Source organism: Nilaparvata lugens, chromosome 10 (assembly GCF_014356525.2).
Source record: "Nilaparvata lugens isolate BPH chromosome 10, ASM1435652v1, whole genome shotgun sequence".
Taxonomy (NCBI): domain Eukaryota; kingdom Metazoa; phylum Arthropoda; class Insecta; order Hemiptera; family Delphacidae; genus Nilaparvata; species Nilaparvata lugens.
Genome location: NC_052513.1, coordinates 4,788,667 through 5,077,024, shown reverse-complemented (window position 1 = coordinate 5,077,024; position 288,358 = coordinate 4,788,667). Strand labels below are relative to the sequence as shown.

At 33.7% G+C, this 288,358-nt stretch overlaps 8 protein-coding genes across 14 annotated transcripts in view; 2 read left to right on the top strand and 6 right to left on the bottom strand.

Moving 5' to 3' along the window:
- The window catches only part of LOC111052566 (diacylglycerol lipase-beta), a 60,912-nt gene extending 39,972 nt beyond the window's left edge, over nt 1–20,940 (bottom strand). Inside the window, exon 1 of the mRNA XM_039436135.1 lies at nt 20,428–20,940. The gene's annotated coding sequence lies outside the window, so the exon portion shown is untranslated. The remainder of the gene's footprint in view (nt 1–20,427) is intronic.
- Nucleotides 20,941–24,279: 3,339 nt separating this feature from the next.
- On the bottom strand, nt 24,280–101,760 carry LOC111055931 (sodium-dependent serotonin transporter). The gene is made up of 12 exons (XM_039436596.1): nt 101,630–101,760; nt 81,593–81,837; nt 76,737–76,871; nt 54,309–54,516; nt 52,605–52,743; nt 48,595–48,729; nt 42,715–42,818; nt 41,497–41,519; nt 41,198–41,343; nt 35,586–35,786; nt 31,942–32,109; nt 24,280–29,378 (listed from the first exon to the last, which is right to left on the bottom strand). The coding sequence occupies exons 2-12, from the start codon at nt 81,825–81,827 to the stop codon at nt 29,295–29,297; spliced, it is 1,578 nt and encodes a 525-aa protein (XP_039292530.1). The 5' UTR covers nt 81,828–81,837; nt 101,630–101,760; the 3' UTR covers nt 24,280–29,294.
- Nucleotides 101,761–107,890: 6,130 nt separating this feature from the next.
- On the top strand, nt 107,891–117,661 carry LOC111046694. Of its 4 annotated transcripts, none has more exons than XM_022332308.2 (4): nt 107,891–108,162; nt 112,674–112,769; nt 115,171–115,349; nt 117,397–117,661. In XM_022332308.2, the coding sequence occupies exons 1-4, from the start codon at nt 107,980–107,982 to the stop codon at nt 117,632–117,634; spliced, it is 696 nt and encodes a 231-aa protein (XP_022188000.2). In that variant the 5' UTR covers nt 107,891–107,979; the 3' UTR covers nt 117,635–117,661. The 4 variants fall into 4 exon arrangements, with proteins under 4 accessions (XP_022188000.2, XP_022187999.2, XP_039292068.1 ...); XM_022332307.2 differs by having other exon boundaries at nt 115,171–115,358; nt 117,397–117,654; XM_039436134.1 differs by lacking the exon at nt 112,674–112,769 and having other exon boundaries at nt 107,959–108,162; nt 117,397–117,654.
- A 2,688-nt stretch (nt 117,662–120,349) lies between these two features.
- On the bottom strand, nt 120,350–133,624 carry LOC111046693 (protein singles bar). The gene is made up of 5 exons (XM_039436595.1): nt 133,543–133,624; nt 131,521–131,672; nt 130,179–130,361; nt 122,448–122,588; nt 120,350–121,540 (listed from the first exon to the last, which is right to left on the bottom strand). The coding sequence occupies exons 1-5, from the start codon at nt 133,622–133,624 to the stop codon at nt 121,466–121,468; spliced, it is 633 nt and encodes a 210-aa protein (XP_039292529.1). The 3' UTR covers nt 120,350–121,465.
- A 1,980-nt stretch (nt 133,625–135,604) lies between these two features.
- Nucleotides 135,605–155,984, bottom strand: LOC111046698. 3 transcript variants are annotated; one of them, XM_039436130.1, is made up of 6 exons: nt 155,749–155,981; nt 148,309–148,377; nt 145,323–145,436; nt 140,132–140,314; nt 138,812–138,940; nt 135,605–137,031 (listed from the first exon to the last, which is right to left on the bottom strand). In XM_039436130.1, exons 1-6 carry the CDS (start codon nt 155,827–155,829, stop codon nt 136,957–136,959), a joined length of 651 nt encoding a protein of 216 aa, XP_039292064.1. In that variant the 5' UTR covers nt 155,830–155,981; the 3' UTR covers nt 135,605–136,956. The 3 variants fall into 3 exon arrangements, with proteins under 3 accessions (XP_039292064.1, XP_039292065.1, XP_039292066.1); XM_039436131.1 differs by lacking the exon at nt 148,309–148,377 and having other exon boundaries at nt 155,749–155,984; XM_039436132.1 differs by lacking the exons at nt 148,309–148,377; nt 155,749–155,981 and adding an exon at nt 146,745–147,275.
- An 11,767-nt stretch (nt 155,985–167,751) lies between these two features.
- On the bottom strand, nt 167,752–186,425 carry LOC111046699 (S-adenosyl-L-methionine-dependent tRNA 4-demethylwyosine synthase TYW1). Its single transcript, XM_039436594.1, has 11 exons — nt 186,005–186,425; nt 185,664–185,759; nt 184,728–184,922; nt 183,863–184,051; nt 179,372–179,614; nt 177,081–177,309; nt 175,288–175,465; nt 173,565–173,700; nt 171,619–171,729; nt 170,806–170,976; nt 167,752–167,760 (listed from the first exon to the last, which is right to left on the bottom strand). The coding sequence occupies exons 1-11, from the start codon at nt 186,338–186,340 to the stop codon at nt 167,752–167,754; spliced, it is 1,893 nt and encodes a 630-aa protein (XP_039292528.1). The 5' UTR covers nt 186,341–186,425.
- Nucleotides 186,426–186,852: 427 nt separating this feature from the next.
- On the top strand, nt 186,853–191,991 carry LOC111046695 (E3 ubiquitin-protein ligase MARCHF8). 2 transcript variants are annotated; one of them, XM_039436128.1, is made up of 4 exons: nt 186,853–187,098; nt 189,183–189,305; nt 190,219–190,447; nt 191,791–191,991. In XM_039436128.1, exons 1-4 carry the CDS (start codon nt 187,035–187,037, stop codon nt 191,963–191,965), a joined length of 591 nt encoding a protein of 196 aa, XP_039292062.1. In that variant the 5' UTR covers nt 186,853–187,034; the 3' UTR covers nt 191,966–191,991. The 2 variants fall into 2 exon arrangements, with proteins under 2 accessions (XP_039292062.1, XP_039292063.1); XM_039436129.1 differs by having other exon boundaries at nt 186,867–187,098; nt 190,216–190,451; nt 191,791–191,903.
- Nucleotides 191,992–196,104: 4,113 nt separating this feature from the next.
- On the bottom strand, nt 196,105–288,134 carry LOC111046701 (probable G-protein coupled receptor Mth-like 1). Its single transcript, XM_022332315.2, is given in 8 exon segments — nt 196,105–197,905; nt 199,659–199,830; nt 202,411–202,549; nt 203,437–203,627; nt 222,279–222,357; nt 280,134–280,191; nt 280,193–280,766; nt 287,611–288,134. Coding segments are annotated over 8 exon segments (1,809 nt in total). The 5' UTR covers nt 288,054–288,134; the 3' UTR covers nt 196,105–197,752.
- Between the last annotated feature and the right edge of the window lie 224 nt (nt 288,135–288,358).

Below are 288,358 nucleotides of genomic sequence, written 5' to 3'. Positions count from 1 at the left end.
AACTTTCTCATTTAGGCTATTTCATGATAATTTGATAAGTTTCTGTGTTGTTGTGATGTGATAGATGTAAATATTGAATGATTTTTACTTGTTATTGTCAAAGTCACTGATTTATAAAAACAATGATTTGAGATACTAGTTTCGGTTGTTAAAAACCGTTATCAATCTCTCGTAAAATAGAAGCGTTAACATTGAGCAGCATAATATATATAGTACGGGTGAATCCCCTACGATTGGCTATAGCTGTTGACCAATGGAGGTTGAGCTTGATTGTCATTGGCCAAGACTAGACACGCTCAAGATACAAGTGTTCCAACAAATAAGGCCATGACAACTGTTGAACAGCAAATCAAGAGTAACTTATTAACTAAGAAAACCAAAGTTGTGAACTAGTGAAATGAACTATTTATACATACATTGATATATACAATATCATTCTCAACTATGAACTATGAGAAAGAATGTAAGAATATACTATTTTTAAAGCCAGGAAACAATGAAAAAAGAATTTAATTTTAATAAACTAATGGATTTGACAAAATTTAATGTTTGATAATCACCTTTCAACATTTTTTTTATTATGATGATGTTACAGCACTACGTTTAGGATTTAGGGAATAACTTAATATAAATCAGAGGTATGAATAAGTTATATGATATTGCCCACTTGACAGTTATTTCACTGAACAAATCTGCTACAAAAGATTCTCGGAATGAAATTTAATGATCCGTAAAAATATACAAGATTTTTAAGAAAGAGCTTGGAAAGGCTATTAGTTGAGTCACTTAAAAAATATTCTTCTGAAGAGTATGCTAATGGCAAATGTTTGTTAATGGTCACTGTCTTCTAATGTTTACGAATGTACAAAAAACAAAATACTCTTTGAAACACTCGTCGTTCAATGCTTTGGAAATCTAATTTGAATATTCAATTTGAAGGAGGAAATTGAACCAAGATTTACTTTGTAATCAAGAACGAGAGTCTAATTGTATGGGTTTTTGATTACTAAAAATAAGAGCTAATAAAAATAGTTAATTTTTAATCTAACTCCAATCAATAATCAAGAAGAAAGACATTTAAATATAAAGAAAATAAATAAAAATCTCAGTACCATTTTTTTAAAATATTTTATCACGACATGTTTCGGTCATTTATGCCATTTTCAAGTGATATGAATTAAATAAATAAATACTAATGGAAGATTCTTATTTTGATCATATGTTAGTGAAACATGTCGTGATAAAATATTTTAAAAAAGGGTACTGAGATTTTTATTTATTTTCTTTATATTTATATTACAAGTAGCCCTATACAGGGAAGAGATAAAGAAAGACATTTGTATATACGTAGTTCATTTATATATTGTAACTACGAGGGTCATTCAGTTGAAAAATAGGTATGTGACTGAAGGAGAATTTTTTACAAATGAATTATTGTAACGTGTGATGAAACAATGGATCCACCGCTATGAGCCAGAGTCAAAACGACAGAGACTAAAAATTCTGATCACGGCACACGTTGTTCTTCCACGGTGCAATTCTCAAGTGGACACGTCATTGTTAACTGAGTCAATTTGCGATTATGTTAATGAAATACGATAGAACAGCTGATCAGATGTCATCGCAAGGTTGCCAACTTCATGTCCTGGAAGTTTCATATAGATAAATTTATCCTTTTTTGAAAATTAGTAATTTCACTCGTTACTTATTGAATGACCCTCATACTTTTATAATATTTGAATATTAAATTTGATTATTTCTTCACTCTTATACTCATAATTAAATTTTGTAAGTTCAAGGATTTTTTGAATAGATAAGAACACTAGTGTAATCTGAACATTAGTTATTTTTCATTTTTTAATTATAAATCCATATTGAAAGAGTAGCCATACATAATTTGAATGAACATAAAATCCTGGATCTCTAGAACTAGAAGTGTCTACGAATTACCAAACATAAGAAAAGCAAATCAATACTGTTTAGAAACAGTAAATACCTAGTCACTTTTTATTCTATTTCCAGTAACTTTTTCATCAGATTGACATTGATTACAAATTGTCAAGTACAATTCAAACAGAAGTTTTCCTCCTCGGTTAAAAAGAAACCAATGTTCGATGGATGTCCTTGGAAATACCCAACATTCATATTGGCATATTCTTGCAAACTCCCTTAGATACGCAAGGTCAACCATTAAGCGGTGTCAAACAAATAACTTTCAGCTGTCGTCTGTTGAAATTAATTGTTGGCTCTTGAGAATTTTTATCTCTTTTATTTTTTATTCTGCTCAAGTTACGAGTGATACCTTTGCATCATCCAGTCGATTGCAATCCTGTCTAAATATTCACCCAGAGAGAAAAATAGTTTCTAGCACTTGAAGGCTCCAGGATCATATTATCATCTTCAAGGTTAGAATCTTTATGATTGCAAGATTAAACATTTCCTTGTATGGTAGGCGGTGATGAAATGAATCTGTTTCGCTATCTAGATAAGTGAAGGAATATGTCCTTTCACAGAAATATGTGAGTGTTATCACTTGCAGTGAATGTAGCCATTGTTAAAAGGACAAAGGACATACTTGGAATAAATTATGAATTACCAAGTATCTTTTGATACTTAATCCTGATTCAAAGCATCCTCACATATATATTGTGCTTTGAATGAATAGATAGATGGAATAAGCAAGACATTTGAATCACACTTGCTGACTCTATTGTTATGTATATGAATCAATAAATGGAAAAGTTGGAAGTGACTGTATTGAGGACTGGGACATCGAGAAATGGATCTCTGAAAAAGATAGTGACGGTGGCACAAAAGCCGATTTAATTTTAATCTGATTAATTTCAAGAGAACCAATCAGAGAAGGATTTTTTCGAAAAAGGCTTCTCTGATTGGTTCTCGTGAAATTGATAACGATTAAAATTTAACTGGCTTTTGTGTAACCGGGCCTTGGTAGATAAGAATAATAATGGAATGATTAAATTGCAGATAGGTTGATTAGAGGAAGTGTAACGCCAGGTTGCACAAAAGATGGTTAAGTTAAAATTGTGATTAATTTCACGAGAACCAATCAGAGAAGGATTTTTACGAAAAGAAGGCTTCTCTGATTGGCTTTCGTGAAATTATCACGATTAAAACTCAATCGGCTTTTTTGAAACCAGCACCAAGTTTTGAAAGTGATTTTGATGAGAAATTGATTATTGCGACTAAACCGTACTTATTCAATTCAAATTGAAAATGAAATCATTTCAAAGGAAGATACTTGATTTATAGGACTAGAAAAAGAAGCAAAGTAGAGATTTCATATAATTGAATCCCCAAAAAATGCCTGATAAGAGTATAGTAGACCATTAGACCAAAATGGCTATAAGAAAGATGAAGAGATTTACGTAATTATAAATACAATTGAAGGACGTATTTGAACGAGGACAGGGTCTGTACTAAGCAAGACACACTTTGAAATGGAAAATAATTTTGATGTTCATGTTATATTCATATTTGGTAACGCTCATATATGTAATTGCTGACAACACGATAAGTGAGTTTGGTAATAAGTGAGCTTGCTAGAGCTGATGGTTGAATGAATTGAGATAAGCATACGCTTATTACGAGTTTCTTTGGCGAATGACTCGCAAAAACGTGGATGTTCTCCATTTCCATTGACAAGACGCTCAGGGATCAATTATAAATAGTGAGATTCCATTGTTGGCGTCACTGCGATGGAAACTTTCGGCATAGTAATTCAGTTATGAAACACAAATTGGCTCATCAATCTTCACATAAAAACTAAGTAGGTACTGTATTTCCTTTCTGGTTTGTTTTTAAATTAGTAAACGAGCAATGCAGTGAATATTTGTCAAGTGAATTCAAGTCGATAATAAGAGGAATGTTTTGGAACATGAAGATGAAAATCTATTTATTCTTCATTGACTGAAATATCCTTTTTTTGTTCAATGTAGGTTACTGCATCTAAACTAAAACGTCTTTGTGACAAAAACTGACATTATTGTAATGTGTAGAGCCTAGATCATCAATATTATCATTCATGAATGCCATTTTTACCTCTTTAATTTTTTCTTCTTTCTCTTCTTCTCCTCTTCCCCTTCTTCTTCTTTTTCTTCTTCTTCTCCCTCTTCTTCTTCTTCTTTTCCTCCCCTAACACCATTACATATAACACGATTATCAGTCCAGTCAATGGTCGTTTTTCAGGAAACAGCCCCGAAAGAATTTTTCTCGACGGTTCTATATTATGTATTTTGGAGCGCTGAATTCGAATCTGAAATTTGCTGACACGCCAGAGGTCAGCTTCACCCCCAAAACCCCCAGAATTTCTGACTGGACTATTATAATAGAGCTTGCGAGACATATTGTAAAGGGATGGTGTTTCGTCTTCAGTGTTTCAAACCTATTCGAAATTATTTTTGAGTTGAAACGATTATGATGCTGAGCATTAATTTTGGTTTCGTCATCCTACAAACGGGTGTTTGGAAGTACTCAACTAATCTCATCTCAGAGAAAATATACGTTGAATCAAATACGCTGAATGATTACGAAAATGCAGCAAAAATTGTAAATCTTTGTTCGCCTGTTTCTCTCCCAATCATTTTAATATATAGCCTAAATTAATCAGTTTGAATAAATAACACATACGTTGAATAGGAAAGAGTAGCTTGATAAAAAAGTGCTTATAAAACACGACAAGCTGAAAAATAAATTATCCTACAAATAAATTAAATTAATAAATTAAGATTTGATTTGCGGTACGAACAGAACGGTCAGGTCGATATGTAGATTCATATGGAGATCAGCTCGCTAGCGTTTTTCTATTTCTATATCAATGACTTCAAATGTTTTTATCATTGCACAGCTATTTAGCGGCAACGATCTTCACCGCGACTTACTCGTTTTGTTTACCTTTATTGCTATATGGAATGAAAAACAAATTAAGGTTGAAAAGCTGACCTAGAGAGAGTTTGAAGACATTAAGAACTTCAATTAAACTATATACAAGAGAAGATACAAGGAAATATACTTATTCATTTCGTTGATTCACGGGACTCTAGGAGCGATATAGTGGGATAATTGTAATGTGTAAACAGAGTACCAAGTTCATAATCTCCACCTAAATTATCAGGAAGAGGTTTTGCAACTGAACAATGATCTCATTTAAGAAAGTGAGAGAAGCACCAATTATGATTATTTTTTCAGATTTGAAAATTCTCAAATTAGATATCGAATACCAAACATTGCCCTACCTTTCTTTTTTCTACAAGCGAGATAATTGAGGAAAACTCTGGATAAACTCGAATATATTTAGTAAATAGAACCAAGAAAAACTGAACACAATAGCCTGTGGAAAGAACAGCTCGGATCAGATTATTGACCTAAGAAATGTGAGCTCTTTGACCAAATAAACCGGATGTCGTTACAGTATTTCCATTATTAGTAACATTGACTCAATAGTCTATTGAAACCTACTTTTCAGAAAAACCTCCAAATACGGGGATTGAGTTAACCCGCACTTGAATATCTGCCAAGATCTTTTATAAATGTCATAAAACTGAGTATTTGTTGAATTTTTCCAGATTTTGATGGTAATTGACCGAGCGAAGTGAAGTCTAAGATTCAAGTCGACGGTTTGGCATTTCTCTTAATGTTTAAATGTTTGAATGTTTGAATGTTTAAATGTTTATATGTTGCGCATTTACGGCGAAACGCGGTAATAGATTTTCATGGAATTTGACAGGTATGTTCCTTTTTTAATTGCGCGTCGACGTATATACAAGGTTTTTTATATAATATACGTATATTATACAAGGTTTTTGGAAATTTTGCATTTCAAGGATAATATAAAAGGAAAAAGGACCTCCTTCATACGCCAATATTAGAGTAAAATCAGACTAGTAGTTCTGTGAACAGTAGACCTCACGCAGTATTCTCATCCTCAAGTACCTGATTGAAACTATGGACCTTATGGAAATACAGCAATAGACTGGCTTCTCCACACATCTGTGTAATCACTTGTCAGCTGATTTAAGATGAACAATTCTATAGTCTGATTTTTACTCTAATATTGGCGTCTGAAGGAGGCTCCTTTTTCCTTTTATATTATCCTTGAAATGCAAAATTTCCAAAAACCTTGTATATACGTCGACGCGCAATTAAAAAAGGAACATACCTGTCAAATTTCATGAAAATCTATTACCGCGTTTCGCCGTAAATGCGCAACATATAAACATTTAAACATTAAGAGAAATGCCAAACCGTCGACTTGAATCTTAGACCTCACTTCGCTCGGTCAACTATAGAATTATTCATCATAAATCAGCTGACAAGTGATTACACAGATGTGTGGAGAAGCCAGTCTATTGCTGTATTTCCATAAGGTCTATAGTTTCAATCAGGTACTTGTGGATGAGAATACTGCGTGAGGTGTACTGTTCACAGAACTACTAGTATCAATAGTTCAAGTTTGCTTGTTCTTATGGTTAAGGAGTCAAGAGATTTTAGACTGCATTCTATCAATAATCTTTTTGTGTAGTTGAGAAGTTGATATTGTGGTAATTATTCATATTGAATGAAAAAGACTGAGAAATTGTCAAAAAACCACTGATTTATTGATAATTAGAAAGACCGGTTTCGGTTATTACACCATTGTCAATCTCTGTCTATTTACCATTGTCTAGTCTATTTAGCTGGAGTAAAGACAAAATTGATATTTGGGATAGAAGTGGGGTGTACAAACTTAAATGTGATGATTGTAATGCTTGTTATGTGGGTCAAACTGGTAGAAGTTTCAAAAGTAGAATTAAAGAACACATCAGAGATTGGAATAAACAAAATGGGGAATCTAACTTTGCAAAACATTTGATAACAAATAATCACAAGTTCACAGTAGAGGAAATGTTGAGTTTCTGCAAAGGCAGATCTTTGAATATTCTAGAGGCTTTAGAAATAACAAGAGTAATTAAGGAAAATTCCCAGTATAGTTTAAATGACCGGATTCATTTCAACCAATACAACAATACGAATTTAGTTTCATCATACAATTGCTAGCATACATCCATTAGTCAATAGTTTTTCCATTTACATATTTGTTTTATTATCTTATTTCACACTTGTTTTCTTGGATCTTATTTTGTACTGAAAGTAAATTTTGTTATCATGGCGATTCTGTTGCTTAAGCCGCCATTTTGCCAAACCGTTGAGTGGGAGGAGACTGTCTAGCTGGGCCAATGGCAGGCGTTCATGCCCTTGACCAATAACAGTACTCGCCTACTAGTATAAATTCTGATGCTCTTGTATTTAGTTTTAGTTTATCAGAGATTGCCAATGGTGTAATATCCGAAACCGGTCTTTCTAATTATCAATAAATCAGTGGTTTTTTGACAATTTCTCAGTCTTTTTCATTCACTATCAATAATCACATCGGTTGGTATGTTTTAATATCCATATTGATTGTTTTAATTTATCAATTATAATTATTGATTGATGAACATGCAAATGAATTGATATAGTATATAATACAATAATAACTGTTCAAATCTGATCTAATTTTTGCAAAACTTCACGATTATGATTCAAACTATTATATAAGACCATCAGGTAACCACCCGTGCTCCGCAAGGATCTGATTGAAAACTTGACAAACTGTAAACTTGACGTAATGAAATCTTGAAGAATTGATAACAGGACTTTAACCATCCACTGCAAATTATATTAGATGCAAATTAGAATCTATATGCAAAATTTCAAGTTAATCAGACCAGTAGTACAGATGTGATGATGATGCATAATTTTCCTATCCCGTACGTGAATAAGCCAGTTCTTTCCAGTATTATAGTAAAGATTATGTGAAGACGAGTTGAATTGCTTGTATGATGGATGATTTTTCGAATTTGGGAAAAACCTTCAGCCCTCAAAGACATTAATATCTTTTAGAAGTAAGTTCAAAGACAAAATGATTTTCAACTTAAGAAGCAAAAATTATTATTAAAAGAAAATCCAAATTAAATGCTGTGAATCACCCCGAAGACTTCTGCTACTGTAAATTTAATTACAATATCTCAGTAATTTCCATCCATGAGAAGCAATATTTATTGATTGCATATCATTTACAAAAAAGAATGATACCTTCTTTACAGTATAGAATCACCCATTTTTGCTGCATCTTGTATTACTATTTAATTATTTTTAATTTGCCTATAGCATCAACAATTATTGGAATTTATTATTAAAATTGGATATTATATTGTTGGTAATGTGGTATTATTTTTTGGTTCAAAATGGAGGTGATGAAGATGTTAAAAATATGGAGTTACATACAACATATTCAAGAGTAATATTTCAAAATAAAACTTGTTAAAAGTCAATATTGTTGACTTTTCAACAATTTTAATTGAGAAAATCTTATTTTGGAGCAGTGATAGAATAATATAAAGATCCTTGAAACAATAATATTATCAAGACCCATAGCTCCAGTTACCATGTAAACATTATTATTCTGGTCATAAAAACTAAAATAAACAAGAACATGTGTGACACAATGAACAAAGAGCTTTTTGTGTGTGTATTACTTTTCATCTTGCACACTAGCTCAAGTCTTGTGAAACTTGTTCTGCTACTAAACGAATAGCACAATCACAATGCAGCATCACTTGCAATATTGTGCTAACATATCCTTTGTTCTACTAAACATCAAACACTTTTTCACCAACTTCAAGGTGGAGTTTTTCTACAACACGTGTTTTCTGATAGAGTGGAGGTACAGTACAAAATCGAATCTCATCTATAATATAATAAAGGAAAGAACTGGGTTATACACGTGGGATAGGAGATTCATGAATGAAGAAGCATCATCACGTTTGAAATAAATGGATTGATTAACTCTGCATGGATTGGATTCTGCATAATATAGATTCTTGGTTTACCGAGGATGTTTATAGGACTATTTTCAATTCTTCAAGATTTCATTACGTCAAGCTATCAGTTTGTCAAGTTTTCAATTTGTCATACTTCCAGATGTTGAAATGAAACAGCTGAACATTTCTTTTAAAAAGAAAATTAGAAGATAGGTATGATTGGGGATCCTATTCGAATAAAAATAACTGACTTTCTGTCGTATAAAAATTTTGGTCTGCCATCTTGAATCCAACTTCATTTTTCCAAATTGGAAGGTGATCATTTTGATGAATGATTTCAATACAGAATTTCAAAGATACTGATAAATTCATTCATCTATCTATCTATCATCTATACTACATTGGAAGGTGGTTATATGATACATGATTTCTATACAGAATTTCAAAAGAAAATGAATGGTGAAGACCGTACATTGATATCACAAACCGTACAAAAGATATTCTCATTCAAAGATACTGAAAAATTCATCCATCTATCTATCATCTATACTACATTGGAAGGTGGTCATATCTCATAATGATACATTATTTCGATACAAGAATTTCAAGAGAAAATGAATAGTGGAAATCGCTCATCGATCTATCATCTAAAGAACTGGCTCATACACGTACGGGATAGGAAAATTATGTTTGACGCATCATCACGTCTGAACTGATTATCTACTGATTATCTACTGATTAGCTACTGCTCTGATTATCTTGAAATATTGCATATTATTCAAGTTCAAGTTCATTTATTGACACACTTTACAATTTACAATAATAAATAATACACAAAACATTACAAAACAATAATAATTATAAAGTGGTTAGGTAACCTCATTTGAAAAAACGTGTTGAGGCACCATCACACTGAAAATAAAGAAAGAGTAGCTTAGAGCCTAGCTAAAATTATATAAAAACTTGATAAATGTTTATAATAAAGAGAAAAAAAATATGTTGAAGAGTACTAAGAGATAAACTGTCCCTTCATAAATGTATCATTCACTGCAATATGATAATATCAAAAATACAATATAAAAGTAACTATACTATCTAAACAGAAACTCAACATCTTCTAGTGAAAACAACCAAGATTTCAATTCCTTGAGAAAAATTCTTAAATTTAAACTAGAGGACACATGGAAAGGTAGATAATTATAAAACTTTAAAGCACAAAAAGTAAAAAACCTACGAAAAGCTTCAACATTAGCCTTCAACAGAATGACCTTATTTTGAAATCTCAAACGACTAGAGTAAACTCTAGCATTACTTTGAACATTTCCTCCTCTAATGAAAAATATTCTTAAAACTCTAAAGACATATAAATATCATTATTATTATACATTATACATTATTAATTTACCGAGGATGATTGTAGGCCTATAAAAATATCTTCAAGATTTCAGTTTGTCAAGTTTTTAATTAGGCCCTTGCGGCTCACGGGTTACCTACTAGTCTTAAACATAAATTTTACTACTATTAACACTCATATCATTGGCATTATTAAGGCACTAGCTGACACCTTCTTAATAGCGTCGTGAGTTCAAATTAAACTCAACTCAAACTAAAAGCATTGTAAGTTTAACTTCATTTGAGTTTGTAAGTTCATGAAAGATTTCAGTTGAGAGAAGAAGAGTGAATTATTCAACTACAGTATTTAGTTATTGTGATGAATGTGTTCAATTTCTGAATCTAAACACATGCATGGTTGATAGAGGAAACAATGACGATAAGAGGTGAATTAGACTCACATTTTTCTAATACCTCAGTAATTCTTGTGACCTGCAAACAATCGGAAAATGATTTTTGAAGGGTAATGGATAGAAGAAGCTCAAGTAATTTATCACGATATATTCAAAAGTCATAATTGTTATTTTCAAGGTGGACCCACTTTATTCCTCTACAACACGTGATAAGGTATTTAAATTTGAGAATTTAAATCAATGAAGTATCAATCAATCCTCAATTGAAGCGTAGGTACCTTTTTCTATTACAAATTCCCATTGGCAATTTTTTTCTGAAATATGCACTTGTTTGTACTAGTTTTTCAGATAATGGATTATTTCTATATTTTACAAGGCATTGACCCTACGATCAGAAATAACACACGTGCAACCTTCAGAACATGGAGGTCACCTAGTCAATATTATTTAGATTCAATAGTTTTCATGTTATTTGGAAAGCTAATAATAACTAATAAATAATCAGCGTGGGCATATTTTATAGCTACCGAGCATTCTGCTATAAAATAAATTGTGATATTTAGTATTTCACATCGTTGCTCAAATCGATATAAAAAGCATGATGATTCATTCATTACTATAACATTGTAGATAAGGTATTTAAATATGAGTTATGTAACAAAAAAGATAGAAAAACGAATCAGTTATTGATTAATCTTTTTTGTTATGTAACAGAAAATATAGAAAAACGAATCAGTTATTGATTGCGTCTCATTTTTAATAGAAATGAACAGTCTACATTTCAGAACTTTATAATGTACAAAGTTTCAAGATTTGTAACAAAACTATAAAAAATATTATCAATAGCGATAGAATCTTTGAGAAAATATTCTCATAAATAATTTGTAGAGAATCTATTTTCGAGAATCCCTCACAAGATTCTACGATATGCTAGTAGATTACGAATTTATTCATGCTAAAGAATATATTCCGGTGGTATACCATTATCTTTTGTACCGTTTAATGACCAAAATTGAAATTTTCAAAGATTTCAAGACTCGAATCAGTATAGGTCTAAATATATTTGAAACGGCTGAAACATCCATGGTTTATTGTACAGGATTGTTTTGAAATGTATTACCTTACTGTAAAAGTTCAGTTAAGCATCTACTAAATTTGAAAAAGTGACATGTGTTCGGTATCTCGGTACTCTTGTTCGACTGGTGACCGCTTGTTAGTCAGCACCACTAACTTTCAGTTATGTACGAATTAAGAAATCATACAGTTGAAATGATTCAGAATTCACCTGTGGGTCCTTGCATGTGTCATTCTTAACACTCATTTCATTTCTCGAGGTTAAGCAGGCCAACGTGTGTACAGTACTCAACGGTCAGCGTGATATTCAAAGAAATGTAACGAGTACTTCGTACTGCCGTTCGATTGGTGATCGTTCACTTCTTGGACGACAACACTAACTTTCATTCATGTACAGTAATTTTAAAAATCACTCAACTCAATTTCTTCCCACAAAATATTTTGGGACCCATTTGAAAATTCTGCGGTTTTTGTAAAAAGGTTCTTCATAATAAGGTCGATTATGATCATTATCATTCATAATAATAATAATCATCATCAATATCTTCTTCGTCCTCTCCACCCTCCTCCTCCTCTTCCACCTTCTACATATGTTTTCTTCTTCTTCCATCTACTTTTTCTTTTTCTTCGTCTTCATCATTCTCATATTCTTCTCATCCTTCACCTTTCTCACCTCCTCCACCTCTTCATCATCATCCTCCTCCTCCTCCTCCTCCTCTACCTTCTTCTACACTATGATAAAACTTATTCAATTATATCATAGAGAAATGATACGCTATGGTCAGCTGTGATCGAGGCCTTCCCAATCTGTATCGTGAAAATAGTTTCCGAACAATTTTGCAAACTAGAAATATTTTCCAATTTTGAAGACCCTCATTGGAGATTGCTGCAACTGATTCTCCTTCCTTATTCTTCCCTTTTCTTCTTCATTTTCATCTTCTTCTTTTTCTCCTTTATCTTCATCTCCTACCTCTCGTTCTCTTTCTTCTTTTCTTTTCTCTTTCTTTTTCCTCTTCTTCTTCTTCTCCATCATTATCATATTCTTCTCACCCTTCACTTTTATCACCTTCCTCTTCTCCTCTTATTATTTAATAGATCCAAATAGAATGCTTTCAGCATAACTATGTTCTCCCCGTCCTACCTACATCTCCAAAATCCTTCTACACAAATCAAGTACCCTATTCAAATTCCTCTCTCGCATTCAGATAGTTCAAAATGTCAATCCATTCTCTTTCATTTGTCGGCCACCAAATTATACAACATAAGTGATTATTTGTGAGGTTGGTGTCGTGGTAAGGTAGAGGAGAGGAACTTTCGCTACCGTTATTGCAAGATTCGCCGAACCAAGTGCTCTACCGGTTTGTCCCCTGCACTTTCGGCTCGATTTGCATTGGCAGCTTGTCTCCAATGCAGGAACCTGTTCGACAATTTTTTCCAAAGTCACCAGTGACAGTTTTCAAGCTCACAATTTATATCTATATATTTAAGTTACTGTAAATGTACGGTACTATAGTGAGGTCCATGTTCAGTATTTGATTAGCATTCGTTGTGCTATCCTTGTCTATCATTAGACAAAGCAGATAGCACTGCCCTTTCTAGCTCCACGATGTTTCCAGATCGTTGGTCAACAATGTAGACATATAATGAATTATCAAAATATTCAATCTCGATTATATTTACTATTGAATCATTAAAAGATATCTTTCAACGACGAATAACATGTAATTGACCGAGCGAAGTGAGGTCTAAGATTTAAGTCGACTGTTTTGCATTTCTCTTTATGTTTATGTATTTATATTTATGTTTGTATGTTCCGCATTTACGGCGAAACGCAGCAATAGATTTTCATGAAATTTGACAGGTATGTTCCTTTTTAAATTTCGCGTCAAGGTATATAAAGGGTTTTTTGAAATTCTGTTTTTCAAGGATAATACAAAAGGAAAAGGAGTCTCCTTCGAACGCTAATATTACCGTAAAAATAAAACTATAGAATTATTCAACAGGAATCATTTGTCGAGTGGATTATGAATTGCATGCGATGACGCATGCAATATCAATATTTCAATGTAACTTGGTAAAAAATCAGCTGTCGTGTGGACTATTAATCTCAAGCAATGAGGCATGCCATTGATAACTCGAAGTAGCATATTATTTTCCCCCGACTTTTCTCTGCTTTCAACCCAGTAAGCTCTTGATGATAGTAGCATAGTTGTTTACAACAAATTATTAGCATTGTAATGCTAATAATTATAATTGATATTGATTATTATTATTATTATTATTATTGTCGTTACAACAACATAAACAGCCATTAGTTGGTTACACACCGATATCTGGCCGACATCTCAGGACAGGACATAATTCACTCTGATGGACAGTATTAGAGGAGGCTGCGCGAGGTCTACTCTTCTTCACAAAACTACTAGTTATCAATTGAAACAAGAATGAAGAGTTAATATTACTATCAAGTTATAATCAGCTATCCTTTATAGAGGGCACAAACATAGGTCAATACTGAAATTGGAAAAAGTAAAGAATTGAAATAAGAAAATACTTCTTTAGTCGACCGTCCTTCACTGGAAGGAATTGAACCGATGACCAACCTGTCCTGACCGGAAGTGAACCATTACTGTCCTCTTCTTTCTGTTTCTCCTTGCACAGAAATTTGCTCAACAATACCCGCTACTAGTCACGTGACATGTCCCTCTTGAAATAATTGCCAATCCTCAGTTACGTCAAACGCCTAATTACTGGGGCGGGCGGCTACTTCTCTATCATACGAGTATTCAGGTAAAATGTGAGAGTGCTGCAACATAGCTTTGAAGTTTGAACACATTTTCTAATAAAATTTTCGAATTCTATTAGGCTATATAGAATCACTAATATCCGTTATTTTCAAGATATTTTGTTGGACATTTAATATTGGGATGTCAATACTGGGACTAAACCAGTCGTGTCATGAAAAAAAATCTGGTGTGGTACACTCACACAACTTTCCTTGCTCATTGATCTATTTATAAGCCTCATTCTTAAACGAGGATAATCTAGGGGAATAACATTATGCCGATTGGCGGCTAAATAATTTTATTAAAACTACGATTATACTATTGTTATTGCTTTCAGAGTACATTTTCCTTTGTTTGAATTATGAAATTTGAGGATTTTTTAAAAGTTGTCAAAACAGCTGTTCTACAAATAAAATATCGACATGTGTTCTTTTGAATAAACTGCTCTAACTACCTACCTCACGCACGAGAAGGAGGTTACAAAGTAAATTTCTCAGGGATGGGGTGGACCCCCCTATTAGTTTCCCAGGGAGGAGACTCATGCCAGTTAATAGAGCTGATAAACAACTATACAGGGTATGAATTAAAAAAAAAGCGGTCAAGTCATTTTTGAGAAAATCGTGATAGAAATTTAACAAAATTCATTCTTCTCAGGAATATTACGGAGCTCCTGTAATTTTCCCAGAAATGAGACTCATGTCAGTTGATAGGGCTTATAAATAGCTATCTAGGGTATAAATTTGAAGAAAATCGTTAGAGGCGTTTTCGAGAAAACCGTGAAAAACATGGTTTTTAGCCATTATCCGCCATTTTGAATTGAATTTCTTATTGTCGGATCCTCATGGTATAAGGATTGAAATAAACCTTAACTTAAACCTTAAGTTTAAAATTTTAAGTCAATCGGTTAATTAGGAATGGAGTTATCGTGTTCACACACTCACACAAAAAAAAAATCATGTTTTTGGACTCAGGGGACCTTGAAACTTATAGAAAACATGAAATTAGGGTACCTTCAATTTTTTTGGAAAGCAATACTTTCCTTACCTATGGTAATAGGGCAAGGAAAGTAATAAAAGGGTAGACTACTAATGATTCCAAGTTATATAATAAAAATATCAACTAGCCCTATAGGGATATGGCTATCCTACAAGCATTCATTCATCCATCCTGGGGACGCACGACAGTGTTGAATGCCTCTGCTTGGTTGACTCTCAGCTCAGAAATTGAGAGTTCCACACATGGTGGGCTTAGCTTGTTGAGCTCATATCTTGTTGATGTCAATCCAAATCGCAACACGAGTTCTCATTATTTGTTTACCTTGCAGATTCCTATAGTGAGGTCCACGTTATAATGGCAGTGGATAAAGATAGAAGAATAACGATGCCGATTCTCTGCATTAATTTTATTTCTACACTGTCAGAAACATAATTGGCATCGTTGTGGACCTAGAAGAGGATAGTACCACCGGCTTTGTCGAATGATAGACAAGGATAGCAAAACCAAAGTTGATCAAATACTCTCATTATAACGTGGACCTCACTATATTCATCGCACTGCAAGATTCGATTCTTCGTTTGTGGTGACAGCTGCAAGACTTTGGAATGCCATTCTTGAATGTCGTTTTTTCTGTTTCACTTAGCGTTTTCAAGAGGAGACTTTTCAATTTACTTTTGGAGGGCAACGAGTGGTATTTTATTACAATCAATTTTTCTAATTGGGTTTTCGTTGAGCGTGTGTTTGTATGTTTATCTGTTAAGAAAAGTCGAGTCATTTTATTAACTTAGTATTGATAGAATTTCAGGTGAATTCTCATTTCTTTTCTGTATAACATCAAGTAGTAGCGTACTCTTGATGACCCTGCAAACCACGTGTGCTATGACATCAGAGTTGGTACTTTAATGAAATGTCATTGGGGTAATTGCAAATTTATTATCTTCGCCCAAGAAATCAAGTTTTAATGAAATAAACGTTGATGATCTTGAGCTCAAATGTAATTAATTTGCATTTATCACAAGATTATTGATAGGATAGGAAAGTTATGAATGGAGCAGATTCGGACGCTCTTTCTCTCTATCTCACACACATACACATACAAATTCTCTATCACCAGAGCCTAAAGAAACGAAAACGAATGTCATTTTTGTCGTTTGAGAGTTCAAAAATAAGTTTCTATTATTGTCCCATGTTTCCCTATCTTGAGAGATGAGGAAGGATTCAGAAGTTCTGACTTTTTTCAGTTATCAATACAAATCAGTAAATATTATCCGAATTTCATAAGTTTACTGATTATGCAATCAATAATTTCGGTAACCAATTCAATAGTAACCACCTACAATAAATTGTAGAATAGACAACATGAAAATTTACGATGAAATTTGTTTTACAGATTGAAATATCGTTTGTAATTAATTTAAAAGCAATCATGTGGTACTTTTACTCGCTTATTCGAAACGAATATAATGAACGAACATCAAAGAAAAAGGAGGTAAATATCCTTAGCACTAAGATACATAGATATAAAGAGTGTCTCTATCATTACATTTAAAAAACGCAATTGCATCAGATCACGTCAAAAAGTCAAGATCAATTACTGAGAAAATTTATGGGCAATTTAATGGGCATCATAATTCACCTGAGTAATAAATGAACACATCTACCTGCTAAATCTTGTACTCTTGACCTTGATACTTTATGCCATGATATTTAATATGTTGTGATAAATTGAATCTTAGGTCTTACCTGTTCCTGTCTTGTAGGAGCTATAGGTTTAATAAGCTGAGTTAATTAATGAGCTTCCTAACTATAAAATATGTAACCATTTCTCAATACTCAATTAAAACCTTCTAAAACAGATCTTTATGGGAAGACGTTTAAAAAAACACTTTAGTGTAAAGGTTCCGGAATTCTCGATCACTGGTTTTCCCAGATAATCGTGGACCATGAATTTAGTGTGCAAATCTCGCCAACTAAAACAAGCTTTGTAAAATACTTGACCAGCACATATTCAGATGTTCGATCTTGAAATTAATTTCCATAATCGGAATGTCTTTAGATCATTTGGTCACATATTCCAGACAATCCAATGTCAAATAATGTTACATAAGAAGGCCTCGGAACCATTCCCGCATTTGAAGCCTAAAAGTTGAAATATACCCTTGATGTATCAAATTTCCGCTGAAAGTTGATTGAAATGGCGTCGAGAGAAGAAGTTTCAAGTATAAAAACCTACTCATACTTTTCGATATATTTGTCAGCATCACTTATAAATAATATAAACACTTTCCATTCAACTAATTCTGACACATTTAAGTGAATCTCACAATAGCAGAAGAGGTTCTCATAGCAGGTGACGATAGAATAGATCAATGTGACCCCCCGCGAAGATATTCAGGGTCCCTTTGCATTTTAATTGATTATCTACACTCCTGTCGTCCTACTATTCAAACTAGCTGAAGGCTCATGATAGTTATTCAAATGAAATCATTTGTTTATTGTACTGCAGTTTGTAGATCGCTACAATAATTATCAACAGTAGTTAGGTCATGTCAGTGGCCCTGAAATTCATAAGGTGCTACCTGAAAACTCTGACCAGGCCTGAGCCAGCCAGGTCACTCAATATTATTATTATTATACTAGTACATAGAGGGACAGGACAAATTCAGGAAAGCCCAGAAGAGCTACCTGACAACCAGGCCATTCTACTCTGTGGAGGAATTTCTGCAGAATGACGACCGCGACGCGTCCACGTTTCCAGTGGGATGAAAACAAGTATCAAGTAAATAAGTATTATCAATGATTTATTATGAAATTCATAGGAATATGACTACTATACATAACAGCTGCCACCTTCATAAGTTGAACTACCGCATATAACGTATGTAAAATTAAATTCAATTGTTCATTTCCATTATTACAGTTCAATTTATATATCGACAAATTACCGCTTCCAATAGCAGCAGAAAGTTTAAACTAATGTACGAAACTCCAATTAACTGAATTGTTTGTTTCATCCATCACTTCATCAATCTGTATACTTTATATCTCATAGAGATCGCACATTTAATAACATACATTATGACATTTATTGTGTTTATCAAGAGGAAATAAATCATACTTTACAACAAAATAAAATAGCCAAATAAAATTGAGTCTTAAGAAAACCTCTCTCAAGGCTACCATAAAAATGGAGTAACGGTAGAAGCTAATAACAACAGACGCATCAAGTCGTGTCAATACCCCATAAAAATGAAAATATGAAATGAAAAAACAAGTGCAAAAAGTCATTAAAACTCCGAAACAGTTTTTGGTGAATTGATAGAATGGATAGAAATGCCATCAATAATTTAATCCACTTTTTATGCGACCTTCAACCCAGCAGACTTTTTAATAGCTCTATTGATTATATCTGAGCACAGAAGCTATCATAACCAAAGCTGTAATCAATTGTGGCTATTTTCTATAGTTCAGTTATCTGATCCAAAGTGGTGGATAGGTAATTTTCGTTTTGAGTTTGGAAGTTTGACGATTATAAACTTGGTAGAATGCACCAGAGCCCAAAATAGAATATAGATCCAGTGATCTTGAACTGTATCATTCTATCATGTGGATGATAAAACTACCTAATCAAGAATGAATATCATACCAGTTAATTGGAAACTCATCACCATAACCGTGATTTATTATCGAAAATCAAACACAAAAATTCATTACTGGTTGGTAACTTACGGTACAATAGTCTGCTATTATCAGGGGTGACCACTGGTGGGGGGGATGTTGTTGGACGCAAGCTGCGTCCTTGAAATTCTTGGGGGGCTCAAAATCAAATCTGGGGGTTCCCAAAAAGGGGAATCCCCTGCTATACCACTTTCTGTTCGGCGATTGATTCAATAATACGGTACCTTATTCCATAAATAAAAACCATGTCAAGTTCCATATTGTAACACCAACAAACCACATGTGGGCTATAGATTTGTTTTTACAATCAACAAGTGCACGCAAAGTGATTCCCATTCTAAAAGACTTGAGCCAACAGGTAGCTGATATCAAGCGAGTAAATAAAGCCAGTACGGTAGGTACTATTGATACAATAACACCTGTACTATATTGTTTTTGATTTTTTAGAAATCAATCCTTTTTGAATAGCCTACAAAAGCTATCATACATGATGAGAAATATCTGATGGTAAAATTGATGTACAGAGGCGATTACTGTAAACTATTTAAACTCTTCATCAGTGGGTCCACCATAACACATGCAACATTACATATATATCACTCAGGGGTGTTCACAGGGGGAGGGGCGAAGACGCAGACTGCATTATTGAAATTCTTGGGGGAGGGGAAGTTCAAAAACAATTCTTGGGGGTTGGGGGGTCTCAAAATAAAGTCAGCAGTGATAACACGACTGATGGTTTTTTGTGGGTGCCTTATTTATGGGTGATTGGTACTAGAATTTGGTATAGACCTTATATAGTGGGGGTGCGTCATTGAGCTTGATGGAGGTGGGCACCCCTATATTCGCTGATGAATTACCGTATATGAATATGTTGCGGTACATATGAAAAACCCACTATACACTTCTTACTTCGTATTTACTCTAAGCTAAGGTCCACTTATTTTATACAATCATGTTGGAAAGTATCCAGTAGACTACCAGGTATGTCAAACTGTCAAGTATATAAAATAATATTTATGATCCTGATTATTATTGATCCCGAAAGTGGAGGTGTTACATTGGCATGTAAGATTAAAATTATTTTTGTGTAAAAATCGCAGTTGACAGTTTGTTATTGTCACCATGTGAATATTAACCTCAAACTCTGGAATGTGAAGGGTACAGTACTAGCCTTCTCTACTACAGAAACATCTACACTAGCCATGAATCTTTATGATTGATTAGAGCACAACTTCATTCAACACAGACATGAAAGAGTGATAAATAATAATTGAAGTCCCAACATACCTTCAAATATTGGATTCAATCACATGAATCGGTTTTGAAGCACTGACAGCAACATATCACAATCTCCGAGGTAACTTTCAAACTTCAACCAGAAATTACTAGCACGAATAAATAGGCCATAAGTATCCCATACAACACAAGTTCATGAGCAAATTAAACTCTTCATGTACACTCCAGGATCCTGGAGCAGTCAGCTGTTCCAGTGGAGCGAAGGTTCAGTAAACTTTACAAATCCGTGTTGAAGAAAGTTTACATAAGCGCACAGTGGAAGTTTTCAACTTGGTACATCTTTGAGAGTTAGCAAACTGCACTTACGTATCCCAGGCTAGACCGATCACTGTTATTTTATTGTCTGGATAGAAATCCACATGTATAATTAACTGACGCACAACAAAATCAACAAGAACTTGTGAAGATTACAAACCGACGCGACTGTCAAAGTAGAGGGACAAGTGTGTGTTGTTGTGTTGGTAGATTGTGGTGGGAGATTACCGTGGCAGAAGCAACCTTTCTCTTGTGTAGTGCAGCCAACATAACAGCTGCAAATTTCTCTTGCACTGGGAAGTAGCAGCGCTTCTGACAGGAAGCCCAGCAAGATACGGAATTCTATAGTTTATGAAGAACGTTTTCATTTATCCTTAATTTTCTATAAATTATTATCAGTTAAAAGCTGTACAGATGTGGTTATGAGTGCCTTCTGCTAGTAAAATCAGTAATGGTCAGGCATATCTACCGAGTAAACAATAATTTCGGTTGACATTTGACGTGCTTGCAGCACTCCCGTTGGACGGGTGACCACTGAAAAAGCCGCTATCATGCGGACGCCTCTTTTTGCAAAAGGACACCATTTGGAACACCACCAGGTGTCCGAGTCACGGAGCTCAGTTCTTCTTTTCAATAGAGACACTAGATTTTAGCGGCCGGTTGGTGTCTCGGGTCGCCAGCCCGGCCACCGATGGGACTGGGACACCGCGGTGTTCCATTCTGTCCCGGACGCCACTTTGTCCCATCCTGGTCACGGACACCACTGTGTCCCATCCTGGTCACGTACATCACTGGTAGGTCTCTGGCTCTGGTGCAGTGGTGCTCAACTGGCGACCCAGATTGGTGTCTGAATGTGTAGGGGGCATTTAAAGGTTGTGTGATAAGTGCAATAATTATTATTTCGCTCATCACACTATTAAAGTATACCAGATTTTGGCGTTCGAACATAGGTTTTTCACTCGGGACACCAGCCCGGATACCACTAAGACACCATTGTTTTGTCTTTTGGTGTCCTAATGTAATACGGACCTTGTTCGCTTCCCGGTGGCTTGGAGCTCACCTAAAACTATATCTCCATCCACCTCACACTGAGATCTCTCCTGTTACCATTGGATTCATAGATTACATAGGAAAATGAGAGAATTTGCAAAACGCATCGAAATATGAATCTGTTGGATTATTTTTCAATTTAATTTGCACTGTCGCATGCGTTAAAAACCTTAAAGTTTTAGAGACTGTACACTCACTTCTTGACTTCTACCGATAAATATTTTTGCTCTGCTGCTGAGGGTATGACTAACCGAAAGATAACTCCAAAGTTTTGAATTTATATTTGCTGATGACGTCAATGTCCCTGATCACTGACCACTCCATTCTCCGAGAACTTTTAAGTAAAATAATTCAGTGACTCCAGTGTTCCCCATCTATTTCAATCACTGAAGAGTCCATGCTGAATTCCCCGATTGGCTGTGATTGACAAACCCCGGTCTATTGACTGTGGCGAAGACCTAAAAAACTGAAACTGAATCTTAGTAGATTGACGTTTATTAGGGCAGAGCTTCAATGAACATTGAAATTCAAATAAGCCCTTTTATAATATTGGGTACCATAGCCTACCATTTATTCTCATTGGTCTCTCTAGATTCATCAATAATATAACTTAGTGATAACAGAGCAACATTGATAGATAACATTTTCCATGAGTAACGTATTAGGCCCTATCTTATTAATGGTTCACACTATAAACTCAAAATACTTCGATACATTATCAAGGTGGTTATAGCTCGTGCGTTAAACTGGATTCCCACACAACAGGGTTAGTATACAGTGAAAATATAATTCTCACAAGTTATAATGGGATTATTCATACTCGCTTGGCCGGAGTAGATGGGAATAGTCCAATTACAATCTATGGGAATTATATTTTCACTGTTCACTGTCACTGTTGTGTGGGAAACCAGTTTAAATGTCTTACATCATAGAAATGTGGAGATTTATCCGATCAGCTTTAATTTGGCACATCCACATGAATTTGTTTTTCCAGTGAATTTTGACCCTGATGACTAATCAAGAAGCAATTCACCGGCCTATCCTCTAACCAGCAATCTGTATTGAAAGACAAGATAGTGGAGGAGTGGCGAATTTACAAGTATACTAGGTTTAAACGCTACAACAATCAAAGATGACTTGTAATTGGGGAAGCCCAGATATAGCTAGACTGGAAAGGAAGTCGTTCAGCACCTGTTGAACCAATCTCATGTGAACGCAGGTCGACACTAACCCCATTCCATGAGATGTGACTCACCAGAAGTGGTTGATAATGGAGATTATGAAAGCCGGAAGAAATGTTCGGATGCAAAGATGGAGGGAGGAGAGAGCTATAACTCATGGTATACCTATACAGAACAGAACTGGACTTCAATAACTATATTGACCAATGTTATAAATAGATATACATGATCAGTATAAATAGTTATAGAAGTGTACCAGAGAGTGGACACGAGCGCCAAGTTTATCACACTTGTTGAATGTGATAAGAAAGTTTCTCTGTTTCCCTCACACCTATAGCGGTTTCTCTGTCACTCACTCACTCAAGAGAAAGGGAAATCCTACGGAAACGACTTACGCAAAGGAAGTCCTCATTAGAAAATGTTCTGTATCTTATCTCCGTGATACACGTTTCTTGATGGATGATACGCTATCGATTGTCTGTGATGAGCACTGACTAAAATCAGGGACAAACGAATTCTGTTTATATTATGCTAAAATTTTATAATATAGAATTATGTGTAATGTCGTTTCTCTGTGCTAAGATAGAATTATTTGTAATATAGCCTACACTAGTAGAAACGATGAGTGGAAAAGTATATGCTATCCAATATCCATCCTATGCGATCAAATTTGATATGAATTTCATTTCTTCGGATAGGATTAATTTTCAATAGAAAATAAATCATTAATCTATGAGAAAACGAATACAGACGCACCAGTGAATCAATTCATGGAATCTAATGTGTAGGAAATCAAATCCCTTCAAAGTTCTATCATGAATAGGTGAAATTCAAATCATTAAATGAAAGTCAAAAGTGTATGAGATTTCATGGTATGAAAAGTTTTACGTAGGTTTAGTTTTAAGCTTTTTGGGACATTAATACTAGATGGTATCTTAATGCATTTTATGTCACAGTTTCTAAATCGAATGATAAAATAAAGATACAGGTGTAGAAAAGCGTATCGTATAGAAATCACAATTTCCACATCGAAAAATCACGAAGACTCATACTTCTTTGTTGATTTTATACGTGCTTCCTTGCCATTTATATCTTTTATTACGGATTTATTTATATTTTTACTATCATGTTAGAGGATTCTGGGAAATAAAAGCAAGAAAAATCATTTAAACAAAAGAAAATAATACTTAGTTTGATAATGTTTGTTAGGCTTGGTCATGCTATCCGATCACCTTACTATTTTCCCATGAGTTATTGAACAATGGTGTTCAATTTCCTTATAATTGTAAAATACACAGCAGCCACCGGATTCCAACCAATCTATATGTAAAGGATTCATACAATAAAATTGAACATAAATATTAATAATAATGTTATAATATTTTCTTGACATATGTCTTAAGCTAAGCTAATGATTGTTAGGTGCCATTCTTTACTGGTTATTCATGTAAATATAATAACCAAAAATAATTTCAAATTATTCACTGACATCAATACTACAGAAACACAGTGAAAATTATATTTGTGATAATAATTTCACACTTTCTAGCACATAATATGATACCTAATGGATTTTGTTTTAACATTCAATCACTTACTAATAACTGTTGATTGTTACATATAGCTAAACTATGTCTTACATTGAAGTTAATATACATTGAACAACGAGTCGTACATCAATATGGCTGTTATTGATGTACGATAACCAGGCACGTAACTTTCTAGACACCCTATAATATTAATTATAATATCATATCAATAGCTCACATTTATATAAAACATCTTATAAATATTCAACAAACACTGCTTACTGTTCGTTGTCTATTCAAACCAAGCCGATTATTGTATTCTAGAATATTTAACTTTTGAATACAGCATACAGGATTGGTGTTAATAATTATTTGGTTGTTCCATCATAGAGAAGAGATAGCATATGCAATATTTCCTCTATGGTCTCATCTAGAACGAACTATATTGTCATCTGTAACAAAAATTCTACAATAATTAGCAGTAAATGAATTAATAGATCTGGGTTGTCTCAAATAGCTACGTGTAATTTCTAATGGACAGAAAGAATGTAGTGATAATAATAATTTTCTGACAAAATCCAATGATTTCTTGGGATGAAACTAAAATAAGTTATGGACACAGGAAAAATACTTAAAAAAGTGTATGATCATAATAATGAAATAATGATTTCTTGTGTTTTGAGATGTTTTTATGAAATACAGTAGTGAAACTAGACTTGTCGTCTTTGTGGGGGATATTCATTATGCATATATTGTCTCCGCTGATGTATTTTTTCTTGTATGAATATAGAGATTATTTGAATTTGAAATTTTGAATTTGATAGATTTCTGCACTATACGTCTAGGCTAATGATGTAATAATGACAATAAGTACTCAGTTAGGCCCAAGGTAAATTTTCCATTTTTTTATTGGAGTAAAAATAAATTTATATGGAATTGAAGGAAACTAACTCTATATATTTTCATACATGACATGATCCATAGATATATTCAATAACACCCACCATTAGTTACATCTCCGTGTATTACAATATAAAAAATAGTTTCACAAAAATTATATGGACCATGAGGAATAATGATGTATGTGAAGCATTTCAATGAGATAGACATTGAATATTTATTTAGATTGTAAGTGAAAATGTCATGTAGATCGGACAGTTAGGTGTGAATCGCTTAAAATTGATGAAGACAAAAATACAGAATCTCAATTTTTATAGCATTTGAAAGTGTAACATATCTTCGAAGATTAAAAAGAAAAAAGATTGAATAAAACGAATAACCTCGTGGAGGAAGTTGTAAAAGTGAATGGTAAAAAGATTTAGAAGTACACGGAAATTTAATCTGTTATGTTCAGATTACAGATTACTGGGGAATTGGAGATTTTGGTACCATTGGAATTGGGAATATTAGCTATTTTTTACGTGGGTTCTACAAGTTTCCCTACATAATCCAAAAAACCCTTTGTGCTGTAAAATCCTTCTTTGTAAATCTCTCAAACTTGCGGATCCCACAAATATCATTGATGGACATACACAAATAATGCTTTCATCTAAACTTTATAGGTCTATCAAGTTGAAGCTATACAACGAATTAGCATCTTGGAGTAATAATATGTGCTGCTATATGAGAACAACAATAGAAGCAGAACACTGACTCATATTAAATAATGTTCATGTAAAATCTAATTTGATATTCATGAGAAGCAGTATTCCCATTGATGAGAGACGGGATTTCTCTTAAATTTAGTTGTACTGTAGGCTGCATGAAACGTTAATTATATTTCACTCCGATAATTATTTTTAAGATCACTACTGGATGAGCTTTGTAAAACATTCACTTAATCAAGATTAATGCTCGACTCCAGTAGATATTTACTTCATGATAAATTTCAATCCTACTGATAGATTAACATTACCTGTATATAGTAGACACAATAAAACATTTATGGTGTTAAACAACCGATACAATAGCTTAGTTAACTGCATACAATACACGTTCAATAAATTCTTGAAAATTATTGACGACGATTGTTATTACAGTTATTTATTATAACCCCTGAATTTTTATAACAATAAATTTATCTCAAATTCATGACTATAATATAACACTATTTTACTGCTTATAAAAGTCCAAATATCAAACTTAAAAGCTCCCTGGCTGTTAGGAACTTTTAGATTTTATTTGCAATGATGTATATATCTATCTACATTACAAAATTAATATATTATATTTGAACATCTATCATTATGTTGCAATAAATATATTGTTACACCCACTCACACTTATCCCACTTTATATTTCACATCAATATAATATAATATGACCACATAAATATATTATATTATCGAGTAAGATTTTATAGTTACCGAAGTGGCCTACGTTTCTAGATAAGTTATTTTATTTGATAGTCACTACAGCAGTTTTTTCAGAAAGTTTAACTCAAAAATATTGTTAAATAAAATGTCAACATCAATTTTCTATATTATTGGTTAAGCAAAGATGTCTACAATATGAACATTATCAACTATAAGCGTTTGTTATTATATTCTTGTACAAGACCAATTATTTAATGAGTACTGTACCATATCGCCTAATTCAAATATTATAATGGAGATCATTGAACAACAATCTATCATATTTTATTAGAAAGCTCAACTTAAAGCTACAACCATTGTGCTACATAACAGAACAATCATATTCCATGTTTTGTTATTGATATTCTAATACTAATATATGCTATGGGGAAGAGCAAGCCGAGATTGTAAGTTTATTATATTATATTAAAATACATAATATCAATATCCAATAATATATAACAACATCACAACATCGCTTCATATCTATTGTGCAGATAAATGGCAGACTTTATTTTTTTCGAATATTAACACTAGAATTTCACGAGACAAGAAGCTTTTACGATAGATTATTGTTTGGCTGATTCATTTCTACAAATATACAAGGGGGCCACATCACAGCTATATAAAAACGCCTTATTTATCTACAAAATTTACATGAGAATCGGGTGGTTCAAAAATTTATTGAAATATTCATCTTGTTGTTTAATTACAATAATGTACAGGAAACTTTTGAATTGTGGGACTAGATCAGAGTGCTATGGATTTTGTCAAGAGAAATATAATATTGGGTTAAAAATATGAACTGCCTATTTTGAAAGAGAAGAGATACCGGTACTGCTCTTTCACTTACTAGGTAAGGTAATTCTTTCTTCCCAGTTTTTATTATTTCATCCATTACTTCAAGTAATATTGGAAAGAATTCATGAAATAATCAGCCTGGAAATACTAATTTTTCCCCTTTTTAGAAGCTTGCTGGAATCTTATTCAATATAACATTTTTTTTCAAGCCAAAGCCAAAATACAATCTTCCTAGTTTTTATTATTTTATCCATTAATTCAAGTAATATTGGAAAGAATTCATGAATTAATCAACCAGATATTAATAATTCTTTCCCTTTTAGAGGCTTGTATGGAACTTTATTCAAGATGTTTTTCTCTTGAATATTTTTCAAGCTCAAGTCAAAATATATTCTTTCCAGTTTCTATTATTTCATCCATTACCTACTTCAAGTAATATTAGAAAGAATTTATGAATTAATCAGCCTGAAATTAATAATTTTCCCCCTTTTAGAGGCTTTCATGGAACCTTATTCAAGATATTCTTCTTTAAAATATTTCTTCAAGCTCAAGTCAAAATACATTCTTTCCAGTTTCTATTATTTTATCCGAATTCATGAATTCATGTACGGTATTAATCAGCCTGGAAATATTAAATTTTTCCCCTTTTAAGAAGATTACTGGAACCTTATTCAATATAATGTTCTCTAACCTTCTTTTTCAAGCCAAAGTCAAAATACATTCTTTGCTATTATAATTATGCCATAGTTTCATAGTATTGCATACTTTGCAATGTCTATCTTGCAATGTGGTTGGATTACAAAAATGGAACAGGAAACCCAAATTTTCCAGTCGACTATTTTTTAAAAATTAACATAGTAGCAGAGCCAACATAACCCACTAATAGTTTTTACTCAATTACAAACTTCATATAGATCTTTCTCTCAGCTACTCACATTCCCCTGGCAATCACAAACCTTTCCCAAAAAATAAAAAAGAAACAAAAAGAAACTAATCAATAATAACAGTAATTGACCTTCCTTGTCTAGAACGGGAGTAGTCTACAAGTTTTTGTTGAAAAATATTGATAAAAGAAATAGAGAATTGGAAATAGATTGCTGAGTGCATAACCAATATTTATTTATTTCCACAAAAACAATATCAAATTAATGATTGGGAGAGAATCAACAGGAATAAATTAATAATAAATATTAATAGAATAGAAGCAATGGGATAATGATTTACCATAAACTGATATTTAAAAAAAACTTGTTTAGAGAAGGAGATAGTTCATGACTTTTCCTAGAAATCCCACATTTCAAAAGTTTTCTTTCTCAACAGAAGGCTGTCAGAGAAAGAGATTTCAAAAATGAAAGGTACTAATAAAATTTCTATGTTGGAAGTATACACCCGATCCTCTTGGTTTGTGGAAAAAAATCTCAATTGATGATATCAAAAAGCATCAAGTTACTTCAGAAGTTCTTTGAGTTTCAAAAATTTTATGCTCACACTATTAGTAGGTACTCTACACAAGTTTGATCCAAAATGTTTAGGTACGTGAGGACAGAAGTGGTAAGGTGTACCCTGGAAAAACCTGGTGCTATTTGATATAATTGCAAAATATTGAGTTATTCAAAATAAATTATTTGTCGATGGAGTTTACGTACAGAGGCAGAAATAAACTTGCTAAGTTAGACCAACCACTCCCGTCAAACGTGGGTGCCAGTTCCATAGGAGGCATTGATTGCTGTTGTTTCCGATATCTCCTCTGGTTTCATGATGATCGATAACCTCTGCAAGAATGAAGAAGAACCAGTTAGGAAACATGAATAAAATATGATATTTTCATGTTGAGAGTCGATATGGTACATATGTGTTACCATACATAGAAATCTGAAGAATAATGCTAGCCAGAGCACCAGGCTAAAATTTTACAAAACTATAGCTGCACCAACCCCTTTATATGGGTGTGAAACCTGGGTGCTGTCAGGGCCAGATGAAAGAAGAGTTGATATTGGAGGAGCGTTCACCACAAAGAACCACCACTTCTATTTTTGGAAAGTATTAGAAGTAGGATAATTATTCGATTACCTTATAATCAGTTATCTTCATAACTCTGTTAATATTAGAATAGTTATTTAGGTCAATTATCAACATGCAAAAAATTGTGAAATCAACCACTTTAATTTTGAAACCGTATTACAGTAGAATTGGGCTGTGTAGACGTTTGATAATCGATCATTTTGGATGTATTTTCTACTGCACAGTAAGTATTCTGTGTGTTTTTTCTACTACAGTTTCGAACGAAATAATATGGATCCAAATTATAGAAGTGAAGAATTAACTAATTTTTGGAATATGTAATCTATTTGTCAATATTTGGTTGGACAATTTAGTGCTAAGCCTGTTTTTATCTGTGTTTGTATGTAGTAAACTGTGTTTTTTCTATGACAGTTTTGAACGAAATAATGTGGATCCAAATTTTATAAGTTAAAAACCAATTTTTGGAACATTTAGTCTATATGTCAATATTTGGGTGGACAGTTTAGGGCTGAGCCTGTTTTCCTCCTCCATCGTAATTATATTAAGATTTGTATATAATTTTCCAATAAATAAATATTAAATAAATAAATAAGATGAGTAGGCCAAACATCAGTCTATCATGATTCAACAAACTATGTACAAATCATTCGTAGCTCCTGCTAGAAAATACTTTTGGGAACTAAGATCAATGTAATGCTGTACTTATCAATACAACGAAAACAATAATTCTTATTTTGAAAAAAATCAGATCTCAATATGCTCTGTTATCAATTCAAATATGGCATCTAATGCGCATCTACCAACATCCAGCAATCTCTGATTGAATCTGTGATGAATTCAATAAATTTTGATGTTACAATGTGATACTATTGTTTTATCCACCAATGTTTTCACATCAATGTTGTTTGTTACATGAACATGAATAAATTTGTTGTTGGTTATCCATCTTGTTTCCACTATAATTATCACTATTAAATTTTATAAAACTTTTAAGTGAAAAAGCACTCACATTATTTGATGTGGCGACGTCCGTTTCGTGCTGGTATCGCACATTTTCAAGCCAAACAGGAACTGCAGTGTTTAAGATTATGAGGGTGAAATTTGGTTGGGGTGGAGGGGAGTTTTGGTGGCTAATGGAGGAGTATTTAAATGAGTTTGTCAAACAGGGTGTGGGAGGAAAAGTTGATTTGGTCATGCAGAATATTGTTTGGCTGTTGTTTGGTGTGTTTGTATATTTCAAACTGTTCTAGTACATTTAATTTTCTGTTTTTGAAATATACAATTAAATTTAATTATAATTTAAATATAATTTTCTGAACAGTTTGAAATATACAAACACACCAAACAACAGCCAAACAATATTCTAAATGACCAAATCAACTTTTCCTCCCACACCCTGTTTGACAAACTCATTTAAATACTCCTCCATTAACCACCAAAACTCCCCTCCACCCCAACCAAATTTCACCCTCATAACCTTAAACACTGCAGTTCCTGTTTGGCTTGAAAATGTGCGATACCAGCACGAAACGGACGTCGCCACATCAAATAATGTGAGTGCTTTTTCACTTAAAAGTTTTATAAAATTTAATAGTGATGAATAAATTAATATAAATACTCTGATTAATACTATACTCAAATTACGATTCTCTTGCGAATACGATGACGAATAAACTGTACCTATTCTATTCTACCTCGGACACACAGATCAGCGAAAAGCGATCCTATAGGTATTTATAACCATAGATATATCAATCTAAGATATAGATATACCAATAGGATCGCAGATGCTTTCTGTGTGGCCGCAGCGATACTGGAGGTTTTATAGGAACAATTTTTGAATAATTTTGATGAGCACAACAACAAAATCACCAAGAAGTAGGTACTCTCGAAAGTTACAGGACACTCTCAGTACATATCTGTGTGGAGTACCGTACATATCTTTAATGGAAGATTTTATAGGAACAATTTTTCAACAGTCTTGATGAGTAGTACAATAAAAAAAGCACCAAATAGTACTCTTGAAAGTTAAAGGACATATCTATGTGGCACCAAATAGTACTTTCGAAAGTTACAGGACATTCTCAGTACATATCTATGTGGAGTACTCATTTTCAATGGAAGTTAGTATAGGTACAATTTTCAACAGATTTGATAAGTACAAAAACAAAAACAGCAAGAAGTACTCACGAAGTTTACAGTACACTCTGTGACTCAGTACCTCAGAACATATCTGTAAGTGAGGAAAAGTTGCAGGACACTCAGTGGCTCAGTACATATGTGTGTGGGAAGTGAGTAAATGTTAGTGGTTACCTTAGAGAAAGAGCCGGGAGTGATGCAGAATTTGTAAAGAATGTAGGCCGGAATGCAGGTGAGGGAGGATGCGGTCAACAGCCAGCCGACGCTGATGCTCCACGAGGGGTAGACATAGTCTCCCGCCAACATTTCCTCGTAGCCCATCAGCGAGAACACGAAAATTACCTGCACAAAACATTATCAAATTATATTTGATTTTTATTTCATTGCAATTTTTTTCGTTCATCAGCGAGAACTCAAAAATTTCCAGCATAAAAAGCAATCCAATTTATTTGATCTCTATTTTAAGGCAATCTTTATCGTTAATTAGGGGGATATAAAAATCACCTACACAGTTGCACGATGCACAGTCCTATAATATTTGTTCTTTATTTTATTGTAATTTTCTTGTTCATCAGCGAGAACACGATGATCATCTGTACGAAGCACAATCCAATAATTTCCATTCTTCATCTTATTGCAATTTTTTCGTTTGAAAAATACACTTTATAAGATCGCCTGAAGCACATAAGACAACATTCATTCATTCAATTAATCATTTTCCAAAACTTTCTCCCAAAACAAAGGTTCAAATCAAACTAAATAAAAAGTCTTCCGTATTCTAAAAAAAGGGTAGTACATATAATTTATTGTAATATATGCAATTTAAATATGTTGTAGAATAATAATACAATGAATGTAAGCTACTCAATTCATTACTGATCAAATTTGTTGAATAAGAATTGATATTGTGGAATTTCTCCATAATAGGTATTAAAAGACCAAAGTGCTAATATGTTGCAGGACAGGGGAGAACAGCTCAGCAGTAAAGCTAAGGAATGAGGTAGTAAATGAAATGAAGGAGTTCAATTACCTGGATAGCAAAATCACAAGTGATGGAAGAAGCTGCAAGGACATTGCCAGCAGAATTGCCCAGTCTAAGATTGCCTTCAATAAGAAGAAAAATCTATTCACCTCAAAAAACATAAGTCTCGACGTAAGGAAAAACATGTTGAAAACGTATGTATGGAGTACTGCAACATATGGAAGTGAGGCGTGGACAATGGGGGTGAGAGAGGAAAGAAGATTGGCTGCATTCGAGGCATGGTGCTACAGAAGAATGATGAAGATCAGTTGGAGAGATATGATTACAAATGAGCAAGTTTTTGAAAGAGTGGGAGAGAACCGGAACTTCTTGAAGTGGATCAAGCAAAGAAGAGCATAGCTGATTGGCCACATCATCAGACATGACACTCTACTGACAAGGATAATGGAGGGAATGGTTGAGGGAAGGAATATGAGAGGAAGACCTGGGCTGGAGTATATGGAACAATTGCTACGGGATAAGAGATGTGGATCATACTACGAGCTGAAGCGGAAAGCGGACGACAGAAAAGCATGGAGAGCTGCTGCCAACCAGCCCTACGGCTGTTAACCCAAGAGAGAGAGAGGTATTAAAAAACCACATTTTTATTTTTGTAACATCCACATTTATTTATTTATTTATTCTTATGGCTTTTATCGGCAGAGTGATCCTTTCGGATGTTCTGCCTTGCCGTATTACCATACCTACTACTACTTAGTAAAAATAGTAGGTATTACCCAATTTTCTCAAATTTACTCATTTCCTATCAACACTCAAGTTTATAGGTTATGTATTGGGTTCTTTCATGGCTTACTTTAGATTCTTCTATCTATAGTAGGCTATGGTTCTTCATATTTTCTCAATAAAAATTTGCACTTTCACTTCCTGAGTTTCTATTTTATAAATTTTGAAATCAAGAAAACTATTTAAAAACACAAAATCTCATTTAAAAAGCAAAAACTATAAAAATGTTGATGTTAATATTGAACTGAAAATTTCACATTACAATATTTTCCCATGGTAAACAAACTGATTACATTTATAAATCACATCCACATTATTTTATAAATGGTATAATTTTTTCTTTCCTTGCCCTACCTATTAACATAGGTAAGGAAAGTATTGCTTCCAAAAAAAATTAAGATGATAGGTACCCCAATTTCATGTTTAGTACTATTCGTCAATTACTCAATTACTATTTTTTATAAACTTCATGGAAAGAACCACTTGGCTATGCGTAGACTCCAGTTAAAATTGGAAGAAAACTAGAGGAATTCCATGAAGAGGAAGGGCAATGAAATCACTAATGTTATTAGGTTGGAAGGAGTTTCTTTCTTGGGAGTATAGTCTATTTAAAATTCAAAATGTGATATTTTAGAGATGTCAGTAGTTGGGTTTAAGACCCAACTACTCAGTAATTACTAACTACTTACTAATCACTAATTACTTAACTACTCAACAATCAGTAACTAGTAAGTTACTGATAGCCTACCCTCCACATATTACTGTGTGAAGTGAAGATAAGTCTTCAAGATCCCACAGTTAATCAGATGCCATTCAAAACATCGAGAGAAATAAGTTACAAAAGGGAACTGAAATCTGAAATATCAACTCCCCACCATAAAACCTTGTTCAAAGATTAGAGGGATATCTCTGCTACGATTGTTTGAGATTAAATCCGAAAGAACATCTGCTTAATCATTTTGAGTTCTCACGTTATGCTATGAATGGAAAAGATTCATAGCAGGGAATTTGGATTTAAAATAACTCAGGTCTTCCATCTAAGGAATTTCGAATGGCAAAATCATTCCAAGCAATCACATGATCCTATTAGGATTGGATTCTATAGTCTCAGTCCAAACATACAGCTGCTGATAGAAATGTTACTGTCGATGTCGGGTTATCAAGCCAGCACGCTTGGCTTTTCAATGCAATTTAATCCCTGTCTACTAATACTCTCATCATCTCTGGAGTCTCATTGTCGAAATTATACTGCGGGAAGTACATTCGTGCATCAAGTAGACTGCTTGAGAGGAATAAAGTGTTACAGTGTACGATACAGTGTTACAGGGCTACTATATCCAGTACAATAGAATTAGTGATAAATCTCAAAACAAGAATTTAATATAAGTAATCAACTACAGAAAAATAACTATAAGTTATAACAACTTCCTTTTTTTGATTGATTGTTAGCAGATTGAACTAACATAAGACACACCAATACATTAATGTTAGCTTATAGCCTAAACATCAGTTGAGAGCTGAAATAACACGGCTCACATTTTTCGTTTCGTTGATCAACACTTTTCGGATCATTTTGATAGGAATTTTAAATGATAAAGTCCAATTTTCACAGAGAGCTTTTTGTTTCTCCTCACTCATTATTAACTCTGCAACAGGTGTTCCTGTAAGGAAATAATCTTAATACAGATAATTCCTCATTGCCCCAAATTTCTCAGTCATTCATGATTCAATCTTGGATGAAACACTGGATAAATATAATAGCTGATAATATAAATATAACATACTTTTTCAACGAAAATCTTACCTGAAAGTTTCCCAAATTTCCAATAATTGTTCAGAGCACAGTTCAATTATTCGATATTATATTGTTTGATATTTTTATTCGATATAAGCGGCGTCCAGTTATGAAGCTGCACCTTTCATTTCAATAATTGGAATCAAATGGAAAAATTCTTTATTTGGCGGAGTCAATAAAGTTAAAGGAGTAGGCCTATTCAACAAGAGCACTAGAGTAGGCCTATTCAGTTTAGATACGAAAGTGTGGTATACTGACCAGTAGGAAGATGGGACTGATGTAGGCCCAGCATATCCTCCAGAAGAGGCCAGGCCGGTGGCCGAGCATCGTCTCGATGTCTGACGAGAATCGGTTGACGCCGTACACCCAGCAGACGCCGGCCGCCTCCACGAACACCACGAACAGAATCGCCAGGCCCGGCCCGTACACGTTCAGTAGGTTCACCAGGTAAACGCCGCCCTGCAATACACGTTGCTCATCACTAAATGGCCATTTCAGATATCATACAATCCATTTTTGCAATAATATATCAATACACTGGATATCGATAGACTGGATATAAAGCGCCGTATCAGAGAAGCTAAGGGTATGTTTATTATTAAAAGGCAGCTTCTTTCCTCAAATAGTCTAACCTTGGAAATAAGAAAGTGACTAATAAAGAGTTGCATTTGGAGTATAGCTCTTTATGGGTCTGAAACGTGGACTATTGGTAAGGCTGAGGAAAAGACTCTAAATGCATTTGAAGTGTGGTGTTGGAGGCGTATGCTCAAAATAAAATGGACTGACAGAGCTACGAATGAGGAGGTATTCTAGAGGGCGGCAGAAAAGAGATTTCTTCTGAATTTTCTCAAGGCCAGACGACATTCTGGGATTGGACACATAATAAGACACGACGCATTCACTTCAAGTATTCTGGAAGGTACAGTTGATGGACAAAGGGGTCGTGGGGGCGGCTACAGTATTTAAGACAAATGACGAAAGATCTGGGTGCTAAGAGCTATGTACAATGGAAGAGAGTAGCAATGGACAGATTTTAGATGGAATGCTGCCAACCAATCAAACGATTGAGCTGTAAGAAGAATATATCAATACAATAATTATAATATAATGCCCACTGGTATAGTGAAAAAGTAGCATAAGAAGATATTTACTTATTTATTTATTTTTACAAAAATCTAGTAGTGCAACAGGCATAACAGCCCAAACGCACTCATGAATGCAGGAAATACATAATTTAAAATTATTACAAAGAAAAAAATATATTTATATAAATACTAGAAACGTAATAGAAGAGAATGATTAAAATTGTACATGTGAAAAACAAGAAAAAAGTATTATAGCTACTTCGAGAAAGAAAAGATCAATGTTAATGGTAATTGATAAAACTAAATTTAATTTCACCATATAAAAGGTATTGGGCGTTCATGTTCCAAATTTCACTGTTAACTCAAGCTGATTGTCCCAGTAGTTCTTCGTAAAGTTGTGACGCTGGTTGTCTCTCATAATGATGGTTGTCGCTGGTTGTCTCTCATAATTATGGTTGTCGCTGGTTGTCTCTCATAATTATGGTTGTCGCTGGTTGTCTCTACTCTTGAAGGGCTTGTCTCTCTACCTGGGAAGGATATTTTTAATATTCTTTCCGAAGAATGGACATTAATATGTTCAAAGCTCCGCCAATTTATGTAGATGCATAACAATATAATTATCTATAGTTATTATATTACAAACTGCTTTTTCATTTCATATTACAGTTCAATAATTATTTTTTTAGTCTATATTATGTAAATTCATCTATAATTTTGCTGTATTGTAAGCTATTGTATATAAGTGTATAAGCCAGTATATATTGCATATCTACATAAATAAAGTACTCAATCAATCAATCAATACTCTTCCATGGTTGATAGAACCGAATCGAATACATCGAACAATCGAATAATTTATTATTAATCTTGATTGAATCAGTTACCATAATTGAATGAGATTTCTTATTCAATTTGATTGATGAAATATATTAAATTGAATTAACAATTTGATTGATCTGAATAAATTAAATTGATTTTTTTTACGAGAATCAAAGCTCAATCGGCAATCGAACTTACGAATTACAGTATTGTAATATCTTATTTATGTAATTGTAAATGGAAGAATTTCTTTATGATTTTATACTTAAACGAGGAACATAATTGTATTCGAATTTTGAAAAATAATCATTCATAAAGTTCAGGATGAAATTGTCTTTCAAGACTTTTTTCTCCGGTACGGTCATGAAGTAGAATCTGATAACAACTGATAACCTATCTTTGGTGAATGACTTACCAGTCATCTCCTTACATCAATTAGTGTGACAATATACAATATTCTAGTTTCTTAGTAATAACATTTCCCAGATCAATAGAAAATATACATAGTTGGAGTTCATTATCAAAAATGTTCACTCGAAATTTCCGAGTTGAATGATTTCGTAGAAAGCTCACAATCAATTTACAATGACCTTTTTCCGTCAAGAAAATTCTTATTCAGATTGTAATCACTCAGGATTTCCTTGTTTTCATGTGACTATCAGCTCCCTGAGAATATTCGAATCGAATAACTGTTTATGAATAGTTAAAGTCTTCTATTTGGATTATAACTATGAAAATGGAATACGAGTATTTGCTCATTCAAGTGAATTAATCCAGATGAATGTAATCAATAATAATTTGAAATTATCATCAACACTTTGAAGTCCCGTATACTGATTTATCTCCGACTTCGGAACACACATGGAGCGGAAAAGTGAACAGAATAATCGGGTGAGCACTCAGTAAATGGGCAGCAGACAAGACAGAGTCACACCACAGCTGATAAGGGAAGAGCCCAACGCGCCGACTGGTATAATTGAATAGGTGCATTCGTAAAAAGGGGGTAGACGAAGCAAAAGAAGGAGGAGACATAAGGGAATAAGGAAAGGGAAAGGGAGAAGAAGAGGGGGGAGAAGATAAAGAAGAAAAAGAAAAAGAAGAAGAATGAGAAGGAGAGGTGGGAGAAGTGAATGAAAGAGAAAGAAGAAGGAGAAGAAGGGGAGGTGGAAGAAGAAGATAAAAGAGAAAGGAGAAGAAGAAAAAATAAGAACAAGGAAAAAGGGAAGAAGAAGAAGAAGAAGAAGAAAAAGTAAGAAATAATAACAAGAAAAAAAGAAAGAAGAAGAAGAAAGGGTGAAATATAAAAAAAGAAATTAAGAAGAGAGAAAAGCAGAATGGAAAAGGAGAAAATCTAGTAAAAGGAGACGAAAAGGAAGGAATACGAGGGTGAGGAAGAGGAGAAGGACAAAGAAAGAGATGTGGAGGAGTAAGAGGAGAAAAAATGGAGGAAGAGAAGAAGAAAATATAAGGAAAAAGGAGTCGAAAGAGAAGGGAAAGGTGGAGAAGAAGGAAAAGGAAAGAAAAAGAGAAAAGAAGAAGATGAAATAAAAAAGAACACGGAGAGGAATAAGAAAGAAGAAGAAAAAAGGGAAGAAAAAGAGAAAAGAAGATGAAATAAAATAAAACAAGGAGAAGAAAAAGAAAGAAGAAGAGGAAAATATTTAGAAATAGGAGGTGATAGTACAGCAGATGAAGATGATGAAATTGAAGAATTAATAGGAGAAGAGTGAGGAGGTGGAGGAGGAGGCGGAGGAGGAGTATGAGAGAAGGAGGAGGATAAGATGGTGGAGGAGAAGGAGGAGATGGTGGTTGAGGATTTGGAGGAGAAGAAGTAAGAGATAAGAACAAGAATCAAAAGAAGTAGAAAAATTAGAGGACGGATAAGAAGAAGAAAAAGTAGAAGACGGAAGAGCAGATAGAGTAAGAAGAACAGGGAAATAAATTGGCACAAGGGAGAGTTGAAAGCGGCTAAGACAAGTGGCTGAGGAGCACATGAATGATCCATGAGGAGGCGCCTTCCTCCTCAGATAAGAAGAGCCAACCTGAGAACCAGCCGAATAACCTCTCCACATGTTTCACGTTAAAACAGTTCTCATGTCCGATCAATCTCAGTCAATGCAATTGCAATTCAATGACCTGCTCTGCTCTTGGGTTGGTGCGCTGCGCCTCCCGTTTAGGTGGTTGTAGTGGATCCAATGCTTGAAGCCTTGACGCTTTCAATTGAGGCGGCGGCGGCTACCATTCAGCAAACATTCTAATTGGAAATGCATTTGCTCTGCCTGTTTGTTCATTGTTCGGCTCTTACAGTTTATCTATCTGCATATATTGCTCTAAGCTTCTAAGATCACAATGTCCTGACCGGCATATAGTGATGATATTAGATGGATACTTATTGCGTAAATATGGACTTATATATGTACTGTATAAATATTATAAGTCCATATTGGTTCCATTGGAAGAAGCACTCAAGAATGAAAAGTATTTTGAGATGACTTTTTATAATTTTGGAACGTTTATTTTCATGTTAGATGATAATTTGACTCGATTTCTAGATGATTTTTCAGATGAATTAGATAATAATTTGATAAATTGATAATTAGATAAATATGGACTCGAAATATTTAGCACGGTTTTCGAAGATAGCATTGAAATTATGTACGAGTCGCATAGATATGAAATTATAAATTTAGCACGGTTTTTGAAGACAACATCTAAATAATAACGTGTCGGCAATACATGGAAGGAAGAAGTCGATGTGGACATTGCTCTTCGCAAAAAATCAAGGAAATTAGTATAGGAATTATAGCTTGAATCATATAATCAAAAAATCATCTCACAAAGAAGTGTGATTCTCATGTGAAGTGTGAATTTCATCTCAACTGAAAAAGTGCGGGATAAGATTCAATATTTCAAATCATTGAATTAAATCAATTAAAATTTAACGACTTATTGTGCAAAATTGAACCACGAATCAACGAATCAACGATTCAACGAATTTACTAACTGTTCCTCTAAATATATCATGAGTGAAGAATATTATTATCCTTTGTATCCTATTGGCTTTGTATCCTTTGTATCCATATAATGCTTGTACTGTATTATTTAAAATAAAATAAATTGAATTGAGTTGAATATTATGTTCTCAGTTCTATTATCGCTATATGGATGTATGCGAGAAAATTCAGTTTTGTTGTTCACTTGAAACATGAATAAAATACGGAGTTTTTGAAATTTAAATTGTAAGTATTATCAAAATATATCTAGAGAAAAATCATGCATACAAGAAAAATACAATAAAAGTAATTGTAGAAAAATTGTATTGTTGTAGCTCAGAAACAACAGAATATTGCTGTAATTACAACGGTATTTGATTGTGTTCAGGAATAATAAAAGAAATCATTTTCAGAACTCGAATGTAGGCAATCTAGATAATGAAAAGATATGTTACGTTAGTACGTTAAACCAGTGAGTGGTTCAACGGTACAGAATCTCTCAAGGAAATGTGAATTTTCAGAGATTCTGTTGGGAATATGATAATGAATAAATGATGATCTATTAATTTGATAATTTTAAGATTATCCTAGATGTTTCAAATTCGTCTTCTCTTTCCTTGACAGTAACGTCTTTCTCATATTTTGAATAATTTTCAAACAAATTTATTGATGAAGGGTTTTTATAAGTTTTTTTTCTAATAGATACCATTCTGTGAGTGCCACAAAGTTTTTTGTTTTCATCAAATAGAAACATCAAATTACTAAGTAGCTCTATTTCTGTATGAGTGAGTGAACGAACATTCATAAGTTAATTCGGGCATAAAATTGATATATTCCAACACGCACCTTGGATTCGAGGTAGTATCAACAACATAATATGCTTGCATTCCTATCAGATTTAGTTGTGACGAGGGGAAATGAGTATTTAATGAGTTAAAAGAGGGTTAACGAGAGGATGATTTTTGGTACTCACGTAAGTGGTTGTCGGAAGGGCGCAGAAATAAATTGCTACCAACAGAACGGCGACAAAAATTTCCCGATTCCTCCCCAGAACTCGCGGATATTCGTCGCAGAGCGCCGTTATCATCGCTTCTAGTCCGCCGAACGTGCTGTCCAAACCTGAAATCGAATAAAAACAACACGTTTTTCTCTTGTTTGATGAATAAAAAGTACTTTACACTGGCTTAAGTGAGGGAAAAATAAGTTTTTGAATGGAATATTGAGAAAAATTGACTAAAAACATCTCGAAAAAGAATATAAAAAAGGGTTTACTGTCAAAAAACTTGATAGTGAGCCTGAGTGGGAATCAAAATTAATTTTTGATTGAAATGAGTAAATAACAAGCTATCAAGCTATAAATGAGAATGTGAGAGCTCCGGGTTTTACCTATCTAGGGTTGATTTTCAAGATCAAAATCGAAATCAAAAAGGTTTATAGTCAGAAAAATATCATACATGTTATAATTAAGTCAATACAATTCTCCCATTTTCAAAAATAGTATGATATCTTATTATAATTATTATTTTTAATAATAATGATCAATGACGCAGAAGAAAGATGTCGATGTAAACATCGCACTTTGTAAAAAATTGAGATTTTTAGCTTGAAATACTCTATCAAATCAACTCACAAAGAATAGCTCAACTGAAAATGTGCGAACTTAGATTAGATTTTTAAATCATCAAATCAAATTTAAAACTCAGATTGTTTGAATTTTTAATAGAGTAATTCGTACGCTCTATTATGATATAGATAGATTTGCAATAATATAAGGAAACTGTGAGTACCATATTACTCAAATCGATTTCATATGAAATTATTGGATAAAGTTTTTAAAAACACTAGCGAAAAAATTTAAATTGCTTATAATGTGGCCCTAAACCAATTTGAATTTCCCGTAAAGAACCATATTTTTTAAGATACGAGTACTAATGGCTAATTTTTTTTTATTCCTATCAAACTGAACATGTTACATTGTAAGTGTAGTATAAAATCAAAACCAATCGCAGTAGTTGCAAAGATTCAACTGATCAAAAAGTTGGGAGAAAATTCACAGGCTTAACATAACAGATGAAAAAATAATAGCGTGTTGATTTATGTGAGTCTCGAAAGTACAAATTGATTCGATAAAAGTTACTCATTACTAATAATTACTAAGAGTAATGAGTGAATTGAACGATCAAATTGTTCAGATGGAAAGTAGGCTACTTATCAATAGAAACGTGTTAAGCTACCTTCTCCTATTCGTTGCAAGGTCTATACTACAGACCTTGATTCGTTGTGCATCCAATATTCATTATATGATTTTCTTTGAAGCAACAGTAGGTACTGTACATCAGGAGATGTGACAGAGAACAGTTTGAGATGAAAATGAGTAATATTCTGTAAAAATTTGAAAGTAATATAATATTATTGCTAAATGATAAATTGTGAGCTCAATAATATTATGTATCTTGCATAAATTAGATTGACCAATGTCGATAAGCTTACCTGTAACAATTATTATTGAATTTATTATAACTTGATAGAGCCAGAAGGGTGCCAAAGCCTGGACCTAGGGAGAAAAATATCTGGGACGCTGCATCTATCCAAACCTGTAAGAGATAACATTGTCAAACTCACTAAAGAAAAGTAATATCATAGAATACGAATAGAGAAACACCCATGTTGCCCTATTCATTTAGTATGTTTTCAAGGTGATATTTTATAGAGTAAATACTTTTAAGTCAATATTATGTTTTAATAATAGCTCCGAATCAATTTATTTCAAGTGAAAGTGGAGAGAATCACGTTGGGTATGAGATTTAGATATGAGACAGAGGAACTCACCAATTATTACTCAACAAAATTATAGCCGAAGCATGTTCTCTTTTGTTATAATTTGTCTAATTCGTGAATTGAAGATGATGGGGAACGAGACTACGCTAATAATTGCAAAAGTTTGATGACAAATTGTGCGATATTCATGTGTGACTTTCCAACTCGCCATTATTGTTGAACAATAATTGCCAGTTGTCAGAAATTTAGAAAAGCCCACTTTCATTAACCAAGTATAACAATAAGTCACTCAATTACTGCCAATTGATTGCATAATTTCGAAGGAGTTATTAGTCTTTTCAGAGTGGCATACAATAATTATTAATTCGAATAATCATCCTAACAAATTAATTGCATGACTTGATTTGGTGAAGAGAGTTTGGATTTCGAGATTTCATCAATAATTATCTCCATCGTTATTACATTCACTTTCATTCGTATCTTATCCTTCTCTTTTCCTACTCTCCCGCTTCTCTTCTCCGACTCTTCTCCTCCTCCTCTTCTTCTCTTCCATTTTCTTCTCGTTTTATCTTTCTCACCTCCTTATTTCTTCCTTCATTCCATCTTTTTCCTTTTTCAACCGTCTCATCTCCTGTGCTTCTAATTCTCTTCTCTTCACTCCTCTTCTCCCTCTCTACTTCTACTTTTTTCCTACTCTTTTCTTTCTTCCTTCTCTTCTCCTTCTTTTCACCTTCTCTTCTCCTCCACTCCTCCTCTTCTCTCCTTCTTATCCCTCTTGTCTTCTGTGCTTCCCATTTTCATTCCTCCTTTTAATGCTATCTCACTCTTCTCTTCATCCATCCTTTCCCTATAAAGTATTCCCTATGAAGCAAGTCAAATGTAGACAATTCTCTTATCCACCTTTGCTCCTCATCATTCTCTTTGACTCCACCTATTATGTTTTCTCTTCTTTCACCTTTATTCTCTTTTCCACCACTTCTCATCTCCTTCTCCTCACTGACTCCCTTCTTCACATTCACATCAGAATGAGACTCATTTTTTCTCTCGATTATCAAAACCTCATAGAAATTAGGGATTCTGTCACCAATTCATTATTTCAGTTGAGATTCTACAAATTTTATCTCATACTCATACTACAAGAGTTTCCCCTAAATTTCACTTAATTGAGAATGCTTCTGATAATTCATTCTTACAATAGTCGATTAGTCTTAAAAGAACCTCAAAACCGTCGTAGTGCACAATTTCAATTGATCTTGCTGACATTTCATTGGCGAGTAACGCACCTACACCTACTGATTTAGAAAATCGAGGAGCTTCCGTGCGAAAATAGTTAGTTAGTTGCTGTTTACAATCAGAAACGAATTAGAAAATCGGGGGAAGGTAATGACTGACTGATTGTGCGAATTGATGACTCAGCACTCGAATCAATCGCAGATTCAATCAAAGATCCAGTAAGAGAAAGGGAGAGAGAGAATGAGAGAACACATTCGTGTGAAAGAGGCAGAGTACCGGCTTCCAGTCAGTTAGTGTTTTGTCTTGTACAGATTCGACGTTTGTTCGTCGCTAATGGCAAGCCATTTGAAACTCGGTCCTGAAAAGAGTATAGTCCTCAGTAGAGTAGACTCAGTTCAACCCTCAACGAACGAGTCACTTCTGCTCTGGACTTTTGCCATCGGTTTGGATTAGATCAGCAGATAGGAGAGTTGTTGCTACTCAACCGTCAGACTGTGGGACTTCTAGGTCATTTGCATTTGCAAATTGATTGTAACTCTGTGTAAATAAATACTGCACGGTCAGACTTGCAGACGAGTTTTTCGTGGAGAGAAGTTGTCTGGGAACAACTTTTCAACAAAAATTTAAGAGGGGATGAGTTTAAATTGTTGAAAAACCTCATGGAAAGAATCTGACAGTGGATTCATGACGTACTTACATGGACACAATGGCACTTATTAATAAGTGCACTCAGTGCAATAAGTGGTACGTAGTATTAAGTTTTGTAATAGACTAATAAATTTTCAAGTCCACTGTCATACTTGCTGATGAGTTTTTCGTGGAGAGAAGTTGTCTCGGAACAACTTTTCAACAAGAATTTAAGACGGAAGAGGGGATGAGTTGAAATTGTTGTAAAACCTCATGAAAAGTATCTGACAGTGGATTCGTGAAGTACTTGGGTCTAAAGTACTAAAGTACTAAAGGTCTGTTCAGACATTTATCCTTGTTGGATATATCATACCACACAATATTCAGAATTAGCCAATAAAATTATGTATGAGAGAACTTCAATTCTTTGTTCTTTCGTCCAATTAACAAAATACATGGACACAATGGCACTTATTAATATAAGTGCACTTTGTGCAATGAGTGGCACTTAGTAATAAGTTTTGTAATGGACTAATAAATTTTCAGGATTCGTGTATTGTGAATGAGTTGGATTTGATTGAAATTTCAAAGGATGGCTAGTTCGTTGATCATTCTAGATAGTGTTTTTTGATTAGGATTAATGTATTTGAATGAGCTGAGAATTTGAGAAACTATGAGCAACAAGAGTCTCTTCTGAAAATTAATAAAGTATTTAAAAAAATGAATGTGAATAATATAAGAAGAAAAATCTCTGGTCATACAAAGTGGAGACTTTCGCTCGAATTCAGTTTCAAATGGAAAATATAAGTAAAGGTAATCAAAATTGAATTCGAGTAACTTTCTCGTATAAACTCTTCGAAAAAGATCTTCTTCAAAATTACTTGTTTAAAATTACGTTCAGGATGGACCATCGTGAGTTTCAGTAAAATAAAACTGAAATTTTTATTGATTGGAGGTCATTCAATCAGTTCAATCTTCACAGTCTATATCCATGGAATATATCAATAAAATATTGACATTGGAGAGGATAGTTCTATTTGTTAGCCACGAGTTCAAAGCTTCCAAAGCAATAAAATTTTCGAAGTCAATTCAAACTTCATCCAGGAAAAGGTAATATCAAGTACTATTCTAAAAATTAATTAACTCAGGTATGCAACACTGATGTAGACAAATATTGTCATTTTTTACATGCACAGAGCAGCTTTTTCTTTTTCATTAAGGACAGTTTTAAACAATGCAATCATCTAATTACTGTTGATAGAGCTGCTCCAGGCGAGTCATACCAGTTAATTAAAAAATCTGGTTGCTGGAAATAGTCTTCATCCCAATTATTTCGGATTCATTAAACTGGAGTTGAATTAGAAGCAGCGACTTGGAGAACTTATTTAAGTGAAGTTTCCAGGCTCAGTGAATACATTCAGTATCTACAATTCCGGGTGAAACAACAATTGAACTGCGATAGGATTTTTCCTAGAAAAATCTTTCCCAGATTTTAGTTTCTTGAAGATATTTTTTTTCTTCGCAAGTTTTTGCTACGAGTCGCTCTTCGCATCCTCTCCGCCATCGCTCCTTATTTCTCCAGTCATCCTCTCGCAAATCTCTTAATTCCATCTCTTTTCGAACATTGGCCATCCATATTTTCCATGGCCTACCTCAATCTTGATGCTGGTTTTGGAGTTCATTCAAAGACTCTCAATGGTATTCTCTCCTTATTCATTCAGCTTAGATGGCCATACCAGTCTACCTGGTTCTTACCAATGCTACTTAATATATTTTCTTCTACATTCATCTAACTTTTACATTCTTCTTTTGTAGATAATATAATGCATAAAATGAAGAGGAGACTAGGTAAGTTATGCAAGTTACTCAAGGTAAGTTAGAACTTAATTTGTATTCAAAATGAGAAAACCTATTAAACAGACATGGATTGATTGAAGAAACTTCATATTGAACACCAAAAATGGATTAGAGCTAATAAATTTGATTTGCAGGAAAACGTCTGTTACAGTACTTATCATGTTGTACAGTACATATCATTATCAGTAACAAATACTTAATACTGTAGTAAGAAAAGCGATCATTTCTACGGTATGAATTTCTATTTCATAGATACTTGGAATCTCTCTCATCAAGTTTAATGCACAATAGAAAGGGGAACTTGGAAAGATAATTCATTTTTTCGTGCTCACTCCAACTTTTAAAAATGCTCTTGACAAGAGACATGAGAAATGGGGGTAGATTTTTTTTTAAAGTTTCAACCACAAATTATTTTGACTCAAATCATTCTCTTTCCACCTTAGTTCTTTCCCAGTTCTTCTTGGATGCGGGCTCTGTGAAACGTGGTGTACTCTATTCTGTATACCCTATATAACTCATACCTTCATGCAATATCAACTGTTCAATGTTCAATGATTCTCATACATTTTTTAAACAACCAATGAACAAGGATTAATCAATATTTTGAATACAGGTAGGCAGCTCAATTTCACTATTGCAATGAATGTTTTTTTTTATTCATTCATTAAATGAATATGTTAGACAAAATCTGTTAAGTTCTCCATTTTTCATGCGTTTTGCATGTAATTAAGGATTATTTTTTAAGGTTACGTTCGTCTATTATAGACTTATTCCACATCTTTCTCTTTGAAATTAAATTTTCTACAAGTTCTGTGAAAAATTATTATGTGTTTATTCCACATTTAACATAGTAAATCTGCTTCAAACCTTAAAGGAACTTGTTTTTCGGGACCACGTTTCGCGTATTTCGTCACATATCTTAAAAATGCTGTAGCTACAGGTCTGGAAACGGTTCTATTCAATTTTTAAGTTTTATTTTACATCCTAGATTTTACATCTTCATTTAACAGCCAAAAAATACCCGAAGGGCTTCGTTTCAGCAGGGGCACAGAAATTCAGACGAAATCTTCCACTCTGTATAACTTTATAACCAAGCATTTTCGGACCTATGTTAATTTGTAATTTTTTCTTCTTTTGATGTGAGGAATCACGCCCTGACTGATGGGCACCTTTTTCAGAACACTCTGTATATATTCTTTTAATAAATTGTTCAACATCATCATTACTTATCACTCGAGAATAGTTTTGAAACATTTTGAAAGAGTTTGACTCTAACCACCCCAAATAGAAACCACAGATTTGCAATTCTCCTCTTATTATCCTCAATTTCAAAGAAATACTGATTTTTTCATGGAAAAATTCTACTGAAACATCCCATAAAGAATAGAGCTACATTACCATAAATTATTCAGAGCAAGTTTTTAATTTCAAGTTAATCATTATTGATAAATCAATATTGCTTAATCAGTAAAAATAAGCACAAAAGTGTAGAGATATATGGTAGAACTCATTAAAAAAATCAAAACTAAGATATTGAATAATTTCTATTGAGATATTGGCCAATATCATATTAAGAAAAGGAATAATAATTGTACCAGGCGCGGATCCAGGGGGAAAGCGATCGCCCTGACTACTTTTCCAAGTGGTGTTTTCGAATAAAAACTTCGACAATTTTCGAACGGAGGGGTCCCTCGAACGACAACCCCAATCAACCCCTCTCCCCACCACAGGTCAAACTCCTGGATCCGCGCCTGAATTTTACAAAATAAAAATCAAATATTGAATTACAATAGCTTGGAGAGGCAATATAAAACTGATAAATGTGAAATTCAATGCATGCCTCTATAAAAAATACATATTATTTTGTGAACTTACTTTTGAGTATTTGAGCTTGTGCCATTGAGGTGTGAGATAGTATCTTATGCCTTCACTTGCTCCAGGTAATGAAATGCCTCTGACTAAAAGTATTACAAGAACAACATAGGGGGCTAGAGCTGTCACCCACACTGCCTGCAAAAAACAAACAAACAGAAACTTCTAATACATTCATTCAAATTAGTTAAATGTATCATATCTAGTAATTGTTTACTTTATTTTAGACTTGTTTATTATAAACCATGTTCAATGTTGACACATAAATGAAATACAATCAGAATGGTTGACAGTGTTAGAAAATAGATGAATATTGAAACAAACAATTTCACTCACAACTGAAACTTATTTAACAAAACAAATAATTTTATTCATTCAGATGAGATTAGATTCTGTTTCTAGGTAGAAAATTGATGAAATATCCACTTGAACAGACCTTTTTTATTTGGCCAATATTGGAAAGGGAAACAATGAACACAGCAAAACCAGGAAAGACAAAGAAGAATTGAAGAAGTTTGCTGAAGTAGAAAGAGAACTGATTGTCGACTGGTAGCCCAATATTCTGCTCGCCAATTCGGCTAGGTTAGGATGTGGAAGGCCAATCTTTCAGGCTGAGTGCGTGTTCTTGATGCATCAGCCGTTTCATTATGGGTGCAAACCGAACCACTATCAACAAATCGAAAGGTGTGAAGAGGAGGTGATGAAAAAGAAGAGAGAGAAACGAAGGAATGGATGATAAGAGAAAAAAATCTGGTCCTCTGGGTCGGACAGAGTAATGGGGGGTACAGCATGCATATCCAGCATTTCATCACCCTCCTCTCAGATTGCCAGGGGTCCCCTATCATGCTTTATCACCACTCCAACAAATGACTAGTCCCTCTCCCCTCTACTTTCTCCCTTCATCCATCTCACCCCTCACCTGTTTGTAACATTTCCAACCATCATCCATTTCCCAAGCACCACAGACGACCTTCCCCCTCCTCTCTAGAGCAAGGTGGCTGCTAATGAAATGGCCCAGAAACAATGTGCAAACTTCAAAAGATTTCACTGTATTCTCTTTCTCTTTTCCCTTTTGCATTCTGACTCCCACCAATCCCCAACTGACCCCCATTTTCACTCTCTCACCACCCATATTGGAATGCATCAATGAGCATAATATCTGTGTGTATGTGTACGGTAGGCTTTGGTTTTCATTTTCACCATTAGCTTTTTCCTCCCCTCACATTTAAGGAGAGAAAGGAGTTGAATATCTATGTCAAGAGCAATGCTGCATACATGAACTGGGTAGCATAATTTCTACAGTTAACTTAACATAATGTAAAATGGAGTAAGTTTTGTATCAGAGCTATAGTTTTGTACTGTATACTGTAGTACATTTAGAACTACATTTGGAAGTTGATGAGCCAAATAAATCTGTCTATTCTGAATTTCACACTGTTCCTACGGAAATTCCATCTGAATTTCACAGTTATCTACCAGAGATTGGTTTTTAACATGTACCTAATATACCTTTCATTCCGTCATTCATTTTATTCAAGGATGTTATCACAAAAAAATCTGGTGTGGCGCACTCACACTACTTTCCTTGCCGTTATGAAAATTGATCACGTGACGCTAGTGTTCACGCGCATAAGAGTCTGCTATTCAAAGATTTGAGCCAGCTGGTGACAGGATAATAACGCTGGAGATACACGATGTGTGCTATCTCTTCATAGTGAATGATTTAATAGAATCAACAGTTGCCAACAGTTTGCAATTGAATAATCACATTTTCTCGAATTTCGAGCTTATTTTCAATTTCAGGTGGAAATGTTACTGAACATTAATTGTAGAGATTTTCATGCTTAATCTTTTCCAATTGAATTTTTTTGTTTAAATTGTATCTGAAGCCTGATAATTGGGAATCTAAAATCAAACTTCACATAGATGAGGCAGAGCTCCTGAAATTTTTACAGATATGGGACTTGTGGCAGTTGATACAGCTTATCAATGACTATTCTAGGTATGAATTTGATCGAAATCGTTGCAGCCGTTTTTGAGAAAATCGCGAAAAACCCTGTTTTTGACAATATTTTTGTCATTCCAGCCGCCATCTTGAATTGCATTCGATCGAAATTGTTCGTGTCGGATCCTGTAAGGACCTCAAGTTCCAAATTTCAAGTCATTCCGTTAATTGGGAATTGGGACATGAGATATCGTGTACACAGACGCACATACACTCATACACACACACACACACATACAGACCAATACCAAAAATTCACTATTTTGGACTCAGGGGACCTTGAAACGTATAGAAATTTAGAAATTGGGGTACCTTAATTTTTTTCGGAAAGCAATACTTTCCTTACCTATGGTAATAGGGCGAGGAAAGTAATGAAACGTATAGAAAACATGAAATTGGGTACTTTAAATTATTTTGGAAAGCAATACTTTCCTTACCTATGGAAAAAGGGCAAGGAAAGTAAAAATGAGCCACCTTCATACGCCAATATTAGAGTAAAATCAGACTAGTAGTTCTGTGAACAGTAGACCTCACGCAGTATTCTCATCCTCAAGTACCTGATTGAAACTATAGACCTTATGGAAATACAGCAATAGACTGGCTTCTCTACACAACTGTGTAATCACTTGTCAGCTGATTTATGATGAATAATTCTATAGTCTGATTTTTACTCTAATATTGGCGTCTGAAGGAGGCTCCTTTCTTCTTTTTCTATTTTAGGTATAAATTTAATCAAAATAGTTGAGCCGTTTTTGGGAGAATCGCGAAAAACCCTGTTTTTGACATTTTCTCCATTTTAGCCGCTGGGGAGATGAGATATCGTGTACACAGACACACATACACTCATACAAACACACACACACACACACACACACACACACACACACACACACCACACACACACACACACACCACACACACACCACACACACACACACACACACACACACACACACACACACACCACACACACACACACACCACACACACACCACACACACACACCACACACACCACACACACACACACACACACACACACCACACACACACACACACACAACACACACACACACACACACACACACACACACACACACACACACACACCACACACACACACACACACACACACACACACACACACACACCACACACACACACACACACACACACACACACACCACACACACACCACACACACACACACACACACACCACCACACACACACACACACACACACACACACACACACACACACACACCACACACCACACACACACACCACACACACACACACACACACACACACACACACACACACACACACACACACACACCACACACACCACACACACACACACACACACACCACACACACACACACACACACACACACACCACACACCACACACACACACACACACCACACACACAAACATACAGACCAATACCCAAAAACCACTTTTTTGGACTCAGGGGACCTTGAAACGTATAGAAATTTAGAAATTGGGGTACCTTAATTTTTTTCGGAAAGCAATACTTTCCTTACCTATGGTAATAGGGCAAGGAAAGTAATAAGCATTTTATGACAATTATGGCCGATGAATTTGCTGTTGATCATCAGCAACGGAAGATTATGTTAATAATCATGACAAGCAGATACTGTAAATATTGTTGTAGATTGAATCTTTATATAATTAAATTTCTTCTACATTGAGATGCCATTAATTTTCGTGCCTTGTCGAATAGATTTGGGCGATTGTCTCTTAATAGATAGACAGAAAAAATAGCTCTCATGCAATTAAAATATTCTTCCTAAAATTATTATACCTTGTTATGTTATTGTAATGTTTCTAGGCTAATAAAATAAAAATAAAAGATGAGTGGTATTTTATCGTTTAATTTACTAATCAGATTGTACTTTATTTATCTTACATTCCCAGTTCTTCTTAGAATTCAAATAGTGGAAAATATTTGCTAATTAGAGAATATTCTATCAGCTCACCTTTCCAGTGCTTCTAACTCCCTTCCACAAGGAGAAGTAGACCAGGAGGAAAACAGCTAGAACACAGATGGCTAAGGACCACTTGATCGGCCCTATCCTGTCCAGGCCGTTCGACTTGTCCTGTTCGAGAACACTTCGTCTGTAAACATAACAAACAAATATTTCGAAAATGAAACGAGAGAATTTTTTAAAGATAAGGGTGGAATAGTCATAATGTAACAATAAAAGGGCAATAAACTGTATGTTAAATTGGAATAAGAATAACTTAAAACAATAAGTGATTCAGAGGATTTCAATAAATGATAGGTATATTACCGTATTTACTATTATAATAATAGAATTATTTCTCATGACTATGCACTGAATTCAGGCTAGATTGTTGAAGTAAACCAGTTTCATTTATGCATTTCATTGAGTCATACCAGAAACAAGACTTTACACAAATCAAGACATATTTCCAGATTTTTCTGGAAATATTTCTTACAAAACATTTATTCTCACAATATGTCACATGAAAAATAAGAAGGAAAATATTTTCCACAAATCAAGACCTGAACTCAGATTAGATTAAGAGCTACTCACTCGAAAACTCGAGTCACCTTCTGCAGAAAATCTAGAAAACTGGCAACTAACCTGACACTCTGAGTGATCAATTCATATTCTACTGAAGCTCATCAAAAAACTCACTCTGTGCTCATTCGTTATATTAAAGCTCAGTATGATTTGTGATCATGACAATAGAATGCTCCATGTTTTGAAAACAAGAGAATGATTTTACGGTATCAACAAGCTCGAGATATTTGATCACAGGAGTGCACTGGAACATAAATTATTTCTATAGCAATAGTATAGAGTATAATCTGTATATATAATAAAATGTAATCTTATCGTATTATTTTATAGAATATAATCTGTCTATGATCTGTATAAGTTTTCTCTGGCAATAATCACTATTGATAGAGTTCAAGTGCACAGTTATAAGTCTTACCGGGCCATGTTCAAATGTCTCTCGAGGCTTGATAAAACCATAGAGAAAAAATAGCATAAGAAGATATCCAATGTTATAGGTAGTTTATGTTCCAAATTTTAAGCGGATTTTTATAAACTCAAGTCGATTATTGTTGACTATTGTCTATTATCACTGATTTTGCCGGGTGAGAGTGTAAGAACGGCACAGTATGAGAGACTACCAGCGTCACATAGCTTCACGTAGTAAACTACTAGAACTATAGGGTTGAGTTAGCATTGGAAATTGTAACTACTAGGCCTATAGAGTTAAGATAGCATTGGAAATTGGAAATTGTAACTACTGGGACTATAGGGTTAAGATAGCATTGGAAATTGGAAATTGTAACTACTAGGACTATAGGGTTAAGATAGTATTGGAAATTGTAACTACTAGGACTATTGGGTTGAGTTAGCACTGGAAATTTGAACATAAACACCCTATACTATTGGTTATCTCTTCTCGTGCTGTCTTTTCTCAATGGTGAAACCTGGCATGAGTCCTTATTGTTGAGGAAGGATCTACGATCTACGAGGACCACACGAATAAATGAAGTACGAGATAAGACTCGTACATAAGACTAAACAAGAAAAAGAAATGAATAAAGGAAAAACTTTTAGCAAGAAAATTAAAGCAGAAATAATAATTTTCTCGGTTCCCAGCATAGATTAGTGAGAGAGAAGAGGTAGTCTACTCACTCGAAAAACTCTTTGGCCGGACTAACAGAGGTGTTGTGGCCGGTCTCAAAGATGGGGGTGCAGTTGAGCGTATTCCACGGATTGTTGCAGCTGGTCCAGGGCAGTTCCGAGCGGAACGAGGCAAACAGGTAGTAGACTGCCCAGCCGATGATCGTGTTGTAATACATGCCCATGTAGACGTCCATTAGGCAGATGGCGTAGCCCACACCTGCAACAGGCCCACCATCGATTAGCCATTCAACTCTGTGAGCGATTTTCGAAAAGAATAACCTGATATAATTTGGTGGAGGCGCCGGGTACTCAAATCTAATCCCTCTATGACGAATAGATTATTGGTGGGAATGTGAAAAGAATGTAGTGTATATGATATTGTTCTCCTCCACCTCCTGTCTAAAGTACTTACTTTACTCCCTGAAACATAGTGTCATTTTTTCGCTTTCGGGACTAAAAAACAGAAAAACTTCCTTGGGAGTAAAAGTAACTCCATAAAAGTAACATGAGAATCATCTCTATCTTAAAAACTTATAATGGAAATAGATTAGAAGGTCTAAGCTCAGATGAAGAAGCATTTATAGAATAGTCATTGAGCCAACTGAATTCAATACCTCAACCAGAAATTTAATCAACATATGAAATATAATATGTTTGTATGATAAAGTCAATACATTCTTCATACCAGTATACTAGAAAAAAATATATAAATATTTTTAATATCCCATGTAATTCAAAATACCAGCCAACGAATATTTCCCATCAACTAATCATATTTGGAAGGCGAACATCGTCGCAGTTGTAGTTATGAGTCGGCCATTGTTGTTACAACTTTTGCTGACAGATAGTGCATAGCGCTGTCGGCGGTGGACTGTGATTACTGCCAGCTGTTTACTTCTCAGGTTATGCTGTGACACATTGCTACTGGTCACGTAAGTTTTTAAAATTATTTTATTTGCAGTTTTTATAAAAATGTAGATGGAGGAAAAATGTTGTGTACATCACGAGTGAAAAATGCTTTTTCTCCCTCAGGGAAATCATCAATCTTTCCCCTCAGGGAGAAAAAACGGTATTTTTCACTCTAGATATAGGTACAACTACAAATAACTATTTGTTAAAAAAAAATGGATGGGTAAGAATTCCACCGATAACTACCGACCTAAAACTACGACAATTATATTATTAGTAATATAATATAGGTGGAATGTGAAAAGAATGTAACGTAAATAATATTGTTTAGCTTGGCTGCCCAGCAGCCAGGGTTGACTTATCTCATACAACGTTCTGATCCCCCGATCATACTCCTAATCAAAATTTCTATGGGGTGTTAATGGGACAAATCACGTGACTGGCATATTATATGGCATGCACCATTTCAGACCGTCGTCATCATGTGATCGGATCGGAGTGGGATCGGGAACGAGCATGAAAAGTGTGGCCAGGCTTCACACGTAGTCAAGGCGCTTGAGATGGGTAGGATGACGTGTTACAAATAGATATGTACTAATTTCTACGTTAATCAGGTCGACTTACCTACAACACAATATTGATTGATGAATAAGAAAAAGGAGGTAGGAAGTAGAGGTTTATCTTGAAAACTTATTAGTACTTGATAATCATGTTTCATGAAGTGATTTATATTGATCGATCAACGTGAATTTCCCAAAACCAGATATCAATTTTATTTCCCTTATCTAACAAAATATCGTCAGAGTGGAGGGAAAATTAATATTTCTGCATTCAATATAGCTGGCATATACGCATAGCCTATGTTGTTGGAAGGGCTTAGACACGCTTGATGTTCTCAATACTCTGAGGGTTATTGCTTTTTTCTTTGACATGAAACAACCTTTCGAAACACTGATTTTGAAAACAGTTCATGTGACATGTCGGGAATAAAGTTAACAATTCAGTCGTTTAGAAGTTTTGTCAAACAGGTTTTCTTCGTGTCCAATATCTATTATATTCAACTCATCAATTATTCAAATACTCCTACGATTTAACATTCTCAAATATTTTTATCATTTCAATTTACTAAAATTTTAAACAAGTGGTATTTTTTTCGAAGTCATAATTACATGGAAGCAAACATGAAAAGCTTCTTCATCAAATTTTCAAAAAATAGAAGACCCATTTCGAAAAACACAACCATAAACTTTTATCCTTATTTTATTGCTACCGAGTTTTATAATTTATAATGCTGCATAATATCACTTTGAATGTTATGGTACCTACCATAACAGTAATTTTCTCTAATGATTTCATTCGAATTTGTAGTCTCTACTCCCATAATCTGTGATTTTTTTTCTACAATAATTAATTTCAATCATTCCAGTCCCGAAATGAAACTCCTATAATTCCAGAATTAAATTCAAACAGTTAGGAGATTCCTAAAATCCATTTACCTAATGATATTTTGGAGACACGCCTACATGAAAGGAAGCCTACTGGCTAGCCTAACAGAATGAACGTCTCTGATTGGCTGAATGTGATTGGCTAACATGACAGAAAGGTGAATTGTCTACTGGCTTCCTGCCAGAATGAACGTCTCTGATTGGCTGATTGTGATTGGCTGTCTGCTGAGACACTGTCTGCTTACACTCGTATTTGTGGGAAAAGCTAAAATAGGAGCTTGAAATCTGATTGGCCGAAGTGAAAGTCGATCTTATCAGGGCGTTAATATTCTAAAAATTTTACTGATTTACTCTCATGATTATAATATTACGTACCTATTTATGAATTTTCGTTGAAAAAAATGTGTTAACTGATAAATCCTACTATGGAATGAATAATTCAAATATAATAAGATGATTGAATGTTAGTTGATAAAATGATTCATTTAAGACCTGATGCCCTAATGGTTAGAATTTATTGGCTACTATTAGGTTTTTCTCTCAGTGTAAAAAAATCAACTCATCTATGTAGAGTGAGGAGAAAATTCACAATATTTTCTCACTTATCAGTTTTGAATATACATAATTTTCTTCGATATTTTATTTTCCTGTAACACCATCAGTATATCCTACCAATCAATCTATCAATACAAGTCATCTCAATTCCTTTCCAATCATTCTTTTCATTCCCAATCACTTTTTCTGATACCCGCTTTATATTCTTGGCTTTCTTCATCACAGCATTCTTCTTGCAGCTCCTCTCTTACACATAAAATAGATCTCTCATTGACACTTGCCATATAGCCTGCCTTCAACCTTTGAAAATCTACCTTTACATCATCAGGCTTGCATTCTGTTCCGCCTGATTTCTGATTCACTTTTCTCTGTCTGATTTGAATAGAAGCCTCCTTGTTCATGGTCCCCTCCAATATTGGATAGTCTTCCACCTATGGATTTCTCATGAGCTAACTTGATTTGAGTGTTGAACTCTACGCTGAAAATATTCCCGGTTTCGTAAGTCCTACAAATTGTATTGGGTTCTCTGATAGCAAGACAGTTCTCAGAGAACAGTTTTTCCATCCAAATTGTCATCTACTCAAGAAGATGAGTTTTGAACTCATGAGATTGAATAACTTTATTGCACTCCATCTGGAAATGTATTGCAAAATGTGAGTTCAAAACGATCCCTTAGCTGTGGCTGTAGATGAAGAGTGTATTAAATTTACAAAAAAAAATACTCTTCAAACATGATTGACATAGTGTTGTATTACCTTTTCCTATTATAATTATGTGAAGAGATCTACAATATTAACGGCTAACTAGACATCCATGAATGTGGATTTTTGAAAACGATCGTTTTTAAATCATCCACTCTAGATTGAAAGAGAATTTATCGTTAGAAATATATAGCATAATAACAAAAATTTCCACAGTATTAGATTTCAAATCCATATTTATTTAGTTTGTCAAGATTTCCTTGTTATGGGAAAGACTAGTAGAGTAACCAACTCACGCGATCAATTTTATGAATTGTGATTCAATAAATTCATGAATAAATTTATCCAAAATCAGGCTCCAAGTCATCAGGAAATGGTCATTAAAAAATCAATGAAGCATTATCGTAAATTACAACTCACAAGTCAAACTCTTCTTCCTGGTTTTCCAGATTTGTTTAAGGAAACATTATTCAACAAATTATACTCAAGATTCATAGTGGAATTTTCTAGAAAGTAAACGACACTGAAATAAAAACTCTAGCCTTCCTCACGTACTAGACGTAAGAAACTTTCCAACTAATCTATTCTATCATCGAAGCGTTGTACCTGTGAAATTTAAACTATCTATCCGATCCTTCTGATAGTCGTGAGAACCTATTCAACAAATATATTCAAGGTTAAAGCATTGTTAATTGCTCTTGTTAAGCATTCCGTGAAGTTTCGTTATAAGGCCAGAGCCACAGAGTATAGAATGCAATACTCTAATAATAGTTGCATTCCAATACATTCAATGTGGTATTTATATAACATTCTATACTCTCTGACAGAAGCAGCATTCGATTATTCTCAATTCTCATTCAAGTAGTCTATCAAGGACTTATCAAGTAGTATAAGTAGGACTATCAACGATTATCAAGTTATTTCTTGTGGATTCCATGAAAAAATCACTTACTAATCTAATCTTTCACCAGATGTGGGAGCACCTATATAACAAGTAAAATCCAGACCAGATTTCCACAGAACTCGCGAACCTATTCAACAAATGATATCCAAGTTGAAGCATTATTGTTCTTGTTAAATGATTTTTTTTAAAGAGAAGTATTCGAATACTCTCAGTTCTCATCAAGTAATTTATCGATGTTTTAAAGTCTATTTTTCATGGATTCCATGTAATGATCAACTTCTATAGCCTTTCACCAGATGTAAGAGTACCTATATAACAAGTTATCTAGACTATAATAAAGGAAAGAACTGGCTTATACAAGTACGGCACAGGAATTTCACGAATGACGCATCATAACGTCTGAACTTCTCAACTGATTAACTTGAAATTTTGTATATAGATTCTTAACTTACCAAGGATGGTTATAGGCCTACTTTTAGCTCTTCAAGTTCTCAGTTGGTCAAGTTTTGAGTTTGTCAAGTTTTTAGTTAGTTCCTTGGCGGAGCACGTGTTACCTGCTAGTCAGCTGTTATAAAAAAGTATGTGAATGAGTATTATAAAAAGTAAGATCCAAATTTCCACAAGACGTGAGAACCTATTTAAGAAATGATACAAAAAGTAAGATACAAATTTCCACAAGACGTGAGAACCTATTTAAGAAAATGCTATATCCAAGTCCAAGGCCGTTGTTTTCGTTAAATGAGCCGTCCATTTCAGTATAGTAGTGCGACGACATTTGATTACTTTCAGTGTGAAATGAGCCGGTGGCTGAAGGAGTCGGCGGCAGCAGTTGATTATTGATCAGCGCGTGTCTCATTTCCTTTTCTGATTCGGATGCGAGTCAGGAGAGATCGAGCATCCAGAACGAGCAAGGATATTGAGGCACTTGACGGCTAGACTCGACGAGCCTCGAGCCTCGAGCCTTGAGCCACGAAAGGCGGCTGTTTGCCCAACAGATGAGCCTTCTTCAAGCAAAGCACCGCCACTATTAGGTCAGATTCACTAGCAACTGTCAGCAATCCTCAGCAATGCTTACCATTCACCCAGTGATCTCACTGCATCACTTTCATGCACAAGTCAGATCTCAAATTACGTGTGAAGAAGTGCAGGTTCACTGAAACGTTGGAGATGAGAAAACTTAACTATGAAAAACTGAATTTCATTTCATTTACAGAATAATGACGAGGGAACATAACCTTTATGAGAAAACTTGAATTTAATTCACAGTATAATGACGAGGAAACATTATATATTAATAAAACATTATTATATTACTTTTTTGGACTGTTTTAAATAATAAATTCATAGTCTGCTGCATACTTGGGTGATTGCAAAGCTTGGTTTTCTGCACTAGAAAACCGACAAAATTAGCTTATTAAGAGCGTGAAACGCGACTTTGCTGCTTGAGCAAAACACTTACAGGGCGACACCTATTGGAACGCGATAATATTGCGAAAGCAATAGAGAAGTTTTGCGCCCGAATTACATACGATATTTATCCCACAACTGCAGTATAATTTGCCTATTGCAATTTCACCAGTTGATTTTACGGTTTATAGAATACAGTATTACTATTTGACTATTTGTTAATTTGACTATTTGGCTAGTTGTAGAATCGGGCTTTGCGGAGCGCGAAGCGCGGATGCTGCTATTCACCCCCTGCCGAGCGCGAAGCCTGTGTGTAAAGTTGATTCTTGTCAAATTCATAAATTGAATCTGAAATATTGACGTTTTCAATGACATGCGTCTCATTGGAAGACTTCATCAAAGAATACTTTGAAACTTTAAAAATGATGATAGAATAAATCTTTCATGATAAAGCAATTGAGATTTAATTTGTTAATATCCAGTAAAGTATAATGAAGTCTAGGCAAGTAAGCTCTCCGGAGTGAGTCAATGATAGAATTAGAGATGTGAGATGTGACATGCGCTTTTTCATCCTCTCGAAAATCTTTTTCTTGATAAAGTTTTCCAATGATACAGCAACTGACAAGAAGTTTGAGAGTTATTACAGAAGACACCCAGTGTAACACGGATTCAACACCTCATTCTAGAAGCAATAAAGTGTCCGAAAATGATGTTGTGTTCATTCAGCTATTGTCATTGATTTGAAACTGGATATCAACTCGCTCATTGTTGTTGAGTGTCAAGAATAACTTCCATTGTCAAAAAATCAAATAAATGATATCGAGATATCTACTATATTGGCTCAATTTTCCGCAAGAGCTTCACAGATAATATTTTCATCAGACGGCTTTCTTGTAACCGAATTCATTCTATAGACTCTTTGAGATTTGAAAAACAATCCACAAACTTAATCTTTGCAACACTTTGGCTTCCTGGATTTTCTATCATTGCTTGGATTGCAGTGTCATAATGAAAACACATATTTATAATAATTGTTAAAAGGAAATCAATATCAAATGTTGTCAACCACCCCGAAGACTTCTGCTACGGCTAAAATTTACTACTTAAATTCCCAGCCAATAAACTGTACCCGGTAGTTACCTCCTAATTGACGGTTCTGAATACATATTTCAAGTTCAAAATAATTCTACTCTCTTTCACTGTCGATAAGAGAGATGATAGAGCGGATTATATGAATATAGAAAGGTATTAAAGTTGAGGACGCGTAGCCTATAATCTACACCACTTCTACAACTCTTAATTCTAAAGAATTCTATGAAGTAACGATACTATTCAGTTACTGACAAAAAGTTTGTCAAACTGAAGATTTGACCTACTGACATCCTCCATAAATTAAGAATCTATATGAGAAATTCCATGCTGGTCAGTCCAGTAGTTCAGACGTGATAATGCGTCATTCATTACTTCCCCATCACGTACGTGTATAAGCCTATTCTTCCCTTCATTATAAAAATAGATTATACCAATGTGCCTAGAATACATTGCATTCTAGGTACCTTGGATTATACTTTTTCTTCAATAATATGTAATTCAATAAAATCTTCCAATCTTACAGTAAATTCTTCTTGTCACCATACGATTTTTGGCCAATTATTGGTAATAACCAATTCTATGATTTATACTTTTTCATCAATAATTTCTATTTCAATCAATGAAATTTCCCAAACTTTCAGTAAATTCTCCTTGTTACTATCAACTCAATGTAGGTTTGAAAAAAAATGATGAAAGTAGAAAACAAGAACACAACGTAATGAAAATGATGACAGATATGAGTGACAATAGCTGGATGTGTGAAAGTAAAAAGCACAGCAGGAAAAATGTGATGACGGAGAGAAGCAGGAAAACAGATTGGCCAAATCAAGAAAGAACGTAGATACTGCACAAAGTGAAGAAGCCAATAGGACAGGAATCTTATCTCTCCATCTTCGCGCCCATCTGCCAATCACAAGACGAGAAAGCAGCTCCCCTCTCTCTCACTCCCACTCTCACTCACTGTATGTCTTTCATGCTCTCTCTCTTTCTCTCGCACTCTCTGAGGACCTCAATCTGAATCTCTCTCCGTTTCTCTTTCCATTGAGTTTCAACCCCTTTTCCATAAATGAAGAACAGTTCTATTCCTTCCTAAAACTTGACTTGAGACTTCGTTTTTATCGCTTCACAAACGGAAATATCTTTGCAGCGATAAGATGAATATCATCGGTTTGTCACGCTTTGACAAAACTCAGTTCCCATCTCATTTACAGGTTGCAGTTGGCAACAAAAACTTTCATTTTCAATTACTGAGAGTTGATGCTTCGCTCAAGTTGCCGGGGCCAGAAATTGTATAGTATTTGTTCAAGTCGAACAGACGGGACTTATTTACTTTTGAAAATTATTGCCTGTGGTGTGAGGAAAACAGCCCAAGTAATGAGCTAAATGATTTTCTAGATGAAATGTCTCACAAGGAACTCTTGTCAACTAGAGATAAATTTATTGACCTTGTACGAAGGTCTTTATAACTTTCATGGAAATCTTCCAGGATAATTATTTGTCTGAGAAAGATTGGTCCATGTATCATCCTAAGGAGAAATATCTGGTCTCCATTCATAGTTATCCTATGAAAATTTGGTTAGTATTTATAACTTTTATAATATTTCATAGATATTCTATAGAATGATGGAACTACTGTTTGGATTATCAGAGCTACATTTCCTAATAGGCCATGTAGGCCCGGGCCTATGGGTACAAGCTCACAGGGGGTGCAAGTACAGTACTAGGAATAAAAATCATGTTTTTGAACTCAGGGGACCTTGAAACGTGTAGTAAACTAGAAATTGGGGTACTTCAATTTTTTTGGAAAGCAATACTCTCCTTAGCTCTATGATTATTGTATACCACAGCATCAACAGTGATGCGGGTGTATATGCGTCGGTGCACTCGGTCGGTCGCTCCCACCGGTACACTGCCTGTTTCAGGCTTACCACTTCGTCCACATCAGCGTCCCTGTGAAAAAACACTTATCTATGGTAGTAGGTGGGGCAAGGAAAGTAACAATAAATAGTAATTGACTACTCAACATATTTAATTTTTTGACTGAATATTTTTTTGAACATGCTTCCTTGGCAGTTATATCAATCGATAGTAGCTTTTAAACTCGATTCAATCACCTGTTTACTTGAAATTTTCAAAGTATGTGCACGGTTCATCAGGGCAAAATGTATGTCTATTTTGACTGAAGAATATCATTTTCCACTTAAATACTGTATATGATTGAGATATTATGAGAATTACTGTATTTGAGTCAGTTTACTATTGAGATTGAAATGATGTAGAAAACTTCCGCAACATTCATATCTAACCTTTACAAGTTCACTGGTAAAATCTGATAAAATGCTTCGCAAACACGGCAAACACCAAATGTTAGAGAAGTAACTCTAAACTGTCAGCCGTGCCTCCTAGCTAAACCTGTGCATAGAATTTAACCTTAGCTGGTTAAGTCGTTTTTTAAATAAATAAATAACCCTTTCATTGCATCCTTATCGTTAACATTAAATTTATGTTGGAGAGTGGGTGATAAATATAGTCCACGCTTCCAAAACCAAGGAGCTGTCTGATTGGTCAACAGGTTGAGTAGTCGCCATTTAACCTTCACAACTCGCTACCAATAGGAAGCAAGTAGCTTGAGAACGTCACATGCAAGTCATCGTCCAATGATCGTCCAACTGCTCGTTGAATTTGGGGCGTGGCTTGCATTAGCATTGTCACACCCATAATTTATGTTCTCTTGAATTAGAAAGAAATAATTTTTTTCATATCAGCAAGAATAAACAAAGATATTGAATACATTACAGTTGGAAAAAAATTTAGTTTAGCCTTTTGTACTCTCTTTTCTCTTCCTCCTTGCCTTTTTCCCATTATTTGGGGTCGGCTCTCCTTGATCTAAGTATCCAGTTCAAACGATCCTGGGTCATCTGATTTGTCAGGTTCAACTGCTTCGTATTTTTATGAACTAAACCTAGCCATATGACACGGGGTCTGCCTCTGCCCCTCGGCTGTGTCTCCATATCAAGTACTTTCCTTGTCATATGATTGGGTGAACGTCTATTTACATGTCCATACGAGCATGATCCTCCTTCATTATCTTCTCATAGTCTGGTGCCACCTGGAAACTGCCCCGAACATGCGTGTCTCGAATATGGTCCAGTCTAGTCACACCCCCTGCCCATCCCAGCATTTTCATTTCAGCAGAATGGAGTTTCTCTTCCTGCTGTTTTTTCAAGGGCCAACACTCACTACCATATAGCATTGCCGGTCGCACTGCAGTTTTATACACTTTGATGGGCACAGGCATTCTTTCGTCGCAAAGTACCCCCCCATCTCTCCATTTTATCCATCCAGTGTTTATACGGCTTGAGATGTCAGCATCTATGCTTCCATCATGGTTGATTATGAAGCCTAGATATTTGCATTAATTACTGTGAGTGGAGTACCTTGCAAGTGCATGTGTGTCTGCGCCTGATCTTGATTGTCTTCAAAGCTGCAGTGCATATGGACCGTCTGTTAATTCTTAGGCCAGCTGCTTCCAGGCTGGCACGCCACAAATCAAGAGACTGTTGCAATTCTTCTGGCGTTTTTCTTATGAGAACAAGTCTTCCGCATACAGAATGTCCCAAGGTGCTGGATGCTGAATTTCTTTAGTGAGGTAATTCATGACAAGATTGAAGAAGAGTGGGCTCAGGGCTGAACCCTGATGAACCCCAACCTCCACACTAAACTCCTTACCAATTCCAGCCGGGCTTCTGACATTTGTTTTAGCTCCATGGTACATATCTTTTACCAAATGTACGTAGTACTCTGGGACTCCTTGTGCTCTCAATGCTTGCCAGATTAGCTCTCTTGGCACTCTATCGAATGCCTTCTCTAGGTCAACAAAAACTAAATGCAATTTTGGAATTAGGGGTCCTTGAAACGTATAGATATTTAGAAATTCGAGTACCTTAATTTTTTCGGAATGCAATACTTTCCTCACCTATGGTAATAGGGCAAGGAAAGTACAAATTGTCCTTCTACAGATTTGTAATTTTTTTAGGAAAGTAACTAGAGTTGGTCGGGAAAAATATTGGGCGTAGGGGCGCCAAAATTCTAAATCCGGCCCTGTGGATTGTTTTTCCATTATATTTCTCTTCATACTCCACCCATAAATTCAAAATAATGTTATTGTTGAGAAGATATTTCAATAACGAATAAAACGTGTGTGATGAACGGAATGTAATTGTTTCGTTATTTCAATGTAAATTGAATTAAAGTGTCTCAACGCTTTGAGTTGTCTCAAGTATAGTTACTTAAGTAACTTTAATTGAAGATACTCATTGTAAAATGGAATAACATGTGAAAGATAATAACATAATAATATTATCCATTATGTCTTACAGCTATTTACAACAGCATTACCAAAGGTACTTTAATAATATCAAAATTACATTCCACTATAGAAAACGCCTTGTTCATTGTAACAGAATGATGGTGGTTGTAGCACATATTATAATTACAATTTCTACATGAATACATCGCAAATTGACTATCTTGAACAATCTATAATAATTGCAATCGAGGATTTACGATGTTTCATGTTTTTTCCAGAGAAATTAATTAGTATCAATATACTAGAGGAATGGAAAATAAATACAATTGGGGGAATGCTAACGAGAAATTGCTCAAGATGAATACATCTTCGCCAGATTGCCAGTATTTTATTCGAAACAGAATTATCTATAAATCAGTTCTGATTACACCGTTATCGAATTAACCGGAACGTGAACAGAATAATTTCACTTAAACTTGGTGAATGACTGTAATTAAATTATTGCTAATAATTTTCGAAGATCTTTGCTTTCTTTCTTCTTCAAAACTTAACATAATCATTCTTGTTCCTCTTCAAATACTTCTTCTTTTTCTTCTTCTTCTTCTTCTTCTTCTTCTTCTCTTCTTCTTCTTCTTCTTCTTCTACTTCTTCTTCTTCTTCTTCTTCTTCTTCTTCTTCTTCTTCTTCTTCTTTTCTTCTTCTTCTTCTTCTACTTCTTCTTCTTCTTCTACTTCTGTATGTTCTTGTGGCTATTCACTAACTAATGTTGGCAATCATTCTGGCAATGATGATCTTGTTGACAGCTGCTCTGAAGAGTTTAGGGGTAGACACTCCAAACCACGTTCTCAAATTCTTTAGCCAAGATATACGCCTCCGTCCAACGCCTCTCCTGCCAACAGCTTCCCCTTGTAGTAGACATTTCAGCATTTTGTATTTCGTTTCAATCCTCATGATGTGTCCTATATACTCCAATTTTTGTTTTTTAATAGTGTACATTATCTCAACCTTCTTATGGAGCTTGAGAAGAACTGTGTTGTGCTTCGTCCGTACACGATATTTTCAACATTCTTCTATAGGTCCACATCTCGAATGCTTCCAAGCATAACCATGAATCTCATTATTTTCGACTAAAATTTTTCACTACTATCTCTCCGTACTATCTTTTAATCTTATCAATTTATTTTTTACTTTGTGAGGATAGATATTCATGTTTCGACAATAATATTTTTTTATAAAATCTATATTACTTATTCATTAACATAGAAGAATAAATAACTAATTTGGAAGTTGACTCTCTACAATCTTCTAATTCTATCAATTCATTTCTCACTTTGTAAGGATGGATCCTTGTTTCGACAATGATATATTTTTATAAAATCTTTTTCACGTATTCATAACCCATTAACATAGTAAATAAGTAACTAATTTGAAAGTCAATTTGGAATGTTTGTCACAAGATCTGGAAAAATGTTTGTACAGTAATACGATATTAGGAAAACTCGGAAAATGATACTTTCCCTTCAAAAGAAAAGTGCAAGATATAAAACTCAAGAAACGAGTGCTAACATAATTCGACAAATAAATATATTAGACAGAACGGAACAAGGAAGAATATATAAGTTGTGAGAGATGTCTGAAATTATATCATGGCTGATACAATACGCCCAACGACCAAGACGGCGACATAATTGGCTCCCTATTCATAAGGAAAGCGACAACACCCGTTCTGATAACCCTCTACAACGAGATCCTTGTTCTCTGCTCCTTCACTTCCTCCTCCTTCTCCTCCTTCTCCTCCTCCTCCTCCTCCTCCTCCTCCTCATCCTCCACCACCACCACCATCTCATTCTCATCCACCATCATCTATCCTTCCTCCTTCTCAACCTCCTCCTTGACATCCCCGTGAATGCTCACTTCAATGCATCCCCTGTTTGGATAGATTCTCGCTTCGGCTAATTTACTGCTAAGTTCGTAATGCGACTGACTTTACTTCTGTAACTTCACCACCCACCTCCACCCCACTCATAGTCCCCCTCATCCTCCCCTCCCCCCATCATCAATCAAAACTTGAGGACGCACGCCTTGCACTTGGCTGAATCGCCAGAATTAAGATATTCAATCAAGCAGCTCTCTCTCTCCCATCTGACACTGTATCAACCGAATCTAAATAATAATGCAGATTAATCAATTTGTGATGACTTCTGAAGACGTGCAGTATAGTAAACTCGGCTTGAGAGCTTACTTGAGTAAGTTAATCTAGCAAACATTCTCATATGATGATTGATACAGTAATTAACTGACTTGTCAAATAAATACTATTCTTGAAAAAAAGTTTGTGATGAAATTCTTGTGAATATTATTCCTGAGCCCGTGTCTACGTATCTTTTAATTCAAAATTTTTTTTCATTATCACTTTGTAATGTTGTAATGTTATAAATGCAATAGGTTTTTCAAGACCTGGCATCTGATAAATAAATAAATCAATCTACACTGAATAAATGTTCGACATCCATGTTCGGCAAGCATGTTTGTTGTTGGGATCAGGGACAAACATTGCAAAAAGTTTGGAGAATCATTGTTTGTCAAACAAAAAATTACGGTTTTTCCAAACATTTTCAGTGTTTTCTGTAAAACATAAGAACCTGTTCTCCCCACTTACAAATATTTTGTTTGGTGACGCATCCACACTATTTATATTGTTTGTCAAACATAATAAAATTTGCCGAAACTGTTTCAACAAACATGTTTGCCGTAAACTAGTTCAGTATGGACCCAGCTTGATATTGTGTTGAAATTCCACAATATCAATTCCTATTCAACAAATTTTATCAAATATTATTCTGTTTAAAAGACAGAGTCATAGAAGACAATACGATGAGGAGAGGACAACTGGCGCAGCCCATAAACTGTCTCTCTCTGATTCTATTTCAATAATCTCTATATTTCTATGCAATAAATAGTGTTGTTTTTGAATGATAGATGCAGATTTGAAGTGATTCATTAGTTCTGAAACTTCTTTTGAAAACTTGAGAAACAACTGACCGAATGTTGCCAAGTTATTGCTTGAATTAGATAAGTTCTAAATATTGTGTTTGTCTTTTCAGTCTCAAAATTTCAAAGTTTTTTCAACGTTTGGAATTTGTTTATTATTTGTAATTGATTTAATTAATTTTAAGAGTATAATTTTAATTAAAAAATAATTTCTGTTTGTTTCGAATTGTAAATTGAAGTGTGCAATTGAACAATGTTCAAATAACGCATAATCTAGCTACATTTTGGACTGGTTTATAAATAAGATTTGGGACCGTTTTGGGCGTAAGCTTTGTGGTACGGTACTCTTCTGAAAGATGTTCAATTCTAAATGATTGAATTAATAAATTTCTCCATTATAACTTTGATTATTATAAAAAGTAGTATCATAGAATAATCAATCTACATTTCCAATGATATTTTCTTGATGGTAATATATTGTTGGATTAATAATAGACCTAATTGTAGTAATCTAATGAGACAACATAATAATTCAATGATGAATTATATACGCTATTTGATGGATATAATATCATAAAAGTGTAGTGATAATCATCGAAAGAAGCAACTTAACAGAAGTATTCCTGGCTGAAATTAATAAAATGAGAAAATGATTCCAACCTACTATAGGAGAAGGAACCAAACGAAAAAGAAGAAGTACCGTAATAAATATGGCTCTTTATTATCCATCCAATCATTTCCCATAAGAAAGGAGTCCCAATAATTGAACCTACTCATAAAAACAGAATAAAAAATCGGAGTCCTCGATTATCTATAAAAAAATCTATCTTGTTCTATATTATAGAAGATCAATCTTGGATTGAATATTGTCTCTTATTTACGAGAACGTTCAAGAGTCTTCAAAATTAATATGCCATAACCAGAGATTTGCTTCCCGCTATCTGGGGTATCACAGTTCTACATTCTGGTGTTTTCAATAATACGTGTAGGCCTAACAAATCAATCTGGATTTTTGGTCTCCGTAGATTTTCTCAAAATCTGCGGGGATCACAGCTAAGAATGTTACCTGAAATGAGCAGCTTCTCAACTTTCCATCATTTCCGTGTTGTATTAGATGATACAGATTAACCGCAAATCTAATTCCTGCGGGAAATCACGCTGATATTTTCGCCCGGTTTTCAGGTGGATGAAGATTGGAGGCTGCGAGAGAAAGAGAGAGTGAGGGTGTGAGAGATGGTGAGAGTCGATATTTGCTAAATGAAATAGACTCGTCAATGGTTGTGTGTAATTTTTTTCTGGCGCCCCGTTTTAATCCGACCTCTGGTCGGTCGATCAATCGAATCAATTAAGCAGTGTTAACAAACAATTGAGACGGATCCCCAACACAAAATGAAGAGACCCTTCACCAGGGTCATCGTACATCATCGGGACCGTACATTGAAAAACTTCACCATTCCTCTTCTCACAGTTTCTTCTCTCTCATTTTTCACTCATTCTCCGTAAACTCATTTCTCTCTTCGATTTCTCCCTCAATCTGTCACCCCTCTCTGACAGTCACTCACGCTCCTTCTCTCTCTCCCTCCCACTCCTTCACACTTCCGTCCTCTCTCTCTCTCTCGTTTTCTTCCTCTCTTAATCCTCACATATCCCTACATACCACTCTCCAGCACGCGCTCTCTCTCTCCCTCCCACCCCTTCTCACTTTCATTTTCTCTCTCTCACTCTCTCCCACATACTCTCTCTCTCTCGTTTTCTTTCTCTCTCACTCTCCACATATCGTTCTACACTACTCTCCAGCACGCTCCCTCTCTCTCTATCTCACCCCTTCACTCTTTCATTCTCAATCACTCTCTCTCTCTCACTCTCTCGTTTCCTATCTCTCTCTCTTCATATATCTCTCTACACTACTCTCCAGCACGCCATATCCACACACTCTTACCCAAAAGCTCTCTCCATTCTTCCCTCAATTATTCTAATCCAACTCTTTTCAACTTCATCACGAGCACTATCCCCGAATAGTGTTTCCTACTTTTCAACTTGCAGGAAAAAGCTTCTTATTCCAGGATTCACTATTTTGTTTTCCGCTATTTTAATTGGGATGGCTTTGTTATCTTGTTGTGGATGAATTGGAAGATCCAACCGTATGGATTTGTTATTATCATGTTAGAGAAAAAAATCCAATGCGATGAAATGTAGTTTGCAAAAGAGGAAAAATAGTTAGTCAAATCGTGATTATCGTGAATCGATAAGTTAGTTAGATACTCAGTTAGTTAAATCGATCGCAAATTTGAGACTAGAATATTGTTAGTTGAAGTAGGTATTTTAGATCAAATTTAAATGATAATATAAATCATTTTCCAATTTGCTGTTGATAATACTAAATGAGGTATTATTCGAGGGGAATCTCTTTCATGTACGAAAATGGTCTAGAAGCCACAAAAAATTCAGTTGGGATTCAATAAATTTGAAAGATAAGATTGAAAATACTTTATGAGCCGAAAGCTTTATAGGACATACCACTATGATCTATCTATTAGTGATGGAAGAGAGAGACACAGGACACTATTGAAGAAATTAACAGTATACGAAAGAGGAGAAAAATATTGTGTGCATACTAGGTACTACCATAGAGAACTTTTACTGTTAACTCAATTATTTAACCCTATTATTGTCGATTACAGTCGATTATTGTAGATTATTACTGTTTTGTTGGGGTGAGAGTGTATGAACGGCACAATATGAGAGACTGCTAGCGTCACACAGCTTCATGGGAAAGAACTATGGGGACTATCGGCTTGAGATAACAGTAAAAGTTGCGACTTAAACGCCCTATACCATGGGATATCTACTTATGCTATTATTCCTCTATAATACTACGTTGAATTTCGAATTTTATAAAATTACATGAAAGTAAATTAAATGAAAAAAAATTCAAGACAGGTTCTAATACTAGTGAGCCCTCTGGGTTAGATATCTCTCTCATGAACTACTGTACTGATTTCAAAATCCGCAACTTGTGATTATATTATGTGAATCAAGAGGCTACTCTGTATTGGTAATGAGTAGAGTAATAGGTCCAATCTTGGAGAATGATACTCAATAACATCCTTCCCATTGATACTCAACTGAGTGAGTGTGAGTAACACTGAATTGTGTGTGTGTCGCAGAGAGCGGGAGTGATAGAATAACTGACCAATGGCAGCAATCCACGCCTCCAAGCTCACCATACTCTCTCCTGATTGGTGGATTGGAACGCCTACTGGATTTGTTCTCAATTCTACCGGTAGGTCGCATCAGTTATCGGTTGACAGTTGGAAAAATAATTTGAATTATTTCTGAGAAACTTTCTTGCTTTCACCATCTACTTATATTTTGAAACAAAAAAGTTACTAGCGTGTCGAAAAAAATCATGATTTTTGTTCGAAATGTTCTTGACGAACATAATCATTAATTAAGAAATAACTAAAGGTCGGATAAAAATGTTCCAGACAGTAATAGAATGTAGATATTTCCCCCATTATTTTGAACGCTAAAGAAAGCTATTCCGAATTAAGCTACACTCATTCATCTCATGAAAAAGGTTGGTGATTTCCAAAGTGTCAAACTTTGAAAATAGATATTTTTGAAGTTTGAAGCATTTGAAAACTGGAAAGGTGCTCAAACTTTATCCCTAATCTCCTGGACCAGGATTCTTATTTTCTGATAAATACGATAAAATTTCCACTATTTAATACATAAAAAATGAATATATAACACTTAGAAACTGAATACTTTAACAAGACTGAATGTATTATTCTGTACAGTTCATACGTGATAGAGATCTGTAATAATTGAACTTAATTCCTTCCAGCGTTCCAGCCTCCCTTATTAATATTCCTCTCCTTTTCCTTTCCTTCTTCTTTGTTCTTATCTACTTTGTCTCCGGTCGTGTTTCAATGGGGAGAATATTATTTCATATTTTTTCACAAAATTCGAAATAGTTATTTGTGCAACTAGTGCGCAAAGTGACAGTTTGATGCACCGAAAGAAACGTTTGCGCATGAGCCGTAGGCGAGGGCGGAATGGTTTCTTGAGTGCAGCAGAGGAACTTTGCGCACGATTTTCACATTACATTTTTCCTACAGTTACCAATGAATATGAGAAGTGGTTGATTATGGGTAAAATGAAGGCTGAAATCCATAAAATGTTTGTCTGTATAATTTTGTTATTAATAACAACTTTTATTTATTTTAAATTTGATAATCTAATATTGAAAATTAATAATCAATAATCTATTCAAATTAAAAATCAAATTAATCCAATTAATTTAAAAATTTGAAATATTTTGAGTAAATCTCAATTTCTAAATAATTCTTCAACCAATCAATTTATGAATGAAAAAAATATTATTTGAAATAATGAATAATTAATAATATTTTAAATGTATAATTTAATGAGTTCTCATTTTTATTTATTTGAAAATCAGAAAAATATAGATAGAACAAATTCACATTCAAAATACACGCCAACAATGCCAACAGCTGATTGGGATGGCTGCAAGATAATACGCACAGTATTAAGAGTACGCAAAGTAATACTTTGCACACTAGAGCGGAAAAGTGATTCTTTGCGTTCTGTAATCAGTGCAGGAATGGTCACTTTTCTAGGTTACTATAGGAAAATAAATTATTCTTTTGAGACATCATAAATTTATGTAGTTAGATCACCATATTATATTTCAAACTCAAATTGAATTGAATCTTCATTTAGATTAATAATTACTCATACTTTTTTAAAATTTGTTGAACAACTAGCTATATTGTCATTTATTGTAGATCAGTGCATCGTATAAGCCAACAGTTATATTGTATAATCATGGATGAAGAAATTTAATCTAAAGTTTTCCTTCTCCTTCTTTTTCCTCTTCATAATACATCCTCGTTCTTCCCAACTTTTCCTTAACCACACAATCAACGCCACTTTTTACGCACACATTTCCAAACATTAATTGATAGAACACTACTAAAACGTATGTTCACCATGTTTCCACACGAAGTTAATAGGTTGAAATCAGGTATGCACGTTTCACAATCACAGTGCTCAAATTCAGTCCACTCCTAACATGTATAGGCTATCATGTGAAGGCCACCATGTATAGGCCACCATGTATAGGCCACCATGTACAGGCCATCATGTATAGGCCACCATGTATATGCCACCATGTATATGCCACCATGTATAGGCCACCATGTATAGGCCACCATGTATAGGCCACCATGTATAGAGGCCACCATGTCCTCTGACATTTCCACTCATTCACAGATCATCCATCCCCAACTCACACACACACATGAATGTGACACACTCACACATATAGCTTCCACATGAGTTCTCAATGAGAAGTCAATCGATGAGCGATATTGTCATACGAATAAAGCCGACCGAAAACAATGCAATAGCTGGTTGTGGTGCATTTCGGAGATATCAATAATAACATACGGTTCAATCTCCAATTCGAGTAGCTGTGATTCATAATGGGTTCAATTTGTAGAGGTGATTACAGCAATATGAATATCTACCTCTGAATAAAATACGGTTCAATCTCGAATACGTATAGAGTAGAAGGGATCCTGTTTATTCAAATGAAGTTAAATTTATAGATATGATCACTGTAATATGAATATCCAGTTCTAATCTGTGGAATACTATATTCTAGCTGTCATATTAACGTTTTGGTTGGGGCTACTCTCAATTAACAAGAAATAAAAAATCCAAGTACCCTTTATTTGTTGAGAAGTTGTCGACTTCATGGCATGATGAGTGGTTTTTAATTATTGGTGAATGAGTATCTTGACACAAAATTCTGTGATAATTTTGATAATTTATATGGGGGGGGGTCGGTGAATTTCCGGGGGGTTGGGGGGTCGGTCAACTTCATGACATGATGAGTGGTTTTTAATTATTTGAGAATGAGTATCTTGACACAAAATTCGGTGATAATTTATTGGGGGGGGGGGGGTGTGGGTGGTTCGGTGAATTCGAAAATCAACATTCAAAATAATCATTGCATGAGTAATTTTATTCATGGTATCAAATCTAGGATTGCCTGCATGTATGCTAGAGTCAAATATTATTTGTTATTGAATTTTATTATTTCAATTTCTCAGATACTTTTTATTTATTAGATACTAGTTATTTTAATCAGATACTTAAAATAACAAAATTATCAATCGATTTGTAAAAAGTACAAACAAGTATTGAATAGAATATAGAAATAATCATTCCCTTCAAAATATACAAGCTTCTGTACTACAGATGATCTAACTGTAGACAGTGAACTACTGTAAACTGTAAAATACAGACTTCTCTAGATGTATAGAAGCTTCTCTGACATCTCGATAAAATCAATATTATCAAGTATGCTGATTCAGTAATTTTATTCACCCTCAGCAATTTGAGAACCATTTTCAATCACTATTATATACCGTGAATAGAGTTGGTAATCATTCCATAATTTCATAATTTGGAAACCGAAAGTTTATATCAGGATGATTGAAAATATCATCATTATTTAGAGTAATCACTAGATTATTAGATAAATCCATAATCCCATGATTCTGAGACCGAAAATTTGTATCAGAATGATTGAAGATATCATAATCATTTGAAGTAACCCCTAGATTATTTGGATTAATATATAATCCCATGATTCTGTAACCGAAAATTTGTATCAGAATGATTGAAGATATCATCAAGATATCATAATTATTTAGATTTCCTGTTGCATGTTATTTAGAGTTATTTGAGGTTGCACGGCGCTTAATTTACTCTGACCTCTTCCAAAAATTAAGTCATCAATCCCGTTGGACGAGGAAAAGGATATCGTCACAATTGATATTTCTGACGGCTTAATATTCTATAGAAACATGAAGAACATGTGCTACGAGAAGAAAGAGAGTCAGTGTTCTTTGCCAATGCTCTCGGCCCAGGCAATTTTGCTGTTATTGAATTTCCTTATATCGAATATGGGCCCAAATTCGCGCTTCCCAATTCTATGTGATCACTTCACATTACACTCCACTATTCATAGAAGGGAGACATTACAGTACTTTCACGAGAATATGGGCATAACACATTAGTTGTGATGACACTTCAATCAACGTGATGAGTGTTTGAAGGCCAGGTAAGTGTTATATTGACGGGAAAGCTGTTTATAAACAGTTGGGAGAGAAAAACATGAATTTCATTGATTTTGTTGATTCCTCAACCGTGATGGAATTTCAGTTGAAAAGTGAGGATGATATAGAGAACAGATAATTAGATGATGAAAGACCACAAAGAATGCTCACACAGAAAACTGAGAAGTCGAGGGGTGTGAAAGAGAAGTTGTTAGAAGTATCTTACCTTCATCACAATTACATTTTGAGTCGGTTCTTGAAGACAATAATATTTTTATTTGTAGTGAGTGGCGTTAAAAAGCGAAACTAATTATATGTGTGCCCATTTATCAATTCAGTAAAATCAACGGACCACTCCGATATTGACAGAAATCATAATCTAATAAATTGGAAATGAATTTAAAAGCCGTCCAAGTGTGATGTCATAGTTTTCATTCTCCACTTGTAACTGAAGGACCGGTTGTATTTGTTTTACTGTGAAGTTGGGTGGAGCCAAGTTAGCTGGCACTACTGACTGATAAAATATCATTTTTTCTAGAATATCAACAAATATTTTTGTGAAATCCCCATGATACTTGCGAAACAATTCTTCTAGATTCATCGTGATTTCCTTTGCATCAAAGTTTATGGTATCAGAGGTTCAAGACATTTGGAAAGTTCTAACCTAGAAACTAGAATAACTTGATATTTTGAAACCTAGAACTAATGAATTGCAGAGAAATCACAAAACACAAATCAGCTGTTGAATTATGATACGAAGCAACATCTAGAATAGTGAACAGTTACAACAATAGTGAGATGCCTTAAATTCATTGGTGAACTATATCAGAATCCAGTGTTGACTTCGGTGGGATAAGCCACATCTAAAAGCTTAAAAAAAGTGAACAGCATTCTATACTATATAATAATAGTAATGAAAAGCACTATGGAAATGTAATCAGAGATTAATATTGTGAGCTTGACTGACCTTTGAGAGCTGGACAGATCCTCTTCCATATGGTGAGGCAGCCGCACCGGTGGAATTGCCCCAGAGCCAGCTCCATGTAGAAAAGGGGAAGACCTCCGAAGATAAGCATGATGCAGTAGGGGATAAGGAACGCTCCTGAAATTGAAACAAGTCATATTAGATATTTCGCCTTTGGATGACAGCATTGATTGAATTATGAATATTATTGTTAGTTTTAAGTATTCTAACAATTAAAAATTAATCTCATTACAGACTGCTTTCAAGTAAAACTTTGCAAACACTTTTATAATATAGGGTTATTCTAAATGATGGACCCATTTTCAAAACTTGGTATTTATTAAAGTAAATATGTTTAATTATATAGAATCACCAGTACCCTTCTATCTTCTCTGATGACATGACCGGTGTCAGGTATTCATCCTATAATCAAGTGTCCAAATGATCTATTACTTTGTTTTTGAATATCTAATTTATGGTTGTTTCCACCCATGATTCACATTGACTACATGATTCTTTCAGGGTTATTATTCTCCATGATCAACTTGACTCCGAATCATTCATGGATGATATAGGGTTATTCTAAATGACTTATTACCCATTTTCAATACTTGGTATTTATTAAAATAGAAATGCAAAATGGACAATCTTTATACCAATGGAAAGAAAAAGTTTCAAAGTTTTTTTTAATACCTTACGAGTGTTCAATGTGGCATCCGGCTGCTGCACGGCAAACATCTACGCGGTAGCCAAACTCGTCCCACATGAGAGAAAAAAGCATATCTGGTGTTATTCAGTGCACGGCAGCAGTGATACGGTTCCGCAGATAGTGGAGCAGCCGGAGGTCACATTGAACACTTGTAAGGTATTAAAAAAAACTTTGAAACTTTCTCTTTCCATTGGTATAAAGATTGTCCATTTTGCATTTTTACTTTAATAAATACCAAGTTTTGAAAATGGGTAGATTGAAAATGGGTAATGGGCCATCTAGAATAACCGTATAATATCATCCATGAATGATTCGGAGTCAAGTTGATCAGGGGGAATAATAACCCTAAAAGAATCATGTAGTCAATGTGAATCATGGGTGGAAACAAACATGGCTTCTCCAGAATTAGATATTTAAAAAAACAAAATCTTCAAAATAATAAATCATTTGGACACTTGATAATAGGATTTATTTATTTAGCGTATGGCAGCATACACAACACATTTATAATCACAAAATTCGAAAAAAGAAAACAATAGAAAATTCATATATAAAACGAATGAAAATATCTTAGTCACTTTTGACCTGCAAATTAGAGGCATGCTTCCAGGGTATTTAAGTAGGCTATTCATGCTGGTTTAGCCACCAGGAAATCTTCATGTGCACCCATGTATGCTGATCATGTATGCGGATAATAGGATCCGCACACCGGTCATGACACCGGTCATGTCATCAGAGAGGATAGAAGGGTACTGGTGATTCTATATAATTAAACATGTTCACTTTCTTGTTCAGTGCACCTTGTATTTACATAAACAAATTAAAATGAAAAGTTACCCTTTATAACATTTTTTTAAATATATGTTAAAGGAGGGTACTTCGATTTTTAATTTGCATTTTGAACAATCAAGGAGCCTCAAGTAATAAATTATTTGGAAAACTCTCGTCGATTTTGTTACATGAATCGACGAGCTCAGTCTTCCCTCTCTTTAAAAAGCCGATGTGAAGTGTTTTGACTGATTTCTTATCAGGAATGTCACAGGTGAATTACTTCAAATTGAAATTTACACTAAATTACCAAATTGCCTATCACTTGAATAGTGAAGGCTTGAAAAAAGATTGGATGGCCTTTTAAAAAGATCTTATATGAGATAGCTACTACGTCTATTGATCCAAATATCCTTCTGTTTTCCACGCTCTGATTTCCTCCTGTCAGTTGAGTCAGTGAAGAGGAATGGCGCGAAAAACGAAAACGCAGATGATAATCCGAACTGATATTTTGAAGCCTCAGCACAACTGGATTGTGATCCTATAAAGTGGTTATGATAGCTCAGTCTATGAAGGTCTGCTGAAAAAAGCCGTTTTTCAACTCGGGAAAGTATAGTTGAATAAACTTTAATCATGATTAAATGCCAGGAGAAGCAATCAGAGGAGGCTTCTCTGACTTGTTCTCGTGATATTTAATCACGGTTCAAATTCAACAGGCTTTTATGCAACCGGGCCTTGAATTGTAAATGAGAAATACTGTTGCAAACAGAGAGTATAGAATGAAATATAAATGTATAGAATGTGAGAGATGTAAAAAATGTATAAATCACAAAGTTATGAACAACTGAGTATTTTCAAATGAGTACTTCCTTATTTTGTGATAGAATGTAAACTCTCCGGTTGCAATATTGAATTCCATTACTCCAAACATCATTATTGACCAACAGTCAACAGTTTAAGAGACACGATAAATTCACATGGAAAAACATTTAAAAAATCATTGAAAAAACATTTTTGTCGATCAGAAAGCAATAAACTATCAATTGAATGAGAAAGAATGAGACTTCGAAGACAATCTATCATTAATAGAATAGAAATATAGTTTTTTATAAGTACAGTAATATGGAGTTCCTTATGAGTTGAGATATCATATAAACAGATGAAGGAAGGAAATTCAAAATAGGCTTCTCTCTCTAAAAAATAGCTTATTGTTCATCCTGAGAAATCGTTGCAATGGGAGAAGTCACTGACTAGTGAAAGACTCCACTGTCTCGAGAGTTGACATTTATGTATGCGAGCTTATCCTTAGCGAATGAAACCCCAGATTTGAGAAAGGCAGAGAGAAAAATAGACAGGATGAACTCTCTTTCAGCTTCGATGATAAGGAGTATCTTTCAACTTATTTATCTGGCAGTATATAGATGACAATATGTGTTCATAATATTCACTTGTCGATTTGGAATGGATTCAAACCTTTTTCTTAGTTAGTTTTTTTAGTTTACATTAGACTCAACTAATGTACTATAATAACATTTTGGAGAAAAACAATTTTGCAAAGCAGGGAAGTATTTTTAATTTACTCATTCGACATATAACGTTGAATCACTCTCATTAGGATGAGATTAAACAATATTATAAATCACAGATGCTTTGCGAGAGTCGAAGAGCACTGAGCACTGACAACTCTCAAATGCGAATTGTTGTATAAATAAAAATATAAATCTGACTACCCTTTTCAAAATTATTTATATTTCATTTATATTCAAAAGTAGCCTAAAGAAAAAAAAGACGAATTGTTGTATTTTGTTCTTCAACTTGTAAGCACTCCGCTTGGAAATTATCTCAATAATCTTAATATGAAAAGTTGAATGTCATGTTTGGAAACAGATAAAATGTGAGACTGATTAAGAAAAAGTAATCAAAATCTGTATGAGTCAACATTCAACAAAAGCAGGTTTTCGTACCTCATGAAATCAAAGACCATCAATTTTCAATATTATTATAGTATCAAATCGTTTTATAAGTTACATAGTCCAGTATAGTCCAGTCAAATGGTCGTTTTTCAGGGAAAAGCCCCGAAAGAATTTTTCTCCACGGCTCTTCATGTATTTTGTGGCACTGAATACGAATATGAAATTTGCTGACACACCAAAAATGATTCTTGACAAAATTAAAGATAATAAAATTTCCAATAAATTGAGAGGTCGCGCAGTACTGTACCATTTTTGGTTTCGGAGCTAGTAATGTTGAAAAACCACACATAACGTGGAAGAACAATTAATTCTGAATAGGATTCATTAGAAAATTTTATTCTCTTTTATTTTGTCGAGAATGATTTTTCTTGAGAAACTCAAAGTTTTTGAGATTAAATGGGAAAATTGTAAAAAGTCCGAAATTTTTTGGGTTTTGGGGGTGAAGCCTCCCTCTGGCATGTCAGCAGATTTCATATTCGAATTCAGCGCCACAAAATACATATACAACCGTCGAGAAAAATTCTTTCGGGGCTGTTTCCTGAAAAACGACCATTTGACTAATAGTTTCAGATTCTTGGTTCTTTCCAAGTATGTACTTTGAACATTATTGTTGATGAAGTTAACGCTTTGGAACAGTTTTGGGCTGTGCCTGTTCACATTTTAAAGTGCTAGCCCGATTATTCCATCAACTTTGGGTTTATCCTGTTGTCTCCATTAATAAAATTATTATTATTATTAACTTCAGGTGCATTTTTGTTTTGTCGACGACTAGTCGTTCTAAATTGTTCTAGTCGTTCTTTTGTCGATACTAGTCGACATAAGAACTATTGAAAATCAAAAATCGTACCTACTCACTCGTGTGATATCTATCGTATCTCATTCAAGGAAAAAACTTCTAATAAGAAAAGAAACCCAGTAGAAAGAAGATAGAATGAGTGTTACAACAAATACTTTAGTTCTTTACTCCGTGGTCTGATGCTTATTTCCTAATCATTCATATGATGTGTGTACCATTTCGTAGCCTCTTTTACCTGAAGGTTATCACAAAGTGAACTTTTGACCATGGAATTGTAAAAATTTCGTACACACCTCCGGACATAGCGACATATACAGCGTCTCCAGTTAAAGGACACCAGAAGGACAGTAGAACCCCCTTCCTCATCGGTAACCTTGCTAACATACTCCGACTCTAACGCGACTGTGTCTAGTCTATCAAGAGCAAGTCTTGACGAATCTTGGAGCTTGGATCAAGAGTAAGTCTTGGAGGTTGATCCAAGGCTACCTGGCAAATTGCTAACAGACCAGTGGGTTGCGGTGTAGATTTCGGTTTTGATCAATACCACAAAATTTTTTTGAATGCTTAAATGAATAATGAATAAGACGTTTTTGTGTTTTAGGAGAGTACATACCTCCTCCATTCTGGTAGCAGATGTAGGGGAACCGCCACACATTGCCGAGGTCGACTGCGAATCCGATGACAGCCAGGAGGAACTCGACCTTCTTGGCCCATGTCTCCCGCTCGCGGGGGGGTTGCAGGTGCCCCTTGGCGGGGGTGGTCAGGGCCAGGGCTGGCTCCAACTCGGCCTCCGCCTCCGTCCTGCCTTCTCCCACCCCCATCTCCTCCTCATCCTCGCCATCTGACATCACCTAGCCGCTGAAACACGATTACAACACATTATTTGCATACAAGGGATATAATAAAGGGTATAAGGGATTTGAAAAATGTATGAGGCGTATGTAATGTGTAAAGAGTATGTTTATCAAACATGTGATGCGTATAATGAGTGTTCACAATGATCGACTTAACCAGTTAGTTATTAACCAGTAACACAGATATTTGCAAGATTTCATAGTCAAGTCAAGTTGTTCTATGAGTTCAAGATATTGCATGTAGTATTCAAAATTCACTCCAGATATTATTTAATAATAGCTTTTGTTATTCCGAAGAGATGCAAAAAATTGTATCCATCTAATCATTATATGGTAATTCTAATTCAATAACGATGTTCAACAATGATGATCAATCGATAATGTTGGAATGAGTATTACCAGTTCACCGGTGCTAAATGTAGCTTTGAATACAACGAATAGTCGTGATAACCAAATCCGAATTGATAACAGGAACCAAATACGTATGGACCTGATGAAAATTATCAACCATGAATGAGGCAAGGAATTGGGACTTCTTCCAGGAATTCCAGAATCAGATAAATCACATAAGCCCAAATTACGAGTCCCACACCCGTAGAAAAAGGATTCAAAGGTCATGAGGAAATCAGAACTAACGACGTAGGACTTGGTTACAAATGAAGATGCATTGACAGTCTTACAGAGAATAGTTTCAGGACGTGAAATTGGATTCCACAAAATAAGGGATGACTCATTTTCCAATATTCATTAATAATGTGATTTGTGAGAAGGAACAAGAATGATTGAATATAGATTCATACAGATGTATACAGTTTACAGTTATTTCGTAAATTTTGGTTTGCTTTATTTGGTTCAATAAACTCAATTTATTTGATCTACTCACTGTCTTCATACGGATTCAATGAAAAAGGAAAAGGTGAGTTTTTGAACGCAGATTCAAGCAATGCCAAAACTATCAACGCAAATAGAAAACAATCAACGCAAATAGAGAAACAATCAACGCAAATAGAGAAACAATCAACGCAGAGAAACAATCAATCACAGAAATTCCAAGATTTATTCATAACATCAGTGATTGGTAGTAGTTTTTTAAAATAATTTTCAATACTTTTTACTGACACCACGGCCCTGATACTCAATTTCTGCTTAATTGCCGCTCCTCTAACACCATTATTTGAAATCCTTCGAATTATGTTCAATATACACCAACAACAGGTTGGTCCTGACCTTCAATCCCACTCCTCGCAAACCAGAAAACTCCTCAAATGTCATAAAACTCTCATGCATGAAATTCCATCTTCCGATAACATTATAAGCCTCCAGGTATAGTGGCTCTATTTCGCGTGCTTTACAAGTGTAGTGTTGTTAGCTTTTGAACTTGACTGTAACACACAGTAGCAAGCGGCATCTCTCAAGGCATAGCAGGTGATTAATAAGGGTTAGCACAATCGATTACTTAATTAATCATACCTGTTCCAGTGAGACTCAGCCCAATCTGTCAGCATTCCTTCATTATTGCTTCCCACTCAAATAATGCTGACAAATTGAAATGAGTCTCAGTGTACATGGCTGATGGAGGTGTCGATCCATAAGGTAAGGTAAGGTAATCTATTCCATAAGGTAAGCCTTCTCTAACTACAACCCTGCACTATGTAGAGCTGCTCCTACTTTATCCAACACAGTATTGAAGGCCTGTTAACGACTAGGAGGCGATACGCTCTCAACAAGACGGTAATGGTTCATTTCACACAAGTTGTTTTTCAACGCGTCACTACGCCGCGAAACTATCGCAGGAATAAGTGGGACCGTTCACGGATGTGCGGCACGGTACTTGCGTGGTTTATTAGCTATCAAGTGTACGGTATAGTATTGACAATCCCTCAATCGAGAAGTGTGTCACCGACTCCACAAGTTCTTGTTTCTTGGTCTTGGTCCTTAGACAGTCAATATTTTTGTACAATAATTTGCTACCTAGTATCACAAAATGCGAAAAGACTTGAAGACTTGAAAGAGAACAACATTTAATAGCATTTTTAAAGAAAAGCATAAGCTCCTACTACGTGCTAGTGCCTACGTATAACATCAGATCACAGTATCTATGATGTGTTTATCCTAGTTGTGGAGCCTGATGTTATAATTATCAGTAATATTGTACAATAATATTGAATGACTTGTTCAAAAAATGCATAAAAAGTAAACAAAGCTTCAATTGAGTATCATAATATGATATTGGAGTAATGAATCAATTCATCCAATACAGAATATAGTGTTGAGTATTGTTACATTTGTATTATGCAGGGGAAGATCTTTGGACGAAGAGGACCAGGAAGACGCAGGGTATCGTGGCTTAAAAACCTCAGGACCTGGTTCAACAAAACATCTACACAACTGTTCCGGATTGCTGCAAACAAAGCACGGATCGCTATGATGATCGCCAACATTCGTAACGGATTGGCACCCTAAGAAGAAGAAGATTGTTACATCTCTAGACGAAACGGTTTATTGTGGATAAAACGGTTACTGGGGTGTAATTTGTTTCCCAATAAAAACACACTCTTGCAAGTTTACTATTGGACTTGTAAATGTTTAATAATAGAACGAAACAGTGGATAGAGAATATGTGTTAAGAAATTGAGCGAGTTTTTTATTGATGTGGGCTACTATTGTTACGACGACAGAAATTGAACAATCTATGAGCAAAAAATGATAGTTATTGCCAGTTTGTGATCTGGGCACAGCGACCACATGTGGTTGTTGTCTGGACATGAACAATCTAGATTAATCATTCTATGGATTTGGGAAAAACTGACTATGGTTACTGGGGTGACTTCTATCCGCAGTTTTTTCCAATTAAGTATTAGATAAAAGGACATTTGAGAAAGTCAATGCAATTTTCAATACTACTTTAGATTTGAAATTGTGTAATATTTATATTGAGACGCACATTCTACAAGTTTCATAACTTTACCATACCGTTTTATGATTGTGAGGAATCCAACAGCCATAAAAACAGTACTCCGTTTTACAATATAAGACACGTGCAATTCTTGTGATAAACAAGCTGAACAACCAGTTTTTTGGATATTACAAGTCAAGTTAAGTCTACCCATGTACACTTACAAAATAGTTACAAAAGCTACAAGAGTCAATAGCTTTTTATTTTATTTCTTCATTTATTTAATACAATCACAGGATAGTAGAACTACCGTTTTATAAATTACGGTTAAATACATTTTTTGTAACTAGGAGAGTACGCTTATACGAATGGATATCAACATTGATTAATGTCATGTTGAAATGGAATAAAAATCCATTTGGCGGAGTTGTAACATTTCACAACGAAAAGTTTAAAATAAGTTTGAAGAGCCAAGATTGCTTGAAAGCGCGCAGACTTGATGACTTCATTCAAACATAACTGATTTATACCGGAATATTTAGATGAAAAGAGGGAAAAATCAGAATGTAACTAATTATTCGCGTTCCAGTTTTCTGCCTAAATATACCTACCTCGATCAAATTGTTGATGCTCATCGGTGTTGATTGAAAAACTATCCACCAAATTGCAGATATACATCAGTGATCAAAAGCCTGAATCAAATCGTGGAGTTCACTGAGCCATTATACGGCTATGTAGTTGCCCATTGAAGGGTAATAGCTCACTGAATAATAGTGAAGTTTCGTAATTCTTGGACAGTGTTGGTCGTGGCGGGTCTATGAAGTTGCAAACATCGATTTCTGAGGACAATGAGCCACCCCTCGCCAGACAATTATCATCACCCGTATTCCAGTCAGGCATATTATTAAGCCCCTTTCAAAACAGACAGTCAATGTTCAAAGACGTTAGCATTTCCGGAACTTGGTCGTAATTAGGGTAAAACAGAAGATTTTCTAAATAAATGGTTTTAGGCTAATTTGTTCTAAATCCTGAGAAACTTCGCAGTAACTTTGCATTCATGATTGCAAAATAATCTTTTGTAATGAATTTAAATTTTCGTAGTTCGTACAAAATTATTTTGAATACCTGCTTGAACCCACTACAAAGATTGAACACCGATCAAAAATAATTTCGTAGCTGTCGATACCTCTTGGATAGTGGCTAGAAGAGGGTCACGAAGCTGAATCAGTTAAGAATTGATTGATGGAAGAATTTTAAGGATATTTGAAGTAAGCTGCAGTAGAATATTCAAACTTGTTCTATCACAGATGATTAAAGGTTATATTTGCTTATTCTCTGGTGCTATTGAGACATTTTTAATCCAATACAGTGGAATATGCACGTGAAATATACAGTGAAATATCATTCTTATGATATTTACAAGTGCAATTCGTAAATTTTCTTCGGAGAAATCATATTATTGTGAAACCGTTCTAACTATGTAATTCACAGCTTTAAAACGCAATCAACACAATTAATTTAAGCTGTTTGATTGATAACTGAAACTGGAAGTTGGATTCAGACATCATAACCTGAATTCCTGCTCATCTAAGTTGAAAAAAATGCAATCACACATAGAGAAATTCCATAGAAATTGGAATTTTATCTATAAGAAAGAAATGGTTTGAAGTTTACACAAATGATATTCCATTCGATTTTTTTTCAGAAACAGGAGCTTCATAATTCTGTATTGGATTCCGTTCAACGTGCATAACATTTTCAGGGGTGCTCATGGGTGGTGGGGGGGGGGTCGGTTTGGATGCAGACGATTCCCTGAAGAAACTATTGTCGAAATTTCCCGTTTCCAGATAGGGGAAGAGCTGATTGTTCAGCAAGGGGACCTTGAGTGTTCTATTGAAAAACGAAAAAAATATAATACGATGCATGGCCGAACCTGTCAATCGGAGAAATTGGCGAATCTTCACACCCTGATCACTCCCAGTAATTCTATATCATGGTGGTAATACTATCCGTGCGATATTGGATGTAAATTATCATATTAACACTTTGACTACTGTTGCTGTTACATAACTTCCGACGAAAACCGGTAGAGTTGGTCAATTTTTGACTTATTCCGTAGAAGTCTATGAAGAAGTCGTAGTAGGAAGATCTTCCTTCATTCAAGAATACGCTATTGCAATCTTAAAATTTCATCCTCATTGAAAACTCTTTATTTTTTCAATCCAACAAACCACTGCATACTCTATCAACTGGATGTGAATAAAAAAAGGAACATACCTTTGGTACCCTTTTAAAAATTATTTAGTCACAACATGACTAGTCATAATATGACTTGATAATGGCATAATATAGCCGAAACGTGTTCTAACTAAATAATTTTAAATAATAATTTTGACTAATAATTTATGAAATTGAAGTTGCTATCCATGACGAAGCACTATAACTTTGTTGTAGTTCAGAGACTGTGTTACTTGTAAATATTTGAAAAAACACTTCCTTTTGTTGGAGTATTGAGAAATGCATTTCACTCCTCACATCAGGAGTGGCTAATGAAGCTCCTCTTCAGGAGTGAAATGCATTCCTCAATACTCCAACAAAAGGAAGTGTTTTTTCAAATATTTACAAGTAACACAGTCTCTGAACTACAACAAAGTTAATAATTTCTATTTTTATTCATATTCAAGAGTAGCCATAAGGAAAAATCTGGTGTGGCGCACTCACACAACTTTCCTTGCCGTTATGAGAATTGATCACCTGACGCTGGTGTTCACGCGCATCTCAAGGTTACTTTTAAACAAAGATCTGAGCCAGCTGGTGACAGGACAATAACGCTGGAGACATACGAGGCCTACTATCTCTTCATAGTGAATCATTTAATAGAATCAACAGTTGCCAACAGTTTGCAATTGGATAATCACATTTTCTCGAATTTCGAGCTTATTTTTAATTTTAGGTGAAAATGTTACTGAACATCAATTGTAGAGATTTTCATGCTCAATCTTTTCCACTGAAAATTTTTTGATTGAATTGCATCTGAAGCCTGATAATTGGAAATTTGAAATCGAACTTTGCATAGATGAGGCGGAGCTCCTGAAATTTTTACATATATGGGACTGGTGGCAGTTGATAGAGATTATCGATGACTATTTCAGGTATAAATTTGATCAGAATCGTTGGAGCCGTTTTCGAGAAAATCGTGAAAACCCATGTTTTTGACAACATTTTCGCCTTCATTTTTAATTGCATTTGATCGAAATTGTTCGAGTCGGATCCTTATAGGGGAAGGACCTTAAGTTTCAAATTTCAAGTCATTCCGTAAATTGGGAGATGAGATATCGTGTACACAGACACACATACACTCATACACACACACACACACACCACACACACACACACCACACACACACACACACACACACCACACACACACACACACACACACACACACACACACACACACACACACACCACACACACACACACACACACACACACACACACACACACACACACACACACACACACACAACACACACACACACACACACACACACACACGCACACGCACGTACGCACGCACGCACGCACGCACGCACGCACGCACGCACGCACGCACACACTTTTTTTTCGGAAAGCAATACTTTCCTTACCTATGGTAATAGGGCAAGGAAAGTAAAAAAGACAGTCTATCAACTGGGTATAATTTCTCTGAAATGAGGCACAACTAGAGAATTGGAAGCGATCGCTCTCATCACCAAAAACTGTTTAGGCCTACACATGTTTTCCATGAAACTTTATCAGTATCAGAAGTGGAAGACAGAATCTCCACTTCTATCATGATTTCCCACTTTACTGAGGTTTGAGCCGTCTAGTAGGCCTACACATTGGTGCAATATCTCAACTATTATGCTTGACACTCCATGAAATTGCAAGTCAATTGTCCTTGTAGCAGTATATTAGCTGGTAGTTGATGTTTGTGCTCATAGGCCATGAGTGATGGCGTTTATGTTTGCATTTAGCAACGGAACAAGTTAGTTGATTGCAAGCACTACTGACCAAAGGTGGTTAGAACACTGGGATAGTCTCTGCCATTTAGAGAGACGATGGAAACGTCAGGCAATCTAGGCTACCGTCTGGAGGGCGAGTTTCACGGGGAGGCAAATGATGCCTCTAGATGTTTTTCGGGTTTCATTACGATTCGATTGGGAGGAAAGATTTGCAACTATTTAATTTGGTCGATGTGTGTGAAATTTCTCATGATTGATGATATCGATAAAATTATTCATCAATTTTCTTTATTGCTAGCTGGTAACTCGTGATCAGCGAAGGTCTAATAAATTAAAAACTTGACGTGATGGAATCTTGAAGAATTCAAGATAGGCCTATAACCATTTTCGGTAAAATAAGAATCTATTTATGCAAAATTAATCAGTTGAGCAGTTCAGACGTGATGATGCGTCATTCGTGAATTTCCTATCCCGTAGGTTTATAAGCCAATTCCTCACTTTATTATATTTCTGATAATGTCAAGATCAGGTCACTTGAAGCTATCAGGTCCCCGCCAAATCAAAAGTATGAGACAATCCATGAGTATTGTGAGAGAATAAGTATAATATACATGATGAAAAAAGCAAGATTGGATGGAGTGAGAATTATTAGACATACATTACAGAAAACATACAGTACAGAAAAAACAGTACAGAAAGTACTGTATACAGGAAAAGGCGTATAAGTAGTTGGATGAATTATATAAATTGTATCAAGTCACTGTTAATCCCAATGTATTATTCTGTTTTTCAAATAATGCGATTCGATGGGGACAGGAATTTTATATCAAGCACATGTAATGAAAGAGTGAAAGAGAGAGAATGAAGTTCTGGAATAGTTATACCAATAGTTCAGAAAATGTAATCTGAGCCTTAGGATGCAATATAATAAAAGAAAAGGAAGAAAAACTATGAAATTTGGTATAGTGACATCCATTTCAAATTGTCAGGCCCAGTTGCACAAGAACCGTTTAAATTTTAACCGTGATTAATTCCACGAGAACCAATCAGAGAAGGCCTCTTTAATAAGACGTCTTCTGATTGGTTCCCTTGGAATTGATCACGATTAAAATTTAATCTGTTTTTGTGCAACCGGCACTCAGCATTGGCTGTATGGGGAGCGTTGATGTTATTTAGAAGGAGTGCTGTAATTTTTAAGTGTATCTCGCTGTAGAAGAATACTTCTAGTGGCGTGAATTCTGATAAAATCTATTAGTAGGAAAAACAATTTTGATAGGATCTCATCAATACACCTCAACACCACATGACAGCTCAATTAATTTCAATTTATTCATACACACACACATACAGTTTTAATACAAATTAACAAAAATAATACATGCAGATTAATACTCTCAGCTTCCAATTATAAAGACTGTATCAGGTCATCCAACTTGTTCTGAAGTACCTGTGATCAATTTGTTGGAAAATAATGTCGAACATTGATTAGCCGACAGTTTCATTCGGACCAGACGCGACAAAAGTTTAAAACTATGAATAAACATAAGCGCCGCGAGGGAGAACAGTTAAACAGCATGAATATTCAAATTGAAAGACATTTGAAGAGGCTGCAAGTCTTTGATTTGTTTCTCGATCAATAAAACAACATTGCTGACAACCTCGCAAAGTTTAACAGATTTCTATCACCTTGGTCGGTGGACCATTGTTAAACTTTGAGACTCCTATCGGGTCTTGGAGCTATTGTCATCTAATATTTCACAGCTTGCATTTTCCAACTTGTCACAGAGTGAAGTTACTGATAAGGGTCACCAGAAGTGATCAGTACTCATCGATTTGAATATTTCAATATCTTGAAGCTTTACAATTCAACAAGATAAATTACAAAAAGTGAACAAGTAGAATACAGTAACTCGAAATAATTGCAAGGAGATTCATGACTCGATCAAATTAATACAATTCGAGAAACACGCGCTCTCAATGAATTTCTGGGTACAGTAACTACTTGCGGGGTATATTTCATATAGAATTTATTGAGAATTAGAAATGACAGTTATTGAAATGATAGTTAGAAATTATTATTGACAATAATTGGAAGAATATTGCAAATATTGGAAATAAACAGTTCTACAGTATTCAATGATTCAAAAATATTTGTTTAAAAGTTAGTCTTTCAATTCCAACTTTTTACAGTAGCAAAGAGAACGTACGTACGGGAGAGAAACGTATCGAAAAAAACGTACGGGATTACAACTACATCTAGGCATCCACAAACAAATCTCACACTATCTGAAAGAGTATCATAATAGTATTATCTACAACTTCCGTGGTATCTAATAATAATAATAATATCGAGTGACCTAGCTGGCTCAGGTCTGGTGTCAGAGTTTTCAGGTCGTGGTATCTAACTAGATGAGTATGAATTCAAATAGTATTAAAATCAGTAAAATATGCTTCTTTCCTATTTCATTTTTAAAAAATCAATTAGAATCCATTAAATAATTCCCAATAGTTCCAATTCATAAGCCATAATAACAAGGACCTCCATTAAAATAGTATCGATCTCCTATCGATAGCATATCTATTTCAATACCGATAACATCATCTAATATCAAAAACATTCAACTTATAAATTATTCAACAATGAAACAAAACTCGAATCCGACAACAAAGTCATTTTCTTCAACCAATATCTTCAATAATGTTTCAACTTTTCAGCCTAGAAACAGTTATAGAGACATTATTAAATAATGTTGAAGATGTATGTTGAATAATAATTGAAAATTATTGATGATTTTGGTTTGATTGAAGAAAATGACTTGAATGTCGGATTCAAGTGTGTTCCATTGTTAAACTATGTTGTTCAACTTAGAATCGTTATCAAATCGTTATCAAAATGTCGTTATCAAATTTTGATATCGATAGCATTCAGCACAACATAGTTCAACAATGGAACAAACTTGAATCCGACATTCAAGTCATTTTCTTTAACCAAGCCAAAACCATCAATAATTTTTAACTATTCAGCTTCGGATACAGTTCTAGAGACAAATCTAGAGACATCTCTAACTCACTCATCTAACTCTCTTCACTGTAACTCTTGAGACATCTCCAAGGACTTCCAGAGACTGACGTCCAGGGAGAGTCGGTCCCTATTCTCCAGATGCGTTCGGGTTAACAGTGGTAAATAAGGCCTACTATCAAACAAATACATTACTGGAATTGGGAAAGAAACGTTGTAGTATTCATAGCGCAGGAACGTTGAAGGGGTGAGAACGTTTTTACAGCGAGCAGTTGGATGGGCAGGCAGGGAATAAATTTCATCCACTAAATGTGCTCGACACGTCCACCGAGCACAGACAATGAAGCCAGCCGCAACAAAATGAAGATGCGATGAAATAAATAGCAGAATTGGATCACTCCCAAACGATGTGAGGCTGCTTTATCAAAGCGCACTGCATACTAAAGTTATCAGAGTTGACATGTGAGTCGCGAGCATTGACATGAAATTCATTATTCTTTCTTGATGGTTTGGAAATTATTCAATATCATTCATTTTCCTCGATAATCATAACAATAAATCTATTAAGTTGTTATACTCTAATCTCATAGTTTTTTGTTGTTAGAGCTTGTAGGAGAGAATTAACTACAGTAACCTACTACCCCACTTTCACTCTATGTTTCAGGTCTATATCTGAACTCAAAAGTTAATCGAAGTATTTTGAATTTACTAGCAGGTCACCCGTGCTTCGCTACAGGAATGAGAAGATAACTCCCATCATAAAATTTTGTTTCTGAAACATTAAGATATTATCTATATTCCCGAGTATAGATCTGATTAGAGCAGCAGTGCCCAATAAAATTATTTTTTTAATAAATGTATTTTGAATAAGTTATTAGTGCTAACCGTATAGAATGACAGAGCTCAAATCTTGATTACAAACCATCCTCAACTTACTGCCAAAGTGACAAAATTAGACTATTAATCAATTTTGTTGCTAATATCAACCGTTCCGAAAAGATACTCTCTCTAGATTATAGTTCTTCAAACATGAATGTTATGAACATTTCAATATTATATCATGTCCCATGAATGAAATTTGAACATTAATTCTGAAAAATCTAGAAGGAAACTTGAAATTTCAGCTTCGAGGTGCACGAGATTGATATTTTTAGAATCTATGTGCAAAATTTGGAGATCTGAATCATTCACGTTTTTCCGGTATGCAATCCACAAGTTGACATGTTTTGATGCGAACAAACACAACCCTACTCTCTCTTATTCAATAGATGAGATTCTAGTTCATAAGACAGTTGAAGTCAGCAGATGTTGGACATGGGGTAGTTTTGATGGGGAAATGCCCATGATGAGGCTGAAGAGGTTGAACATTGAGAAACATTGGATTGTACGGCGAGCTATAGTGATGTCCACGTTATAATGGCAGTGTTTGATTGGCAATGGCATTGCTATCCTTGTCTATCATTCAATAAAGCGGATAGCGCTATCTTTATTCATTTATACAATAAGTACATTATCAAAATGATAGGGAGAGGAAAAATAAGGTAACCTTGTACTATTCCTATTCCAAACTTAGATAATACATAGTCCGAAATAGGTTGAGTCTTGTAGTTCTTCAACTCACAAAATCAATATCTCTTTCTCGCTTTGCTTTGCTGCCACATCGTATTTTAACAATGTAGTATTAATAATTAATTAACAAGATATTTCATCTTATATTATGAAAATGTATTATGAAATTATTGAAAATATAATTTCTTGCTTAATAAAATATAATTGATTACTTTAAACGAGAATGAACTGTTAATATTACATCAATATAGACCTGTATCAGCTGCCATCTGTAGAAGGCATTTACAAGACTGAGGATCGGCAACGTTTTTCTCCTATCTTTCTCCACTGCCATTATAACGTGGAACTCACTATTGGAAATGAGTCTTCCCATCAACTAAAGCCTTACAGAAGGTGTGAGACTTAATGTTACCCAAGAGTTAATGATACTAGATTACCGTACTTCAGTTGTAGAACTCCAATTAACCGAATTATGGGGACCGGGACCCATTCGGATAATCAAATATTCGGAGTTTTTTTTTAATTGCCATTGGAGAGAAAAAATCTACGTTTTGATATTGCACTATTTTTTTCATTGAATTAAATGAAAGAAACATGATATTTCCACATGTTTTAAATATAAATAAAATGTACTTATGTACAAGGGAAGGAGAATAGTGAGCGAACCCGCAAATACTGGCATCGCAGGGGGAAGAATTATAGCGCACTTTTGGACAAATTTTTTTCTGAAAGTGATTCGGATAATCGTCGATTTGGATAGTCGAAGTTCGGATAATTGGAACTCTACTATACAAGAAAATTTGAGACAAACAGAGGTTTGAGACAGTGAGATTTCCTACTTCTCAATGTCACTGTCATTAAAATGACATAAAAAATACGTTAACAAAATTCAGTTCTCATAAATTACTTATCTGAATTCTCCTCCGTTAATAAGAAGTTTACCACGAACTTCTCGTAAGTGCAAATAATTACTCTACAAGAAATGTTATCTGAACAGCTTTTTTGGGAGACATGAGTCCGCTCTCATATAAACTCAGCACCTACTGTATTTACTGTTACAATCTCTATAAAGTTACAGTTTGTGTAAAATGAGTTGAGACTTGGCCCTCCATCCGAAGAAATTACAGGGTTGCCAAACCGTGTAAAATAGCAACTTTCTCAAATTTCCAAATCAACGTCAGAATTGGATGTAGAATATCATCCCCGATATCCTAGTAGTACTATAAAAGCTTCAGGGTTGAAGGATTAAAAGGAAATTTAACTTTTATGATGAAATTGGAAACATCGCGAAGATTTGTTTTTCTTTTGAATATCACTTCTCTCAGAATCATGCGTAATAATTTTATATCAAATTAACGGAGAGTTTCCTTCCTATTGGTGTCTGGATCATTTGTTATGCGACTTATAGTAATTTTTTAATTAATGATTATATTCATCAATGTCGAGACATTTCGAGCAGAAAACATGAAATTTTCGACATGCTATAAACTTTTTTGTTTCAAAACAAAAGTGTTTGAAGTCTCAACTTATTTTACACAAACTATAGTTCTGTTTATTATTCTGATATTATTCTATTGGTTATGTACAGTAAGAAGTAAGTAGTATTGTTACCTGCCCACTGCTTCTGAAATCTCAAAATGCTGATCAACAGACGTTACACTGTAAATGTGAGCTTCAACAAGTAAAATCTGGGTATCCTTGTGTAAAACTATTGAAAAACTGGTGTGTATCTCAGAAACACTTCGCACACAAATGGAGATTTCACAATATTTTTTCAGTCACAGAGCACTATTCCACTATCCCACCCACACTTCTAGATGTAGAGTGAGGAGAAAACACAATACCTAATAAAAAAGGATATTAGTAATACTAGTAGCGCAGGCTACTCTTTGTAACTAACTAATGGAAAAACTCAACAAGATCGACTGTGTCCTCTCTGAAAGATCCAATCTGTACACAAACATCAGAATCGCACAATTGTTTCGAAGACAGTTGGAACACTGGAGACACTAAAACACAATCTAGTGGAAAGAATCAGGATGAGAAAATTAGCCAGGCGAGCTTAGGTATAACATGCAGATGCAACCATCCTTGTCTGGCAACCGAACTTGAGCTTGCAACCGTCCTTGTCTCGAACTTGTTTCTGAGCCGACCAGCGTCAACGCACGACTGAACAAGAAACGAAGATCATGACATGTGATGTGTATCTCGGTCCCAGAGTCCACTGCACCGGTCGTGAGATACATCCTTGCACACTCACCGATAATCTGAATAAATATGAGTATGCTTATTAACAGTTCAAGGCTACACAAAGAATTGTTTTATGTGCTTTTTACGACTTGTCTTGACATCAGGAATATTGTTTGTCGTGCTCTTCAATAAAGTTGGCGCAAGTAAACATAGTCGTGCGAGTAATCCATCAGCTATTTGTGACTATCACGTATTTATTTTTGAAAATAGCACATTGAACGATTATCTCTCAATCTCAAGTACTTGAGAATCATTAGATAATATTAGTTTTTCTAGTTTCATGTTCAAATGAGTATTTTATGAGTTAAGGTCGTTCAGTCTTAACCAAGATAATGATGAATTTGATGTGTTGGTGAGTTGGTGGTTATTGAGTTGGTGAGTTGATGGTTAACGAGTTGGTGAGTTTGATGAGTTGATGAGTTGGTGAGTTTGATGAGTTGGTGAGTTGATGAGTTAATGAGTTAGTGAGTTGGTGAGTTGGTGAGTTGGTGAGTTGATTAGTTGATGAGTTGATGAGTTGGTGAGTTGATGAGTTGGTGAGTTGATGAGTTGAATTGGTTGGGACTGAATGTTTCAACATACCTTTGAATTGTAGCAATCATTAAATTTGTCTCTGGTTTCAATCATTTCACGTGTATAACAGAGGAAAAATACTGATAATTTTCGAAGAATGTATACCACTGAACTTTATAGGTATATTTCCATAGCTCTTTAAATATTTAATTCAGGCTAGAAACAATAAAGTTTACTCTATTTACTGTCTGGATTTTTTATTCAAGAATAAATAAGATTGATTTAAGGAGAGAAATAACATCATATTTCATAGCAATCCACGTAATAAGAGTCTAAATTCAAATACAAAAACAATAACTCATACTTTCAGGTAGAAAGCTCAAGTGAAAGTTCAAATATTTTTGAGATTTCCTTATTCTTCAATTCTTTTAGAAAATATTTTATTTTTATAAAATAACTGTAGTATCCATCAAATGGATAAAGTAGATATTTCTTCAAAAATTATGATATAATATACGTAATGGGCTTTGTGTCTCACTAAATGATTCATTATATATAATCTTCTCATATTCCAAATCCAATATATTTCATATTGAGTAAGATTGTCCCTTATATCTGACAGACAATTATTTCCTCCCGACAGTCAGTTTATCCATTACACCTGTATTTGAATCATATTATTCTTGGTTGTAATGTATTTGAAAGATTATCCATGAAAATCTTCTTTCTCTCTCACGCTCTCTCACTCACACACTCTTTCTCATGGGTCGTTCCAATTCCCATTCTTCCCTCTTTGTGCATCCTCACCCTTCATCACTCTTGTTTTCGGCGATTAATTCTATATAAAATACGATCGCTCTCCACTTATCTGTAGTAAAATATATACAACATGTAATATACACATATATAATGGAACACCGAACAAAAGCTCCAGTTTTATCGGTCGCGATTTCACGCGCGGGTGCTTTGGTCAGTTGCATTCTGACTATATCTATACAGGTCGATGTATATAGTTGAATATATTGTCTACGTAAGTCGATATATGGTTTTATTAGTAAGCGTAATACGCATGGAAACCGGGAGAGATTCTACTCTGATATTAAATTAAAGCAAGCGTTGGAGGTCTATCCATCTGGAAGTATCAATCCATTCTTTCACTCACCTTTCAAACACGTTAACACGGTCCTGTCGTCAATGGAACGATTCGTTCAATGAGTATTCAGATGTAATTCTCTAAAGCACCTTAACCGGATTTCAAAATCTCTAGTTCAAACTTCGGCAACATGAATAAAACGTTCGAAAAATACACGGAAAGGTTCAACCATAGAGCATAAGAAGATAACCCATTGATTCATGTTCCAATTTTCAAAGAACATAATTTTCAATTTTCAGTGAACTCAAGCCGATAGTCCTTGTAATACTTTTTCGAGAACCTTTGCGACGCTTGTAGTCTCTCTTAATGTACTTTTCTTACACTCTCACCCGGCTAAAACAGTAATATTATACAGTATTCGACTTGATTTAGCGAAAAATCAACTTGAAATTTGGAACATAAACACACTATACCATGGGATATCTCCGAATGCTATCTTTTCTTTATGCTTCTCTACCTGCTGCATCAGTTTTATAAATTTCATGAAAAATGTAACCATCCACTGTTTGATACAATTCACTTCATCTTTGCGACAAAATAAATATTTTGTTCAGGCTTAATTACATAATAAAACATAATAAATCCGTAAAACTTCTAGGGATAAAATTAGATGAAAAACTGAACTGGGAAGAGATCATGTTGCCTTAATTTGCTTCAGGCTTGCACGAGTTAATTTTCTGTTTCTTAAATTAAAAAGTTTTTGTATCGATTAGTTTTACAATAAGATCAGCGAAGGTCGCTTAGTAATCCCATAGGTAAGGTGACTAGAGGCTAGATTCACTAATCATGAGTTACCATAGCTTCATAACCAGCTTTAGCTAATTAGCTAATAATCAGTTATTAGTTTGCAGCTGGTGGTACGGAAACGACCTTAAACTGTACGTAAATACATCTCCAATCAACAATTTTGCTATTACCCACGCTCACGCATGAAGCTTGTGTGTAAATCACACTCAGCAAGAAAGATAAAAGGTAATTTTCTCTGTACGGAAAATCTATGATTGTAATATTAGGTGGTGATCAGGTTTAAAAAGTGAGATAAAGTAGTTCTGGAGGGTCTAATAAACTGTGTAGATTTGCTCTGACTACTTCGGACTCTCAGAAGCAAATACCATTTCATGCAAGTCAATGTTCTAAAGGCAGACAAAATAAACATATCGCTATCAAAATACCGATTGGCAGCTATGAAATTTCATATCACTTGCAAATAGTATCCAGGAGAGCCATCACAGGTTATGTAAAGATACCGACCGATACGCAGAGATAAGCTGGAAGGATTTTCAATCAATCTGTGTTTACTCAGCGGAATCGTTTACTCATCTTTGATACTCAATCTTGAAGTTATTCAAATTCATAATCGAAGAGAATCGACTGAGATTTAATTAATTTTCGAAGTTGATTCAAAAGCGGCAGTCCAATATTCTACACGTATATTGGAAGTGAGAGGGACACGGCAAGAGATTAAATAAGTTGTTATTCAAACACATCGTTGGCTATCCAGAGCTGGGATTGATATTCCAACTCTTTTTCTACTTTCTCTCTTCCGCGGCTATTAAATTGTAATCCAATTGCTGAGAGAGAAGGAATAATTTTCACCTGTGTCTCTGATGTCTCCAGAGTTTTTCATGCATAATGAATGACGAGTCCAGATTGAGTGAAGTGAGTTTTGATAGTGATTAAAATGAAAAAAGAGTTATTTGAGTCTGCGGACAAAATCTTTCAGAATCCGGATAAATTTGCGAAGACTAGATTGTTTTTGGATAGTGAGCATTAATGTCGAGAATCCTTGGTCTTGATGGAATTTTGAAAGCTTAGCGCTTAGCACTAGAGCGATCAGCCCAGCAAACCTTTCGTAATACCTGTTACAATAGTGAACTGAATAGTTGAAGAATTAACAGGAGAGCTTTGAAAATTGAACTGATATAATAAAAATAGTTATTATTGAGAGTTGCTAGTCTATTCTTCAGATGAACTCAAAGTTTATGAAGACGGCCCCGGACTTGTGAGTTGTAAGTTATTTTATTGGGGTTAGTCTTAGTTACATTCAGTAAGTGCATCTTCAAACTAAATACAACGGAAAGATCAAATTTTTGTACTTTGTTTCATTCAACGGAACGTACGGTAAATGTGGAACAGAGTTTAATAGTGAAATTGTAATATTCAAGAATAATTTCACAGAATTTTGTCTTAGATAAATGTCGATAAATGTCGCTCTAAGCGCTTTAGAACAGAAAAAAACAGCTCAACATTACTTTCGAACTCATATCCTAAACTCTTGTTTGATGAAAGTTCGTTTTCTCTCATTTCAACTTCTCTCATCAACTAAATTGATAGAATCAACCAATGAGTATATTTTGTCTTCCAATATATGGGGATTCAAATGTTATGAGGATTGAATAATTATGCTGTGCTGCAAAGACAAAATATTGATACACTACATTTTTACATTATCCTACTACGGTACTCAAATATTGCTACTTCTCTCAAACCCGTGAAAACTTGAAAAAAACTATCAAATCTAGTCCAATATATTGGAGAAATAGTTATGGAAGAGCTATTTTTCTCAATTTTCGAGAACTCACACAGTGAAAGCAACCAAAACTAGACTGATATCATGGAAGTAGTTATATTTTTCTGCCCAAGATTTTAGAGAGAAAATAGTAAATTCTCTTCATTATGTTTATCAACTTCTAGTTTAACGAATTGTGAGGAGACGTGAACACCTAGTCAATCAATTATAGTTTATTACAAATACCGTTAAGTATTTAGACAGATCCTGCCACCAAATTCATACGGAAGATCCTTTATATCGGTGAATAGAATACAACATGGATGATGACTGACGAATGCGATGAAGTAGAGGATATATTCGAATAGTTAGACATGATATTCTGTCGGGCCAGATTTCGATTATCATGTCAATGTGAATGATGAACCTGTCAATAGCATTCCCTGCGAATGACCCTTGCCGATGCCGATTTATGCTCACAAATAAATGCGAAACAAAAATCCAGTCAAACGTCGATTGACTCATTTTTCATTCCGGCTAATAGCCTCTGTCGTTTTCCTATGAGTAATATCGGTGGATTCTACTTCTTGTTTAGCAGCAAGGAATAGAACTTATATTTGAGTTTGTAGTGAAGTTGGTTGATAATTGATGAGCTTAGAGTAAATGAGACCAACATATTTCTAATACCAATTTGTTTATAGATTCTCATGCAAAGAATAAATTTGTTCAAAGTTAGTTGATGAGCTTAGAGAAAATTACACCAAAATATCTCCAATTCCGATTCGTTTAAAGATTCCCATGTAAAGAATAAACTTTGTTTAGAGTTTCATTTGGATCACTCTTTAATCACCATGCTTCGACATACCAAAAGATGTTTTCAGGACTCAAGTAACCCCGAATCATGGCAGTATTTGGAATTTTTATAATTTCAAGTTGAAATTTACAATTGATTTATCTGAACATTTTAACGTTTCTCTTATTGATTGTAAGAGCACGGAATAATCAAATTTAAATCAGGCTTGCTGTATGGATTTCATTGAGTAGAAACTTAAGAAGTTATGGAATTACAACTGATGTAGAATTAAATTTAAAAAGTCATCAATTTCAATTTCACTCTCCGTAGAAATATTCTAAATTTATTTTATTTTCAAATAAATCTTCAGATTGGAAATATCTGTCTTAAATAGCTTGGATTCAAAAGATTTTTGCAGCATTATATTGTATTGTGATATGCAACACAAGAAGACGGAGAAACACATAGAAATACAAGAGGAAAATGCAGTGAAGTTTAAAGAGAACTAGTGACTATTTATCGCAAAATCGATAAAGAATATCATAAAAATCTACTTGACTTCAATGAAAATAACTTGAATTATAGAGAGTTTTGTCGTATTATACAAACATACAAATGATGGCCAAATCATTCAACTGATACTTTTAAATAAATTCTGTCTTATAAAATTCAACTGGTACGTAGGATTCAAGATATTATATTCAAGTTTCTCAAGTAAAGAGAATTTCATTGTCCATTCCAATCATCACTTCAAATTATCAAATTGAAATTAGTTATTACTATAAATCCTCCCTTCAAACTATCCCAATTCATTAAATTAGAATTAGTTTATACTGTATTTTCTCACATCAAACTATTCAAACTCATCAATAATTTTTGAAGTCGTAAAAAACTCCACTAAAGATTTCCGATCTGAAACCTTGAGGAGAAAGTTTTGAAAACTTACAATTTCGACAAAATTTGATAGTGTACTCGTGAAAAGTATGAATTTGTTGGCAAATATTCAGGAACTTAACTGTACAACATAGTTCAAAGTCACAAATGGAAATAGCAAAAACCAAGTGGAAATCGTAATAGTTTGTCTCACCTGTGGCTACCCCCTGTAAAGGGGACTTGGGGTCCCCTTCATAACAGATCTTGTGGCACACTCGCGCCAATTTTGTTTCAACTGTTTCCAGCAGAGCGTCGGTTATTGTCGGCTGTTTCCGGTTGTTTTCGGAGGCAGTGGGAGGAGGAGGAAGAGTTGGAAAAGTCGGAGGAGGTGGAAGAGATGGAAGAGAAGGAGGAGGAATTCAGAGAGATACCTTTTAGGGGGTGAATCTACAAAACGTTCTCTCAACCCCTCCTGGAAACTTGGAGAAGTGCGTTTCCACATTGTTCTGAATCAACAACTTATTCGTCTCTATACTTTGGCTTCGTTTCTATTCATGTGGTTAACAATTATTCTCTCTTTGCGTGCTCTCCACTGTGAAAACAGAAAGAAATTTATACTGTAGTTACAAAAATTCATTATACACTGCAAAACATCACACAATACATTTTGTTACGTTTCTAAAAAATCAAATCAGAGAATATGGAAGAACTGTGTTCAAATGGTTGAAATTGTGCGGCTATTTTATAGAATTACAAAAGCGTGTTCTCAACAGAAGCGCAATTTCAAAGGCACATTTTTTCAATGATTTGAAAATCTAGAATATCTCATATAAAATATATTCAAATGCAAAGAAGAGCAATGCCTGAAGGCCACTAATGACGAGTTCTTTCATAAGAAAAATCTAAGAAATACAGAAATATTGAGGAAATTGATACGATACAATCAATAAGATTCTTTGCTATTTCTTGACACTGTATTGCTAATGGATTCTCAATATTTTGTCGTTAATGTACTACCAGAGAAAACTTCTATAATATTCTGCTGTATTGCAAAAACTTCTGCTGTATTCTGTGGTACTACTAAATAGAAGGGAAGTGGTAGAAGACTCTTTTTCGAGTCTCAATGATTCATTGAGATAGTAGTACTTGGAACAATCATATTTGTTTCGATTTATAATTTCAATTAGAAAAGAATGATTCCGTTACTAGAGCAATGAGTCTCAATGATTCATTGAGATAGTAGTACTTGGAACAATCATATTTGTTTCGATTTATAATTTCAATTAGAAAAGAATGATTCCGTTACTAGAGCAATGAACCATTCAGTGTATTAGAACAACTTCTATTCTACTAATATGATCAATAATAATGGGGAAAACTTGAGAACCCGTTCAGCTCATTTTGAAGTTTCAGAATTGAAATAGTTCTTATTTTCAATTCTCAGCTTTCTTGCTTCAAACAGCTACTATGATCAAGTCAATCAAGCACAGAGTAGAAGATCTTTCTCATTCACAACATTATTTGTCGTTAAGGACAGGACGTGTTTTCTGAACAATTTAAGAATATTTTGTTATTACTGAGGATCTTTTCCACCTCTATGGCTGTAAACCTCATCCCCTTGCATGATAGTGTCATGCAATTCGAAGTAGGATATATTTACCAGAACATCGAAATGGAACTCTATAAACACGCCAGCCACAAAATAGCCCCGTGCTTCACCACTCAACAGCATACTAACAAAAAATCTCTACTCTTATTTCAAATATCGTCTTTGAATGGTCGTTAAAACGATATATTTAACCATAACTGATTTTCTAAGGTACATCACTATCATCAAATTGATTATCCAATCATTAACAAATTTGAATTATTCTCTTCATACTTCACAATTCAAACTATTTCTTCTATAAATAAGTTAAATAAAAATATGAATCTCCGTTGGTCGGATTATAGAGACTATGAAGTTCGGAAGAAGAAGAAGAAGAAGAAGAAGAAGAAGAAGAAGAAGAAGAAGAGAAGAAGAAGAAGAAGAAGAAGAAGAAGAAGAAGAAAGAAGAGAAGAAGAAGAAGAAGAAGAAGAAGAAGAAGAGAAGAAGAAGAAGAAGAAGAAGAAGAAGAAGAAGAAGAAGAAGAGAAGAAGATAAATCTCAGTACCCTTTTCAATTATTTTGTCTCAACATGTTTCGAACACTAATCACTTGAAATTGGCTATTGCAATAATTATTTAAAAGGGTACTGAGATTTATATTTTTATTTATATCAAAAGTGGCCCCAACGGAAAAAGACTATTCAAACTTCTAATTTTCCAGCTCTCTAAATTTATCGGAGAGTTAACACGTTAGCAGTAGCATTATTTAGATTATTATAGGCTAGACCTACAATCCAAACCAGCAAACGATACACGTTGATAAAGTAACATGATCTAAATACAAAAGAATACACATCCCCAAAAACAATAACACAGATTCGCAAATTGCAAGTGAGCCGTCATGATTATCATCGGATTCAGCTGAAACAATCGATGGTAACTTGTACAATCAGCTCTTAACGCAGCGAGCCGAGGCCGAGCTGGGACAATAACAATCGCAGCCATTTGTATGACATAGATCGTGATTAGTAGATTAATACCAATTACTATCGTAGCTGACTGGCAGGGGATGCAGCTATAACGGTATCACAATAACGCCTAATCCCGGCATTAGTCGGTCTCTGCTCTTATCCTTATCACTGATATCAGTCTCATTCCTAGAGTGCACTGCAGGTTCATTTCGTACTGTCACCATTATTTGAATGGAAAGCATGAATGTTATTAACAAGGAATGCTGGCACTCAATAAGCAGTACAGAACCAGGGAGTATAGAATACATGTCATAGAGTATAGATTATAGAGTATAGAGTATAGAGTATAGAGTATAGAGTATAGAGTATAGAGTATAGAGTATAGATTATAGAGTATAGAGTATAGAGTATAGAGTATAGAGTATAGAGTATAGACTATAGACTATAGAGTATAGAGTATAGAGTATAGAGTATAGAGTATAGAGTATAGATTATAAAGTATAGAGTATAGAGTATATAGTATAGAGTATAGAGTATTGAGTATTGAGTATAGAGTATAGAGTATAGAGTACTCAACACCCAATCATGTGTTGAAACAGAAAATGACTCAAGCCATATTGAAAAGATGGTTGTTGCTCCTTTCACAGAAACAGAAATTCTCGAAATTATTGATTCCCTGAAGAGTAAGAGGGCAACTGGTCTTGATGGGATCTCAACTGTTGTTATAAAGTTGTAAAGTATAGAGTATTGTCTATTATAGAGTATAGAGTATAGAGTATAGAGTATAGTATACAATCTATCCTCACTGTACAGAACATATGTAGGCAAGCTAAGATTCATTTTAAACTGTCACCATTATTCGAATGAGAAGCATTATATATCTAAGAAATGCTGACATAGTCCAGTCAAATGGTCGTTTTTCAGGAAACAGCCCCGAAAGAATTTTTTTCGACGGTTCTATATGTATTTTAGGGCGCTGAATTCGAATCTGAGATTTGCTAACACGCCAGAGGGCGGCTTCACCCCCAAAACCCCCAAAATTTCTGACTTTTTTCTATTTTCCCATTTTATCTCGTAAAACCTTGAGTTTCTCAAGAAAAAATCATTCTCGACAAAATCAAAGAAAATAAAATTTCCAATAAATTGAGTGGTCGCGCAGGATTCTGCCATTTTTGGCTCCGGAGCTACGTATTTTCAAAAAATTGGTATTTTTTAATGGGTTTTCAAAATTATGCAAACCTACCACTTTTACCCTTTACAACTTGGATATTTTTCTAGTATATATAAAAAACCACACGAGATAATAGATATAGATAAAAAGGTTAACGAGATAAGATGAGAAAAGTCCGAAATTTTGGGGGGTTTTGGGAGTGAAGCCGCCCTCTGGCGTGTCAGAAAATTTCAGATTCGAAATCAGCGCCCCAAAATACATTTAGAACCGTCGAGAAAAATTCTTTCTGGGCTGTTTCCTGAAAAACGACCATTTGACTTGACTAACAGTTAAACGCAGCAAAGTGAGACTCATTTCAAATTGTCACCATTATTTGAGTGAGGGACATTGATGTTATTAACAAGATATACTGTCAGAAGTGTATCTGATTGTAGGCTCTGTAGTGAGGTCCACGTTATAATGGCAGTGAACAAAGATGGGAGAAAAACGTTGCCGATCCTCTGTCTTGTCAATGCCTTCTATAGACGGTAGCAGGTACAGGTTTATTGATATCATATTAACTGTTCATTCTCGTTTAAATTAATAAAATATATTTTATCAAGAGAGAAATTATATTTTTCAATAATTTCATAATTAAGATGAGATATTTTGTTAATTGATTATTAATTCTACATTGTTGAAAGACGATCTGTTGCTCTGGCAACAGAGCAAAGCAAGAAAGAGAGATAGCGATAGAGATTCCAATTGTCAAAAGTAGTCGGAAGATCGTATTTTGGTCTATCGAAAGAATCTTTTTTTTCCCAATGGCAATTTAAAAAAAAAACTCTGAATATTTGATTATCCGAATGGGTCCCCGGTCCCCATAATTCGGTTAATTAGAGTTCTACAACTGTAGTACGGTAATCTAGTAACATTAAGTCTCACACCTTCCGTAAGGCTTTAGTTGATGGGAAGACTCATTTCCTATAGTGAGGTCCACGTTATAATGGCAGTGGAGAAAAGATAGGAGAAAAACGTTGCCGATCCTCAGTCTTGTAAATGCCTTCTATAGATGGTAGCTGATACAGGTTTATTGATGTAATATTAACAGTTCATTCTCGTTTAAAAAATGAATTATATTTTATTAAGCAAGAAATTATATTTTTCAATAATTTCATAATAAATTTTCAGAATTAAGATGAATTATTTTGTAAATTAATTATTAATTCTACATTGTTAAAAGACGATCTGGCAGTAGAGCAAAGCGAGAAAGAGATATTGATTTTGTGAGTTGAAGAACTACAAGACTCAACCTATTTCGGACTATGTATTATCTAAATTTCGGAGAGGAATAGTACAAGGTTACCTTATTTTTCCTCTCCCTATCATTTTGATAATGTACTTATTGTATAAATGAATAAAGATAGCACTATCCGCTTTGTTGAATGATAGACAAGGACAGCAATACCATTGCTAATCAAACTCTGCCATTATAACGTGGATCTCACTATAGACAGGCTACCTGTGCAGTTATTGAATAGAGAGCTGCCTTAGGGCGAAATGACTGATTGTGATTTGTTCCTGATTAACTCGGATTACCATTACGCGGAATCAGAACTGGGTCATTATTTCTGATTGTTTAGCTGGGGAGAATTGTTGGAAGCTTTGTTTTGGGTTACAATGGTACATTTCATAGATTGCTAATATCTTATTTTGTGCTATATTTCGTAGAGTAGATTCATTGTGGCTTGTTTTTTCAAATTCGAGTTGATTGTTGAGTTGATGTATGTATGATAATGAAGAAGTGAAATGCTGTATTGCTGTTCGAGATATTCAGGGAAGCAAAAATTGTTATTCTGTTATAAATCAGGCAAAAGTAAAATAAAAATGGTCAATTTTTCCATAATAATAAGGTATTCTTTTTGATTCAGTATTCTTCTTTTAATAATATTCAAGTCAGATTTAAGCGTGAATAATGGGAAGGATTGATTGATTGATTTGCTGCCTTTACTTTAAAAGCTAGGAGGGCGAAGCTAGGGCCCACCCGGCTCTTTCTAAGGATCAACTCACACTTACGCGACTCAGATCGAGAAGAGACTCGACTCTAGTCGAGAAGAGACTCGACTCTAGTCGAGAGCATGTACGTGTTTCCAAATGGCGACAGTCAGACCAGTCGATTCTAGTCTCTGCAACGTCACCATTTGAAAGCACATGCTCTCGACTAGAGTCGAGTCTCTTCTCGACCTGAGTTGCGTCTCTTCTCGACCTGAGTTGCGTCTCTTTTCGACCTGAGTCGCGTTAGTGTGAGTTGAGCCTTACACTTAACCCTGGGAAGGATGAGAGTTGAGAGATTATCACTCGAATAAGTGATGTATGATTCAACCTTACTCATTGATTGAGGACAAGCATTAGGAAAAAACTATCAACGGATTAAACAAATTAATTTAACAATTTATCCATGGAAAGGTTTTATGGAGACCAAAGTCATCAACACAATAAACATTTTTGTGAGATTAATGGAAAAATAATAGGAGGACGAGCATTAAATTTCAACTTGTTGGGTTACTGCATCTTGCAATGTGAAAATCTTTTAAATTTGAAATTGGATATGAATTTTAAAGTTTGAAATGTAGGGTTAGGCAAAGATTAACATTGATATTAAAAGGAGAGAACGATGAATTTCAATTGCTTTGCAAGTGGGTAAATTCAATATTAGTACTGCAAATGCTGTGTAATTATCACAGAAAATGTTTCTTTGAACTTGTTCCATCAACAACTGATCAATATCAACTCAAAAATATTTTTCCTGCAAATTTCAATCATGAAACCTAGCAACCACATCCCGTTTGAATATAATGGCGGATAATGATCTGCATCTCAAAATTTTAGTTTGTAAAAAAACACTTTATTTTCTTGGCGAAATTCTAGTGGCAATATCGCCTACTTTAATATTCCTGTTCGGTTGTTCTGTGTTGGTGAGGCAGTTTATCAAGACTCTTCTCGGTAGGTCTAATCCAGAAGGTACAAACATCATTGAGGTTGGTGAATGAAAAAAATATTTGAAAGTTACTATGATTACATTTTTAGTCTTATAAATCAGTAAAATTTGTGGTGAATTATGATTCAAGTAATCAGATTTTTTGGATGTTTTGTAATGTTTTTAACTTACAGTATATATTTTATTAATACCTGCATATCTCTCAGAAACTGTAATTTTATTCAACTTAACTAGAATTCATAAAAATTTTGATTTTCCAGTTCACTGTTGATACAAATTTTGGTTTCCAAGTTTCCAGTATTTGATATTACCAAAAAAATATGATCATATGGCATTATAAAAGTTACTGTCTTTTGAAAACTATATAAGCCTGCTAGTCCAGTTACACACACATCAATTTTTGGACGTACTATATTTTGCTGTCCTTATAGATTTCATTTGTTTGAATATAACTTGACAAACATATGATGTGATCATGTGTTTGCAAAGTCCCATTCAATCTAGTAGATTTTATGACGGGAAAAAAATGGTATATCCAAAAATCGCTGTCTGTGTGACTGGCTGTACTACCTAATGCATTTATAAATAAACATATAAATCTGGGTACCCTTTTTAAATTATTTTTATTAGTGACGAAATAATTTAAAAAGGGTACTTAGATTTATATGTTTATGTATATTCAAAAGTAGCCCTAAAGAAAAAAGACAATTAGATGGCGAATCTACCTACTGCATTGTATGCTGTACCACAGAATAAGCTGTTTTCTGGGGCTGTACCTACAGTAACTATACTAGCCGTCAGTCTCGCTTCGCTCGCCATATCCGTCAAGCCAGGGGGCTCCGCCCTGGTCGTCCAAAAATGAAATCAGTGGGCTCGCTTCGCTCGCCTGCATGTAGACCTCAGCGGAACCTCTGTACCAAATTTGAACGTATTACCTATGTCAATTTGATCTCGAAAAACACCTGTGATATCGGCGTATCTTTGGCGAACAAAATTCTTCACCTCAGCTAAACCTGGTACTGAATTTTTTTAAATATATTTCCATCAATTATTGAAAAAGGTGAGGAAACGCAAAAAAACTGAGAAAACGCTAATTTTGGGCATATCTCTGGCGTTATTCCAAATTCCTTCTAACACGACATTATTGCACCCAGCTGAGCTTCTGTAGTAAATTTGAAAATTTTCTGTTTATTTGTTCTCGATAAATGGATATAACGAGCGAAGCGAGCCTGACGGCTAGTAATATAATATTCCCAGGAATAGCTCCGATTGAAGTAGCAGTACCCAATCAATTTTTCCGCGATAAATTAGGACCTCCTAAATAGGTATTTAAGAGGTCCTGGATAAATGCATTTCAATCTTTAACTTGGTGCCAACCTAACAAAGTTAACTCAACTTAATGCCAACCTGACAAAATTTTTAATCTACCGTATATAATATAAAAGCGAAATGGCACTCACTCACTGACTGACTGACTGACTCACTCACTCGCAGAACTAAAAATCTACCGGACCAAAAACTTTCAAATTTGGTAGGTATGTTCAGTTGGCCCTTTAGAGGCGCACTAAGAAATCTTTTGGCGATATTTTAACTCTAAGGGTGGTTTTTAAGGGTTTAAAGTTCTTTTAGCATGTATATTCTTCTTATCCCAATATCTTACCATATGTTAATATATAACTATAATCTAGAGAGAGTACCTCTTCGAAACAGTTGTTCTGGTAACTAAATTAAAAATTTTGTCAGGTTGGCATTAAGTTGAGTTGACTTTGTTAGGTTGGCAGAAAATTGAAGATTGAAATGCATTTATCCAGGACAGTTACCAGAACAACTGTTTCGAAGAGGTACTCTCTCTAGATTATAGTTCTATATTGACATATGGTAAGGACATTTAAATTATAATAATTTTAAGATATTGGAATAAGAAGAATATACATGCTAAAAGAACTTTAAACCCTTAAAAACCACCCTTAGAGTTGAAATATCGCCAAAAGATTTCTTAGTGCGCCTCTAAAGGGCCAACTGAACATACCTACCAAATTTGAACGTTTTTGGTCCGGTAGATTTTTAGTTCTGCGAGTGAATGAGTCATTCAGTCAGTGAGTGATTGCCATTTCGCTTTTATATGTATATAGAAAATAATCAGCTGTCTATGGACTATAATACTACCCGTTCAAAAACATCGAACATCTTGAAAATGTATCTTTCATTAACGTTAGTAGACAGTTGACTACTATGTTTATTTAGGATTTTTTCTAGACATTTTTAACTGATAAATTATTTATTAATTTTTGAGAAAACATTAAAACAGGTCAATTTAACTCACTGAGCGCGAGGTCTACTGTTCACAGAACTACTAGTAGAATTTATAATCGCAAATAATCGTAGATGCAAAAATCGTTGTCTGTGTGACTGGCTGTACTACCGCAGTAGGTACGCCGTACCTGAACGTTTTTATTATGATTTAAATAATTAAAAAATACATTTCCAATATTTCATCAAGTTGACATTTTTATGAGATGAATGTGAAATTCATTTATCACAAACTGAAAGTGAGATCATCCTAAATAATCATCCTAATATACTAAAATTGTTATAAAATATTCTGAAAACTCTCCAATGTTATCAATCTTCAATTCATTATTGTGGAAATCACAAAATAACAGCCTCATCAATTATCAAATTGATGAATTGACAGACTGACTAGACTGAGAAAATGAATAAATAAATATAAACTATAAATTCAGTCTTTCGTTACAAATTTTCTATGTTTTCACACTCCAGAGCGAAGCTCGGTCCCACGATATTATTCATAATCAATTGAATTTAATATCAAATAATCTCAATAATATAATTGATTATGATTAGTGTCGAAATACAAAGAGATAGTGCTCTAATTCCAATCCTCTTCTAATTTGGTTCTTCATATCGATACCAGATTAATCACCAGAAATGTGATGAAATAGGATTTATCAAAGGAGTAGGATTAATTCAGCTCAGTAATCTGGCATTAGCTATCATTGGGAGGCCAAACTCATTTGTCCGTTTCAAATCAGAAGCAACGTGCGACTTCATTGGTGGCTTTCGGAGTCTGCGGAATAATGAATTTTTCGAAAAGGGCTTTGAAGAGAGGACTTAGTATGAAGATGAAGCTCATTACAGAGGTCTTGCAAAGTAGCGGTGTCATTTGGGCTCCACTTTTTATCATGACAGAGAAGACATTTCGTTATTGGAAATTTTAGTGCTGTTTCAGAGAGGTGCATTTCCCCGGCATTATTACTAATGAGTTGTCTGATGCCGTACTGATTTCACCTTGGAAAAGATCTCCCAATTTTCCAAAAATGAACTACGGTATCGATTTGAATTTGGAAGTGTAATTTAAAATTATCTAATTCAGACTACCGGTAGATAGACATTTCAAATATTTCACGAATACAATAGAATATGGGAAACTTCGTCAATAGGTCATCAAATTTTTCAGACAAATTATTCATAGTCACGAGGTCCACGGCAGTGGCAGTGGAGAGAGATAGAAGAACAGCGTTCCCGATTCTCTGCCTTGCAACTGCCTTAGCTGATACCAGTATATCTTGAAAAATTTAATATTAAATTTTCATTCTGTTTGAAATAATCAATTACCTATATTTATGTTCCATTCGTCAGAAAAAAATTATATTTTTCAATGATCAAATGATAAATTTATATAATTGTGATTAAATATTTTGTTAATTAATTATGTCTCTACGTTGTTAAAAACGAGCTGGCAACGTTACAGAGCTGGAGAAGGATAGCACTATCTGATCTGAATGATAGACAAGGATAGCAACACCAATGTTAATCGAATAAATGCCATTATAACGTGAGCCTCACTAAAGAATAATATGTATAAGAATAAGAATATTTTATTTGTCCAAGAACAATTATATGACTGCATGAGATATTGTCGTGATAGTTATTTAAATATTCAACTACATTTTAATATATTTATAAACAATACACATAATATAAGTCATCATAAAATCAAAATATACATTTTTTGAAGTCATAATACATTCAAATATTCACTTCTCATAGTACTCTTTCAAGATCTAGAGATCAACTGGGAAATTGAATGACATTTTTCCCTGAGATTGATGCCCACATGAGCTCTAGGCTTGTGCGTGGGTGATGAAACGGATGATGATGAGGGATAAGTGGATCTACAGCTTTAGGTGGGTTCCGAACCAACGGGAAGCAATTTTTAAACTCATAAATGCTATTTATAGGAGAGGCTCTTGAAGTAGTCACCCTTACAACGGCAGTAATAGACGCATGGAGCTCAACTCATTTTATCGATAGCCTATCAGAAAGATTATGAAATCAAATCGCTTCCCAATTTGCTCCATTGTAATACATTTTTATTTGCGAAAATACATTGATTCACTGTGATATGGAAGGGGGAAAGCATAGTATACCAACTTCTAATTATATGTTGGTTTTTGAAAATCTCTGTTGACATGACTTCAAAGAAAGAGCTTCTACATTTCAGTAAAAAATGTTGCAATTTGTTTGCAGGTTATAATTACTGGAAGCATCGTTATCCAGTTGATGAGAGTGTGGAGCCTGACTGTGACCAGTGTGCAATTATTGGCCGAATTCGTCTGTCAAAAGGTATTAACTGCATTCAGTCGTCAGCTTAGCGGATTTCAGCATTCATTTCATCGCCTATTCATTATATTTACAGCGAAAATTTGAGTCTGCGTCGAATATGGGCAACAAGCTTGTTATGGTTTTGTACAAGTGTTCAAAGTTTTATAAATTTTGAAAATACTTGATATTTTTGGAAGATTTTTACATTTTGCAGAAGTTTAACAAGTCCTGAACTTACTAATAGTGTGATAATTATTTTGAACTTTCTTGTCTTTAGTCTCACTGTCTTGTTCTCTCTCACTGTCTCACGGTCTTATATTATACTCTAATCAGTACGGTAACCAAAGTGTTGGAAAGGTATCTTGAAATATTGTTGATGTGAACTTGAAGTAGTACAAAATGTGATAAATAATTGAGATATACGATGAAATGATTAACTGATATCTTGGATAAACCAAACAAACAGTGACACAGTACAAATTAAACTACAGACTCCGTCTTTCGGAGGAGACGATAAGCCGTCGGTCCCGACTACCTAAAAAGTTGTCGTCACCTCTCATCATCATCAATCTCACTCATTACCCACGCACAAGCCTAAGAGCTTATGTGGGCATCACCATCACCCTCAGTATTAGTATAAACTGAAGCACATCTTTTAATAATCACATAGTACACATGATGCACACTTCAATACAGATTCTAGTAGACCAGCAAAATAATAATAAATAATTTTGAAGTTTGTAAAATTAATAATTAAATAATAGAATTTAAAATAAGAATAAGAAAACTTCATTACATCATTTTTAATCTAGTACCTCGTTCCTCGAACCTGTTTCATAAAACTTTAAGTCCTGTAGTATATTTTATGTAATAAAAAGGCATTCATCCACCTTTATATGAAACTAACACATATCAAATTATCTCAATGTGTATCACCCACGTCTAGTTATAGCAGCATATTTTATTTATTTATATATTGATATATACTATTATATAAAATCACTAGTACCCATTTCATTTTTATCCAATTCACTATCGTGTATTACACTAGTAATTATTATAAAAATACACTCTATTACACTACTAATTTTATTGAATTACACTTTCGGGTATTCATCACCATTTTCAAGCGTACGAATCATGGATGAAAAACAAAAACCTGTTGTGTCATCGAAGAAAATGAAAAGGGCTGTACTAGTGATTCTATATAAAAAAGACTATCAAGTCGCCCTATAGAAATAAATGAGATTATTACTGATGCAACGGATTCATGATCAATTCCGAACTGCGATGTATTAACACACTATTTTGATATTTAAACAACGTCTTGCAATCGATAATTGAAAGCATTTCGTTGATTAAAACATCAAAATAGTGAATTTAAAACAACGACATACAGTCAATAATATCGACTGCATCTATAAGTGGAAGCATATCGTTGTTTAAAACATGAAAATAGTGGATTATTTTACTATAGTGCATCGACGGATATTTCTTGTATTATCAGGCTTCTATAATATATTCAGTGAAATAATAGATGGAGATAAATTGGAAGTTTATTTGTTCAAATGCTAATTAATAAATAAATATCGGGGCACCGAGCTCCACTCTGGAGTACAAAAGCATATAAAATTTATTACGAAAGAAGAAATTATAATATATTTATAGTTCATACAGAAAGGTTCTATTTATCACAGTGGATTGAGATTAATTCCAGAGGAATGCAAAAATTTCTCTAACAAAGCATGTAAATTTTAATCCAATCAGAGAAGACCATTCAAAAGATAGCTTATCAGATTGGTTCTACTGGAAATAATCAGGATTATAATTTAACCGCTTGTACAACCGGCACTAAGTACCTACATGATGAATGATTACAAAAGTTCAACAGCTGAGTCATAATTTTGTCTCAGTTCCACACACATGCACTCGCTCACTCACTTCCATCATCAAAAGACGACGAAGTTACCATATGTTTTTTCCAATGATGAATAAATCCTTTTAAAGTCATATGCACTCGCTCACTCACTTCCATCATCAAAAGACGACGAAGTTATCATATGTTTTTTCCAATGATGAATAAATCCTTTTAATGTCATTTAGCGAGTTTTCCCAGGGATGAGACCTAGTGCAATTTTCATATTATAAAACTATGTCTGAATTTTGTAAGAATCGTTAGAGCCGTTTTCGAGATCCGGTGAAATACAAACATATAAACAGAAATTGCTCGTTTAATAGTATAGGATTATTATTAAACGAAAGTCCCAATTAAATGCTGTAAATCACCCCGAAGACTTCTGCTACTGCAAATATTGACAACAGGGTAAACAGCTAGATGGAATTATGAGCTACATGATTTTTTAATAGTTCAAGCTTCTGAATTTTTATGAAACAGACATAATATGTGTGGTTTTTGTTGTAGTTTTTGGAGGAATGCAGATTGTTGACTGAAGCTACACTGTTGCAAGAAGCGTGCATTGTGTTTGATCCGTGGATCAGCTGCTTCGTGGTCTGCACTGCCATATCTCTGCTTCCCTGGTCAATGCTTGTGCTGTGGAATACCGTCTACCAGTACCACTTACAGCAAGATTTAATTGCTTGGCAAGTATTGTATGTTGTTTCAACTAGATTTCTGATAGCATTATTTATATGATAGGAATCATGTTATGTATTTTATTTATTAATTAATTCAGAATTACACAACTTACAGAAAAGTACCAGAGGCTTAAACGATGATTATTCAATAGATAGAATAAAATAGACACTAAATGAGTAATGATCTAATACTTTTTTGAGCACAGGTTTCAGCGCTGACTAAAATTCAAGTGATGACTTAAACTTCGAATATTCTTCATAAAATGTTAGAAGAATATAATAAAATAAGAATTCAGGACATGAATGTGATACATAGTTAACGACAGCCACGGTTTTTCTCTAGTGATATTCACGTTATCAAGTCAGTGGGAATGATAGGAAGGCATGCATTGTTGCCACTTTCCTTCTTACACCGCCTTCTATAGTCGAGATACTGTAGCTGTCAAGTATAGTCAAGTAGCTGTCTGTATAGTCTGATAATGTTTTATTCAGATTATCCCTGTGAATCAGATCTGATTTTGATTGTTTATTCATGTTAATAATAAAAAATTATATCTGGAATTTATTTGATTTATCAAGAAAATATATTTTTCCATGATTCATTAATAAATTTTATAATTGACATAAAATATTTTGATAGTTCTTTATAATTTCTGAATATGTGTAATTGATTTAATTCAATTTAGAAGTATTTCTAATTCAAGAATGATTTTGTGTGTTTTGAATTGTAGCCTAAATTGAGTGTGTAACTGAAGAATGTTGAAGAGACACTAACCTAGATACATTTGGACTGTTGTATATGATTATTTGGAACCGTTTGGGCGTGAGCCTGTGGTACTTTTCTGTAAGTTGTGTAATTCTGTATGGTTGAATAAATAAATAAAAAATATATTTCTACACAATCCACAAAAATTGACGGAGTTGGAGAAGGAAAGAGTAGCTGCTTTGTCTAATAACAGCCAAGGATAGCAAACAATGTTAATCAGATGCTGATTTTGAATATGAAACTCCTTTGAATAACAACATCGTTATTCTACCTCCATGAATTTCACCTTTATATCCTCAGATAAGAGGATTGGAGTTCAATTGCTATATACTGTCACATAGATGACAAAATAATACAGTGATATCATAGAGAAACAATAGTGTGTAAGTAGATATCCCATGGTATAGGGAGCCTATAACCTTTACTGTTATCTCAAGCCAATAGTCCACGTAGTCCTTTCCCTTGAAGCTGTTTGACACTGGTACCTAGTCTCTCATATGGTGCCGTTCATACACTCTTACCCGGCCAAAACAGTAAAAATCGACAGTAATCGGCTTGAGTTAACAGTAAAAGTTACGACATAAACTCATTATACTATAGGATATCTACTTACGCTATTGTTTCTTTATGGTGAGATTCACTTTTAACTGTCAGCATTCCTTGATAAATAACACCATTTTATCTACATTCAACCAATCAATTTTCAACATCCAGCATCCCTTATACAAATATCATCTTATGAATAAATAATACCATTTCCTCTTTTCAACCAATACTGATGCAGTCTATTATTGAAGTAAATTTCACTATAGGGTGGATATAATTCTAGTAACTGCAATTTTCGGATGGATACATTATATTGTCGGTCCCGGCTGCCTAAAAATCAGTCGTTAGGTCATGTCAGAGGCCCTAAAATTGATCAGTTGCGACCTGAAAACTTTGGCACCAGACCTGAGCCAGCCAGGTGACTCGATATTATTATGATAGTAACATTTTCCCCTTTTCCGCTCCTCTTCACCCTTCATTCCTTACTTTTATACCCTCTACCTGCCTATTACATGGGAAACCATAGTTGGCTATGTATTTTTCCTCCTTTCTTTTTTTTCAGCACACCCCACCATGAATCCTTTTTTTTGTATTATTTTATTAGAATTTTGATTTTTGATTGTGATGTTTTGAATTTTGATTTCTTTGATGAATATTTTGTTGAATTTAATAAATTATTGAACTGCATTCTACGTAATTTTGAGATTGTTAATAATAGAATAGGAAACGTTTCTTTTGTAGGATGCGAGGATTGCATCTGCAAATATTGAGTCGAAACGAGATGGGAATATCGGTCTACTTCCTTCAACACCCGGTCGACGACGAACAAGCGCAAAGAGAACTGATGAGGAATCATGGGAGAGTGCGTGGAAAACGACGTTCCAAAGATCGCCAACAGAGAAATCTGACAAGAAGTACCAGTAGTCAAAACCATCCCGATAGCATCACTCCGCGATTGGAAGCATCACAATCTGTTTAAATTCAAAACAAAATAATAGACCTACCGTAGTGACAATAGTTTGAAGCCATTGTTCAACTGTTTAAATCCAATACAATATTATAGACCTACCTTAGTGACAATAGTTTGAAGCCATTGTATATCTGTTCAAATTCGATACAAAATTATAGACATATCTTAGTGACAATGGTTTGATGCTTTTGCATACTTTAGTAAATTAGATTTCTCCTTTGGATATGAAAACTTTTATAGTGTTGTAATATATAGTACGGTACTTTAATTATTTGTTAGGGATTAATCAAATTTGTTACAGACGTTGCTTTGGATATGATGAATAAAATATCACTCTGTCTAGACATTTACTAGTTTTTATAGAATAGAAAAAATGTAGGTTTTTGAATTAGTTCTTTCCCTATCATTTCAATGATGTACTTATTGTATGAATCAATAAAATAATCAATCAATTATTAATCATAATAATATTAATATTATTATTAATATTATTAATCATAGTAACATTTCTTCCCTTTTCCGCTCCTCTTCACCATTCATTCCTCAGCTGGCAAACCATAGCTGGCTAGATATTTTCCTCTCCTTTCTCTCTTTTCAGCACACCCCAACATGAATCCTTTTTTTGTATTATTTTATTGAAAATTTGATTTTTGATTGTGATGTTTTGAATTTTGATTTCTTTGATGAATATTGTGTTGAATTTTATAAATTATTGAACTGCATTCTACTTAATTTTGAGATTGTTAATCATAGAATAGGATACGTTTATTTTGTAGGATGCGAGGATTGCATCTGCAAATATTGAGTCGAAACGAGATGGGAATATCGGTCTACTTCCTTCAACACCCGGTCGACGACGAACAAGCGCAAAGAGAACTGATGAGGAATCATGGACGAGTGCGTGGAAAACGACGCTCCAAAGAACGCCAACAGAGAAATCTGACAAGAAGTACCAGTAGTCAAAACCATCCCGATAGCATCACTCCACGATTAGAGGCATCTCAATCTGTTTAAATTCGATATTACAAAATTATAGATACTGTAATAAAATTACGTAAATATTTAATGTTGTTTTCCATCACGAGCTGCTTATTATTAAATCACTTTTTCTATTAAAAATAACGACTAGCAGTCAGAATTTTTTCCAATAAATTAATTAATGACTCACTGAGACAACGAGATCTTTCGGCAGGTCCGCCATCTTCCTGTTTACAAGTTGGTTACAACCATCCTGTTAAAACCGTCTCGTTGTCACAGTGAGTGATTAATTAATTTATTGTAAAAAATTCTGACTGCTTCATTAATTCATACAACAAGTACATTATCAAAAATGATAGGGAGAGAAGAAATAAGGTAAGCTTGTGCTATTCCTCTCCCAAATTTGGATAAGGTTACACATAGTCCAAAATTGGATAAGTCTTGTAGTTGTTCGCTTCACAAAATTTTCAATAGAAGTTCTTGATAAATTAGGTAATTTACTTGATATTATGACTGTTTTTCTATATTTATTTATTTAGCGTATGGCACATACACAACACATATAACTCATGAGTCTCAAATGTCTACATAGCCTATATACTATATTTTTTCAATTTCTTCAAGATATGTTGTGTAGTTTTTGGTCAGGAGAACATAAGTTTGTCTGACCGCCATTATAATTATGCTAGTCCATTTAGCGTTACCCAATGTGTACCATGGAGGCGAACTAGCGTTACACATATTTGAGTAAAAAACTGATTTAGGCCTATGTGTAAATAAATCTTTGTCTTCTATAAACGTTTGTATTTTAAACGTTCATAATTTTTAAATGAATTGAATTTTCTCATCTAAAAAGATGAACGGTTGAAATCTAGAGTTTCAGCATAACACAGTACGTTCTTGAGAAACAAACACTATGTGAAAATATTCACATTAACAAAAAATGGCAATGAGTTTACAATCAGAACATATCATATCTATATGAGTATCTTGATTTTCTTCAAGTTGTAATATAGAAATACTATAGTAAAATAGGCATAATATGAAAACCCATATTTGATTTGGAATAATCTGCAGTTCGGGAAATTTTACTGGGGAAGAATAATTTCTAATTTTTTGAAAATTACACTTGTTCACTTGATTATCATTCAACTTCGATCTATGAATTTGAATATGAAAAATGGAGACATATTGGAATCTAAGTCCTATGGCTCCACGTAAATTCAAATTAAATAAATGCTAGAAGTAGGCCTACGGTACTGTTGGAGTGCCGGTATAAATGTCATAAACCAATTAATTATTAGTTGAGAGCGTAATGTCCTTTGAAAGCAGTGGAGCGAATCTGAGATAACGTCAAAAACACACAGCCTTATTATAACGACCTGAAGCTTCAGAGATGGCACATCTTGAATGGAACTACAATTGTTACAGAAGGGAATGTTCACTACAGACACGGTCAACTCTCACTTATCAGGGGAATTTATAGAACATCGCAGAATTATTCAAAAAGTTCAAGTATGAAGAAAAGTGTAAAAGTAAATCTTGATTGTCGAGTGTGAACATATTTTTTACTAACCGTATCTATCTCATTAACTTCTATTTATCCCATGTTATTGGTTCTGAATGTCTGAAAGTAGGCATATGCACAGAGGACTAGTAATCAATTCTGATCAATTATTTTAGAAGCCTATGCAGAATTTCTATATCTGTAGGTTGTTTCAAACTAATACAAGTAATAATGAAAAATTTTGAATGTCTCAATGCTTGTATTATAAAAGTAGAAAATATTTCAATTGGTACAAAAATGCACGTTTCACAAAATACAGTTAATCATTTGGTTATCGATACCAAAACTTAACGTTTGTTAATCAATTACTCACTAATACTCCTTGTAGTTCATTATACAAAATAGTGACATACGACATTAATTCATTTAAAAAAAACACTTAGTATTAACATATACGTTTTAAAGCTAGATAATGGACTAGATCAATTCATAGAAACTAAAATATTACAATACTGTACCCTGTACCGACAAATATGACACTGAAATGATCTATGAGTTAGTAGCTAACATGAATACTACTTACATCCATCTACTAACAATAAAATGAAACAAATTTTGACTAGAAGAATTTGAACTAAACATGATAGCTTGGTTACAAAAATTGTAAAAAGTGAAAATTAAAAATGTAAAGTCAGGAAAATAGAAAATATTTCTTGATAATTGGTATAGAAATGTTGCTAGGTATTAGAAATGTTACCTACAATATTAGCATAGCCACCTCTAATACAAGGCCCCGGCCTACGATATTGCAAGATCGCAGTGTAGGCCTAGAATCTAATACACATGATTGGTGAAAAGGATTTTAAAAATACCAACTGATCTTTTTCACCAATCATGTATTAGATTCTAGGCCTACGCTGCGACGTTGCAATATTGTAAACCGGAGCCTTGTATTAGAGGTGGCTATGATATTAGTCTTGTTCCGAACCAAAGGACGAGAAAATTGCATAAATTACTTGACATGAATGAATTTCCTTTGTCTAGAAAATTTCGTACAATTATAAGACATGAAATGTCAAACAAGAAGAGTTTCCCGTACATCACCGATCAAACACAAAAATGTCAATTCCCAATAATAAAAACAATAATAATGTTAACTTTTTTACAGTACCACATAAAGTTCCAAACAAAAAGGTTTCCTAAATCTGAAAGTACTACTACATCTTTAATTCGTAAAAAATACTAACCACGTTGTCGAATCAAGCAAGGAAAGATAACACTCTGGATAAAGTATGTCCATTAGAATGCACCGTATCACAGCATCAGATTATTTGAAAATCACTCCTTCATAGAAATCACAAGCCTCGGTACTGCTTGAACGAATAATAAGCATCAACTGCATGGAAGATAGACAAACAGAATCCCATTATCTGCAAAAACAACAATTTCAGTTAAAAAATTCAAATATTATAAGTATTTTGAATAAAAATCACAAAGCAATGGAAAAAATACAGATTCAATGCTATACATTAAAAAAAATTGAATTTTTATTTATTGGGTTTGGATGAATCACATAACTTACTATTACTTATTACAATAAACTTGAAACATCTTACCCTTATTAAGAACTAAACTTGATGAGTTTAATTTATCAAGAACTTTGAATAAACTTAATAAAATTGCTACTAATAATAGCTATAAAAAGCTAACCAAATAAATCTACCTACTGTTGAATTTAACTACATTGAACTCTAATCCTGAAATTTTCTTTTGTATGTTTAACCAAAAAAATTGGTTAATTTTAATTGGTTTAATTTTCTTTTGTTTTTAACCAAATAAATCTACCTACTGTTGAATTTAACTACATTAAACTCTTATCCTGAAATTTTCTTTTGTATGTTTCGAGTGGATAAAATAGCTTATATTACATGGTTCAGTATTTAATATAACTTATTGATATCTACAAAAATTGTTCAAATTTCAGAAAATGTAGGTTATGTTTATGTACTATGGTTATGTAAGTTATGAAAATTTACTGATGAAGATTCTCTCCATTCCATTATCGAAATTAGCTGTGCTAAAATATATAAAAGCAAATGTACTCTATAGCACAGAATATGAATTGAGTTCCAACAATTTGGTGGAAATTGCAGTTATAATTCTAATTTCATTAGTGATTTCTCAGGAGGTGAATAAAGTTTGGTGTTAAGATACTGGTGTACCTTTCCAACCAATAGTTTAATACATCAAAAGTGGTGATTGCTAAAGCATTAGATCATATATATTAAAATCTGATTCCTGCAAAAACCAGAATAAAAGTATCAAAATAAAACTTACATAAGCAGTCTTCATAGCAGGGTAATCAACAATCCCCAGTGTCAACACGTACAACGGATAAACGTACAATTTCACGGCGAAAAACAGGAATATTGATGAACTGCAATAAGAAGTCGCTGCTGAAATATTGAATAACAGTTCCTGTAACAAAAATACAATATAAAAAGATTTATAAGTTGCTTCATTGATGTAATTATTGGGCACTCTCGATGAAACTATACAACAAAAAACTATAACAACAGCGAAACATCTTATATCCCGTTACATTTGGATATTTTGAAATAGGTTATCATGAGACAAAGAATCAATTTCATGAAAACGTTCATTGAGCATTATAAAAAACAATGGAATATTATAAACATCAATCTTAAAATTAAAAATCCAACTAACTTTTTAAATTTTAAGATTAATAAGAGTAGACCTCACCAAAAAAATTAATATTGGAATATCAAGTATTAACGGTGTTGTAATATTACATTTTCTTCTCACATTTGAATCGAATCTTCAATTCGAGATCTATGGAACTTTATAGTAAATGTCAGAGTTATCAATAGACGGACAAATTTTTTGACGGAGAATTTATTATCGTAAATGTTTGTTGCATTGTTCCATGGTGTCACCGAGGCAGGGTTAACAAATTACTGAATAAATCGTTTATTTAAATAGAATATATATATAAAAATTTAAAATAACATTTTCAAAATAAAGTTTTATTGAGAACAGATGTAGAATGTGAATTCTAAACTTGTAAATTATGATTTTGTGGTGACGTGTCTGTAATGTTGGAGGCGTTGTCTTCGTGACTTGCAACTTGTGGTCTTTTTGCCTGTTCGCCCTTCTTCTGAAAAATGGCTGGCTACAAGTATTGTCGTGGAGTTTTGCTCTAAATCATTTTTGTTTATTAATGTTTTAAATTGAGTTTTATATAAATTTTTGTGCATAATTAGCTATTAGTGTAGTAAAGCCAATAGCCACTGTGTTTCAACTGTAAACTAGATAAGTATTTTAGTTCGTAATAACTCTGAAATAATTAGGCTTGTAAGTTATTGTTCTTTGTATATTTCTGTGTTTTGCCAAAATTTCATCTGAAGATTATAAGTTAATTTGCTCTGAAAACTGGATTTCTCATTCATAGGCAATAGATCCGTTCACAGTTTATCAAGAATCTATTTTATTGGAGCCGACAACTATTCTTAGGTTGATAGGTGTTAAATGCTATTCCAACCGTTTAAGGAAAAATTGGTAGCACGGCAAATGTTACCCCTGTGGTGGGACAGAATTACAAAATAAATATGTCCCAAATGGTACACTATGAAATCCCTGGTTATAAAAATTATTAGTAGGATAGATATCTTGATAGGTTATGAATGGTTTGTTGCTGAGTGGAAATCGGTTCAAGAGAGATCAAGTCCTAATGAATATATTATCTGTGCAGACTAGCAAAATGGCATACAATATGAAAAATATTAAAAAGATGATGACTTAATAGCTGCCTTAACACAACTGTTTGATAAGCAAGAGGCTAAGTTAAATGCTAGGTTGATGAGATGAAGCAAGAATTTGCTAGCATTAGACTAGAGCAGGCTAGTATAAACCTTCTATTGAAAAATGCACATGAAACATTGAAAGATAATCATGAAGATGAAAACAAATGAAGCAGGATAATAGTAGTGTTAAGTTACAGGATCAACTCATTCAAGTTTCTGACAATGTAGGCCTAGTTACTGTTGTTGGAAAAGTCAACCCTAGTGAGATAGTAGAATTGAATAAAGAAGTAAGTAGGGAGTTGCCTTCACTGAAAGTCAACTATCATGAAAGTAATATTGCTACATTGAAGGTTAGGAAAACTATGAACAAAGTGAATGATTACATGAGACAGGTTTCTGTAGAGGTTAGGAAAAATGTAAACAAAATGAATCTTGCTTTGAGTCAAGTTGATGAGTTCAACTTTCAACTGAAAATTGAAAAGGTGTATGCAATGCATTCTCAAGTGAACATGATGAACTTTTGTAGGCAAAACTGCTTGGTTGAAACTAATGAACCCATGAATGAAATCATGCTATTGAAGAAAACAAAACGCAAAGTCACCATTGATGTGTTAGTATTCAAAGGTTGTTTTAAGTTGCTTATTTACAAGATGATGACAGTGAGTCACATGATGAAAGGGTATTCCCCAACACACAATGATTAGGAATCCTGTGTTATGCCGGGATTCAGAATAGCATAATCACTACACAGTGTATGGTAAGAGTCCATAATTGTGTCTTTTTTCTTTCCTGTAGCCTATTTTCTTGGCCCTTAATCTTTTCAATTTTCGATTCTTTCCTGTCTTTGTGTAATATTCAGTAAATTTCTTCTATGAAGCATATCTTAACCAATCTTGTCCATAGTCATTTAAATTTGTATTTTTTCTGAAATAATATTAGAAGTTGAAATAGTAGCTTATTTTCCTAATCTTTAAATTGTTGATAAAACTTAACTTTTCCAAAATCTATCCATTGTAGTGTAAATAATTGTTTGCTTGCGGTATATTTTTTCATCATGTATTACATATTTTAATCATGTCTATTTTTTTTTTAGGTATCATATTAGGTAATTAGTTTTTCAGAGCAATTTTGTCCCATGTTCTCATCTTTCATTGCATATTGTGCCATAAGCCATATGTAATTAGGTTATAGTTTTCTTCTGGGCTTTTAACCCATTTTGCATTTTATTTTTTCTTTGCTGTCCAATACTTTGGATTTTTGGTAGACAAGTAGGTGTGATTCTTTTAGAGGTGTGGGCGTGAACCACATATGGCTGGACTCGATTATCTGACCTACTTGTTTGCGATATAAAAACCTGATGACTGCAACAACAAATGTTTGTAAAAACTTTTGCATACTTTTGTTTTTGTGGTCCGATACTAGAGTCTGCTATCACATTGCCTTACAGACATCTAGGAACTATCCACCCAGTCACAATAGTCAACATATTTTTTCCTTCACCAGTTGTTTTTGTGGGAGTGATAGCTCACAATTATAACAAATTAGAGTCATACTTGGAATTTATAAAATTCCATAGTAGTATATTTTATTAAATATACTTCCTCATGAAAGTTCAGTACTGACATGTAGGATAGGCTCTAATTAATCTTTCTCTTCTTGGTATTGTTTTAGGGAATTTATTTACCCAGTTTTCTATCTCTCTTGTTTGTATTTTTTAGGGAATTTATTTACCCATATTTCATCTTGATCATCTTTGTATTATAATCTTGAAATGTTTATACTTATTATACAGTCTTTAAATTTTAAATTATTTTAAAAAATAATTGGTTTAATTTAAAACGTTTTGTTATATTATTAATTGAAATAAGTGTTTTGTAATTGATTTTTTTTTTATTTTAAAACTGTTTGTTCTATAAATTTTGATATGATTGATTATCGTTTGAAATGGATGCTGGAGTGTATGTAGAATTTTTAGTGGGGTTTGTTGATTAGAATTTTGCTGGTATGTGATTGTTTTTTGAGATGGAAACCCATTATTGCCTAAAGAAGGAATAACAGAGGTTATGACTTAGAGAGGCAGTAATGAGATAATATTTTTTGTGTTGATTACTTATGTTGATTGCCATAGATGCAAAAATAATGATTAATAATGTTGATTGCCATAGACGCAAAATGATGATTACTGATGAATATTGTTTGCCTTTGAAGCAAAATATTATTGATGTTTTGAATGGTTTCTTGTTTAATGATTGATAGTAAAGTTTTGTCATGAAATGTAGTTTGTGTTTAGAACATTGAAGAGTCGAAATAAACTATAGTATCCAACAAACGATGATTAACAATATTAAATAATTTGCTTTTTATACAATTTTTGAACAAAATTAAAACTAAATAATTTTGAAACCCTGAATGATAAATCATAAATGTGAAATGAACTTGCTATAGATGCTATAAATGAAATGTTATACTAAATGATAATGAAATGCAGATATATTATGAAATGATTGTGAATAGAAGACCAATTGTCTGAAATTATTGAAATATGTATTGAAATTAAATTTTGTTGTGATAATCTGATGTTTTTTTTTTACAATTTTGATAATGATACAGGGTGTTATGAAATTATATTTCTATTTTGAAGAATGGATTAAAATTTTGATATTTGAACAGTGAATAGATGAAAATGAATTTTTTTTTTAAATTTATCATTGATATGTCCATATTTCACAATTTATGTATTGCTGACTGTATAATAAGATGTTAACAAATTTCAATTTCATAGATACTTAAAATAATTTTATGTGTATTAGATTGTATTGATAGCCTAATCAAGTTTTTCTTTTTAGTTTATAAGCATTTTAAGATAACAGGTACAGCACAGACATTAACATTGAAATAGTTATCATGTGAATCTCGAAATCAGTAACAAGTGAACGCCATGAAGAGTGTTAAGAACATTTGGGTGATTTTCAAACTAGTGTGACATAACTACGCCAATATCTACGCCTAAATCTACGCTGCGGCCTACACCAATAACTACGCTAATGTCAACACCAATATCAACACCAATAACTACGCCAAAATCTACGCCGATGCCTGTGCTGATGTCAACGCCAATATCTACGCCGATGCCTGCGCCGAAGCCAATATCTGTGCCAATGCTGATGCCAAAATCTGCGCCAATGCTGATGCCAACAAAAAAAAAATCAATGCCAATGCCTGCGCCAATGCCAATAGCTACGCCAATGCCAAAATCTGCGCCAATGCTGCACCAATGCCAATATCTACGCCGATGCCTGCGCCGAAGCCAATATCTGCGTCAATACTGATGCCAAAATCTGTGCCAATGCTGATGCCAACACCAAAATCAACGCCGATGCCTGTGCCAATGCCAATAGCTACGCCAATGCCAAAATCTGCGCCAATGCTAATGCCAATGCCTGCGCCAATGCCAATATCAACGCCGATGCCAAAGCCGACACCAAAGCATACACCAATAGCAATGCCAATGCTTATTGCTGACTCTGTATCTCAAACTTCAACACTACTGCATTACCTGGAGGTAATTGCCATCCATGTTCACATTCACAACTTTGAATTCAGAAGAACAGTCACAGTATCATGAAAGAATTGATTCAAAAAAATCCTCTCCTAAATTATTCCTGTATGCAGAACTCTAAACCTTGAAAGCTGAAAATATCAAAAAACCAAACCTTACCTAAATTAATCCTCACCTAAATTAATCCTGTATGCAGCGTCTATCTCTTTTCCAAAAAACGAATTACATTGTCATTTCAAGCCTGAAATGTACATTGTATAATTACAATATGATACAAAATTTATGTGACTCTGTATTGAATTTGGAATGCAGCCGTCTACTACAAACATGAAGCAATGCTAACTGAGATGTCATCTGTATTGAATTTGGAATGCAGCCGTCTACTACAAGCATGAAGCAATGCTAACTGAGATGTCACCTGTATCGAGTTTGGTATGCAGCCGTCTACTACAAGCATGAGACAATGCTAACTGAGATGTCACCTGTATCGAGTTTGATATGCATCAGTCGACTACAAGTATCAGCCCAACACTACGTGCATCCAGATCAGCCCAACACTACGAGTATTTGGATCAGCCCAACACTGATGTCATCACACTGGAGTCACACTTAACTGAAAATCATACTGAGTGCCTTAACGGACTGTTTTCCAAAATGTGCATCAATAAAATCAACCGCGTCAATAGTGAAAGAAATGAACATTTTTTGATTTATTGAAATTTTATGTGAAAATTAAATGTAACAATATTCATCAATTCATTTAAAAAAAAAAATAAATAATAATAATAATAATTTTTCATTCAACATACTAAATTTTTTTTATGCGATAAAAATTAAATTTTCTATCTATTAAATTTATGTGCAATTTCAAAAAACTATTCTTTACATATTAAACTTTCTGTTGAGATATTTTTCTTTAAATTATAAAGCTAAATCAAAAGTAATATTGATATTCTATATTTTGAGATATTGTTTGGAAACATATAACAAACGCTATTGATGAATTTTTATAATAATTTTCAATATTTTTGGATGACATGTAATGTTTTTCTAGAAAAAATTGTTACTGTTCTCAAATTTAAATTTCAACAATTTTCATTAGGGTCAATGTAAATTTTTTCTTTAAATTTTCAAACAGTAAAATTTTTTTATGTCAAGAGGGGGGTATTTGTAATATTACATTTTCTTCTCACATTTGAATCGAATCTTCAATTCGAGATCTATGGAACTTTATAGTAAATGTCAGAGTTATCAATAGACGGACAAATTTTTTGACGGAGAATTTATTATCGTAAATGTTTGTTGCATTGTTCCATGGTGTCACCGAGGCAGGGTTAACAAATTACTGAATAAATCGTTTATTTAAATAGAATATATATATATAAAAATTTAAAATAACATTTTCAAAATAAAGTTTTATTGAGAACAGATGTAGAATGTGAATTCTAAACTTGTAAATTATGATTTTGTGGTGACGTGTCTGTAATGTTGGAGGCGTTGTCTTCGTGACTTGCAACTTGTGGTCTTTTTGCCTGTTCGCCCTTCTTCTGAAAAATGGCTGGCTACAAGTATTGTCGTGGAGTTTTGCTCTAATCATTTTCGTTTATTAATGTTTTAAATTGAGTTTTATATAAATTTTTGTGCATAATTAGCTATTAGTGTAGTAAAGCCAATAGCCACTGTGTTTCAACTGTAAACTAGATAAGTATTTTAGTTCGTAATAACTCTGAAATAATTAGGCTTGTAAGTTATTGTTCTTTGTATATTTCTGTGTTTTGCCAAAATTTCATCTGAAGATTATAAGTTAATTTGCTCTGAAAACTGGATTTCTCATTCATAGGCAATAGATCCGTTCACAGTTTATCAAGAATCTATTTTATTGGAGCCGACAACTATTCTTAGGTTGATAGGTGTTAAATGCTATTCCAACCGTTTAAGGAAAAATTGGTAGCACGGCAGTGTGTATTATTCAAGGTGGATTGCGTACTTGAAAATCAATAAATGATAATAATGCTAGGTACAATTAAAAACATATATTTTTCATTTTTCAATATTCTTGGCCCACTTTATTGTAAGAACGGCTTTCAAAAAACTGAAATGGTTATTCAGGTTTTGGAGACACATATATTATATCTACACACATATTTATTTTATCTACAACACTACCACAATTCAAAAATTAAACAATCACTGAAGAAAAATAAAAAGTGAAATATATAAGAGGATTCAAGAAGATGGTAATACTCATAGATAACTCAGCAAACCTTGAAAAAGATTATTCACAGCAATTTTGTGACAAAAAATCAACTGAATCACAGACATTCATTGACGTATACATTACATACATGCATTTTGAATTATATTAACAAGTAATGAGCTTTACAAAAATATTCTGGAAAAGATGAGGATTGAGTTTTCAAGTTAACTCTAAGTCTAAAATAATGGATTGTCAAGATTCTAATATCAGCTACTTTAAAATGTATTCGAGAGCATGGCAATATCACAGATCCCGCTTCAAGGCTGGACGTTTATTGGGAGGCAGAATAAATACATAACCTATTCTTGGACATTTTCAATCTAAATTTGGGAAAGGAACAGCTTCGGTCTTTAAGCATGTTGTTCCCTTCCCAATCATTCATAGTTGAGAATTATATTGTATGTATCAATGTATAAATAAATACTCACAAATAAAGAAGATCTGATCAAATGGAATGTGTTGCTTGATATGACGTAGCAGAAGAGCAGGAGAGTGACTGTGGCAGCACTAGCTGATGCTGTGGTAAGCAGAGAAATGTAAGATGGGCCCAAAAGCTGCGAAAATCCCATTCCATAGCTGACCAGTAGAGCTTGACATGCACCTCCAACAAACTGAAAAAGGTCCAATAAAATTTTGATTGATTTCTAGCGTGAATAAATTCAAGATAGTAACAAAAAAGTATTAATCCAGCATCAACTTCCATTGGATTTGTAAGAGATCTGTTATGTCAATCTGAATTGATATTATTATTTAACGTATGGCAGAAACACACAACAAATAGCCTATATATAGCTCATGAGTCTCAAATGCCTAGATATACACTGTATATTTCCAAATTCTTTGAGATGTTGTGTAGTTTTCGGTCAGGAGAGCATAAGTTTATCTGACCGCCATTATCTGCTAGTCCATTTAGCGTTACCCAAGCACCATAGAGGCGTACTAAATGAATTGATATATTTGATATGATAATATTCTACTGTTCGAACAAATGGCATAGCCTCCTTTTTTATAAATGATATGGAATATGAAATTGTGAAATCATTAAAGTAGGAGTGAATAAACATGTCTAATCTGAAACGTTCACCTGATTTTAATAGATCCAAATCAAGTGAAAAATTCCAAATGTCAAGTCTAATAGGAAGTTGAAAAAGCCTCAATGAAGATTATGCAACAATCCACAATTCTTCAAGATTGAAACAAAATCAATTGATCACAATGTACAGTCACAACATAATATTTTATTAATGAAATAGAATTATAGTACCCTTTAAAATTAATATAACAATAATACGAATTGTAACGTACCAAAATGCTATTTGAAATAATAAAACTATTAGTAAGCATTATTTTATAACCTGACGATGGTGTAATCACTGAAACTAGTAGTTACGTTACATTTAGTATTTTTGTTTTATAATTTTATTAGTTTTAAAGGGTACTATAATTCTATTTTATGAATACAAGAAAGTAGCCCTGAATTCATACATTTAAATAATATTTTATATATTATTACATTGTTGGTAATTGAATGCAATGTGTACATTTTTCTACATTGTTAGTACCCTAATCTACATTGTTAATACCCTAATTAAATGCAATCTCTCAAGATTCTTTCAATCTTCAATTTATAGTTCATTGATTTCAAAGCTGTCATGCAAATTTAATTCAATATTGTGTCTCATTCATAACTCACAACTTTTAAAAACTTTTACAACTCAAAATATAACACGTTTTATGAAGTTGTGGGTGAGTTTTTAGTATGTTTATTACCATTTGCAGGAGTTTCAACATTCCTGGCACTGTTGATAGGAATTTGGTGTTGAGAAAAGATGGACAGCAAGTTGTCAGTAAGGAGGCTGCTTGCTCCCCCGAACGAACAATGTCCCTTACTGGCTGACCTATCCCTCTCAAAAGGAAGCATCCTGAAATAAACAATAATTAAAAATTACAACTAATTACACAACTTTTATTCTGTAGCAGTTTGATTCAATTGCGAACAATAGTAAAAAAAGTAAATTCGTATGGCTTTTGTTGGTGGGGAGTCCCTTGCGGGAAGGTCCCACCGCCTGAATATATAATTTAAGCCGTCAATGGGGCCTTACGACTGTCATACTTCAGCCGGGACCGACAGTTTAACGTGCCCATCCGATAACACGGGAGTGATCTGGTTAAAAAACTTTTGGTATTGAGAGGGTTTGAACCCGGGAACAATAGCGAATCAACAGCTATTAAATAATTACAAGCTCTCAAATTTTTCTCAATACGGTATTTAATTATTTGGTCATCCATCTCGGGGATGTGATGCAAACTGCAAATTAAATTCAATTTTGTAAGTGTTTTTATTTATTCATGACTTCTTCAATAAATTAGTCAAGTTGTGAATGAAATAGGATGAGTAAGAATATTATAGTTTGCAATGTTTTTGGTGAAGGAGTTACTCATAATACTGTTGTCTGTCGTTTCTTCATACAGCTACATACTCGTGCTTAGGGAAAGGAATCCCATGACATGAAAATAATTTCACCCTTGAATGGATGAATATAATATCTAATGATGGTAAACACCATGACAAGACGACCCCACATGACCAATACATTTATTCTAAGTACCTTATTTTTTGTTATTGTATGTTTGTATATCATTATGCTGTACAGAGATCTACTCATGTATGTTGTCTTGTTATATCTGATTTTTTTACTTCTTGCTGATTAACTTAGCTTATTAGGAATAGTAATTAAAGTTTAAAGAATGCTACAGACGTCGTGAGCTAAAATGTCTGTAAAGTTATGAACTAAACTCCAAAAAAATTAACCTATATTTCTTAACAATTATTTAGTGATTACAGTTAAATACATTACTTACAATGACCACACAACTTGTCAAAGTGGTCATATAATTTCCAAATCTTAAAATGAATGTCAAATAAAATTTATGATGGAAATAAAATTATTTATTCATTTATAAAACTTTAATGTATAATACTCAACCAACACGCATAATATACGTGCCGGTATTCTATGTATTGTATAAAATTTGACAGTCCAAAAGCTTCATAGATTTAAAGTACATCTATAAATTATTTGTCTTGAATGAATGTAAATATGTAATATAATATTGGTTCAAACCATATTGATACACAGTAGCCTTTACAAAATGACAGCACTTCTTTAGATTACTGAACTACTGTTACTGAATAGAATAATACTTTAAAATTTCTCTTATCTCTGCACAAAATAACCTGCTTGTTATGTAAACCTGCTCTGTTTGTCGAATCTCGCGCCTCATTCAGTGCGCATTCTTGTAAAATAAATTTAATTGAAAATCATACCTATTTAAAAAATGTAACAAGCCAAACTCATTTCAACAAATGGCAAAAATACAAGCTTCTTAAACATTCTACACAAGGAACTTAAGAAGTTATGATGTTATGATAGAAACCTGAAATCTTTCTTTGTAAAGAAACTAAAAACTGAATAGAAACGATATGATCATCCATGAATCCTCATGAAACTATACATTTTCAAGTTAAATAGGAACAGTTTTTCCACCGGTAGGCTAATGATTTTATTTTTAATATCAACGGAAAATATATTATTATAAACTTACCTTATTTCTATTGAGTCGTTTTTCAGTGAGGAAATATGTACTAATGTGAATTATAACAGCCTCTATACTACAGTACTGGAATCAAACCGGAAGAACAATGCTGCTCTAGACAAAAAGCTTTGTAGACTGGAGCTGGAGACTGGCAATTGCCTGCCTCAATAATACGCGTCTATTCCTGTACCGTACTTGTATGCTCCTGCAGAGTCAAACAGAAATAAAACACTACTAGACAGAGCTCCAAAGATTGTGCGCTCTCACTCTCCCTCATTAAAAGATAACAAGAAACATTTTTATTTTTAATATCGGTAATTCATTATACCGTAACTTAATCAATAAGATTTTGGAAAAAATACTTTCAACATATGAATACTAAAAAATAATAATGTTCTGTGAGAATGACATCCTTAAAATTAATTATATAAAGCATTATGGTAGACTACAACTTATTCAAGCTAATTTGCTTGAATTTACAAGATTTTATGTCTATTAATTCCTTTGATTTTTTAAAATCAAGATAGCCTCATCTATTTCCAATGTTTCATAAAAGATACCGAAAGATATGATTGAATATTTTTGGCAAAAAAGATCTTTTAGGAATGTATAATAAAGTTTATTTAAAAAAGCATCATTCATAAATTTATCACATAGGATATCACTGGTAACCTTTTCAACTTTTTATGCACTTATTATTGCACATACATGCATCAAATGTGATCATACCCTAAAGCTATAATTGGTCCTCTAATATTTCATCATCCTTCCACGTGCAAAATAATAATCTATTTATATTGCAAAACAAAACCATTTACAATAGCACCTATAGAGTAAGTTTAGGCCTATAAAATGCAATTCTATCCCGTCAGTGTCGGGATGATTACAGGGACGGAAGTTTACGATAGGCTACGGTACCGTATCTTTTATAGTTTAGTAGGCCTTTGGTATTCAAGAACCAAGAAGACCACTGAAAGAAAGACAGGAGACAGGATGCCCATGTTTATTAACCCTAAAGAGACACACTAGGGTGTTTCACACTCCAGGGATTTTTTTCTGTTTCGCAGTTGACAATATCAAACAGATGGGGATTTATGCTCAATCTAAATTAGGTTTGTAGTATAGTCAACTACTCTCCACCACTTCCAGTCAGTAATAGCATTCTACAAGGTTACCAGCTCATCTTGTTCTTCGTTTGGGGTGTCTTTTATGTAGGACTTTTATCAAACACTTTTATTACAAAGATTTATTTGTATTGACACTACGAATGTGGTATGGGATGATGGATCAGATTGGAATAAATGCTATGATTCTCTACAACTTGAGATTCAAAACAATAAAATGAAGAGACGTGAGTTTTTGATGAAGTTGTCATTGGCAATGATCAAGCCATTCGTTCAAACCGGATTAGGAGCTCCAACACTTAGGCGGAACATAAGTTACATTCTTCTAAAATTAGTATAAATATTGATAAGCAGTGCTTTACTTTTGATTTCTGTATGCACTTGGAACAAAAATTATCAAGAAATGATAAAGTATGGTCTACATGTTTTTTTCATATTTTTCAAAGAAAAATGCAAAACTAAATTGGCGTGTTAAACACCCAGTCTATCTACTGTGTTAGCATAAAGTAAGTGGATCTCTGTAGGGTTAAATTTGTAGATAAAAGTAAATAAAAATTTACATATTCTGCAATATTTTGACATTGACTTACCTGCTTTTTTATATTGCAAAATTATAATTTCTATAATTGCAAGATACTCAAACATTTATTCGACTCAATCATGAAATAGCCGTGTTTTCATCTTACGAACTTGTCTAATCTTGTCTAAGAAGTGAACACAACCATATTTGTAGAATACGGTAGATATTAAGTTTTTTCACGTTATAATTAGAAAAATAAGACTGATACTAATAAACCTACTGTAGTTCATGTTTGTTGTTATTCTGAATTATTTATACGTTCTCAATTTCTAACCTAAAATCTAGAAGCCATGAATTATGTAGAAGAAGAGAGATGATGTGAGCAGAACTACAGAGAAGCAGAGAGGGAAATAGCCTTGGCGTGACAAAATCAGAAATGTGACCGAAATCAGCTGTTTCTTCTCACGGCACAGTAAACACCTGTTGTGCTAAGAGTAGTGAGCGCGCTGTTTTGAATGTACGGAACAAGAGAAAATTCTAATCGGACATAAATAAATAACATGGATTACTAAGTAAGGTTGAATATATTGGTACAAAAAAGTAGCACATGGAATTAAATATAATTTACGACATTTATTTATAAACATACAATATTGAACACATTAAAAGTTACATTTTGGGAGCTCTTAAAAATAACCTTCTATAGTATGGATATTTTAGTAACGACATTAAAATAATTTTATGCAGATGCACATTTGACAAACATCTTAAGTCTAACATCTTAATGCTCTCTTGAAGCAATAAGACATTGTCACAAGCATTTAAAAGTAAACACGAAATATATTTCTTTATATGGAGAATTTTTTATTTCATACATATATTTTCTATAATAAAATACGGTTTTGGCTGGCCCACGTTTTAAATACAGTTATGCTTATCATTTAAAATGTTATTCTACAGTACTGAGAAATATAAATGCATGAATACTTTGTTTGCTCCACTTTAATTAATTGACAATCTTATAGAGAAACTGTAGCCTACTTTTATTCAAATATTGTTTTCCAATAAGTTTTTCAACTAGACAATAAAGCTAATCTGATGAATACAATAATAGAACGGTTCTGAAATAACTTTCAAATCAAAAAGGCACAGTTGTTAATGGATTGGATGATTGCCATAAACCTTCAGTCTCGGAGATGTAATATAGAAAACTGAAAGAATAGATCTCTAGTCATGGATTTCTAAAACTATTTTATAGCTTACAGAACATTTTTCTACTACAACATTACATAAAGATATTCATATTTAACACCAAAGCCTCAGTGCTTACATCTAGCATACAATAATAAATAATTAGTCGCATGATTAATGACATTATAACTCTTTTATAAATATTCCATTTAATTCTTCCATTAATTCATGCTTCAAATGTGAAAAAGTGCTAATTAGATTTGAAATTCAAATGAATACATAAGCCCATATCCATAGACAGTTGAAGTTTGGAAACGTCTATGAATTAAATTGATGCGTGCATGATGAAAAAAATGATATCAATAAATTAATAGAAATGCGTTAAAAACGACGAGTAAAGCTTGAATAATGATAAGAACTTACAAACTAGGCTATTCAGAAATTACTTTCAGATGATACAAATGGTACATACTTCACATTTATGCTTTTAAGCAATGATTTTGTCAATTATTTGAAAATTTATAACTGTATTCAAGTTAAAACTTCCAAATATAATTGTTATATTCTCCTTACTTTAGTCATTTTGATACTTGCCGATACTAATTTGAATAAAAAACAATAATTTCATTTTATAAGTCTTGAATTGATACTGTAAATGAGAAATAATTATGATAGCTGACAACCAATGACATTTAAAACGTCTCTGAATATAATTTTGATTTGCACAGGTACACAAAACTGCCAAAAAATCTTCAGAGATCTTGAGGAGTCGGCTTAACCTCCTCTGTATGACTTGTAGGCGAAAATCGTGCTCAGTAAGTACAGAGCAGTAAGTATCAGTCCAAGAATCTGAAAACAAAATAAAAATTAAAATGGCAACTAGCTCAAGTGGATGAGCTCTCTAGGTTTTGGTAATTTGAAATCAGCATTCATATTTTGTGACTTTTATGAGGGTAGACTTCGGTGGAAAAATATATCTTATTTAAAAAAATATATTTTTCTCCAATAAAAACCTCAACATCAATTTTCAAAGAAACTAATTTTCTGATTTCACAGTGTTTTTAATACGGGCTATTTGATATTGTTATCTGCCAGTATTATTAAATATCATGAGCTTTTTTACTAAGTGATTTTTACTGAGAGTATTTATGATCATTTCTTATTAACATTGATAACTCTTATTTTCAATTAGTTAATATACAAATTAAGGTTATCATCAAACAATAAATAGAATAATGATTTTTTCATTGAATTCGAGAACAAAATTATTAATAATTTCAATATTATTGTTTACCTACTTAGGAAAAGCAAGATTTCATATGAATCTTTAATTAGTTTGGACCATTCATCATAAAAAATGACAATTCACCATTGCCTTCAACCTACCTTTAATTTATTAACCTTTGGCAATGATCCGAATATCATACTACTTTGGAAATGAATTCAGTATTGTAACCAGGAACTGATTTAAGATGGGAATACAGTAATTAACGATGATTGGATAAGTAATAAAATGGATCTCCACATCGTCATTTTCCGGTAAGGTCTCCAGAATTCATTATTCTTTCAACGACGATTTACAAAGTCCTCCATAACTGCCTTCCAACTCAAATTCAATATTGATTTTAATGCTATTTTTGTGAATACCAACTTTTATTCAGATTCATAAATTTATCTGAGAAAATTGTTCCATTCATTTCCATTATCGTGTTTATTCTTTTCATTGTTGCATTTTGCAACAAACAAAATCAATATTCAGATGAATGTAATGAGCATACAGAAAATAACACAGTACCTCAATTTATTTATTCATTTATTTGTGGATACAATTATTACAAATCTAAATATGATCGGAAACGAACAACAGGCTTGACCCAAAACTTTCTATTCCGAAATTTTGATGATGAATAACAATTCAAAAAATAGGTTATGCTTGAAAATTCAAATTCAAATTTTGTCTAAAAAATATATATATGAGCTGGAAATTTTGAATTTTGTAAACACCAAATTATTATTACACTCAATCATTGAAGACTTTCAGACAAATTGATGTCAATAATCACAATTATCAATACCCAATTCAGTAATATTGCTCTAATAGATGTGACATTCAGGATGTCCGGTCTCATATATTAGATGTCAAGCTATATGAATAAGAACTGGAAAAAGCGTCAATAAATAATAAATTATTCAAACATCATCGCTCTGAGGGAGAATTTCAATAATAATTATTTCCACCGTATATCATGAATTGCAGTGAATTTATCAACGTGCAAAAAAGGAAAGAGTAAAGCTGCGTTCACACCAAAGTTATTAACAAAATGTTTATTTTCCCGTCCTTATAGACTCTATTGGATTGAACGGACGGAACTTGACAAAAACATATGCACATCATGATTATGCTAAGTTATTTTCAATCTAATAGAATCTATAAGGACGGAAAAATAAACATTTTGTTGGCAACTTTGGTGTAAACGCAGCTTAAGGATTACACCATTTTAAGCGTTTTTTCAGGCGTTTTCAAACGGCGTATTTAGAGCCGGCAGAGCAGGAAGCTCACCAATTGGCACCTGAAAAAACACTTAATGTGGTCTGTCCCTAATACCTTTTATTGGAGAATGGTACTTACGGAAGCAGTGAGGTATGGAGTGTAATAGTTGGAACGCCCATACCAAGTGTTGGAGCCGTTCACCTCCACCATAAGTACAATTGACGCCACCAGGTAGAACAAGAATCCAAATGTATGGTAGACAACTTCCTGTGGAAAAATTGAACGATTTTGAAACATTACTGTAGAAAATTGGATGATATTTTTGTATTATATTGGTATTCATATTTTTGTAATAGTGGATTTTCCACTTTTTGTTTAGTATAAACGTGTATAACGTGTAAAAGATTGAATAAATACTCGTAAAGAAAAATGGTTCAAGTAACAATATTGTCTCATATAAAATAAAATTTTTTACATACTATGAATTACAATAAATTTGTGTTTTGTGCAATGATAATATCCACCACATGTGGCCAGTGAATAAAGCTATTTTTGCAAAGAGAAATTATTCAAATGATCAATCAATCAATTCATAATCGATGTTATGTATGACAATATATTATAGGATACATATCCAAAACAATTAAATTGTCCCAATGATATAATTATGTATGATATCAAGTCCGCTTTTATCTCTATCCATTCATACGAATAGGATACCATAGAAGTTCTATTTCAAAGCAATTTTTGAGTTGATCTTGATCTTTCCACAGTACAAATACTAGTACTGCTCTACAGTACTGCTCTACTGTAGTGAGAATAACGGCCTCTAGTTACATTTCGAGTTCATAATTGGATGGAAATTTTTCATAAAATTCAGATTTACAGTTTACATTATCACATGATAAAATAATTGGCTTTCATTGAGACAGAATTATCATAATGGTTTGTATTTGCTCCTGACATTTTCATAAAGGTGGAATATTAAAATTAAAGATACATGTGTATATGAGAGTAGAAGGTATTATAATAATACATTTATAATCCTCCTTGAGTACAGGGAAGCTTTCCTTGCATGAGTGTTTATTGTCATCAAAGTAAAATGTATATAATATTCATAAGTATTACCAGAGACAAGAAATATAGATATTCTTATGCTTATCCTTCATGTATGGTATTACTATTGTTAGTCTAGTTAATTCATTATATTTTTGTATACATTGTTTTTTGGCAATAAAGTGTTTTATCATATTTATCATATAAAAAGGTATATGATAAATACAAAAATAGATTAGGAAAATACTGCGCTTCATATTGAATGAAACATCACAAGTTCAACATATAGTATTAAAACAAAAATAATAAATAAAACAATAGACATATATCTCACATTGGATTTTGTTCCAATATTAATTAGATAATATTAGTAATGAGATCTCATTGCAGAAATCAACTTACGTAGATTGTCTTGGCAATGATTGAAGCAGTTGATAGAGAGATCAAACAGGAAAGTAGAAGCGCCACGGATCCTATGAGAAACGTTGTAGCTACACACATGAAAAACAGCTCTGGAAAGCCAGGGACATATCTGTACCTATCCCTGTAGTGGACCACAATACCAAGAGCGATAGCACCGCATAGCTGCAATCAATCAAAACAAATTGCATTAGATAATATCATCCAAAAAGTATATAAATAATCAAAATAATCTTGGTTGGTTTACATACTAACAAATAAATCAATTATTTTTATCGAATGCAAACTCCTTAATTCTAAATCCAATGTTGAAATAGATGCAACCCATTGTATGAGATAGGTCTCAATTGTGTGAAATGAAAAAAGTAGATGTATTTTTTTGGAAGAAAAATTCAATATCAGAAAAGCATCTTACCCTCCACTGCATAGTGATTCGTAAATGAATCAGTTTCTATTTATTGTTGTAGTAGTAATAAATTTACTTTTGCTGTTATTTTGAAGCAATACAAATATTATTCAAACATCTATATCCTGCTGCTTCATTTATATGGTGAGAGAATTCAAGTAGGCTGTTTTCTCTATTGTTGTGGAGGAGGTAATGTGGTAGATATCCATATTGAAATTGTCAAAACCACTCATTTATTTGAAAAAATAAATATTTATTTACTGAGTTAGGATCGTTTGTTACACCATTATTAATGGCTATGCTGCTTAATGTTTACGCTTTCAGTTTACTAGAGATTGATAATGGCGGAACAATCGAAACTTCTTTCTCAAATTATTTTAATAGATGGTTCTAACATTATCCAAGTCGTTTTCATTCAATTCAAGTACTATCGTACATACTATAGAACAGTGTTATACGGTAATATATTGAATAATTTTTGTGAGGCTAGTTTTCTCTGGCTTTTACAGTTTTCTGGACATTGAAATTGAAATTTACTCTTCCAAAAAATACATTACATTACAATATATAACTGAAAAATTTCGTTTTAAACAGTCCCTGAGTTAATACAGTGTAGGGTCGTTCATGTTCCATATGCATTTTTACTTTCCTTGCCCTATTACCATAGGTAAGGAAAGTATTGCTTTCCGAAAAAATTAAGGAACCCCAATTTCTAAATTTCTATACGTTTCAAGGTCCCCTGAGTCCAAAAAAGTGGTTTTTGGGTATTGGTCTGTATGTGTGTGTGTGTGTGTGTGCAGCTAAAATGGTAAAAATGTTGTCAAAAACAGGTTTTTTCGCGATTTTCTCGAAAACGGCTCCAACGATTTTGATTAAAGTTATACCTAAAATAGTCATCGATAAGCTATATCAACTGCCACAAGTCCCATATCTGTAAAAATTTCAGGAGCTCCGCCCCATCTATGCAAAGTTTGATTTTAGATTCTCAATTATCAGGCTTCAGATACAATTTAAACAAAAAAAATCGAGTGGAAAAGATTGAGCATGAAAATCTCTACAAGTAATGTTCAGTAACATTTTCACTAAATTTGAAAATAAGCTCGAAATTCGAGAAAATGTGATTATTCAATTGCAAAATGTTGGCAACTGTTGATTCTATTAAATCATTCACTATGGAGAGATAGCAGACCTCGTGTGTCTCCAGTGTTATTGCCCTGTCACCAGCTGGCTCGAATCTTTGAATAGTAGACTTGAGATGCGCGGGAACACTAGCGTCAGGTGATCAATATTCATAACGGCAAGGAAAGTTGAGTGAGTGCGCCACACCAGATTTTTAATCTCTTGATCAGTATGGATACGTTAAACAAGTATTCTTACTAAACAAAAAAAAAACAGCAGAGTTCTGCATGAATAGAAACGTAAATATAAAACTATATAATCAATGCCTTCAATATAAATAGTAGATATGATCAGATCTAGTACTAGATTTAGATAAAATTTGAACAATAATGAAAGAGAATGCTAAATAAAACTGAAAATAGATAGAGCTATAAAATATAAGTAATAAATTAAGCTGAATTTTCATAAGTAATAAATTTAGCTGAATTGAACTCTTGAAGCTTGAATAATACAATCTGATAATTTGAGCGTGTTGAAATGCCATATACTGTATACATAATACATTTAATAAATTAATCTACATTATGAAATTTAGTTAGCATAATATATAGGCCTATTCAGATCATAGATTTCAGTACGAAAAATAATCAATGAGCTACAAAGATACAAAGCATTTAAACTCTATCACTTGAATGATCTATATTGAGTATTTTCATGATTTCCGAATGGTATGAAACGGCTACGGTATGTCATTAAAGTTGCCCGGCGCTTCATGACATCATAAGCAAGATGTAAGCTTCTAAAAATAGACATCTTCACCTACTTATGACTCAGGCTGGTTCTAATGCAAAGAACCGACATTTTTCAACATTTTTTTCTTATAAAAAGAAAAATCTCAGCTCAGAACAGGGCAGATCGCGTCACTTCGCCACGTCATCAGATAAAAAGCCATTTTATTCTATTCTAATCTATATATTCTCAACCATCCTAATATGCAATCATTATGAATTTTGGAGCCTTTTACTCAATCTTCAAGTGAATTTATTTATTTATTTAATCATTCAGAATTACACAACTTACAGAAAAGTACCACAGGCTTATAAGCCCAAAAATAATTAATCATAGGACTGAATTATGGAGGGTGATAATGTACGACCACTTCTCTAATTTAAACGAAAAAATACCTTTGTTCAATAAAAGTATAATATTATATTTTCATCACTGTTGATAAAATTTTAATAGTTCTACATTTTTCCTAGCCTATGAAACTACAAACCAATTCAGTTTATTGAGTCAAAAAATAGTTTTTTTGTGAGTAAAAATTGTGGACATATTATTGTAAGAGATAAGTCATGTTTTATAAGAGGAATTCATTCACTCAATATTAATTGAGTTAGTAGAAACGAAACATGAGTTTCTATTGGTTGGTCTACAGTCAAATCATTGCAAGATATCGTACGGTAATTATAAATTGATTTTACACAGGCTACGTGGGCTATGTTCCTCATTATTTATTTATCATTTTTTCTAATCAGCAAAATGATACTAAAAATTTGATTGGAACAGTTTTAACATAGCCTACAGTATTTGATTGTTGAAAATACAGTCTTTCTTCAATTTACAATAAAGATAAAGAACGCAAGTAAATATTTATCTTCAACAACATTATTGTCCATAAAACAACAATTTTGATAAGGATGATTCATCCAGTAGCATTACTTGCCTTTTTCATTGATGAAGAAATGAATTATAATTCATCAAAATTAAATTATATGAAATTTCTTCATTCCTAACATTTTTTTTTAATATATGATGCATACTTGAGCTACGGTTGTTGTTTAGACATGAAGGCCACTACATACGACCAACGATCTATATATACTAACTAGTATATACTACTAGTTAGTATATATATAGATCGTTGAATACGACACAGAATCTAAAAATCTTAGCGTGCTACGCAATAGCATTATTGCATTGTATTGACTAAGTGGAAGAGGGAACCTTATCCTTTCTTATCAAAAGATATCCACCCGAACAGGGAAATTTCATCCCTTCTTATAGTTGGTAACAATGGAAATTTGGCGGCAGCCAGTCTGCCACCCCATGAAAGACAAAGAGTATATCTGTATTTAACTTCAACACATATATGTGGGCTAGAACTGAGAAAGGTCGTAAATAAAAGGGATGGTTTTATTTGATGGGGGAGTGGCGTCTAACACTATCAGTAATGATACACGTAGACATTTCTAAACTCAGGGCGTGGTCAGTTAAAATAGAAACTGGGATAATCATTAGAAAATAGGTTAAAGTGTCAATGGCCTCTTCAATGAAACTCGTGCTTTAGCATCACTTCTAACATGAAGTCTAGAATTTTGAGTTATTACTCATGGAGATCAATTAACAAGGCACATTGCACAATACTCATCTGCAATGAGCAGATCTAGATGCATCTAAGAGAAAGATATATTTCTCAAAGAATTGCTCACAAAATATTCATTAGAAATGCTCTCTCAAACGAGTTATTCGGAAGAATTAGTCGTGTCTGTAGTAGTTCAACATTTGAAACCCTCCCAAACAGAGATGTAACAATTAATTTGTGCAACCCATCCCTTTATTCTAGTTTACCTATATACTCTATCTAGTGGGTAGTTCGACATTGAAATTTTATACTGCCAGAGAAAATCATTGTTGATTCTGTCACTTTTGTCTCTAATTAATTTGTATAACAAGGCTCTCCAACTAATCCCCCTCATTGCTAATCCCCCTGATAGCTCAAATTACTTTTATCCGCAGTGATTCTACATTGAAATTTTGCACTACCAGCGATGGAACATTATAGAAACTGTGTCATTTCTGCGTCTGATTAATTTGTATTTTGAGTCTCTCAAACTACTCTCATTGATAATCCCCCTTGTAGATTAAATTACTTTTGTCCGCGATATTTCACAAGTGATGAGCCATTAATTATTAGTTTTCATGTGTCTAATTAGCTCGTACCAAGGGCTTCTCAAACTACTATTTGATAAGCAGAAACCTTTGTCCGTTATAGTTTGCATTTCAAATCCACCCTTCCAAGGTTTAAAAGCTATCTGTTTCAGAAGTCACATGTGATTAAAAAAATATGGAATTTCTCCTTAATGAGAGGGGTGATATTTATAATTAAATTTTTCAATATCTATTTAATTTATCCATATCATCAAATTCTTAATCATGTTTTCATTTTGTATTAGTTCTCTCCAGATTTGCACTCAATTCAAACAAATTATATATAATACATTCTGATGAACAAATGGAAAAATTCTCATCGGATTTATGAATCTAATTGAATTGAAGGTTGGAGAAACAAATCTTCTCCTTCATTTAATTTCCCCTGGTTTTCTTTTAGCCGTAATTTTAGTTATGTTTAAACCATATTAAATCTTCAAATGTCAGGTTCTCAAGTACATTACCGATAAAATAATGATGTAACATACTTGAGCTCTTAAGTTTTCATATTCGATTAAAAATAAAGAAGTAATAATGATTGTACTCGTAATAATAATAGTCTTTAAAACTATTTTAGATAGATGATATCATTTGATGTGTATTAATATTCGATTTTAACGATAATATTTATTTGTTATCAAGTATTCATTATATACTCACCACTTGCAAAACCTTGAGGAAGCCAGGAAGAGTCTTCATGTATCCTGTATTCAGGATAAGGGCGGTGGTGGATGTGGTGGTGGTAGTCCTAGTAACTGTCACTGTGTGAGACATCTGAAAATTAAGAAAAAGCAATTAGTTATAAAAGAAAAATATTCACACTAATTAGTATGCTTGGTACGGTACTGGTACCGTGTAAGGTATAATGTACAATATTGGAAGTAGAATCATAATAAATTGATCTCAATGTCTATTTCTTACCTGACTCAACGTTCAATTAAACTTTTTTTATAAATTTGATTCATTTTTACATGCAAAATTAGATCTCACAATTACTGTGCATTCAATCTTAACTTAATCTCATTTTATTTATCTCAACTGAGAAATCATACTTTTTTGGATCACTATAAATTGATTTGTGTCAGTCATATATATCTAGGCGTTTAGTTCAATGTCAAGCAATTTTCTATACTGCAGTTGAATCACAAGAGATGAATAGGAATAATTATTATTAGTACCTGTTACACGTACTGTAGCACCTGAGTTTACACAAGTTGAATCACAGGTTTTTGTACACTCAAGAAGTTGAGTATTGTATGCAGTTTCAAGCAAAACAGCATGTTAAATTCAGCTCACTGATAATGTAGGACTTGTAGGATTATTCTTATAAATCCAAAAAAAAATAGTAGGCCTACATGGTAACAATTATTAATCTTTTGAAAAATAGAATGAAATTTGAAATAATGATAGGCTTGCCATTTAATAATAATATTCTATTTTCTCATAAAACTTGCCACATCCACTTTCCATATTGCTAATGCATGTAGAAGGTTTTGGTAGACACACCGCTCGATTGCGAATTATATAAATGGAATTAGATTTTTGAATCCATGAAGTCTCTGAATCTACAGTGTTTTGAATTATCTTACTGAGACACATCAGAAAGACTTGAAAAGTGTCTGACTGTGCATCTATTAGAAGAAATCTGTCATGATCAGTTGAATAATGATATTCAGCGGAATTTAAATCGTAGATGATTGAAAAAATAGGTATTTTCATTTTAACAATGAATTGATGGTAACTACTAGAGACCCAGAATATGGATAACATGTAGGCTAGATACTGTAGATACTGAGTGTAGAAGATACTGTACTGTAGATCAATAATGATATAGATCCAATAACACCGTCGAATATTTATTTCCTATGAGGAGGTGATCCATGCACAAATAAGAGAGTTTACATCAGCTCCGTTTTATTTCCATATTTTTCGAACATTTACAGTACCTAATTATAAAGCAACTAAGAAATAAGTCTCATATCTCATTAAAATGTTTTTCCTTTCACCTGTATCATCCACCATGAAGATTTAGACAATAATATCGTAGGCTATAAAGTTTTGTTTTGGACTAAAATAACTTACCATAGCACGGTTCATCTTGATTCAAGATAGTTTAAACTCAGTTCAGGAGAAAACACTCACACACACAACAACAGGTTATCAACAAAACACTATTCAAAGCATCTCCTCCACGTCTACAATGAGATTTTCAGCACAGAAATTGACACTAGATCACCAGAACTTTTCTAACTGCATATCTCTTTGTCAAATCAAAACTTTTCGCTGTTAAATTGAAAATAGAATTCGGCTCAATGCTGATTGCATTCATCGAATAGACGGAAACTTGACTGCCTTAAGCGGATTAGTGTTATCAGAAATGACGAATCTGAGGATGAGTGTTATCTGCGCATGAGTCACTCTTTTCCTTCGATCTCCACACTTGGATTTTCACAACTAAACAGCTCTAGCATTCGGTGATTTGGTACACTGTAGTGAGCATGGCTTGTTTCAAATCTTGTTTATTGTTTATGCTGGTTCTAAAATCCATTTTACCGATGCCGAATCTATTTCAGTACCTAGTTTCAACAACTGAGTCATGATTCGACCAATTCGAGAGTGGGGATAAATTGGCTGGGCAGTATTGATAATAATTAATCAGATAATAAAGTCTTTCGAAAAGTATTTGTTCTTATGTAGTAGGCCTATTTGGAGAAATGCATATGCTAGTAGGGGATAGAACTCTACATAATGATCTAGATTTTATAGCATTATGAATAAAATACATTTATGATAATAATGATTATAATTGTGTGACTGTAAATTAGGCTAATGCAGAGGGAGCTCAGAAGATATAAAAAATCGCAATATTATTCTAGAAAAAGGTAATAAAACCTAATTTCCTGAGTTTATTAATCGAATTTTCGACCAAAAAAGCATATTATAAAGCACATAAAGTAATTTTAAATTATATCCAAATGGTATTCACTTATCTTGTCTGTGAGTGAGAATAATATTAGGTACAACATTTTTTAGGGTTTCAACATTTTCCACACCGAATTCATCGTTGTACTATAATAATAGGTACCGTACCGAATTAATACAGGTACAGTAGAACTATATGGAATTGTACTAATTTTACTCATAAGGAAAATTGAAAATAGTATGTTCCTCGCAATTTTGTTGAGAAATTTAACAGATTCTGAACAGAATAAGTCAGAGATTGCTCAGTTATTACAGATTTTCAGTCCCAAGTCATTGGAATAATGTACCGTGCCTTTGAAAAACTCTTAACTTGACCGTTTAAATTTTTGTTCCTACATCATCAGATAAGACCATTTTTGCATCCACATATGAACATCCTTGTGTAACAACATCGTGTTTCATCAAATGCATAAATAAATAGGAAAAATTGAGGGGCAACATTCATGCATTGCCACCTCACATTGATTGTGAAGTCGGCGCCACTGTTTGTGTAGAGTAGAGTAATTACATATTGTGAATTCACAATATGTGTCATTTATATTATTAATATCACACCTTCACCCATGACTTTTGACATTATTGCATCAAACCTCCACCCCATGATTCGAAAAGCCATGATTCAAGGATAAATTCAGTCAATATTTTGAAAAAAAATCAAACTCACACCGACAAGTTGTGATATGTTTCGAATCGAGCGTCTTACAATTCTCTGTGATTTCTCTAGGACAATTGCCTGAAATTAATATTATAATATTATACGTACTCATGATTAAATAAATTGAGAGTTTCGACATGATAATGGGACAGGAAAATTGAACGCTTCATATAAAATCAATTCCTTCCATTTCCATGCATAATTGACTAGCTTGCCTAGCGAACTTCGTACCGCCAAATGGTTGATGCATCTCATGACAAACTTTAGCTGGATGCACACCTCAAAATCTATAACTAACCCATACTAACAATCCTCAAATCCAGACCATCCTATTATTTTTTTGACCAAATAATCAGCTCAGCATACTCTTCCATGTGCGTGTACGATTAAATAATCATAACTGACAAATTAATTGATCAAGCATATTAATCGACGTGTAGTTTAAGCTATGCTATATTTTTGCATAAATCACGTCATGTGCTCTCCCATTCACTCCTTCCACTTACTCAAAGAATGCAGGGGATTAAAAACTCTTATAAAAAATCTAATGCGTGACCTTGGAAAATAGCTGGAAATTTATTGCTTCACAAACTTTTTAAATAATTGGTGAGTGACGATGAACCCTGATGTCGGAACTATAATTGATTGATTTTGTCAGTAATAACTTCAAATGCCAACTTTTATTAAAAACTTGCAGGTAACTCGTGCTCCGCAAGGGTGCAAATAAAAACTTGACCTATTGAAATCTTGAAGAATTGAAAATAGGCCTATAATCATCCTCGGTAAATTAATTATTGAAAAAGATTGATTAATAATAGGTCTGAATAAGTAACTGAATATATTTGACTGATATTTGAATAGGTAACTGACTTCGGGGTACTTTAATAGATTTCATTTATAGAGGTAATTATCCAACCCCAAAATAAATGATTTACTAAAAATCAATTAATTCTAAACACTGAAGACAGCACAATTATTCGAAACAAAGCAATGTCTTTAACCTGAGGCCGCACTGCTGGATGGTTACAAATAGCCAGCTCACAAATCTACTCCCATAAGGATTACATGTAAACTTTGAAGGACCATAGGAAAGAGTCCTGAAGTCTGATTATAAATTTGATAAGCCATAAACCTGGTCCTGAACGTAACGAACACAACTGAAAAAATCATCAAATTCGGTGCACACATAAAAAAGTTATTGAATGTCAAAATTTGAGGCTTGATTTTTATTTATATAGATATTATTGTTTGTAAATTTATTTCAAAATTGAAAGTGAGTTGCATAATTTTTATAATTAAAATGTCTCGCTGAAAATTGAATGATTATCAAGTTCAATGTACTGCACATTCATGACATTATATACATATAATATTATTTTATTTGATCTTTTTATTTTAAATTTTAAGACGCTAATCCTTTATCATTTGTCTCACTACAAAAAAATAAAAGAATAAATTGGGCTCATCACTTTGGTTGTCCGTATTCTATTTGATGTCAGAAATCATATTTTCATGGTCCTAGCCAAAAGAAATGTGACACAATAAGACTTCGAAATAAGAAATGAACATTCTATGAAGTCATAATAAATGTGTTTTGGCGATGGCATAGATTTTCTGGAGTGTTTGGCTATTAATAAGTCCTACAGTCCACTAAAACGCCGATGACCTAAGGCTGCCGAAATAGACCGGGCTCAGGCTGACATTTGCTCCAGTTTCATTTCTTGCATTCGTTTACGCATTTTGCCGACTCCACCAGCTTATGTCTGATCCAATTTCATATCACAGATCCAAATCCAAATCCGGATAGAATGTTCTATTCTTATTCTCACGCCCGTTTTTCTCTTCTATTTCGAGTTTTGATTTTTCATTGACTGGTTTGATTTTTTAACGCTTTCAAACATTCCAACCCGAATCTGACTACTTATATTTTCTACTACACAACTCAAAAATGAATATTTTTTTCAATTTAGTTTTTATATTTTTCTAGTAATCCTTATGTCTTTTTCAAATTCTATCACGTATTCTAAACCAGAGACAGAAAGTGATTCATTCTATAATCACAATCAAGTACTCTATACTCCACGTTATAATGGCAGTGGAGAAAGATAGGAGAACAACGTTGCTGATCCTCTGTCTTGTCAATGCCTTCCATAGAGGGTAACTGATACTGGTTTATTGATGTAATATTAACTGTTCATTCTCGTTTAAAATAATCTATTATATTTTATCAACAATAAATTATATTTTTCAATGATTTCATAATGAGTTTTTTATAATCAAGATTAAATACTTTGTTAATTAATTATTTGTCTACATTGTTAAAAAACGATCTGGTAAAAGAGCAAAACAAGAAAGAGATATCTGCTTTGTTGAATGATAGACAAAGATAGCAATATAATTGCTAATCAAACACTGCCATTATAACGTGGACCTCACTATAGCTCTCATTATCTCGGATATAATTATATTATTTGCTTCGATTTGCTTTCTTCCAACCAAACAGTGAGAGTCAATGCAATTTCAAAATGCCTCACTTTATGAAAATCGTTTAGCTCCAAAATTTCATAAGGATACTTTTAGCCCACACACAAAGAAGATCACCACACAAACTGAGAATTTGAGGACGTTTACTTTCAGTTATGGAATAATTGAGTTATTTGGGGGAAAGGGATATATTATACTCAGCCTATGAGCTATAGAGATCGCCTAAGTTTGATTTGAATAGTCATTGGTATTAATTAATTTCCCGTCTTTCGGAGGAGACAATTTCCCGTCGGTCCCGACTATCTAAAAAGTAGTCGTCATCTCTCATCATCATCCCTCTCACTCATTACCCACGCACAAGCCTAAGAGCTTAAGTGGGTTCACCCTCAGTATAATAATTATTTTTATTCTTTTGAAAATCAAGCCGGATGAATTGGATAAGAAACACAAAACTACAATCTCGGTAGTATCATCATTATCAGCTCATTCACCATACATCACATAGTTAAATCACTCCCAAGTGATGTGACTGAAGCCAATTATAACATTGCAAAGTACGTTTTTCAAGAAAACATAAACACCATTCTATTTCTGCTTCAAGAATTCTGCATGTATAACGATGTGCTAGTCTGCAAGGGATCAGAGACCTGCACGAAGCCCAGTTGACATCATGCACGCATTTGTTTTCTGTGCCAAGTGCCAAGAGCCATGTTGACGCCGCCCTGCTTTTAATTAAGTACGGCTCGTGCAACTTAATGTAATCAAACGCTCCAAGGACCTACTTTTCGGCCCTATTTTTCACTTGTCACCTATTTGCCGGTCTTGTTCTTCCTCTAACTTATCACTTTCCTGTCTCAATGAACTTGTTTCTCATGTTGTCTATTCTAATTAATTTCCTCTCCCACATCTCACAATAATTTTTCATCCGCTGTGATTTTCAGATCAAAGAAACACTACCCTCTATAACGGATGACGTCACCTACCGGTATCTTACTGGACATAATATATAAATCCATACACACTTTTTGGTGGCGGTTCTTTGGAATACATTTTTCATCTGTGGATGGTCTTCATCAGTCATATTATAATTTATCACATGAGCAATAGAGTTTTCAATGAGCAATTAATAAAATGTCATGGACATACAGTATAGCTTGATTCTATTGAATTCCGAAAATCCTTCATATTCCTATTCCAGAGATGATCTAGTGACCATTTTCCGACTTTAGCCTTCAACCTCTCTGTCATTCTTGTTTCATCAAACGATTCTTTCTCTTTTTCATCTCAAACTCTCAGAGAATCACCTACCTACTCCTTCCTACTCATCTACACATCACTACTCCATGATCATGAATCGATAATCCTATTACAACATTTCTTGTAATTTATAATAAGCCTTCCAGGTTCAAACAATCATTATATATATTAAGCTGAATGTTTCATAGTTGAATATAGTTGGAAATGTCTTGAGAATAAATTTGGCTTGATACTCACAAATCGAATATTTGTCTACTTCTTAATTTCTGAAGGCCACTGAACTTCTAAAGTGGGAGAACCCACTTCTCGACTGAAACTAGTAGACCTACTTCATAATTTTTTATTGAAGTTGTCAAATTAGTATCTATAAAAAGGCTGAAACTCATTCAATCAACATTCTCACCAACCAGTTATAAATGAGTGAAACTTTAATTTATAGACTTATAGATGTCCTAATACGAAAATCATAGGCAAAAAGTGAGCTATAAACTATAATTTATAGATGTTCTAATACGAAAATCATTGACAAGAGGTGAGTTAATTCACTAGAAAAACTAGAATTAATTTGATTATTGATGAAATGTCAAACACGAACCTTTGTGCGTTTCTATCTAATTAAAAGCTGTTAGCTTCGACGCATTTCAACTCCAGCACAATAATGGAGGTTCAGTATTTTGTATTCGAATTGTTTAATAGCTGCGTTTGCGATTCAGGTCAATGACAAGGTTCAAATCGGTGTTGTGGAAGGAAGTGTTTTCATTATTATCAGCGAAGCGAGTAGGTACTCGATTCAGGTGAAGGTTAAAGCTGTTTTTACAACATCTTTGCACCCACAGGCACAGGCCACCTTAGGAGAATGACTCATGCATTTCAAGTTTGAAGTTTTCAAGTACCGGTATTCAGTAACATAAAACCGACAAAGTAAGATGGACTTCGTTTGCTTGTTGCTTCAAACTTAGTTCGAATCAAATCATTTGTATTCATAGTGCATTGCCTGGTATTAGAAAGTTTATTGCTTCGGTAGCCAAAGAATTGAATTATGATGAAGAAGCATATTGAATATTAAAAATGTATGATATCATAATGGAAGAAAATTTATGAGAGGGTGTGGTCATACACTAGAAAAAGTTCATTCTTATGGTTTTTACTGGCTGGTGGGGAGTGACTCGCGGGACGGTAATACACTGAACATGAGACAGCAGAACTTCATAATTCGTAAGGTGTGTACAGACACTAAGAATATGAAAGGTCAATTTATCAGAAGACTAAATCATTTTTAGGAAATCTATCACTGCACTCGGTGCCCGTTTTTTATATAATAATTCTGCTTTCATACTCTTTGTTGAATATCTTGCAACATTTGAAAAAAGCAAATGAATCATGTTGATTAATATTAAATACTAGTATTAATATTATTAATACTGATTAATTATTGATTAGTTATTAATTCATTAATATTAAATACCGGTATTCGTTAATTCTATGATCATGATTTCATCCTGTACCCTACATAAATGGTAATAGATTTGGAATTAACGCATAATCCAGTATCATTTACTGAGGTAGATCGATCGAAAAACAAATTCAAAATCTGAGAGAGAACAAGTTTTGATAAGATAATTCTACTGTAGGCCTACTGGAATATTATGAGAATCACATTTTGTAATAGTTATTTGTATATTATCTAGAGTGAAAAGTTCTGCTTTTTCTCCCTGAGGGGGAAGCTTGATGCCCCAAGGCGAAGCCGAGGGCAACAATTTCCCTGAGGGAGAAAATGAAATTTCATTCCTCTAGTGAAACTCAATCTCAATTCTTATTTTAACAATAAGCGACCAGTCAATTTCATCGGTGAACGATTCTAGTAAAATCAATGTTTTATATTAATAGAAAGAGCCCGGAAAATATCCTACAATGGCAAGAATATTCACATATCCAAATGATGAGTGGGGTGTTGGGGCAGACTTTCAAAATTTTGGGGGGAGGGGCGTTTGGAATGAAATTTCTGGGAGATTCTAAACAAAAATCTGGATAGCGGTTTCAAAAAAATTTCGTAAATTTGGGAGTTGGGAAGGGGTGCGTCATCTCACTCCTCGCAAATATTCTTCGACAATAATGATAGATTTTCCATTTTTTTATAATTCATAACAGCTTGGTCCACAACACCTCATCTATGCTCTATGTCTATACTATAGTGAGGCTCACTTCAAACAGTCACCATTCCTCATAGATAACAACAATGCAGCCCATCCAACCAATACTGTCAGTTTATAATGAATCTGACAAAACCATCAGCTATTTTAGTGGCCAGTTTCGAAATCCAGACACTTTGAAAAGATCCATCAGTTTCTCAACAGGAGAGAAGAGAACGATCTGATCGTGACGCACTCACCAGACGTTTTTTGTTCTCTCAATTTTATGTGCGTGTCTCCCTCGCACGCGCGCGCACGCACGTGCTATCAACAATGTCCTGAATGGTTGACTACTCCCAGCTGTAAACATTGAATGAGGCCGGACATGCGCACTGAAGTTTTATTGCCGTTCTGTTCTAATTTCGAAAATCTTCGGCAGCTGAGGCTCTGGAAAATAGCCTGTACAATTTAAAATGTGCAACAGGATAATTTGAAAAAAACAATGTTTCTCGCATAGTAAGACCTTAAGCCGCAACTGGACTCCCCAATAATTTCTTGAGAGTGCACTGCAGCTTGAACTACAGATAAGTTATATTCTAGTACACAGCTATATGAATTCTTAATTTCTTATAAAGTTATCCTATAAATTCAAGTAACATTTATGAAATCTCATGAATTTATTCATTCAGAATTACACAACTTACAGAAAAGTACCACAAATTCAGATGAAAATAAATTCCGGGGGGACAAATAATTTTTGTATATTAGCGCTCATCGAATTTCCATCTAGCTGTTTACCCTGTTGTCAATATTTGCTGTAGCAGAAGTCTTCGGGGTGATTTACAGCATTTAATTGGGATTTTCGTTAATTAATAATTATTTAGGCTACCACAAATTCTCTATTGTTGAACCTTCTTTAAGCAGACTCATGATTAATAACATCAAAGATCAATTCAAACTCATATCTCAGAACAGAAAGAGCTTTCTATTATCCTATCATTGATAGAGTCATAAATTGAATCATTTATGTGTCATCAGCTATGTCATTCATAGCATTTTACTCATCCATAGAAGGCTAATAAACTGATTAAATTTGAATTGATATGGTGTCAAATACCCTGAATACTTCTGCAATTGCAACAACTGACCACAGAACAATCGGTAGAAGAAATAATTGATTTTTGAGAATTTTATTTATCTAAATTTGTGAGAAACAGTTTTGGGTTAATCCTGTTGTCCTCTCCCTCTCATGTATATAATTTGTGCCGCTTTTAAATAAATTAATTGATAAATAAATAAATGGATTAGATAAATTAATTAATAATAGAACTCTTCAATGTTTGTTTCCATTACGAACTGCTTGTTAATAATCACTTAAACAAGTGATCAACTAAATTACGACATAGCAGTCAGGTATTTATAAATAAAATCTATTAGATAATCTACTCACATTAGTGGAGTGGCGCTTTCGGACACTAGGTCCTTCATCAACACTCTATCACACAGTGTTAATAATAAATAAAGTTAAATAATAAAATTCGATAAATCAATGAATAACTGAATTTGATAAATGGCTTACTTGAGCGCACTGTTTATATCCGGTAGAAGGGTAGGCCGATGTGTAACCAGTTGTTTTTGTCTGAGCTGTGTACGAAGCCATAACCTAGAACTACAGTAGTACGGCGCACCGTACTAAACGCAGTACACAGTACACAGTACGCTATGAACTAAATGCAGTATACAGTTCACTAAGTAAGAACACGTTCACTGAAGTTTGGAGCTGAACTTACGTCACCTTGTAACGACGCGACCAGACTGTGCTATTGAATCACGTATCGGGTAAGCAGACTGTATGCAGCCTTATTTGGAGTGGTGGGAGAGAGAAAAGAGAAAGAAAAGCTGAAAAGGAACAGAGAAAGAGTGGAGTGCATAAACATATTTGACCGACTTTCTGATGTGGTCGCCGATTATTGGGTCAAATGCTACTGACAAGATAACAATTTAATAACTGCAGCTGCAGAATAATTATTATCCGCTTGAATATGCAATAGATCAGTTTGATACTCATATTTTTTTCATATAACTAAGCTATTTGGGAAATAATTTATAATATTCTGGGCTGCTCTCAAGAAATTAGTACCGTACCGATATCTTTGTTGAGATATTTTGCTGAGTGAATGATATGATAGAATAAAGAGAACCGTATTTAAACTATGAAATAAATTTTGGCATATTCTGACGAGTGAATATAAATACTGTATTTTTTAAACGAAAATCCAAATTAAATGCTGTAATTCACCCCGAGGACTTCTGCTACTGCAAATATTGGCAACAGTGTAAACAGCTAGATGGAAATTAAAATTAAAAATTAAATTTAATTTGGATTTTCGTTTAATAATAATTCATTAGCATTTGAATAATTGCATTAGCTCAGTAATTTCCAGTACCGGTAATACAGTAGTTAAATATCGTAGTTATATAACATAACCCACGTTCTAGACATACTGCTATCAAAATTTGGAAAAAGAACAGTTTTGGGCTAGGCCTGTAGGTCATTTTCTGATCATATATTTGATTTGTGTATTATGAAATGTGAATGAATAAATTGATAAATATCATTTAATTAAGCAAGTTATACATCTAAGCAAGACTTATTTTCATAGAAATAATCTATTCTGGAATGTTATATAATTTTTTATTATATACAAGTAGTTAATAAAGGCTTGAAGGGTTGCTCACGTAGCCTGATTGTTTTTTTTTCAGAAAAGGATGGTGAAGGAGGAGTCAGGTAGAGATTTATTCAATAAATAAATCATGGTCAAATTAAGTCAAATCAACATATTTGGTAAACTGGGGGTACTTTATAAAAGCCACATCTGAATGACTGAGTATTTGATTGCCTTTATTGAGAGCGGAGTTAGGACTCCAGGTCCTCTCTGCCACATTTACTTAATGTGGGATTTATTGTGATTGTTTTTCGAATGAACTTCTTCCATAGTGAAATTATACTCATTTTTACATCAACATATCCGTTGTAATACGTTTAACACTGTTGAAGGATATAGTTAATCTTGAATTTGTTTTAGAAATCGAGCAGTAGATGTGAATAGAGAAATCGTTCAATGTCAAGAATGCCCACACTCAAACCAAAAGGAATTCAGGAGTGTAGGAAGACCACCAGACAGAGCAGTTTCGATTAGAGAAAAACAAATATTCTATAGACTCATTTGATTATGTGGGTTTTATGAGTGCATAAATAAGAATGAATAATTACTTACTCTTCTTAATTTATTATAAAAACCTCTCGTTATTTGAAAAGAAAAATAAAGCATGCGTCTCACGTCTTACGAGATGGAGGTACTATTCACAGTATTGTAACCACTGCATTTTCATATTCACTCGTCAGAATATGCCAAAATGTATTTTTAAATTCAAATACTATATTGAATTTAATACTATATCATATTATTCACTCAACAAACTCAAGACCTGGCAATTCATTGTAATTTGTGATAAAGAATCAATAAAGATTAGAAAAAAACTCATATTTTCCTATAAAACGAGACAACGTTCTTGAAAATAATTTATTAATCTCCTATCGCCGTTCTTCTTAGACCAAACGAGCATAGACCTATGGCACCAATTCTGGAGCGTAAAACACATAGAAACAACCCAACATATGCGAGAAGCATAAAAAATTATGTCTTTAGAAGTGTATGAATCTAATTGTTACTTCTCATTGCTTTGGAGTATTTAAACTTTTTTTATCCAGATTTTTATTAATGAATCTTTGTTCAGAACAAGCATTCGCTCATTTGTTCTAATCCCAGCCTTACAAAAATGTGTTATTAATTCCAATAGACATTCAACAGTAGTTTTTCGATGACGTTGACTAATATAATTGTATGAAGCAAAACTATTCATCCCCAATAAATGAAGATAATCACGAATGGATTTCTCATACAAGTAGCAGTAAAAGTATACAAGTAACAAGGATCGTATCCAAGAAGTCGTCAGCGAGAAACTCTAAAACAACTTTGCTATTCGGAATTTTAATGAAAACTAATAAAAACTAACTAGTTCTCGACTGGTGCTCTATAAACTAGAAATAGACTGGGGCATAGCTGAAAAAGTCAAAATTCCGTTCCAAATTCATAGCTTTGCCGGAGCATATGCGACACTATGGAGCGAATAACCTTAAAGATGCTATATAATAAGGTTTGTGGCACAATGTCAAAGGGTTGCACCGCGGCGACTGAGCATATACGGAAGTGGAAGGTCGATCACATTCTAGAGATTGATGATGTTTTCCACTGCTGGCGCTGGCTGAAGTAATAAAGGTGTGTGGAGAACGACCTTACTGCAGAAACGCTAGTGGGATAAGACGGCTAGACTGACATTATATTTAATGAAATTCTAGTTGATGTCATATTTAAATTCGTGAATGATGTCATTCAAGTGGGAGTTGTATTATTTACGAGACAGGTTTTGCACATTGCAAAAGGTGCTTACTTTCGAGAGAAATTTGGATAGTGGTTCTTTAGTTATTTATTATTTGTTCCTCAAATGCAGTTAGATGGGAAAAGAGACGTCGGAAGACCGAGGAAGCGGTGGACACCGGAACAGGCATTACTAGCCTAGAACATAATGGATGATGATGATGATGATGATGATGATTTTATGTTCCTATTTTGTCAAACACTCAACATTGAAATTACTCAATTTATAAGAGCTTAATTCCAGATGTATTTACTTAAATCGAGATTTGAGTTGATATTTTACTCATAACATAGCATAATGGTAAGCCTACTCAACATCGGAATTATTCAATTTATAAGAGAATTCCAGATTTATTTACTTAATTCGGGATTTGAGTTGATATTTTTCTCATAACTGAACATAATGGTGAACCTACAGCAGTGTGGGAACCTAAGTAGCTCCCAGTTTTCTCTAAGCTACTAAAATAATTCGTAAGCTGAATTAATAATTCGTTATACAATAATTACGAAGTTTACATTTCTACAAAGCTTTATCGTATATAAATATATAAATATTTATATATCTTAATATACCTATCTTAATATATATATATAAATTTTATATATAAATAAATATAACAATGATATCGTAATTCGAATTTAAATGAAAAAAAAACTTGAATTCAAGTGGATTTGTAGTTTATGGAGATAACTATTTAGTCATACTGAAGATACAATCAAAGAGAAATCATTCTATATGTTATGGTGGATTTACCCATATTTTTCAAATTACAATTTTTGGGAAATAATTTTCTATAAAATGATTTTCAGAGAGGTTCATAAACAATAACAAGAGCAGACCAATTCAATTTTTACAATTTTCACCGATAACTGCTTAATAATTCTATGAATAAAGGAGCATTTGAAAGTAAATTTATTTTTAGACGTTGCAAAAAACTTTCCTATCAGAGACAGGGAGTTGTCATATCCTCTTGACATAAGCCGCAAAATAGTTATGATCGCATTTAGCCAAATCAAGGAAGATGTATCATTCCGAGCATATCTGGAGTAGACTCACACTTCACTGAACTCACTTTGAGTAGATGAATCTACAGAAAAAAATTTCTGACCTATCTTAATCCCAGCACAGGAGATGATCCATTTACAATAAACTATATACTCGGATCTACTCTATATTCAATCAGCAATCAGAAATATTTCTTTTCTCTGTCAAAATTGGAACCAAATGTAGTATGTAGTATGTGGTATCTATATCAAATCTTTTTCAGTAATGATGACAATTTATCTCATGAATGGATCGTCAAATCTTAAATTGGATTCAATATTATTATAACTTGATTTTTTTCTATAAATGAAAGCTGCAGGAGGATTAATCTGCAATAAGAACACCTTAAAAATCATTCAAACGAGACATTGTCCAATAATAATTCAATATTTTTTGGAAGTACAGTACTTTTAAATTTCGACTGCCTTACGTTCAAATATAATTAAAAATAATAATACGAGATATGAGAATAATTATAGCATGTCAAACCCAGGATCTACATCTTGAGATCCACTTGAGAAAAAATATTTGAGGGATTCATCCTCATTTCACAATGAGGATACTTGTAAACACATTTTCTACCAGAATTATAATTGAATTATGTAATTAATTATTGTAATGAACATGAATTATTTATAGCTGCATAATGAGCTTCTGCAAGAGCTTACATTCTACATGAAAGCAAAGACAAGAGCTGAATCTGTGATTATAAAGTTTACAATAGAAAACCATTTTTACCCAACGTTATTCCATTCCTGATATTTATATTGAAGAAATTTTTCTATTAAAAATATGTTGTTCATTATTCAAAGCTTACGCATATTACTCTATTTTACGTTGAGAGAGTTTTCGATAACAAAACTGAATTATCAGAAATAATATTCGAAATGAACTCACGATTATTGTGGTTTTGAAGCACGGTCAGTCAATATCCTGGCTCTCTCGAGCACTGTTTCACCTGTTGCTAGATAGGCAGCTTCTTCGAACTACGTAGAACAGAATGAAAACTTGTGAAACGTGTGGAAAACGCAGTTGGAAAACTGCTTCCGATGGAAAAACTCCCTCCGATAGGGAAAATAGGGAGAAAATCTGGAATAACAGCGCAGTTGTAGAGGGCTGACTGAGCTATGAAACGCGGAACAAGACATAAAACAGAATAGCCGAGTATTGGTGGAATAGAAAAGGATTTCCCTCTCTTTCCTGAGAAGCACATTATCCCCTCCAAGCACCAGCAGTCTTTCCAAATTTATTTCATCTCTTTCGCTCACGCATTATCGCTCTCTTTCTGGCTCAAATATCACGTTCTTTACGCACTGCTACGCACGCAGTGCGTTGCCCTGCCTGTTATTGTGCGTGTGAGAAACTGGTACAAGTTGCTGGTGTGGGTGCGAGTGAAGGTGAGGGCGGGAGAGAGAGAGTCAGAGTAAATAAGAAGGTATGAGAGAGTTAGAAATTGGTATGGAATCGAGCGGGACGTAAGAGAGATGATTATAGCGGTTGATGAAGAACAGGATGAGAAGGTACAGGACGGTGACATAATTTTTATAAATATTTGTATTGGATTGAATTATATGTACATGAAATTATACTTTTTCTTCTTCTGTGTTATGTGTACAGTATTGTTTACCGTAGAGAGGAAAGGACTAGTAGAGAGAGAGGAGAGATCTAGTGGCGAAGGAGATATATATTGAGAGATTGTATTCATAAAAAAGTGTGGGTGTGAATTGTAAATGAATGGAAGGATATAAGAAAGAATAAAACAACATTGAACGGAATAACAATAAGGAAGTGAATGAGAATTTATAAGCATTAGAATAAAGGAGGAAATACATAAATATGTGGATGAAATGGAGGAAGATGAAAATGAAAAGTTGTTCGAATAGATGAGAAAGAGAATAGATTTCAAAGTACCTGAAGTTTAATTTGGAATAAATTTGATGGTGAAACAGGTTCATAACATAATAATAGGCTAAAAATATATGAGAATCTCGATTTCAATATTGACTTTCTCGACTGAAAAACATCGTACCGATTGTTTCCCAAGCAAGAAAAAATATGATGATCTCAAATGGAATTACAAATTCTATTACATTAGATTTGGATCGTGGAAAATAGAGACAAAACGATAAGAAAAAAAATAGTGATGCTGTATTAACTTTTTAAAAAAAAACTGTCAATAGAGGGACAAAAGGTAACATGGTAATTTTTTAAAAAGTTGATTTTGCATTTATGGACTTAGAATTGAAGAATTAATTATATGGATTTATTAATTAATCCATAAACTATGGATTTAGTTGGAGAATAATATGATAAACTTATTTATTTATTTACAACAATATGGGAGCATACGTAAAAATATGATATAGGAATCCCGCGAAGGATTCAGAAGGAGGTGAAAGATAGAATTATTGTGTGTGATGAGAGAGGGCCCTAATTCTTTCTCTTTTTTTAGAGAGAAAGAATTTAAGAACAACAAAAGTGCGTATGCCGCCTGACTGGACGCCCAAGCTAAAGGTCATTCACTTCTCTACGCACAAATTCGTAAGCGATTAAGTAATAGTGGAAGGGTTAGAAGGAGGTGGAGGGGATACAATAATGAAGGAAGGGTTATCGAGAGGGGTTGGGGAGAGGATACAGGTTGGAACCATCAAGGATCAGTATCTTGTCGATGTGTTCATATATTTATGTTTACGCACTCGCACAGGCGGGCAGTCGGAAACACACTTCTGTAAGCACATAATATTATAAGCAATTCAATGCCTATACATAGGCAACACAGGTCCTATTTTACAGTGTGAAGTAATGAAAGGGCCAAGGCTGAATGGTAATAATGCTGTACTTCCGATGAGAAACAGGCCTTGTTCGCACCTGAGTGTGTGTATGATAGCTTATATCAATGGAAGATGGAACAAAGCGGTTTATATAAAGATATTCACTTTAAACTGTAAGTAATTTTTATCAATATAACATCAATACTACTTATTCAATGATTCAATCATCAATTAGTCCAGGCAATGAATGCTCAAAAAAGGGTATAGAAGGAAAAGTTTGGAAGACAATTTTGGACCCCGCAGTTCTGTTTAGGTTAGTAAGGAGGTAAACATGTCAAAAGTCCCCACCCCTACCCACGGTGCTAAGGGTGAGGGGGTGGTTCAAAGGTACCATTTTCTGGTTTCTCGCATATAACTCGAAAACTATTCATTTTACGGACATGACTGTTCTATACAAAATTGAAGATTACATAAATTTCTACAATATTTATTTTACAACTTTTTCTGTATCTCCTATAGCTCTCGAGATATCAGCTCTTGAAGGTGTGACATTTTTTGAAAAAAAAAACACGTTTGCTTCCAATTTTTTGTCATTTTTGCTCTTATAACTTCCTTAATATCGATGGAAAAAATCCATGCTGATTATGAGCGTATAGAGCATTAAATTCTCTTCAATTTGATGTATAATTTCACACTTTTACGCATTTCCCTACGACTGTTGCAGCAGCTTTAGTGTTGAGTGTGAAATCTTCAGTTTTGCAACAATAGACCAATTGACAAAGGAATTTGGAGGAAGTGTTTTCAGCACAATTTTTGACTTTGCAGCTTTGTTGGGACCAGTTAGGGGGTGAACATATCAAAGTCCCCATCCCTACCCCATGTGATGAAGGGATGAGGGTGGTTTAAATGTTGCATTTTTTAACTTTTTGCTTCCACGATTATATCTTGGCAACAAGATATAGATGATAAGATATAAGATGATGAAGATATAAGATGCGTTTAACCATCATAACTAAATGTTCAAAAATTAAGTTTGATAAATTCTCTAGAATTTTTGTTCAATAAAGTTTTGTAATATTTCCAACAGTTTTCGAGATATCCGCTCTTGAAAGTGTGGAATTGTCGAAATAACAGGTTTCTATCCATTGTTTTGTTCTTTCAGGGCGTATAACTCTCCAACAGTGTATTGTAAAAATCAATGCTCATTGTAGGTTTGAAGAGCATTGAATTATCTTCAATTTTATGTATTTTTTCTCTATTCCAAGTTTTCCTTCCATTGTTATAACATCTTTAATGTAGGGTGTGTGATTTTTAAGTTTGAAACAAGTGTCAACTTAGCGGTTCCACATCTTCAACAGTGGGGATGAGGATGCGCACTTTTGTCACGTTTACCTTTTAACTAGTCCCAATTAAGCTGCAAAGTCAAATATTGCGCTCCACACACCCCCTTCAAATTCCAGTTAAATGTTAAATGATCCCGTTAAATGATCAATTATTGCAGCATTTAAAATTCAACCCCCCAAATTAAAGATGCTATAACAATGGAAGGAAAACTTGGAATAGAGAAAAATACATATAATTGAAGATAATTCAATGCTCTTCAAACCTACAATGAGCATTGATTTTTACAATGCACTGTTGGAGAGTTATACGCCCTGAAAGAACAAAACAATGGATAGAAACCTGTTATTTCGACAATTCCACACTTTCAAGAGTGGATTCAAATACAGTATGTTAAAACTCTAATCTACACACAATAAATTGTAGTTGGTAACTCAATTAATCTGTAATCTTAATATAACTTAGATTAACAGGTTCGGTTCAAATGTGGATAACTATTTACTCCGAACGAGCCACTTCTTTCTTGGGGATTTTCCTGGGTAAGTATCCAGAGTTAGGAGTTCGGGTTAGGGTTAGTGTTAGTGTTCTACACAAAGTGACGGTTGCACAAAAGCCGGTTAAAATTCAACCGTGATTAATTCCACGAGAACCAATCAGAGAAGCCGTCTTTTCAAGAACGCCTTCTCTGTTTGGTTCTCGTGGAATTAATCACGATTAAAATTTAACCGTCTTTTGTGCAACCGGGAAAGATTTATACGAGTCCTTTTCCACTTGTAGCCTAACCAATGCTGGTGTTAGAGAATTCGAAGTAGAAATTATGCAACTCGAAGTATGGAAATAAAATGAAAAATATAAATGAATGAGAATTATAACCTTCATACATTCTCCGCAGTAAAGTTGTTGGAGGGCTGACTTTACTCAGGATTGAAGGAAGTGACAGTAGGGAAGGGAATTATTCTATTAATCAATAATCAATGATCAATCAATTTTTTATTTGATTTTTTACCTGATTTTTAGTTAATTATCCACGCAGGGAGTATATTCTTTATATTATTGTTACACTATTATTTTGTAAATATGTTTTTTGAATAAATTTGAATTCAATTCAATTCTTGTTATTATAACATTACTCCTCAGTTCAGAATTCTAATAAATCCGATTAATTTGGTGTCAAATATAATCAGTAAATAGGCAGCATTAGGCTCAACTCATACTTCGCGACTCAGGTCGAGAAGAGACTCGACTCTAGTCGAGAGCATGTGTTTCCAAATGGTGACACTCAGACCAGTCGATTCTAGTCTCCGCGACGTCGACATTTGAAAACACAAGCTCTCGACTAGAGTCGAGTCTCCTCTCGACCTGAGTCGCGTAAGTGTGAGTTGAGCCTTAATGCTCAATGAGGATAACTAATACTGTATTAGGAAAACAAATTATTATTGAATGTATAATGAATTAATGTTTTTGACACTGGTTAATGAGAATATGAAGAAACTCAAATCGCAATATGAATTACTGATTTTTAAAGCAATTTGGAGCGTAATAAAGCTTAGAATTTTCAGTCAATTATTTTCTTTTTGACAGTCAGTCAAACACTGTCTTAATATCATATCTTACAATGTAATATCGTATCTAATAATATCATATCTTATTATACTGTTTCTAACAATATGATACCTTATAATAACGTTTCTAATAAGATCATATATTTATTATTACTTTCGTGGGATAGGTGAGATAGATCTGAACCTGTTCGGTCAAACAGGTAACAGGAGGTGCAATTTTCATTTAGATTCAATATTTGAATCTAATCTAATATCAAATAGCTTGATACCTACATCACACAAGGTTTAAATAATTAAAAAATACTTATATAATATCTTTAAAAAAGATGAGAAAATCACAATCGTAATGGTACCTCCTAACACTAGATTATTCTACTAACTAAAACTAGATACTGGCTTCAATAATCTAGAAAATAGTCCAAATAAAAAGATTAAAAGTAGGCTAGTAAATTTGAATAAGGAATGGTATTTAGCCTTATATAATTAAACCCCTTCACACTAAACTAAAAAAAAAACTGAATAAAGCACAAATAACTGCGGTGGTGTTAAACTTAATACTTATATCAACTAGATTTTTTTGTAAATAGAAGATGACAACAAATCTAATCATCTCTCAGATGTTATAAAGATCTTTAGGTATAATAAAGTTTTTAATTCTTAATCAATTATTAAGATATCATCATTATTGATTCTTATCAATTATTTTTGATTCTTAATCAATTCCTAATTCTTTAATCAATTATTGTGAGAACAAATACAGTGAAGAATATTAACTGGGAAACTATCATGTGAAACTAGCAACTGAAGAAATGAAACTTTGGAAAAAGAGAAGTTGAGAAGTTTATGACAGGGAAAATAGAGGATAAACAGAATCCAGGAAGAGATGATGATGAAGAGATCGAAGAAAACCTGAAACGAGAGATCGCAACAATTATTATAGTGTCCCTCAAGCCTCAACTAATTTTATATCTTATCCCACTACTCATTTGAGAGTAGGATTATACTGAGAGTATATTACATTGAATGATAAAAAATAAAATAGTAATAACAGCGTGTGACCTGGCTGGCTAAGGTCTGGTGTCAGAGTTTTCAGGCCGCACCTGATCAATTTCATGTTCGACTTTTACTGGTTCTTCTTGGTTTATATCTAGTTAAAAGTATCAGATCCAACAATAAATGCAACATAATAGCCATTATCCGGACTTCAGTTTTATTCTAATCTCCGAATAAAAAACTCAGTGCCGGTTGCACAACAGCCGGTTAAATTTTAACCGTGATTTATTCCACGAGATCAAATCAGAGAAGGCTTTATTGAAAATACAGCTTCTCTGATTGGTTCTCGTGAAATTAATCACGGTTAAAATTTAACCGGCTGTTGTGCAACAGGGCCTAAGAATGGTGAAAAAGGTAACCACCAACTTTCCTACCCAGGTTCAAATATTGAAGGATTACAGTAAAATTTATTACTTTGCCGGAGTGCTGAGAGAATATTTTATTCAGTTATAATAAACTACACAACATGTATTTGATAAGTTTTCGATATGAAAATTGTTATTTTAAATGCTTTTTTACATGTTGAGTTGAAATTGACCTTATTCGGTTATAATACTTAACATCTGAGTCACAAGTCTACATCAAAAACATCATGTCTGAGTTTCTTTTAGAGTTTTAAAACTTTCAATAATTAATGTAATATTTTCCAGTTATCATTGATGATTTACCGTAGTGAAATATTTTTATCTAATTTGGTTTTCAACTTATCTAAATTCTAAATTCCTAGTTTATATATATTTTGGACTCAAAATATTGTACAAAACTTATGAAGTGATAAACATAACCTATTCTTGGACAATTTCTATCTAAATTTGGGAAAGGAACAGTTTTGGGCTTTGAGCCTGTTGTTCCTTTCCCAATCATTCATAGTTGAGATTAATATTGTATCTATCAATGTATAAATGAATATAAATAAATATTTATTTTATATGTTCAATGTGAAAATTTAACAAAAATGTTGTTCAATGTAAAAATTGACGTTTTTTTCAAATGTGTTGAAATTAAAGTTGAGTACAGGTAAATGATGAGAGGGACTACTTACTGGTGGGTGATAATGGTGGATTCATAATAGCTGGTGAAGTTAGATATCTTGCCCTAACAGCCAGACAAGTCTTTCTGCTTTGAGTGGCGATGCCAGCGGATCTCAACCGGGTCGAATCCCTTTTCGTTGGCTCCAAAGACAGCCCAATGTGGAGTTTTTGCCATGTAGTCCTGAGAAAATACCAGTAGAAAGCAATGAACTTTTTTGTAAAAAAATTGTATTTAACTTCAAGCAACGAAATTAAATAAAAGAGTACCCACTTTTTAGGGCTACTGAAACTATTGAAACACAAAAAAGTTATCAAGTGAACTTGAAAATGGCTCTTAAAGAGTTGAAACTAGTTGTGCTTTGATAAGATAGAAAAAGTACTTGATAAGTTAATGTGTTTTAAATAAATGAGGTATGTACGATAGATTCTATGATAGAATAGAATCACTTCATATTGGTGCATGATTTCTCTAAGATTATGAGTACTGATAAAAATTATATTTATTAAAAAGGATAAAACATCAGAATCAGATTGGAGTATGAAATCCTTGATTAATTCTGTAGTAGACAAGTATTATGTATAGGAAGATATATACTTACTATGTGTCCACTCAGACAGCACACGTAATAGGGGTAAGATGAATTTTCAATATTGAAGATAAAGTAAAACTCTTAGGGCCGGTTTCCGAGCTCGGGATTTAGCTAAGTTCTAGACTTTTGCTGGCTTTAAACTCTGGAGTCAGAAAATTGGCTTTCCGAGTCAGAGCGTTAACGTAGTTGAGGACTCAAATAGACTCTGGAGTTTAGAGATCATGTTAGACCCTGTAGTTTATAATTTCGCTTTCTGAGTGAAGGTCTTATAAGTCCAGGACTTAGATTAGATTCTAGCCTCTTTCCGAGTCAAGGATTTATCGAAAATCGTTAAGTCCAGGACTTAGACAGCGTGATTTTAAACCCTCGACTGGGGTAGGGTTTTAATTCAAGTGTTAGACTTAACTGAGCAAACACAATTCAGTTATTGTTTTGGAGTAGATAAAAAGCCAAATAGATATCATGGAATACCTAAATTATTTGGATTAGTCCATCTAAATTCATAATTTATAGTTTGCAAGTTCATTTTGGAATAAAATTGTATCAGAAATATGCGTAAAAAACTAACCTCATTTTACGACTGTGACATAACCTGAAAATGTTCAAGCAAAATAATACGAGGATTGCCTTGGAATTTGTATTCCAATCTGAATGTTATTATTCAATGTCATATTAATAATAATAACAATAATAAATTATTACTCCAGGTTTTTTTCAAAACAAATACGTTTTCAAACTCAATAGCCTAATTAAACTTTTATTCCAAAATCACTGGTTAGGATCAAACCTAAAAATGTTCAATAATAGCATAATGTAAAATGAAATGTTTATTCATTCACTATTCAAAGGTTTTGCTTTGAATAGGCCTACAAAGAAATCGAAACGTATTTTTACAATATAGTTTGGACTTTGGAGAGCATGCTCATTTGAATTGTCCCGCTGTAATCAGCTGTTTCCGTTTTGTTATAATGCCAACAATACAACAACAAAATATTGTGAATTTCCCTACGTTTACTGCGTTAAAGTCCTGGACTCAAATAAGTCGAGAACTTGATAGACTCCGGAGTTTAGAAGATAAAATCGTGACTCAGAAAGTCAATTTAGACCCGAGAGCTTATTTTAGTCCTGGACTTTAAGAACTTAAGAACTGGACTTTAAGTCCAGAACTTATAGATCCCGAGCTCGGAAACCGCCCTTAATAGTCCCTGTATAATGTACAAAAAGGTTTATAATAGTTTGTTGAGTTCCATTAACAAATATGATAATAAGACTTTTCTAAACAAATTGGATATTTGGCTGAGTGAAAATCCGTTTTATGACATTGAAGAATTCTTTGAGCATCCAGATATAATTATTTAGAGTTAAGTATTAGAAGTGCTGATCTGGTATAGGTATCATATTTGTTGTTTCAATCAGTTCTATTATTCAATTCCAAATTTTACTATCTATCCTATTGTTAATTTTATATTCTTTTTTTTATTGCTTAAATTCTATTTATCTTTGTTGTTATTCACCTGAGCTTTAGACTAAGGACTATGATCAGTTTTCTAATGTCTTTGTTAATACATGTACAATATTGTGAACGAAAAAAACATTTGATTTGATATACAGATGTATTCTGTAGATAAGCATTTTAGAAGTTTCAAAACAACAAAAGTATTTTCGTTAAAAAGAACGTTTCCAGCGGATTTGTAAGAATAGATATTATGCTTTTGAAAGAAATTAAAAAAAAGAGTACATTATAAAATCACCAGCTAATTAGAGGGATAAGAAAAAGCATATATAACATGAGAATTTGTATTGGAAGCTATTGAAATTTATGTAAGAACGAAGAATCTCACCTTACACATATGAATTTTAAACAAATTTTAAAAAACCATCATTATAAAATACCAGCATATTAAGGGTGTGCAAAGGCTAAAAATAAACTTTCTACTCGTGATAATTTTCAAAGTTTTTCGATTTGTATATCATTAAGCTATCAAAATGAAAAAGTTTTGTCAGGAAAACATTTTTTCCGATCATTTTTTCTGAGATATGAGCGCCTGAAGTTTGACTTTTTTGCGCCAGAACATTTCAAATTCGGTAAGAGATAAATCCATGAGATTTATAGGATGGATTCTTCACGGTACTGTTGATCTAGTAAAACAAAAATTTTCTGAAAACATCTATTTTTGAAAAAGTTATTTAATTTACCAAAAATAACTCAACAAAAAGTTATTTATAACTTTGTTTAGTAAATTGAATAACTATTTTGAAAATGGATATTTTTAGAAAATCTTTGTTTTACTAGATCAACAATACCATGAAGTATCTATCCTGTAAATCTCATGGAATCTCATCATCTCTTACCGAATTTGAAATGTTCTGTCCCAAAAATTCAAACTTCAGGCGCTCATATCTCAAAAAGTAATGATCGGAAAAAATGTTTTCCTGACAAAAATTTTTCATTCTGATAGCTTAATGATATACAAATCGAAAAAACTTTGAAAAATATCACGAGTACAAAGTTTATTTTCAGCCTTTGCACAGCCTTAAAGGAATCAGAACAAGCATATATTTTAATGAAGTGGGTTATTATTTTTTTTGTTTTCCTTTTTAATTGTAATGTTATACTATGAAATATATCATTAAGGCTCGTGCAGGAGTTTGTTTGTGAGCCTTCCTATGTTTTTATCGAATAAATAAATAAGAATTTGTAATGGTAGCTATTAAAATATTGATGAAGAAACAAAGGATCTCACCTTTTTATGAGCTATCAATATGCAATTGGAATGCTCGTGCTCTGATGCAATATCATAATTTGGCAATAGATCGACAAGTTTGCCAGCAAACGACACAACCTCTTCATGCCAAGGCACGTTCTGCATTGTCAAGCTGTTTACTTTGTTGCTGTCGCCGCAGAAAGTCACTCCCTGAAATTTCAAATAAATAGAGAAAGAAATAGAAAAAAAGGAAGAAAATGAAATAGATTTTTCTACAGTGATATTCACTTTACTGTCAGCATAGAATGATTGGTAACCATTGATGTCATTTTCACGGAATACTGACAAAATCTTTACCCGAAGTATTGCTTATAATCTTTGTACAGTTATTATTTATTTCGTAAATCGTTACTAGCCTATCATATAAAGATATACAGAGATTGTCAGTTTGGTGTAAGGGTAAGCATTCCTTACCGGCAATTAGGAGGTACCGGGTTCGATTCCCAGGCTGACAAATAATTTTTGAATAGTAGCGCTCAACGAAATTCAATCTAGCTGTTTACCCTGTTGTCAATATTTGCAGTAGCAGAAGTGTCTTCGGGGTGAATTACAGCATTTAATATGGATTTTCGTTTGATAATAATATAATTCATTGTCATTTTGAATAAATGCAATATGTCAGTAATTTCCATCTAAATACAGATAATTGATAAACAACATTTTAGCCACAAGTTTAGTTGAATAAATAGACTTCCTTCTAATGTTCATATTAGTAATAAATGACTATTGCCAAGTTATATTGAAGCTGTAGAAGAAATTAACTGATTAACCATAAATAATTTTAAAACTCACCTTTATTTCGATGAAATCGGGATTTCCAAGCTCTACTAGTTGAGCATAGTTATTCAATTCGTCGAAATTCCATGCCTTCACTAAAGTCAATCTATAAACAGTTCTCTGGCCCTGTTTAGGAAAAGAAATCCGCCATTAGAGAGAAATGTTATTTACTAAAGACAATCTATAAACAATTCTCTGGCCCTGTTTAGGATAAGAAATCCGCCATTACAGAAAAATGTTATCTTTTGTTGAATACCGGCAATAATTGAGATGATCTAAACTCATTCACAAAACTATAAGTTAAGACACAAAAATTAGAAGCACATTATGTTGGAAATAACATACGAATTGAGAGCCTGCTATAAGCAAAATTTATACTGTATCAAGTGAAACTTCAAGATTACTTTAGGCTGATAAATTACAAATTTGTGTATAATCCATTTAAAAAAATGAGTTATCTAGCTGGTCGAAAACTAAGATGAAACATTCTACTGTCAAAGAGGGTAGGAAATGTGGTGAGAGAAAATCCTTGTGCCGGGATATCCTAATCAGTCGGATCGAGTAGAACCACAATAGTATATTTCGCACCTAGGGCCGAAAATGAGACTTTTCCGGCTCGAAATCGGTTTTCAAGTCCGAGGACTAGAAAAGATTGAGAGCCGGAAAAATATTTTTGCCCGAGGTGCGAACGCTATTTTTCGCCATACAGAAAAATAAACAATATATATAATTATGAGAATAATTGTTTATTAAGCACTTCCGAAAGTAAAAATGGAAGGTCATAACTCTAGCAAATCTGGGGTAATCTGAATATGTTCAATTTTTAATGTGGAAGGTTGAGTTTATACTTTTTTATTCTTTCAAATGACAAAAGATGATATATTATTATAAATGTTCTAATTATTGAATAATAAACACAAATAATGTCGTCGACTTCGGAAGTTTAGGTTAGAAGTTCTATCCTACTCTACAGCCCTAGGGCCGTAAAAATTTTACCGGCCTGGTCAGAAAAAAATCACTTTCGGCCTCCATATGACGCACGAAAACCAGCTCATTACATCCAAGTGGGGCAAAAATAAATTTATTCAGGATCAGCGTGATCCGTGATGCTAAGTAGGTATGATCAGCTGATTCAATCTAGTTAATCCTGGTTGATGTAAGAGATCTTCAGTTGAACTGTTTAAGGGCCGGTTTCCGAGCTCGGGATTTAGCTAAGTTCTAGTTTTCAACTGGCTTCAAACTCTGGAGTCAGAAAATTGGCTTTCCGAGTAAGGTCGTTAACGTAGTCGAGGACTTAAATAGACCCTGGAGTTTAGAGTTCACGTTAGACTCTGGAGTCTATAATTTCGCTTTCTGAGTGAAGGCCTTATAAGTCAAGGACTTGAATTAGGGCCTATTTCCGAGTCAAGGATTTATCAAAAATCGTTAAGTCCAGAACTTAAAACATCGTGATTTCAAACCCTAGACAGAGGTAGGTTTCAAAATTAAGTTCTGGACTTAAACTGAGCTTAAACTTAAGTCCAGAACTTAAAACATTGATTTCAAACCCTAGACAGAGGTAGGTTTCAAAATTAAGTTCTGGACTTAAACTGAGCAAACACATCTCAGTTATTGTTTTGGAGTAAGTGAATGGCCAAATAGATGTCTTGGAATACTTGAATTATTTGGATTAGTACATCTAAATTCATAATCTATAGTTTGCAAGTCTATTTTGGAATAAAGTTCTATCAGAATTATGCGTAAAAGACTAACCTTATTTTACAACTGTGACATAACCTAAAAATTTATTTGATTTATCAAAATGTGCAGTTAATTCATCAAAATTTCTGCAGTTTGATATTCATCTACTTTAAAATAATATAGTTGGAACTTTGTCGAATCACATCATCAGATACTGTAGAGATAAACTTTGAAAATATCGATGTAACTATGAATATTGATAAATGCAAAAGATATCGTACCTTTTCGGAAAGGGCCTTGAGACTGTCAATGAATCTGTCCCAAAAATCTTTGAAAAGAGGTCTATCTATTTTCTTGAGACTCTCTTTTGTACTGGCGTCCACACTTACATAGAGTTGTGTCACAGGACTCAGATTTCTGTAAAGAAAAAAATCTGTTATTCATAATACTGTTTTCAAATTCAAGAATAATGGAAAAATATTAAGAATTTTTATGAATAGTAAGTATATTCCTTGAATATTTAAGTATCTCCATTGGAATTACTTTCAGCTTTAATTTACAGGACAGAATTATTGGCTATTTATACTAATACAATTCGATTGAATAAATCGCACTATGCTATTTTAAATTGAGTGTTTTTCTATTTTCAATTAAATCCTAATTAATATAATGAATCAATTTCACATGATTTTCTACGACAATAACTGCAGTGACTTAAAATAAAGTTTAGTTTAAGATTTTTATTTCATAAACGACATAATTAAAAAAAATTAAGTAGATAATTTGTTGCTACATTTGTATGGATATAAGATAACATTTCGAATCGCACTTGCAAAACAACGCGTAGCCTTATGTCGTTGCCACAAATTTCTATTTGTTCAGTACACTCTGTATCAACCCAACCCCGGACACTTGTACAAACATAAATTAATTTCATCAGCACAGAACATGAATTAAGCAGTCAATTTTCTTTCTAAACTGCAATCGAAGCAATCAAGTCATGAATTATGGATCCAATGAAGTCAAGAATATGAACCTTTTCAAATACATTGACATTCTAATAACTACTTTCAATGATCTCGATAACAAATCGTTTCAAAACGATAAACTACAACAAATGGGTTTTTCATAGAATGCATTTTCAATAATTGCTATAATTGGTGGTTGTAAACATTTGGGAGAATAACTAATTCATCAACAGCCCACTATTTATGAGCAAATACTATTTAGAAGAAATTGAATTAGTTTATAAATTAATTGATTGTAGTAACATAATATAACATATTCAATAACCTCAATAATCCGAGAATTTGTTTCTATTACTAGTTCTATTATTTTAGACTAGCAGGTAGCCTAGCCCGTGCTTCGCAAGGGTCTATTTTAAAACTTGACAAACTGAAAAAATGAAGATTTGATAATAGTCCTATAACCATCCCCGGCTAATTAAGAAAGATATGCAAAATTTCAAGTTAATTAGTCCAGTAGTTCAGACGTGATGATGCGTCTAACATAATTTTCCTATCCTGTATAAGCCAGTTCTTTCCTTTATTAAAGTATAGATTATTGATTATATTCTAGAGTTAGAGAAGATAATAGTATTCAATCTCACTAAGTGAGTGAACATAGTCGAGTGGATTACATGCAGGCTTTATAATTCAGAGGCCCGGGTTTAAATCCCGGCCTACGCAAGATATTTTTCTTGTGTTACTCCCGTGTTTCGGATGGACACGTTAAGCCATCGCCCTCGGCTGCCTAAAAGCAGTAGTTAGGTCATGAAAGAGGCCCCGAAATTGCACAGTGCGACCTGAAAACTGTGACACCAGACCTGAGCCAGCTAGGTCACTCGATATTACATATTATTATCATCTTATAAATTAGGAGCTGTACTAGCTTATTTACAATATCCTATTTAAAATAGAACTTGATTTAAAGAGATTGATTGTTTTAAAAAATATATAAGAATAGAAATAAATAAATAAAATTGCTTCATATAATTAAACATACCGTATTGCCTCGGGAAACTGAGCATTAGTCACAAGGAACGATGATATTCCTTTATCGTGGAGTAATGTAATAAATTTGTTGATTTCTGGGTACATTATAGGTTCACCAACCAATGACAAGGCACAATGCTTAGCTTCAAGACCTTCAGCGAATCTTGCTTGGATAACTCCTGGTACACCTGAAAATATTCATAATTAAAATATGAAATTAAATATATAATTAATAACATAAATAAAATATTCATAATTGCACTGTGATACGGCAAACATATATCAAAAGAAAAGTGGATTAAGTAGTTCAAAGGGGATCTAACCTTTGTAAATCAAAAGTTAAATTTTAGCAATAATTGTTATTTACAAGAGAAAATCTTATCAAGACACTATAAAACATCCCGGTATTAAACTAAGCTTAAAATCCCGACATTTTTGAAATCACAAGCCATGTTGTATTGCTTGGGTGTGGGGGGGGGGGTGTTTAGGTGATAGAAAATGCTCTCTTTAACATATCCTACCATGTAGCAATTGGTTCTGCTTTTTTTCAATGACTTTGTGTTCGTTGAGTTTTATGGATGCTTGGATTACACATTCAGGCTTTAAAGAGACGGTTTCATACCATATATTGCCAATGAGAAGGTCATTGATGTAGCGAATTGCAAATCATTCTGGCGAACAAGTGATTCACTTGAATGCCAGTAGTGTTCAAATCCAGCCGTATAAGAATAAGATAGTTGATATAGCTATCCAGAATAATAATTATTATTGTATTTGTTCAACTGTCAAAGCTTAGTATTATTTTTGTGTTTCTGGTGAAATAAATCGAATTGAATAAATTTGAATGAGTTTGATAGTTTTCAACGTTCAGCAAACAATATTATAGTTACAAATATATTTGAGGTCATTTTTACGTAGTACATCTTGGAACTTGGGACTTGATATAGGTATTCAGATTAATAAATTCTTGTTTTTGTGTAACTGTCACAACTTTGTATTATTTTTGTGTTTTTGGTAAAAGAAATAATTTGAATGAGTTTGATAGTTTTCAACGTTCAGCAAACGATATTATAGTTTCAAAAATTATTTGAGGTCATTTTTACATAGTACATCTTGAATCTTGGGAGTTGGGACTTATGAGGTTGTAGCCTGGAAACGCACCCCTCCCCCCTTAGCAATGTTAGGTTTACTCATTGACCCCTGGAAAACCCCCCACCGTCACACTGACCTTCACACTGGTTGATCTGGTTTACTGAACTACCTTTGATCTGATTTACTGAACTACCTTTGAACTGGTTTATCAGAATTACTGGTTCATTGAACTACCTTTGAACTAGTTTATCTGATTTACTGGTTCACTGGACTACCTTTGAACTGGTTTATCTGATTTATTTACTGAACTACCTTTGAACTGGTTTATCTGATTTACTGGTTTACTGAACTCCCTTTGAACTGTTTCATCTGGTTTACTAAACCACCTTTGATCTGGTTTACTGAACCACCTTTAAACCGGTTGATCTGTTTTACTGAACTACCTTTGAACTGGTTTATCTGGTTTACTGAACTACCTTTGAACTGGTTGTCTGATTTACTGGTTTACTGAACTACCTTTGAATTGGTAGTCTGATTTACTGGTTTACTAAACGACCTTTGATCTGGTTGATCTGATTACTGACTGACCTTTCAACTGGTTGATGTGATTTACTGGTTCACTGAACTACCTTTTAACTGGTTTATCTGGTTTACTGGTTCACTAGACTACCTTTAAACTGGTTTATCTAATTTACTGGTTCACTGAACTACCTTTGAACTGGTTGATCATGTTGTAGTGGTTGGCGAGCGCGCCGTCCAGTATATCTTGGGCCGAGTCCTGCTTCCACCGCCACTCAGTGCCGACTGGGTTGGAGTGGTGTCGCCAGCAGAACACACACTTGTTGGCGCAGGCCAGGCTGGGAGTCGCCTCCATGCAGCGGTGGCTCTCAATGCCGTAGAATGTGTGCTTGTAGCAGCCGCCTCTACCTCGCAACATCGACTGCAATACACATTTAAACAATATGTAATGACGATATTAACAATAAATTCATGACAATATTAACCATAAAATTTATGACAATATTAAAAATACAATTTATAACGATATTAACAATAGTCTACAATTTTACAACAAGCAGGCACCGAGGTCTCTCAGCATACTCATTGAAATTTTTGAATTCAAAAACATATTTTATAATGATATATTATTAGAATAAGATAAAACAATAATTAGTATCATCTGCAAAAAGAATTTGGTAGGAGCGTGATTTGAACCTGAGTCCCTCAGCGTGAGAGTCGACGCTCCAGCCATCTTCACAACCAAGGTTGTTGTTGGAAATAATGGCGAAAAAGTAGGAACATAAACTTATTGGAATTGCATTTTTCTAAAATGTAGCCTACTGCGCATGAGCTGCAGTTAACGAGCATAAAATAAACAGCTGGCGAGCATAAAATAGATTCTCGCTCACTCCCCACAAAACAACTGTTTTATTATGAGTTTTCGATTCGTAAAGAAAAAAGTTACGAGCAGTTGTAGAAAAAATTAATTATTATGATTAGATAGAATAATTGAATCGAATCATTTTATTATTATTACATTGATTTGTCAAAATATTTTTTTTAATGTTTATTGAATTGGAATCCAATACTGCAGTTGTAGGAAAGAAAGAAAGAAAGAAAGAAAGAAATATTTATTGCCAAAATCATTAAACAAACTTTACAAATGTGAAAAATATAAAAATTTTCATATACAATACATTACAAAAACTTAAAATTAAAATATTTTCCATTTAAAAATCGATTATAATATTATCATTGGCGTTACCAGCAAAACTAAGTAGTTTGAGCGATGGCAACGAGTAATCAGTCGGCTATAATTAGTAGCTTGAGATTCAGTCGAAAATAGAAAAAATATAATAAAGAAAAAAGAAACATATGGAATGTATGAAAAACTAGAAAAAAAATAAAATTTCAATCCGAAAAGAAGAAGTACTAAGAGTGAATACTAAGAGAGCAGAAAAACTAGAATGAATTCATAATAATTTAAAAACTCAAAAGAAAAAGAGATGATTCATGTAATTATTAATCTACAATTCACTGTACATATGTAATCCATTTAGTAACATAATGTAATTCATTTGTAGCATATATGCAATTCCTTTTGTAAGCAAAGAGTGAATTAGAAAAACAATACAATACAGTACACATGACACAAAAAATAAAACTTAAACTCAGAGAGAGAAAATTAATCTGGGAGTATAGCCCTACTAATAATAAATTCAGAGGAACTGAGGAAGACAGTATATGTACATCAAATTAAAATAAAAGGAAAAATTTTGTATGTAATTCGAGCGGAAAGCTTCTTCATCACTCTCGTCAAAATTATTCGACACTTAGCGGAGCGTGGTAACTGTTTTGACTTGAGCGATAAAGTTGCGTTTTACGCTCTTAATACATAAATAACTATTATACTGCATCCGAATTCTAATGCTTTATTCACATAACCAATTGCAATTGAAATGGATCATGGATCATCTTGTTTGATGCATGGTTTCTAGGACAAATCTAATTTAGGCCTGGTCTTAGTACAGGTCTATTTAGGTCTGTACGCAGATACACGGTTTAAACGGAGAAATGTTTATAACGGAGACGCTTATAATAGTCAACAGCACTAAAATAGTCCGATGAAAATTTTGGAACAGACGTTGCGGAGGGTGATGGGGACTCATCTGTTCCAATTTTCGTCGGACTATATTCTTGCGGTTGACTATAACAATAGAGTTGATCAAATTTGTTTATTCAAGTGCATATATTAGTTTTTAAAGCGTATATATTAAACTAACGTACTAACAGAGATCTATAAAATATTTTATAAACATTTATATTGATTATAATAAAAATAAAATAACTGTTTTCCGATGGTACTAAGCATAGCTCATAAAGAGTAATGAATAATGAATAGACTACCCACTAAGAGATTGAATTCGAATAAAAGTTTATTTATTTATTCTTTAAAAAAAAAGATAGGGGGATCTAAATTAAAATGTGACGAGATGTCTTACCTTAGTCCACCGACACATTTTGACCCCGGAATGTGTTCCGATGAGGCGATATCCCTGTTTGGTGAGCACTTGCCTCAGTTTGGGAGTGATCATCTCTTTGCCATGGGGTTCATCAGCCTTCTGCTTGTGTTTCCCCATCATCACACCAATATCCTCCATATCCATCAGTTCTTCTTCACCTCCACTCTCACTACTGCTGCTATCTGCCTTTGCATTCGTCAGGCATTTCGAATGCAGAGAATTCTAAAATATTGAATAGTTTTAAATACAGTGTTAAAGTTTCAAATATAGTTATTTTGTAGGAACAATTACATTTTTCAACCAATCTTATGATTGATAATTTTTCTCATGCATGTAAATAGCACAATTTCAACCAACTGAATATACAGAGGAAAACACAATATTTAGGACATAATACGTTTCTTCCTTCTTTATTGATTATCACTTATCATCAAAATTATAGGGAGAGAAAAAAATAAGGTAACCTTGTGCTATACCACTCCCAAATTTAGATAAGGTAAATTATATTATTAGGTAATATATTTAATTGTTCCTTGTCTTTGATTCTTCCCAGGTCCTTGTACATAGGTACTCTTGACTAACTGCGTTTATATATATATATATATATATATATATATATATATATATATATATATATATATTAATATATTTCATGTGACTATTGTATAATAACAGTATTTTATCAATGTGATTATATGTGTTGAAACCCTTATATGTGTTTGGGATGCAATAAAAAAATTTTTTAAAAATAAATAAGGTTTATAGTTCGAAATAGGTTAAGGCTGTGCAAAGGCTGCAAATAAACTTTCTACTCGTGAAATTTTTCGAAGTTTTTCGATTAGTATATCATCAATCTATCAAAATGAAAAAGTTTTCTCAGGTAAACATTTTTTTTCTGATCAATAATTTTTGAGATATGAGCGCCTGAAGTTTGATTTTTTCGGACAGAACATTTCAAATTCGGTAACATATAAATCCATGAAATTTAGAGGATGGATTCTTCATGATATTGTTGATCTAGTACAACAAAAATTTTCTGAAAATATCAATTTTTGAAAAAGTTATTCAATTTACCAAAAATAACTCAACTAAAAGTTATTTTTGGTTATTTTTAGTAAATTGAACAACTATCTTAAAAATTGATATTTTCAGAAAATTTTTGTTTACTAGATCAACAATACCATGAAGAATCTATCCTCTAAATCTCATGGATTTATCTCTTACCGAATTTGAAATGTTCTGTCCCAAAAATTTAAACTTTAGGCGCTCATATCTCAAAAAGTAATGATCAGAAAAAAAAATGTTTTCCTGAGAAAACTTTTTCATTTTGATAGTTTGATGATATACAAATCGAAAAACTTTGAAAAATATCACGAGTAGAAGGTTTATTTCTAGCCTTTGCAAAGCCTTAAGTCTTGTAGTCCTTCACTTCAAAAAATTCTACTTCCAAAGATGGAGGCGTTACCCAAGGATCCCGTAGTCTAAATTATTTTACATGCCTGAGACGAGGGTAATCTGATTCCCATAGTGTGTGGACCCCCACTGGGAAACCCCGACACTCCAACAGAGGCTTCACTGTGCCCAGCTACTCCGAGACGGAGTCACACCTTGTGTGCTATGTTTCCCTCTGGTTGGCGGCTTTTCTTTTCACCAAGAGAGTAGTTTTTCACTTTCCTTGCCCTATTACCGTAGGTAAGGAAAGTATGCTTTCCAAAAAAAATTAAGCTACCCTAATATTAAGTTTTCTATACGTTTCAAGGTCCAAAAACATGATTGTGTGTGTGTGTGTGTGTGTGTGTGTGTGTGTGTGTGTGTGTGTGTGTGTGTGTGTGTGTGTGTGTGTGTGTGTGTCTGTGAACACGATAACTCCATTCCTAATTAACCGATTGACTTGAAATTTTAAAATTAAGGTCCTTATACCATGAGGATCCGACAATAAGAGATTAAATGAAATTCATTTCAAGATGGCGGAAAAAATGGCGGATAATTACTAAAAAACCATGTTTTTTTTCACGGTTTCTCGAAAAAGGCTCTAACGATTTTCTTCAAATTTATACCATGTATTTATAAGCCCTATCAAATGACATGAGCCTCATTTCTGGGAAAATTGCAGGAGCTTCGTAATATTCTTGAGAAAAATGGCGGATGATTACTAAAAAACCACGTTTTTCACAATTTTCTCAAAAATGACTCTAACGATTTTCTTCAAATTTATACCATGGATAGCTATTTATAAGCCCGCCCTATCAAATGACATGAGCCTCATTTCTGGGAAAATTACAGGAGCTCCGTAATATTCTTGAGGAAAATGGCGGATGATTACTAAAAAACCATGTTTTTTACGGTTTTCTCGTAAACGGCTCTAACGATTTTCTTCAAATTTATACCATGTATTTATAAGCCCTATCAAATGACATTAGTTTCATTTCTGGGAAAATTGCAGGAGCTTCGTAATATTCTTGAGAAAAATGGCGGATGATTACTAAAAAACCATGTTTTTTTTCACGGTTTCTCGAAAAAGGCTCTAACGATTTTCTTCAAATTTATACCATGTATTTATAAGCCCTATCAAATGACATTAGTTTCATTTCTGGGAAAATTACAGGAGCTCCGTAATATTCTTGAGGAAAATGGCGGATAATTACTAAAAAACCATGTTTTTTACGGTTTTCTCGTAAACGGCTCTAACGATTTTCTTCAAATTTATACCATGTATTTATAAGCCCTATCAAATGACATTAGTTTCATTTCTGGGAAAATTGCAGGAGCTTCGTAATATTCTTGAGGAAAATGGCGGATAATTACTAAAAAACCATGTTTTTTTTCACGGTTTCTCGAAAAAGGCTCTAACGATTTTCTTCAAATTTATACCATGTATTTATAAGCCCTATCAAATGACATTAGTTTCATTTCTGGGAAAATTGCAGGAGCTTCGTAATATTCTTGAGGAAAATGGCGGATAATTACTAAAAAACCATGTTTTTTTTCACGGTTTCTCGAAAAAGGCTCTAACGATTTTCTTCAAATTTATACCATGGATAGCTATTTATAAGCCCGCCCTATCAAATGACATTAGTTTCATTTCTGGGAAAATTGCAGGAGCTTCGTAATATTCTTGAGGAAAATGGCGGATAATTACTAAAAAACCATGTTTTTTTTCACGGTTTCTCGAAAAAGGCTCTAACGATTTTCTTCAAATTTATACCATGTATTTATAAGCCCTATCAAATGACATTAGTTTCATTTCTGGGAAAATTACAGGAGCTCCGTAATATTCTTGAGGAAAATGGCGGATAATTACTGAAAAACCACGTTTTTCACAATTTTCTCAAAAATGACTCAACAGATTTTTTCCAAATTAGTACCCTGTATAGTTATCTATCAGCTCTATGAACTGGCATGAGTCTTTTTCCTGGGAAACAAAGATGGGGTCCACCCCATCTTTGAGAAATGGACTTTGTAACCTCCTTCTCGTGCATGAGGTACGTAGGTAGAGCAGTTTATAAAAAGAACACAGTCATAGTCGAGATATTTCATCTGTAGAACAGCTGTTTTGTCGACTTTAAAAAAAATCATCGAATTTCACAATTTACACAAAGGAAAAAGTACTCTGAAAACAATTTATTACATACACATACAATAGTCTGATCGTAGTTTCAAATATGTTGCCGCCAATCGTCATTATGTTATTGCCCTAAATTATTCTCGTTTAAGAATGAGGCTTACAGTTTAATGAGCAAGGAAAGTTGTGTGAAAGTACCACACCAGATTTTTACACGTTATGAGCATTACGAGTAAATATAATAATTATCTATATAAGAGAAAGTAGGGTTGTGTTTGTTCGCATCAAAACATGTCAACTTGTGGATAGCATAGCGGAAAAAAGGGAATGATTAAGATCTCCAAATTTTGCACATAGATTCTTAAAATATCAATCTCGTGCACCTCGAAGCCCAAATTTAAATTTTCCTTCTAGATTTTTCAGAATTGAATTATCTGTTTCGAAGAGGTAGTCTCTCTGGATTATAGTTCTAGTAACATACGGTGTGCATTCATGTCCCATGAATGAAATTTGAACATTAAGTGCCGGTTGCACAAAAGCAACTCAGCAAAAGAAGCCCTTCTCTAATTAGTTCTCGTGGAATTAATCACGGTTAAAATTCAACCGGCTTTTGTGCAACCGGCACTTAATATTCAAATTTCATTCATGGGACATGAGTTTGTGATCAGAAGCTCATTAAGACCTACTGTCAACAGAGAGAGTGATAGCTCGGAGTTATTTATGTACACCTAGCTCTTGGTTATTTCTACAGTAATTGAGAACTATTGTTTCTACGTTGCAGTATGTGTAAAAATAAGTTATAAATATAGAATTTCACTATAATTCTAATAGATCTAGCATTGATCATAGCATTTTACCAATGGAAAAATAAAAATTTTATTTTTAAAGATGCAGATAAAGAGCCTTACATCAGTTTTGGTGCATGTTGAATTGTTTGGCCAATTCTCGACAACGTTGGCCAATTGGCTGAGCCAAACATCGAAATCCTCGTCCAAGCCGCCATTTTTGCTGGCTGTCTCGTCCTCATCACCCAGACCTAGTTCGATCAGTCTGTCAGCTCCCAAATCAGCAAGCGAAGCGTCAACTTGTTTGCCAACCTGCATACAAATATTACAAAGTATTCAATAAACGAACAAAAGATATGGCACCGACATAAAGATTCAACAATAGAAATTGTGAAACAATAGGACAACTCAATAAATTAGAGAGAATATATATCCGATAGAGATAAAATTTAATAGAGATTGTTGTTTATTCAATAAAGAATAGAAATTCAAATAAATATTACTGAGCTCATGAGATTTTTATTATCAAACTTACTTATTTTCATTCTTAGTTCTTTGTTCTATGAGATCCATGTTTTTCTTATGATTTAGCCTACAGTTCTTTAACAATATTTCCCCTATAGTGTGGTCCACGTTATAATGGCAGTATTTGATTAATATTGATGATGGTATCCTTGTCTATCATCCGACAAAACAGACAGCGCTATCTTTCTACAGCTCCACAACGTCACCAAATCCGTTTTCAACAATGTAAAAATATAATATACAAGGCAGACAATCGATAACGCTGGTCTTCTATCTTTATCCACTGCCATTCCAACATGGACCTCACTATATATAGATTACTGCTATTACAGAATTTGTTAGGCTAATATCATATTTATTTAATGAAGTCGATCCTTGTAACAAAACATTATCAAGAACTGCGATAATCTTATAAAATTAAGGGTGAGATAAATCAATAACGTAGGAACCATCTTCAACTCACCACATTATAATTATCAGCATACTGTGAATTGCCAAGACCAAAAACAGCGAATTTCAATCCTTTGAGCAGCGTTTTCTCAACACGAAAATCGTTGGACGACTCGTGCAACCAGTTGAAGAAAATCTCAGCCGATTTCGGCGGTTTTCCTCCAAAGTGAGTCGGAAGAACAAAAACGCACAGAGTATTAATGTTCAACTGAAAAAAAATATTTCCAAATAAGGTACGTACAAATTCATGAAAGAATCTTAATTAGCCGTAGTCGAGTAGATTGGATGCTGGCTTCATAATTCAGAGACCAGGGTTCAAATGCCGATCTGGGAAAATATTTTTCTGGGCCCACTCCGGTTATCGGACGTACACGTTAATTTGTCAGTCCCGACTGCCTAATAACAATCAAGTCAAAGGCCCACAAAATTTATCAGGTGCAAACTAAAAACTATGACATCAGTCCTGAGCCAGCCAGGTCACTTGATATTATTATTATACCTATAAATGATATTTTATTAGCCTATTATTTTATGTTTATATGGTGAAGGTAAGTTGCAGCTGTGATTTATAAAATCAACGCCTGAAATAAGTTCCAAATTTGAATAAGCTTAGATCACGATAAACTAGAGTACCCTATCACAAATCGATTTATAAATTTAAAAATAATCCAAGATCGGCTAAATTACAGTAACTATATTACTCAATATAGTTACTGTAGGCTGAGATTACCTATATATTATATCAATAACAAAAAATAATACAAGGATGACAATACATATTTCATAATATTCAATCTTTTCCTTCTAGTTTATGAACTGATTAAATTATCAACCTATGATGTATACTACCTAAAAAGGAATTTAATAACATGCACGCACGGCATCACTTGACTTATTGAGCAAATTTGTGTGAATTCAAAGTCAATAAAAAATGTTTGCAATCGAGTACCTGTTCCAAGACTTTATCCTCTGCATCAAGATCTTTCAAATCAATCAATTGCACTGGTATTTGAGTGATGAATTTTGCTAACTTGAGAGCAAGTGCCTGAAAAAAGGATAAAAATTTTAAGTTATAAAATAGCACAAAACAATATAAATTTTTTCTTATTATTTCCATTTTTAAATGTCAGAATTGAAGAGAATTTCTCTTTATTCAAGGTGCTAAACGAATCTATCATAATGAAGCCAAAAATGCTCAATTTTTAATTATAAAAATAATATTTTTTAATTTTTATAAATAATAAATAATTAATTTTTATATTAATAACAAACCTAGCAAACAACACTTACCTTTGTATTACCAGTCTCAGTGCCGAAGAAAACAATAACAGAATTCAGCTTACCGGCTCCACCCGAAAAATTTGTTGAATCTCTTGGTTGAGAACAACAATTTAAACTATTACACTGACTAGCAGGAGATTCAGTCGTATTTTCATTTACTTTAGAATTTGAAACAATTTTATTTTTCTTGATGACGGAGATACTCGAAACAGAATTTGTTTTTGATGTTAACCAATCATCAATGAGTTTTTGGTTTCTAATGAAAAACGAAAGAATAAAAATTGATAATGCTCCTACTATAATTGGAATAGCAACAGAGTTCAAAAGTTCAAAATATATGATCATTTTTAATGACAAAGATAAGCTAGATCTGCAATATTATTTTTATCGCATACAACTACATAACCTACCGAGAAAATCCAAATAAATAACGAAATCTGTTTTGTCAGTGCCATCTAGAGCTAGAGCGTATTTCTACCATATCGTCCTAGATGACTGGATCTGTTGGCGGACAATTTTGAATTTTACAAAATAGTGATCCTTCCTTCCTTGTTATGAAAAAGTGCACGCACTCTCATTAATTCTACTTACAATCTTTGCTATTAAATTTGTATTATAAAAAAAATTCTTTTGACTCTTTACTGCAAATTCACTTGAAAATGATAACTGAAAGGAATATTGTTTCCCAGCAAAAAAAAGCAATAACTAGATATAAAATTAAATTACTTAAGGAAAGTTTTTCAATATTTTTTAACTTATAGAATCGGATTAGAGTTGACCAATCATGTATCATTATGATTTATTGATAATAAGAGTTAAATACATAAAATCCGAGTTATCAAAAAAGTCCAGTTCAAAGCAGAACTTGAACAGGTGTTATCCAACAGAAAAAGACACATGTCAAGAAAATTATATAAAATTGGTACCATTTTCTCTTGTGACCCTAGAAGTTGTAGAGAATGATGCAAATAACTTATTTGTAACTTCTGTAGAAACTTATTGAAAATTTCAATTTTAAAGAAACTAAAAATATTTATTGATGGTTAACGGTGAAGAATCTAACAAAGAATTAAATTCAAGCAAATGTTTTACTATTCATGCAGGTAAGTCATAATGTATCTTTTCTGTCAATTCATTTGTTTATATAAATATACGACACTCATTATTTGTATCTAAATAATGAGTAATCTAATGAGTATCTTGTTATCTTGTAATCTAAAGATTTATTAATTTTTTACAATAATTTATCACAGTTTTGTTATTAATTGATTGTGTTGGGGATTGGGTAATCAGTGTCTTAAGATACACGTTGACCCAATATTAAGTTAAGCAAAAGCTTTAATTCTGTCACCATATTGTATAAATCTTCATACTGATGTTTAAAAAAAAAAAACATTTCAATCACCTTTTTACCTTTACACCCTAATCTATTCAACTAAAAAAATAATGTGAGGATAATTTTGATACGGCAGAAGAATAATATTTATCCAGTAAATTAAATGTTTGCCCCTTAAGTTTGAATTAAAGAAATAGTTACGGCACTGCTATTTAGGTATTTTGTAATTTTTTTTAAACAAAAATTATTAAATTGAATTATTTGGTGAGTTGACTTTTTCATTGAGACTCATACTATAAAAATACTACGTACGGTGATACATCAGTTTATTAACCACTAGCAGGTAACCCGTGCTCCGCAAGGGTCTATTTTAAAACTTTACAACTGAAAACTTGACGTAATAAAATAATCAAAATTTGAAAATAGTCCTATAACCATCCTCGGTTAATAAAGAAACTTTATGCAAAATTTCAAATCAATCAGTTAATTGTAATGATGCGTCAATCATGATTTTCCTACATAATTTTCTGTACATGTATGAGCCAGCTCCTTTCCATTGTTATAGTATAGATGATGGATGATTTATCAGTATCTATGAATGACAAAAACTTTTGAAAAATTTGAGAAATCGGTGCGGTTTTCACCATTCATTTTCTCTTAAAATTCTGTATCGAAATCATGTTTGACTACCTGAAAACCGCCTACCTGAAGGTGTCATGTAACTGCCTTCCAATTTAAAGAAATGAAGTTTAATTCAAAAAATGGCGGAACAAAATTTTGATGCGACAGAAAATCAGTTATTTTTATTCGAATAGGATCCCCAATCATACCTATCATATCTAATGTCCCTTTTAAAAGAAATTTTCAGCTGTTTCTGTAGAACAACTGGAAACATGACAAATTGAAAACTTGATGTACCGTAATGAAATCTTGAAGAACTGAAAATAGGCCTATAAACATCCTCAAGACATAATACTTGAAAAACTCACAGAATCATATTGATTTTTTCAATACATCAATACATTTTAGTATTGATTAGACCCTCCTCAATTTGAATCAGGCAGCCTTTTGTTTCCCCAATTCCAAACAGACTACCTAAAATATATGTTTCACTCCGAATTTGTATCTGATAGTACTTTATAACTGAAGAATATTAACTATTGATTATTTTATTGTGATCTGTTCATGTTTTTCTTATGAAATTCAATGATACAGTATGTCCATTTCATTTTTACTGGTGGGCAAAATTTACATTAAAAATAATTATTATTTGATGAAATCCAAGTTCAATAGTAATGAAAACAAATTCCGTCGAAAAATAATTTATAATAATATGTTTAGAGGGAAAAAATTAAGAACAAAAAAACCTCTTGCTTCGAAAGCGAGTTCTATACCATTACGCTACACGGCTACGTTCGAAAATGATTGTCTTGTAACGACATTTCTTCATAAAAAACACACTTCTTGCCTGCAACAATGTAGCCTATGCCGTATGGAACTTCATGTACGAAATTCATGAATCAAATTTGAACATTAATTCTGAAAAATCTATAAGAAAAATCTAAATTTGGGCTTCGAGGTGCACGAAATTGATATTTTTAGAATTTATGTGCAAAATTTGGAGATCTAAATCATTCCCGTTTTTCCGGTATGCAATCCACAAGTTGATATGTTTTGATGCGAACAAACACAACCCTACTCTCTCTTATTATATAAATAACAAATGCAGCATAATAAGCAATTAACTTAGAATATTACCGTAGCTAATAAAATTTATTCAATGTATAGAAAAACGTGCCATTTGAACATTAAAACATAATTTAAACTTACAAATGTATTTTATTTTTGCAGTTGATGCATCTTCCAATTTGACAAATGTCAGTTTAAAAGAAAGTAAAATTCCTGATGTGAAGGAAGTTTGCGACAATCCTGAAAGTAGTATATGCATTGATTCTGGTTATGAAACTCGTAAAGGTTTGTATGGGTTTGGAAAATTTCTAAAATTTTATGAATATTTAATATTTTATCGAACTTTAATATTTTAAATTTTTCAATACATTTGTGGCATCAATTTATACTCCTCTAGTTATTGGATAAAATTACACAAAATTTGTGAAATCATTTAATGATTCATTATTCATCTTATAATTCTCATCCTTTCCCAATTTATTTATAAGGAGAAAACTTTATAATATAATTTATACTTCATTAGACAAAACTGCTTTAAACATTCAAGATACAAGACAATATTATACTTGAATCATATTTTAGGAGACTCATCACGTTATTGTTTTTTTTTATTATATATTCTGTATTTACATCAGACATTTATATTTTCAATCAATCAATTCATTTATTTCACAAACAAACATAATACAAAATAAAAAGAAAGATTAAAAATGTAAAATAAAAGTAGACAACCCTAGGCATAAGCCCGATTGGGGTGTACTACTCCTAATAATACTCAGGGGAGAAAGGCCGCTCCGCTCTATAAATAAACTTGGCATAATAAATTATAACTTTAAAGAAAATACATGTTTTTTTTGCTACGGTAGCCCATCAGATGAAAACAAGGATGAAGTAATTACGGTACATTATGAAAAATAAAATGTATACAGAGATAAAACCAAAAATAGAAAATTTACAATGCAAAATACATACTCTAAGAAAGGATACGGTACGTTAATTATATTTTTATAATTATAATTTTAATTGTATTGTTTTTGTATTTTGATTTGTATCGTGTTTATGTTGAATAATGTTATTGTTTGATTGAAAGTTGATTCTTTTTTGTTACTTTGATTTCTTGAATTATTATTCAAGTACGAGTGAAATATGTTTTTATGTATATCGATCGGTCTATTACAAATTGTTTTTTATCTAGTAGATAGTTGGTGCAGAATATGTCAGGAGGCAAAGTCAGACACCTTGATATCACCTTGCAAATGTCGGGGCACCCAAGGCCTCATTCACATTTCCTGCCTCGAGCACTGGTTGCAAGTATCTGGATTGTCAGCATGTGAAGTGTGTTCTACGCCCTACATTATTCATACGGTCCCTAAACATAGTCCACTTGTCTCTATAAGCATATGGCTTTTCAAAGGAGGCAACAAAAAGTGAGTAACGTAGCAAAATATCAACTGATAGCTTTAGTAAGGTCCACGTTATAATGGCAGTGGAGAAAGATAGGAGAAAAACGTTGCTGATCCTCTGTCTTGTCAATGCCATCTATAGAAGGTAGCTGATACAGGTTTATTGATGAAGCCTAATGACTGTTCATTCTCGTTTAAAATATTCAATTGTATTTTATCAAGCAAGAAATTATATTTTTCAATAATTTCATAATTAAGATGAAATAGTTTGTTAATTATTAATTCTACATTGTTAGAAGACGATCTGGCAACAAAGCAAAGCGAGAAAGAGATAGCGCTATCCGCTTTGTTGAATGATAGACAAGGCTATCAATACCATTGCTAATCAAACACTGCCATTATAACGTGGACCTCACTATATACTAGTAGTTTTTTGATTTCTTACTGAAGAATACCAATTAGAAAAATTTAAATGGATGTGGAAAACAAATTGTTGATAGTCAAAATGGGATTACTAGAGGGGAAGGGAAACATGAATCTGTACTGTGGTATAGGAACATGTTTCAAAGTGAGTCTCAAAATAAAGTTATGGCTATAGGCTATCCGAATATTATTGGTATTTTGTATCTAATGGTAGTATGCTATAATATTACTGATCTATTTGTCAAAATGTCACTGATTGACTACTGATTGTCGAGTCCATGATCCTTGAGATCACAACGAAATGCTTGTTTTGTTTAATAAATAATTTGAATTTGAATCTTTAAATCTGTTGTGTACATGTTTCCTAGCAAGGTTTCGCCAGAAAATTTGAGTTTCTTTGAGATACTTTTCATACATATGACTAGTGAACCCAAATCACTATTCAGCCAAATCCGCAAACCAATCAATGATCATATTAGAAAACAAAACATCGAAACAATATTACAATAAATTAATGAGAGAAATTCAAGTTCTTACTAATCTAACATATCTGGGATTAAATCATTATGCCGCCATTCTTTAGGGAAGAGAGATTCAATTTATGTACCCTATCTGATTGTTTTTACAAAATAAGCAGGAGTATCAAGTTTTGAAAAACCAAGGTTTATAAGAATATTATAGGTTTAGTATTATTAGTTTTAGTATTATTCATTTAATATAGTATTTAATTTAGTTTAATACTATAAGGTCTATAAAATCTATAAAAGGTTTTTATAGACCTTGAAAACATATCAATTGATACTGTCTGGTGTCCAATTGACTTACTTTGGATGATCCTTCACCACTCAATCATATAATAAAATGAAGCTATAATATCTTGATCAGATACCTATTAAAAAATAGCAAATAGCTACGGTAATCAATTCATCATTCATGATTTTCAGATTTATGATATGTGATTTCCTTCTGCTATCAATGCTCTCCTTAATGATGTACTGGATGTTGCGAAATTCTTGGTCTGTAAAATCAACCGAGTCATTCGAATTCTACACGGCAGCTGTCTCATTTCTCAGTACATCTCTATTCGCCATCATTTATATTTACAAAATAACTTACTAGTAAAATTAATAAAGATCTCCATTCTAGTTTCTACAATAGGCAGTGTAGTTTAATCTTATTGATTGTATATATTACGTATATTTTTGTAAGGGTTAAGCCAGTTTTTATTTCCAATAAATAATAATAATAATAATATCGAGTGACCTGGCTGGCTCAGGTCTGGTGTCAGAGTTTTCAGGTCGCAACTGATCAATTTCAGGGCCTCTGACATGACCTAACAACTGCTTTTTAGGCAGCCGGGACCGACGAGTTAACGTGTCCATCCGAAACACGGGAGTGGCCCGAGATAAATATTTTGCCCACGCAGGGATTTGAACCCGGGCCTCTGAATCATAAAGCCAGCATCTGATCCACTCGACTACGGCCACTCATTTCCAATCATTATATGATTATGCTATTGATGAATAAATAAGAAAGATAATTTCCTTTGCATACTGCTAAAATAAAAGATAGTAGATTTCATAAAAGAGTACGATATGCTATTAAGATGAGTTGCATTTGCCGGCCAGACAGCCGAGTTTACTAAGGCGTTGCACCCTCCAGTCTGCTGGTCGCGGGTTCTAATCCCGCCAAATCACATCGAATAGGCATGGACGTTTGATCATCTCATCAATCACCCTCACACTTCCCATTCCCTCGCACAAGCAAGAAGCTCATGTGGGCATCATCCGCAATATAAAAAAAACATTAAATAATGACAAATAATTTCTTTTGAACGTTTAGTTGATGAATAACTTATCATAGGTCTTCTGTATTTTCAGAGATGGATCCATTGGCATAGGACAAGGAACAGTGTACGCATTCTCTTGCATCACTACTCAGACTCTATTTGAGCAAAAAACATTTCAATCTGTGAATAACTTACGGTATGTGGTGTTTGTGGAACAATGATTTCAAATTCTTGTAGCTCTAAATGCATTTGATAGCGAATAAAAATTTGAGATCGAACATGTTTTGTTTGAATTGTGTTTTTATTTTACCTAATAAACACAACCTGATGATTTGAATCATAACATTGAGAAATTTAGAAGAGATGTCATCTCTTCTAAATTTATACACCGCATTATATTATGTCGTATTCGATTTCTTAGCTTCTTTTACATAAGAAATCAACTCAACCTGACCTTGAAACTAGAGGAAAAGTCAGGAAAATCTTAAATTAGCAGTTGGATATGCTGGACATTTGAAATACTCTGCTTTTATATTCTTCTATCATATTCTTCTCCTTTTTCGCCACAAACTATCCCACTGTTTTTGCAATCGCTCCAAGGTCTATGAAACCAAGGTTTCTATAGACCATGAATCGCTCGTCACTTGGATCCGGACCTTCGAAAACTTCTGACTTTCTTAGAAAAAGTTTATTTCTAATGTAAAACTAGTTGAAGAATCTGTTATAAGGAGATTGGAGATATTATTATATGTAATATTTTCAAAATAAAAACATTTCGAATAAGGAGATTATTATTATATGCAATATTTTTGCAATAAAAACATTTCGAATACAGTAAATATTCGCTAAAAACTTTGAGATTTTTGGCAATTGATCGATAGATATTGAAACATGAATACCGTACTTTAAATATATTGCATTTGCCATATTAAATCCAATCATGAAAGAAAGAATATTTATAGTATCATTATTCTAAGAATTCAATAGCCTACATATCAATAAAAAATTGTTCGTACACTATCCTATACTATTAAATAAGCAACTTCTGTTTATATGTTTGGATGTTTATGTTTGTATTTCACCGGATCTCGAAAACTGCTCAAACGATTCCTACGAAATTCAGAACACAGTAGGTTTATAATATAACAATTCGATTGCACTAGGTCTCATCCCTGGCAAAACTTGCTGAAGGACATTAAAAGGATTATTATTCATCCTTGGGAAAACAGCTGATAATAATTATTTCGTCGTCTATGTTGGCGATGGAAATGAGTGAGCGAGTTCATGTGTGTGTCAAAATTATGACTCATCTGTTGAACTTTTGTAATCATTCAATCAGGTACTTAGTGCCGGTTGCAAAAAAACCGGGTTATTTTCAATCCTGATTAATACCAGTAGTTCCATATTTTTGAAATGGTCTTCTCTGATTTAGTTCACGTGAATTTAACAGGATTAAAATTTAACCGGCTTTTGTGCAACTAGGCCTTAGTGAGGGAAAGTTTTGCATTCCTCTGCATCAAAATTGTTTTTGCTTTTGTACTCCAGAGCGAAGCTCGGTCCCCGATATTGATGAATTATTTATGCTTTATAAGAAGTAGGTATAAAAACACATGTTTTACAATAAATTTGATATTACTTTATTCACCATCTTCCTTCTTGATTTTAGTACAAAATTATCAAAAAATAAACTCATAAGTTATTTACAAAGCCAAACGCACACAGGCATCAACAACAAAAAAATATAATAACAATCACTAGGCTATGAGATAAATGAAATACTATTTCAAAGAAGGAATTGAAATTTTAATTTTTGACGGGAGGCAAAATAAATTAAAGTAAAATACAAAAGCGACACAAAACATTATAACTTAGGGCATTTCCTTGGGTCAGCAAATCTCAACTATTTTCAATAATATCAATATCGCATAAGGCTTCAGTAATCTTTAATTATAAAACATTTTATTACGTCAGTCTGAGAGAAAAATAAAAAGTTTAACTTCGGGTAAAAATGGTCGTCTTTTGAAAGAAACATTCCAGGACTTCCTCTCATTGCGTTTAGAAGAACCTGGAGCAAATTTTAATACGTTAAGTTTGAAGAAATTGGGTATTTTTTTAAATTTTATTAATGTTAATAAAATAAACTACCTATCTGTTTTTGAAGTCATTTCAGGGTTTGCGTTTTCTATTTATGTAATAAATTAACAACTATAAAACATAGTACTCAAGATTAAAAACTCAATCTCTATAATGTTTTGTTTTATTTCAAAATTTGCAAAAAAAATCATGTAAAGAATACATTCCTAGTACTACATAATTTTAAAGCTCGATTTCATTTTAAAAACGCTTACAAACTAATATTTACAAGAAACGAGTACCATTATCAATGTCTAGAAACTTATTTTCTAATTTTATGTTTTTGGTGTTACTGAACCATCTATCATTCAACTCACACTATACAAATTGTGCTTACATTCTCTGTTAATTCATCAGACAATTCCAATGAATTCAGTATAGGTTATAGGGTCATCCTACTTCTCAAGGCAAAAGTACTGATTCATAATATATTATATTATTCTTTGGTATTGTCAGAATCTTTAAATACGTTTTTAATTACCACTATCTAAGTACTGATAGATAATATTTTATCTATAGATTGCGATGAAACTGATTAGTAATAATACATTTTATCATATATTTATTAGACTTATCGTTAACGCTACTAAAAAATATGATTTATTTAAAAGTAGGTAAAAGTTAAAAATTGATTATATTTCATACACAAGAAGAAGGACATTTTAGTTTTGAGATAGCGATTCTGAATGTCTATAGATTATGATAATTATACGTAAATTCAAATATTGATTATAATCAATTAAAATCTTATTCAAAAATTATTTTGTTGAAAATTAAAAAAGGAATTGAGTTTATTCTCCGACAAGTTAACAGTTTCGATGAAAAAATTTTCATTGTAAATTTACAGAGATTTTCCAATACTTCGATAGAATAGCTGTTCACAATTCTTTCTAGATTTTAGTTACATTTTTTTATGAGTAGGGGCATATTAGATGGAGAACACTCATCAAAATGCTATTTATAAGGAAAATTCAAGTTTTATGAGTTTCAAATACTTCAAAACTCTAAAAAATCTATATAAATTTCATAAAATTGGTAATTTCTGTGTTCAAACGTGGATAAATACTTTGAAAATTTGATAAGTTTTCTAAATTTCAGTACGATAGTTCAATACTTGACGTTGAACGTAGAAAATATCTTATCTTTGATAAGAAACTTGAGTGTTGATAGGAAATGACATTGGGTAATACGGCAAGGCAGAACGTCCGAAAGGATCTCTCTGCCGATAAAAGCCTTAAGAATATATGAATAAACGTAGAAGAAAGTAGTAATCTTAAAATTCTAAGCAGATCTTAAGACAATTCCGTAAACTACACAACGACTCTAGACTTTACATAATAATGTTTACTATGAGTTAATACAGTTGTTGGGGCAACACACCAGCTAATACTTTCAGAAGCCAATGTTAGTACCTACATTATCATATGGATTACAGTACATAAAATTAACATAGGAACAACAATATGGTATTATAGGATTTTAGAAACGATACACATTAATTAGATGTGTACTAAGCTATCATGACTCTCAAAAATGCAAAGCTGCATTTATAATACAAAAGCTAATTAAATACCAATGAATGTTAAGAATATATTATAAGCATTTAGATATTAATATTATTTATTAAGGTGCGTACAGATTTACGCGCAATTCACTTTTAATCAGCTGATGCCAAGCTTTTTATATCTGTATCTTACCGTTTCTGTAAAAATACAGAATATATAATCAACTGATTAAAAGTGAATATTGCTCATGTTCGCGGCGCGTATATCTGTACGCACCTTTAGATGGATCAGTTTAGATTTTCAAATTATACAACGCAAACAATAATGTTTTAAGTTATTATAAACATAACACTTATTATCAAATAATTTAGAACGCAATGAAAATTCGTCTAAATTGATTAACTTCTCTGATTTTTAATACTGTTATATTGATCTAGCTTACAGCACTCACAAACGACATTTTCATATCTCCTTTTCTATCATAATCACAATATTGATATTCTAATGAAACGTTTTACAGAGAATTCAAGTCATCTTGAATGAGTGATAGTGCAGTCAATAAATTCCTTAATGAAGTTTTTGCAAACAAATTTGATGGTCAATGTTGATCTCAAACAATGTGATCGTCTATAACTACTGTGCCTGATTCTGCCAGTAAATTAATTTCATCATCAAAAAAGAAAATGTGTAAAAATTTGGTAATGTCAGTGGTAATGATATATTATCATTCAAATGCCTCAGGCAGAACTTTTCAATCAATTACTTTCGAAGTTTTATCACTTTAAAATTCCAACTTGAAGATACAACAAGTTGCCGAGATGTGTCACTTGTAAGTGATTTTCAAAACAAGAAATAACAATTTACTGCTTTAAAAGACGCAGTTCAACTAGGTTATTAAAAAGATTCAATGAATCAATGTTGTTCCAATACATTTTTACAGTGAATGAGTAATAAACGTAACTCTTATCATCTAGTCTTGTGAATACTTGGTAGAATTTAACAACAATATTATAAATATGATATTGAAATGCCTATTATCTAACCAGAGTAAAAATAATACTTTTTCCATTATGATTTCTACCTCATGAATGAAGAAGATCAGGCATCAACAGATTCAATTGAATGATAGACAATTATGCCAGCAATAAGCTATTACAAATTATAATTATTGATACACTCCCAATACTCTATTTGAAATTCCAAGATATCCTGCAAGAGTTTTCATACAATTCAAGAATATCCCTATTAACATTTATTTATATTCTCTCATTAAATCTGGATACAGTTTCCGAGATTTCAAAATATCTGGCAAGTATTTTGACAAGTTAAGAAGATTCAGTCTGATCACTAAAACGCATTTAGTGAAATAATGGATATACCATTAAGGGATAATATAGTAATACTTGGTTAGGCTCTAGCTGCCACTCAAAGCGTATATAATGCGGTTGTATTTCACGCCGGTTTTTGTCAGAGCTGGTGTCAGCAGAGCGTTTCGACGGGTTTCACCGTGGATGTGGTGGTGGTGTTCTGGTCCCCAACTGAGGGCATAGCGTGTGACGAAGAGGACCTGATGCCTCCACCTTCAGAGGGCATCTCTCTCAGACACCACAGTCTTTTTACAGCTGCCCATACCTTTGAAAAGAAGAAAATAATTAATTTTGTTGTTAGATTTCGTTATTTACGTAGATTACAGAGACTTCTGTCTAAGGCTGGCCACTAACGACAGGACATGCATGATGAACATGAGTGTATACAAATGTTCAACACGCACACACACATGCTCATCATGCATGTCCTGTTGTTGGCGTCCAGATTTTCGAAAACGAAATTATTATTCGTTTAATAATAATTAATTATTCATTAGCATTTGAATAATTGCAATATCTCAGTAATTTTCATCTGTAGACTGGCTGACCGCTATGGCTTCGTATAAAATGCGCTGCTATCCAGGAATTGTCAGTTTAGTGTAAGGGTAAGCATTCCTAACCGGCAATTAGAAGATACTGAGTTCGATTCCCGGGCTGACAAATACTTTTTGAATAGTAGCGCTCATTGAATTTCCATCTAGCTGTTCACCCTGTTGTCAATATTTGCAGTAGCAGAAGTCTGCGGGGTGATTTACAGCATATTTAATTTGGATTTTCGTTTAATAATAATTAATTATTCATTAGCATTTGAATAATTGCAATGTCTCAGTAATTTCCATCTGTAGAATCCAGATAGATGATAAACGAATTATATGAGAGATAGAAAGAGCGAAATAGAGAGCATAGGCCTTTTTGATAGAATCAGCATAAAAACAAAAACAGTGGGCTCCTAATCTCCTATTGTTACATTGAAATAACATTGGCCATAAAGCCCCGTGTTGCAAACTGAGGTTTGCACGGACTATAGTTAACTCTACTTTCGATAACTTATTGGACTGAATTTAGAAACAGAAGGAGTTTTGGCCTAGCGCCTGTTTTTCATTCCATTGCTGTAATTTTTTTACATTTTCAATGTCAACATCATCAGCATTTTTGCTTGTGCGTGGGTGAAGGAAAGTGCGTTGGTGAATTGATGAGATGATCAAACGTCTATTCCATCGGTGGGATTCGAACCCCACGAACCAGGCAGTGAAGAAGGTTGTAACGCTCCTTAAGGCTGTGCAAAGGCTAAAAATAACTTTCTACTGGTGATATTTTTGAAGTTTTTCGATTTGTATATCATCAAGCTATCAAAATGAAAAAGTTTTCTCAAGAAAACAATTTTTCTCCGATGATTACTTTTTGAGATATTAGCGCCTAAAGTTCAAATTTTTGGAACAGAACATTTCAAATTCGGTAAGAGATAAATCCATGAGATCCAGAGGATGAATTCTTCATGGTATTGTTAATTTAATAAAACAAAAATGTCCTGAAAATATTAATATTTGAGAAAGTTGTTCAATTTACTAAAAGTGACCAAAAATAACTCAAAAAAGTTAATTTTGGTCATTTTTGGTAAATTGAATAACTTTATCACAAATTGATATTTTTAGGAAATTTTTGTTTTATTCAATCATCAATACCATGAAGAATTTATTCACTAAATCTCTTGAATTTATCTCTTACCAAATCTAAAATGTTCTGTTCCAAAAATTTGAACTTTAAGCGCCCATATCTCAAAAAGTAATGATCGGAAAAAATGTTTTCCTGAGAGAACTTTTTCATTTTGATAGCTTGATGATATACGAATCGAAAAACCATGAAAAATATCACCAGTAGAAAGTTTATTTTTAGCCTTTGCACAGCCTTAACACTACACCAACCCGGCCGGCGTGTAGGGCCTATTGCAGAGGTCTTCACTGGTTTTGACAGAATTGTAATTTGAATTCAATTTCTTGATGTACAAGAAAGAAACTCACCTGAGGCTGGCATCCGACGACGGCAAAAATGAGAACACCTTGGAGGGCGTTTATCAAGTCAGTGAGGTACCAGACATAGGTGGGGCCCCCCACGAACCAGGATATGATGTCCGCCACCCATGTAACTCCCATCACAACTACCAGCTTCAGACACACTCTACCCAGCGTCGCTCTGCAAAATTGAAAACAATCAAATTATTAGTAGTCATACAAAAAAAGTTACAAAATAAATATGGGATTAAGAGTAACAAAGAGTTCTATAAGATACAGGTCAACATTAGTCGAATGGTAAACTTACTTTACTGGTAAACAATTATACTGACAGTTCTAAGTAATATTTTGTGTAGGAAGCCTGGAAGTTTCAAGTGAATCTTACTTCAGAATAATGTTAAATTGAATAATCTACAAAATAAAAGAAATAACTTTGATTTAATGGGACAATTTATACTGTAATACATCATTCTAATGTAATTCTATTTCTATGTTTCTGATTTTCTGTTGATGTTATTATTATTAAGGATAAATAAACGATTTTGATTTGATTTGATGTGATCCTGTACATAACTCTACTTTGGACAATATTCATTGGATTAAATTCATGAGGAAGTTTTATACGAACATAAAACAATATAAAAGAGAAGAAATATCAAAATGTTAAATAAAAATAAACAACCCTAGGCTGAAGCCCGAGTTGGGTGTACTACCGTACTCCTAATAAAAAAATCATGTTTTTGGACTCAGGGGACCTTGAAACGTAACTTGAAATTAGGGTACCTTAATTTTTTTTGGAAAGCAATACTTTCCTTGCCTATGGTATAATAGGGCAAGGAAAGTAGCAAATAAAATATTCTCTAGTAAAAGACATCTCCTGGCTGGAAATGACCACTGGAAACTTTGCTCGGGAGAATTTCTCTACAAAAAATAAACTTTCTACAAATATTACAAAACTGTTGAAAAATAGAGTTTACACAATACACCATCTGTATTATTCATTTGAGGTGTAGCAGTTATTCTCTAGCAAGACATCTCCTGGAAATGACCACTGGAAACTTAGCTCGGCAGAATTTGACTACAAAGGAAAAATTTTCTACAAATCTTACTGTTGAAAAATAGAGTTTACACAATACACCATCATCTGTATTCTTCATGTAGCAATATTCTTCACCAAGACATGTCCTAAAAATGACCGCTTGAAACTTTGCTCGGTAGAAATTCTCTAGGAAAAACAATAAATCTTACAAAACTGTTGAAAAATATAGTTTACACAATACACCATCTGTACTTTTCATGTAGCAATATTCTCCAGCAAGACATCTCCTGGAAATAACCGCTGGAAATGTTGCTCGGCATAATTTGTCACGGTCACTTGGTTCCAGTTCAGGAATTGCCGATTGTTATCGCTGAGAAACCGGAGTTCACACTTCGTAATTCAATTATTTCTGCAGCCTGTCAAACGATATTATTTCTGGACAGCATTTTTCTATCATGTTCAATAACCTACCCGCTGCTAACAGTTTCCGCCCCGCCAACAATAATTTATAATGGGCGACGCCTCAAATTGGCATCATTATTTTATCAGTTCCTTCCACGTTCTTGTTCGTTCGTATCAATAACGCCTGTCTTGGTTCATCATAGAATGCTGGAGCAATCTCCAATAGAATCTTTAGGTAACATACTAAGAGATCCGGATTTGAGGACTCATGTTTAGTTATTTTTTATTCTGGCGGAAGATTTAAGCTGATTTCAACATTTATAATATGCCAGTTGAGGAGAATTATAATCTTGACAAGCCTAATCTGGATCCAATTAGAAAACCCCAAAGAGACAACCGGAATTTTAGATGTTGATTTCGAATTTATTTATTCAAGGAGTTCAGAAAGGCATAACAAGCTTTTGGCAAAGCTGCTTCAAAACTTAAAACACTTGGGGCCGTTTGCACAGTGACAGTTTAAACCAAATTTCATTTTAAACTGGATTAAAACTTTAATCGTTTGTTGTAATGTGTTACATTGAGTTTAAACCACCAGCTGATTGAATTCAGTTTGAGCTTTGAATGTGCAAACGGCCCTTACTTGCTATAAAAGTACAGTACAATAATTCAATAATTTGAAGTTGATCTCACTATGGTAAGAGCGTTTTCCATCCAAAATACTATTAAAATTTGGAATTATAACCAATTTAATTGGTCAATAATTATTAATAATAAATTTGTCTGATTGTTCTTCTTTCAGTAGAATGGTATTATAAATGAATACCAACTGATTTGCTCGATGGAGAGGGTTATTAGTGTTGCTTTATAATACATTCTGGCTCTAAAGTCACTATATCTATAAGATAATGTAACTAGAGCTTCAAGATGGGCCCTAGTGTACAAAAGAGGCCGAATATAATATATTACTATATCCATAAAATAATGTAACCTGAGCTTCATGATGGGTCCTAGTTTCTATTAGGCTACTGTATTTACTTTCATAATTCAAAAACTTCAAAAATTTCTACGATTAAAATAGGCTACATAATTCAACTTATTACAAATGTCATAATTTTGCGATCATTCAATGTTGTCCAAAATTCCCTTAAGCTCGATAGCAGCTTGAACCAAGTTTAAATTATAATTAAACAGGTTAGGATTATAATTTGACAACTACTATTCAGCATAATTTGTTCAAGGGACTTCAAACTAGAACATTCTTCCACATAAACTCTTATTTTTGTTGAAATCGAATGGCATAAAACATGAATAGTGACTGACCGTTCAGTGTTGGACTTGACGACTTCTGTCTTCCAGAGGCCACAAGTGAGTTCTCTTGCCGTAGCACCAAACAGCGTCAGGTTGATCAACAGGAGAACACCCAGAGGTCCATAGAAGTACGAGAAGATTTCTGCGTCACCTGAAATTACAAACAAATTAATATCAAAATGATATCATAAAATATATCCGTATTTCACGAATTTGAGAAACATTGAGAGAAACACAAACATAATATGGTGTCATCATTAGTGTGATATAGAATCTTGTAAGTTTCTAAATATGCACATATCAGTATATTAATCAACTGATTGGTAAATCGTATTATCAGTGAATATAACAATGCTGATACAAAGCAGGAATCTCAATATTATTTAAAATATCATCAAGATTTTCACAGAAAAATTCCATTTTTGGTAAATAATGTAACAAAATACTTTCTTAGCGCAGTTTTCCAAGACGAAACACTTTATAATAACTCATTTCTCAGATAAAAAGTGAGTGTTTTCAAAAATATTTACCTAAACACTGTGTCCAAACTACAACAAAGAGAAATTTTCCTTTTTTCCAATAGTTTAATGCGTTTTATCTAATACGGCAGATGAAATAGATATCTTTCTTAATCCATGAGCATATATCGATGCATAAGATCACGTCAAAAACACATAAACAGATAATAGAGTCCAAGTCAATAAGTTAGTTAATGACGGTATTCCTATATATAAATCAATCAATAATTTTAATGAATTCGACACAAAACAAAAAACAATACAATCAAAATAAAAATGTCTAATTATAAAACGAAAAACAAGCTTCGTGGTTGGATGTGCTGGATAGAAATAAAGGAGGGAAAATACCTAACCAACTATGGTTTCCAATGTAATAGGCAGGTAGAGGGAATAAAAGTGAGGAATGAATGGTGAAGGGAACGAAAAAGGGATGAATGAGAGAGGAAAATGGGAAAAAAGAAATGTAACGAATAAATGTGATAAATAAATAAATATAACGAGATGTCTGTTAAAAACTCACCTGCGAACCAACAACTGTTAGAACCAAACTTGGGTCTGAAGATGCCGTCGGAGGGATAGGCGTCGTCCGGCAGGCTGTCAAAGCAGGCGGCAGTGCCGGCTATCAGCAATGGGCCGCCCCAGGCGTACAGTTCATACAGGCGCAGGCGACACACCTCTTGACCTTTGTCCAGGCTTGTGGGGCGCAAGTCCCTGCAATAACAAACAAAGTTTTTGATAATTAATACGGTGACAAGAGGATAAAAATTAAATACCATATTATACGATTTGAAATAAATGAGGAAAGATTTTAAATAAACGCTTTACAATATAAAAGTAAATGGTCTTCGACTGTTACACATTTCGTGTAATATCGTTAATTAATACGATGTCGAGAGGATAAAATGAAATACCACATTATACGATTTGAAATAAATAAGGAAAAAATTTAAATAAACGCTTTACAACATAAAAGTAAATGGTCTTCGACTGTTACACATTTCGTGGGACACTCTGTAGAGATGCATAAAATCACGTCAAAATGATCTGATTTCATTCATTGAAATCAGTCATGAATTGATTGATTCATTACAACTATCAGTTGTAATGAATAGTTAGAGACACTTAGTTGTGTCCAAGTTATAGTCGGAGTTGGAGGCACTTGTAAATTGAATTAATTTGATTAAAAAATATAACATTTATATTAAATAAAAAAATTAATAATATTTGGATATTTATCACTAAACTTGAATGACATTGTGGGGAAGTAGAATTTACCAAAATTAGGCTCAGAGGTGCCCACAGGGGGGGCTTGGAAGCAGACTGCGTTTTAAAATTCATGGAGGGGGGGGCTATTGGGTGTTATAGAAAATTCTTGAAATCAGGTATCAGAAAAAATAAATTCCGAGGGGAAGGCTAGATTGGGAATCAGAAACAAATTCTGTTGAAATTTCAAGATGGGAACAAGGCTTGCTTCCTTTGTTTCCTTCCTTGCTTGTCTTTAATGCAGGATTCAATTTATTTCAATTATTTCAACCCTGTTTTATTTAAAAATATCTAAAGAAAAACTTTTACATGAGATGGATGATGGATTTAGAAGTTATTTAGTGATAAGAAACCTCTGTTGAGTAATGTATTACTAACGGTTACATTGAATCAAAGTATTGCTAATATTATATCAATAATATCTGTGTCAACAATTGAACAAGTCATTCATTTTCCTAGTATACAACTAAGGATATTTGTTTTCTTACTGGTAAGAGTAGTGCTACCTTTTATGCTACCAGTGAGTTTCAATATTTTCTTTATGATAAGAAGCACAGTATGTGAGAGCAGATAATATTATTATTACAAAACGGGAATACCGTAACAAACCTTTCAATTCTGAAACAGTTTGGAGTTTGGGTTTACCAAGATAAGACATCAAGAATATTATCCAATAACATTCTATACTAGCAGGTAACCCGTGCTTCGCAAGGGTCTAATTAAAAACTTGACGTAATGAAATCTTGAAGAATTGAAAATAGTCCTATAACCATCCTCGGTTAATTAAGAATCGATATGGAAAATTTCAAGTTAATCAGTCCAATCAGACGTGATGATGCGTTATTATTGGATTTCTATTAATTGGTTTATTATTAATTTCCTATCCCGTACGTGAATAAGCCAGTTCTTTCCTTTATTATAGTATAGATTAAAAAGGTTCTGTAAGTGACTAATATAGTTTCTTTTCAATCGGCTGAAATTTGTTTGTTTAAGTATGCCTTGAATTGACTGCCAGAAGATACATTTTCCATGTACCATGTACAATGTACTGAGTACAGTATCAATAACTGTCTTATTTTATACGGTACCATTTATAGCAATCAGGACGGCTCAGTAAGGTCAAACAAGTCGCCCTCACTCAAAATCACCTGCGATTCAAAGCATCGAACATTTGGCAAAATACACTAACATTTTGAAACTTCATGGTTTTCAAAGTTGAAGATTGATTTTTTGAGTCTGTGTCATCAAAAATTGTTCACTAGTAAAATTATGTCAATTCACAATGTAACAGACAGAGCATCAAACGTATATTTTTTGTTCATGAGTTCATGAACAACCAAAAATGCTCTATCAAAATCGGATGTATATTTCTTATTTTATTTTTGTAATCTGTATTTGTTTTCTTTCATCTTATACTTGAAATCTTTGATGTGTAATATTTATTTTGTCCTAAGTTTATTTATCTCTTGTAACTCGTTTTTTCTGTAACTGGGCACCCGCCGAAAAACCTTCGAGTTTGACAGGACCCTCAATTGTTTGTATTGTAAAATTTTGATAAATTTTGATAAAAATATTATAATTTATTGATAAAATTTTGATTAAAAAAAAACACATTTTGTAACGTTCTAGCAACATATTAAGTTAAATGCATTATATTGTCTCGAACAAAGATAGTAACAATAAGGCATTCTCTTATTCTGCACTCAATTTTTTTACGGCTTTGGCACGAGTTGAACATTTATCAAATTGGAAGCGGAAGTCGGAAGTAGTGTAATGACTAAATTCGGAGAAAGAAAGAGAAAGCATTACTGAACAAAGAGAACAATTTTGTTCGTGTTCTTCCTTTCTTTTATGAACGTGCACTTAGTCATTATTTGCCGACTGAATATTATCATGTTTGAACGTTACCACGAAATTAATGACTATGAGGAACATTAAATCAGAGGAAAGTATGTGTTATTCAAATAGTCGAAATATTATACATTCAAATAAGTAAGATAGACTATGATCACATACATAAAACATGAATATTAGTGATTAATGATTCCAGAAACTAGAAAATTATTTGTGTATGCTATATACTACGTAATTTAGGCGAATTTTAGAATTAAGTTTGCTTTTCGGTAATTCTTCAAAATTATATTTTCAATATGTGAGTATTTCCTATTATAGTTATAATAATGTTCTAAATTTGAAATTTACTTTGTGAAAATACTTGAGGACTGAAAATTTTGTGAATTGAAGAACTACAATACTTAACCTATTTCGGACGATGTGTTATCTAAATTTGGGAGAGGAATAGCACAAGGTTACCTTATTTTTCCTCTACCTATCATTTTGATAATGTACTTATTGTATAAATGAATAAAAGAATTGAGATTCAACTAATATACTTCAATACTAGGCCTACACGTTTAGCGGAAAAATGTTGAACCAATAAGAAGAAGTTATTCAAAGGAAAATCGCCCCCCTTAACCAATTATCCAAGTACGCCTTTCAAACGACTTTTCCACCCACTTTCAAACACCTGGATAAACAATATTGAAGGTGAGAAATCTTGGCATTGAATGAGAAAATCTAAAAATCTTATATTAATATTGAAAATGAAGCTCTCAAATGTTGTTTTCGATTAAAAACTTCAACAATATTTTGGGTGGTGGGAGTCGAACGAGGTGGGTTTCCCGGACGACCGGGGTGGTCATTGGCGATTCGGGTAATCGCTCAAATTTAATAAATTGCTGTATAACAAAAATGGAGAGTTTGGTCTGTGTTCTTAATGAAGGAGTTAGTGAAGTACATTTCCTACAAATATATCCTACCCAATCTTCAATCTGGTGTCACTTTTTATACAATCTGAACATCCTTCTCAGAAACAACATTTTTGTGCACCTTTCCATCCGTAACGGAAACACAATCCTGTCTTTTTTCAATAATTATTTTCCCTAGTTTCAGTTACAGTGCAATTGGCTCATCCGCTCCAGAAGCGAAGGAAGTCAGTTTTCATTGGCATGTCGGTTCAGTTCAGTTGTCAAGTTCAAGACAACGCCAAAGAATTCCATGCAAGGTCGACTGGACTCTTGAAGGACTAAAACCACCTGTCTGATTCTCTCTCCTTGTTCTCTCTCTTCTCACAGACAATCCTCTCTCATTCCAATCTAAATTCTCTCTCTTTCCATCATACTATTCTCTCCCATTCCGATCTACATTCTCTCTCTTTCCATCATACATTCTCCCTCTACTCACCCAACGATCTCTCTCATTTCATGTTCTATTTCTTTTCATTACATTTACATTGTCTGACCACTCATAACCGGCTCCCGCTCAGTTTGATTCAGTCATCATTATCTCCTACCGGCCACTGGGTTCTATGACTAAAATAAAACCTGGGGCAGCAGGCTCCATATTACATTACAACACAACTGTCTGGAACTGAAGTTAACGTGGTAAATTGTGAATATCATCACAGAGATTGGCTGATGAATATTAGCAAGTTACTTTGCGTTTGTAGATAATTAAGTTCAGGATATGCATTTGCAGCCACATATCTGATAATATAAAGCAATAGAATTAGTTTATGCATAAGAGAATACTGTACATACAAGAATGAAATTGATACAGTTTATAAGAATATGGAAGGTAATTCGTTTTGCTCCATTCTTTGGGGGAGGTAACTGAAAAGGGTCGGGGTGAAATTAATTGGGCCTAGGAGCGCCAAATTGCGGTTCAAAATCCGGTTCTGATAACCATATTGGGACAATCCCCCCAAGAAGTATTGATTTGTAAATCTATTCGTGTATCTATAATACTGTATTGATTCTTTCTAGCTAACTTTCATACTCTACTAGAAACCCTTTCATGAAACCCCATCAAAATCTGTCATGTAACTGAAAACTTTCTCATTGTTCGCCTTATCAGTAACAGAATGTTTAGCTGAAGCAGAAAGTATTTTCGTCGAAACTGACGAATTGAGAAATTATTAATGTAGGTACAATATCTAAACTAATAAAATCTATTTTACATGCACATTGTCATCAGGTCACCACTGTCTGATATTCAATTCCATTGTTCTACATTTCCAAAGTTTTCAAACTTTTTCCTCCTCAAGGTAATTCTAATCACCGAACTTTCCCATTAAGGTAAAATTTAATAAATATTTTCTATAATAAACCACAAATATAATGTTATTATATCTTTATCGAGCATCACAAAGAAGTCTACTATGCATTGTATCAGCAATAGTACAAAATTATAGTAGTGTAGACCAAAATAAGAAAATTGACAAACAAAAACTGTTGAATCGGCGAAAAATATGATGAATGAACAATTTGTATTGCATGAGAAATCTACTGTAGCCTAATGTCTACTCTAAATTCAACTAGCCTTAATGGTTTACGACTGATAAATTTCTGAGAAATATTTGGAACTGTCGGCCCATGGTAGAGAGTATAATATAATGTTACATTTTATACTCGATGTCCCATGGATGAGAACTAATATTTTGATATTTTGAAGAAGATTCACTGAGAGCCTGGGAAAAAGCTATATGATATTCTTCTCATAAGCTACAATAGGGCCGTCATAGTGCCGATAAACCGGTAATTTTGAACTGTTAACCTACTAAGGTCAATAAAATTCGTGTTTTCAGAGGTGTAGAACCGTTGGAATTACTGTGAGATACGTGATACGTTATCTCGGTTCTCATAATTACTATGCAAATGTTTGCCAGAGTTCACAAGAGGCAGACGATTCAAAGAGAACAGTTAATGATACATGATGAGATCGCAAATTTGCAATTACTGTATTTTAAAAGTGTTCTCAATCACTGTATAATTATTGTATTATAATAGTAGTGAGTTATCGTTACAAACCACTTATAAACTCGATTGAAAAACTACTTTTGGTTTTGTAAAGAAAATTAAAATAAAAATATATTTCATTCATTTCAGAAATTTGTGAGTATGAGACTGCTTCTCTTTCGAGACTGATAAATAAATTATTATTGTCTCAACCATTATTATTACAACTTTATGTTAATTTTGTTCTTCAGGTGGGCAGCTTTTTTGTGATTAATCTTTCTGAAAGAGATTTTTATAAAAGTTGACCCTGCGAAGCCTCAATAGCTTCAAACTCAAAACACCTTGGAGAAAAGTTCTTTAGGAAAATGAAGCTAGTTTTTATTAAATAGAATAGAATTCTTCATTGTCATTAGTGCAATAGACACATAGTGCAATAGATATATGAACTTGACCTTTTCAAAAGACATTTTTATAACCGTTAACACTGTGAAGCCTCGACAGCTCCAGACTCAAGAGACCGTAGAGAAACTTGTAATTTCCAAATAAATATGTAAAGAGATCCACATTTAATTCATCATATTTCGGAAAGGCAGAGACGAATATTTGAGTTGAATGCCATTTGAATCAAACAAGCTTCTCGCTGTGAACTGTTAATACTGTTGGGAACCCACCTAAAACTTTAGGTCCATTCATCTCTCATTATCATCCGCCTCATTACTCACGCACAAGCCTAGAGCTCATGTGGGTATCAACCTCAGAAGAAAATGATCAGGATGAACATTGATAATACTAATAGACTATGATTCTTGAGATTTGAAGAAAATTCATCATTTTTCACATGAAAAAGCTAATAATTATAAAGACCTAATAAAAAATACTCCAAGTTATAACATTAATAAAACCTGATGCAATCTCCAACTGGATGAGCGAATGATCTAGAATAATATAGGTCTAATAAAGGAAAGAATTGGCTTATACACGTATACGAGATAAGAAATTCACGAATAACGCATCATCACATCTGAACTACTGGACTGATTAACTTGAAATTTTGCATATAATTCTTATTTAACCGAGGATGATTATAGGCCTATTTTTAATTCTTCAAGATTTCAGTACGTAAAGTTTAAATCTTAGATCGTGAAGTTTTTAATTACACCCTTGCAGAGCACGCGCAGCTAACAAAGTCATCATAGCCAATATGATCGCCAACGTTCGAAACGGACAGGCACCCTAAGAAGAAGAAGAGCACGGATAACCTGCTAGTATACAATAGAATTACAGTAGATCCATGCGTGATTTTCTATCACTTGAATGCTGATTATAATATTGAAACAAGTGAAATTTCTGAGGAGAAATTATTCATTCTGGGAATAGATAATACGTGAACCGGATTCAGCTACTGAAGGTGGTGAAAGTGAAATAGTATGACGCATTGCTGAGCAACAAAGAAGTGATGAGAGTGAGAGCATTGCATTATTAGTTTGAATAACATTGTTTGCAGGAATTTCCTTCAATTCAAATCATACGAGAGTCAAGGACAAAATTCTGTTGTTAGTTGTGAGAAAGCGTGAAAACTTTCATTTTTCAGGGAACATGGAAAATCATTACAGATTCATGAGTAATTTCTTGGCATATTCTGTGCCATCTATGTACTAGAATGAAGTTTTTGAAAATTACCTTTATTTTACCAGAAAAGTATCACTATACTGTATTTTACTAACATTACGAGAATGACATTTTTGAAAATTACCTTGATTTTACCAGAATAGTATCACTATACTTTATTTTACAAACATTTTAACAAATAATATTATTAAAGATCCAAACACTGTTCAACTGTTTGCATCTCAACCTGTACAACCCCTAGCATAAGCTAATTCAACTAAAACGTTTGCAGTGCTTCAACTGCCAACATTAATAGCATTAATAATGTTTTTATCCAGAGTTGAAAAATTTCTACTTGCATTCACGAGCCCAATTATTGGAACACAAAAAACTAATATAACTTCAACTTCAAGGCTTAATATGTTTGGAATAATAATAGATAGTTATAATAATATAAATAGTTAACTGTTATACGTATATATTTTAGTTTTTATCAATGTTAATAGTGAATGAATATCAACTTCTCAACTACACAAAAAATGTTAATAGTCTATTGCTACATGGGTTCATGTAATTCAAGATTTAAGTATAAATTGTTAAATTGTATATTGAGTTATTAACTGAAGCTTCAAATGCATAGAAGAAGCAAGCCACTTTCTGTTACCAACCAGCGGGATGCCCGTGCTCCGCAAGGGTCTGTCTATTTAAAAACTTGACAAACTGAAAACTTGACCAAGTGGAATCTTAAAGAATTGAAAATAGGCCTATTATTATCCTCGGTTAATTAAGAATCTATATGAAAAATTTCTGAAGTTAATCAGTCCAGTAGCTCAAACGTGATGATGCGTCAAACATAATTTTCCTACCCTGTACGTGTATAAGCCAGTTCTTTCCTTTATTATAGTATAGATTTATTAGATGAGAAGCAATAGAACGCAGTTCCTCCATGTGATCCTGCAGGAGATAATTCTTACCATAAAGTATTTATTACTCTCACAAAATACTTTATTAAACGATTACTCTCACAAAATAATTGAAGGGAAAAAATCTTGTTATGATGAAACTTAAAAATCCATAATAAAGGGACTTTACAGCCTTTTGTAGCTAATCAAAGATCTTGAAGCTCTTTACACTGTTTATGCAGGACAAAGAAGTTCCACTGCACAGCAGTTGCTTCTAGAAATCTCATAATACACTTTATGTGAAGCAGTTGCCCAGCCTTCTACACGTCAACAGCTCTTCGAATAGACTGTCTGGTTTTTGTCCAGTCAATTCTTAATTTTTTCATCGGTCCCTTTCAACTCTCGCATGCAGTCGGATGTTTGGGTTTTATTGCTCGAACGAGATGGTATGTACAATGCTTCCCGATTGGACAAAATGTAAATGAGAGCCTCTACTGCATAGACTACCCTCTGAAGCCTGCATAAGTCCCCAATAAAACGAATGCTAGCTTGCATAGCAGCTGGCTAAACTTCATTCATGAATGAGAGACATGAATTGCTTAGATGATTTAGATAAATGTGCCTCTCAACCCTTTGGTGACATTTAATAGGAGTTTTATTAATCAAAGTTTACAATAGTTTATATGTCGACAATATTAGTGGGAGTTTTATTACGCCAAGCTTATAGTTTGACAATAAATTAATGGCATTTTCATTGTGAGAAAAGTTGAGGAGAGGTTAATTCAAATTCAAAGTTTTATTATCAGATGCATTCAAGGATGTTTCGAAGACTGGGATGTTTTTCATAGCAATTTACAAATTGTTGTGTTGGTTTCTACTAGCTTTCGAGGTTGAGTGGTAGAAAGGATTTGAAAGCCCTAACATCGCCTAATAAGATTTTTTTTAGCATAAATCTGAATATCCATGTATCAAGTGAAAGTGTTTGGATTTGTATTTGAATGCCTTGAATAAGTTAAAGAATTTTTTCAATTATTGAAAAAAAAATGTTTCTAATAAGCTACATAAACAAGGAATTGAAATATTAATGTTTAAAAGACAGTTGACAGATTCTTTATAAATATTCCTTTCAGTTTCAATCAAGCATATTACTATCATGTGTACAACGAGATACTCCATAAACGAAATATTTATATTCAACTATCAATTATTGCGCCCTCCACATAAATCAACTTAACTTGGACAAACATATTTCCAACAAAAAATAAGAGATTTGCAGTTGAGATCACAGATATCGAAACGATGAGATTGATAAATCAAATATGCACTCGATATCTAGTTCAATTTTCTCTTTTTACATACTATGAAATGTATGATGTTTTTGAACAAAATGAATTGAATTAAATTGAAATTGAGGAATCTGGAACCTACTAGAACGTTAAGGCTGTTTTGGTGTTTATTGCTGTATTGAAGGATATTCAAATGGAATATCATGGAAGGTACATTATTCATTCATTTATTCGTCAAGAAAGTATTGTTCATTTGAAGTAAAAAATCATTCAATTTACAGTTTCTCAAACTAAATAGAAGACTGATACAGAGTGTAAGACGTGGACATCTTGGAGAATATAGAGAAGTTCAAGACATTAGACTAAAAATGAAAATTTAAATTTCTACAAAAGATCGGAAATCCGTCGTTCAAAAGAACCCCAAGAGCTGTACATCAATGAAACCGTAAATCACAATAAATTACTGGAATACACATTGGAAACATGTCTCCTGCACGAAAACACCTAGAAGAGAACAAAAACATTTCATTCCATCAACAGGTAAGAAGCATCCATTCAAGGTTCAGAGGTATTCATATTCTTGGGGAAAACCTGGAACTTTGAAAAAGTATTTTACAAAGGATATCTTCCTGTTTTGACATGTCTACTGGAACATTCAATAGAAATAACGAAGGATCGAGGGTCGAGGTAGACACTACAGTATATAGTATTATTTGCACAAAAGGAGCATGGTGCATTCCGTTGTTTCTTTCGTTGTATACAGTACCATCAACCATGAAAGAGTCCTTCAGAAGACTTCCAATGAATAGATTTCAGCAGTCCCTCCGAATAATTCTGAGCGACCTTGAAAACTTGGACACAGGTATCTCCAGTTTCTTGGAAACTCGAAAACAGATTCGAGAAGAATTCGTAAACAAGTAAACAATTCTGCATTGAAACTTGGGATTTGTTACGTGTATTTGTGTCAGTTTTAGAACAATAACCATTGTTCAACGAGGAATTTTGAAAAGATTATAGCGGAAAGCAATACTGTCCTGAACTCCTGAAGATTTATGGACTTGTTTGTATTCACTAGACCCTGTTACATTCAACTACATTTTTTGTTCTCTACATTTTGATTTTATTTTTCTCTCCAATGCATCCTATTTAAAACATTATAGATTCTTGAAAGTTTATTGTGAATCAATATAAAAGGCAATTCTCCTTGTTCAACACATTGTTTGGATTTTTATTCTGTTTATATTGAAACTATACCTTCAAGTCCAGGAGATAAAAATAATATATCTTCCACTGCTAATCTATATCCTATTATATTAAGCGAGCAATTTCTGTTCAGCAAAACCTGTTTATATTTTTATATTTGGTTATTTATTGTTATTTATGTCCAACGGATCTCGAAAACGGTTCTAACGATTTTTACGAAATTTGGAACATAGTAGGTTTAAGATATAAAAATTCGATTGCACTAGGTCTCATCCCAGGGAAAACTCGCTGAAGGACATGAAAAGGATTATAACTATTCATCCTTGGAAAACAGATGATAATTTCGTCATCTGTCGAAACAGAAGATGCGTGTGTGGGAGAGAAACATAATTATTTCCAGCTGTGTAATCAATCAGCGAGAAATATTATCTAGAAATTTTAATCGACTTGATCAAAATAATCTGATTAGTTGACATGACATGATAAGCATTCTAGACTAGAGTATATCATAATTTTAAAAGTTGATTATTATTTGACAATTTTAAGTAATTAGAGAGTGTTTTTTTGTTATTCAATTTGGTTTGTAAATAATCCAAATTGGAACTTTTTTGTTTTCAAATGTTTGGATTGAAAATTGAACCTGAATTCAAGTGTATGGAACATAACCTACTTTCTGGACTATTTTTTATAGTGTATAAATCAAAATTCGGGGAAGAAACAGTTTTGGGCTGTGCCTGTTAGTCCTTCCCCAATAATTTTGGAGAATTGTGTTCTGTTTATCATTAATTTATAAATAAATTACGAGCGAAGCTCGATGCCCCGATATTTATAATAATGGAAAGAATTGGCTCATACACGTACGGTATAGGAAATTCACAAATGACGCATCATCACGTCTGAACTGATTAACTTGAAATTTTGCATATCGATTCTCAATTTTCCAAGGATGGTTGTGGGCCTATTTTGAATTCGTCATGATTCAGTACGTCAAGTTTTTAATTAGACCCTTGCGGAGCACGGGTTACTTGATAGTTAACAATAATAATAGTTACCTTTTCAACTTCATTGGATTTCTAATGAGCATCTAATACTAAGATTTCTAATAATATTACCATTTAATACTATGAAGAAGACTTGAAAATGATATTACAGTAATAATGATAAACATCGCACTGAAAAAGCACCAGCAAATAAGTCAACTAAATGCTATTATAATATACAACAACTACTAGACAGCATTAAATTAATAAATGAGCATCGTTAATAAAGCCAATATAATCAACATGGAAGAAATGCACACTAAAATATGGATTTATGGGCTCTTGGATTTATAGCTAAATGCGTTCCCTTACAGATCATTAGTGAGCAAATTCAGGAGATAAATGAGCTTCTCATTTACAGCCCTTCCCAATCTGGTCTAAAGATTCTCCCATCCAAATCATGTACCCCATTAATTAACAGAAACCCGATACTGTAGAGCTATGGAGAGAATCATGGCTCATTTATTTTTTCAACAATTTTATTACTATTAGTTGAAAGTCTAACTGCAAGTAAACAATAATAATTGGACAAGTTGTAAAATTTTACAGTCTCTTCATGTGTTTCGACACGGTCATTAGTTGAACTTCATACCATATATCTGTATATATTTGTATGTAGTTCAGTCAGAACAGGGTATAAGTTGAGTAGCACACGTTTATTTTAATCGAGAGAAAGTGTTTTATTGTTGGAAGTTAGCGAGAGTAAATCATACTAGGTGAAAGGTCGAGTGATAGAAAGGGTGGTCATGAGAGAGAAAGGAGAGAGGTACAAAGAGGCAGGAGAGAAAGACAGAGAGCGAGGAGTTATTGTATTTAGCTTCAATTTAACGGCCTCATTCCTGCTGGAGCTTTATGACCTTGCTAGTTGGCGAGGAAGTACTTTACACTCAACAACTTTCTGCTTAGTATTGCTGAACTGAATTTTTCTACCAGGATGTTGAAATCATAGCAAACGTTTCTTAAATTAAAAATATTGAGTGAAAACGAAATGGTATTGTCAAAGCCAACAATTTATTCAAACAATTGATATACTAGTTTCAATACTAGTATACTACTAGTAGTATCAATAGACTACTAATTAATATACTAGTAGTTCTGTGAACAGTAGACCTCACGCAGTATTCTCATCCACAAGTACCTGATTCAAACTATAGACCTTGGGCCTGTTTCATAAAACTTATGTCACGTAATACAGGAGAATCACCATTTCAATTACATGCTCAATATAGCCGAAAAAATCAGCTGTTCCTGTATTACAGGACTTATAAGTTTTTATGAAACAGGGGCCTTATGGAAATACAGCAATAGACTGGCTTCTCCACACATCTGTGTAATCACTTGTCAGCTGATTTATGATGAATAATTCTATAGTATGATTTTACTCTAATATTGGCGTATGAAGGAGGCTCCTTTTTCCTTTTATATTATCATTGAAATGCAAAATTTCCAAAAACCTTGTATATACGTCGACGCGCAATTAAAAAAGGAACATACCTGTCAAATTTCATGAAAATATCTATTACCGCGTTTCGCCGTAAATGCACAACATATAAACATTTAAATATTAAGAGAAATGCCAAACCGTCGACTTTAATCTTAGACTTCACTTCGCTCGGTCAACTAGTTTCAATTGATATACTAGCTTCTTCGGTTGTCACCACACTATCAATCTTTTGTGAACTGGAAGCAGCATACGATTATAATAGTGTGGGTGAAGCCCTATGATTGGCCATTAGCTGTCGACCAATAGAGGTTGAGCTCTAATGTCATTGGCCGTGACTGGACACGCCCAAGTATTTCCAAAATTTTTATGAGAACTATGAAAATGCCAACTATTAAAATTTCGATGACGATTTACGTTACAAATACAAATAAATAACACATTTCTTCATCCTTCCTACAGGATGCAAATTCATCGAATTTATGTTTGAACACCTGTTCACAATGTTCTCATTTTCTTGATCAGATGCCCATATAATACAATAATACTGTAAATCATTGTCAACATGGAATGAATCCTGAGCTGTTGATTGAACCATAGATAACAATGGGTGGGTGATTCCATTTATTTCTCAAGCGAATAAAAAACTATTATATTAAAAATGAACCGATAACAATGGACGATTACATTGCAATATCGTTTGTTGTTTTTCTTGGGATGCCTACGCCGCAACAATATTATTTCCTGTTTTAATGGAAAAACAGGATTTTTCATCATTTTTACAGAAAAGTAGGGTAATGTGATACGAATGACAACAAATATTATGGATACTGTATTCAGTTTTTGCCTTGTAATACTGCAGACTTCATTCCGAGAAAATATCCACTTTCAAACAATACTGTGTCATTGACCAATAAGGAAGATTTTCATATTTGTGAGGTTATCAAAGTATTAAATAAAAAGACTAAGAAATTGTCAAAAGTCCCTTATTATCAAAGTATTTGGAGCATGAGTGCAATGAAACCTGAAGGTTGAATCTCAACTCTCAAGGTCAGTACGGGAAAATGTGATAGGTGAAGAAAACCATTGATTTTTGTTACTAGCCGGCAGGCTCGTTTCGCGTGCCTTATCCTTCTAGCTAGAGCCCAATGGAAGCATCACTGCTTCGCTCTTATAAATGTACGGCCAATATCAATTCCCAAGGATTATACCAGAGAAAACTACTGTAATGTAGCTGTATGCTGTATGTATGCTGTATTTTGTGTATATACTTATAAAGAGGGATGGTATTGGTAACTTCTATACTTCTGTACTTCTATACTTCTATACTTCCATACTTCTACCTTCCACACTCTCCGGTTAGAACTGTTTTTCCAAAAAAAATCAAGCTGTGGTGTTTGAAATAAATTTATCATAAAGCATAAAGAGAGCATAGAATATAACATTCTATTCTATACAAATTGAATTCTATACTCTCTGAAAGTTATAACTTGACAGTATCTTCCATAAAATGTTTCATTATTCAAGATATTCAATAGACTCAAAACCGGAAATCCCGTCAGATAACGTCCAGAATTTTCTGATAAAATTAATTTGATTATAATTGTTCCACTCAGCATAATTAATTTAAATCAATTACGTGCATTGAAATTAATCGCATGACTGAAAGTTATGATTAATTGCGAACGGAAATTGCATGTTTTCACAGACAAAAGTTCAACTGAATAAGCGCTTTTGATAACCATTGACTCCTATTTCAATTAATGAAAAACGATAAGTATTGCCGGGAGATTACAATTCATTTAAAAATATATGGCGTCAAACAGTCTGACAGTTCTGAATACTTCGAAAAAAGATAACGTCTCGACTAAACAGAAAATATTTATCACGTGGGGAAATCAACCTATTCAGGTTCAGAAGTATTCCAGAAAATATTTATCTCTTAGGGGAATTAGCCTATTCAGGTTCATAAGTATTCCAGAAAATATTCATCTCGTAGGGGAGTTAGCCTATTCAGGATTAAAAATATTTCAGACAATATTTATCCCTTGGGTGAATCAACTTATTCAGGTTTATAAATATTTTAGTGAATATTCATCTCTTGAGGGAAATACCCTTGGGGGAGCAGACCTATTACACCCGAGAATCGAGAAGGGGAGTGAGAGTCTAGATGTACTTTCAAGTAGGTTGTAGAAAAATTCAACAAAAATATAGATTCGATAAGAGGTTCATATTGTGTTGCGAGAAGTATATTATTTTGTAACAATAATATATATATTAACAATAATGATATATATTTGTAGCAAGGAGATAGGGGAATCAGAGCCAAAAAACTTGAAATAAGAAACCTTAACAAGTGAATTTGAAAGTAAGGGTGGAGAAATATGGATTTATTGGTTTTGAAAATACAAAAAAAAGTGAGAGTGGATTTAATGGAAATAATTTATAGTATAAACAATATAGGACTTTGTTGTTCATGACCAATTTATTAATTATTTAATCCTTATGAATTGTGATATGCATGTCAGGGTTTTAATTTAATTGCAATGAGAATGGTGACATACTTGACTAACAAGAGTGTTTTAAATTGAAACGATTCCATGGTGGATGTAGTTAAAGTGATGAAAACTGTTAAAAAATGAATGAAATTGGGATACTAGAGGTGAGAAAAGTAGTCGAAGGCATGAAACAATTCAAGGTGACGAAGGTATGTAAACAAAATATCTCTCAACGTTGCCCCCTCAACAGATGGGGGTCGTTGACTGTCAAAAACTTTTCTCCAGGAAAGAAAATATTTTCAGAAAAAAATTAAAAGTGGTTTGAAAGGAGATCTTGGAACTTTTGGTAACTTGAGATATTGAACCACAAAATAAGAAGTAGCAAAAAAGTGAGTAATTTAATCTCAATTCATCATCTAATCTTTCTCATTTTACAGAAAATGAGAAGAAAAAGCTAGCCAGTTAGCCACAGAATATTATGAAGGAAGTACCAGAGAGTAGCCTAAAGATTGTTATATTCTACACTCTCTGTGTCCAGCTTGTATTATACTACTGCTTGTAACTGCCAACTCTCTGTGTCCAGCTTGTATTATACTACTGCTTGTAACTGCCATGATAGTACTGAATTTTACTGCTTGTAACATGTTTACTGAATTTTACACATATTACAACATTTATTTATCCATTTATTCAACAAAGACAGAATACATAATCATAAATGATTGGGAATGGAAAAATAGGCGTATAGCCCTTACAATCCCATTCCCAAATTGATTGAAAATTAGTCCAATAGGTTATGATTTGTCAACACTTTCAAACACAGAAATGGTTGGTCCTAAATTAATTACAACAAATTTCGAATTCAGAATGTTAATATAGGAAACTGATTCGAACACTCCACTGAACTAATGAGTTAAAAACTTTCGAAATATTAAATGAACTTTCAGAATTTGGAGTCATAATGAATATTATACACATACTACATCATGTTGTCACTACTACAAATTCATCAAATTTTCAGTTGTTATTATTATATATTTTTTGTATCGTTAGATTTCCATAACATTTTTCTCATTTGAAATAAGTGAAGCCGATAATTTAAATTGAAACAACCATGGCAATAGCCCATTTCAACCTGAAAATTATCTTCGCCACTGAAAACTAGATACAATGGGATGCTACCATCTTTGCACAATATTGAGCCACTATTTGCCAACACCGTTTTGCAAGTGGCTCATCCACTCGACTCAAAACAGATACCATGAGATGAACTGTGCTCTACTAATGGTGCAAATTAATGGAACATGTACATTAGCTAAACTCAACAGTCAAGAGCGCACTGACATGAAAAAAGCACTCGAAGATATCAATTTCTCAACCGCCCAATTAAAAAATAGCAGACCAGCTCCATTCATTTTTTTGCACACTGTTCAAATTCATCTGACAAGATCAACATAAAAATTACCAGTTGCAGATTGGGAGCTATAGAGAAATCCACTTCAAACTGTCAGTAATCCTCATAACCAACATCAATACTTCCCATTCAAACAATGCTGACAGTTTGGATGAGTCACACTATATCATTATTGATGGACGTAAGTGGCAGAAAAGTACAAAAAATGAACATATACCAAATAGAGAAGATTTATGACGACTACTACTCTTAAGAACATACCAATTAAGATTTTAGGAAGAAGATAACCACGCATCAAAACGATTAGAAGCCACGTTATGGAAGTTGATGGAGCGATTCGTAAATGGATTCTCTCATAATGGATGATAAGTTTCGATGTTCGTATTTGCAAATTGTGAGATTTTGCAGGAGTCAAGTCAACTCAGCTGTCAGTATGTCAGAAACTTTGATATGAGGAGATAACTGTTCCTTTTTTCATCTACTTCAATCTTGAAAGTATTTTTATGATACTCCTTTCCTCTTATAATAACGGATTGATTCTTTGTGATGTACAAATCTGAATGAATTTAGAAGTTTTTGTTCTCCTAGGCAAATTCTTCTAACAATGATTGGTGGTGATTATGGTAAAATTGGTGATCTGAACATGAGACGTTTTGTTCTAATCCACTACAATTATTCCACATCCAAGTGGAATGACAATATATTCCAAATAGAATTTGGGTACTACCAAGTTCTCTAGAGAAAGGATGACTTTATAAAAACTGAGATACCACCTATAAATACAATTTACTTCAACTTACCTAAGCAATAAATTAATCTTGCTCACTTACAATTGAAGAAATCTTTTGTAATGAATGTATCGATATAAAAGAGCCTACAAAGAATGGAATATCAATTAAATGAATGTAACAGTGAGTACTATACAATACTATCATAGAGAAACAATCAATAGCTTGAGTAGATATCCCATGGTACAGGGAATTTATGTCGCAACTTTTACTGTTATCTCAAGCCTATTACTGTCGATTATTGTCAATTTTTACTGTTTTGTTGGGATGATAGTGTATGAACGGTACAATTTGAGAGACTACCAGCGTCACACAGCTGCATGGGAAAGAACTACGTGAACTATCGGCTTGGGATAACAGTAAAAGTTGCGACATAGACGCCCTATACCATGGGATATCTACTTACGCTATCGTTTCTCTATGATACTATGTTCATAAGATAACTATCTAAATAAAGAATAGATACCCTACATAATTCTCAACAATTTAAAGTTTATTCTAGTATACCAGTTTCCTTCATAATTACAGTGGAACCTCGATATAATACATCCCGTTATAGTACATTTTCTCTGCAGCCTCCTTAATACGCAAGGATAATATATACTATTACTATTAACTCTATAACTCTACTCAACTCAATATTCCATTATTGCTTGATACGTCCGTATACAGTGAAACCTCGATAAAGTAGACTCGAATTCAATAGACCTCGTAATACGTAAAAGTAAATTTTTTGAGCGATCCCTTGAGATGTACTACATCTTGTTTCTACAGTACTATTTTAATTGGGAGTAGCTGTTTCATGAGAAAAACTACGGCAAAAATTGTGATTTACTTGACCAACAAATAAGAGAGAGAACGATGGAACAGTAAACGAGCAACCGGATAGCATAAACTCCACCAGCATTGGAAAATTGATGTGGTCTCGCCATGTTAGAGCATGCAATTACAATATCAAGAAAATAATGAGAGACATGAGGAGGAGTACTGGGGGAGGAAGAGGAGGAGGAGGATGATGATGAAGAAGAGGTAAGGATAAGAATGAGGTGGAAAATTGGGAGAAAATAAGAAGGAAAAGGATGAAAAGGAAGCAGAGTTCTCAACAGCAATAAGGTTCACTGACCTGAAAGTCCACCAGATATTGAAGCACATTGTGTTCAACCAGAAAAACGCAGCCAGGAATATGAAGTGCATGGCGATGCCTGCAGAAAAAGAAACATTAATTAGACAAATAAAAAGTAATTAATAATGAAGCAATCAGTATATAGTTTACGTCAGTACTAGCAAAAACCTCAAGTGAATGAATATTCACGACTGTTGAAGTTATAAACTCTGTTAATCACATCAATCAGATCAGAAATATCAAATCTGTGTGATTTATCCGAAAATCGCTATTTGCGGCCACAGCTGTGGCTCTGTATGATAAGTCTCTAAGGGCCAAGCTAGACGAAGCGTTTTTCAGGCGTTTTCAAACGAATCGGAAGACCAGGAAGCTCTCCAACAATTGGTTGATTGGTTTGGGAATCAGCTGATAATGATCAGAGAGCTTCCTGCCCTACCGACTCATCTGAAAAAACGCTTCGTAAGGCTTGGCCCTCAGACACTTTGTTTCAAAATTACAAAGTCTCATCTTCAACAGAGTTATTGGTCAACAGAGTTATAGTGTTTGGTCATGGAAAACAACATAAATTAAATAAATATTAATCTTCAATAATCTAGTTATTGTTGAAGAGAAACAAGGAATTTTTCCAAACTGTTTCACTCCTACATTCAAATAATCAGTCAAAATTATCATTCACTAGATCTGGAACAATAGATATAATATTAAAGTTAGCAGTTATCATTTCTCATCAGTATCATTTGTTCTCTATATCGATTCTATGAAATTTCTTAAACCTACTGTGTTTTCTCTACAATTTCTATACAAACTGCTGACCTCGATAAGGGGGGTTCGCTCCTCACTAAATTATACTTTAACAATCCCTGTATAAAAATATTTTTTTTATTAAATACCCATCGAATCCTGAGTTGAGGATCAGTTCAATGATGAGTAAAACTCATGTGATGAGATTTAAACTACAAGACTACTCTACAAAAAGAATACTTTATTATAGAGATACTTTAATCCTCAGTAGGAAATCAGTTGAATGAACGAGAGATGAATACTTCATAGTATTTTAATTATAAGATTATATATTTATATTATTTTTAGATCCAGATCTTTAATTTCTATTCCAGTTCCCAACAGTATACTCCAGGAAATTTAAATTTTTAGAATCTCAATTAATTTCAACGGAGTTAACAATTGAATAGTGACAAGTGAACATGAGCTTGGAGAAAAAAGACTCGTCAGTTTTACAACTGCGTACAAGTGTTATAACTGTAAAAACTAGTCAAAGATGTTCGACATCCATGTGATTAAAAGGTTTCCAATGTCAGAACTCCACCAGATTTAAAATCACATTCGAAGCGACAAATTCCAAGTGAAATGAGTTTACGGGACAGGCGAAATTAGCCTCGAAATGCAGGGAAGGGAAAGGTAATGATAACCGCAGCCGTAATAATAGTTGCATGGTTCGTTTATTCCAAGCCTTACTCCATTAGAGAATAATCTCAGGCACGAGCTTCAAGTTAATTGAGAGAAAGATGAACCCCAAGAGGAGAGAATGTGATCAAAAAGGAATGCCACTTTGTCTTTCTACTGTGTTCCGGGTTGAAAGCTTTGAGACAATGTTCGTGTGCCACATTTGAAGGTCGTGCAAAAAATGAATGCGGGTCAATCAAGGACGAAACTTGAACCAGAAATGTTAAAATATGATATCTACAGGAGTGTTTTTTTGTTGGTGACATCGAGTTTTCCTCAAAGTCGTCACTATAAAAATCAAGAATCACTATAAAAATGACCGTTCCCATTGATGAAGGTTCTACCCAAATCAAACAATTTTGCAGCATGTTAAACTGCCAGAAAATAATTTGGAGCAAGGAGGAATCTGATTCCTGGAGACTACATCGTTCCACTTTTACGATCATGGAAAAAGTTACTGAATATGTAACATGCACCCAATAAAATGACCAATTTTTGTACTACCTACTGGTTTTCCTTTAAAATGTAGCCTACTAATACATTTCTATCATTAACATAGTTCAATAAGGATAAAGCTTTAAAATAAATTAATATTATCACTTTAAAATACCATCTTCTACACGAAAAATTTGGCAGTGCTCGAAGTCAATTTCTAGCTTTTTGTAGGCTACTGTAGTTTGACTTCTTGTATAACTAATTTCATACTGTTTGTTTTAGAAAAATTAACTAATTCAAGAGAGATCATGACTGAGGAAATGTTTTTGAGTTAAGTTTTGAGTTAAGTGAGTAAACGGATAATAGCATAAAAAAAAATAGAAATACTGTAACCCTATTTTATTTTCTATTAACCACTTTGATAAAATTAAATAAATCGTTTCGTTAAGCATAGTGTTTTACAAATAGCCTCCATCAGTTAAAACCATCAATGAGTAATGATTATTGAATAAATGAATGAAAATCACCAATATCCACGGAACTCCTCAACCTTTAACCACATATCTACGTGACTTGTAACCATATGGAACCGACAACATCCTGTTCCATGACGCAGATCAATTTCATGCATGAAGCTAAGTGCGTGATATCAAATAGTGATTCATAGAATGATGATACGTTGCTAGCATACAAAATTGACCAATGTCTCTGAACTTTCAAACTCATTATCATCAATGCACGCAGTTGTTTGGAGTTGGAGGCTTCAATCAGTTTCTTTATATCATTCAAGTGAATGGTCAGCTCAAAATTAAATTTTCAATCGAAAAGTACGTGAGAAACTAATATAACTTTTTCTTGTAAACAGTGATAATGTTAGACTATAATTAAATAATTTAACAATGTTAAAAACTTATAATCATAAATTATTGGGAATGGAAAATCAGGATTATAGTCTTGTAATTACCGATTGACATATAAAACCTTCTAGAAAAACTACATACGGTATCAAATTATCTTTTTTCGTTGAGTAAAGGGTATTTCGATTTTATTTTCTTCCTTATATATACAGTACTATACTGGAATGCACATGATAATTATTTAGTTTTAGAAGGTAATTTATCAATTCAGCAAACAGAGTACATACTACATTCAATGATATATTTTGAATACATATCTACATAGTACATATTTTCTACATTCAATACATATTTTGCATTGAAAAATATTTCAAGTTTGATTACATTTTGTTATTTTATAATAATTTAATTTATTATGAGAGGTTCTGAGATCAGATATCTGATTTATCAACTTAACAATACAAGCTAACAGCAAATAGATAATCAAGATACAGCTAAGTAGATAAAGAACTATCCTCTTGTTTACAAAATAGCACAATTGAAACGCTAGTAAAACGCTAAAGCCATAAAAAGGAGGAACAATTTGCTAAAGAGAACCGTTACGAATCGACAGTTTTGTTGGCGAGTGGATAATGTGGCTTTAATTATCACTTTTCACGGCTTCAATGTCGATTAGCATCATCCATTGAGGACGAGCAAGACCATAAACCTAGATTCTCAGCATTCAATAAGCCATCATTTCACCACGACTCTTCTTCTCAAGTAATAACTGAACTAAACAGCAGTTTCAGTTGCACAGGAAATTTTCTGTGAACGAAAATAATAACTAAATACTCAACTAGTAACTGAAAATAATAACTGAACTAAATAATAAGTAATAACTAAACTAAACAGAAGTTTTATTTACCCAGGAAATTTTCTGTGAACGATGTTTATGATGTATTAGATTAGAATGTACGAGGTCCTAAATGCTTTCTGTGTATTTCTCAGTCAGGACTGTGTCAAGAAATGAAATTAGAAAATATTTAAATTCCTACAATAAAACCGAAAATACAGGAAGTGAAGAATGAAACAAAATCCAATGATGTGCATGTTGGTACGCGGGATAACTTGAACTCCTTATTTTGATTATTTCTTGATTATTACTCTCATCCTGATTATTGCCGTCCGGCATCCTTGCTGTTGTTACAGGATTGCTGGCTTTGATGGCTGTGCAAAGGCTAAAAATAAACTTTCTACTGGAGATATTGTCCAAAGTTTTTCGATTTGTATATCATCAACCTATCAAAATAAAACATTTCTCTCAGGAAAACATTTTTTTCCGATCATTACTTTTTGAGATATGAGCGTCTAAAGTTTAATTTTTTGGCACAGAACATTTCAAATTCGGTAAGATATAACTCCATGAAATTTAGAGGATAAATTCTTCATGGTATTGTTGATTGAATAAAACAAAAATTTTCTGAAAATATCAATTTTTGAGGAAGTTATTCAATTTACTAAAAATAACCAAAAATAACTTTTTGTTGAGTTATTTTTGGTCATATTTGGTAAATTGAATAACTTTTTCATAAATTAATATTTTCAGAAAATTTTAGTTTTATTCAATCAACAATACCATGAAGAATTTGAAATGTTCTGTCCCAAAAATTTAAACTTTGAGCGCTCATATCTCAAAAAGTAATGATCGGAAAAAAATGTTTTCCAGAGAAAACTTTTTCATTTTGATAGTTTGATGATATACAAATCGAAAAACTTTGGAAAATATCACCAGTAGAAAGTTCATTTTTAGCCTTTGCACAGCCTTAATTATTGAGGACCTATTATGAGATTGGCAGTCAAATTAATAAGATTGGAAAAAAGAACGACTTAGGATAGAATAGAATGACTTTTTTATTTGTTCACATGGTGAGGTTTGAACAGTAGTGTCGACTACTGTTTCAACCACGAATATAGGAAAATTAGCAAATTATTTAATCAGCATAATAAACATGCTTAAGTTTGAAGAGGGAAAAACACTATGACAATCCTGTGGTATATCCTATTCCTATAACAGAGTTTTCATTCTGTTATTTTACTGTTGTTCACTTGTATTACAGGTTAATGATATTCTCATGAAATTACGGTAAATAATCTTTTCACGTTTTTCTCATTTAATTTAATTTCTACAACAATAACTGTCCAAGTAACCTTTAAAACAACATACCGCTATGATGATTAATTTTTTATTGTTCTACAGCGAAGATTAAATCGCATTTTCAACCACTGTCAGTCACGATCACTTGTAATGTATCATTATTTCAATGTTATCGGTGATACTTTGTTTCTAAATATTTACTCAAAGAAAGTTTGTAGTTACATGTACCGTTAATTCTACAGATAATATCATGAAAGAAGAATACTCTCCTCTTCTAAAAAACTTTGAAGCTTTCAACAGTACCTAATTTACGAGAAACAGACAATTTAACTGCATTTAACATGCAATATTATTTTAAATTTCTTCTGCAGCAGGTCATTCCCATTTATAATACATGAACAAGAAAATACAATTTGCCAATTTTCTCATGATCGACTTGACCGCAGAACTCCATCCAGCTCGTATCAACTTTCTTCTGGTATTTCGCCTGAACCATTCCAATGCTGATTCACTGCTTCATAGTAGAGTATGATTGAACTTTTTCTTGCAGTCTAATCATGGAGTCGACCACTCCTATTGCATTTCCTCATGACGACTAATTCGTTTTCCAGATTTCCTCATTCTCTGAAATTGTTTTATTCGCTGTCTTTCTCCCCTATTACAGAGTTCAAACTCCACTTTCTTCAATACTCTCCGATAAGAAAGTATTTTTATGAATTTAGAGGGATGTTCAGTTGAAGAATGATCGTCGTTTTGGAAAGTTGAATATGAAGACCATCAGAGAAACCAATGAAATCTAACCTCTGAGAAGACCTTACTTTACCAAAAACAGATTATTTTCTGATTATAATGTTCAATTTCTATAGTGAGGTTCACTTTATAATGACAGTAGAGAAAAAACAGCGTTGCCGATTCTCTGCCTTGTCACAGCCTTCTATAGAAGACACCTGACATCGGTAATAATCCTATAATATTAAGCGAACAATTTCTGTATATCTGTTTTATATTATTATATCTGGTTATTTATGTTCAAAGGATCTCGAGAACTGCTCTAACGATTTTCACGAAATTTGGAATATAGTAGGTTTATGATATCAAAATTCGATTGCACTAGGTCTCATCCCTGGGAAAACTCGCTGAAGGACATTAAAAGGATAATTCATCCTTGGCTGAAACAGCTGTGGATATAGTAAAAAACTGAGTGAGCGAGTGAGTATGTGAAAAATCAAAATAACGCATCCCCGAAATTCATAAGATGACATATAGCCAGCTGTGAAATATAAACACGATCATTAATTTTAGAGAATTAGAATTGTGTTCTGTTTATCAATGAATAAAAATAACGAGTGAAGCTCGGTGCCCCGATAATGTAATATTAACAGTTAATTCTTATTGAAAATAATCAATTATATTTCATTCATCAGGAAAATATATTTTTCAATTATTGATAGTAAATTTCCATAACACAGAGATAAAATAATCTGTTAATTATATTTATACAATGTTGAAAACGATCTGGCAACGTGTCGGAGCCAGAAAAGGATAGCGGTATCTGCTTTGTCGAATGATTGTCAAGGATAGCAACACCAATGTTAATCAAATGGTGCCATTATAACGTGGACCCCACTATAATTTATTAAAAGTACCATCCCTAATACAGGATGATCATGGAGTGAAAAACGAATGTAAGGCTGGAAAGTACAGTATTAATGTCCATATTCCATTGTAGGATGTTTATGATCGGAAGATATCATGAAAATTACAGCACCTTGAACAGCACTCTACAAGTTCACTAATACTGTTTGCCTCTATTATGTAAAAGATACATTTTATTCAGTAGACCTACTGAATAATTTATTATGCAGCCCTTCTATCTACTGTTCCAATCATTTAATACTAGATTCAAGAGTCGGCTACTAATCCACTGTTAGTCTAGCAGTTAATTTTGCTGATCATGGTCCATTGATGAGATTCCAACACCTATTTACCCAACCTAACCTCAAATAATAGTTCACTGACAATGGCCACAATATTGAGACATGATCACACTCAATAACACCATGACTGGCACAAAATAGTAATTATGATCTTCCTGTCTGTACAAGCAGCTATGTCCATTGTACGTTTCTACATGATGAAAACCAGTGGCTAGAAAAAAATGAACGAAAAAATCACATAGTATGAGACTGCGTGATGAAATATAAAACGTGCTTGGGTTGAGGACCGGCTACTATAATACAATTGCAACGGGTTATAGCCAATGGTTATAGCGGCTTTGTGGTTATAGCTAGCTGTTGTGGAAGACAAGGTTTGTCCGTGATCATAATGGCACTACTACTGTTTCTTGTCTCTTATGACGGAAAACTAGCTCTATAATATTTTTATTTTATTATGTGGATACAATAGGCCTTTATGAAGTTAACAGTTAGGTGTTTAGGCCGACTGAGAAGAATATGCTTGTTATAAGCTTGAGTTAACGCAATAAAACTGGAAGGCAATTGGCAACAAGATTATGGATAAGTTTTTTTTCTAGAATAAGTACCAACAATAAGTATCAATTTTATACATTTTTATTGCTGCGTTGTAAGGAAATTTAAATAATCGATTTGTACTTCAACGATCAGGTTTATCAGTATGGTACTACAGTATAGTAGAGTATTCAGTATTGCTAACACAGACCATATACCTGATTATACTCATAAAATATCATAGACCATAGATCTGACCCAATACTGATTATAGACCACAATAAATAATATAATATCGGTCATCGTAAACTGTAGGAAAAATTTCTGTTGTTACCTAATTCATAGTACATTCTGTCAAGATTACAAGTAAATATCGTTGTACTGAGGCAAAGGTCATTTGAATCAGCCAAGACCTTTCTCCCTCAAAGTTATTCAACTATCAGTGCTTATTATTCTAACAATGATCATTAGTAATTCTACATATTGAATCTATAACAAGATAATTTCGTCCAGTTATTAAACGGAGCTACTTTTGCTTTATAATGGATCATGGATGAGAGATACAAAAAAAATAGAAGAAAATCCTATCATTCTACAATCAACCAACTATATTTTACCAAACAATTGTTTAAAAATCCCACAGTGGTTAGTTGTACCTTAAAATAAGAATATACATATGTTTCTCATGTGTTGAAACATGACAATGAGTACTGTCTTATATTTTCATTTTATTTCAATAGTTGTTCCCAATGTACATTTGTATAATAAGATGTATTCTAGGTACATTGGTTTACCTTCCATTTGTTGTTTTATCTTCTATTTGCATGTGTTAACTTGTTAATTACATATCTCTGGAAAGAGTGTCAGCTAATAATAAAATATTAATTATATGAAACTAGGAATATTCAACTAATTCTCGCACCAACTAAGAACAAAATTCTTTTACAAGGTTTCAGAACGCGCAGTTTCCAAACCATATCTGGTCATGATAGACGACCTGGACAAATCAATTACCTGTTCAAGAAGTTCAAGAAACGCTGTAGCTGTCAACATTCTCCATTTGAGAACTTCAACTCGATTCCCACTTGATTCAAATCATAGTTGTCAGACAGGTTCCTTCCATCTAGAGGAGGAAGGCGATAAACTCTCCAACTAAAAACAAGTCCTATCCATTTTCGTCCTCGATTGACACTTGAAACAAATAGAAGTGCCTTCGCCACTGAAGAGTGCTCACAATATTTCATCCATCTCCATTACTGCCGGATAAGATGTATTAAAACGCACTAAAGTACTGTTTTAACGATTAACGGTTCCCCAACTGAACGTTTAGGGCCTACAATAACCGAACTGAACGTTTAGGATCTCGAATAACCGTCAAATAATTCAGGAATGGAGTGAAGGTGAAGGTTGTTGACATTTCTACCACATTTAGTAAACAACTCTTGTTTTATTTTATTTATTTACACAACCTTACACAACCATAAACAAATAATAAAAAAGAGGAAAAGTTTGAAGCTGAGAAGATATAGAAAAACTATGTATTCTGAAACTCATGAAAGTTACTTGATGAATCAACCACAGAGTATAGAATAATATAATGTTACATTTTTTACAACACGTTTTGTGCTGAGGATGATGCCCACATGAGCTCTAGGCTTTTCAATAGTCTAATAGTCAATTACCAGGGAGAAAGCACAAATAGAAATTATCATGACAAACACACTCAATCTATATCTCAAAACACCCTATCAAAACACTCAAACTATGTAGAAATTAAATATCAAGTGAGCATATTTTATAAAAAATTGTGCTTTAAGAAAACAAAAATGAATGGATTGAATTCAAAAACAGAACGAATAAGTCTACTAGAAAAGGAAATTCTCCAATATGCTTGGGCCATGTCAGAGGGAGCTTGAAGGCTCCAGTATGTTGTTGAAATGGGATGTAATACGATCTACTCTAATGAGAGTTCTAAATTTCAACCAACAGCTGACAAACCACTCCAAGTTCAAAATACATCTTCTTTCCTCTACCATTTCAAATTTATTCTCTCTTCTATAACAAATCATTCTTGACAGTTTAACATACTCGATAATATTGTGAAACACCTCTAACTAAAGAAAACTTTAACAAATCCAAAACCTTTTCCTTTACCATTCCAAATATATTCTCTCTCCTCTATAAAACCATTCAAGACTTTCAACATACTCAACAAAACTTGTAAAAAATTTCCAACAAAACTGATTAACTAAGGTACTCAACAAACTCTAATTAAACGTTAACTAACAAACTGAAACTACAGTTTCAAACCAATCAAAGCATTATATTTATAGTTGAAGTATTTCAAAATGCGTATAGTATGAATATAATTTTGAAGGACTTATTCTCTTCAGCCGAAAGAAGCGTCAGAGAAAAAGAAGTGCAAAGAATCTAACAAGACTCATCAATCACTCTTGATCAAGAACGCCATCCAATTTAAGCAGCCAGACAGAAAATTATTATTGACTGGAATACAGAGTCCAGAAGCTTCAGGACGATGACAGCAATATCTCTTTCACTCTTTCTCTTTGGTATTGAAGAGACTGGCAATCTCTCACTAAACAAACACTCATCATCATCATCATCATCATCGTCATCATCATCATATCATCATCGTAGTCGTCATCAGACAATGATAATGCGCCTCCAGTCACTCAACACAGTGGACAGGATATGTAATCAAACATTCATACCAGACTGCATTGTTGAGAGACGATGGCCAGTACTGAAGTTAGATTCATTACAAATTGTCATCACTCTATTTTAATAGAGTACGATAGATTGGTTACTCTATATGATAATATCAAATCTTCTCCATTCAAACGATGCTGCCAGACTGAAGAGAGTCTCACTGTATCTATATTTCTCACCTTTATGCCTCCTTGTTTATTATTCCTTTCTACTGATAGACAACAAAGAGAGGTGGTGAATGGAGAAGAAAAATAGACGCTGCAGGAGAACGAGCAGCTGGATGATCGGATTTGAAAGTCTCTATCCAAATCTTATTAATTTCAAGTGTGTTCTATGTTTTTTGAAAAGTTTTATTATCAATCAATCTGAATTTGAAATTGTTTGTTCTATTTTGATTTTTGATTTCAAGATTAATAATTTGGTGAAGAAATTGAAATGGACATATCCTACATAATATTTGGACAGTAAAAGACAAAATTTAGAAATTGAAAAAGTTTTGGGAAATAACCTGTTTATTCTTTTCTGATTATTGTATAGTTCGCTATATCCAATAAATAAATGTAAATAGAATAGCAGAAAAGTTGTACCGAGAGACCCAGTCTGAAATATCAATAAGATGATAATAATAGTGTGTAATGAATACTGTAGTAGCCTAATGTATTTAAAATTGAAAAGCTTATTGAAATAGCAGAAAAATTGTAATGAGAGACCGGGTCACAAATAGTAATATAAATAGCGTGATAATGGTGAGACCCAGTCTCAAATATAAAAATAGGGTGATAAAATAGCGAATAATGAATATTGCAGTTATCTAGATCTAAAATTGAATATAATTCCTGGTATAAATATAACCAGACCTAGTTTAAACAAGCCCAATATGGTAAATTTATTTATTATTTTACAAAGGCGACTTTCTAAAAGTATTTTAAGGCTAGGTGATGATGATGGGTTGAATGATAATACAATGAAGGTAGATTTATGAATGAATAAAAATTATAGGTTATGCTATCCTAAATAAATAATATAGTAATTAAATATTGCAAAGTCTAAACCAAAATTTTAATAAGTAAAATGAGTCATGACTTTAGAACACATTCTACATCAAAAAATTTACTGGAGAAGATATGGTCTGGTGATACTGTTGTTTCTACCCAAAAATAGAAGTGTTTCTCCCAAGACAGAACTGTTCTCATCTTCCCTTAGTATGAGAGGAGCCAAATCTAGAGCTGATGAAGAATCTGTATTCAAAGATAATGTGTAGCAGAGTTTCATTCTTAAATCATTCTTTGAGGATGTATGTTAGGACTAATGTATTGTATGTAATTGCCTGTACTGCTATTTATTCCAGTTCAATTAATTTGTCACGTATTTCAGATTAACAATGGATGTAATCAAGATGTTTAAATTGTGTTAATAGTATAATGGGTAATGGTAATACAAATGAATTATTGGACAATCTCAATAATAAAATGATGTACAAAAATGAAGGCTTGTGAAGACATACGGTGGGACACACTTACAAGATAATCTGTCAGTTCGTCACAAACATAATTATAACAGACAGGCAAAAATAATAAACATAATATCCCAATAAGAAAACATAAAAATAGACAATAAATATTTTATGGTATGAAACATGGTGATTAAATTTTCAAATGATAATCTGACAAACCTTCACAAACATACAACAAACAAGCAAACATAATACCCCAATAAGAGAACATAACATTGGACAATAAATATTTTCTGGTATAAAACATTGAGATAAAATTTTGATGGAAGGATAGGTAAATTGAGATGGTAAATTAAATTTTGAATAACAAAGCTGAAATGATTTATCGATAAGGTGGAGAAGATCGTTATTACCAGCAGCTTGTTTATCGAAGACAAATTCGTTACCAAACAAAGAAAGCTATCCATAAACAGAGAAGAAGGCCGATAAACAAAGAAAGCAACTCATGAAACAGAGAAAACAGATAACGCATTCGACAGCAGAGCACGTGGCGAGTGAAACGCGCTGCAGCGATTTCATTGTTTGGCACTTTTAAAAGTGCTGCCAAATTCCTATCCAACTGCAAATGTTACACTGACTTATAAAACATTTTATTTATAGGATTCGGAACAGTGAAATGGGTTACACGAACAGCTTCTGGATTCAAATTTGTTGCAAAATGTGGTAGGCTGACTGACGCCAGACCCATCAATCAAATTTGTTTCTGGATATTTGCATCATAGAACGTTTCCATTTTATCTGTTTTCTGCAGTGATGAATTATTTTCTACTCCAGTTGCCCAACAAGCTAATTTGTTTCTAGACATTACACATTTGAAACATATGTACTATAAAGAAGAACGATCCTATTTTATCTATTTTTTGAATTGTTTATCATCCTAAAATATTAGACTACAAGCAGTATAGTAAAATAGTGGAGGAGAACTAAGTAATATAAGAACTGAATGGCTGGACTTCAGCAAATTTTCCATGTCATAGATGAGTACGCAAATAAACTGGATCAGTTTGTTTGGACATGTTTATGACCAGTAGCATTGAAGTTGGCAAGCCTAGTGCTGTACTTGAAAATAGCGAAATATTGTAAATAGAAGTTGAAGTGCACTTGAGCTGCTTAGGACAAGTAAGTAAGCACTTCAGTTGGAAGTTATTCTTGTAGATACTTGAAGAAAAGAGTAAAATATTGCAAGAAAAGAACTGTTCATCAGACGGCTTCAAATAGAATTCTGCAGACACCCTCTACTAATTTTGTAGGTTTCTAAGTTATTGTAATTTTGTAGGTTTTGTTGGAAATAGCCAAGATACATGAATTTTAAATAAAACCACTTCTCTTGTATGAGCTACTTTATTAAAATTAATAAAACAATATAAAAAAATCTGGTGTGGCGCACTCACACAACTTTCAGGGCAATAACGCTGGAGACACACATGAGGTCTGCTATCTCTTCATAGTGAATGATTTAATAGAATCAACAATAATTTGCAATTGAATAATCACATTTTCTCGAATTTAAAGCTTATTTTCAATTTTAGGTGAAAATGTTACTGAACATTAATTGTAGAGATTTTCATGCTCAATCAACTCCACTTGATTTTCTTTGTTTCAATTGTATCTGAAGCCTGATAATTGGGAATCTATCTGCATTGATGGGGCGGAGCTCCTGAAATTTTTACAGATATGGGACTTGTGGCAGTTGATAGAGCTTATCGATGACTATTTTAGGTATGAATTTGATCAAAATCGTTGGAGCCGTTTCCGAGAAAATCACGAAGAACCCTGTTTTTGACAACATTCTCGCCATTTTAGCTGCTATCTTGAATTGCATTTGATAGAAATTGTTCGTGTCGGATCCTTATAGTGAAAGGACCTTAAGTTCCAAATTTCAAGTAATTCCGTTAATTGGGAGATGAGATATCGTGTACACAGACGCACATACACTCATACACACACACACATACAGACCAATACCCAAAAACCAGTTTTTTGGACTCAGGGGACCTTGAAACGTATAGAAATTTAGAAATTGGGGTACCTTAATTTTTTTCGGAAAGCAATACTTTCCTTAGGACAAGGAAAGTAAAAACATGTAGTACCATTTTTATTTAAAACATTTCAACTATTGAAAAAGGGCACTACATGTTTTTATTAATGATCTTGAAAGTACAGTATTATCATCCAAACACTTTAGAGGAATATTTTCATAACTACCTCTTCCTCTTCATTCTTCTTCATATTTTTCCTTCTTGTCTTCTCATTTCTTCTTCTTTCTCCCCTTCACCTTCTTTTATTTAATCTATCTCTTCTTTTCTGCCATTTATTCCACTCGATAAATTTCAATACACGAAATTAACATTTACATTTTGTTCATTATTTATACCTTGAAAACTGCAACAACTCTTTTCAGTTGCATTACTTGCATCAGATTAGTTCAACTCACAAATCCCAATTATCGTAATCATTCTAATCTTACCTGCAATTCAGCTTTTACTTCTCACTTTCTTCTCCACCTTTCCACTCTACTTCATCTATCTACTCTCACTTTCCCACTCTAACAACAGTACTTGACACCATAACCACTTATCAATTACAAAAAGTAATAACGAAATCATTAATTTACCCTCTTATAAATGCCAAACAACATTCAACAAATAGATTTATTGTCAATTTAAAACCATGAAATGCATTTACATGACTTTCACTTCTTGAACTTTCATAAAATAGACGGGAGTGCATTCTACAATGATAAACAAGATAAATATCAATGCTTTCCATTGGAAATTGCTGGAATACACACTGAAAATCGATATAAATCTAATAAAATTGATTAAAAATTGTGAGAGGATTCAACAATAGTGGTACACGTGCTTTCCATTTCACCTAATTGGGCCATAGATACAAATTAAGAGAAAATTGTGTCAAGCAGATTGTTTTCTCCATGTTTCACTTTTGGAGATAAGCACGTTGTTTCTGTAAACGATCCTTCTAATTGACTGCTTTATCTCTGGCTGTGTTGCATCTTTGTGAGAGAATTCTAGTTCCATAGAAAACCTCACAGATAAGCTCCAACCCATTAACTAATAAAGTGGGTCGTCGAGTTTGGGACAGATGTTCACTTTCAACAAATAATTTATTAGATAAAGAGGAGAACTTGCTCCCCTGACCTTGTCTATGATAGAATACAGTTTATGGTGGGTTAGTTGTAAGATTAACTAACGTAAGTTATCTATTGATTTGGGATAAGTGGTCCAACAGGTTTAACCAAATAAACAATAAGGAATAATGTATTGGTACTCAACTTTCCATTAGCACTGAATACTGGATTTTCATTTGAGTGCATTCAGTGTAGACGATCTTGAACAATATAAATCCCTCACTAGTTTCCTAAGAAACCCAAATAAATCAACAGTATCATCTAATTGATCAATAGAAATTCCCTACTATAATTCATTAATTTTTTAATAACTTCAGGAAAACCTTCAATAAAATATACCCAAATAAATCAACAATCAACTACAGTATCATCTAATTAATCAATAGAATTTCCCTATAATAATATTCATTAATTTTCGAATAACTTCTAGGAAACCTTCAATAAAATATACCGGAGATGTGAATGATCTAAATAAATCCCTCACTAATTTTCTAATAAACCCAAATAAATCAACTACAGTATTATCTAATTAATCAATAGAAATTCCCTACTATAATTCATTAATTTTTGAACAACTTCAGGAAACCCTTCAATGAAATACACCGAATGTAAGATGTGAATTATCTACATGCTTGTTTATAAACAAAGAAAAACGAAGGGGAAGAAATATGACGATGAAGAGGTTGGCTCAAAATATAATACAATTTAAAACGAAAAGTAAGAATAATTTCAGAGAGAAAGAAAAAACCAGAGAGAACTCAGTACTTCCCTTATCTCTGAAAATACAATATGGTCAAGAAGAACAGAGTCAAGTAATAAAATAAATAAATTTTAATGATGAATGAAATGAGGTGCAATGGACTAGCACAATATTTATTCTCGAAATGAATGAGACAAAGACAATATTTGGAGAAGATAAGGAAATAAAGCGATAAGGAAAGAGAGAAAAAACTGATGCAACAGTAGTGAATAAATAAGAACGATAACAATTTCAACAAATTATAATATTTCTACTTAATCATAGACAAATGAATTATATTTAATGGACTTCTTTTTTTACTACTGAATACTGTGTAATAATAAATTTATGATTTTACTGAGGAGTTTAATAAATAGAGTTTAGATAATAGAGTTAGAATAGAGTAAAATAAAATAGTTAGAATAGAATATAGATAAAATAGTTAGAAAATAGAGTTTGGATGAACAAAAACACGATTAGAGAGCGGTTGAAAATATCCTCTTTGGTAGACCCTATATAATTTGCTAGCTATGATTTGTGTTACAAGGATTATTCAGATGTACAGTATTAGTAAACCACTATCTTTTATAAGGCAAGAATATTGAAAAACTATTGATATGTCGACCACGGTATATAGAAGAAGACGGTAGGTGTCACGCGCATGTTTGTGCTAAATTTCCGGTGCAGCTGACGACATTTTACATCCAATCATCTGTTTTAACAAATAAGTTTCATTTGCCAATAGATATTGAAAACCTCGGTTGGTGGCGATGACGCAATCTAGCTGGCTGGCCACTGCGCATACATTTCGTGGCCTCTACCGTTTTCATCTAAATACCGTGATGTCGACCACTATCAGCCGGGCGACCCCATCAGTCCCATTTTAGGAAACTTGATCAAAGGTCTTCAAGCTGCGATTTGATCAAACATCTGCTGCCGCCTGCAGTTGACGAGGTCAAGGTCGAATCAGCAGATGGCGAGCGAGGCGCCACTGACCAATGCCTACTATTACCTCTAATAATACTTGCACTTCTAGTAATAGTATGTATTGCACTGACACGCTCCTCAACTTCAATTTATAAGTTGACAACTGCAGTTTACAACTTCAATCTACAATTCTAGTCGACAACTTCAATCGAAAATTGAAGTCGACAATTAAAGTCAACAACTTAGTCAACAATTTCAATCGATAACTTCAGTCGAAAACTTCAATCGACAACTCCAATCGAAAAATTCATTTGACAACTCCAGTCTACAACACCAGTTATGAAACTTCTAATAACTAGGACGGTCTAAACTAAAACATCAATATGAAACTCCAATCTACATTTCTTGTTTACATCAAAACACAAAATCATTGTGAACTAGAAACTAATGAAATAGTCAACATATTTAATAGGAAGGTGGGGAAGATGGTATTAACAGCAGGAACTTAATTGGCAAATAAGGATTTGATCATTTTTCTCTTCTACCTTTCAGGGTTTAGGCATCTCTGCCTGTTCTGAACCTCATATCTGCCCATCTTTTCCTTGGACGGCCTCGGTCTCTCTTGCCTACTGGCTCATAGTTGAGCACCAATTTTGGTAGCCTGTCTTCCTCCATCCTATTCCACTGGACGGAGGAATCCACTATGAATTTCATCATAAAAGAATAAAATAAATGTGTATTTCATCAAGGCACTTATAAAATACAAAAACGCTTATAATTATAGAAGAGGAAAGATTGAAGGCAGTAGAAGAGAGTAGAGAATAGGAAAGAACGAAAATGAATTGAAGAGAATCCATTGGAGGAAATATATTGGAAAAAACAAATAACAGGAGAGAATAGAACCGATATTGGAGAAGATTCAAGAGAAGAAAAGCGAGAAGATTGTGGTGATTAGAGAAGACAAAAGAGGAGAGAAGAGAGTGGAACAGAAAAATTAGAGATGAAAGATAAGAAGACATTAGAGTAGTATAATCCTGAGAATAACAGAGGAAAGGATAGAGATTACAGAGTAGAGAAAATGGAATATTGGAGAAGAGTAAACAGAAATAGAGATAAGACAAACAGAAAAAGAGAAATTAAAAGACTTGAGAAGATCTGAGGCAAAGAAAAGATGAGATTGAAGGATTGGAGGAGAGAAGAGGAAAGAAAAGAAGAGATCCGAATAGCAGGATTGTTTTTCTTGAACCGTCTCGAGACTGGAGATCTGATCAATTCCATGAAAACCTGGAAAAGACCTTCACAAACAACTAAACAAAGCTTCGCAGGGAATAAAGTGATTGACACCTTCCTAATTCATACATAGTAATTACAGCAATTGATGAAGTAACAAATAAGTCTAAAACAAGAGGTTCAAACGATCTAAACCAACGATTTGGAAAGAGTTGGGAGAGCAAGATCTCATGAGCTGCAAGCGAAAAACATTCTTCAATGCACTGTAATTACTTTAACTTGTATTTGAAAGTGATAAGGTTAAGGCTCCTTGAGATGCTAATACTGTACTACTGGAGGTTAGGTCTGAATTTCCTACTAGGCACACTTTTTTGAGATTCATATTATAACGTCAGAGGAAGAGATACGACTACATGGTTGTCAATTTTCTTCGCCTTCTATGGTAAGAGTATGTGCTGCAAATAATGACAAGTCTCAGAAAATAACAAGAGACCAAGATGTACTTGTTAATCATGATCAATTATGTTCTATTTGTTACATTTCAACATAATTTATTCTTTCATGATACAATATAATAATTTTTTATTAATGATCAAATATGTTGGTTGATCTAATATGTTGGTAGTTCTCATATCAAACATTTTGGTATTTCTACATAGTCTAGAAAGGATTTGGCAACGATGCAAAGCTAGAGAATGATAGAACTATTTGCTTTATCTAATGACACAGAAAGATAGCAAACCAATCATAAAGCAGTAATTCAGACGCCATGACAATGACAAGAGGAGGGATTTAACCATCACAAACTAACCAATGAGAGAGAGTAGCTATGGCGTCCTTAGGACAACAGCCAATGAGAGTTGAGTAACAGCGAATTCAACCAATCACAAGCTAACCAATGGGAGAGTAGTTATGTAGTCGTAATAGCAAAGTCCTAGCGGAGAATTCAAAACTGAATCGATTTTGTTTTCAAGATGATATTCATATAGAAATAAAGAGATTCAAGAAATTAAGAGAGTAAATGCCGGTTGCACAAAAGCCGGTTAGCCATAATAGAAATAAAAATATTCAAGAGATTAAGAGAGTGAGTGCCGGTTGCACAAAAGCCGGTTGAATTTTAACGAGAAGCAATCAGAGAAGCCGTCTTATTAAAAAGGCCTTCTCTGATTGGTTCTCATGAAATTAATAACGGTTAAAATTTAATCGGCTTTTGTACAACTGGGCCTAAGAGAATTCAACCAATATTTTGAATAACATGGCTGAACTAGCCTCTAATTAATCTTTAATTCCATAAAGAAATTAATCACGGTTAAAATTTAACCGGCTTTTGTACAACCGGGCCTAAGAGAATTCAACCAATATTCATCTCCCGATTTCTTTGAAACTATCAGTTGATTTTATTTTATTTCTTTCAGAATATTCTATTTTACCGATATTGAGCATTATTGTTTTTGAAAACTTCAATAATTCATTTGTATCATCTAACTGAGTTTTGCATTATTATTAGTATATTCCAATACAGTAATAATTTTGCGTATAGTCATCATCATCATAATCTTCTTACAAGGATTAGGCTCTATTGGCATCCATTTCTTTCTTAGTCTTCTAAGCCTCGATTTCCTTCGGGTTTGTACTCCCAAGCTAATATTAGTCATACTCATATTATGTGCCATGTTTCAAGTATCTAGTGGATTTCTCATATTCAGCTAATTTATGAATGTTTTAAGAAGATAACATTTAGATAGATGATGACATTCCAATGATTTATTGCGTTTTAGTTGAATTCAATCGCATTAAACGCATTAACTTATGATTTATTGAAGCATCAATCCACAGCACGGCTCTTGTTTAATCAAAAACCGATTATACGTCCTGAACTAATCGATTTCAGAACGAAGACTACGTTATCAAGGCCAAGTTGACAAAGATTTCAATTTCCTCAATTAAATGGATGACAGAGAATTTTGTAATTGGATAAATTGGAGCTCTCCTTGATTTATTTCGTAATAATTTGAAATCAATTTCACCAGATCATCACAATTTTCGATGGGTGATGCAAATTGAGCATGCAAAATAAGATTGGTACGGTATTTATTCATCTGGAAAGTCAAAGATGCTATTTAATCAGATGCCGAAATATGATTTGAATTTTGAGAATTTCTCGTCAAATTGATTAGGCCTATGTAGAGTTTAATAGCATTAATTAAACGTCGGAAAGGTTCTGATAAATATTAGAAATAGAAAAGATAATTAGACAGCTAAATACATTGATCAGCAACATTTCAAAATACGAAATGTCTTGGACGACCGGTACGAAAGATGCGAAATTAAGTGATATTTTGTTTTCAGTTCCGGTTGCACGATTTTGATCGTGGTTAATTCCACGAGAACCAATCAGAGAAGCCGTCTTTTCAAAAAAGCCTTCTCTGATTGGTTCTCGCTTCTCGTGGAATTAATCTCGGTTAAAATTTAACCGGTTTGGGCAGCCGGGCCTCAAATTTTCAATAACTTCAACTGGTTCAAATAACAACACCTTCGCCTTAATTTTTGTTATTCTGGGGAATAATTAAAAAAAAATGTATTTTTTATTATGTGTTTGCTACAGTATATATTGATTAATAGCCTTCAAATACATCGACCAAAACATGACAAGAATGAAAAATTCTTTATTGGAAAAATTAGGCATACGTTGAAAACGGCAGCTATACAAACTCATTTTCCTACCTTCTAATTATTTTTATTCTTCTCTTCTTTCCTCCCATTATTCTTCTTATATATTATATCTCTTCTTACTCCGCTTCTTCTTTTCTTCAACAACACTTCCAGCTCTCCACTTTTTTTCTTCTTCTTCTTCTTAATCATCATCCTCTTCATTATGATCATCATCTTTTCTTCTTCTTCCATCATCATCATCATCATTATCAACCTTTCTTATTCTGCTTCGTTTTCTTCTACTTCTTCACTATTCAGCGACACCAAGATTCCCTATTCTTCTTCTTCTTCTTCTCCTCCTTTTTCTTCTACTTCTTCACTATTCAGCGTCACCGAGATTCGCTATTCTTCTTCTTCATCTTTCTCTTTTTCTTCTTCTTCTTTTTCTTCTACTTCTTCACTATTCAGCGTCACCGAGATTCGCTATTCTTCTTCTTCTCCTTATGTTCCTTCTTCATCTTCATCTTTTTCGTTTTCTCCTTCTTCTTCTTTTTCTTGTTCTTCTTCTTTTTCTATTACTTCTTCGCTATGCATCGTCACCGAGATTCTCTATTCTTCTTCTTCTCCTTCTCCATTCTTCTATGTTCCTTCTTCATCTTCATATTTCTCTTTTTCTTCTTCCTCTTGCACTTTTCTTCTTCTAAAACTTTCCCTCACACTTCTATCCACTTCTCTCCTACTTTTCCTCCTTCAACTTTTTTTGTTCTGTTCCTCTCCATTTTATCCTCCTTCCGATCTTCTTATTCTCCTTCACTTCCTATCAATCTTCTACCACTCACTTTTCACACAACTTTTCTACCACTTACTTCTTCGTAATCTCTTTCTGATCTTTTCCTCCTCCTCCACCACGAGGGTTAAGTGTAAGAGAGGGCCGGCTGCGCCCTAACTTGGCCCTCCCAAGTTTCTAATAAAGGCAGCTAATCAATCAATCAATTCACCTCTTTCTGATCTCCTACTTTTTCACCATTCTGCTGCATATTTTTCTCCCTCGTCACATCCTCCTTCACCTTCCAGACACAACCAAAATCTCCCTTTCACTTTCCCTTTCTAGCCGCAGACGACAAACAAGCATCGAGTTGTGGAAGTGGTGGACACTTTCAGATAAGCCTCTACTCCGACCTACTTACAAACGGATGTAGACGACTAACAGCTTACTGCAATGTAAAGACCGCCTTTGTTTTGTTAATACCCATTTTACACGTAGTGTGTAATCGGCACCTAGGACAGGAGGAGTGGAGCGGCAGAACACTTTCTTCTTTCAGACTATAAAGACCTGGACAGTCAAACGACTTCAACTTTGTGTTTGTTATAATTATGTATATCGATATATCGATATATACCTGGACAGTCAAACGACTTCAACTTTGTGTTTGTTATATGTATATCGATGTATCGCAAGTGGTAGACTTTTACATGGAGCGGGCGGAGCGTATATATTCTGTTGTATTTATATCGATATATCAAAAGTGGTCGACTTTTATAAATGAAGCGGGCGGAACTTATATAACTCTCGTTTTCTTCTTTCCTCACTTGGAATTGATTGAACTTTACGGAAATCACAATTTGTAGCCGGAACTACATCCTGAGATTACGGATGTACAATATTTGTTTTTCATTTGTACAGTAAATTATAGTATCTACTGAATTTGCAATGTAAAGGATGCAAAGGATGTATTTATTTATTTATATGATACTGTGTATCGAAGTGTTTTTGAGTAATGAATTTTAATAATTCAATTCAATTAAGGATATTAGCAGAATGAAAAAAGTATAAATAATCAATTGAATTGGATGATAAATATTCATTCATTCATTCATAAACAGTAATTTAATTCAGGTGAAACAACAGGGATTCACCCAAACCTTCTTTAAAGCCTTATTTAAAATAGCCTAGACAGGGTATCCAGAGTTGATGATGAGAATAATATATTATTCTTAAGGCAGCCATGTCAACACATCAAAAAAATAAGAGGTCTTTAGGTAGACCTATGAAAAGATGGCAAAGATGCTTGAAGTCGAGACGGATACTATGGCCTAATCCTTGGATGAAGACGACTCAACGATTTTGAGATTTAATTCAAAGATTTTGTTTTAAAGTTTAGAAGAATACAATTATTACAACTTACCACCGTTGTTGGTATAGATGTGACAATATTTGATTCAATTGAATGTTCTTATGAAATTTCTCAGCTGTATCATTTTTCGATTTTATGGTACAGTATTTTTTAGGTGGATTCCAAACCTATCGTCACAGAGATTTTTTGCAGAATAGATTTAGAAAATAAAAATATCGAGGACCGAGCTTCGCTCTGGAGTACAAAAGCCTAAAGAATTTATTACGAAAGAAGAAATTATAATAACATTCATACAGAAATGTTCTATCTAATCACAGTAAATTGAGATTAATTCCCAGAGGAATGCAAAATTTTTCCTCACAAAGGTCCAGTTACACAAAAGCCGGTTAAATTTTAATCCTGATTGACTTCACGTGAACCAAATCAGAGAAGACAATTTCAAAAAGATGAATATACTGGAATTAATTGGGATTGAAAATTACCCGGCTCGTGAACAGCTGAGTCATAATGTTGACACAGTCCCACACACATGAACTTGCTCACTCACTTTCATCACCAACAGCCGACGAAATTATTATTATCAGCTGTTTTTCCAAGGATGAATAATAATTATCCTTTTAATGTCCTTCAGCGAGTTTTCCCAGGGATGAGACCTTGTGCAATCGAATTGTTATATTATAAAACTACTATGTTCTGAATTTCGTGAGAATCGTTAGAGCCGTTTTCGAGATCCGGTGAAACACAAACATATAAACATCTAAACATCTAAACATCCAAACATCGAAACATATAAACAGAAGTTGCTCGTTTAATAGTATAGGATTGAATATTTCTCAAATTGAAGTTCAGATCTATTAAGATAAACGTGAATTGCATCCTGAGGAAAATACTACAGTTGGAAAACTTCAACCAATTACTGTGAGTGGGGAAACGAATACTGAGAGCAACCAATGTGAATTTACAAGTGCTTACTTGCCCATTGTAGGCAACTAAACAGAAGCTGGCAACTAAACCAATGGCAAGATTACAAAAATCTATTACAAAGCTAGTGACTACTGATTGTTGTGAAAGGGATAAGTTGTATGGTTAGTAAGTAGCTCTTTATGGAATTAACGATTAATTAGAGGCTAGTTCAGCCATGTTGAATCCTATGCTCGAGGAATGTTCAACAATTCAAAAAGAAAGAAATAATTCAATCAGCATAAGAAATCGATGAACGATAATACAATAATTGATTAATATAATCATAGGCAACAGATAACCCAGGAATATTACAGGAAAGCTATTCAGTATTATCAAACTATGACATCCAAACCAGGAATGAATACCAGACAAAAATTTCCATAAGAAAATTTTATGAGCATATTATCTTTAATCCACTGAGATGCTGTGAATGAGTCTTGCACTCGACCTTCTGACTTCTGTTCTAGATGAGAGCAAATACTTTATGGAGATAAATAATGATGATGACGATGAAGTATTATATTATTGGTATTAGTATATTAGTATTATATTAGATTACACTTTGACGTGTCTCATAATACTGCGGAAGCGTTGCTCCCTTGATGCAGTTCCATATGACGAATAAGTAAAGTAAAAATTATGATGATGATGATAATGCTAGACAACTAGACTTTCTGTTCTAGGTGGATTCCGACCCTATTCCAATGTAGCCCACCACACACAGTTTCGTGACGAAAATTTCAGCCAATCCTCAAAACAATTAAAATTTATTAACACTGCATGCCTCAAGAAACGTCAAGACCAGATACTCTGCAAAGATTAATGAACACAACTTGGCAACAAATCATTTATAATGAAGAGCACAAAGCACGATATCGTGACTCCTTCCTGCCTGCTGGAACACGCTGATCAGTGAACAGCATGCACAGTGCATGAACTAATTCGCTTCTGGGTAATGAGGGAAAGTTGTACCATAAAATCATAACAAGAGATGGTTATGATTACCACGAAACTGTTGGAGAGATCATAGGAAGCACTTAGATTCGCCATAAATCTTTCTTCAGAATAGCCCTGAATATTCTCATTTAAAACATTGAACTGGGGAGATCAAAGATCATTGTGAATGTCAGATAGATTTTAATAGACTCTCCGCTATGAAAATCTATCTGCAATGATTTCTTGGTTTACGGGAAACGCAAACAGTAGCAACAGACGGATACTTTCCAGACGGATAATTTGGGAGAGAAATAGTACAAGGTATTCTTAGTTTTTCTCTCCCGATCTGTGCTTCATTGTAAAAAAGAATATAGACAAACGGAGGAAAATCCCTCCCCAAGTATTTGAATGTCCGTATACCTGCCTGCAGAAATTTGCTTTTCCTCCGTTTGTCTATTAGGCTCAACTCACACTTACGCGACTGAAGTCGAGAGGAGACTGCGACTCTAGTCTCGTCGAGAAGAGACTAGAGTCGCAGTCTCTTCTCGACGGAGCATGTGATACCACAGAATACAAATATAGCAATAATACAAATTATAGAAGTTTTCTCTGGTGATACTCAGACCAGTCGACTCTAGCATAGAGAAACAATAGCTATTGTTTCTCAAAAGCTCAACAACGCTATTGTTTCTCTATGACTCAGTCTCCGCGACCTCTTCACAAGAGAAGAACATGCTAGGAGGTCGCGAGGAAACTGTGATACCAATGAGACATACCATATTTTGATATTTGAGGACATACCAACAAATTCGGGTGTTTCCTACTCGAATTTGAATTCATTCACAAATCTTCCTAAAGGCGAACGCTAACAGTAATGCTCAACTCACACTACCTCGAGACCTCGACTCAAATCGTACGACTCCAGTCGAGGATACTCCAGTCTCTCGACCTTACGACTTTCTTGCTCATTGTCACTACTTCAGTTCCATTCTACTCCATTTTCTAACCTTACTCTATTAAAAATATAACAATCTAATTCGTCACTACTCAGCATGTAACACATTTTATAATAATTGAGACTGAGTCGAGCGTCGACTCGATATGTTGGTCGAGCCGCGACTTAAGTTGCATAGTAGCGTGCATTTTTAATGAAAGTGTGGTTATGTTTATAAAGTTATGTTCTAAAGTGAGGTTATCATTTTAGATAAGACAGTAATAAGAATTATATAAGACAATATATTCATAATAATTATTATAAAATTTGTTACATGCCAAATAGTGATGAATTAGATCTTATATTTTTAATAAAGTAATGTTAGAAATGGAGTAGCATGGAACTGAAGTAGTGACAATGAGCAAAAAAGTCATAAGGTCGAGAGACTGGAGTCGTACGATTCGAGTCGAGGTAGTTTGAGTTGAGCCTTACTGTTAGCGTTCGCCTTTAGGAAGATTTGTGAGAATGAATTCAAATTCGAGTAGGAAACACCGATTTTGTTGGCATGTCCTCAAATATCAAAATATGGTATGTCGAATATGTCCTCATTGGTATCACAGTTTCCTCGCGACCTCCTAGCATGCTTTTCTCTTGTGAAAACATTCCTCTTTGTAGAAACATCATTTTTCCTTATGAAAAAATCACTCTGAGAATGCGCATTCCAGCCTATTACAGACTATGACAATGCTGTCGCTGCATGATCTGTTGTTTCCCTAGATAGGCCTCGACTTCTGGAGAGACTGCAAAACCACAAATCAGCTAAGTGTGTCAACTGGAGAGCAACTCTTTCTCCTCCACAACCTCATTCTCCTTCATCTCTTTTTACTTCTTCTACTTTTCCTCTCCATCTTCTCTTCTTTTCCTCTCACTCATCTTCTTTTTTTCCTCTTTCCACCTCCATCTCAGCCTCCTCTTCCTCTTTTTCTTATCCATCTAATCCTCCTACTCCACCTCCTCCACTTCTCCTCCTAATCATGTCCTCTCTCATTTTCTGTCCATCTTTGTCACTCCAGCATCTTGCATCTCTCCATCCGAGGTCATTGAACCTGGCACGCCCGGCTGGTAAACTTTCGGAGGAGTAAAGAATGGAAGTAACTTTACTCCTTTGCTCTTCAAGCGTCAACTCCATGACGCGTTGACTCTTCAAGCTCCGAATATCCTCATAATAATGCGACAGCGGCATGCGCTTTCTCTCACTCACTCACTCTCTATGCCTCAGCGATCAGTGTCCTCGCTCCGTGAACTCGCACACAACGGGAACTCTTTATTATAACGTTCTTTTTCATTTTTTGGTGGAATTCAATGAGCATGACCAGCTATGTTGACAAAAATTGGAATTTGAAGAGAACATTGGATGTTACAAACTTCAAAATAACTTTATAAATGTAATAAATGAGTTTATTAACTTTAAGAACTCCAGAACATAGTGAACAATATAAACATAAAATACACGATACTCGTAGCATGATTATCTGTTCACATATTTTAAATTGATATTTTTTTAGAATAGATTGGATTGTATCATATTAACTTTATAAACTCTACATCATAGTAAACAATATAAACATAAAATATACGATATTGTTGTAGCATGATTATCTGTTCAACATATTTTAAATTGATATATTTTTAGAATAGATTGGATTGTATCATATCAACTTTATAAACTCTACAACATAGTAAACAATACAAGCATAAAATACACGATATTGTCAATAACTCGTAGCATGATTATCTGTTCAACATATTTTAAATTGATATATTTTTAGAATAGATTGGATTGTATCAACGAATACACGCCTGTCCATTAGAATCAACAATAGATCACCAATGAAAACCACTGACGAGATTCACTTCTGCTATGTACATCTAAATCTTCGATTCTGACGATACAACCAGAATTACTCTATTCTTGTCACACAAAAATTCTAAAGATCTATCTTTATTCCAACTTCCAAACTCTTGAATCCTCAAGAGATCATCATAATTGCACGAACCATCACGAGAAACAAACATCAAGGAAAATTCTTTGTTCGCTGCGATTAAACACACCACATTCTAGATTTGTCGAGCACAGCCAACAGGACGATTTTTTCTTTCATTTTTTCCTCTCTGTCGTTCTTTGTCGGTATTTTGTACCGGAACTTCCGTTCAAAATACTTTTATCCCGACAATCTATGAGACCGGCAGACGGGAAGAACAAGAAGGATAGAAGCAGAGGAAGAAGAAAAATGAGAATGAGGAGGAGGTGGAGGAGGAGGAGGAGGAGCAGAAAGATTAGAAGAAGGAGAAGATGAGGAAGAAGAAAAACAAGAACGAGAGGGAGGAGGAGGGGCAGAAAGAGGAGTTGAAGATGATAGAGAGGAAGAAGAAGAAAAGGAAGAACGAGTAGAAAGAGGGAGAAGGAGGAGAATGAGGAGAATGAGGAGAAGATGAAAAGGAGGAGGAGAAGATGGTAAAGAAAAAGATGGAGAGGGTGGAGGAGAAGATGATAATGATGATGATGATGATGATGGTGATTGAGAATAATAATAATTATATGAGGAGGTGGAGAAGATGAAGAAGAAGAAGAAGAAGAAGAAGAAGAAGAAGAAGAAGAAGAAGAAAAAGAAGAAGAAGGAGAAGAAGAAGAAGAAGAAGAAGAGAAGAAGAAGAAGAAGGAGGAGGAGGAGGAGGAGGAGGAGGAGGAGAAGATGAAAAGGAGGAGGAGAAGATGAAAAGGAGGAGGAGAAGATGGTAAAGAAAAAGATGGAGAGGGTGGAGGAGAAGATGAAAAGGAGGAGGAGAAGATGAAAAGGAGGAGGAGAAGATGAAAAGGAGGAGGAGAAGATGAAAAGGAGGAGGAGAAGATAATGATGATGAAGAAGAAAAGAAGAAGAAGAAGAAGAAGGAGAAGATGAAGAAGAATGAGTGAATGGAATATAAGAAAAAAGAAGAATTGTTGTGACGTGGCGAAGTTTGGACAGTAATGTCCACTCTACCACTCAACCACGAAGAAGAAGAACAAAGAGGAGGAGAGGGAGGAAGAGAGGATGATAGGGAAGGAGTAGAAGGAGGAGGATGAGGAGGAGTGGGAGGAGGAGAAGATAATGATGATGAAGAAGAAGAAGAAGAAGAAGAAGAAGAAGAAGAAGAAGAAGAAGGAGGAGGAAAAAAAGAAGGGGCGGGTGGAGGGGGAGAAGGAGAAGATGAAGAAGAAGGAGGAGTAGAATAAGAAGAAGAAGATGACGATGAAGAAGAAAAAGAATAAAAAGAGGAAGAACCAGGTGGCTGATGTCTTCTTGATCCTTCCCATCTGCTACGCCCCGAAAAACCGAGAGAAGATCTCCTCTAATGATGTCCGGAAACGATTTCACTTGAACTTCACGTTTAACTAAACGGTTGCCAATTTTTTACTGTTTGTTTTTGTAGTTGAACTAACTACTTACTACCAAAAGAACCGGTTCCAAACATGAGTCACTCTCAGGTGGCCGATGGCTTCTTCACTTCAAAGCGCAACAAAGTCATTAACCTCACGAAAATTGAGTAAACATTTTACTGCAAAAGTAAAAAATCTGGTGTGGCGCATTCACACAACTTTCCTTGCCGTTATGAAAATTGATCGATCACCTGACGCTAGTGTAAACGCGCATCTCAAGTCAAAGATCTGAGCCAGCTGGTGACAGTTCAATAACGCTGGTTACACACGAGATCTGCTATTTCTTCATAGTGAATGATTTAATAGAATCAACAGTTGCCAAAAAATTGCAATTGAATAATTACATTTTTTCAAATTTCAAGCTTATTTTCAATTTTAGGTGAAAATGTTACTAGACATTAATTGAAAAGATTTCCATGCTCAATCTTTTCCTCTCGAAATTTTTCGTTTAAATAATATCTGAGATCTGATAATTGGAAATCTAAAATCAAACTTTGCATAGATGGGTCGGAGCTCCTGAAATTTTTACAGATATAAGATTTGTGGCAGTTGATATAGCTTATCAATGACTATTTTAGGTATAAATTTGATCAAAATCGTTGGAGCCATTTTCGAGAAAATCGCGAAAAACCCTGTTTTTGACAACATTTTCGCCGCCATCTTGAATCGCATTTGATCGAAATTGTTCGTGTCGGATCCTTATAGTGTAAGGACCTTAAGTTCCAAATTTCAAGTCATTCCGTATATTGGGAGATGAGATATCGTGTACACAGAAGCTCATACACACATACAGACCAATACCCAAAAACCACTTTTTCGGACTCAGGGGACCTTGAAACGTATAGAAATTTAGAAATTGGGGTACCTTAATTTTTTCGGAAAGCAATACTTTCCTTACCTATGGTAATAGGGCAAGGAAAGTAAAAATTGTCCAAGACTATTACATTTATTTCTCAATTCCTGCCTCATATCCGGATTTCAAAATTGGCGATAAAAGTATTCAGAAAGGAAGCCCTGGAGATATCTATAAACAACTGATAAAAGAACTTAAATAAAAATAACTATTGACAAAACTCATAAAAGAGCTACAAACTCATAAAAGTGAAAGGAAATTATTTCGTTGCACATCATTGCTTTTATAGATTTATACTGAAATACAACTGGTTGGAAGTATCATTGTGACAGGTATTATTGTTACCAATTTTCAAGCAGATAATTGGTTTATCTTGAGCTGGGTTTTCGTTTTCGTTTATACGTAATGATTCCACGACTACGGATGAATACATTTCTTATATTTACTTTATATGTTATTTATTTATAATTTGTACAAAGCACTGATTGGGAGAGAAAAACTAAGGATACTCCTTGTACTATTGCTCTCCCAAATATAGATAACATTTTGAAAGTTACATTTACATTTAGAAAGTTATATTTACATTTCTTACATTTATATGGGAGTGCTCACACGTTCGCAGCCTCCGAGAGTGTAAACATTCCCTTAAGATCCTGAAGTAGGCAACTAGGTACAATATTCTTCCATAGTCGTCTAATCGTTACAGTTTTGAGGCAATCTAGATAACATTTTGAAAGTTACATTTACATCTACAAAGATATATTTGCATTTCTTACATTTATATGGGTGTGCTCACACGTTCGCAGCCTTCGAGAATGTAAACATTCCCCTAAGATCCTGAAGTAGGCAACTAGGTACAGTATTCTTTCATAGTCGTGTAATCGTTACAGTTTTGAGTACTAAGTAGAAAGAATGTTTTTATCAATTCGGATCTTAATCTTTCTAAATTCAAAATTAATTGTTTCAAGTGTTTGTGTTTTGTTTCAATGTGGAAATTAGTGAAGAATTGGAAAGTCGCACATAACCTTTATTTGGACAATTTATTTTATGAAATTGGGATGAAATGAGGTTTTGGATTGTAGTCTGTTTCTTTATCTTTAAGTTGATTGTAAATGATGAATAAATAAACGAAAACCCACCTTCAGTTGGCTTTCGAATGTAGAAGTTCTAGAGGATATGGAACGCACGAAGTTTTAGGGTTTATGAAACTCAAGTTTATTTACTAGAGTTACATAATAGAGCGCAACAAGCACAGTTAAATAGCACTGATTGCAGCTTATTGAATAAGATGTGTATAAAAGACAGTATAGGAGAGTAACAAGAGCAATAAAATAAGTTGAAGAGTGAAAGTTATGAGAGTTATACTAGCAAACTGATTTCATGAATGTCCATAATAGTTCTTTGGTAGTTTCTGCTATCAGAGATACAATATAACATAATATATAGATAAGACATAAGATAAATGGATAAATATAAATATATCTTTTCTCTGCAGCTATATACCTCGAAATCAAGCAAGGTATAGGTTGTAAATTGTAATTACAAACTACTCAATTTAATGAATCTTTTACTTAATCTTCTCTTGTAAAGATGATGGTTACTTTAGTTCATGAATTAACCGACGTTATGGATGTGTTGAAGCACTGAAGATTGAGAACACATTACAGCAAATTGAAAGCACATAACTGATCATTGAAAGCACAATCATAATTGATCATTGAAAGCACAAAACTGGCAATTGAAAGCACATAACTGGAAGTTTGAAGTGCTTGCATACAAGAAGTAGCCTAAAGAGAGAGAGAGAAACTTCAATGGCGAGAGAGAAGGTAACGATAGCTACCGAATTTGACTTATGATGCATGATTTTGAACCGCCTTGACGAGCCGAGAAGAATGAAGTGTAGTACGATGAAATCTGAGCATTGTGTCAAAAATTATAAGTGTTTGAAATGTTGATCTTTGAGGAGTCCTTAAGCGCGCCTCTCCACTAGGAAATACTGAAATGAAGTGCATCTAACGGGTGATTCTCATAGAACATAATCTTATGAACTCATGTCATTGTGCGAAATATCAATGTCAAGACTATGTAGTTGGTGATGATGGTTGAAGCTGAAAATTAGGTGTTTTTCACAATACAAGGAGTATTGTTGTCAGGTGTACCTGGAAATCTATATGAGATAGAGTGCTCTACCTGATCTCAGATTGTAGAGCACAAAAATACGCCCAGAGGGATTTTGAATTATACATCTAAATGGTAACAATCGAAAGATATTGTTGATCAAAAACTAAAATTCATCAAAATTGATTTTTTCTTCAAATTTTACTCATTTAAAAAAAATCATAACTCAGTACTCATTGGAGATAGATAGTTTCGAATGATCTCATTTCATTCAGAATTTCACAATCTAGAAAAAGGCAAGAGCAAATGTTTCTATCCGATTACGAGATTTGGCAGAAATAGCTGAAAACTGGAAAATGAGCCGAAAATACGAGGTTTTGGGACCCCGAGGTTGTGGGAGCTTTCTACAACATTCCTATCACAATTAATAAAAATACTCGAATACAACAATTCTAATAATTATTCTCAAAAACATAAAAAATCGTAAATTTACTACAGAAATACACGTATAAAATTTGATTCGCATACAACACTGACAGTGAAAATATAATTCTCACAAGTTCTAATTGGAATATTCCCATTCAGCCCCGCCGAGCGAATATGAAAAATCCCATAAGAACCTAAGGGAATTATATTTTCACTGTCACTGTTGTCTGCGAATCCATATTTATTTCAACTTATTCACATCAAATGGAGCGAATATTTGTTAGATAAAACTCAATTACCCGTATTACAACTACAATGACAAGATGCATTCTGATTTCCCCAAAAACCAAGAATCAAAGGTACATCTCAGAATACAACACAATCATGCCTAGAATCCAATTCATTATTACGTCAAAACTAGTGTTTCCTGTAGGCATAGACCATTACAATCACATAGTACAGCATGAGCCTACGGTTCCAAATCCATGTCAATCGAACTGTATCACAAACGAAACAGCTGTCAAGAGATAGAAGACGGAGAAAGAGTGAATGAGTGAGAGGACATGAGAGGGGAAAGCATAATGAGAGGATGATGAGAAGAGCTAGGTTTTAGAAGGAGAACTAAAATAAGGATGAAAGTGGAGGAAAAGAGACAGCCTAATGGAAAAAGATATAATAAAGAAAGATATGCTAGAGAAAGAAAATGAGGATGAAGGAGAGAGGAGAAGAGACAGCCTTCAGGGAAAAAGATATACAAAAGGAGTACATGTTAAAGATATTATACAAAAAGGTTATGATAAAGGAAGACAAATACACTGAATAAGTGAATGAGATGAAGAGATAGAGATTGTAGAAGAGCAAAATAAGGATGGAAGAGAGGAAAGAAACAGCCTAAAGGGAGAAAGATATACGATATATGATATGATAAAGGAAGACAGAGACACTGAATAAGTGAATGAGATGAAGAGATAGAGATTGTAGGAGAGCAAAATAAGGATGGAAGAGAGGAAAGAAACAGCCTAAAGGGAGAAAGATATACAATATATGATATAATAAAGGAAGACAGAGACACTGAATAAGTGGATGAGATGAAGAGATAGAGATTGCAGGAGAGCAAAATAAGGATAAAAGAGAGGAAAGAGACAGCCTTAAGGGAGAAAGATATACAAAATATGATATAATAAAGGAAGACAGAGACACTGAATAAGATGAAGAGATAGAGGTAGTGATGTATAAAATGACAGAGAGAAACTGAGTAAAAGAATTATTCGAATAGAGGGATAGAGGAAATCATGAAGGTAGAGAGAGAAGCTGGATGAATGGAGAGATAGAGGAAATAGGATAAATTTGGTGTGCAGAAATTGCAACCTACTGTGTTACACAATGGCACAGCACGTTTGCGGCATAATGAGCAAAACCGTAAATCGGACAGGAAGCGAACGGATTGTGTGCCAGCGGGCCTCCGACTGCAGGCTCACTTCGCGCGGCCTGCAGATTAACGGGACGGATGAGACGTCGACGAATTGTCGTCCACTTCAAACTGTCAGCATTGGATGAATGGGAAGCGTTAGGGTTGTATTTATGAGGAACGCTGCCAACCAAGAATTTGCTCTTAATCGTCTATCTTCTATCGCAGAGCGATTGACTACGAGAAGAACCCGGCAACAATGAGACCGTCAATCAATGCTAACGTTTTCGTGTCTCTCGGCTCTGAAGAGTACAGTTTGGCCTGCATTCCTCCAGGCGGTTGACGATTTTTGTTCACAAAGTCATAGACATCGGTGGTGAGATAAATAGTATTATTAATAGTGAGAACGCGTATTATATATTATATTATTACATATATGCTTACTTCAAATTTCCTGAATAACTGAATTCTTTTCAAGTTCTTAATGATTATGATATTCAATTCTAATCAATTTTTTTACCCTTCTAAATTTCTAGTTTCTTCAATTTTTGAAAATTGGAATTGAAAGTGAAATGTCTTTGGAATTTTTTTCACTTTTTGTTTAGTTGAGAAGTTGACATTGTGGTAATTATTCATATTGAATGAAAAAGACTAAGAAATTGTCAAAAAACCACAGATTTATTGATACTTAGAAAGACCGGTTTCGGTTATTACACCATTGTCAATCTCTGATAAACTGGAAATGTTACTGTAGAATTTGGTAGAATAACAGTTTTGGGCTAAGCCTGTTGCTTTGTAATTGCATTAATGAAAGAATAAATATGTTTAATCCAGTGATTTGTTGGGAAAAATATTTCAAGCTCAAGTAATGTTTCTTCAAGTACGTATAAAAATTTCCTAGTAATCTTTTAATAAAACTCCAAGTTTGGTGTTTTCCAAATGCCATTTTTGGCAAGATAGTACAGCATCTTTTCATGAAACAATCTCAGATCGGCAATAAGTTGAAACATCTGTTTAATCAGAGATCCACAGTAAATTTACAATATTGAAACAGCACAAGGGTTTTGATACCTACTGCATCTATGAATACATCTAATACGATATATTATATTTATATCGTATACTAGCTGTACCCTGCCACGCTTCGCAGTGGCACATTGTGATTGAATGTTTTTTTTTTTTCTGTGGCCCCCACTATATATAAAATATGTGTTGGGAAACCACAAATATTATGCTTGTTAAATAAATTATGAACATCTGTGTTATGTGAGCTGTTAAATCTGGTTTATTGTGCAATTACAAAACTAAAAGGAAAAATAATGTTTATGTGAGAAATAAAATGAAAAAAAGCAAAATTTTTAGAAAAAAGAAATTAAAATCAGTAAATGAATACCTATATATAAAATAGAAAATTATTGATGGAAAATAATTAGATTCTAAAAGAAAAAATATTTGAGAATAGTCTCTTAAAAAGGATTGATAAAAAAATGATTAATAATATTCATAATATCTAGTTTGTAATAAGGTCTTCACTATAATTTATTCTATTTTCAATTATCCAAGTTTTTGTTTTTGCTTTAAATATATTCTTCGATGGAGAACAATATCTCTAGGTTGGAACTGATCACCAACTATGACAATTGCTACTTCGTCTATAGTTGGAGCATTATATCTCCGGACATGTTCTCCAGCAGGAGTTTTGTCTGCGTGAATAACAATTTTGTGGGTATCTGATGGCATCATATCAATTGCTGTTTTGAACAAACGCACCAAACTGTTCCTTTCGTGAAGAAGCTCCTGCAGCTGCAAAATAATGGATCTTCTTAGCGAGTTATGTATTCCACAACGTGCATCTACTTCATGTCTATCATCACCAATGAAGTACATTTGTAGAAATTTATGGTCACTATCTGAGAATGGGAGCAGGGAGCCAGCTTTGTGATATATTTGCCCTTTGATTTTAAAAGTTGGCAGCATGAATTGAGCAGTCACGATTTCCGCACCAAATGATGTCATTTGGAAGCAAGAGTTATATTTCCTGATGTTCGATAAGAAATGCTTTGATTCAGCGGTAGATCCAGTAAGTAAAGTTTTCAATGGCTCTGGTGGTGCATCAAGTTGAGGCAATTTGATTTTTCCGCCAGCACAACACATCCCTTTCGTTTCATTATTAAACTTTAGAGCCTGGCAGTAGCTACATACATGACTCATCTGACCAATGACAACATGCTGACTTGAACTATAATCAATAGCTGGATTGTACCGGAACGCAAGACGATTGTATTCCAGATGCAGATCAGCTGTTCTTTCTGTTCGTGTTTCAGCTATCCTCACCCTTTCGCGTTCATTGCGTTCAAAACGAACCAATCTGTTGCTGCAGAACGCGACTGACGTGCTCGCAATCGTGCATCCTCAAGCCTGGCTGCTCGTCTTTCTGCTGGGTCCACGTTACGTGTCTGGATGGTGTTTAGCCTGTTCCTCTCTCGTAAAGATGTTTGCTCTTCCTCAGTGATATTCGAACGCCATCTCCTTAATCCTTCTGCATTGTGAGTGCGACGGCCCAAATTTGACTTTCTGCGAGGCATTATTTTGGTTTTTACTGAAAGAGAAGAAAGAAAATATGTGTGTGTATTACTTTACACACGTAAGAAGTTTTGTTATTGTTTAATTAGTAAACTAATATTTCACGTATTTATTCCGTATATATATTACGTATTTAATATTAAATAAATAATAATTACAAAAAAATAAATCGTGGTTGTCAGCGATTCAGTTATTCAAATATAACTTATAATAGATATTTAGAAATAATTGCATAGTTATGAGGGAAACAATCGATATATTCTCAATATTGAATAACCTTTTTGAGATTTATAGGCCTACCAAAAAATTAATACCACCAAAAAATATATTCTATTTTTTATCGAATAAAATAAATTTTATATATTTATACTCAATTTCATGAAAAATCTCACTATATCAGAAATAAAGACAATTAAATTCCCTACAAAACGGGTGGTCAACGAAAATTTTCCGACCAGTGGTTCCGGAGATAGAGCGTTTTAAAGACAAAAACAGTTTTTGATAAGCGCTCTCACTCGGTAACTTTCCAAGTGGTACCGACGCGAGGATCTTTGATGCTGAGCCTCTGATGCAACGGGAATGAAACTGACCGGCTGAGCATTAAACGCTGGTCACGTTGAGTGATCATCTCGCATTGCGTATTGAAACTACTGTACATAAATCCTTTCCAACAATCAACTTATATCAATTATTTAATAGACTAATATATTATTATAATCTATCCCTTCATTTTGTTTATATGATCAAATAACCAGCTGACTACTAAAATATTAGCCTACTTTGTATTTTAGCATGCAACACAGCCCAGATCGTATTATCAACAACACCGTTGTCAAATGCCGGTATGTTAGTAGAAAAGAGATAAGAATTTTTTTTATTTCTCGTTGTTTTATGATAGAAGGAAACATAGCATGAATATGAAATAGAAATAAGATATTGAAACTATAAGATAAGCCGATCAGCTTATGAACTAAGGTTTGGAGGATTATGAAACATTGACAATTGAGAAATTATGAATACACAAATGCAAGAATAAAAGCCTCAATAATTATAATTCATTACAAGATTGATTTACATCGATAAGATTATACTCACACTATCGACTGAATCGCCAATTGATTGTAGCACGGTACCGGTATCGATCCATTCACTGATTGAAATTACTACAATATTAACACAAGTAACACGATTATTTGCACTGAAACACGAATTTATCATCGAAAAAAAAGCATCGGTATGCTTTCTTTGTTCTGAATTGCGAAAGTAATTGAAATCCAATAATTGTACCGGAAAACATACGGTAATCAAGAGTGTAGTTTACCGGTACTCTATATCTCACGAACCTGTTGAAGCTGCGTTTTGAAACATGCGCGCTATCTAGCGGTCAGATTTTGCACTTTGATTGCAGCAGCGCTCAGCTCAAATCTGGCCAAAGTTTCACCCCCTCCCCCCGGGCCACCCTGCGAGCCCGGTCAATTTTTTTTTTTTTAATCGACTTATTTTCGCGAGCTGACCCCGAATGTGAAGTCAAAAATCGGAAAAATCCATGAACAAAAAAGTTAAAAATTTTCGGGCGAGCGTAGCGCCCCTGAAAATTGTAAAAAGTAGATAAAAACCATCCTTGATGCGGATTTTATATCATGTTAAAATTTCAACTCAATCGGTCCAGTACTTTTGGAGTTTTTGCATTACACACAAACCAACATAACATTTTTATATATATAGATTGATAGTACGTTATTTGGAGTGATCCGTTTTCTATTGGATAGAGTGCTTGCTTAGCAGCATAATAGAGATCCCGGGTTCAAACCCTCTCATTACCAAAAGTTTTTTAACCAGATCAGTCCCGTGTTATCGAACGGGCACGTTGATATGTCGGTCCCGGCTGAAGTATGACAGTCGTAAGGCCCATTGACGGCTTAAAGTATATATTCAGGCGGTGGGACCTTCCCGCAAGGGACTCCCCACCAACAAAAGCCATACAAATTTACTTTTTAGTACGTAATAACAAAGTTTGACTCCTGAAACGATTTAATATAGTTGAAACTTTAAAAAATGTCGATAATATTCAGGAAAATATTCCTTCACTTTGATAATATGATGAAATGACAATTTACATATTTCTATTTTTTGTATTGATAAGAGCTTGTGTGGTCAATGAAGATATTCTATGATTAATTTTGGTATAGTGAGATATACTTCCAACTTTCAACATTGATGCTATCCATAGAGAAAAGAATATTATATATTCTCTAGTAATATTATATAATCTCTGATTTTATTGAAGTAAACTTCACAATGGTCTGTATTTTTTCGAGGATCGTGCTCTGCATATAAAAATAACAGACTATAATGTATAATGTCAGACTATATGCTATAGGAGACATCACACCCACCAAAACAATAAATTCTCATCATTAAGAGAACATACACCCTTCATGTATTTTACATAAAAATTCCATATATTTATGGAGCGACAGAGCAGATGTTAAACCCACAACAATACGGGGGCGACCAGGCAATTGAACAATGCAAGCAAAGCAATGTACGAGAGACAGAAGTATTTACAAGTAGGTGTGAGTTCAAGGACATGTGAACACAGTGCAATCTCTGACTGGAGAATCATTCAAGAGTTCTGTTTGTATAATTGGAGACATACTTCAATTTAAATATCCTGTTTTTTTGTTTCTACTATCAAGTAAGATTATTATCAAGTATTATTAATTATTGTTAATTGAATGACATCCTTCACAGGTGCTACTTGTTTTGTATCATTGGATAGGAAGTTGATTCCACTGTCATTATTGGTCCCCTGGAATTCAGTGTATATAAAAATACATATAAAAATACCAGATACCAAATACCTCTGCATATAAAAATACCAGACTATAATGTATAATGTCAGACTATATGCTATAGGAGACATCACACCCACCAAAACAATAAATTCTCATCATTAAGAGAACATACACCCTTCATGTATTTTACATAAAAATTCCATATATTTATGGAGCGACAGAGCAGATGTTAAACCCACAACAATACGGGGGCGACCAGGCAATTGAACAATGCAAGCAAAGCAATGTACGAGAGACAGAAGTATTTACAAGTAGGTGTGAGTTCAAGGACATGTGAACACAGTGCAATCTCTGACTGGAGAATCATTCAAGAGTTCTGTTTGTATAATAAATTGGAGACATACTTCAATTTAAATATCCTGTTTTTTTGTTTCTACTATCAAGTAAGATTATTATCTTATTTTACGAGAGTAATATCAAGTTAGCTAAAGATCAAATTCAAAAGGTTTTCTTACAGCTTATGCAGAAGAAATAGAATTTGAGAGAATTGATGAAATCATTAATGAATACTTTTTGTGATAAATACTACTACTACTACTACTACTGGTGTTCTGCCCTAGGGCAGGTCTAAAAATGATGCTCATTTATTGTCTTTTTTCTCTTTAGGGCTACTTTTGAATATAAATAAAAATTGAAATCTATGTACCCTTTTTAAACTATTTCGTCAAAAAAAATGTAAAACAGTACTTAGATTTCAATTTTGATTTATATTTATGATGCCAATATTATAGTCCAACTACATGGGCAATGGAGGTTGTTGGATACTACGGTTTTAGGTGAGATCCATACCACTTGGAAGAGATATTGAACTCACAACTTGAGCTGGCTTCAAGCTCAAGCTGGATTCATCTAATCTAAACCTCAATATATATTATGCCAAACGCCGTGCGACCACACTATCTTCTTAACTGGGCTTTTACGGGACTCCTCGTACCCCTATAATTTTTTATAGATGTTTCAGAAAAGAATATTACGATCACCCCGACACATATTATTATAATGGGGTATCATAATTAGGACTAAGTTTATTATTAGCAACTTTTGTATGCGTATTATAGTTATGTATATGTTTTGCCAATAAACTCATCTGTAAGCAATTTACTAACTGGTTGCAATTCATTGGCAATCAGAGAAATTATTTTTATTATTATTAATATATTTTCATCAGGATTCGCGAATTTGAAACTCAGTCATATCACAAAAATAGTAATATCTGTTTCACCTACTACTTAAATACAATTACACCTAATACAATTCAGCACACACAATCAATCAATCAATCAATAAATTCCAATCAATCAATCATTCACTGGACAATCAATCATCAAACCAAATCGATTCTTCGATTTTGCATAAAATTAACAATAGGTTTTGTTCAACATTTTTGGTAGAGTATGTAGATGAGTATACATACGAACATGGAATCACTTCACTTGTATTGGCTACTCTATTAAAATAATTGAAACAATATAAAAACTTGATGTACCCCTTTATTTCAAACATTTTAAACTTCAAAACATTTCAAACAACTAGTTTCAGCTTACTTTGGCCATTTTCAAATTTAAATCAAAATCAAGTTTGAAGATCTACATATTTTTTTTCTGTTCTGAATATGTTAATTGTTCATTTGTCTCCATTATAATGTAGTGCTAGTATGCAATGGGTCTTACAAGACCTGGCAATACATTGTCATTTGTGATGAAGAACCAATCAATAATAAAGATGACAAAGTAAGCCGAAACTAGTTGTCTGAAATGTTTTAAAGTTTGAAATGTTTCAAATAAAGGGATACTTTATACAGGAATTTTCCAGATAATGTGAGGGAGGCCGAGAGCAGCAGCAATGTAATTTTTAAAAGCTCGTTGAAGAAATGGCTCTTCAGCATAGGCTGGATTGGAGCTGAGAGGCTAATTCACCCACCTTACACCTAGGAAGAGTAAATGCATTGGGGAATAACTTTATACATTAATATTTCGAAATGCTAAATTCATTTATACACTCATACCTCACGTTTAAGTATTTAGAGTTTCAAAACATAATAGAGGCTTATAACCTCCGGTTTTTGGGTCCTCTTGCTCTCTCACTCTAGATATCAAGCTACACCCAACACTATATTATGTTATCACTTATAATTCACCTACTGTTATCTGAATCTTAGTTGTGTAATTTTAATCACACATATTGTAATTTATAGTAAATATAATACCATATAACTACTTATTGAATAATACTGCTTGCAGGAACTGTCCCCCAATCTCAGACGCATAGTCTTACTGGGGCAATTCCACTCAATCAATATGTTCTTTCTACTTTTTTGTAAAAATGTGATTCTTATTTTGTTGAATATCAAATATAAATATGTATTCATGTATTGTATGCCAAGTGGAAATAAACGAATTGAATTGAATTGACTTCATGTTTTTATATTGGTTTTAATAATACGAACATAGATAACAGTCAAAGTGAATCCCCAAAATATAGGAAGAGAGCTGGACGATTCTCTGTCTGATGACTATGGAGAAGACAACAAATAACAAGTAAAACGACCGACCCTGTTGACAACAGTACTCTGGTGCTTCAGTATTAGGTAGGGCAGTAGTTTACAACAGTAGTATATATATTATTAAGTAGAAGTATATAAGAGATCAAGATGAATTACGAACAGAGTCTGCGAACAGAAGTCAGCTGTAGGCCTGCAAAATAATAGGTCTGTGGTCGCACCTACTATATAACGGTATTATCAACTTTGAAGGTCAATTCCAGAACTTTGTGTTATTAGTTCAGTGCGGCTTCCAATCCGGTCACGATTTATAGACAATCTCTATATTTATGTGCTCACAATGTATATACGATCTCGATACATCACTATAGATACAATTCACGAAATAAACATTCACGTCTAGAACAAGCCGTTACGGAAATTGCAGTGTGAATGTTGTGATTTTTCAGACTTGCTTTCTTAATACCTCAACATTCTTTCAAAACTCCCATTTCTATTTATTATTATTTAGGGTATGGCAGATAAACAGCAAATATATAGCTCATGAGTCTCAAATGCCTAGATATACACTGTATATTTCCAATTTCTTTGAGATGTTGTGTACTTTTCGGTCAGGAGAACATAAGTTTGTCTGACCGCCATTATTTGCTAGTCCATTTCTATTAAATGATATTCATTCACTCGATTTTGTATTATCATGAGTAAAAAGCTCCTATATTATTATTCTATGATATAAACATAAATAATAATTCGAATGGTTACAAATTGATCAATATCCTATGCTTTAGGGAAGAATGTAGTAGCAATGAGCAATATTACTAGTAGAGCTGGCACATTGAATAAAAATAATTGAAATTCAATCAATCGTTGACCAGCCTCATGCTGAATAGATTTCGTCAATGTTGAAAGTATTAAATAGTATATTTCGCACCTAGAGCAGAAAATGAGATTTTTCCAGCTCGAAATCGGTTTTCAAGTCCGAGGCCGTAGGCCGAGGACTAGAAAATATTGAGAGCTGGAAAAAACATTTTTGCCCGTGGTGCGAACGATATTTTTCGCCACACTACAGGTATTGCTGACAAAATAAATAAAGAATACAAAATAAAGAATACTCGTTAAGCTATCGTACCTATCTCTTGATTTTAGTGGTAGAAGATTTGCAGTCAGGATTTCAGATTCTTTTAAAATTTCACTTGGAATACCACAGTCATCTTCAAGCATTTTTGAAAATTCGGAATGCACTAATCAACAATAAATAATTGAATAAAACTGGTTGCGAAGCGAATTAGTTTGATTCGAAACTGGAACTAAAATCATGGCGACTTCAGCTTATTATGAAAGTGGACACTCGCCCGATCTAGCGGATGACTTATTAATAATAATTAGCGCGTTGTTTCCAGCCATAAGCGGCTGGAAAGAGACAACTTTCTGGCCTAGACCGGAAAAGAAACCCTTTTCTGACGTCGTCTGCAAACAAGGTCTTTCAGATCTACGTAGGGGACTGGAAAACAGCTGCTTTCTGTGCAGTGTGGCGAAAATATATTATCACTATTGGAGCACTATTGGAGCATCAAGAAAATAATTAATATTTTCACACTAAAATCAACTCGCAGAATACACAAACATATAAACTAGAGATTGATAATGGAGTAAACAGGATCTAGTTCCTGGTTTTTTAATTGAAAAAATTGGTAGGGACCATCTCAAATATATATTTTTTAATATAGATAACCACCACATTATCGACCACATTTCATTCTAATACAGAAAGTGAAACCCAGCAAAGACTACAATCATAGGACTATATTTCGTCTACGAACAAGGAGATAAATAATACATCCTATAGTTTCTAAAAATAACCTTCTGCTCTAGAAAAAGATTTGATTATTGGCGTTACATTATTGAGATGACTGAATCAATTCAAATCACTAGAGTGCAGGAGGAAGCAAATCTTGTGCAATAATGCATTACACACAAGTATCAATGAAAATATATGTTTATTTACATATATAGTTCCATGATTACACATAGTGCATTGCTCCCATCCAATTACCTCTGTGTTTTCCCTAAATTGGAAACAATCAAAACATGTAAAATTGATGCAAGTCATTCAACAGAATTGGGGCATTTCCTTCGAAATACCTCTGATACACTTTCACCGCCAACAATCCACAAAGAACAATAAATTAGGCTCTGTTTACGTCAACCACTAGACACAAGTGAGAGTGCAAAATTATTTGGACAGAAATAGAATTCTATTTATCTCTTAAATCTGTGTCAGACAGGAATATATTTGCTGTCAATATAGATGAGACAACGCCAGAATAGATACTGTATTATTTATATCTAATGGAAATCCAAGATGGTATCACATTGTTTTCAACAAAATATTTAGGTATTTGGATCCAATCTACAGTATAGATCTTCATCCCATTAAAACGTTTGATAATTTCGGATAAAAATCGTTTTAGTTCCGTTGAAGAGATTTATCTGTCATCTTGTATTGATAATTATTGGCTTCTCTATAAACTATGATATGATAATATTTACAATTATGTGGCTGAAAGGAATCCTGGAACAATCAATTACAGGTAGCAAGCCTATCACAAGCACAAATATTAATAAGAATAAATTAATTTCATATTTAGTACAATTATTGTCTATCATTGAAGGTAGTCAATCTATCATGAACAGATTATTAATAAGAATAACAGATTCAGGAAGAAAAACCTTAAAATTCCCAAAAATGCAAGGTTTGATGCTAGGAGTTCTCTGTCGTTTACAGCTCTGACATTTAAAGGCTGGAATTTGGAATATGGACTCAACAATAATTTTCTAGCTTTAGAATGTCATTAACTAGATAGTCGAGTTCACATTAGAGCTTGAATCGAGAAATATCACATTAGCATCCGTTACACAAGTGCAAGATAATCATGCTGGACCACACGTAACACTTTTGTTAAACTTTTTAAATTTCTCCAGTGGAATTTGTAGAAACAGAGCCTTGAAATGCGCCCTGAATTTTCAATACAAGAAAGTGCTATTCTTTTATGAATCCATCTATCCTATCATCTATATTCATTCTATCATCTATCCTATCCTCTGTATTCCTATCTATTTACCTATCTGTTGTAAGAGTAAAAATTCGACCTGATCCAAATTCATTGTTTCATTCACAACCACAAGTTCTCAAGATTGTAACTTGTCTAATGTGTTGAACCTTCAACAAACCAGGAAACCAGCAACTCCCAGCGACTCCACATTATATAAATACAATGTTATCTGGACAACTGATAATATTACATTAGTAAAAACATATAGAAAAGATAGCATATTATGCTAACGGTTTGAAATATCGATATACGGTTATCGCCATTCATTTTTTTTTTAATTATCTATCGAAATCATGCATTACATGACCACTTTTCCATTTGAAGAATGAAGTTGGATTCAATATGGCGGACAAAAATTTTGAAGCGACAGGAAAGTAGTTAGTTTAATTCGAAGAGGATCCTCAATTCAATTCAATTCTTTATTGCCAAAATTTAACAACGTAACAAATCAAAGGTTGATAAATCAGAATCTTATCACAAGAAAATGAAACCTACTGTTGAATAATAACTATCCTTTTAAAATTAATATTAAGCAGTTCCCGTAATTTTCACCAACTCTGTATAGTACCTGAGTTCTACCAGTTTTTAATACAATACTAGCTGGCACAGCGAACTTCGTACCGCCAAATAGTTGAATGCATCTCATGACAAACTTCAGCTGGATGCACACCTGAGAAGGTGCGATGTGGCATTTTATTTTATATAGATAATTTTCCAACTGCAAAATAAATAATTTACTGAAAATAAATTAATTCTGAACACCAAAGAAAGCACAATTATTCGAAACAAAGCAATGTATTTAGAGCATGTAAGTCTTTAATCTGAGGCCGCACTGCTGGATGGCTACACACAGAACAGTCACTTTGTTTTTAGTTGGGGCGTTTAGAATGAAATACATGGGCGGATATGGAGCAGCACACACTCTTGTCTACTATCTACCAACGGCTGTTGTATGACGCAATGATTATAACAGCTGATTTTTATTTCTGTGTGTGGCCAGCTGACAAAATCTTCTCCCATAAGGATTACATGTAAACTTTGAAGGACCGTAGGAAAGAGTCCTGAAGTCGGATCATGAATTTGATAGGCCATAAACCTGCTCCTGAACATAAAAAACACAACTAAAACAATTCATCAAATTCGGTTCACACATAAAAAAGTTATTGAATGTTAAAATTTGAGGCTCGATTTTTATTTATATAGATTTACAGAACTCAGTATACAAGTATAGAGTGAAGATACTTGTATCAGTTTGTCTCTAGTATAAGGCAACCGTGAAGAACTACTAAACATTCAAAGTATGTAAATTGTAATTCCCATTTGTATATTGTCACAAAATACATAGTCAGTTACACTATCAATCCAATTCTAATTGCCATTTATATATTGTTACAAAATAGTCAGTTACACTACCAACACAATAAAAAACAATTCGGCGTGACTCGTGACATGAGCGGATGGCTAAATATGATGTTGTCACCATCACGGTCAACGCACAGAAAAGGCACACAAAACATAGATAGATGGATAGATAAATGTATTTTATTTCCACTTTGTAGCACCAAAACATACATACAAAACATACAGAGAGAGGTTGTTTCCTGTAGTTTCTATATCTGTGGTCAAAGCAGCCAGCTTTAAATATATACTGTGAACTTGGAGAAGTATCCTGTAGTTTCTATATCTGTGGTCGAAGCAATGCTAAAAACAACGCCTTGTTCAGCAGTCGGATTGCATTCTAAAGATCGGTTGTTGGCCTACATTTTGCCGGTTTCCATGTGAAAAAGAGACGGAGGAACGCGACAACAGGACTACCGCACTACACTGCACTTGGCAGGACGACACCATTCTTGCACAAGTCACCGACATTCCTCCCGGCTTCTTCAATGATCGGTCATTCGGTCTTCCCACATACAAAGGCCGTTCTATTACAACATTATTAACAATAATTATAACACATTAACATTATAACAATTATAACTTTATAAAAAAACACATTTGCAACAAATGTTCGTTGTCTGCGTTTTCTTTTCCACATAGTGAAGAACAGGACTTGTTATTTTTCTAGTGGGTGAAATTCACTTTATCAAGATCTCAGTTGATCAAGAATCTACCCTTGTAGACATCAAATTTTCAGTTCGTCAAGAAACAGCCCGGGTAGACGTCAAATTTTCAGTTCGTCAAGAATTATCCCGGTTAGTCTGGAGATTCTTCAGTTCCTGTTGCTTTCAGGAAGTTCAGTGAAAACATGATATCATAAATAGGTATCATATTAAACCATACTTAATTTTAAAATTATCAAACAAATCCTGAATAATACGAGCATATTGTCATTCAAAAGCAAAAACCTAACTCCTGAACTAACCTTTCTTCGTAACACATACTCACTAATCCCTAACACCTTTCTCCCTAACACATACTCACTAATCCCTAACACCTTTCTCCCTAACACATACCTAATCCCTAACTAGTGGTGTGCATAAGTGTACCTGACTGTTTATCAGCCTGCAACGAAACTTGATGGCGTGAAACGAACTGAATGGTTAAATTTAGACTTCCCATTTCCTCCAGTATCTCAAGAAATGGTCAAAATGAACTTGAATTGAGAACTTGACGAACTGATAGTGTACTTCAACTTTATCAAGTAAATTGAAGCAAATTCAATATTTAGGCCTATACTGTATTACAATCCCAGATAGAAATGATTCGGCCCCACTCAATTTTCAAGCTAGAAAATTGAGTAATCTCGATCTAGAAGATTCCATTCTAGACACGAATGAATGAGCTCTGAAGATAGATTCGCCAGACTTCTACTGCATATCATGATTCAAGAAGCAGTAGCTTCGTTTATTCATTCATAGTGCAGGCCATCTGGCCAGTAATTAGCGTTGCGAATTTCCGACTTGAACAAACCGAAACTGAAGATGTGGGTAGAAACATATTTTATGTGAGAGGCGGGTGAAGAAGAGAAACCGTGGAGAAGGAAAACTGAGGAGGAGGAGAAAAACAAGCAGAAGAGCTGAAAGAAGGTGAGTGGGAGAAGGAGATGATGAAGGGAAGTATGAGGCGAGGAAGAATAGGTTGAGTAGAAAAAGAAACAAGGAGAGTAGTGAGAGGAAAAGGAGAAGATGAAGAAGAACGAAAAGAAATGGCGGAGTAGTAAAAAGAATAACGGAAAAGGAGTGTAGGAGAGCAATAGATAAAGGAGGAAGAAGTAAAAAGGAAGAGGTGGAGGAGCAAAAAGTGGAGAAGAAGAAAACGTGGGGGAGGAGAGGGGAAAAGGAAAGTGTAGTAGAACGAGGAGGAAGTAAAGTAAGAAGGAGAAGAATGTAAGAGTGAAGTAAGAAAAGTACAAGGGGAGGTAGAAGAGGTTGAGGAGAAGAATAAGGACGAAAAAGAGAAGGTGAATAGAAACGAGGAGGAATAGCAAAGTACGGAGAACGACAAAAATGATTTAAGTAGGAGAAGAGGTGAAAGAGAAGGAGAAGGAGGAGGATGAGAAGAAGAAGAAGAAGAAGAAGAAGCAGAAGAAGAAAAGGAAAACGAACAATAAGAATAAGTAGGAGAAGAAGATGCAGGAGTGGAAGAAGGAGAAAGAGAAGCAGGAGAGTGAGAAAAATGAGGAGGAGGAGTAGTAGTAGAAGGAATAGAAAGAGGCGAAGAAGAAGAAGAAGAAGAAGACGACGACGACGAAGAAAAAGTGGAGAGCTGGAAGTGTTGTTGAAGAAAAGAAGAAGCGGAGTGAGAAGAAATATCACATAATAAGAAGAATAATGGGAGGAGAAGACGAAAAAGTGATGTTGGACAAAAAATTGTAGGAGGATAAGGAGGGAGAAGGTGAAGTCAAAGAAGTAGGAGAGGAATAATTCGTGGAGGAGGAGAGGAAAAAGGAAAAACTAGTAGAAAGAGGAGGAAGAAAGTAAGGAGGAGAAAAGTGTAAGAGGTGAACAAAAGGTAGAGGAAGAGGAGAAGGAGAAAGGTGGTGAACATACAGAAGAGCAAGTAGAATAAATGTGAGATTACTAGATAAAGGAGGAGAAAGATAAATATGAAGAAGCAGACGAAGAGTGGAAGTCCACAGAACTGACTATCATCATAAACGACCAACATGATTGATCATAATAACTACCGAACATACATGACTATCATGAAGTTACTTATAATAATGTACTCATTGTTGCTACGCCTTGATTAGTGAGACTACGCCGATTCATGCTAGACTGCGCAGTCACGATAACAACGAATATCATATCCAGTACAACACCGTGACAATAATTGGCAGTCATTTTTCTTGTTCACCATTATTTGTACATCTAACAATAGGCTATGAACAAGTTCAATACAGTATAATGAACAATGTTCAATACAGTAATGAACAACTCACATGATGTTGCAGTCATCAAAGACAAGTATATGTTGTACCCTTGAATACACGTAGTTCAATATTTTACCTAAACGCCATAAAGTTTTAGTCGTCATTGTTTATTTGCCAAAATAAAGGGAGCTGTAATAAAAGTACGTTTTTAATAGTATAGTTCGTTTCCTGGGGAAGATCTCAAGGTCTCAAGTTTCAAACATCAATTATTTGGCTACCCACTGAAATATTTTAAACATGAAGCAATAGTTTAGCCAGGATTTTGTTATGGGGGCGTTGTTGACCAAAAATGTAGGGCAAAATCTAATGGATTTTGATGAGGGGGAGGAGGATTATCTTTGACTTTTGGGTCTCTTTTTCGGGCATATGGGGGGGGGGTGGAACCTGGAAACCCCCCCTTCGTTACGCCACTGACATGAAGCATGGAAAGTTCGGTTCAGATAATTATAGACAGTCATGAACTCATACAGTTAACTTGAGATAAATTCAATGGAATAATTCTAAAAAAATTATTAATGAACAAAGATAATAAATAATAATAATGTCTCTGGTCGAGGGTACAGCACGACCAGAGGAGTTTATTCAAATTATAGACATGATTACAAAACGCATATAAGCTACAATTATTTACAAAGTATTAATACATTCGTTGATTATTTGCTGATCCAAGAAAATGTGGCCGGCCCCCACTATATATGAATATGTGTCGGGATGCCACTAATTTTGCTATTGTTTAAGATTTTATGCCAAAATAAAAAATTCTAATAAAGATACATCTAGCGAGTCATTAGAAGTTCATGAAAACCACATTATTATGTACACAAATTAAAAAAAATTGATAACCTAAGATGTAGAAATTTTATAAAGATTTAACATGAAAACATTTATAATACTCATGGTAAAAAATCATTAAAATGAAGAAAATAAGAATGAAACACCATGGAAATATTTTTCGTAGTACTAATTGTTCTCCATGATTGATTCTATTGGAAAAATATGAAAATAATAAATCTAGCCAAGGAACAGACGCCAGTTAGAGGAGGCGTCTCTAAAGAAAAGAAAGAAAGAATAGAAAATGGAAGAAATCGATAAAAAAAGAACGAAAATGATATAGAAATAAATAAGGAATGAAGTGTCTCCAAAGGCAAAGCCATCTTATTACACATATAGAGATAAGAGCCGAATGAAGTATGTCTTCTATTATGCCACTTTTTCCAACATATATTAATGAGCTGTAAAATCACTGGTAGTTTGGAATCATCCTTATAAAACTGATGGTTGATTCACAATTCCTTTGGGTTTCATTAGTGAGAGGGATTATTAATTTATTCAACAATCCGACTAATTATTATAAAAGAATAAAGAATGAATAAGTGAATCATCCCTTCCATTGATAAAACCCATAGGCACAAGCTCAGGGCTTTTGTGGGCATCAACCTCAACAAAACGTCACTAACTTGAAGAGGCTACAATTACCATGGAGAATCACCGTGTCTCCCGTTTGAAAGAGCCTTGAAAATAGCTCTACTAAATTAATAAGAGGCACCAGGAAGTAATAATGTAAACACCCACAGAGCTACCTAACCTAACCAATCACTGGAGAAACATTGTATAGAAATAAAGAGTGCATATTTTACACTCGTCTACTACATTGTAGAACCAGAGAAAACAGAATACTTATTCTAATCCCGTGATTAAATATTTGATTTTCCTATCTACGCTTCCGTGAATGGTGAATGGATCTCAAAGGTGACACTACCGCTATATGGTATGAATAAACAGAGACAAAAAACAGAGGCATTCATGCAGAGTGAAAGGCAACAAAGGCAAAGGCTGGTTCACATCTAGACGACCTTCTTCTTTTGTTCCCTGTTATTAATTATTGTTAATTGAATGACATCCTTCACAGGTGCTACTTGTTTTGTATCAATGGATAGGAAGTTGATTCCACTGTCTTTTGGTCCCCATCTCCTGGAATTCAGTGTCAACCGTTTCAAAGTTCAAGATGATACAATTATTTTATATTCTATTGATGATATTCTTATTTTACAATGAGTAAATGACTAAAATTACCGCTCTATTAAGATTAAATTCTCCTGTTGATAAGAGGTACCAGGAAGTAATGTGAACACCCATACAACCCATACCTACCTACCTACCAACCTACCTTGCTCAGTACATCCCCTAAACTCAGGGCAAAAATATTTTTAGGAATATGAATAGTTTACAAAGGTAATAGAGAGCATTACATAAATGTTATGTTTAAACCTTTAGGGCCGGCTTCCGAGCTTGGGATTTATACTTTGTTCAAATTAACTTCGGACTTGGGATGGACATGCGCAGCAGAGAAGGCATACAGCGGCAGGGATACAACGGCGGATATGTTGCCGTTGTTTGCCGGCTAGCGTTCTCTAATTTCCAGGGAGTATTCAAGCGCTCATCTTAAACCTAGGAAGTTTCCTATCTGCAATCACAGACTCGACTGACTCTATTCGACAAATTGACAACTACGCTTCTTCCACCTATGACTCAATCCATCACTGCAATTGGCTGATCTCCCTCCATTTCTCTGCGCCGCAAATTCCTCCAAGTCTGAAGAAGATTTGCATGAAGTATAGCTAAGTTTTAGACTTTAAACAGCTGGAGTCAGAAAATTGGCATTCCGAAACGGGGCGTAGTCGCAGTAAATAATCGCAGCAAAATAATCTTCATTTTCTCATTTCTACAATTAGAAACGTTTTTCCATGAAGGAATTAAACATTCCTAAATAATTCAAAATAGCTGAAACTTTACACTATTTTCTCTCTATTTTGTTTTGTGTTCAATTTTCTAGTTATTCGAAATTTAATTTAAACGTGAATGTGACTATGACTACGACTATGCCCCGTTTCGGAAAGCCAATTTTCTGACTCTAGCTGTTTTAAGTCTAGGATTTAGCTAAATCCCGAGCTCGGAAACCGGCCCTCAAGATACCTAGAAGTACATGTTCCAAGAGCATCAAGGCACTCCGATAAATAGAGTTTAGGCCTACTAGAAATTGATAATGGTGAAACAAAGTATCTCGATTTCTTTTAAAAAATCAGTAGATTCAACGACATCAAAGTAGTTTTCATAAATTGAAATGAATAAATCATAACTCCCATAAATTTTTACTGCGGAGGAACTGATGATGCTCTCATAAGCACAACGTTTTTTGCGTAGATTATAGGAAGGATGAAGATGATGAGATGTGATCATAGAAGTCTCATATAAATTACACTTCCTCACATGAAAAATGAATAAAACCTCAATGGAAACTAGTTCATTTCTTGCAGAAATTCACGCAACCCAAATCACCACAATACTGCTCAACTTCCGCATTGTTCACAATATCGTTCATCTGCAAAAGCGAGCCATTGAACTCGTTGGGAAAATGTGCAGTCGACAACAATGAGAGAAGCTGCATATTAATTATGGGCCAAGTCCGTTGCATTTCTCGGTGTTAAACCGTTAGCAGTTTGTTGGCTAATTTACGCTCATCTACTATAACACCAAATTACCTTGTTGACTTTTCCTCGCCTTTTGGCAGTTATAATGCTCTGCTAGGAACAGTTAATTTTTACGGCTACAGAGAAGATTTACTGTTAAATTGCTACCTGTAATTGTTTGTACAGAACATTTACACCAAGTGAACTGATAAATATTCTAGAAAAGATAGTTGAATTACACTGCTTGTACAAGGTAAGTTTTGAAACTAGTTATTAAATTGGGGTGTGGTGTATCTGTTCTTTTATTCATTAGATAGTATTTTGCAGTAATTTTTCAAGCAGTATACAAAATTTGAATCTGATAAGATAGATATGAAAGGCTGAATAGACCAGTCAATCAATACAAGGGAAAATAAAAAATATAATAAAATAAATAACTACATAAAAAATCTTTCCAAATATTTGATCTTGAAATTGAGAATGTGAAATTTTGCTTCAACTGACTTATGAAGTTCCCTTGTATTTGTTTCAAGAGTTTTATCTACGATAATTTGATTATTATCAATAAAACGTCTATATAGGGTTTGACAATTGATAGCTCTGCATCGACTGTGTTGTCAAACAGAATATATCCAGACATGTGGTCTTGCATGAAAAGATTGAAATTTCGCATAATTTGAATTTGGCAACACCAATATCCTCCTCCACGATATTTTGTTCAATACTCAAGCACTCTTCTATTCTCTAGAATTGTTCTATTCAGAGCAAAGATGTCCAACTAGAGCCAGCAACTACATTAAACAAGCTTGTACTAGTACACGTCTACAATATTGTACATGGTCACTGTTAATAACCAGTTACTTGAAACTTCAAGCATAATAATTTATACTATTCTTTTTCAAGGAATGGAAATTCCAACATGGAAAAAAGTCCATTTTGAGCACAAGTTGAGAAGGTTAAATCAACAGAAAACAAGCCTAAAATATTGTCAACTAGGGAAAAATACCTTATAGTACACGTCTACAATATTGTACATGGTCACTGTTAATAACCAGTTACTTGAAACTTCAAGCATAATAATTTATACTATTCTTTTTCAAGGAATGGAAATTCCAACATGGAAAAAAGTCCATTTTGAGCACAAGTTGAGAAGGTTAAATCAACAGAAAACAAGCCTAAAATATTGTCAACTAGGGAAAATACCATTTTGAGCACAAGTTGAGAAGGTTAATTCAACAGAAAACAAGCCTAAAATATTGTCAACTTGGGAAAAAACATTTTGAGCACAAGTTGAGAAAGTTATATTCAACAGAAAGCAAGTCTACAATGTATTGTCAAACAAGCAACAGCTAATGCTTTAAAAGTTCCAGCATAGAAAATAGTCCATGCAGTACATTTTGAGCACAACTTGGGAAAGGCTACATTTGTCATAAAAGAAACAACAACTGAAACATTTTTAGCACAAGTTGGAAAGTCTACATTATTTGACATAAAACACCCAACAATTACTGTTTCAATGTTGCTAGACAACAATAACCAACGAAACAGACTAGAAACCCAATTGTGTCTTTGTTTATGAGGAGAACGGAAACTGCTGCATGAAAACGATGAGGACCTACATGTTCACTCTCCACTGTTCACCAGGTCACCCGAAAGACAGCGAAAGCGCAACATTTGTAATAGAAATGCATGCCAACAATCCCACGCTTCAATTCAACAATGGGCCGCAACTGCAAAGAACAAAATTCCATTTCCACTAGATTGTGTACCGACGCCTAATTGGGCCAATTACTGCACGCAACAATCATGCTATGCTATGCATGCATACGATGCAAATCATGGAACATACAGTGAGATTCACTTTAAAATGTCAGCACTCTCGATGCACGTAACATCAAAGCTTCCTATTCAATCAATGCTGACAGTGGAGGGAGATAGGAGAAGCCCCCCTGCAATTAACTTCGGCTAGTAATTTCAGATTCAATTCGATCTACATTTCACAGACTGCAATAAAGTCTATGTTTACAATGTGAAACAAGGAAATTCAGATTAAATTGTTGCTGTATGAAGTGCGACCCAGGTAATAGACAATCCAGTGAAACCATGACTGTTGTTGAGTTGTGTGGCATGCATCACACCAAGCCGTTGTCAACCACTGATCGGATCGGAATGGGATCGGAAAGCTGCATGATAAGTGTGGTCCGGGCTTCATACGAAAAAACTTTGGAGAGATCATCTACCTTTTTATAATAGTATTTTTGACCGAGCGAAGTGAGGTCAAAGATTCAAGTCGACGGTTTGGTATTTCTCTCAATGTTAAATGTTTAAATGTTTATATGTTGCGCATTTACGGCGAAACGCGGTGATAGATTTTCATGAAATTTGACAGGTATGTTTCTTTTTTAATTGCGCGTCGACGTATATACAAGGTTTTTGGAAATTTTGCATTTCAAGGATAATATAAAAGGAAAAAGGAGCCTCCTTCATACGCCAATATTAGAGTAAAAATCAGACTATAGAATTATTCATCATAAATCAGCTGACAAGTGATTACACAGATGTGTGGAGAAGCCAGTCAAATGCTGTATTTCCATAAGGTATTTCAATAGTTTCAATCAATACTGCGTGAGGTCTACTGTTCACAGAACTACTAGTAACCGATCAAATAACTCATATTTTTTCTCAATTAATTCCTATGAAACATACACAACTTCATCAGAAATTGAGATTAACAGTTTTATTTGATTTCACCAAACAATATTGCTAGGAGTATTTCAAGAATGTAATTCCATATTGGATTCACAATTATTGAAGATTGATAAATAATTGGCTCCAATTTAACACTGCAAAAGCGTACAACAGTATCATGAAATCAAGGTGAGAACGGAATACAGCACTGTCGTTGGCGTTTTGTTTTGAAATCGGATCTTTAACAGTTGCTAAATTGTAAACAAAATTTTCAATTTCAGCAACCTCATCAACAAATCGCGACAGAGATCACACCTTTTTAAGTGAATTTCCAAGAATCATGTAACTTCCTTCTATAACTGGTACTGCATTCTGTATAGGATGATACTGATTTTAAAACGCATTCAAGAGGAATGAAAATCGTAGATTAGAAGAGTAATCCATGGTCTAGTGGATAGAGTGCTTGCGTAGCAGCCTAGAGATCACGGGTACAAACCCACTTATGACCAAAAGTTTTTAACCAAGTCACTTTCGTGTTATCGGATGGGCACGTTGAACTGTTGGTATCGGCTGAAGTATGACAGTCGTGAGGCCCATTGACGACTTAAAATTATATATTCAGGCGAGGTGGCACCTCGGGATTATTCCCCACAAACAAAAGCCATATGAATTTACTTTACTATAGTAGATGACAAACAACAGAATCATGGCGGGAAACAGGGCATACTATGCTTGTATCAAGTTATTCAAATCTCGAATGCTGTCAAGAGCTACAAAATTGCAATTATACAAAGCATTGGTGAAGCCTGTGGTGTGTTACGGATCGGAAACATGGGTGCTTACTGCTGGAGATATGCAAAGACTGAGAGTTTTTGAAAGAAAGGTGGTGAGAAGAATCTTGGGCCCTGTTTTTGAGAATGGTCTCTGGAGAGGAAGAAAAAATTTTGAAATAGAGGAATTCTTAAACAATGAAGACATTGTGCGGTCGATAAAAGCTGACAGAATAAGATGGATGGGACACATGTTGAGAATGGGAGATGGAAGAGTGGTGAAATTTATATGGAAGGAGAAAATATATAACAGAAGAAGAAAATGTCGACCAAGAAATAGGTGGACGGATGATGTGGAACGCGATCTAAGGACGCTTGGAGTTCGTAACTGGAGGAGGCAGGCCGGGGATCGAAACAGATGGAGAGGCTATGTGAGGGAGGCCAAGGGTTGTAAAGACCTGTTAGAGCTGAGGAGTAGTGGTATAGTAGATGGCAAAATTTATATGATTCCTTGAATGCAACTCCCTTCTTTAACTACAGTATCCTATAATATAGGATAATACTGAGTTCGAATGAATATTTCGTAATACATTCAACAGGAATGAAATTGTGGATATGAAAATTGAAATCTGGATTCCTTGAACTAACATCTAGTTCTACAATCAACATTCAAGACTTAAAGAGTTAGCTCGTAAATTTTCTCATTTGTCCAACGTGAAAGGTGCCATACACTTGAACAATCAGTCACTAGTCATGCAAGCACTGGCACCGTGTGAATCTAGCCTTGAATGGCCAAGTCATCAAGGAATGCCAAGAAAAACAAGTCAACTCGAACCATTTAGATTTACTGATCCAATCATTTCTGGCTGACTGATCAGCTGACTGATAGAGCAGCCAATCCTACAGCCGACTGACTGCAAGTCGCTTTGCTTTCAACTGGCATGAAATGGTAGTTGGTAGCGTTCCTGGGTAGAGAGTGAAAAGACAGAACGAATCTCCGAAGGATTGGCTAATCACGCAATAAACAGAAGATTGAACCAACTGCAAATGGGTCTTTGTCAAGAGGTACTTTTACACAAAACCATTAAAGTTTGAAAGGCATTCTACAGAAAGCACTGGGAAAAGATCATAACAGTTGGTGATTGTTGTAATGTTTAAGATCCGTTTCAGTTTGAGATTATTGAAATGTTTAAGCTTCATTCACTTGGAAAAGTAGCTGAAGTGATAGAAATTAATGGGAAAACACAGTTTTGTCATTTTTTTAAAGATGTTACACAAGGTAGCTGGAACAAACTATGTCTAGTTTTTCATTGATAACGTCACAGATCAATATACAATAGACTGAACCAAATACACTAAAAATGGATGATTCTGACATTACACGAGCATAGGAGAGTATTATAAACTCTGTTGGAGTCGAGACAATTTGTTTCAAAGTTAATATTTAAATACACTTACTATTTTGATTGAGAAATGTGGAATTCATTACATTTCACTGCTGGGGAGGAGCTTAAACGAGGAGGCTATTACTAGTTCCTTCTTCTATATTAGTATTATTCACCTGTAAACTTGTCCTTCTATATGTTAGAAAATATTTTGAGTGGATAAAATAATTTACAATTTATGTCTTAATATTTTTGGACTGAAAATTTTGTGAAAGTGAAAACCTTAAAGACATCTTATTTTATACTTTTTTAGTGATATCTGAATTTGGGAGAGAAATAGTACAAGGTATTCTTAGGTTTTCTCTTCCGTTCTGTGTTTTATTGTAAAGATAAATGAATTTATAATAATTGCATAGTGTTGTAGATTATTATTCCGTATTTAACATTATATTTTGATTATTATATTTAAACAAAATATGATCATGCATTTATTTATACTTCACTGCATTTTGTCTACTTGATTATAATTTCATTGCAGATGAATTGAATTTGATTTGAATTGACTCACCAATAGAAGCACAAGCGGGTCCATCCAAGGCGCTGCCGGACATCTGAACGACAGCCAAACAGCAGATCGCCAACTAGCAGACATGCGACATGGTTGGTCTGACACCGCCAGTGCAGCAGATGATAGGTGCTCGGTAGTAGACAGGAGGCGATGAGGGTGACCGTCAGAAAAAACACTGACAGAAACAGTCCGACGGGGTAGAGCGTGAACCTCAGGTCGCCGTCGTGCCGGTTCCAGCGGGCGGGATGTCGTCCGGACGTCGGACACGTCAAGACTACGGTACCGTCCTCGGGTTTCTCGTCTAGGAACTCCAGACAGAACCGTTCCAACGGTACCCCGTCAGGTCCCAACACTGACCCCGAGGAGTTATCTAGGATGTGTGAGATCCCTAAGCGTCCCGCGACCGCGTAACCGGGTTCCGGACAGACGGGGAATCCGATCCGACTGTCGCCCAGCGACCACACACGATCCGACTGGACGCAGCGTTGTTCCGACGCCCGGTAGGCCGCTTCCGGGCCGCAGCACTTGCGTGCCCCGGACGGCTCCGGTAGCGGACCCCGGCACACTAGGCAGCCACCCGGATCCACGCAGTAATCCCCCGGACGGAACAGGTGCTTGTCGAAGTCCTGCACCCTGCAAAAACATCATATCCATAAATTAGTATACAGAGAAAAATATACAGTACCTAATATGTGACAATCATTTTGTAAACAAAGCTTACAGAGAAGAATTGTGTGACAATTGTTTTGAAAACAAGTCTGTACAATTAAGTTTTGTAACAGTTTTATTTTTCAATTTTAATACTCAATAAAACTCAAATAGCCTACTCATATTTTGGTTTACTGGAATTATTAAAACTCAAATAGCATAATCATTTTTTGTTTTACTGGAATTATTAAAACTCAAATAGCCTACTCATTTCTTAATTTACTTGAATTATTAAAACACAATAAAATATAACTTGAAAAGATATGCAACTTATAAATGGCTCTTGAAGAGTTGAAAGTAGTTGTGGTGTGATGAAATAAAAGGATAACCTACTTGATAATTTTATTGTGTTCTGATTCAAATACTGTATGTCATTCATATGACTATTTGACATAGAAATTGAGAGAGATATAGTACGAGGTAATCTTGAATTTTCTCTCCCGATCTGTGTATTTTGTGAAATGTATAAATAAATTGCTATATGTAGGGTATCATCGTATTTCTTTCCCGTTGAGGATGATGACCACATGAGCTTCAAGCTTGTTGTTAGGATAGTAGTTGACAATGAAGTGATAATGATGAGAGATGAGTGGACCCACATGTTTAGGTGGGTTACGAGCAACCGAAAAGCAACTTTTGAACTTATAATTGGTATGTAGAGGAGATCGACTCTCAAAGTGGTCACCCTACAACGGGATTCGCAGTCGCATGGATCTCAAATTATCTTTTCGATACCACCAAGTCAATCGATCAAATGTTCATAAATATTCTCATATAAAATATATGGTAAATAGAAGTTTGACATGAAAAAGTGTAGATAAAATACAGGCCTACACCCACAGCAGCAGACAGATGGAGAAAAAATCCTTCCCAGGGTGATCGAATTTTGCAACGCCCGTCTCTCTCCAATATTATGTCTGCTCACGTATGCATGCAGACGTTCAAATTTTTCACTGTGATACGCTTATCTGCTGCTGTGTGCGTTTGTCATAATTCTTATAAGAAAGAAAAGTTCTTATTTTTGACAGATATAGGTGTTCAAAAATAAAGAATTTACCCATATAAGAAATTGTTTTGGAGAGACGATGAGCTATCTACTTTCCAAGCAACTATCTTTTATCAACATTCTATTATTCATTTGGATTTGAAATTAAATTGATTCTGAGTACTAGAGTCCCTTGATGGTAACGAGTAAAATGCGTTTCAACCAATATGAAAGTATTATATTGTATATAAAGTACTATAATAGTAAAGTATGTATATTACAATATACATAGTAATAGAACCTATAATTTTATACAATCCACATCAACTCGAAAGAACAGACCGCTGAACGCAATGATACTGGAGAATCAAGTAGATAAAGCTAGATGCAGGTCAGGAGTAGAAATACTGGATAAGTAGAATGCGACTTCCAATCCAACCAGTTGAAAGATGAGAGAATTCACCTGAACTGGAAATAAAACAGGAAACTATGACCGATATATTCAATTGGAAATACAGTGGCATACTCTTCTGCTTTCTCAGGTCTCACGTCTCAACAAATTGAAATCCAAATAATGTTTTGACTCAGTGCAGCGTTTGTTTTATCCACGTCTAATAGCCAATGATAGCAGATGGATACAGTGCTATAAGTTAGACACTGGTTCAACCGGTTTATGATAGCAGACAGTTGTTTGGTTTACTTTTTGGTCATACAACTTCCTCGAAGAAGGGTGTGGGCCCTATACACCGGCCAAATAGGGCATGGGCCGTGACTAAGCATAGGCCTAGTAGGTGGTACTCGAAGACGTCGTCGAAACTTCTAAACAATGGAACGAAATGTACTAAGAGTAAATACAGGTTTGGGCTAATGTTTGTTGCTGTTTCTCTTATATTGTGTTGTGATCAGAGAGTATAGAGTGTATATTACATTACATTACATTCTACAATCTCTGGTTGTGATTCGTCATGAGTATTTGATGAAGTCTACGTATCGTGAATTTCCCTGGAACTTTTTTCTTTTTGTTATTTTACTCTTAATTGTGAAATTACGCCATTTATCCCACAAGGGCGGGTAATGGATGAAGAAGAAGGTATAAGGTACCTATAAACTCGTATTTAACTTCACTCCATCACTCCATGAAATATATTTATTCAAAACTAACTCATTATTGAATTTATTGTATAGAATCACTAGTACCCTTTTATTTTCTTCAACATTACACTATAAAACTATCAAGTAGCGTAGTAGCACTATAAAAATTGAGAAAAATAAATAAAATATAAAATATTTAAAAATTAATTGATTTTATATGATTGCAGGTAGATCATCTCCTACTTCTACTTCAGTACAACTTCAAGATATTCAAAGCTACTGTTGAAGTTATAGCTCTATTATATTAATCTAGATCATGATCATTTATGAAGATTTTATTCTTAAGTTTTCTTTTCAATTCTAAAATAATGTTCTATCTTATGGTTATGTACAAATTATATAGAAATATCAAGGACAAAGGTAGCTCCCATCCTTTATGAAAAGATGCTAAATAAATAAACAAGATTTAAACCCTCTCACCAAAGCCCCTATGGTGTTGTATTGTTTCGAAGAATATAGAATCCTCTTCGATTGAAAATATAATCCTTTTTGATTGAAAATATAATCCTTCTGATTGAAAATATAATCCTTTTTGATTGAAAATATAATCCTTTTTCATTTAAAATCTAATCCTTTTTGATTGAATAAAATCCTCTCATTCCTGAATTCTATCCATTTACTATTCAAGCATTCAATATATTCTGTAAGGTCACAGGTTAAAATTCATGAACTTTGAATTATGCCATTCATTTCTTCATGAATGATTTCTAACCGTACTGAATAAGACACAGAAATCAACTTCATTGGTGTTTTCGAAGAAGTTGAAAATGTTTGAACTAATTTTAATTATAGTTGAAAGTCCAAGTTATAGAGCTGATTGCAATCTTCTGATAATATATGCATAGTTATCAGTGATATTGTTGATAAATCGAGACCTGGTTTAGTTACAAGCTAATGACAAACTCCAAGTTCCTAATATAAGGTTCACGGAACAATGTGAATGAAATGGATGACCACAAGCAAATGGAAGATACAATTTCATTATTTATCAATATTTCATGAATCACCAGTGCATTTGAGAACATTCATACAAGTGAAATCCTGTATTCTAAAACTGATGCCTTCAACAATTAATGCATCACTCATTAGGCCTCAGAAAATTTTTCCATCAAAATAGCAATTAGACTTTATTGGGAGATTTATTGAGTGTTCCATCGCACCATCGGTACTATTGTTGTCAATTAAACATAAACATTGAAAAAATTCTACAACCTGGAAGAACAAAAACATTTTAGCTTTCTCCCGTTCAAGGTCAGACACAATTGACTTTTGAAACAAAATATTCCATTCTCTGGTATAAAAGTGAAAGTTGTTAGCGGATGGATACTGGACAAAAGGAATGACAGGTTTCTACAACATAAATGATAAGCCACGCCTAAAATGAATATAGGCATAACTAATAGGTGATATTTGTATACAGTTCTTCCTGCAGTCATAGTATAGTTCATACTATACTACTTGAATATCTATTTGGGAGAATAGATGCTCAGCAATAATATTGTTCATTACAGTTTCCGTTTACGTAATTCAAAACAAAATTATACTACTATCTCTATTGCAAGAGCTTCCAAAAGCTACTTACAATCCAGACATCATTAGATAGATGATAAATAGTCAATTTCGAATGCCAAAAATTTTATGTGGTTCAAAAAATTTTATGTGGTTCAATTTCAAAAATGTCAACAATTTAATGTGGTTTTATTTAAGCGTACTCGTATCACAACGAATAATTCAATGGTACCTTTTGTCTATGGTCGTGGATTCTCATAAGTATGGAATAATCAAAGTTTCAAAATGTGACACACGTTAAATTTAATCTAAGAATAAGCAGAACTTACGATAATTTGCGTTTGCTCTAAAATGATTGAAAACTTTCTTAATTCAGCTCATCTAACTTATTTATGTAATAATGTATCTGAGTATAATAGTTGGAATAATAATATGGTAAAGTAGGTATATAGGCTAATTTAGAATAATATTTTAATGAATAAATATAACTATTTAAAATACGATTTCTGATTAACTTGGAATAACCTCATTGAGCGTATTATTTATTTATTAGACTATTATTGGACTTTTTCAAAAGAAGAATTACAAACATAAATTCCGAACTCTGAAAAACATTACGGAACCTATCTAATCTTTGGAAGATGTGATGCGAAAATATAAGAGAGGCTAACACAAATGATCAAAGTGATAAGAATAACACAACATGTTAGGAAGATAAGTAATTATTTCGTCTATGGTCATGATAAGAAAAATATGAGTCATATAGGGGTGGTGGTCTCAACTTGCTAGTCACAAAGGCAAGATAAGAGTAGACGATGAATGAATGTAGCCTACTGTATTACATTTATGACTTTGTCAATATGAATACGACATGACATAATATAAAGTATATTGTGTTTTTACGTTGTAAATATGATAAAGATAATCATTTACAATGTAGGAACTGTGTCAGAGATTATATAACAAATAAATATTGAAGTTTATAGCCCAGCAGATTGCGTGACAGACAATATTGCAGACTGATCTTGGAATTCCGGAAAACGACTCATCACGTCATGTTGCAAAATGAAACTATAAATAGTAATTACACACTCCTGTCAAAGACAATAATTACATTACGAATTGCACTCCCGGCTTGTTAGCTCTTCACTACCGATGGAATGTATAAACATGACCTATTTAAAAAGACAACAATTTCATATCTAGAATTCACTTTCGCTCAAAATGCCCGTGAAAACCCAATGCAATAATATTTATTAGTACCGTGAAATAATGTGATGACAATTTGTAGCTAATGATGCAATATTATAACAATAATATTGGAATATTATTAGTTTCTACGGACTTGCAGATTTGACGCCAAGTAGTACCGTACAGAATATTATTTAAATTATATATTTAGTAAGTAAGCCTTCATATATTTCTGGTATCATTCTTGTATCATGGTAAGAACAGACTCCCCGATATGATGTTATGGAAAAAGGATTCAGCTAAAATAAGGCAAATATTGAATAATATAAATATTAAGACAGAATAAAAATATTTATGTATGTATAATATATTTTATGTATTTATTAAAATATAATAGTTTTATAAAAAAAACTCGATTCACATCAAAGAGCGAACGTTCGATATTACAGCTAGAACTAGAGATTGGGCCTCGAGGAATAGTGGTGTATTGAACGAGGGTTAAAAAACTAAGTTAAAATTATAGGGTCTTTAAAAAACCTCTAGGGTCTAAAAAACTTAGGGTCTTGGAAAGGGGTCTTCGAAAAACTTGTGAGGTTTCCTCTTCCTGATTTATTTGCTAGCGTGCTTCCGGATGTTTATAACCCATTACTGTCACCCCCACAAGAAGGTTCGGTTACATAATTAGCAGAAAATTATAACATCTCTATTAAATCTTCATCATAATATTATAAGCATGAAATCAACTATCTTATGTTCAATAAGAGGTCTAGTAAGTAGCGTATCCAGGATTCTATTAAATTTATAATTTAATTCAATGTCCCCCCCTCTGGAGCATTATAGAGGGTTCACATCCCCCCTAATTACAATAAACGCTTTCCCCCAACGTATTCTAAAGATCCCCGAAAGGTTGTTAGTCAAACAGTTCTGACCTTTTTTGAGCTGAAACAGATTGTGGCAAGTAGAATATGGAAAACAATTAATACAATATATGCGAATTGAAAGTGGAAAGTGAAATATGGGAAGGACGAATTGTAAGCTAACTTTTCAGTACCTAATTAACTAAATTGTGTTTGTTTTACAGGCGCCAATTGCAATTAATTCCGTCTGGACTTTTATTTGACAAGTAAAATAGGTACTACATCGACGTAGAATATTTATGTATTCTATATTGATTTCAAAAAAATCTGAGTAGGATCACCTAAGTAACTTGGGAAGCACTGAAATGAGAATACAATAAGTCAGAAAGTTTGGATTCCTGCCTTGGAGAGGAGTGGAGCGGCGCCGTAGTCCCAAATAGATGCATGTTCTAACATGCTTGCAAGAAAATACAGTACGGTAGTTAATAGATGTCAAGGTCAAGATCTGGATGCTGGTTAGGGGTTATCATTCAGCCCTTTAGCAGATCTGTTCGGTACCGGGTACATTTTCAACTCAGATGTCACACAAAATTCATCCTGATCCAAACGGCAATTTCAACAGGATCTCAACCCCGAATCAGCAAAAATGCTGTTTTTTCTAATTTTAGGGCGAAATTATCAACAACATCTTTGGATCCAATCTTCCAGCGTTTTGCAGGCCTCCCGTCAGCTGTCACAGCTTCTACTTTACTGTATGGTTTAGTCATCATAGAATAAAACAATCTTATAAGTTTCTGGTTTTTTATTTTTTTAATCAAAGAATTCAAGGCCATCAAAGGTTTTGTGACTTAAAAATGGAATAAAAAAATTAACGGATGATTTCAATCGTATAATTAAAAATGTATGAATTCAGTGCTACTTTCTTTTATTTATAGAATAGAATTGTAGATTATTTTATAACCTGACGATGGTGTGATCACCGAAAATAGTAGTTATAATTTGTATTAAATTCATAGGGTAGGCTACTATAATTCTATTGTATAATAATTATTACATAAAACACTCTTGTACTCACCATAAGGATCCGTTATCAAAGACAACATTGTTGATTGGTCCATGTGATTGGAAGGGCACATGAAATAGTTCACTAGCACAGGACGGTCTGGTAGCCTCCAAAAACGTAAACATGTGACCGATTTGAGCATGGTCTTGGATAAAACCATGAGAATAGGGCGAGAAAACATTGGGCACCCAATTGGGAACAGAACCTTTCAAGCACTGCCGGTCTTCGGACAGAACTTCATCACTTTTACAACATCTAAACACTTCCACTTTTGAGGGAAACAATCCGTCCGAAGAAATAATACTGTTCTCAACTGCATTACTAGGACTGCTAACGGCTAGTCCTAACACGTAAATAGTCACTAGAAATATTAGAATTTGAAACCGCGAATCCAAAAATCGGCGTCTTTTCGTGTATGGGCGCATAACAGCCCACATCACATTCTTCGGAAACATGCCGGCGTCAACTGGTTTCTGTTTTGTTTTGGTCAGTCTTCGTCCATCGAGGAACCGTCTATTTGGTGGACGCTTGAAGGAAACTCATTGGATACAAAGTGAACACTGGCAGGAAACTCCTATGATACAAGAGATGTTCTGTTGCAAATTATGATACGACTACCGCAGCGCTACCTATTGGTTAGCTGCAAAACTATAGCAATAGCCGGTAAATTTGAAAAAGAGAACTTGCAGTCCTCACTTGGTGTTGCTATAGCTTTCAGAGCGAACGGTCGTGCTTTTCGAGTTGCCTTATCTGTATGATA

Coding starts and splice junctions, on each gene's coding strand:
- LOC111046693 (XM_039436595.1), bottom strand. CDS start 133,624: ATGAGGGAGAGTGAGAGCGCACAATCTTTGGAGCTCTGTCTAGTAGTG. Junction 131,673..133,542: donor GACTCTGCAGGAGCATACAA/GTACGGTACAGG, acceptor TGTTTATTTCAG/GATGCTTCCTTTTGAGAGGG. Junction 122,589..130,178: donor TGATCAGATCTTCTTTATTT/GTGAGTATTTAT, acceptor TTTTTGTTACAG/GAACTGTTATTCAATATTTC.
- LOC111046694 (XM_022332307.2), top strand. CDS start 107,980: ATGGCGGATAATGATCTGCATCTCAAAATTTTAGTTTGTAAAAAAACA. Junction 108,163..112,673: donor AAGGTACAAACATCATTGAG/GTTGGTGAATGA, acceptor ATTTGTTTGCAG/GTTATAATTACTGGAAGCAT. Junction 112,770..115,170: donor CCGAATTCGTCTGTCAAAAG/GTATTAACTGCA, acceptor TTTTTGTTGTAG/TTTTTGGAGGAATGCAGATT.
- LOC111046695 (XM_039436128.1), top strand. CDS start 187,035: ATGGTTAACGGTGAAGAATCTAACAAAGAATTAAATTCAAGCAAATGT. Junction 187,099..189,182: donor ATGTTTTACTATTCATGCAG/GTAAGTCATAAT, acceptor TTATTTTTGCAG/TTGATGCATCTTCCAATTTG. Junction 190,448..191,790: donor TTCAAAGGAGGCAACAAAAA/GTGAGTAACGTA, acceptor CATGATTTTCAG/ATTTATGATATGTGATTTCC.
- LOC111046699 (XM_039436594.1), bottom strand. CDS start 186,340: ATGATCATATATTTTGAACTTTTGAACTCTGTTGCTATTCCAATTATA. Junction 173,701..175,287: donor CAGTTTCCCGAGGCAATACG/GTATGTTTAATT, acceptor TTTTCTTTACAG/AAATCTGAGTCCTGTGACAC. Junction 171,730..173,564: donor TCAAGGCCCTTTCCGAAAAG/GTACGATATCTT, acceptor TTTCCTAAACAG/GGCCAGAGAACTGTTTATAG.
- LOC111055931 (XM_039436596.1), bottom strand. CDS start 81,827: ATGTCAGATGGCGAGGATGAGGAGGAGATGGGGGTGGGAGAAGGCAGG. Junction 76,872..81,592: donor CTGCTACCAGAATGGAGGAG/GTATGTACTCTC, acceptor TTTCAATTTCAG/GAGCGTTCCTTATCCCCTAC. Junction 41,344..41,496: donor CACTATCAAGTTTTTTGACA/GTAAACCCTTTT, acceptor ATTCGATTTCAG/GTTTGGACAGCACGTTCGGC.
- LOC111046698 (XM_039436130.1), bottom strand. CDS start 155,829: ATGGCTTCGTACACAGCTCAGACAAAAACAACTGGTTACACATCGGCC. Junction 145,437..148,308: donor ACATATCACAACTTGTCGGT/GTGAGTTTGATT, acceptor CTTAATTTTCAG/ATGTCTCACACAGTGACAGT. Junction 137,032..138,811: donor CTCCATACCTCACTGCTTCC/GTAAGTACCATT, acceptor TTTTGTTTTCAG/ATTCTTGGACTGATACTTAC.